Source organism: Mobula birostris, chromosome 5 (assembly GCF_030028105.1).
Source record: "Mobula birostris isolate sMobBir1 chromosome 5, sMobBir1.hap1, whole genome shotgun sequence".
Lineage (NCBI taxonomy): Eukaryota > Metazoa > Chordata > Chondrichthyes > Myliobatiformes > Myliobatidae > Mobula > Mobula birostris.
In genome coordinates this window covers 56,662,265-56,930,172 of record NC_092374.1, presented here as the reverse complement: position 1 = coordinate 56,930,172, position 267,908 = coordinate 56,662,265, and the positions used below count along the sequence as shown (strand labels likewise).

The 267,908-nt window shown below is 42.4% G+C and overlaps 1 protein-coding gene across 6 annotated transcripts; it reads left to right on the top strand.

Annotated features, from left to right (window-relative positions):
• Nucleotides 1-27,568: 27,568 nt before the first annotated feature.
• znf462 (zinc finger protein 462) lies at nucleotides 27,569-150,774 on the top strand. Of its 6 annotated transcripts, XM_072258044.1 has the most exons (16): nucleotides 27,842-28,166; nucleotides 28,458-28,498; nucleotides 76,360-76,467; nucleotides 101,222-101,473; nucleotides 104,219-109,947; nucleotides 126,157-126,330; nucleotides 128,201-128,304; nucleotides 133,879-133,997; nucleotides 140,563-140,757; nucleotides 141,154-141,192; nucleotides 141,753-142,014; nucleotides 144,748-144,884; nucleotides 145,930-146,153; nucleotides 147,282-147,408; nucleotides 148,710-148,833; nucleotides 150,033-150,774. In XM_072258044.1, the coding sequence occupies exons 4-16, from the start codon at nucleotides 101,251-101,253 to the stop codon at nucleotides 150,268-150,270; spliced, it is 7,695 nt and encodes a 2,564-aa protein (XP_072114145.1). In that variant the 5' UTR covers nucleotides 27,842-28,166; nucleotides 28,458-28,498; nucleotides 76,360-76,467; nucleotides 101,222-101,250; the 3' UTR covers nucleotides 150,271-150,774. The 6 variants fall into 6 exon arrangements, with proteins under 6 accessions (XP_072114143.1, XP_072114145.1, XP_072114142.1 ...); XM_072258042.1 differs by lacking the exons at nucleotides 27,842-28,166; nucleotides 76,360-76,467 and adding an exon at nucleotides 27,569-27,680; XM_072258041.1 differs by lacking the exon at nucleotides 76,360-76,467.
• Nucleotides 150,775-267,908: the final 117,134 nt, after the last annotated feature.

Genomic DNA, 267,908 nt, shown 5'->3' with positions numbered 1-267,908 from the left:
ATCTCTCTGCAGCCTCTCTGTATCCTCTGCACAGTTTCCTACACTCCAAGGAATAAAACCTATCCTCTCCAACCATTCTTTAAAATTCAGTCCTTGAAATCTTAGCAACATCCTTATAAATCTTTAATACACTCTTTCTAGATTGTTAAAACCCTTTCTATTTTCCTTTTCCTTTCTCAGACTTGATTGGAAGATGGTGCTGGATTAAGAGTCATTTGCTCTCTTTTGGTCTTTCTTGCCTCAAGCACCAATATTGGATGCAGAGGACTTCCTGGCCAAGTTTTCCTTTCTGTCAGTTTCACCAAGGTATTGAGAACAATGCTGAAAATCAAGGATTCTTTATGTAGGCAGTCCCTGGAGCTTCACTTGGATCTGGTCACCCTTTTCGTCCCTTTGGACATAATGTACCTGGCCAGCTGCCCAGGCAGAAGCAGGTGCACGGCAGGTCTGGATGTTGCAGACGATGATGACCAACCACCTGTTGGAAAGTGTTAAGCGGGAATCCTCACCTGTGATGCATTTGAAGATATTGTTCATGAGCAAATGTATGATGTTCATGCCCTTTGAGGAGACAGCATCAGGGTGAATGTGCTTCATCACTTTGTAGATGTAGATAGCACTGCCACCTTATACTTCTTGCTACTCTTGGACACATGTTTTTTGGTGCTCTTCTGAGCTTTCCGCAGCTCAGGCATTTCTCCAGTCAACATCTTACCCAGAAAATTAGGAACCCATTTCCATCCTTGATCTGTTGTGGATTGACACAACCTTCTCGATGCTGTGTAGTCATTGCAAAGAATAGTTAGTGCTTTAAGAGATGAAGCCAAGACCTTGCTCATGGATAATTTATTTAAACTGGTGTTAGCAACTCCCAAAATTATGCTATGGATTGCCAGTATAATCTGAGTATCACCACTGGTATCCTTTGTCCATGGGCCTTTCTGAGTGAGGTGTTAACTTAATGCTAGTTAATGCTGAACTAATATGGACATCCTACACTAACACCCATTTGCTCATTTACACAGATAAACCAGCCGAGATTAATGAGTGAGTGTATATTCTGATTCTTATTCCTCTTCACCATTTCTTGCACTGAGTTCTGATTAATCAAAACAGATTTCAAGACTTCCAGTCTCCCTGCGCCCAATCATAAATAAAACAACAACTAAGAGTCTGTCTTTTTTTATTTCTGGGGTGAGGAAGCCTCAATTAAAAGCAGAACAAGAGCCACAATGGCAGAATACAAGAAATGAGCCATGACAGCCAGTTCCTGTGACAAGGTAAGTTAAACAAGTCAGCATATTCACCTGCCAGACTGCAGAAAGAGCCTAGGCTCTTTTGGCAATTTCCTTTCCTGCAATCTCAAACTAGGATGCTACCTACCAAAAAGAACAATGTTGATAACTTTTTAGTCTGCCACAAAACCCATAGAACAAGGTCATTAAAATTGTAGATCATTAATTAATTGCCTTAATTTGGAGCCCTAATTCTGGATTACTTGCTGGAATACATCCTTAAAACTAAGTTTTTCTAATATTTCCTTATGTGATTTGAAGCCAAATTCAGTCCAAAATTGCTCCCATGAAGCTACTCAGGTTAGTTTTTTGTGTTAATGGCACTAGAGAAAAGTAGGAAGTGTTGTTGCTGTGGTGTTATACCGTTGCTATCTCTGTGGATCGTGTTGTGGAAGATTTCAGGCACACCAATTGCCTCATCTCAGAGGTACAGGTAGAACAATGGAACAGAGAGAAACATCAGAGTGATCTTCCTCTCTGTTCCATCTGAAAGCTTAATTTGTGATGACATCCTTGGCCAGACTCTGAAGCATACCCATGAGGAAGTCCTCAAACCTGTCCATCTACTCAAAACCTTCACACACGTAGCAGCCAATGATCATAGGTGTCAATGAATTAGTAAGGCATGACTCAGCCAAATTCATGTATCAGCCTTGCCTTCAAGTCTATGCTTCATCAGATGAGATTCCTTTCTGGAACAAAGCCACATATGACTACTGCCAAGAACTTTCAAACTGATTAGTTTCTAGATCAGATAACCAGGACTGTGTTCTTAGAGACAGGCTCACCCTCTTGTGTCCGAACCTGATGACCTTGGTAGCATTCCTTTCATTCATATTATACAGTGTTACAGAATGATGCACGACAGAGGCCAATTGGTCCTTTGTGCACGTGTTAACCCTTTGAAATAGCTCTTTGATTAGCCTCACTACCTTACTCATTCCCAGCAGCCCTGCATTTTTCCTTGCAGGTGATTATCCAGTTGCCTCAAAAGAGTTCCCTTTGCTCTTCCAGGCTACATTGAAAACAAATCATCATCTCTCGCTTGATTATTTTGCCAATCAGCTCAAATCTGTGCCCTTTGGTTACCAACCCTTCTGCCACTGGAACCCGTTTCTCCTTATTTACTCTGTCAAAATTCTTTATGATTTTAAACATCTCTCTATTACATCTCTCTTCTCACTGTAGCAAGTAAAATCAAACGTACAATGTTTCAGGCAGGAATATACCAGACAGACTTGCAAAACTGGCAAACAATAAATGTGCTTTAACCATTATGACTGATCTGTAACATGACTCCAATCACAGTTAGGAAAGGTCCATTTCCCTTCTTGAAGGTATAATTATATGCAACACATTGCTAAAGGTAAAGTTAAAATGTATCTTGGTGATTCAAGTGGGATAGATCTATTATGCCACAAAGATTATACACTGCTCAACTCTACAGCCAACTGGGACAGTCTTGATTGAGATATTGTACCAATCTTCTGATATTTCTGTTCAAAAAGAACATAAGAAATAGGAGGATTTGAAGGATAATTGACCCCTCAGGTCTACTCTGCTGTTCAATAAGATCATAGCTGATCTTTCATTTCAGAAGCATTTTCCTGCATTGACCCCATATCCCTCGATTCCTTTAATAGCCAAAATATCTATCATGACTCTACTCAGCATCTGAGCCTTCACAGCCTTCTTCAGAAGTGAGCCCCAAATATTCACTGCCCTCTAGGTGAGAAAATTTCCTAAGCTCTCTTCCCTGAATGACTGATCCCTTATTTTGAGTGTGAATCTGGTTCTGGATCCCCCAGCTAAGGAAAATGTCTTTCCTGCATTTACTCTGTCAAGTTCCTCGGGAAATTCGAAGGCGCAGGAGACTGCAAATGCAGGAATATAGAGCAACAAACTATCTGCTGGTTGAACATCATCAGTAGAATAAAAGGACTGCCAATTTTTCTACCATAAGGGATCTTGTTGAATGCTTTACTAATGTCTATTTAGACTACACCACTGCCTACATCTGTGGTCATCTTCAACACTTCCTCAAAAATCTTAATCGGTTTTGTAAGACATGACCTCCCCTGCACAAAACTATACCAATTATATTTCATCTTAATGTTCTTGGTTACCCTATTGCCCTTCTGAAATTAAGGAAGAACCCTGGCTATTCTCTAATCCCCTGGAATCTTGCCTGTGGTTAAGATAGACACACAGATTTCTGTCAAGATCCAAGCAATCTCAACTCTTGTCTCTTTCTATAACCCAGGATCCCATCAGGTCCTGGGGACTTATTCTCTTTAATGTTCTTCAAGAGACAAAACAGCTCCTCCTTTTTGATATCATCATGCTCTGGAAAATCAGCTTAGAGCTCCTTGATCTTACATTCCTCCATATCCTTCTCCTTGGAGAGTACTCATGTGAAGTACTCATTTAATACCTCATCCACTTCCTCTGGCTCCAGGCATAAATTCCGTCCTTTGTCCTTGGGTGATTCTACCCTCTCCCAGGTTACCCTCTTATTTTAATGTATACATAAAATGTCATTTGATTTCCCTTAAAATAACTCACCAATGACATTTCATGGTTCCTTCTAGTCCTCATGATTTCCTATTTAAGTTATTTCCTGCTTCCTTTATATTCCTCAAGGGCCCTATCCAGTTTCAGTTTCCGAAACCTTACGTGTGCTTCCTTTTCCTCTTTGACTAAACTTGCAAGATCTCTCATCTTCCAACGTTCCTGAATCTTGATATCCTTGTTTTTATCCTCACAGGAACATGTTGATCTTGAGTTCTGAGCAGCTGGAATCTAAATGAATCCCACATGTCTTATGTGGTCTTACCCACTAACAGCTGCTCCCAATCTGCCTTATCCAGTTCCCGCTTAATGTTGTTATAATTAGTCTTTCCCCAATTAAGCACTTTTCCATGAGGTCCAGTCTTAACTTTATCCATAGTTACCTGAACAGTTATGGAGATATGACCACTGTCCCTAAAATGTTCTCCCACTATAAATCCATTCACCTGGCCAAACTTATTTCCCAATACAAGGTCTAGTATGGCTTCGTCTCTGGATAGGCTACCTACACTGTGTCATAAAACCCTCCTGAATGCACCTAACAAAATCTGTCCCATCTAAATGTCTGTCCCTAAGGGAGTCCCTAGCAATTTTGAGGAAATTAAAGTTACCCACTGCAACAAACCTATTGCTTTTACATTTTTCCATTATCTGACTACATATCTGTTTGTCTATCTCTCACTGACTGTTAGAAAGTCCACAGTATAACCCATACCCCTTCATACGGACTGCATCTTTCTTATTTCTGTGCTATATTGTCTCACTAAATAAGCCCTCCAAGATACCCTCTCTCAGTTGCTTCCTGAAATGTGAAAACACTGTCTTTTCCCATTTCATTCCGCACAGGCTTTTAACCATTTCCCCATGCATCTCCGTAAAGATGTTCATCACTATATACTGTATGTAGGGAAAGCAGGTGGGCTAAGGGGAGGTAGGGATAAGCTGATGGTGAAGATATGTTTGTATCATGTGGGACAGGATTATGGTTCGTTTGTTCCTGTCCTATGCTTGCTAAAAGTTGGAATACATGTTCCCTGAGAGCAATATCATAATTTGGTGTTGACCCTTTAAAAGAAGCACAAGGTGCTAAAATTGTGGTTTGATTGCATTACTATAGTGCAAAGTATCATATAAAATTCTGGTTTTTTATAATCCTAGAATTGAACCAGTAGGCATTAAAACAAAAGAGAAAATGCAGGGGATACAGGCAGCATCAAGGTAGGCAGATAAAGGAGTCTACGTTTTGGGTCAATGACACTTCATCAGGACTTGTTTTAAGTTTCCAGAATCTGGAGTTTTATACTCCAATAGGCATTAATATAAATTGCACAGGGCTCTTATGATGCATCAGTCAAGCTAACTCTGGATAGAATTAAAATTGACTTGAAATGGCTGTCTTAGTGTTGCAGATAATAAAATGGAAGGGCAGTTCATTGACATGCAACCCACATGTTAATAATTGATAATATAAATTTAACTCTGGCAGTCCTTACAGTTCCATGTAATCCTCAGTAGTAGGCTCCATTGTAATGATTCTGCCCTGGGACAATGTTCACTTTCTGAGTAATTCCTTTTACATTACTCGGGCAGCTTTGTGCATGCACAGCCAATGAATCTGTTTATGAGGTAAGGTTTTGCAGACAATTTGTGGACAACAAGGTCCAGTAAACACTAATTAACTTAACACTCTGCTTCTCTGATGTTGATAGTTGCCTAAAACCCATAATCACTGAACGACAATGGAGCCCTCCTTCTTCTAAGAACAGGGTTTCTCTTCCTCCACCATTGATGCTGCCCTCTCTCACATCCTTCCATTTCCTGCTCATCTGCGTTCACCCTATCTTCCCACTCCTTAACAGGGATAGATTTCCTCTTTTCCTCATCTACCACTTCATGAGCCTCCATATCCAACACATCATTCTCCGCAACCTCTGTCATCTTCAATGTGATCCTACCACCAAACACATCTTCACCTCCCCCACGCTCTCTGCATTCCTTTATGATTCCCTTTTCCATTCATCCCTCCCCACTAATCTCCCTCCTGGCACATGTCCCTGCAAGCTACAGAAATGCTACATCTGTCCATTCACCTCCTCCCTTACCTCCATTCAAGCCCCAAACAGGTGAGGCAACACTTTACCTGTGAATTTTTTGGGATTATCTATTGCATCCAATGCTCCTGATGTGGCTTCCTCTACATTGGTGAGACCCAATGTAAATTGGGAGACAGTTTTGTTGAGCAACTCTGCTCCGTCCACCAAAAGTGTTATTTCCCAGTGCCAAACATTTTAATTCCTATCCCCATTCCCATTCTGACATGTTGGTCCATGATCATCTATTTTGTCATGATGAGGCCACTCTCCCCCTGGTGCCCTTTCTCCATAGATCACTTTTATCTCCGATCACATTCCTTCTTCTCCAGCCCTTTAGCTTTCCCACCCACACGGCGTCACCTGTCATCTTCTAGCCCTCCTTCCCCTTACATCACCTTTTTGTTCTGCCATCTTCCCCCTTCCTTTCCAGTTCTGAAGAAAGGGTTCAGCTCAAAACATCAACTGTTTATTCATTTCCATAGATGCTACTTGAAGAAGAAGATGAGGAGATTTGAGAAGTTACTTTTCCCACCACCAATGTGTCATAGAACAATACAGCAGAGAATGAGGCAATGCTACCCATCATGCATTTGGCAGTTTTCTGGCTATTCCTCCTGCTTGTTCTTTTCCCATTTTCTTCTATGAATCCAATTTTTAAAAAGTTATTATTGGATTTCCTTCTGTCACTTTTTGGTTCAGCACATTCCACAGCACAACAATAGGGTTAAACATATTTGTCTTCATGCCACCTTCTGTTCTTTTGCCAATTACCATAAATTTGTGTCCTCCTTTTCCAGTGTATCTGCACATTATTTTGAACATTTCTATCAAATTTCCCATCGACCCCCACTCTTCAGGGGTAATAAACCCAGCTTCTCCATGCATAACCTTCATCCCAGGTGTCATTCCCATGAATCCTTCCTGAACTTTTCCAAGTCTCTGACTTCATTTCTTGATAGTTGCTCATCTGAGCTTGTTGAACCATGAGTTAAGCAGCAAGCAATCTGTTAGTTGACTATACCCAACAGACTAAAATTACATTTTTTAGAATTGGTAATGAATAAGCTTACAAATAGTAAGAAATTCACCTTTTCAAGACATTTGAACATTCAATAGTACAGTTCAGGTCTAAACTGAGGTATCTTATAGTAAATTGTTTGTTACTAATGTCATACAGTATATTTTAGTCCATAAGCCTCTCTATCCTCTGAAGAAATAACAGAGCCAAATCTATGGGACATCTGACCTTGTTTGCATACTGTTTTATCATCTAATATTAAAAGAATGAAAGATGCCATCTGCTCAGACATCTGTCACCTGGAGTCAAATGAAGTTCCAGGAGATTTTGTGGCTATGTTGAAGCTGAATGAGTGGATGGTTTTGTTTTTAATCCTGGGTTGAACTACTCTTCAAGGACTGGAACCCCAGATCAATTGTGCTGACAGCCATTTTATTAGTGCAATCACTACCCTTCCACAAGCAATGGAAAGGCTTCAATATCTAAGTCAACCATCAAATGCTGCTCAAACAAAGAGATTAATGGATTCTAGCAACCAAAGGTCTTTTTATTTTCAGCTAAGGAATTCTCTTCTTTAAAATGACATTGACTTCTTCAATGCATTGAAGTGCTCATTAAAGTAACTTTAGAGATTTCATTGGAGATTTGGGTTTGAATGTTATTTTTTGCATTCATTGTACTGCACAACATATCTTTTAATTGCTGAGTGATCTCCACAATATTGGCGCAAAATGTTTGAGTCAAATAAGACCTTTGCAGTTACTCATTATGACTGACCAAATATCATTCTTCTGACTGAATCATCCTGAGTGCTTGACGGAAGAACCATCACGGTCAAAGTCATACTTTATTGATCCCGGGGGAAATTGGTTTTTATTACAGTTGCACCATAAATAATTAAATAGTAATAAAACCATAAATAGTTAAATAGTAATATGTAAATTATGCCAGGAAATAAGTCCAGGACCAGCCTACTGGCTCAGGGTGTCTGACCTTCCAAGGGAGGAGTTGTAAAGTTTGACGGCCACAGGCGGGAATGACTTCCTATGACGCTCTGTGTTGCATCTTGGTGGAATGAGTCTCTGGCTGAATGTACTCCTGTGCCCAACCAGTCCATTATGTAGTGGATGGGAGACATTGTCCAAGATGGCATGCAACTTAGACGGCATCTTCTTTTCAGACACCACTGTGGGAGAGTCCAGTTCCATCCCCACAACATCACTGGCCTTACGAATGAGTTTGTTGATTCTGTTGGTGTCTGCTACCCTCAACCTGCTGCCCTAGCACACAACAGCAAACATGATCGCACTGGCCACCACAGACCCGTAGAACATCCTCAGCATCGTCCGCAGATGTTAAAGGACCTCAGTCTCCTCAGGAAATAGAGATGGCTCTGACCCTTCTTGTAGACAGCTTCAGTGTTCTTTGACCAGTCCAGTTCATTGTCAATTCGTATCCCCAGGTATTTGTAATCCTCCACCATGTCTACACTGAACCCCTGGATGGAAATAGGGGTCACCAGTACCTTAGCTCTCCTCAGGTCTACCACCAGCTCCTTAGTCTTTTTCACATTAAGCTGCAGATAATTCTGCTCACACCATGTAACAAAGTTTCCTACCATAGCCCTGTACTCAGCCTCATCTTCCTTGCTGATGCATCCAACTATGGCAGAGTCATCAGAAAACTTCTGAAGATGACAAGACTCTGTGCAGTAGTTGAAGTCTGAGGTGTAAATGGTGAAGAGAAAGGGAGACAAGACAGTCCCCTGTGGAGCCCCAGTGCTGCTGATCACTCTGTCGGACACACAGTGTTGCAAGCACACGTACTGTGGTCTGCCAGTCAGGTAATCAAGAATCCACGATACCAGGAAAGCATCCACCTGCATCGCTGTCAGCTTCTCCCCCAGCAGAGCAGGGCGGATGGTGTTGAACGCACTGGAGAAGTCAAAAAACATGACCCTCACAGTGTTCGCTGGCTTGTCCAGGTGGGCATAGACACTGTTCAGGAGGTATACGATGGTATCCTCAACTCCTAGTCGGGGCTGGTAGGCGAACTGGAGGGGATCTAAGTGTGGCCTGACCATAGGCCGGAGCAGCTCCAGAACAAGTCTCTCCAGAGTCTTCATGATGTGGGAGGTCAATGCCACCGGTCTGTAGTCATTGAGGCCGCTGGGCCGCGGCGTTTTCGGCACAGGGACGAGGCAGGACGTCTTCCACAGCACAGGAACCCTCCGGAGCCTCAGGCTCAGGTTGAAGACATGGTGAAGTACTCCACATAGCTGAGGGGCACAGGCTTTGAGCACCCTGGTACTGACACCATCCGGTCCTGCAGCCTTGCTTGGGTTGAGACGTTTCAGCTGTCTTCTCACCTGTTCAGCTGTGAAACCCACCGTGGTGGTTTCGTGTGGGAAAGGTGTATAGTCATGAGAGCAGGGTGGGGGACTGTGAGGAGGGGTAGGAGGGGAGAGTGGAATATGTGTTGGTTGGGGGACGACAACAGATGACTCATGTGGGGGATGGGCAGGGGCCACAATGTCAAATCTGTTAAAGAACAGGTTAAGTTCATTGGCCCTGTCCACACTGCCTTCAGCTCCTCTGTTGCTAGTTTGCCGGAACCCAGTGATGGTCCTCATCCCCCTCCCCTCTGGTTGTACAGCTCACATACTGCGTGAAGTTGGGCAGTGTTCTAGCCATGGTAACCTGGTTGAATTCCCCCGGGATGGTAATGAGGGCATTCGGGTGCTGGGTTTGTAATCTGGCTATGACGGTGTAAATGATGTTACACGCCAACATCGGGTTGACAGAGGGAGAGATGTACACAACAACCACAATTGCATGCGAGATTTCCCTCGGCAAATAATATGGCCGGAGTCCAACAGCAAAAAGTTCAATATCCGGGCTACAAACACGTTCCTTGATCGTAATATGACCAGGATTGTGCCATCTGTTATTTACCAGAATCGCAAGCCCCCCTCCTTTACGCTTACCACTCTCAGTGCAATTCTGGTCAGCTCGAACAGTCTGGAAGCCCTCTATGGAAACGCTTTGATCGGGTATGTCCTTGTGCAGCCACGTTTCAGTAAAACACATGATACTGCTCTCCCGAAATGTTCTCTGACTCCTGATAAGCGCTGTCAATTCGTCCATTTTATTACTTCATAACAGCAAAAGCAAGGTGCATGTAAAAGGCAATTTTAGTGTGGTAAAATTTTCCCAATGCCACCTAGGAACTGTGTCCAGTTCTGGTCGCCTCAGTATAGGAAGGATGTGGAAGCATTGGAAAGGGTACAGAGGAAATTTACCAGGATGCTGCCTGGTTCAGAAACTATGCATTATGATCAGAGATTAAGGGAGCTAGGGCTTTACTCTTTGGAGAGAAGGAGGATGAGAGGAGACATGATAAAGGTGTGCAATATATTAAGAGGAATAGATAGAGTGGATAGCCAGCGCCTCTTCCCCAGGGCACCACTGCTCAATACAAGAGGACATGGCTTTAAGGTAAGGGGTGGGAAGTTCAAGGGGGATATTAGAGGAAGGTTTTTAACTCAGTGGTTGGTGCGTGGAATGCACTGCCTGAGTCAGTGGTGGAGGCAGATACACTAGTGAAGTTTAAGAGACTACTAGACAGGTACATGGAGGAACTTAAGGTGGGGGCTTATATGGGAGGCAGGGTTTGAGGATCCGCACAACATTGTGGGCCAAAGGGCCTGTACTGTGCTGTACTATTCTATGTTCTATGTTTTAAAATGCAGGAGGAACTCAGCAAGCCAGGCAGCATCTGAGAACTGAATCTGAGATCTTCTCAATCTGAGAAGATTGAGTCAAGATTCACAACCAATAGCAACACGTGACTTGGGGCGAGGGTTGCATACCATCGCAGACTTCAAAACCAAACGTTGTGGTGCCGCCAACAACTTTCATGCTCAGTTCGATGTTGCTAACTCTGAGCCACTGAGGAAAGCCACTGCTACAACCTGCAACTTGGTCATCTCGGAGGATGTACGCAGCACAACTGCCAGGTGTGTTTACTGATAATTTTAATCTCTCCCTCTCCCAGTGTAAAGTACCCTCCTGCTTCAAATTATCCACCATTGTCCCTGTACCAAAAAAGACCAAGGTAACATGCCTGAACGACTGGCGTCCTGTCGCACTCACCTCAATAATAAGCAAATGCTTTGAGAGGCTGGTCAAGGATTACATCTGTAGCTTGCTATCATCCAAACTGGTCCCCCAACAATTTGCCTACTGACACAACCGATCGACAGATGATGCAATAACCACTGCTCTATATACCGTCCTTTCACATCTGAAGAAGAAGGACGTTTATGTGAGAAAGCTGTTCTTGGACTACAGTTCAGCATTCAACACCAAAGTTCCACCCAGGCTCAACAAGAAGCTCAGAGACCTCGGCCTGACCCTGCCTTGTACAGCTGGATCCTGGACTTCCTGTCAGATCGCCAGCAGCTTGTAAGAGTGGGCTCCCTCACCTCCAACCCTCTGACTCTCAATACAGGAGCCCCTCAGGGCTGTGTACTGAGTCCCTTCCTTTACCCTCTGTATACCTATGACTGTATCGCCACCCACAGCTCCAATCTGCTAATTAAATTTACCAACAACACTACATTGATCTCAAACAATAATGATGTGGCCTACAGGGAAGAAGTTATCTCTCTGACATGGATAACAACCTCTCCCTCAATGTTGCAAAAACAAAGGAGCTGGTTGTGGATTACAGGAGGAATGGAGACAGGCTAACCCCTATTGACATCAATGGATCTGGTGTTGAGAGGGTAAACAGTTTCAAGTTCCACGGCATCCACATCACCAAGGACATCACGTGGTTGTACACACCAGCTGTGTGGTGAAAAAGGCACAACAGCACCTCTTTCACCTCAGACGGTTGAGGAAGTTTGGTATGGGCCCCCAAATCCTAAGACCTTTCTACAGGGACACAATTGAAAGCATCCTGACTTGCTACATCACTGCCTGGTATGGGAACTGTACCTCCCTTAATCACAGGACTCTGAAGAGAGTGGTGCAGACAGCCCAGCACATCTGTAGTTGTGAACTTCCCATGATTCAGGACATTTACAGAGACAGGTGTGTCAAAAGGGCCCAAAGGATCATTGGGGACCCGAGTCACCCCAAACACAAACTGTTCCAGCTGCTACTATCCGGGAAGCAGCATTGCAGCGTAAAAGCCAGGACCAACAGGCTCCAGGGCAGCTTCTTCCACCAGCCCATCAGACTGATGAACTCACACTGATTTGAATGTACTCTATATTACACTGACTGTTCTATTTAATATAAATTATTATAAATTACTATGATTGCACATGGCACATTTAGATGGAGATGTAACATAAAGATTTTTACTCCTCATGTATGTGAAGGATGGAAGAAATAAAGTCAATTCAATTCATCTATGGTGGGGAAGAAAAGTTGACTTTTCGGGCTGAGACCCTTCACCAGGACTGGAAAAGAAGGGACAGAAGCCAGAATGAAATGATGGAGGGAAGGGAAGGAGTACAACCTGGAAGGTAATAGGTGAGATCAGGTGAGGGGGAATGAGTGACCTCCTCTACAATGGTGAGACACATCGCAGACTGGTGGACTTCTTTGTTGATCACCTTTGCTCTGTCTGTCACAAAAAGCAGGATCTCCCAGTGGCCAACCACTTCAATTCGACTTCCCATTCCCATTATAACATGTCTATCCATGGACTCCTTTCCTGCCATGATGAGGCCAAACTAAGGTTAGAAGAGCAATACATCATGTTCCTTTTGGGTAGCCTCCAACTTGCTGGCATGAACATTAATTTTTCCAACTTCTGATAATTTCATCCCCCTCCATCCTTCTCTCTTTTCCCATTCCCCATTCTGGTTACCTTTTCACCCTTTCTTTTCTCCCCACCTGCCCATCGCTCCCTCTGGTTCCCCTTTCCTTCCCTTTCTTCCACGGTCCACTGTTCTTTCCTATTCCCTGGCCTTTTACCTCTTCCACCTATAACCTCCCAGCTTCTCAGTTCATTCCACTCCACCATTCACTAATCTTCCTCCTCACCTGGACTCGCCTATCACCTGTTATCTTGTACTCCTTCCCTCCCTCTCTTTCTTATTCCGGCTTCTGCCCCCTTCCTTTCCCGTCCCAGTGAAGGGTCAGCCTGAAATGTTGACCTGCTGTTCCCTTCCATAGATTACCTGACTTGCTGAGTTCCTCCAGCAATTTTTGTGTGTTACTCAGGATTTCCAGCGTCTGTAGAACTCCTTGTGTTTATTCATTCTTATTCAGTGCTGCTCTGATGCCTGCCCTGCCAGATTGGGTTATGTTGGTGCAAACAGAGGACTGTGTGAACCTTGCTGGAAAACCTGATCTCAGTAGCAGTCAGGCACCAATCTGTGCGGTTGAAAGAAATCCTCAAGGACTTTAAGTTTTTTTGGGAATTGATTACTGGATTGGAAGACTCAAGAGCAGACTCAAAACCTTTTCCAATATCTGATGCTGAGCTGTGAGGGAGTCCTTCAAGTGTCAGAAATAGGCCATACTAGCTGAGAGTCCAAAGAGCCAGGAAAGGGGAAGAGAGAACCCAAAAATATAGTCTGATGGGCAAAAGGAGGAGGGTCTTTACCAGTCAGAACTGCACTCCAACAATTTTTTGGGAGCATAAGTGTCTGACTGAAAAGCAGCATGTTTGGAGGCCAAGGTGCTCCAGAGGGTTATCTCTGAGACCTCTAACCTGTTCTAGCCATCAGTTATGGTAGTGAAGGTTATAGTGACCCTTAATTCCTCTGTCTCAGGATAATGTCATGAAGCTACATCAAGCAGACTCCTATTTTAGTGCTTTGCATTGCGGCACATTTTAGTAGGTTAATTAACTCCTGAAAATTGTCCCTAGTGTGCAGGTGAATGGACAAATCTGGGAAAACAAAGAATTTATGGAGAATAGGATTAGTGTAAATACAGTACTGTATTGCACAAACATTTTCAGTACACATATATATAGCTAGGGTGCCTAAGAATTTTGCACAATCCTGTATTTGTCGACCTAGAGCAGAGAGTGAGTTTGTAAAGCTAGCGCAAGCAAAGGATGTTGGGGATGGTGAGGGTGGAGTGCTGCAGGCAAGGTGTGGGACAGGTGGCAGAAAAGAGTGCCAAGATAGTGAGTGGCACGGTTGCCGACACCCAGCCCTGAGACACGAGGCAAGTTTATTTGATTCAAACCAATTGATTTATTGATCATTGGAGAGTGTCTCTCTGGTGCTTCCCACTCTCACCCCTACCCCTTCCACTTTTCCCAACCATGATTCCCCTCTCCCTGTCCCCTGCCGCCTTCCTACTCTCAGTAAACAATAGAAACTCATATCAGAATTAGGTTCATCATCACTCACTTATGTCATGAAATTTGTATTTTTTGTGGCAGTAGTACAATACAAAACATAGGATTACTACAATACTGTGAAAAAGTCACCCTAGCTATAACCAGTACATGTGGCTAAGGCTCTTGCAGGGTACTGTAGATGATTCAAGGTTGGCGTGGACTCAGAGGGTCAGAGGGCCTGTATCTATGCTGTATCTCCCAATGATTCTATGACAAAAGGTCATTACAATAAGTGAGAGGAATTAATCTTTTTTCCTTTAAGTGAAGAATAGCTGGTGACAAGGCTACATAATGCTGCTGATAAACTGATCTTCCCAAAGTCTAAGTCTGATTGTACCATGGGGAGATCAACTTAAACACTTCAAACCAAGATCGTAACCTATCTGGACCAAAATGAGCAAAAAATACACAAGTGGCTCAACTTCCTCAGAAGGCTAAGGAAGTACATCATGTCCCCAAAAACACTCACCAAATTTGTTTTTGATGCATCATAGAAATCATCCTTTTGGGATGCATCACAGCATGATATGGCAACTGTTCTGCCCAAGACCACAAGGAATTGCAGAGCATTATGAAGACTGCCTGGTTCATCAAGAAAATCAGTCTCCTCACATTTGACTCTATTTATACTTCTGCTTCCTTGGGAAAGCAGCGAACATAATCAAGGACCACCTCCCTTCTGGGTCATTCTCTCTTCTTCCCCCTCTAGTTGGACAGGATATAGAAAAGCTTGAGAACAAATACCACCAGGCTCAAGGGCAGCTTCTATCCCACTGTTATCAGACTCTTGAACAGAGATCATATGATAAAAATGACATCTTGATCCCTCAATCTTCCTCATTGTGCCCCTTGCACTTCATTTGTCCACCTGAACTTTCCTTGTTATATTCTTTATTCTGGTTTTATTTCTTTTCGAAAGACCTGTTTGTACTTGTGTATGGAATGATCTGTCCAGATGGTATACATACAAAAGCTGTTCATTTTATCTTGGTACATGTACCCATAATAAATTGATCACCAATAATTGTCATTTCCTCGCCTTCAAACAGCCTCTGGTCATGACGGCAAAGCCTGTGCGACCAGATAATTCTGAGATACCTGATTTCACCATATTCAAACCACAATTACTAGAACAACAGGAGAACACGTTTCATCAGGAGCAGCAGGTTAGCTGCTGGGGGGTTGTGTGCCCGGAGGGCTGTGCCTTTTTGGTGCCGACTTTCGGGGCGCAGAGCTCAGAAAAATTGACACAACAGATTTTAAACATTGTAAATCAGCGAGTTGTTTATTACGTCTCCCGTCTTGCTATGAAATGGGGACACCTCTTCCTCCCTGATTAGAGAGAGAGAGGGAGAGCCTGTGGAATGTTGAATTATTGGATGAACGAGTAGTTTTTGGGGTACTGCAAGTCTGTGTCTTTGCTGATGCTTTGCTGCATGCTTAAGTGCTCGGTGGAGGATGCTGATGCTCTTTTGCTGGTGGGGGTGGAGGGTCTTTGCCTTGCTGCTGCTTGTGTGTGGGAGGGAGAGTTGGGGGGACTTTGGCGTTTTAATGTTTTAACTGTCATTCATTCTTTGGGGTACTCCTGTTTTTGTGGATGTCTGCAAAGAAAAAGAATTTCAGGATGTATATTGTATACATTTCTCTGATATTAAATGCACCAATTGAAACAAGTGGCCCCTGTGGGTAGAGGTCTATTAATGGAACCCCTATCTCTTCACTGCAGTCAGTCTTTACCCATAATAAGTCCCTTTGCAATGGGAGCCAGGAGCCACATTTAGCACATCGGAAACTCTCCAACTGAGCACTGAAGAAGATCACAGTGATTTCAGTAGTCTGGTAGGAGGGCACATTGCCAGAACATTGAGATGCCTAGCAAGCCTTTGATCACTGGTACCCAAGCCCATGGTGTTAGATGTCGAAGTTTTTCTCATACATAGAGAGGTAGTTACCCAAGGTGCAGGACACAGAAAATGGGGTGACAGTCAGGAAGGGGAAAGGGGTTAAACAGTCCCCAGAGTACCCCTGTGACCATCCCCCTCAATTACAGGTATACCACTTTGGATACTGTTCTGGGAGGAATAACTTAGCAGAGGAGAGTCACGGTGATCAGGTCTCTGTTCACTGAGTCAGGATTTGTGACTCAGAAGGAAAATGGGGAGAAGAAGTGAGCTGTAGTGCTAGGGGATTCATTGGTTAGGGGAACAGAAAGGAGGTTCTGTGGATGAGAACAAGATTCCCAGATGGCATATTGCCTCTCGGGTTCCAGGTCTGGGACGTCTCAGATTAAGCTCTCAGCATTCTTAAGTGGGAGGGTGAGCAGCCAGACATACCTGTAGGTAGGAAAAGTGACAAGATTCTGTAAAGTGAGCACAGGGAGTTAGGTGTGAAGTTAAAGGATAGGACCTCCAGGGTTGTGATCTCAGGATTGCCAGCCATGACTCGTGCTAGTGAGGCTGAAGATAGGAAGATCATACAGTTTAATATGTGGCTAAGAAGTTGAAGTAGGAAGGAGGGTGTCAGATTTTTGGATCTTTGGGCTCTCCTCTAGGGAAAGTGGAACCTGTACAGAAGAGACAGTTTGCAACGGAACTGGAGGGGAGCTAACATCCTCGTGGGAAGATTTGCTAGTGCTTCATGGAGTGGGGGGGGGGGGTTCAAAGTAGAGTTGCAGGGGGATGGGAACCAGAGTGCTAGAACAGATAGCGGAGAGGTTGTGGAGACAGATGTTGCTCAGACCTCACACACAGTCAGGAATCAAAAGGTTGAGCATGGTGCAGCTAATGTTCTGAGCTATGTATATTTCAGTGCAAGCAGATGAGCTCAGGGCATAGATCAACACATGGAATTATGATATTGTAGCCATTAGTGAGACTTGGTTGCAGGAGGGGAAGGACTGGCAGCTCAATATTCCTTGGTTCTGTTGTTTTAGACATGACAGACAAGAGGGATTAAAGAGGAAGTGTGGCATTACTAGTCAGGGAAAATGTCATGGCAGTGCTCAGTCAGGACAGACTGGAAAACTCATCTAGTGAGGCTTTAAGGGTGGAAATGACGAATAAAAAAAGTACGACCACCATAATGGGGCTATATTAGTAGACTACCCAACAGTCCACGAGATTTAGAGGAACATTTTTGCAGCGAGATCACAGACTGCTGCAAGAAACATAAAGTTGTGATAGCAGGGGATTTTAACTTTCCACATATTGACTAGGACTCCCATACTTTAAAAGGACTAGATGGAATAGAATTTGTCAAATGTTTTCAGGAAAGTTTCCGTATTCAGTACATAGATGTCCCAATGAGGGAGTGTGCAATACTTGATCTCTTATTAGGGAATGAGGCAGGGCAGGTGACTGAAGTATGTGTCACAGAACATCGCATCTAGTGATCATAATGCCATTAATTTCAAGATAATTATGGCAAATGATAGGTCTGGTCCTTGGTTTGAGATTCTAAATTGGAGAAACTCCAATATTAATGGTATCAGAAAGGATCTGGCACGTGTGGGTTGGGATAGGTGATTTTCTGGCAAAGGTGCACTTGGTAAGTGGGAGGCATTCAAAAGTGAAATTTTGAGAGTAAAAAGCTTGTATGTACCTGGCAGAATAAAAGATAAAGATAACAGATTAAGGTAACTTGGTTTTTGAAGAGATATTGAGGACCTAGTTAAGAAAAAAATGTAGGTGAATAACAGGTATAGGCAGGTGGGAACAAATAAGGTACTTATGGAGTATAGGAAATGCAAGAGAACACTTAAGAAAGAAATAAGGAGGGCTAAAAAAAGGGATGAGGTTGCTCTAACAGATAAGATGAAGGAGAATCCTAAGGTCTTCTACAGATATGTTACGAGCAAAAGGATTACAAGGTTGGTCCGCTGGAAGATCGGAATGGTAATCTATGTGTGAAGCCAAAAGAGATGGTGGAGATTTTTGCATCTATGTTTATTTGGGAGATGGGCACAGAGACTATAGAAGTGAGGCAAAGCAGCAGCAAGATCATGAACCCTATACAGATTATAGAAGAGGAGGTGTTTGCTGTCTTGAGGCAAATTAGCTTGGATAAATCCCCAGGGCCTAACAAGGTGTTCCCCTCAGACTCTGTGGGAGGTAAGTACATAAATTTCAAGGGTCCTAGCAGAGATATTTAAATTGCTCTTAGCAACAGGTGAGGCACTGATGGATTGGAGGACAGGTAGTGTTTTTGGCTTTTAAAGGAAGGCTCTAAAAATAAACCAGGAAATTACAGGCCAGAGAGTCTGACATCAGTAGTGGTAAAGTTATTGGATGATATTCTAAGGGATGGCATATATGGGTATTTGGATACACAGGGGCTTTCTGCATGGTAGGCCATGTCTAACCAATCTTATAGAGCAAGTTACCTGGAAAGTTGATGACGGCAAGGCAGTGGATGTTGTCTACATGGACATTAGCAAGACATTTGACAAGGTCTCACATGGGAGGTTGGTCAGGAAGGTTCAGTCACTTGGTATTCAAGATGAGATGATAAATTGGATTAGACATTGGTTTTGTAGAAGCCAGAGAGTGGTAGCAGATGACTTGAGGTCTGTAAGTAGTGGAGTGCTCACAGGGATCAGTGCTGGGACCACTGTTGCTTGTCACCTATATCAACGATCTGATGATAATGTGCTTAACTGGATCAGCAAATTTGCAGATAACACCAAGTTTGGGAGTGTAATGGACAGCAAGGAAGGCTATCAGAGCTTGCAGCTGGATCTGGACCAGCTGAAAAATGGCAGATAGAATTTAATGCAGAGAAGTGCAAGGTGTTTCACTTTGGTATGGCCAGCCAGGGTAAATCTTACACAGTGAATGGCAGGGTACTGAGGAGTGCAGAAGAACAAAGAGATCTGGGAATATAGGCCCAAAATTCATTGAAAGTGGCAGCATTGTTAGATAGGGTCATAAAGAAAGCTTTTGGCACATTGGCCTTCATAAATCAAAATATTGAGTACAGGAAATGGGATATTATGTTGAAGTTGTATAAGATGTTGTTGAGCCCTAATTTGGAATATTATGTGCAATTTTGGCCATCTATCTACAGATGTAAATAAGGAGAAAATTTATAAGGACATTCTGGGACTGGAAGAACTGAGTTACAAGGAAAGATTGAATAGGTTAGGGCTTAATTTCTTGGAATGTAGAAGATTGAGGGGAGATTTGATAGAGGTATACAAAACTCTGAGTGATGTAGATAGGACAAATGCAAGCAGGCACTTTCCACTGAGTTCTGTTGGGCAACAACTAGAGGTCATGGGTTAACTGTAAAAGGTGAAAAGTTTAAGGGGAATATGAGGAGAAGCTTCGTCACTCAGAGAGACTTAAGAGCGTGGAACAAGATACCAGCACAAATGGTGTATACAAACTCGATTTCAATGTTTAAGAGATGTTTGGATAGGTACATGGATGTTAGGGGTATGGAGGGCTATGGTCCAGGTGCAGGTTAATGGGACTAGACTGTTTAAATAGTTTGGCACAGATTAGATGGACCAAAGAGCCTGTTTCAATGCTGTTATTTTCTATGACTCCTTGACTTCTGCCTGGGCAGCATATGAAAGTGTGTCCAATTGCATTTGTATTGGGGTTCCCAAGTGTTGCTTTGAAGACACCTACCATTTCAGGGTAAGTATGGATGGGGTCCAGGCTCAGCTCAAAGTGGCACACAGAGTTGCAACTGAATTTCTGTGTTATCCTTGATATCTCACAGATGAGTTGGATGGAATTCAGATCTTCTCATGTGCATACCTTTCATCAAGGTCTGACGAGTCCTGATGAAGAGTCGCAGACTGAAACTTTGACCATTTATTTCCCTCCATTAATGCTGCCTGACCTGCTGAGTTTTGCATGTGTTATTCTGAATTTCCAGTATCTGCGGTATCTCTATAATGTGCATATTCATCTACATTTATCCGAAAGCAGTATCATCAAAGTCCTTAGATTAGTTTCCAGAGCAGAACTAGTGTGTGACATTGTCTTCTAAGGAACTGGAACCTCAGCTATTCATTAACTCTCCCCACCCTAACTCCAAACCACTTTTACCTGCTCAGCATCATTCTTAGCTAGCCAAATTTCTTGCTTATCAGGAATCTATCGCTGCCGTAAAGGTGCTCTGATCTGCTTCCACTGCCCTTTGAACAAGAGAGCTCCAAAGTTCTTTGATCTCAGACAAAAATATTCCATCCCAGTGTGAAATATGGGATCTGTTATTTTTAAAAAGTGATCCTTAGTTTGAGATTCTTCCCCAGGAGTAAGCAGCACCTTAATGTCCAACCTGTAAAGAGTCCTTATATGTTTGAAAGACTATTGTGGTTTTGGCATGAATAGGAGATTAGTTCGTAAACAGAGAGTGGTTATAAATGCAGGCCACTCAAACGTTCCCAGGATGCTACTTGGATTAGAAAGTAGGAGCAATAAAGTAAGGTTGGGCAAACTTGGCTGTTCTCCCTAGAGCATTGGAGGCTGAAGGGAGACCTGACAGAGATCTTTGGAACTATGGGAGGCGTAGATCAGGTAGAAAGTCAGAATCTTTTCTCAATGGTAGAAATGTCAAACACTAGAGGACATGTTTTTAAGGCTGGAGTAGGGGGAGCTCTAAGGCAAAGTGAGGGCAAGTTTTTTTTATTATGCAGTTGGTAGGTAGCTTGAATGGGTTACCAGTGGTAGTTGTGGAAGCATGTACAGGTGGAGCACATTTAAAATGGCACAACATCCTGGACTCAATGGCCTGTCCAGCGCTGTATTGTTCTATGACAGAAGCTGAGGGGAAGTGACAAAGTGCTGATAATGATGGAATCTGACTGGACAGGAAGGTGGAGCATGGAATACAGTAAAGGGAGGATAAGAGTGTATGGTGATGGACAGTTGGAGAGAGTGGGAGAGGAGAAAGAGAGAGGGTGATGGTGTGAGTCAGCAGGATTACAAAGATTAAGATTGCCATCAGATGAGTCATGATCTTATTGAATGGGCAAGCAGGGTCAAGGGTGGTCTAACGCTGCTCCGCATCTTTGCATTTAATGAAATATACAGTATATTGTTGAAACTCAAGTATAGCAACAGGAAAAATTAAAACAAAGTAAGTTTGAAGCCCCTATAAAATTGCTATAGGTGCAGTTTAAGCATTGTTGAAGTCTGGTCCTGAAGTAGGAGATATTTCGTTCATTCATGCATCAATGTGGCAGGTAAGAGTTTCACTGCACTGGTCTCAGATAAATGTACCATCAACACGACCCACAGCAACCACAATTGGGCAAGCTACTTAGAAAGCTTTAGCTTACTAATATATTCATGCAGAATATATTATTCTTGTGATTGGATGCAAAGTTGTGGTGACATTAGAAGAAATATCTAAACTAACATAAAAATGATTAAAAATTTTGGCTGTCAAGGGGTTTTAATGCAGGTAACACCAGCAACTGAGCAGAAATATTCTCATCTTTAGATCCTTATTGCTGTAGAGTTAACAGTACAACATGTTCTCGAAAGAGAACAAATTCTTAGCTATAATAGAAGCATCAACATGTAAAATGGATTCAGTAAATACAGGGTCCCAAGATTGGTACAGATTTGTTCAGTCCATATCCTCTGAGATCAGATGTTACTGGGTGTGTAAGAACAATGTGGAACTTGCAGTTCTTGGTTCTAACTACTATTAAGAGAGAGGAACATACCTGAAGTCTGCAAAACCTTTGATGGCAAGGCCAGAAACCTTAGCAGCCTGAAGTTCTGTAAATCCATGCAAAAGCCTTCCAGGTGCTTGAAATCTGCAACTAAAGTTAGAAGATACTTGTCAGAACAGGCAGTATTTGTGAAAGGGAAGGCCAGGATTACTGCTTCAATGGACCCAGATGGGTTGAAGATCCACAAACCTCTCAGGGACAGAAGCCATCTAAGCCTACAAACAGCAAGATTTAGAAGCATTTGGGTCACTGTAGATCAGAAATAAGATTATTCAGAACCTTAGTACATTACTTGATCTCGTATATGGGATGGCATCTTTAAGGAGGCATGTGTTTTCCTAACTTTCCCTGCCTCTGATCACCTATTGCTGTCATTCTCAATTATACCCTTGATACCGGTGGACTTGGTCACTTCAACACACCCTGACTGACCTCTCTTTTTCTAAGAATAAATGGAAATCAAAAAAAACATACTACAGGGGATGGAAATCTGAAACAACAAAAAAACCCACAAGAAAATGCTGGAAATACTCAGCAGGTCGAGCCATATCTGTGGGAAAAGAAACAGCTATGGTTTCAGGTGGAATAATCTTTGTCGGAACTGAGGTGGAATCAAAAGGAATTGTTAAACTGCAGGGAGGGTGGGGAGCAGAGATGTCTCTAATAGGGAGGGTGGGGAGGAGAGATGTCTTTAATAGAATCATAGAGTTATACAGCATGGAAATGGACCCTTTGGCCTAACTGGTCAACCCCGACTAAGATTTCTATCTATGCTCATCCCCTTTGCCAACGTTTGGCTCATATCCCTCCAAACCTTTCCTATCCATGTATCTGATAAGGGGATAAATAAGGCTCTTTCTTGTTCTATCCTATGCAAGCTTGACTTTATTTTCTGCCTTGGACCAATTTGCACTAAATCCTTTTCATCTGTTACTCCTGGTTCCTGTTGAATTGTGCTGGTTTCTGGCTAACCAATGTTTTGTTTGTGAGATGCTCTTTGTTCAGCTTTATGGTCTTGTTCCCTACCCCGCAATTTCTTCCAGCCCCACAATCCCCTGAGGTCACTGTACACCTCCAATACGCCTAGATATCCTTCAATTTGATTGCTTTTCCACTGGTGGCCATAACATTGTCTAGAAATGCCCTAAACTCAGGAATTCTCTCTTCTAACATCTTAACTTCTCTCTCCCTTCCTCCAAGATACACACTAAAATCTATCTATTTGACCAAGCCATTGGATATCTTTCTCTTCATTATATTTTCAGTATCTGTAAGGGTCTCGGCCTGGGGCGTCAACTGTGCCTCTTCCTGGAGATGCTGCCTGGCCTGCTGCATTCACCAGCAACTTTGATGTGTGTTGCTTGAATTTCCAGCATCTGCAGAATTCCTGTTGTCTGTATTATTAGATTGTTTTCTAGATTAAAAACAAATGAGATTTTGTAACTGATAAGGCAGACCTCTTACTTTTTTAACTTTTTTCAAAAAAGTTTATCTCAGTGAGGGATGGAATGGGATAACTAAACGTTCTCATTGCTTATTAAGTAGTTTGAATGGTAAAAGATACGGGAGAAAAATAACATTAGTGTAGAAAATTAGTTACTGGTCATCAGTAGATGACCAGCACTGTTCCCGCTAAGCTGTGCAGGTATGCAGCCACACAGTGAAATGCTCCCATGCACATAGCCATTATTGCTGCACAGCTGGATTTTTCTTTTATATAAAGAAACTGTGAAAATGCTACACAGTTTTCAGATCTTGTAAAAATTTCCTGCTCAGAGCAATGGTTAGTCCGCGCAGCTATATAAAAAACATTGGTAGGAACGTTGATTACCATAGATTTATAATTTGTTGTTGTGTTGATATTCTTCCATGGCTTGTCTACTTCTTGACTCTATAACTCTCCAGACCAATAAGATCTTCATTCTTTTCTACTTTTGCCCATCTGATTGTCCTGGATTCAGTCACTACACTGTTGACAGCCAAGGTCTTAAGCTGTGAAACCTTCTGTAAAGTTCTTTACCTCTCTCATTGCTCTTTTAGAATGCTCCTTAAAACCCACCTCTTTGACCGACTATTTGGTTACACGTGTAAATATTGACTTTGATAGTTGCTCCTATGAAGCACTAAGTAAGAGACAATACATAAATGCAAGCTGTTACTTTTGCAGAGTTGGGATGGTCCAACATTTAAATAAACAGGAATTAGATTTCAGCATAACATTGCCCCAACAGCCTTCATGCAAAAAAAGTCTGCTTGTTTGCTGAAATCGGGTTATATTTTCTGAATGTAGGTGTGCATATATGATGAGCATTTATCTATTGGTATAAATATGTGTGTAACTTTTATAGCTGCATGTGTGTATGTATTAATATTTGTCAATATCACTCTTTGCACAAATATATATTGTGCATTTGCGCATTGTATATTCATTTGTATAAATGGGTGTAAATATGTGTGTGCCAAATTGAATATGTAGGTATCTATGTATCTACAGTATGTGAGTGTATTTTTTTTGAATGCGCATGTTGATATGTGTGCATACTTAATTATGTCTGTGGATACCAATGCGATTAGCCATGAGTGCCCTTAACTCTGTCCACACCAAACAATTCAGTCCAGTTCTTCTGCCAGCCTTGATTAACATATGCCAACTGAAATACAGCAAGGCCTCAAGAGCAGATAGCAACCCTGCTGAAGTTCTAAAACTTAATGGAGGTCAATTTCAATCATCAATTAACAGCCCATTTTCCCACTTCTGGGGAATAGGAGGATACATCTGTGAGCTCTGAGGTGGTATAATTGTGACTTTATTCAAGAAATATAACTGTGACAACCATAGAGGGGCCTCCCTGTTATCTACTGCAAGGAAAGACACCATCCCATGGCCAAAGAGCTCCTAGCTGAATCATAGTGCGGATTCAGTCTATTTACACCAACAAGAGAAAATCTGCAGAGGCTGGAAATCCAAGCAACACACACAAAATGTTGGAAGAACTCAGCAGGCCAGGCATCATCTATGGAAAAAAGTACAGTTGACATTTAAGGCCAAAATGTTGACTGTACTTTTTTTCCCATAGATGCTGCCTGGCCTGCTGAGTTCCTCTAGCATTTTGTGTGTGTTGCTCAGTCTATCTACAGGTATGTTTGCTATGATAACTGCATGTAAGCACCAGGAGAAACAAAAAGTCCGGTAAATAAATACTGCACCTAGCCTTTAACGAGCTCACATAAACCTCTGATTCCATCAATTGAAAGGGACCATGGAGCATCCTTCTCAAATTTGGCTGCTTGAGGAGAAACCATTCTCCACTTTGCACCTGCTTCGTAATGCCAAGCAAGCTGTGACCTTATCCAACAGGCCCACAACAGACTCATCAATCTTTCTTGCCACAATGCTGAATGTCACCTTCAACATGCTTCCAGTTGGAGTGGAGCAAATCTACAGGACAGAGAAAACTGCCCAATCTTCACCTTCACTTCAGAACCAAGATCACCATAACTTTACTCATTGTGTTTTAGGCCTGTCATGCATGTTCATAGGCTGAGCTCTGAGACATACTTGACATGTTCTTTGAAGCATTTGACAAGATGGATTTTATATTTGAAACATAAGAGAAAATGGTTCTGATATTTAACAAAACAAAGATACTTTACATGACCAGCCATGCTTTACAATACCAGTCTCTAATAACAAAGGACTGTGATGAGACCCTTAAAATTGTACATCATGACTTCACAGATCTTGTGTGCCACTTGCTTAACAAAGGGAGCGTCGATGATGAAACTCAACATCATCTTCAGTAGACTTTGGCCACCCAGAGCAAAATCAAGTGCTGAAGTCCAGAAACTCAGCACGTGTTCTATGGGGCAAGGGTGGCGTTTCTATCACAGAGATCCCAAAGTGATGGTGAGAAAGCACCAACATTATCTCAACCAAATCCACTGAGTGGATAACTTAATCAACTCCAGCATGGATGGTCCCAAGCCCAGCTGAGAAAGGAGAAGGCTAGCAACCCCATCCCATAAAAACCCAGAGCTACAGAAATAGCAACAGAATCCCTGATAGAGGAATGATCTCCAAAGATGGGCTACACCTGGAGGTAGACCTGAAAGAGGACTCTGCCGAGCTACTGTGTGCAGCTTATACCCCAGTAGGGGTGATAGGCGAAGAACAAGAAGGGTCAATAAACCAATATCACTCACTGTGATTCCCAATTAACTCAGTTAGCTAATGACAGGCAAGCATTGGTTTCAGTATGCTTGTCAACAGAATCCTGAGTCTGTTCAGACTTCCTTCACTGCAACAGAAACAATTCAAGGATGTTCACAAAGCCTTGTCACAAATGTGGAACATCCCCATGGTGTTTCAGGCATCTTTGGTCCATTTTACTCAAAGTAGAAAATGAACCATCTAATTGTTGGAAAGGCACAGAGCCCAGTGTAAGGAGCTCACCTCTGCCAAAATACCCACCCATCCTCCCCATCAAGCACCTCTTACCCCACCTGTGGTAGAGTCTGCAGCTCTCTCTTTGGCCACATCAATCATCTAAGAACGCACAAGACTAGAATGAAAGCAATTCCTCCTCAGTCCCAAGGGAATTACGTTTCTATAGGTGTCTGTGTGTATATTGTGGAGGGATATGTAGATATGCGTATACATTTGTATGTATATGTGTGTGTGTTTATGTGTTTTGACGTCGACGTGTGTATGTGTGTGGCGGGAAACTGTAATTCCGCTTGCTATTTTCTATTTCTGCGGGAAAACCATTTGCAGATTATTCGATGCCAGACATAGATTCCCTCAGCTCTAACACCGACGCAAACTGGTAAAGCGATCACAATTCCTAAGGCAAGTTAAGGGCGGGGGGGGGGAGGGGGTGGCTGGGTGGGAAGAAGTGAAATACATCAGAAGGTCGCAGGAGAAACACAATAGCGAGCGGATGGATTCTGGCGCTTTGACGACCTCTCTCCCTTTTTCTCCTGCGCCTTGCCCCAGCAATCACAGACTCATCTGATCTGTGATGCATCAAAAGCTTTCCTGCCACCTCTGCCGCCAACCCCTCCCCCACAAGCCCTACCCCGGTATTCAGAGCACAGGCTGCCTGAAGGTCTGCTGCTTTGCAAACTCTCTGCCTGCAGCAGATAATCAGATACCAACAAAAAAACGTCAAGCCCGTTTGCTGCTACGCACAACTCTTCGTCTTGTTTACTGTTGGTGATTACTTCTCTTCACATTCCCTATAGTTAAAACAGCTCAGAAAGGGAGACGAAGGCTTGAGATTTGGAGAGAGAGGGTGATTAGTGTACAGGAGAAGAGGGGTTGTTCAGAAGAAGCCAGATGTCCAGGACACTTAACTGCTAGAAAAACACCAAGAGTTGGACAAAGGCTCCTCAATTTATCTCTTTGGGCAGGGGCTTACGTCACAGACTAGTTCACTTCACCAGCAGGGAAGGGAAGAGAAGTTTTATTTTAAAACAGAAAGTCACACCTAGTCAAGCGAAGAACCTCTTAGATATATGAGATATTATTTTGCTGGTTTTGTATTTATGTGCATGTTAAAACGAAGGAGGGTTTGCAAGAGAGGTTTATTTTCCCCCAAATATTCTTCAATGCCTGGGCTTGACAAGAGGTAATTATCCACAGAGCAGATGCAAACTTTGTTTTCCTCTCCTGATTAGTGATGTGAATCATGTTCCCCCCCCCCCAAATTGGGTTGCAATGATTGTCCCTGGCACCTGTTAGCTTGGCACGGTGCCTTGAGGAAGCTTAGCCTTTCTCCCCCCTTGTGGCTGGTTTGTTCTCAACTCTTTAACACCCCCTTTGTCATCAACTTTTCTTTCTCTCTTTGCCTTCTCCCTTTTCTCCTCCTTCCATCTGCACAGTCCTGGTCATCTTTTTTTCTCAGTATAATATGCAGATCTTGTAGACTTTCTAAATCCCCCCACACGCCCTCTGCGAGCCCTGAAAGGGACGGTGGGGGGTGCTGGACGAAGAAGAAGAAGGTGGTGGTGGAGGAACTTTCAACAGAGAGGCAGCAAGAGAGAGAGAAAAGGCTCTGGGCTCGCCCTTGGGGGTGGGGTAGGGGTTGGAAGAGAGAAGGACATCTTCCTTGTGTGTAAGTGAATGCCGTCGGGAATAATGTTGGTGTTCAAGATTAATGAGTAGAGCCTGTGTGGAGATGTGAATGTGTGTGTGTATGTGTGTGTGTGTGTGCGAGAGAGAGAGAGAGAGCGCGAGCGAGCGAGAGAGAGCGTTGTGTGCGAGTGCCTCTGTCTTGCATTGGTGCTGGGACTGCCTTGTGTATGGAGAGAGGCTGGAGAACTAGGAGCCAGCGCGGAGCCACAGCCACAGCTCTTTAATATTTGTCTTTATTTGCTCCTCTTGCATGAATCTTGTGGATTTCCAGGAAGAGGGAGGCTCTCTCGAGACACCGTGGCCGTGCAGGAGGTGAGTAGTGTCTTTGTGGCTTTGTTTTATTGAATGTTTCTCTGAGTTGAGATAGGAAAGTGCTTCTCCCTCGCTCGCTCTCTCTCTTTCTCTGTAAGCTGGCGGAGGAGCCATTGCAACCGAGGAGCTTCAGCTGGTCTTTTGTTTCTTTCTTTCTCCTTTTTGAGCATTGGTTGCTCCTCTTTGCACTAAAATAAAAGGAAAAGCTTCTCTTGGTTGCTGTGTATCTGGTCCAAGACTAGACACAAAAGACAGCGGCTGGGCTGGAAACCATTGCACTTCCTCATGGGCCACCTCTCCTTCTCTCCCCCCTCCTTTTCTCTTTAGTTTCTTTCCTGAATCTGCCCCAGATCCTCGTGGCTTCCTACCCCCACCCCTCATTTCAAGGTCTGTGTCTCTGGTTTGCAGAAGATTCTTTTTTTGTTTGTTGCTGTTGTGTGCAGGAGAACTCTCTTCCCTCCACAGGAGAGTCCATGGAGAAATGACTCCTCCTCTACCCTGATGTGAAGCCATGTTTTTCAAAGCCTGCTCCAGGGACTGAGTTGTGTGTGAAGGAGAAGGGCGATTGCTCAGAGAGTCTTTAGATGTTGCTGCTACTGTAAGCGCTAGAGATCCCTCTTGTGAGCTCTTGTATTCAGGTAGGCCCATGTCATTGTCCTTCAGAAGCACACAGAAAATGGTGGAGAAGAAACCTGAATTCTGCAGGAAATTGAGATACCTTGGTAAGGGAGAGATTTTTTTTACATTAATTATTTAAGAAAACTTCCCAATTTGATTTTATTGTGATATTAGGATCTTGTTACTGTTTTGTGGCTTTTTTAAAAAAAGTGTGATGTTGGTTGATTTCAAAAGGATCTAACATTGTTGGGGAATGTGAATTTAGTTCTGCTCTCAAGGCAGATTCCTGACTCTGATATGAAAAGATGGACTAAAAGGGACAGGTCAGAATGTGGTAGTCTTTTCATGATTCTTATGAAGCCTCAAGGACAGAGAAGCCTTTGGTATTGAAAAGATCTCCAGGATTAGTCATAGTGCATTCTAAGAACCTTGTTTATTGGGTTTAATTATTTTTGAGATGTCTTTCTCTTCTTCAGCTGCAATCAAGTCAAGGTTTTCAGAAATTTGAGGGGATTGTGCCACTGCTTCTATGGGTTAGTTAGAATAAAAATGAACTTTTTAAAAACTATTAGTGTTGATTGAGATTTTTGTCAATATGTGCTTTCTCCTGACTTTATTGTTTTTCTGGTAGCAGCATATGTGCTTCAAAAATTAAAGTGCTGAATCATGAGTATTAGATGACTATTAAATTTAAGACCTTGGATTATTCTGATGTGACAAACAGATCATGTATAATCAGTCCAAAAAAATTCAAAATGCGTTGATGCGAAAAAGGACTTCATGTGTAAATTCTTGTAACAGTAAGAAAGATGTACTCTAGAAGAATGGTTAATCAAGATCATTGTCAGTACAGAGGCTGCCATGTTGTGCTTTTCCAGCTTTCATGTAGAGCTGGCCATTTGCAGTGATCTTGAGGATGAGGGCTACAGGGCGGAGCAGATGGAGGATTTGGGAGATGTGTTCTGACCATGAATCAGTTTGCTTCCATCTTGCATCTAGAGCGATGGTATATTGTATCTGGACACTGGTGTCAGAACCAGAAGAGTTGTAAATCTGAGATGTCCTGCTTATCCACTTCAATTGAAAAGCTCCTGTGATAAATTTCCTGAAGGAAATTTGCCATTAGTTGTTCATTGAATTTTCCTGTTTGAAATTAAGATGCCATATTATGAATCCAAGAATCAATGGTGCATACTTTTACCTGTTTTCTTTTTAAAGGTAGATAATTAAGAGATTTATTTTCTCCATTTTTAAGATTGTTGATCAGGATTTAGAGAACATCAGAATGGAGAGCCACCAGAGTTTCATTAGAAGTGTGAAAGCTTTCTGAATTAGTGCTATTTTCTAAAAGTAAAATGGCTTTGTTTATCTGAAAAGAACTTAAGCTTTTGTGGGGATCTTTCAAATTATATTCAATGCTTTGATAAAATAATTTTTAAAGGAAGTATCTGCTATTGCATCAATGTTCTGATCATGTAAGATTGTCTCAGTGTCTGGAAATAGAATAACAAGCAATGATAGTCTAGGAATGAAATAATAGCTATTGCTGGCTTTTGTTTTTGTGACTTGATGGTCCATTTATGGCCAGAAGCAATACGTTTGTGTTTTGAGGGAGGTAACTAACATCTTGCCCATGTGCTTTTCAACAATTAAAATCTATGATGAACCGGACATTAATGTTGACTTCAATGGAAAGAAATACACATTCATAGGTTTTTTTTAAATTTAAATGTGTTGGTGTAAATTTACTACACTTAATAAAGCTTAGAAATTCTAAGATTTTAAATAATAAAATTTTATTTTTGTTGGGGGAAATGTGTCAGAATTTTGTATATATGTTCTAGTGGAAAAAAAAGTGATTGTTTTGGAAAATGCTGATGGTTTTTAAGAAGAGATCCTAGAAGGAATGGGGATTTGGGCTTTAGAAATCTGTACTTTTCTAAGCTTCTTCTGTTTGATTTGGTGGGAGAGTATGGAAACTTCCAGAATGTTACAGAGCCTGTTTGTCTCTGTTCTATGTCCTCATAATGTAAAAGCACACTAGGAATTTTGGTAACTGGTAGCGTGCTTACCAAGGATTTCTGATGCAGTTTTGCAACGTCTGTAGAACTTTAGTCTCACTGCAAGGCAACTTGTGACTGGAAATAAAACCAAGTCAGGTCACAGGGTGGAATTTATTTTGAGAGAAGGTTGGTAGAGCACAGAGCTCATCCAAGAATCTAGCTTGTGAAATGTTGGTCTAACTTTGCAAGTATTATTAGTGAGATGTTTTGAGTTATGGGCTTCATTTTTCCAACTGTTCTCTCAAAGACTCTCTTTTTATCTGGAACAAAATCTTGTGAACAAAGCAGAGATCTCTCCGCAGCATGGTGTTATTGCTGGCTAGCTTCTAAACTATAGTAGTCATTTCCTCTTGAGAATTATTAGGATTTTCCACATCTTGTGTGACTGATCATGGCCACTGCACTGCTAGTTTGCAAATGCGTTTATGTTGGTTAAAATTGTTTTTCAAAGTTGTTTTTAATAAAGTTTCTTCAAACTATCCATGTTAATTTTTCATTTATGGATATTACTGGTAAGATCTGCATTTCATTCCCATTGTGATTGCCTTTGAGAGGGTGAGCCACCTGCCTGAATAGCTTCTCTCCTGTTGAAGATGTTCCTGGTGGGAACCTGCAAGATTTAGACCCGTAGCTGATGAGGAAACTGGGATATATTTGCAGTTTGAAATAGAGTGATTTGGAGAGAGACTTAAGGGTGATGATGTTCGCCTGAATCTTCTGCTCTTTTCTGTGTTTGGATGGTGCTGCCATAGTAGCACAATGAGTAACTCAATGCATCTTGTAGATGGTATACATGATGCAGAGGGTAGGGAATGGGTGAGGAATGTTTCATCCTGGATGCCACTGAGCCTCATGGATTGTTGAAACCACTCACCAAGTAGAGTGTTCCACGACGCTCTGAAGTGTATTGTTTTTGGAGTCGTGGCTGAGACATTCATTATAGAATACTTAGCATCTCATTTTCTATTGTATTAATTTCATTTATATGGCAAATCCCATTGCTAACTGTTTCTCCATTTCTCCCCACTCTTGCCATGCTCTTTTCTCATTGCTACCATCAGAAAAAAGGTACAGGAGCTTCAGGACCCACACCACCAGGTTCAGGAATAGGTTTTACTCCTCAACCATCAGACTCCTGAACTAGAGGGGATAACTTCATTCATTCCATCACTGAACTGTTCGCACAGCCTACAAGCTCACTTTCAAGGACTCTTCATCTCATGTTCTCAATATTTATTGCTCATTATTATTTCTTTTGGATTTGCACAGTTTGTTGTCTTTTGCACATTGGTTGTTTGTCCATCCTGTTGGGTGTGTTCTTTTATTGATTCTATTATGTTTCTTGGGTTTACTGATTATGCCCAGAAGCAAACAAATCTCAAGGTAGTATATGGTGACATATATATTCTTTTACTTTGAACTTCATCTCTCGCCTGCAGTAAGAAGGATGTTGGAAGACTCAGCAATGATAATACCATTGGATGTAGTTGGTTGCTAGGGATGGTCTTTGACTAACACTAGTGAATGACGGAAGTTGCTTGCCATTTGTCAGACTTTGTTGGAATGTTGTCAAGGGCTTAATGGATGCAGTTATAGATTGCTTCATAAGAAGATACTAATACAAGTGAAATGTGGGCGTTTGTCCACAACCATCCCTGCTTCTGATCTTATGGTGGGGATATGTAAGTTTGAAGAAAAAAATGCCCTGAAATATTGTAAAGAAAAGTCATTGGCCATGTGAACAGTGAAACCTATAAATAAAGGCGAATCTCCTGCATCTTCTCTTGGCCAATTCAAGAAGAGTGTTATTTGTTGATAGTGAAAGTAATGTCCACATCCCATAAAAGAAATGCATTGCTGTTTGATGTTAATGGACACTACATTATTTATACTCTCTTTACTGCCTTTGCATTGTCTTAAGTTTAATTCACAATTCCTGTTCCATGCCATCTGGAGGTCCTGATTGCATTATGACAAAAGATGTATCTTTCTGAGTCTGGAGGATAATAATCTGCTCAAAACCTTCAAACTGTTGTCACAATTTCTCAAGCTGATCTTGAGTGGTTAGGATTTCAGTTTGGAAAGAGCTGAGTTTTTAGCTGACCTGCTGCATCCTTTTCAACATGGGAGGAAGGTATGGTAAAGAGTTGGCAAGGAGTATGTAAAAACATTCTTCATCTATTTATGAGTGACTGCAGCGGAGGCAAGTTGTGTGCGAGAATCTGGCAAAATAGGCATGAAAATTTGGGTCCCTTGCTGGCATTTGAGCCCAATGATTGATAGTGTCCATAGCTTAGACTACTTAAGTGTCTTGCTCTCAGTTCAATAAATTACTTCTTTGAGCTCTTTCCCATGAAGTTAGCACAAGATGGTGGTTGAGATTCTCCAAGAATGCAGCCTGTTGAGATCTGTAATGACTGTTACCTAATTGTGCTTCCTGAATCTCGAGCGTGTGTAGACAGTGGTCTTATCCTGCTTGCTGGAACAGTTTCAGTCATTACAAGTCTCTCATGATAAACTAAGTGCAATCCTTAAGAATGACAGATTAAATTGATGTAAATAAATATGATTAGCCCATAGCTTGTGTGCAAGCTAGCGAAAAATCTAGCTAGAGATTCCTCCTTGTTAATGGAAATAAGATCCTTTTATAGGCTTTGCGATCTTGAATTACTTTTAGAGTTTTCAATTTGGAAGATGAAGACTATTTTCATTGCAGATCTTAATAAGCAGCAAGTCACTCAAACTGGTTAAAAATTGATGGTTAGTGGTTGAACGAGTGAGGAACACATTGATAGCTTTTAGTTCATGTTCTTTATCAAAAGTATTTGTGAAGCTAAAGCATGGACAGATTCATTGTGTCTTGTCAGTAGAGTATAAACTTCATGTACTGTCTTTCACAGCCATGAATACATGATGTTTTGAGAAGTACTTGTCAGTCACACTGCGGAAGTTTGAGTTTGTTTTCACATTTTTTGCAGAAATTTGTATGTTCTGAGAAATTTTCCTTCTCAGTTGAACGCTAGAAGTACATGGTACAGTGGAAGTGTGGAACTAGTAGATAGTTTTTGCCAGGGAAATGTTAGATCCGCATTCACTTTTATCATCCCTTCCGCTACCCCCTAACCCACCCAGTACACTGAGAGAATCATACTAGGAGAAACTCCAGGTGACCAGATGGTACTTTGTTTGAGCTAATGCCTGGTTTTATTTAAGGTTTTATATCTCAGCTTGCAGATGAGAGTTGGTGCTTAACCATTTCCCACAGCTTTCTTTGATATCAAGCATCAGCACAAAAGGGCAGTGATGGGGAAAGAGTTAAAAGGAAAGAGGTTTTAAAAAGTAGAAAGAGTCATGGTTAGAGACTGTCTTTGGCTGCTTTTCCAAATTATAGATTTGCATTAATCTGACAGATGTTCATCAGAAGAACACTTGCTCAGAGTCTTGCAACAGAACATTAAATAATGGTGGTGTTTAAAGTTTGTGGTGTTTCACAGTATAGGGGCGAATCCCAAGTAAATGTGATGTCCGTTGCATTTTTAATTTTCAAGATGTTCAAGAAAGATTTTGGTAAATGGAACCTGTTGAATATTTGAAATCAAGGTTTGAAATGTATGGACAACTCATCCATGGTTAAGTTATCTTGATTTGAGAAATAACATTTATCCACAGTAAATATCTTGAATATCAAAGTGTGTGGTGATCCTTGAATTTAGGATTTCTTTTCAGGAATGTGAGAGATGTTGCAAATGTGGTGTTAATATTTATGCTCCAGGACATATAGCAGCCTGGTGTCTTCAGAGTAGAAATGGAATCTCAGATCTGAAATGTTGGAGCAGAGAATTGAGGAGCCACCAAAATCTTGTCAAGCTGGATTCCAGGCTTTTGGACAGTTGCCAATAGGAATCTTTTTTCATACAGAAAATGGTGATTGAGATGAGCTATCAAATGCTGAATTTCTGTGTGAAGGTTAGGAATCTTGCATATGAAACTGATTGTATTTCGGATCTCCATTTGCCTTTTGATGTGTGGCAGAAGATAGGAAAGTGTGAAGCAATCTGCTCTAACGCAATTGTTTGGATTAAACTGATCCTGCAAGTCCACACAATGCCCCTTTAAAGGAAATAATGGCTCGGTGATTGATGTCACTAGCTGAGAAAGCGCCCAGTGATTATTGTCTAAGAAATGAGATACAGTGTTTGGATAATCTGCTCTGTCCTACATTTTATCCAAGGTTGCATAGGAGAAGAAAATAGCTTTACATTTTGACTTTTCAAGGTGGGTAAGTGGACTGAGATTTTGTGAAAGCTCAGGGGGATTGAGCACATGAAGTGTGGTCCTGTTCAGTGCTTTTTTTAAAAAAAACAAGACCTGCATATGGAGAGTTGCAAACTGGGGCCTCTGATCTGCAGAGCCAGCAAGCCTGCTGCCAGAGTTGTGACGCAGGAGATAAAACTGTTGGGTAGCAGCAGCAGCTGGGGGGGTGGGTCCACATAGAAGGATGTAGTGTCTACATTGAAGAACTTGGCTTGGCAGAGAGCAGACAGCCATTTCATCTCACTAGATTATAGTTCTGGTTGTAAAAGAAGTTTCAGATCAGGGCCATAAAAGAAAAATGTAGGGCATTTCACTGCATAATGTTAAGTTCAGATCCTTCAAGGAACATCTTTATTTTTTTAAACACCTGGCAAAACTATTGAACTTGTATTTTCTGAAAAAAAATTCAGCTGCTGAAAGGACCATTTCATTCAGTTCCCCCTCCCCACAGCTCTCTATGAACTATTACCTTTTGCTTTCATTGATTTAAAGATTCATAAAACCTATTGCAAGGTTCTGAGAAAAAATAGTGCTGTTAACAACCTTGGCAAATTTTATTTCAGTGTGAAATCTGTTAAAATGTTGCTACCATCTTTCTAATAACTCTTAGTGTATTTCCCCAACTTGTTAAACATGGATAAAGTCCAGTCAATAAAGCAGAAATCTTGTGTAATCCTACTACAGTTCCTAGGCAGAATTCCTCGGGTCAGAAATTGGTAAACTGAAGTACCTCAAATTGATAGTTTGCAGGAGATCCACTTCAGTTGTTAATTTGAGGGGAAAAAATCTAAAACTGTGGGAAAGAGAATAGAATTAGCAAATAGTTGGGAAGAATAATTAAAATTCTTATCTTCCATATTTTATCTAGCATGTGTGCTGGTGGAATTGTTCAAAGTTCAGATGCTGGTTGCTAATTTGCATGCAGCTTGGCAATGTGTTGAACTTCACCAACCTGTTTGAAATGCAGTGCATGCAGACTAGGTATTGAGTTGCAGCTTGTAGATCTCTGGGTGTATTCTGTGCTCCAGGAATAAGAACTAGATGGTCCTGTCAAACCAGAACCAATCTACCCCAATGGAAGTGATATTCCTTGTATTTACAGTAGCGTTTTAATCATAGTCATAAGCTGTTCGAATTCTAACTTTGGAATTGTGGAGTCTGTCTCTTTTACATTGGTGTTACTGACTGGGCAGTTCCAAGATTGGTTCAAAGCTGTGGGGACTGGAGGTACATATAATCCAGAATAGCAGGTTTACTTGTGTCCTGAAAGGACTTCAGTGAGACCAATGAGAATGTGGCAGTGTTAACTGATTTGGATTAACTAATCAAACTAAATTTATATTTCTTGCCTGGTTTGGTGAAATTTGAGCTCAAGACTGTTTATTGTGAGTCTAGGGTCTTGTCCATGGAATGATTTGTTATTTGTTTGTGTTATTTAGCAGCAGGACCTTCATATACATTGTCAGTGGTGTTGAATAATCTGGTTAGAGGCACAAAATCTGATAATGCAATTAGCACTTACTGGTGGAAAAATACTAATTGCATAGGGGTGCAAAATATCTCACTGAGGGAAGCACACTGGGCCTTTTGAGCGTGCATTGTGACTTCTGTGCTAGAGTTGGGTCTGCAATGGCAAGCCAAGCCTTGGCTATAGTACAATTTAGATCTGCTTCCACTTCCCTAGTCCTATTTTATTTATTCCTGGCCTTTGATAGTCTGGGCTCTGTACCTGTTTGCACATAAATATCAAACTGAAGCACCATATCTGGGGGATTAAACATTTCCTTGGAGAGAGATTTAAAAAAGAAAACTTGCAATGGATCACTGAGATGTTTGGTTCAAAGGTGAATTTGTTTTCTCGTGAGTAAGGAACCTCAAAAAGCATAGAACATTACCACACAGTAAAGGCCCTTTGGCCCGCAATGTTGTGCCAACCTTATAACCTACTCTTAAGATCAATCTAACCCTTCCCTCCCACATAACCCTCCATTTTTCTCATCCATATACCTGTCTAAAAGTCTCTTCAATGTCTCTAATGTACCTGCTTCTACCACCATTCTTGGCAACATATTTATTCCACACACCCTTCACTCTCTGAGACAACCCCCACTATGCTTTTCTCCAATCACCTTAAAATTATGCCCCTGGCCAATTAGCCATTTTCATCTTGGGGGAGAAAGGAAAGTATGGCATATTGGTACAAATCACCATATTGAGAATCATAATGCATTCTCTGTAGCATCTTTCAGACAGACCCTTATTCTGCCTACAGAAGAGCGGAGGCTTTTCCAGTAGTAGCTGTAAGATTGTGATTGAGAATTCTAATTCTTGGAATCCAGTTCTTGCCTGTGGACTTGTTTTTTTTAGAAAAAAGCTATGTGCCAAGGACAAAACAAGTTGGCCACTATTGGCTATTTTCAAACTTACCCCTACTTCCAAGGACCTCTTCCAGAATTGAGGATGGAACAAAATCATAGAGTTCATTATGTCCTTTGTGATTTCTTGTAGGGTCCATCCACTTGTTCCTGTTGTATTTGCTTTTCTCTATTGCCCCACAGGGAAATTGTCTCCCTCTTCAGGTACTTATTTAGATTGGATAAGCAATATAAATTCAATGAGCTTGGCTCAGTTTTTAAAATACTTCTGTGAATTTTTGGGGAAAACAGACTAATTTTTTTCTTTCTGGTGACATAAAGCAGAGTATCTAGAGGACAAAGTCTATGGGTGAAGGACATAGATGATTGTGAAAGTTACCTAATTTGATATGGAGCATGGTTAGGGTTTTTTTTTCTGTGCAAGTGCTGGTGGTTGTAGAGGGAAATTTTTAATTCTCCACTCCTTGTTGAATGCTGCTCTTTACTGTGGGTGTCTGATAGAACAGTAAAACTGCAGCAAGCGAAGTTAAGCAGAGGAGCCTGTTGCCACAAAACAAATGGACAGTGGCACAAAATTGGGTAACAAAGGTGTACACCAGCCTACAATAAAAACATAGATAAAATCTTAATGTCTGCACATAAAGCTCTGACAAATTCTCTGTCTATGCTGTAATTCTGAATTAACTGACCATTTCAAAATATTCCTGTCTTCAAGGGGAAGATTTTGCTTTCTGTCTTTATAACCATATTTGAACTTCTCGGATATATTACCTTGTATTAATAGCTTACTTTAGTCCTTGCATATTAGTTCATACGAAGTGTTGAGCCTAGAAGTTCTGGTGTTTACTAAGTGGTATGGGAGATGGAAGTTGCAGATAAAATCTCAACTATTTTGCTTGATAGGCATTTATGGCAGATTTGTTAGACTGAGGCTTACAAACAGCCTTGCATTTCTTCTCCTGATTGGGCTGGACTGACCAGGGAGGGGTATCAGAGCAGCAGCATTGGATTGAGTCCAACAGTATTTGATGGATGGGGAATAATGGGATTGGAGGGAGTTCTGCAATGATGGGGAGAAGGGGAATTAGAAAAAGCCAGCACCGGTCGATGCCCAGTACACATTGCTGAATGTGGAGTCTAGAGACTGTGCTCAGTAGTCATGGACGATGAGGATTCTGGCGGTATCTCAGTACCAGTGGATGGATGGGGCAAGTGGGATCTGGTAAAGAATCCAACACTAATGGATGCATGGGTGGTGAGAGCCTTGGACCAGTGGATAGGTGGGAGATGCTGAGCACCAAGGTGGAGGGAGCAAGTGGAAACCCTGTACCTGTAGATAGGTGGGGAAAGGGCATTTGGGGAAGGAACCTACTGCCAGGTGGTTTGGTGGAGTGTGGGAGACAACTGAAAAATGACGAGCCCAGACTGGTAAGTGGGAGTTGAGGAGGGAGCTTAGATATTTGGGGACCAGTGGTGATTTAGTAGGTGGGGAAGGGGAGCTAAGAGGCAGCAGATTAGAATTGGAGTGAATTAAAACAGTAAGAATTATAATTTGGGGCCAGTGGAGGAGTTGTGGGCTACAGAATAGCAGGGTAATGGATTGGGAATTTGAGGCCTTGGCCTTTTGTGCTAAGGCGGGGGTGGTGGTGGGTTGGAGGTTGGGGCCACATGCTACATGGGGGCAGCATGGAGGTTCTTAGAGATTGTTGGGGCTTATTCAGTATAATGCGCAGGGGGAGGATAATCTCATTATAACTATTTCTGTGAGGAGTAGTAATCATAGAATGCTAAATTGAAAGTGAAAAAACTTGGGCCTGAAGCTAGTGTTTTGCATTTAAAGGCAATTACATTGCTATGCAGATAGAGTTGGTTAATGTGAACAGGAAAAACAGTTTAAAAAGTAAACTGATAAATAAGCAATGCACGATATTTTAGGTATAATTCACAGAAAGCTTGTGTGATATTGAGAAATAAAAGCTTCACAAAGAGAACAATACATTTGGGGAATTTAAAGATGCATCAAAGGGATAGCATGGAGACATGAGACTAGGCCTTGAGGTTTTTGGAAACAGATGACCAAAGCACTGATAATGAGAAGGAAATTAAATACAGAATACATAAGTAAAAAATATGCAAACAGATGTGGAGAGCTTCAGCAGATTACCAAAAAGGAAAGCATTGTTAAAGTAAATGCAGGATGTAACTGCAGCATTGTGGGAAATAATGTTAAACTCCTTGAACAAATATTTTGTTCCCATCTTCATAGTGGAAGATCCCATACTGTATGTATCCCACTAACTGTAAGATACTGTTAGCCTCCAACTGACGGAGAAAAGGCATTTCCACCCCACAGACCAATACAAATTTGCTTTCTAGGAAAATTTCTATTTGGTGTGTAACCTCAACCAATATGGAGGTATTATGGTGTAGAATGACATGCAAGCAGATGTGTTTATAGTCATCCAGATGTTGAAGATAACAAACAAGAGAATGGTGGGAGCAGGAAAGAAATCAGAAACTCATTTCGATCTGTAGTATAAAAGCTCAAAAGATGCAATTACTGAATTTCACTTCCTGATCAATGGTTACCAGAACCATTATTTCTCTGCAGAGCTCATCCATTGGATAAGGTTTTATACGAGTGGTTTGCTTTGAAATGTTTGGAAGGCATGCTGATTTCTGGATTCATGGTGATCCAAGTGACTGAATCAGATGGAGATTTTATATCCCTGCAAGTTTTTGGATGCTTGGCTGTGATACTTCTGGATCTGACATGAAATCTGGTGATTTAATATTTCAGTGGAGAATCTGCTGATAAAAGAGAAAGAGTTCTTTCAGGAGCTGATAAATGAATGTAATTTCTTCCTCAAACAAATCTGCACAAGTCTCACTGGGACACTTGTCATCAATCTCTTAAGAGTTGATGTTAATGGGAACAAATGGGGAAAACGGTAAGCAAAATTAGAGTGGTCTTGTTGTCCTTGGTTATACTAATGCAGCAGGTAAAGTTGTTGGAAAATCTAATAAGCTAGGAGTTTTCAAGGACATTGCATACCTACCAGTGGAATATCAAGCAGAGCCCAAGTTGAATGGTTAGAGAATTCTCCTTGTATTGGTTTCATTGTGTTTTAGTGTCAGTGGTAAATTAATTTCTCAGGGAAGTAGGAAAGCCAGAAGATAGCAAGTGACTCTTATTCTGAATAATATTAGTCTGGGAATATCTTCAAGGCTTTTTCCTAGTGCCATATGACATCTCTTCTACATCTGATGATCAAGGAATTCTCCAACAGATTAGCGTGTTCTGCAGGAAGTATTGCATGCACAAGTTGAAATACAAGAATTTGAATCTGCATCCACCAGCAATTTATACTTCAACATGTGCATGGAATTTTGTGAAGATTTGAAGTCTGAGGAGAGCCTGGAGAAAACTTACTGTGCATTGTTTTGAGTTGATTCCTCTGATGGAAAAGAATTCAATACTGAAGAGGCGCTAATTAGGAAAATTCTGGATGTTGTCAGGAGTGCTGAAAATCCACTTAATGAACTTGGGACGGCAAGAAATTAAAAAATGGGTGAATAGGGATGTGATTTCTAAGTCACTTCAATTTTAACTGATGAGCAAATCCTCCAACCTATAGTTAATAGGTAGCAGATGAAGATTTTAAGGAAAATGACATCCCTTCTGATCATCTAAAAATATCCTAAACAGATGCTGGAAAAGATCTGGAACCATTCATCAAATTCTGTGAAAAGAATTCCAGTTATTCTGTTCAGGAAGTGATGAGATGCATGTCATCACAACAGTTTTGTGAAGGAAAGCCAGTTTAGTTTTAGGTATCAGGCATTCAAAAATTGCAGCAAATGCTTTTCAACATGTGTGAAACCTTCGGGCTCTGCATCTTCACCAACATCAACAGCTGCTGTTGTCGATTCACTTCCTGAGGCATAGGAACAGTGTGCAAACAATAAATTAATGTGTACAATAGTGTAGTGAAAATGTATAAGTGCTCTAGTGAATAATTAATCTTGCATACAATCTAATTTTAAGCTACTTGTTGCAGTATAGTGTATTTATATCGTTGGTTAACATTGTAAACTGTATTTAACTGATTCTGTAGCCTTCTGTTATGGAGTCAGACAATCAGTATGAAAACAGACCCTTCAGCCCATTAAGTCCATACCTTCCATAAACCACCCACTGCACTATTATCTTTAACTCACTAGACATTCTCACTAACACCCCTCTTCCTTCCCCTATTTTACCATTCACCTATACATTATGGGCAACTCACAGTGACTAATTTATCTACAAACTTGCACGCCTCTAGGAAGTGGGAGGACACCAGAACATCTGGAGGAAATGTGCGAACATGGGCAGAACCTGAAAACTCTGTGCCGGCAGCCCCCACTGTCTGGATTGAACTGGGGTCTCTGGCACTGTGATGCAGTGGCTCTCCCAGATGTGGCACTATGCTGCCTTTCTACTATTGATTATGTGAAAGGATCAAGTGCTTTCCTGGTGTATATGACGAACGAACTTCTCTCGGGCCTCCTGGTGGGTACAGGTATTGATTTCAACCAACGTTTCAATGACAAATTCTTGTCATCTTCATTAGGGATGATGTCTAGACATATCTAGTCCGGTGGTTTCTGCCGTCCCACCTTGTTTATAATCTTAACAATGACGAAAGTCTCGCTCTAAGAAAGAACTGGAATTCAATTGTAAGCAAGGTGGGACAGAGGAAACCTGATTGGATGAGGACTAACCAATTGGGAGGGATGTCATTGAAACGTCAGTTAAAATTGATACCTGTAACCTGCTGGAAGCGTGAGAAGAGTTTATTTATCATGTGAAAATCTAATTAAGTCTTGGCAGACTAGTGCCACTCATTCGCCTTGGATGTCAGATAGCAAAGTTTTTATTGGAATGGTAAGAAAACAAGATGCAGGTAGGAACTTAAAATAATCATATCACCAGAGAAAATGTAATGGGTGAACTAATAGAGTTGAAAGTTGACTGCGATGTTGAAAGTTGAATTCATGTGGTGGCTTACCTCCGAGGATCTTAGAAGTGGCTTCTGACATTGTAGATCCTTAGATTGTTCTTCAAAATTCCTTGCTTTCCAGAGGATCCAAACAGATCAGAAAACCATAAATACCCTTTTCAAGAAGAGGATACAGATAATTGGCCAATTATTTCTCATTAGAAATCCGCTGGAATCCATTGCAAAGGAAGTAGTAACAGGACCTTTTAAAATTACACATTGAACATGGGTGTATGAAAGAGAAAGAGTCTTTTGGGAATTTATTAAGGCTTTTGATGATGCAGCAGATAGTGTGGATGAAGAGAAATATATAAATACAGGTGTAGTATACTTGGTATTTCCAATGGATACTTAGTGAAGATCACTTAAATGGTTACTCCACAAAGTTAGGGGCTCATGATGCTGGGAATGATACATAATTAGGATTGGCTAACTACCCCAGGTAGACCCTGGAACAAAGCATAGAAGGAGTTGGGGAAGAGAACCAGTGAATCTTGTGTCTTGAAAATTAGTGATTTGTGCATTGTTGATATAATTAGTTTGATGGTTAGAGAATGTGAGAGTATCCACAAAGATTGTCAGAAAAGGAGAGCAGATTTTTTTATAATTGCAGAAGCTATAGAGTGCATGGATTATAATGTCCTTGAACATGAAACCTTTAACTGGAAAGATAATGGCCTTTTTTTTTTGCAATGAAGATGTAATATAATATTAGGGAAGTATCCCTACAATGCAGAGCATTGTGAGATCACACCTGGACTACTATATACAATTTGATATTAAAGAGACTTGCATAGTGAGGCAGTTCAGAAGAAGATTCACTGGGTTGATGATTAAATACAGAAAATGCTGGAGATAGCAGGTCATCCCATATCTGTGGAAAGAGTAACAAAATTAACATCACAGGTTGTAGTCCCTTTTTCAGATCTGGTGAGTGTTTCAAACATTCTGTTTTTACTTTATTTTAGATAAAAAGCACCTATAGCTTTTCTTTTGATTTTCACCAGGTTGATTCCTAGGATGTCTCGTTTGGGAAGTTTGAGTGTGTTGGGCCTATACTCATTGGATTCAGAGCAGACTTGACAGGGTGCATGCTGAGAGGATTTTTTTTTCTCTCCCTTGTGGCTTTTTAGAACCACTGGCACAGTTTCAGAATAATGGGTCATGCACTTAAGACTGAGCTGGGGAGGAATTTTTCCTGAGGGTTGTGAATCGTTTTGAATTTTCCATCCCAGAGAGCTGTAGAGGTTAGGCCATTGAATATTCTCAAAGCCGAAACAGACAGACTATTGAACAACAGGGTGAGTCTGGAGTTATGGGGAGCGTGTATGAAAGTGGAATTATGTCTAAAATTAGATCAGCCATATTGTTATTACATAGTGAAAAAGGCTCAAAGGGTCATAAGGCCTACTCTTATTTCTTACATTGTGTTTAAGTTTCTTAGCTATTGTACCTTGGTTGAAAACCCTATAAGTTTCCAGTAACGGCAAAATCATGTTTTCTTCCTCTGTGGTGCACAATAGGGTTTTCAGTGTGTCAATTATTAACTGGCCATTGTGATGTTTGCAGAACTTGTACTGTTGTAGTTAGTTCTGTCTCCAGTGGGAGATAGAGGGAGACAGTGGCCAATTGCTAACATTTTATTAAAAATGGTCAGACAGTGGAAGGTTCCAGTACTAGGGTTTCGTGAGACACTAAAACTGTTGCATAAGCTGCCGCATGGCAGTAATGAGAAGGGAAGTGGAAGTCTTGCACTCAAAAGACCATCATTACAGGGGGTTGGTAAGCTAGGCAAAACGATAAAATTGTTTGAGGCATTTGCAGAAGAGTGACGTAGTGTGGCGCAGGGAATTAAAGAATACCTGGAGCAGGTGCAGTTGTGAGATGGAGGAAGAACAGGAATGAATGGCGTTGATGGATTGAAGTTTCTGCTTCATAATGTGCTCATGCTATAAGGATGAGCAGCTTGATGTTCACAAAGGAGTTATTTTTCTGTAGAATTTCCTGGGAGCAGAGGAGGGGAAAAGAATTAGGCTTTCCCTGCTTTTTTTAAAAACTGAATTATTAGTACAGTGCCCAAGTACTATTGTATTTCCTACATGGACTCTGGCACAATTTCTGAATTATACTGTGCCAGGACCTGCCTCCTTGTTCTCTGCCTGAAGGTAATATTGAGCTTGATAAATGGATGCTTCCTTTGCAAAGTATGTAGATTCATGTAAGTTTTTGACAGGTTTGATTAACACAAGATATATAAATGGTTTTAGGAGACGTTCTCTCTAAATGGATCAAAATAAATTTGTTTTATTTTTAAATTGGTATCTGTTTTGGTCTCTTTTCTAGCTATGGAAGGTATATAGCGAAGGTCCACCACACTGTTTGTAGGATAGGAGGGACATGCACGTGAGGTTAAATGGAGAATGCTAGACTTCCATTCTCTTGGGTTTACAAGAACTTCATTGAAATATGAAAATTTCTTAAAGAACTTCAAAGGGGGGGATGCAGGGAGGATGTTGACGATGCTGAGTCCAAAGTAAGAGGTAGGCAATTTAGGATTGGAACTCTATATCCTTGAGTCCTGTGGAGGGCCAGTCACTGCTTTCATTCAAGACACAGGTTGTAAGTTTTCCTTGTATTAGTAGAGCAAATGGATATGGGAGTAAAGGTAGAGGTTATGAATGCAGGAATCTAGAACAACTCACAAAGTGCTGGAGGAACTGAGCGGGTCAGGAAGGAAATGGACAGTGGAAATTTCAAGTCCAAATGAAAGACCTCAACTGGAAGTATTGATTGGCCTTCTCCCTCTGTAGGTGCTGCCTGGTGCGCTGAATTCCTCCAGTATACTTTATGTTGATATCAATAGGGCAGGAGGAGTGTACTTGAAGGAGACCAGTCATAATCTTGTTGAATGGTGCTCCAGACACAAGGGACCAAATGGTCTCATCCTGCTCCATTTCTTATGGAAGTTGGGGGAAGAAAATTGAAAAGAAAAATACTGAGCTGTGAGGAAAGAGCAGGGACATAACATTGATTGGAGAGCTTTTTCCAGGTGTTACTATAAAGCTCAAAGTAAATTTATTATCAAAGTACATATGTGTCACCATATGTAACTGAGATTCATTTTCTTGCAGGCATGCTTAATAAATTCAAAAACCATAATAGAATAAATGAAAGACTACACCAACTGGGCATATAACCAGTGTGCAAAAGACAAACTGCAAATACAAATAGAAATAAATAATAAATAAGCAATAAATATTGAGATCATGCGATGGCGAGTCCTTGAAAGTGAGTCTATAGGCTGTGGGAACATTTCATTGCTGGGGCAAATGAAATTGAGTGAAGTTATCCCCTCTGGTTCAAGAGCCTAATGGTTGAGGGTCAATAACTGTTCCTGAATCTGCTGATGTGATCATTTGCCTTATCCATTGGGTAGCATATTGAAGGTTCTCTTTAATAGCCATCAACTGACCCAATGAAAAAGAAGAATTTGCATTTCTTTGCCTCCTTTTTGACATTTTAGATGTCCCTAGTCACTTTGCCTCCACTGAAGTGTTGTGTAAGAAGTGTTGCGTTTTCGTATGTCATGTTCCCATAAACCACGTGTGATAATGACCAGATAATCTGTTTAATTTTCATCTCATTTGAAAGAGCCACCATTGAATGTGCAGCACCACTTCAGTACTACAATGGGAATATCTGACTGGAATTGAATTCTTCTGTTTTTGTACTGTTGGTTTAATCTTTCTGATTAAGATTCTGCAGATGCTGGAAATCCAAAGCAACACACACAAAATTCTAGGGGAACTCAGCAGATCAAGCAGCATCCATGAAAGTGAACAAACAATTGAGGCTTTGCACTGAGACCCTCCTTCAGGATTGGAAAGGAAGAGGGAAGACGCCAGAATAGAAAGGTGGGGGGAGGAGAATTGGAACGTGATAGGTGAAACCAGGTGGATGGGAAAGGTAAAGGGCTAGAGAGGAAGGAATCTGATCAGAGAGAAGGGTGGACCATAGGAGAAAGGGAAGGAAGAGGGGAACTAGGGGGAGGTGATAATCAGGTGAGAAGAGGTAAAAGTGGGGAATAGAAGAGGGGATTGGGGGGGGATAATTTTTTTTACTAGAAGAAATCGATATTCATGCCATCTGGTTGAAGGCTACCATATATGAGGTGTTGCTTCTCCACCCTGAGGGCGGCTTTACTGTGGCAGAAGAGGAGGCCGTGGACCAACATGTTGGAATGGGAATTAAAATGTTTGGCCACTGGGAAGATCTGCTGGGAATGGATGCGGTGGAGACAAAGGAACAGAGAAAAGGGAATAGCATTTTTACAGGAGATGGTGGGAAGATGACCATGGGAATGAGTATGTTTATACAAGACATCGATTGACATTCCATCTTCAGAGACTCAGACAAAGATTGAGAAAGGAGAAGGAGATGTCAGATGGACCAAGTGAATTTAAGGGCAGGGTGGAAGTCGGAGGCAAAGTTAATGAAATTAATGAGCTCAGCATGGGTCCAGGTAGCAGCACCAATGCAGTCATCAGTGTAGCGGAGGAAAAGTTGGAGAACATTATTGGGGAAGGTTTGGAACTTGGACCATTTGACATAGCCAATGAAAAGGCAGGTATGGCTACCCCAAGAATCTGGTGAAAGTAGGAGAGGCCGAAGGAAAAATTGTTGGGTGAGGACCAGTTCTGCCAGAATGAGCAGGATAGCGGTGGAGGGGAACTGGTTGGTTCTTTTATTGAGAAAGAAGCAGAGAGCTTCAAGGCCTCCTTAGTGAGGGATAGAAGTGTATAGGGACTGAACATCCATCGTGAAAATGAGGTAGTCAGGGCCAAGGAATTGGAAGTCATCGAGGAGATTGAGACCATGTGAAGTGTCATGGCTGTGGGTGAGAAGGGACTCTGAAGCAAGGTGCATAGAATGGAGTTGAGGCACGAGACAGTGTTCAGTAGGACAGGAGCAGCGGAGACAGTAGGCTTACCCAGGCAGTCAAGCTTGTGGATCTTGGGTGTGAGGTAGAAGCGAGCAGTGCAGGGTAAGGGAACCATGAGCTTAGTGGAATTCTCCAGTATTGATGAGGTCAGGGATGGAGTCGTAAACAGATTTCTGATTGTTCAGAGTGGAATCCTCTTCAAGGGGTCACTGAGAGGAGGTGTCTGAGACCTGCTACCTAGCCTCAGCAAGTTAGAGGTCAGTCCGCCACACTACAACAGCACCCCCTTTGTCTGTGGGTTTGATGGTGAGGTTGTGATTGGTGCGGAGAGAGTGGAGGGCAGTACGTTCTGTGGGGGTAGGGTTCGAGGATGAGTGTGGAGTGCTGAGGTCAAGTAATGTTGTCAATTAGTGATGATTTCCATGGATGCAGCCCCACCTGCTGAGTTCCTCGAGCATTTGTGTCTGTGTGACTTTCATCTGCTAATTTGACTGAGGTGAGAGTGCAAATAATGTGGACAAATGGCAGAAATTTGGGTGGGGGGGTTTGGCTTTTGTTCCATGTATTAATGTCTTACCCTTTTTTGTTTTGGATTCTGAGTCAAAAGATGATAGATTCATGCCATGCTCTGGAATCTGCCAGGAGGGCATCTTGGTGAAGTATAGAGGGCGTGCTGCGCCACCTTTTGGATGAGACATTAAGTCCCTCTCTGCTGTCATAGTGTTGACTAGAAAAGATGGTTTTCTGGTCACGTTTTTTCCTCAGATAATGTCACAGCTTGTGGAGTTACTGTCTCACAGTGCAGATACCTGTTCACTCCTGACCTTCGGCACTAATGTGTTGAGATAGCATGTTCTCCCTTTGATGGTATTGGTCTCCTCTGGTGCCTTCCAGCGACCTGAAGGTGTGCAGCTTAGTGGGTTAAGGCCCCTATCTATTGCCTGTCATGTGAATGTGAGTGGTAGAATCCAGGCAGAGTTGATGAGTGTGTGGGCAGAATCCAAAAAGAAATGGATTAATGTAGGATTAGTGCAAAAACTAGTGCATTAGGTTGATGTTTTGTGTGGACTTAGTGAGGTATTCTGTGTTTCTCTATGACTGTCGATTGTGGGATCTTACTATGTTGCTAAGTTGCCAGTGTAGACAGAGTGATTGCACCTCAGCAGCACTTCATTGGCCATAGAACCTTTGTGCTATCCATGAAAGGTGCTATGGAAATGTAAGGGCTTTAGACTTTGGTCTTCCTGTAGTGAAAAAATGCAAAATTTTTTGACTTGTGTTCTCTCCTTTCTCCCTTGCTGTTTCTTTTTCTCTAGAGGCAAGGCAAACTAAATTTTTATTTTAATGGCTTGGCAGGAATAATCCCCAAGTAAGACTTTTTTTTGTATTTGTATTTCTATCTCTTCCATGCACCTGAGAAGCTATTGGCACCAGGCTTCCAACTGCCTTGAGCAAATTCTCTTTTCCTTTATCTTCCAGAAAACATGGAATTGAGAAGACTGCTTCAATGACAGGTGACTAAAAGCTAATAAGAGAGAGACTTGTTTAAAAAAGAAGGCACTTTGAAGGAAAAAAGAGGTGGAAAATTTAAAGGGGGACCGGGAGCGTTCCGGTGCTTAGAGCTTTGACGAGTGAAGGCATGGGTATCACTGATAGAATGGTTTGAAAGTAGTGATGAGGAAGAAACCAGATTGGAAGATGGCAGCTGTTTTGTGGGGAGGCAGGCTTGGTGGAGGTTACAGAGATAGCATGGTACAGGATGATAAAGAGATTTGAACAGAAGGGAGGGAATCCTGTATTAAGAAAGGTAATGCTGATCTTGGCGGTTGAAGTATGGAGTCTGCATGTCCTCCTGTATGAATGTGAGTGTTTCCTCCATGTGCACCATTTTCCTCCCAGAACACAAAGGTGTGCATAATGATAGGCTAACTAGCTACTGTGAATTAGTTGTCGTGTAGACATGAGTGATAAGAATGTGGGGAGAAATTTAAAGAAAACAAATTAATGCAGAATTAACGTTTGGTTGCAGATTCAGCGGGGGAAAGAGCCCGATGCTGTTGTACATCTCTGAGCAGAGGCTGGTGGCTGAAATGATTGCAGGGCATGTTGGGACAGAACTGTGGCTGACCTTAAGTTTATGGAGGGAGGCTAGTCGGGAATGTGCTGGAGTAGTCGAGGTCTGGAGTTTAACACAGGCTTGGATGAGGGTTTCAGCAGCAGACGAGCAGAGGCAGAGTAACACGGCGTACTGTGCTGGATGCTTGGTGCTTCTTTTGAGGGACGTATGTGATAGGAATGACAGTGTTTGGGTAAAGAAGTGCGCCGCGATACCATGCCTTTGTTTCCTGGAGGGCTCCAGAGTAATGGTAGTTATTTGCATTCCACATAGTGCAGTGTCTCACTGCCACTCATCTGTATGCTGCTCCTGTCGTACTGCATCTCGAGATTGTGAACACAGACAAAGCTCCATCTCTTTGTGCCATTTGAAGCTCTCTAACCCTCAAATGCTTGTGAAGGTCCATTGTTGTCCTGTACCAGCTGACTCCAGACCTTGCACACAGCACTGATTCTGTGTATCATCAGTTCCTATGGGAAGGGATCTTTGCATGATCTGCCTCTGGCAGTCACCAAGTATGAAGCTTAGTGTAACAAGCTACTGTTCCGTTATCCTGCACATGCTAGATTAATACTGCCAGTCATGGTATTTAGTGTGAAACTGTCAGGCCTGTGCTAACATGATGGACCTTTCTTTTCCAAGACTCTGCTGTTCGTTGAGCTTCCTTTGTTTGCCTCACTCTCATTCTTTAAACCGAGAGCAGTACAGTGTTACTGAAGAACTAGTTTAAAAATCAAAGCTCTGCCTGTTTACCTGTCCTGGTTTCTGGCGAAGCAGTGCCTCTTCTTTAAAATTCGCATCTCTCCATGGCCTCGCCCCTTTCTATTTCTGTAGTCTCCTCCAACCCTATGACCTTCCAAGTCCTGCAAACTCCTCTAATTCTGACCTCTGGAGCATCCCTGAATTCTACCTTTGGCTAACATGCCTTTGCCTGCTAGGGTCCTGGGCACTGAAATTCATTCCCCACGTCTCTCTCCCTGCCCCTCTATCTCTTGTCTGAGATGCAAACTTCCAGTCACTTGCACTAACACGTGAAAGGTTTCACGCAAAACATTGATGTTTCCTTTACCTCCCACAGATACTGCTTGACCAAAAATTCCTCCAGCAAAGTATTTGTTGCTACATATAACAACAATTGCAGTCTTCTGTGGTTTCCTATGTTGCTGGGTGTTATTTTTATTTTATTAGATTGCATTTGTGTGAAATTCCTTGGGACATTTCTAATACGCTTGCAGATGCCTTTCAGACAGCTTTCGTATTGTTTCCTGCCAGGAACTTGTGGAAACTATGAGTAAGACCTGACAATTGAGCACTTGAAAACAGGGCATCAGCAAGCTGAATGTCTTTCTCAGGCTGAAGGCGACATAGTTGTCAGGACCATATACAGCCAACATAACATGCACAATAAGTCTACCAGCAGCTGATTATCAGAAATGAAGTATTTGAGCATCTGGGTTGATTAATATTTGAGTAGCTTGGCAAATTGTGAGTTTGGTAATTGGGAAATTTAGCAGAATTGAATGTTGAAGCTTGCAGAAGACATGATCATGAGCTGTTTCCACAGTAAATCACTCTGAGATTGGAGCATATGTTGTATAATCTGCTCTTTGACGTACAATTTTGTCAAGACTAGGAAAGTTTTGAAACTGAATCATCTAAAAGCAAAAAAGTGCTGGAAATACTGAGCAGGCCAGAGAGCATCTGTGGAGTGAGAAACAGTGTCAACATTCTGGGCTGTTGAGCATTCAGCTTTCAATTGCAGCATCTGCATGATATATTTTTTGTTCTTTCATCTCCCTTGATTTGTTAGTAATTTTTAAAATAGCTTATTCAAAATAACTGCTGCATGGATTGAAAGTTCAAATTTATTCATTCCTAAAGCTAATTTAGGAATACTCAAAACAAAATGACGCATTCATATGGGAGGATCGAGGTGTTCAATGCTAAGTTCCAGTTAGCATCTACAATCTGCAGTGGAGTGGGTGAACGGTTGGACAAAATTGGTTTACACTATACTTGTTAGTTGCAATATATTGGTTTGTGGAAGAAACCATGATTGTTTAGAATGATGAAAAACCAACACCATTATCAGATTTCCCACAGCAACAATTGCATAATTAAGTGGTTGGCAAAGAATGTGTCAGACTAGTATGAAACTAGTCTTTAGTGTCATTTACTTTCCTGTCTACTTTATGGAGAACACTTAAGATGAGGGCAACTTTCGAAGGTCAGACTCGCTGAGTAATTGTGATGTGTGAGAGAGGAAGTCTAAAGCTGATTCAGCGATGAATTTCAATGTTTTTCTTGCTGACTTTCCATCTTCACCTTCCATCAGTGTTTATCCAAGACTGCTCTCCATATCCAAATTTGTGCCATGTACTATTCATTCTTCATTCATGTGCTCAAATGTATCCAATCCACTTGCTCTTCAATAATCCTTGTCCTTGTTCTCAAAACCATAGTCCCTCTCTTCCCCATCTCAGAAATACGCTGCAGCTCTGCTATCTTTTGTAATCTCTCCACTTCTCAGAATTAGTATTCCTAGTTTTGTTGATAACACCAGTAGGCCTGCAGTTGACCTGTTTCTAAGCTCTGAAATTTGCCTGTTAAACTGCCTATTGATTCCACCTCTCCTCTAACACATTCCTTAAATTTAGCCATTTGACCACGCTTTTAGTTGTCATATATGCTTTAGTGTCAAGCTTTCTTTGTTTCAGTGAAGCCTCAGGCTAGGCAAAGTTTTAAAAACATCATTTATAGTCAAGATGATGCTATTACTGCAATAAATGAAAATTCAGGTCTTCCTCAGTTACAGGTGAAGTGGACTACTGGCACTTGGTCTGTTGACTCCTGAGCAAAAGAATAAACAACACAAAAGCAGAAGAAAACCATTTGATCCCTTGAGCATGTGTGCCTTTTAACTACACCATGTCTGATCTTGTATCTGTAGTCTACTTTCCATCTGATTTCCCCCCCCCCCCCATCGTTTTTCCCTTGGTGTCCAAAGTCTTTTGGTTTTGATCTTGAATATACTCGATGAGTGAGAATCCACAGCTCTCTGGTTTAAAGAACTACTATTCTTTGGTGAAGAAATTTTGCCTAGCCTCAGTGCTAGCTGGCCAACTCCTTATCTTGAGGCTATCTGTTTAGTTCTAGTCGCTAGCCTAAGGAAATGACCTCTCAATGTCTCCTGTCAATTCTCCTCAGTATTGTGTATGCTTCGTTTAGATTCTCTCATCCTTCTGATCCTGAACAGACCAAGCTTCTATATCTTTCCTCATTGGACAGGCTTGTTCAACAGCAATAACCTTGTTATTTTTTGCTGCTCTAGGCCCTGAGCATCATATTCATAAGTAATGGAGGACAAAACTTCAAAAATATTGCAACACCCACAAAGCTCTGTAAGAACTCAGCAAATCAGACAGCAGCTATGGAGGCGAATAAACAGACATTTGGGATTATTTATTCCCTTCAATAGATGCTGCCTGACTTGCTGAGTTCCTCCAGCATTTTGTATGTGTTGCTCAAGATATTCAGCAGAATCACTTGCGTTTATAAACAGTATTGTAAATGAGATCAGTCTAAGACTTTGTCCAATAACACCAGGACTTCTACAGTTTGTTCTGCAAGCTCGCTTCTGATAAAGGCACTTTCCTTTTACCTTTCATGCTGGTATGGCATTGTGAACCTTTAGAACATGCATCAGGAGCCACAGAAAACATGTAAGCAGGTAAGGGAGTATTACACCACACAAACTATCCTTCATAAGAAAATCCCATTGCATGCCAAAATTTTGCTAGTTTCTTACCACTTTCATTTTTTCCCTCAAGGTAAAAACTTTACATTTAATCAAATTATCCTTTGCTTGCCTCTCACTTAACATGTCTATTTCATTTTGTAAGTGTCTGACACAGATTATTTTTCTACCTTAGCTTCTCAAATAGATAGAAACACTCTTGTGAATTTCAAAACTCAGATTCCACCTCTAGGATCGTTTGGGATTGGAGAAAAGGTGTTCTCACTTTCCCAACATTTAAATGTAATGCCCTTGCTCTTAAGGTTGTATGTGGGTCCGAAATTGCCTATCTGAAACATTTTTCCTCATAGATATTGTGTGTGTCTTGTCAACTGCTTGCTTCTGTATTCCTTAGTGAGTTGCAACAGCTATTTTGTGTGTTTCTGCTTCTGTTTCAACAACATCCTGGGTGTTGATGTTTTTGGCCTTTGGTATATGATATCCAAAATTCTGAGCAACACTTAGGAGGATCTCACCATGCTTTGGGTGTTTTTCTTAGTCTATGATGGTCTACCTTTGCAAAAAAAAATAGAGAGCATAGTGTCCTTTGTCTAGTGACTGATTGGAAAATCACTTCTGTTTTCAACCCTGAGTATAAATCTGGATGTTTCTAGCTACCAGCACTGCTGAATTACCGTCACTACATGGATGTTGCAGTTGGAGACGATAGTTAATCATCACCTTCTTAAGGGCAGGTAGGGAAGGTGAGAAATGTACTGACTTTTGCGGTATTGTCTGCATCCTACAAAGAAGTAAATTCACTTGAGAAACATTGATAATTATTAGTTGTGTGTTGGAGTATAATTATAATTCTGTATTACAAAAACAGGTTAGCTTCGTAGAATGCAAATGTACAAGTTGAAAATGCAAAGGAACTACATCATACCTGGATGATCCTGACAAACAGCATGAAGAAGCATCAGAAAATTATCCAGGGCTACCTGGAGTGGTCTACGGGTAGACCCACGCGCAAGCCCATCACTGCATGCTCTTCGAGTGGGCAAGGTACCTAATGCAAGGAGGTCATGTTACAACTGGACAGGACTTCGGTGAGGTCTCAAACAACAAACGAGATGCTGGAGAAACTCAGTGGGTCAGGCAGCATCTGTGGAGGGAAAAGGCCAATTAGTGAAAGGTTGAGATCCTTTAGCTGCACTTGATGCTTCATTTGGAGTTTGTGTGAAATTTTTTGTTGTCTTTACCTAAGGAAGGATAAACTTGAAGTTAGAATAGTATAGTTAAACCATATTATCTTTCTGGGATGAGTAACTTACCCAGAGGGAAATTAAGATCATTCATTCTTATTGGAATTTACAAGGATGAGGGATGATCTCACTAAGAGAAATTGAGGTTCTGGGAATGATTGACAGATTCTCAGCCCAAATGAATCTATAGCTTACGGAATAGTTACAACATAACGAACGGCTCTTTTAGTACTGAGATTAAAATAAATTAACAGTTATTAATAATTGGAATTTTCCCCAGAGAACACTGGGTGCTCAGATGTTAGATAATAGATCAATAGATTTTTGGCCTTCAAGTAACTGCAGGTTATGGGAATTGATCAGGATGGTGGACTAGAGGGGTTGGGTCAGTCATACCATTGAGGTAGACCGGAAGAGATGTTCAGTTTGGCTTCCACTTCTTATGTTTGTTTGTACTTAGTGACTTGGCATTTTAGCATATGTATAGTGAATTATTTAGGGCAGGTAATCTTGTTCAGCTGCCTGAAAGTCGACTCCAAAGCTCTGTCATGGAAAGAGGTTACCAGAAGTAAAGATTCAAGGATCTGCTTCAAGCCTCCTAAAAGTTCAACATTCTCTCTGGCTTCCAGGAACCTCTGACCCATGCATTGCGAAATGGGTAATTCCAGATGGTATTGAGAACCTTGAGGCCTTGTGCTGAGAACGCATAGAAACCTCCTGTAAGCAGTGTAGAGAGTGCACCATTTCATAAATTATTCATCTGCCCACCTCCTCAGCTGCTACCTGCTCCATCTGTAGTTGCCACATTGACCATGTCAGCCACCCATCGTCACAAAGCCGACATGGAAACCTGTACACAGTGGACTTCCTAAGAAGAAGGTGTGTACAAGTGTAATAAGCCATTGGTAATCAAAGTACAGATAAAGTGTAAGAAATAGAAGCAAACTATTCTCAGTGACTGATTTATTAGATGGAGAAATCCAAAGATTCTCCACCCTTTGGATGAAGAAATGTCTTCTTTTCTCAGCCCTGAATGGCTGGCCCCTTTTCCTGTGGAAAATTATGTGTGCTTTTAATCATCCCAGCCAGGGAATAGATTATTCCTGCATTTTCCCTCTTAAGTCCGAACGAAAAGCGTATATTTTAATGGGATTGTCTTTTGCTTTTTTAAACTCTGGATTATGGAGCCATCTGCTTAACATCTCCTTAAAAGATAAATAACTCAACCCAGGGATCAATCTAGTGAACTTTAACTGCACTTCCTCTCTCACCGGTATATTGTGCCTTAGGGATACCAGACCAGTATACAGTATTCCAGGTATGGTCTCACCAGGGCCCTATTTAATTGTAGTAAGATGTGCTTAGCCCTACTCAAATCTTGCTCCAATAAAGACAAACTTACTATTTGCTTTCTTCATACTAGCGTGTTTAAAGTTTTATCATCTGTGTACTCAGACCAACAGTTTTTGAACATTCTGCCATTTAAAGAGTGCTTTTCTACTTTTCTATCAGGCTGGATGACCTCATGTTTTTCCACATTATGTTCCATCTGCTATGTTCTTACCCTTTCACCTAGCCTACCTATATCCCCCCCCCCCCCGATGCTTGTCTGCATCCACTTCATCACCCATGTTGTAATCCAGCTGTGTATTATCAGTAGACATGACTATTCGCACCAGCTGAACTATTGATGTACATTTTGAAACACTGTGTACATATATTTATATTGCCGCATTTCCCTATGTTCTTTAACTTGTGCAATAGCCTGTCAAAACACCTACTGGATCTCCCTGATCAATCCTACTAGCTACAACCTCAAAAGCAATCTAATGGATTTGTCAAATATGATTTTCCTTTCATAAATCCCTGTTGAATATGTCCAGTCCTATTATTATTCTCTAAGTGCATCCTTAGATACTTCACGTCATCTTGCCTGATTTAAGGAATGTCTTTCTTATACAATTGTATATTTACAGAAAATGACTATAAAAGCCACGTAAATACCAGGCCTCCTAATGTGGTTAACACCAACTTTGCAGGAAGCCAGAAGGTGCTAATTCTTTTCATGCTCCACATTGATGCCCACTTCAATTAAATTAACATCCCGTAATCTCTGTTTTCTTTTAAGAAACGGTGAGTCGGTTGGGAAGATCTTGTGCTGGAGGAATTCTTAGACACATGAAGTGAATTGTAGTCAGCTTTACTGTACCCCCGGTCTCTGGTATTGCTATCTTTCATTTGGTATTGCTTACATCATGCTGCTATATACTCAAAGCTGATTTGCATCTTTCTGTTGGCATTGACTTCAGGGCTTTTCATTTGACTTTGTTTCTCATTGCAAACCCAGCCTTTATTTCGAGCTTTATGATTTCTGGCCTCCAAAATCCTGAAACCTGAGTTTTTCTAAAGCACTCTTGCCTACACCAAGACCTATTCACTGCACTCTTTTTTTTTTGCTGAACTAAACAGGCACCTGGCCAGACGTTAGTTCATTTATTTTAAGGTCCCTCCATGAGGTTGCCTTTCCTCTTTGCAACCTTCTCCAGTTTCATAATCCTCCAAAGTTTCTCCACTCCAATGCTTACATCTTGATTATCTCGAAATGTAATCTCTCCACGATCTTTCATTTGCCTTGGACCTAAGTTACAGCATTCTCTCATCCCCTACAACTCGCTGAAAACCTCCCTTTGATCCAGTTGTTTGCTTGTGTCCTCATTGTGCCTTGGTGACCAACTTGTTAACGTTCCTGAGATGCTGCTTGGGATGTTTTCCTACACCAAGTCGCCATAGAAACTCGGGTTGTTGTGTGATAGTTTTGGTTGATCACATAATTGAAAATCCTTCAATAGAGTTGTTGCGTTAGTAGTTATGCCAGGAATTAAATAAAGTTGAGTTCAGACTTGGCACAGTGATCAGTTTGTTACTAAAATGAATATGAATCAAATTGTAAATTGTGTCAAGATCAAAAAAAAATGAGCTTGCAGAGTCTCCAAGCCCATCTCACTGAACTAGAACCTTGAGGAAGAAGCATTTAAAACCAGCACAGTGTAGCAGTTGTACAGGAGCAGAAGGACTTGGTAGTGTAGGTGCATAATCTTTGTAAGCAGAGAATAAGCTATGAGAGCAACTAGTAAAATGTTGGTTTCTGGGCTGGCACAAATCCTTTGGATGAAATGGTCTCCTACTCTTCCCATGATTCCAGAGCTCCCTTTCAAATTTTCCAAATGGAAGATGAAATAATTTTCTTTGACCTAAGTGCTACCATTATCTAATCTTTTGTTCCCATGCACATTTTTGTGATGATTCCTGATTGACATCACTTTACTTTTAAGAAGGATGCTGCGTTCTAACCAGAGACAACAAATGTTCTGCTGGGGGAGCTCAGCGGCTGAATCATTATCTGTGGGGGGGGGGGGGGGGAGGCAACCATTGACATTTTGGGTAGTCCTGATGCAGGGTTTCTACCTGAAACATAAGTGCTTACTTTCCTCTCACAGATGCTGCTGGATCCTCTTGAGTTCCTCTGGTAGTCTGTTTGTTTCTGCATTTTAACTGTGTTGTGGGGACTGGAGACGTGGGGAGGTATGGAGAGGGATGAGGCATGGTCACTTGTATCCTGTTCTCTTAGGGATTAATTGCACAGAAGAACTCAATGGGTTTTCACTGTGGAAAGCCTTTGCTTCAAAGTTTAGTCTTTTGTAATCATTTCATAACAGGAAGGGTAATTTAACTGGTTTGTAATTGCCTCTTAAATCTCTCTCATTTAAGGTGGTAGGAATATTTGCAACTTGCCTTCTGCATACTGATAAAATAATAGCAATTTACAATGTTTTATAGACTCTAGACACTTTATTAAGTACAGGAGGTTGAATTATGTACCTGTGTTTGTGGTCCTGTGCTCCTGTAGCTCATCCACCTGTAGGTTTGCTGTGTTGTGCATTCAGAGATGCTCTTCTGCACACCACTATATTTGTGTTACTGTCATCTCCCTGTCAACTTGAACCAGTCTGGGCATCCTCCTTTGACCTCTCATTAACAAGGCATTTTTCACCCATTTTCAGTCACCAAAAGTTTGATGTGTTTCACGCCATTCTTTGTGAACCTTAGAGATGATTGTGCTTGAGACTCCCATGAAATCAGTTTCTGAGATATTTAAACCACCCCGCCTGGTACCAGCAATCATTCCACGATCAAAGTTACTGACATCATATTTCTTCCCCATTCTGATGTTTGGTCCGAGCATCAGCTGAACCTCTTTACCATGTCTGCAAGCTTTTGTGCATTGAGATGCTGCCACAATTGGCTGATTAGTTATTTGCGTTGACGGGCAGGTATACAGGTTTACCTATATAAAAAAAGGGGTAGCAACTGAGTGGACATTTTATTGTAAGAATATTACAAAGATGCTTCGCAGTTTGATTACCCAAACAGAATTTGATATCAGCATTTACCAGGTAATACGACGCAAAGTTAAAATTTTTTTTGTAAAAGTTGAGGGGCTCTGGAAGGGAATTTGAACTTAAGGGCCCAGGTTGCTAAAGGCACAACCACCTGTGGTGGAGCGATTAAAAATTCAAGCAGAAGTTTTGAAACCTTGGTGAGTTGAAGGGGAAAATCAAATCATGGAGATGTGGAGAAATTTTTTTTGCTGAATCGAACATCTCTAGCTGTGGAAGTCCTGATGAAGGGTCTTGGCCTGAAACGTCAACTGTTTACTTTTTTTGAAAGGCACTGCCTGGCCTGCTGAGTTCCTCCAGCATTGTGTGTGTGTTGCTTTGGAGTGCCAGCATCTGCAGATTTTCTCGTGTTTGTGATCTCTAATTCTGGTCAGATGTTAGTTGAGTTAAAGTAAACCAGTCATGTATAAACCTCATATATTTTTTTAAAAGTCACAAAACCTGTTCTTATGGTTGTCTTCTTCCTAAGGTGACCAGGCTTGTCATTGAAATTTCCATTTCTAAAGGCAGTTGTGTTCTCTGGTTGTGTGGATTGTGTGCACGATTCCATGTGCTGAGCTACTTTGGATGCTTGTGCTTCAGAGAGCCTCTGTGTGTACAGTTCAAGAGGATTTCAGCCTGCCTTTGTTGTAGAATGCTGCATGACTTTGGTGAAGGTCATGGACGGAGGAGATTAAAATCCTTGTTTAGGGTGTATGCTGTTGGACTTCCTCCTGCTTGGTTAATGGTTGACCTAGTTCCGTTGCCATATGCTTCCTGTAGTACTTGTTTGAATCGCTGCTCTGAACTGAAGAGTTGGAAAATGAAGTCAATTAAAACAGAAATGCTCTGTGGCATTAAGAACAGTCTTTGAGATGAAGTGTTCCTATCCTGAAACATTAATTAAACCTAACTGTACACCCTTGGCACTGGGACTCAGTTTGCATATAGATTTTGATCCTAGTACAAGCATTGTAACATTTATCTAATCTTGCATTTTAAGTTAGAGGAGCAAATTCTTTAGAGTCTAACGGTGGTTTCAGAGACGCACTTTACCTTGACTGTCGCATTTGGAAGTACAGATCACAGTTTCAAGCTGAAGAATCAACCATTCAAGACTGAGTTGAGAAATTTCTAGATGGTAAGAGAATTTTTGGAATCCTCTATCAGAGGTCTGTGGGAACTCAGTTATTCAAGGAGGAAATTGATATAGAGGGAACAAGGGGTATGGGATTAGTGCAGTAAGGTGTTTCTGAGGTGAATGATAAAATAAATCATAATGGTTAAAACCAGTACAAGGGGCCAAATGGCCTCTTCCTCCTGCTTCAATCTATGTGTTATGATAACTACTGAGGAACTGCTATTCAGAATTCTATGAAATCAAATGAAGTTATTCTGAATTAGGTGTGCAATTCTTTTAACACTAATGTGCTGGTAATAGCAGGCTTTGTTTGTGCACTAGGTCCATTTCCCATGCATTTGCTTAATTGAAACAATTGGATAGTTTGCTGTCTGTGGGTGTGCCAGATGATTACTGTGCTGTTTCACATGTTTCTCCTTCCATGGTAGATTTAGCAACATTCTCTGTCAGAACTGGGAAGCCAGGACATGTGCCTCAATATGTTTCGAGTGGAGCCATAGAGACCAGAGGCTTTCTCAAGCTCTCTCATTCTATAAGATTTTGGAAGATCTGATTGTAATTTCAACTCCCCATTCCCACTTGCCGCAGTAACATTTCAACCCCTTATAAAGAATTAATGCACCTCTGCCTTAAGAATAATTAAAGGCTCTCTTTCTACCATCCTTTTGTGGAAGAAAATTAAAAGCGCTTGCATCCTTACTGAGGGAAAAAGGTTCATTGCACCCCTATCTTAAAATGGGTAACCCATATTTTTAAACATTGACCCATAGTTCCAAATTTTGCTATGAGAAGAAGCGTCCTCTGCAGATCCATCTTGTTAAGACCACTCTTGCTCTTCTAAACTCCAGAGTGTGCATGCCTAGCCTGTCCAGTCCTTCCTGTTATGGCAACCTGCCTATTCTCGCAATGTGTTTAGTAAACAAAGCTCCCTGTGCTGCTTCTAGCACATTTGCATCTTAACATAAATGAGACCGCGAGCAGACACAGTTAACCAAATACAATCCTGCCAGTGGGCTAAATTACTGAAGCATAACTGCCCTACTTTGTATTCAGTTGCCCTCACAATAAACAATAACATTCTCACAACATCATGGGAAGATATACGCTTGTCAACTTTTCTAATTACTTGCTGCTCCTACATACTGACTGTTCTTTATTAACTAAACCAGACTCCCACAAGAATCTATTTTCTCCTACTTCCATGTCTCTTCATTTCTTACCCAATTACTGTGATCTGTTTTAATCCCGTTTCCCTCTGAGCACATTTCTGCAGTTTACATCGGCCACTCTCTGGAATTCTTCTGAATTTCTATCTGATTTCTTATTTTTTAATCATACACTGATCACCCCTAGTTGCAGTCATCTGCAGAAGTGGAAATGGCTTCCTCACATCTGCCGCATCACCTTTTTCTAAAATTTTGGAAGACCTCTTAACAGTCATCTGTCCCTAAAGGCCTGTTGCTTGGAGACAAGCCAGTGAGCATCTGTTAGTTTACTGGTGGAAAATCTAGTAGTACACAAGGCCTGAGGTGAAGGAGAAGCAGGCAGGTACCTACCTTAAAAGGGATGTAACCAAGTCAAGTTCTCAGAGTTGGACTTGTTCAATACAGTCCTACTTTCAGTCATGCAGAGCAGACCTGTAGTTGTATGAGTGACCCTTGTGCTGCACTTGTCACAGATGTGCCATTGTATACTGTGGAAATGGGTCTGCAGGTCGGCACTGCCTGCTGTTGGATATTGTATGGGGCCCTTTATCCATTGATGCAGAATTCTGGAACTTGCGTTGTAATTTGGGAAGTTCATAATGAATTACTTTTCAGTGAAATTGGATTGCCTAGAGGTAGCACAGGGTCCAATTTCTACAGCAGATCTCCTTTTCAAAGAGAGAAACCCTATCTCACCTGTTCAGTCCTTTCCAAAATTTCCACATCCTCTCAATCCTGGTAAATATGTGGTTAATTGAGCTTTGTTCACCCTCTAGCTGCTTGATTACAGGATATTCAACTACATTTGCTGACTTTTTTTTCCCCCCTTTAGCCAAGCCCATTACTGTTCCTTCTAATCTCCTGATGTGTGCTTTGCCTAAGGTTTGCTGACCAGTGATCAGGAACAAGAATCCTGGCCGGTTATTCCCTTCCCAGGCCTAAGAATACAAGTGGCAATTGTATCCATGATTTTATTAGTGTTATTCCAACTAAAAATAGACTACAGACTTATCAACATAGCAAATTATGGGGTTCTTCAGAACAATATGTGTATTATCTCCTGTTTATTTGTCATGTGCTCATTTGTTTGCATAGATTTCAGTATTTTATCCTTCTGCAACACTTTTATGACTTAGGAGCATGAAGTTGCAGAAGGTTATTCAACCCCTTCAGTTTATCCACAGCTTAGTTAGATTATGACTGATGTGTATATGAAATTATTCTAATTGTGTCTCTTCTGAAAGTCAGAAACCTCAAAACAAGCAATTACATAACATACATCATTAATAATAAACTTGATTGTGATTCTGATCTGGAATGTTTAATCAGATCTCTTGGTATTTGGGGGGGGGAAGGGTTCCACATTTTCACTTTTCTTTCTGAAGTTCTTCCTGACCCTCATGCTTGATCAAGCACACTGTTATATACGAAGAATGCCCCTATGTCTTGAACTTCTCAGTAATTCCTTTTTTGAAGTTTTTACCTTAATTATCCTAAACACCTCAATCATACTTGTGATGATTCTCAATGTCCCAGACCTTTTAACATAACATAGTTGGGTAGGTCTTTATGGGAAATCCCGGTATGAGTGTATTTTCTCTGGATAACCTCCACTAGAAATGTAAATAAAAATATCAACTTTATTCATACTTGTCCCTTTCATTGTAAACATGATGACACTGAATAACAGCCTTTTTTTGGACCAAAATAGAAATGTCTTCATTAATGAATAGCACAGAAATAAGCCATTCAGCCCTACTTATTGAATACAGGTTTTCATACAAACCTTCTACCCACCCTTGTCTCACTGTTTCACCATGTCCTTCCGTACTGTCCTTGTGTCTACACACCTGCTGATTTTCACCTGAGCAGTTTTCCTGTGGGATCAAGTTCCACATTCCCAGCACCAGGGGAAAAAGACGTTTTCCTGAATTCTCAAATGGATTTATGGGACTATTTTAATCTGGGGAAACATTGAAGTCCTTGAGTGTCAGGGTTTTTTTTTGCCACAGAGCAGTATCACCAGTTGGAACTCCATCCTACATACCTTGTTTGATGTCTATTTGCTGGATAAATTTCCCACTCTTGAGAAGGGCATTGCAAGTATTGACAAATTGGAGATGTGAATCCAGGGTTGTAACAACGAGAAAGTGATCTAGAGAGAAAAAAAATCTCTAATCACTGGACTTTGGACAAGGTTGACTGTGTATTAAAACAGGTGCTTATATGCAGTATAAAATTACTCCCGTAAGATTCCATTGTGCAAATTAGGATCTCAGCTGTTAAGGACTCTGTTAATTTCCAGAGTTTACACTTAATGTGTATATTGGAAATGCATGGGGAAATCATGGTTGTGTCAAATTGTTATTTGGTCGTTCCCATACAACTGGTCTGATTGTCATGATATGGGTTTCTAGTGTCATTTTGCTAATTAATTTTAAAAAGTATTTTCTGGCCTATGCACTTTTTAAAAGAAATTGAATTGCATCTGTAGCTATGTTCAAATAGTTCAGTTCTTCACAGTTGCTTGAAAAGGTTCCACTAAAAAGAGGTTTAGTGAATGTTTGTCTTGAGGATTCTGGACTTCCTTTTAAGTGGGAGCATCCATCTACCTTATCAAACCCCATCATTTTTTACATTTTAATTATTGTTTATGTACTTTAATGCCAAAATTTATACTTTTGGGAGGCAAATTTAGAGTGTAGAATGGTGCTGACTATATACCACCAGTCTAATATAAGGCAATTGACAATCACTTTAGGTGTTGTGATGTAATGAGGAGTTATCTCATGGTTCATTCGTTCTGTGCCATGCCATATAATGTGGGCAAACATGGCCTTCCCAAGGACATGATTCTTGTTAATTGGTTTGAAGTGGTTTGCTATTGCCACCTTCTGGGCAGTCTCTTTACAAGACAGGAGACTCCCAACCCCCTCCCCAGCCACTATCAATACTCTTCGGTGATTGTCTGCCTGGGTATCAGGACCCGTGCATAATATCAAGGCATCGTGCATGATGTCTTCTCCCCTTACTTTCTTACTCTGATCTCATCTTTTTTCCCCTGTCTTGATGAAGAGTCTCAGCCCAAAACGTTGACTGGTTTATTCCTTTCCATAGATGCTGCCTGGCCTGCTGAGTTCCTCCAGCATTTTGTAAGAGTTATCTCTCTGGGTGGGTTACCTGGGCAGCTGTTAACAAACGTTTCCAGGCTTGATCGATAATATCCATTATCTCACAGGAGTTTTAACCAGACTGAATTTGGTAAAGACACACTCAGAGATAAGTGATCAAGGGGTTACTCAAGGAGTTGGACCTAAAGAAGAATTTTAAAGGAGAAAAAAGGAGCAAAGTAATGGAGAGATTTTGGAAGGAAATTCAAAACATGGGATCTTTGTACAGGAAGGCATTGCTGTAATTCGTGAGGCAATTACACTCAGGGATGCTCAGGATTATTTTTGGAACAGTGCAAAGATCTCATGCAGGATTGGAGGACTTTCCAGAGAAGTGGAGGGCTGCATAGCAGGGAAATGAAAAGACTGATTGTGTCTTATGAATTAGCCAATGTTGGGTGATCCTGCATTTGAGTTAGAGCCATGGAGTTATAGAGCACCATGCGGACCGAGATTCCCATCTAAGCTAGTTCTATTTGCCCGCTTGTTGCCTATATCCCTCTAAACCTTTCTTCTCCACCTGTCCAAGCACCTTTTAAAAGTTATTAATGTACAAGCTGCCTCAACCAATTCCTCTGGCAGCTTACTCCATATGCTGACTGCCATAAGGGTGAAAAGGTTGCCCTTTGTTTTAAATCTCTCCCCTTTACCTTAAACTCATGCCCCCTAGTTCTTGATTTCCCCAAACACTGGAGAGAAAGACTTTTAGCATGGTAAAGATATTTGTTGAGAAAGACAGGCCAAAATAAAACATGATAGAAGAAACTGAAACAAGATTAAAATAGATAAAAGACAAGATATTGAGGCGGGAGGTGTGGGGGGAGGATGGTGATTCCAAGAGTAGGAAGTCCTTTGATTTTGCATTGATGAGAATGAAAGAGTTTAAATGTGGAAATGATATGTACAGAGTGTCTAGGCATTGAGGAAGGGAAAAGGGCCATAAATAGTAATAACTGCAGTAAAGAAATTAAGGACAAACTTCATTAGTGTGATATGTGTGGAGCTTGCTCCCACAGGGAGTGGTTGGGATAAGTGGCAGAGATGTATTTAAGGGGAACCTGAATAAACATACAAGGTGAAGTGGAATGGCAGGAGGTCCTATGGAGCATAAACATTGACATGGATCACTTGGGTCCAATGGTCTGTCCTAGCCATTTTATACAATTCTGTGGAACCACATTTAACTCAATTTGATTTGGAGACAAAGGTGATTTGTGGGGCCATATTTCCATGCCAGTAATCATTTTCATGGAAACAATGTTTGTACGCACTGATGTCCCTAATATGCATGTTTAAAATCTCCCTCCAAAACCAGTCAAATTTAAATTCTGGCTTGAAAAGTGAAAGTTGTTTAGAATTCTGGGTGCATATGTGTGAGTTAAATATAAGCATGCATAAACAGGTTACTGCACTTTCTGGTCTAGGCAAGTGTGCCCTGATTGTGTGGTTGAAAGTTTAAATCTGCCATGTCTTTTGTGCGCCCATTGAGTTGTGGCAAGGGAGACCACAGTTGGGAGCTAACAAAGCCAGTTGTGAAGTGATACCGGTTGGAAGAGGAAATAAAATCCTTAATGTTGATTGGGACTGTTAATGCTGCAGAAAATTGTGATTTGTGAATGCTGGTGGCAGATCTGAAGGACATTTTGTTAAAGGACTTTGAATCACATCCTGGCAAAGCTGGTTTGGCTCCATGTGTTATGGGGGATATGGGCTCAGTGGCAAGGATTTAGACAAGAGCTGCCTCTGGCCCAGAACTGAAAATATCCTGACTGAAAACGTTGTGTCATTGCACTATTTACTGAATATTGAGGTTTCATAGTTTTTTACTGGTGGTTTTCTCCTTCAACTGTTTGAGGATTTGAGTGGTTTGTGAGAAATGTGTGTTGTTTAAGTGTCTGAGCTTCACACATTTACAGTGTCATATGTGGCACATATATCATTTTTAAAGGCAATATGGGTCAAGCATTATCGATGTACTTGATTCAGTGGATGTGTTCTGCTGCCCTCTAGGCTGAATAGCTGTCAGACATCAAGAAACAAGGGGAGATTTTGGAGCTTGGATAGACTTTGTGACATTGTTTTTTTTTTCGCTGAGACCCAAAGACTAAGAACAGAGAAGACTATTCCCCTTGGGCGCGTAATAATACATATCTATCTTCTGCCAGATGGTGAGCCCTATCCCAATTGTTCAAAGCTTTTCAAATTCTGGTCTAAGACAAAACAAAGCCTCAAAAGGTTATTAATTAGTGTGTTATGCAGTTTCTTTTTTTTTAAACGTTGACTTTTACAATTAAATAAGTGCTGGGACAAGGTGGTTTGTTTCCATGAAAATCAAAAAGACTGCAGATAATCTGAAACAATCAAACTAAAATGGACTTTTCTTGTTATAATTGTGTTATTACTTGTAACAAAAATTTGATGTAATTCATGTTTGTTTTTGTGTATGCTTCTTATATGATGCTATATGCCTGTGATGCTACTGCAAGTCAGTTTTTTCTTTGCATCTGTCCATAATGTGCATGTACATATGACACTGGGGGGTAAAAAAGTGGAAAAATCTGAGCCGGTCACACAGCAACTGCAGAAAGAGAAACTGTCAATGTTTGAAATCTGCAGCTCTTCATCAAAACAAATCTGAGGCCAGGCATGGATTGTTTCTCTCTGTGCAGATGCTACCTGACCTGCCAGTATTTTCTGCTTTGGTTTGTTAACATGTTTGGTTCACCACTTGAGCATTTGCCTTTAGTACAAGAGTTCCCAACCTTTTTTTTATGCCATGGACCCCTACCATTATCTGAGAACCCCAGGTTGGGAACCCATGTGCTAGTACAAGTTGAGACTATGTTGCATAAGTCTATGCTGCAGGTCATAAGAACATAATAAAATAGGAGAAGGTAATTGGTCCCTTGATCCTGCACTGCCATTCATTAGAATGATGGCTGTTCGAACCTTGGCCGCAATACCACTTTCCCCACTCTCTTTCCACACTCCTTCATCCCTTGAAGTAAGATCTGGATCTCCTGTTCCAATTTTCATTTAACAAAACCTAGTATTTTCTGACTAGAATATTTGTAAACAAGTTTTAAGGGGGAAAAAAATGGCTTTGATTTGTTAGTTATTCTCGTTGGCTAGTTGTATTCCAAAGATTTGGTTGCAGGAAAGATTTTACAAACTAGGGTTGCATTCCCTGGATTAAGGATCAGTGCTTCTGATTTAGGAGTACACTTTGGAGAAGTGGGAAACAATTTCTGCTGGGCATAAAAATGGGAGGCAGAGTCTCAATTTCGGCACTGGGCTTTTCAGGAGTGAAGTTGGAAAAGCCTTCCACACAGAGCCTGGTAGAAATTTGGAAAACTCTTCTGTAAATGGATGCAAATCAGATACTGATTTTTTTTTTAAACTCTGTTAACCAGGGATATTGAGTGTTTTGGACCAGAGGCAGGCTCTTAGAGTAAGTTTAGAGATCAGCCGAGGTCTGAATGGCAGAACAACTTGCGGGCCTGGATCTGTTCCCATTGCAGTATATGTGTTAGAACAAGAAAGGAATGATGTATTCCTTTGTTTCTGATGCATCTGGTGAGGCAGAGACTAGTTGGCTCTTCTGATTAACCGTGTATTATTGCTGGACTTCAAAATAGAATCAAAAAGTCATAGTTACACATTACAGAAATGGGCTCTTCAGCCCATATGTCCATGCCAATCTTCACCCATCTTTTGACTGCATCTTGGTCTGTATCCTTTTCCTCGCTGAGTGTCTAGATGTCCTTTAGATGTAATAATTGCATCTCAAACCACCACTTCTCTGAAAGCACATTCCAGCTTTAGCCAGTCAATGTGAACAAAGATACTTTCCACTCAAGGTCCTTGGCTCCAGGGCAAACAATCCCAGCCTATCCAATTTCTCCCCATAATTAGTTCTCTAATCTAGGCAACATCCTTCAGAGTTTCCTCTACACTCTCTTCGGTGCAACCACATCTCGTCTTTCGTGTGGTGACCTGAACTGCACACGATGCTCCACAAGTGCTGTCTGATTGATTTACTGTTGCAATGTATATCCTGTTTATTAAGCTAAATATGCTATGTGTTGTCTTCTCCATCCTATCTACCTGTGTTTCCACATTCAGGAAACTGTGCACTTGAATCCTATCAACCTACCTTAATGCCCTACCACTTACTGTATATGACCTACCTTCATTTGACTTCCCAAAATTACATTGCCTTGCACTTGTTGAGAGTAAATTTCATTTGCCAGTACTTTGCCCAATTTTCCATCTGACCTGTATCCTTAACCTTTCTACATCACCATGAATTTAGTATTCTCTGGAAACTTACAGTATCTTCTGCATTCATATTCAACTGGCTGATAAATACAGTATTCAGCCCCCACAACTATTTTCACGTTTTACTGTCTCATTTTCTAAATTTAAAATGTATTGACGTAAGGTTTTTTGAGCTAATTTACAAAAACACTCTGCATCATGTGAAATCTAAAGAAAAATTCCAAAAATCTGTCAACAATTTACTAAAAATTAAAAACCAAAACTGTGAGGCGGAAAAAGTATTTATCCCCTTTCTCATTGCCATGCTAAATTTCCTCAGGTGCCATACTGTATAATACCTTACCCACTCATCCAGTTTGTTGATGTAGAAGATTCAAGGATCACCAGTTTTCAATGAATTCATAAGAATGAATGTCCCCTCTCTCTGTAAGTTCTGACAGTATGGTAGATTTTCAGCAGACCAAACCTAAACGAAGACAAAAGAGCATTCAAGACAAGTCAGGGAAATGATAATAGAGAAGCATAAATCTGAAACACGAGGAATTCTGCAGATGCTGGAAATTCAAGCAACACACATCAAAGTTGCTGGTGAACGCAGCAGGCCAGGCGGCATCTCTAGGAAGAGGTGCAGTCGACGTTTCAGGCTTTGTCGAGGCAGAGGAGATTTACAAGGATGTTGCCTGGATTGGGGAGCATGCCTTAATGAGAATAGATTGAGTGAACTCGGCCTTTTTTCCTTGGAGTGATGGAGGATGAGAGGTGACCTGATAGAGGTGCATAAGATGATGAGAAGCATTGATTGTGTGGATAGTCAGAGGCTTTTTTCCAGGGCTGAAATGGCTAGCACGAGAGGGCACAGTTTTAAGGTGCTTGGAAGTAGGTACAGAGGAGATGTCAGGGTTAAGTTTTTTTGCGCAGAGTGGTGAGTGCGTGGAATGGGCTGCCGGTGACAGTGGTGGAGGTGGATACGATAGGGTCTTTTAACGGACTCCTGGACAGGTACATGGAGCTCAGAAAAATAGAGGGCTATGGGTAACCCTAGGTAATTTCTAAGGTAAGGACATGTTCAACAGTTTTGTGGGCCAAAGGGCCTGTATTGTGCTGTAGGTTTTCTATGTTTCTAATGCGTGTAGCATAAATCTAATACTTCACATCAGCCAGTTAACACCATCCCTACTGTAAAGTATGGTGGGAGGTAGTCTCATGCTCTGGGATGCTTTTCAGCAGAAGTGACTGGAAATCTGGTCAGGGTTGATGGGAAGATGAATGCTGCTAAATACAGAGAGCTCCTGGATTTAAAAAAAAACTGCTAGTCTCTGCCAGAAAACTTAAACTAGGGAGGAAGTTTGTCTTTCAGCAGGACAACTACTCAAAGCACACTGCCAGAGCAACCATGGAGTTGCTTCAAATGAAGAAATTGATGTCCTTGAGTGGCCCAGTCAGTCTACTGCTCCCCAACTAACCTGGCACAGCTTGAGAAATTTTGCAAGGGGGAATGGGCAAATCTTGCTCCATGTTGCGCAAAGCTAATAGAGACTTATTCAAAAAAAAACTACTGGCTGTAATAACTGCGAGAGGTGTTTCAACTAACTATTGAGTAAAAGGGGATGAATATTTTTGAACTGCTGACAATTCAGTTTTTAATTTTTTAGTTTTTCGTGCTTTACAATCTTCCCTGTTTTGGGGGTGGGGCTGTGTGTGTGGGGGTGGGAGGAGAAGGAACATGTGATACACAAATAAAATTTTTCAATTAAGTTGATCAAAATATATAAACAAAGGGTTAGGGGTTGAATACTTGTACAAGGCACTTTCATGAACATCACAGGTTCCAACATTAATCCCCACAGTTCAGCACTGTTCACAGAGTTGCAAACAGAAAAGTATCCTGCTACCACACCCGTCTGCCTCCTATCACCAGGTCAGTTTTGGATCTATTTAGCCAACTTGCTTTTGATCTCATATGACTTAACACCTTCTGGACCAATCTACCAAGCAGGACATTTTCAAACACCTTACTAAAGTCCTTATGGACAATGTCTACCACCCTGCCTTCATGGATACTTCCTCAAAAAAAACCTCATTTGAATTAGAGGCAGGATTTCCCCTGCAGAAAGCCATATTGTATCCTTGATTACACCTTGCCTTTCCAAATAAATATGAATCCCATCTCTTAGGATTTTCTCCAATAATTTCGCGAAACGTTGATGAAAGGCTGACCCACGTGTAGTTGCACGGCTTATCACTGCTATTCCTCATAAACAACATAATAACATCAGCTACCCTCCAGTTTACTGGTGTGCAGTCTGTGGTCTGTAGCCAACAGAGATGCAAAAATCTACTTGTTACCCTTAGCATCCTTGGCTGGATCTCACCCAGCCCTAGGGATTTACAGGTGTCCCTCGCTTTTAGAACGTTCGCTTTACGAAACCTCACTGTTACGAAAGACCTACATTAGCACCCTGTTTTCGCTTTCAGAAGGTGTTTTCACTGTTACGAAAAAAAATCAGTGCGCGATAAAAGGCAGCGCGTGCCCCGAGCAGTGGCTGTCCCCGGATTTGGAACTGCATTCTCGTCTGCTTAACCATATGCCTGTGAGCAGCCGTTTGCAAGATGAGTTCTATGGTATCGGAAAAGCCTAAAAAGCTCGTAAGGGTGTTACACTTAGCGTAAAACTAGACATAATTAAGCATTTTGATCATGGTGAACGAAGCAAGGACAAAGTGAGTTTGGCTTGTGGAAGTTGACGAAGATGATGTTGAAGAGGTTTTGGCATCCCATGACCAAGATCTGATAGATGAAGAGCTGATGCAATTGGAAGAAAAAAGGATAACAATCGAAACCGAATGCAATAGTGAACTGAACGTGAAGCAACTGCGTGAGATTTTCGCTGCAATAATAAAGTACAACTTTAATTTTGAAAGGGTATGTAGGTTTAGGGGATATTTGCAAGATGATTTGAGTCCTTACAAAGAACTGTGTGATAGAAAAATGCGCGAGGCTCAGCATTCAAGCAAGCCTTCCACATCAACCACAGCAGACGACGAACCTCGACCTTCGACGTCAAGGCGGGCAGAGATAGAAGATGACCTGCCTGCCCTAATGGAAATAGACAATGATGAGATGACACCCCAGTGTCCCACCACCCCAACCCGCAGGCCACGGACAGATACCGATTTGCGGAGAATGCAGTGGTAGCCAGGGGGCACACAGCACATCTTTAAGAAAAAAGTCGAAATAAACATGCTAATTAATTAGGTGCCGCCCGACACGTAATTGTCGGCCCAGATCAGAGATGACGCAATTGGAAATCGGCACTGATCTGGGCTGACAATTATGTGCTGGGCGGCACCTAATTAATTAGCATATTTGTTTCGGCTTTTTTTTAAAGATGTGCTGTGTGCCTCCTGGCTACCGCTGCACCCCTGCATGCTTCGAGGCAATGTATCACTCAGCGGCCTGGAGCTTGGGGGCGGCTACACCACCCCAGCCTGCGATGACTCAGTCTAACGCACCATCAGTGTGCTTGGCGCTGAACCAATTCCGGTAAGTGATACTACACTGTACATACATTATTTCTACTTTATATCGACTGTGTATTTTTACGTGTTATTTGGTATGATTTGGCAGCTTCATAGCTTAAAGGTTACTGGAGAGCGCTTGTGCTGTGTTTTTGCCAACAGCACTTGCGTGAGATTTTCTGCCGACGGCGCTTGCGTGAGATTTTCGCTACAGAGAACAGTGCAATAATGATTGTGGAAAAGTATTTCTACTTTATATAGGCTGTGTCATATTATTCCTGCTTTTCCTATATGTTACTGTTGTTTTAGGTTTTATGTGTTATTTGGCATGATTTGGTAGGTTATTTTTGGGTCTGCGAGCGCTCACAAAATTTTCCCATATAAATGGTAATTGCTTCTTCGCTTTACAACATTTCGGCTTACGAACCGTTTCATAGGAACGCTGTACCTTCGGATGGCGGGGGAAACCTGTATCAACTCTTATGCCTGCCATGACATCGTGCTTCGCTTTAAAACTGACCTGTCCACAGATTATCCACGTACCCCTCCGTGGCCTCTGTCTTCTATACCCAGATGAGAAACATTCAGTTCGGACAGTGCCTGGCTTCACATACAGTTTACTCTTTCAATTCCCTAAAGGGACCCATTCTTTCCTCTTGCTCCTGATATTTAGATTCATCACAGACAAGAGAAAATGTCCAGATGCTGGGATTCCAGGCAACATACACACAGTGCAGGAGGAACACAGCAGGCCAGGCAGCATCCATGGAAATGAGTATTGTCGATGCCGAAGGTTTTTGGCCCGAAACGTCAACAATTTTCTTTTCAATGGATGCTGCCTGGCCTGCTGAGTTTCTCCAGCATTTTGTGTGTGTTGTTTAGATTCATGGCAGTTTGTTATGGCAATTGTCCTGTCTAGGACCGCAAGAAAATGCAGAGTTGTGGACATGGCTCAGTCCATCACAGAAGCTAGACTCCCCTCCTTGGACTCTGTCTGTACTTCTTGCTGCCAACATAATCAAAAACTCCACCCACCCTGGACATTCTATCGTGGTCTGCCATTGGGCACAAGATACCCAACTGTGAAAGTGTATGCTACTTGGCCCAAGGGCAGCTTCTGTCCTGCTGTTATAAGACTATTGAACAGTCTCCCAGTACTTTCACATTGTTCTAGTTGTTCTTTCTTGCAAAAGTTGGTTAATTTGTGTTTTTCCTGTGAATGCTGATTACCTGTCAGTGATGCTGCAAATAATTTTCATTGCACCCGTGCATATGACAATAAATTTGACTTCAACTTGTTGACCTCACAATCTACTTCCTTTTGGCCTTGCACCTTATTACTGTACTTTCTCTGTAACTGAACATCTAATTTTGCATTCTGGTATTACTTTTCCCCTTGTACTACCTCAGTGCACTGATGTGATGAAAATATCTCTATGGATGGCATGCAAAACAAAGTTTTTCCATTATACCTCGGCACACGTGACAATAATAAACCAATTTATCAACAGTGATAGCATCCTGTGTGATATTACCTCAGCCTAGACTGCTCTTTTAAATGTTATTTTCCTGTGTTTTGATGATCATCCTTGATTGCAGTTATAACATTTTTAAAGTATTAGTGTAAATTTTAAATGCAACTTTGAGGGGTCTTGGTATATTTACGTTAGGGGAGGTTGTGGTTTGGTAACTATTAGTAAAATTTGCCTTTGTTCTCAAACTACTCCCTTGTTTGTAACAACATTATCTAACCACATTAACTATGCTTTGATTTGAATTTCACTCTACCAAATTCAATAGTAATAATGTTAAAGATGTTTGGTTGACGAACTGCAGACTTTTGTTGAACCTTCTCAGCCAGTCCCTCAGGGCTGGGGAAGTATGTTAACCAATGGTGGTTAGTGGTACATTAACAGAATCTGTATTGTTTTACTGATAAACAAGAAGGCACAATCGTTAGTGGATGGGGAGGGGGAAAGTGTTTCCCAAAAGAAGGGGAATATAATAGGCAAGTATTCCTTAGGAAAAAGCTGGCTAATGTGATGAGAAGCTGGAAGTGAATCTGAGCTGGCCCATTGTTTTTTGATATTTTGCTGATTAACAATCCTTTTTGAACAGTGTACTTTTTATCTTCTCTGAATGATCTCTTGAAGGCATTGCCTGGGTGCTGGGCTTTAACCCATTGTGTGCACACCAGGGGAAGGTGGGTGGAAGGAATGCAGATAACTTTTTTGTGGTGGAGAAGAACTGATGACAGAATTTCAAGCTTCTACTCCTGAACAATGAAGACTTAGCAAAAGAGAATGTGTGTGCATGACTTTTTATAGGCATCTGTTTTAGTATATGCTAATGTGTGTTCATGTATATACTGTGTGTGAATATCTGTGTGTTTGTATGTGCAATTGTTTAGAGGGTGCTTCTGACTGCTTGGGAGATTTTGCTGATTACTTATAAGCTGGCTGCTGATTAACAGAGGTCATTAAACTTTGGAATTTGACGAATGGTGTCAGATGGCCTCTCTTTTCCTCTCCCTCTCTCTTTCTGCAAGAGCCATTGAAGGTGGCTAGAGTTGTGCAGGAATTGTGGAATGTTTGTTTCTTCTGGCTTCTAGTACCAAAACTGAAACACAGGACACAGCTACCTTGGGGGGGGGGGGGGGGAAGCAGAGGCACATGGCCATGTATTAAAAGAAATTGCTCTTCAGCTCCAATCATGCATCTGCCTCTCAATACACCCGTTTCAGTAAACAGCAGCTTTTCAAGGCGACTGAGAGATGCATGGTTTTACAACGTGAGACACAAATACTTGAGGAATAAATGTGGTGGTTGTATTTTTTTGGAGGTGGGGAGGGGGACGGAGTTACGTGAAATAAACCACCTCCCCAGAGGCAGGAACATTGCTTGACATTTCTCTCTGCAAGGTATTGGCAAGAGGAGCTAGTTTGGAATTTGAAACACTATTTTCACAGTGCCTTAGCTGCTTGAGATGTGTGTGAGATAAGTGGGGCCATGTTGTGAAGCTGGCTGGAGGCTTGAACTGCTAGGAGCTGATGGAACGTCTGGAGGTAAAATGGCTGCTCCTGAAGCTCAGAGGACTAGGAAGCTTTATTGTGTGTGTGTGTGCGTCTTAAAGCTGTATTGACGAGGCAGCAGATACTGTGTGTGTCTCTCTCTCTCTCTCTCTCTCTCTCTCTCTCCTCGCTCTCACTGCTCTCACACACAACATCTGATGGTTGCTGCAAGCTGATCTCCTTTGAGCAGGAGAGCTCAGGAGCTGGTGGGTGGGGAGGTGAGAGGACTTGAATGATCTGCTAATTCTCTGTAAAAGCAGGAGCCACACAGAGCGAGCGAGAGAGAGAGAGAGAGAGAGAAAGACAGCCTTGAGATTTGTTCAATGATGTGCTGGCCTGCCTTGAAGAAGAATGGGGTGGGGCCTCTCCTTTTTGTGTGTGCTGTAATTTGATCCAGATCCCTGTTGGGAAAGCTTTCTCTCTCTCCTCTCTTTTGCTCTCCAATTTTTATTATTTATTTTGTAGATGTAGGAACCATAGCTCCCTGAAGGTGTGCGTCTAGATTTCCTTTGTTATATGCACAGCATTGGCAGGTCCTCATGTATGTGAAATGGTTCATTGTACAGGTTCTGCAGTTGAACTGCACTAGGATTATAACCTCCCTTGTTATAACACCATTCAGAAGATGGAGGAGTGTGAATGAAGATGGAGGGAAATGGAGCTGAATTTCGCCAGTAAGTAAAGAAAATGTGGTTGAAAATTTGCAGGATTTGCTGTTCTTTTTTTCCCCCTCAGCAAAACCCTGCTGTGCTGCTAGGGGTGGATGGTTTAACATGCAGATTAGCAGAAGCAGGAGAACATTTAAGATGACATTACGTGTCTGGGTATGTTGTTGCAGGCAGGTCATGCATGGACCACTTCTCTCTTCACACCCTGACCCTACTTTAGTGCGCCTGGTGGGTGGGGGTAGGAAGTGCGTTGGTAATGGGAGATCGAGTTGGATAGTGGTAGATAACTACAGCGTATAAATTCTTTGAGGAATATCCAACAAAAAGACATGAAATAAATAAATATAGAGCTTTAAACAGAGATCTTTGCTTAATTTTACCAATCTCCCCCACCACCCTTCCCATGATTTAGAGGGAAAAGGAGGCATCTTTATCGGTTTATGATCTTGTTTAAAAAGCTGGGTATTTCTGTTGTAATTCTGCAAGGTCCAAGTAGCTGATGCATACAGTTGCTCTGATTAAACGCATGTGGATAATGAGAATGTTGCATTATTTTCTTCCAAATGGATGGTTGTCCTTTCTGGTACAGTCAAACATTTGCACTCACTTTTGTGTTGTTTAATTGATAACTCTGGGTTCATTCTACCACAGAGGAAGTTGAGGAAGCTTCTTTTTTGATTGAAGCCCTTTGTCTTTGCCAAACATTACAAGGCTATGAGACTGAGCTTGTAGAGCACATGCCATCAAATTCGACAACAGCTTCTATCCCACTGTTCGCAGACTCTTGAATGGACGTCTTGTATGCTAAAAGATGAACTTTGGATCATCCAGTCGACTGCACCTTATCTACCTGCACTGCAATTTCTCCATAACATTAACATTATATCCTGTGTTGTTTTCATTTTTACTACTTGATGTCCTTAGAGCATAGGGCCCTTCAAAGACAAACAGGGACACCTTTATGTGGAGGCTCAAGAGATCGGAAAGGTCCTTAATGAATATTTCTCCTCTGTTTTTACTATGGAGAAAGACTTGAAGACTTCAGAACTGGGAAAAGTAAATGGGGCAATTGTGGAATTAGTCTGAATTACAGTAGAGGAAGTGCTGGATGTCTTAATTGATATGAAAGTAGGCAAATTTCCAGGGCCTAATCAGGTTTATCCAAGAACGCCGTGGAAGGCTAGAGAAGTGCGGGAGATCTGGCTGAGCTGAGATTTTTGCACCATTGTTAGCCATGGTTGAGATGCTGAGACTGGAGGGCAGCGAATGATGTGCCTTTATTGAAGATGGATGGCAAAGAAAAAACTGGGAACTATTGACAGTATGTCTAACACCTGCGATAGGTAAGTCATAGGAAGGATTCTGAGAGATGTATGTATATCTGGAAAGACAAGAGTTGATTGGAGGTAGTCAGCATGGTTTTGTGCATAGGAAGTAACATTCTAGGAACTCGATTGAGTTTTTTTTTCCAAGAGGTAACTAAAAAGGTTGATAAGTGCAGGGAGGTAGGCATGGTTTATATGGACTTCAGTAAGGCCTTGGTAGGTTGCTCTGGAAGGTTAGATTGAGAACCAGGAAGAGCTGGCTAATTGGATGTGTAGTTGGCTTGATGGTAGAAAGCAGTGGGTGGTGTGGGTTGTTTTTCGCACGGGAGACCTGTGACCAGTGGTTTGCTGAGCACGTTCTTGTTTGTAATCTATATCAATGGTTTGGATAAGAATACGAAAGGTTCAGTTAGTAAATTTACAGATGACACTAAATTGAAGAAGGTTATCAGAAATTACAGGGGAATCTAGATCAGTTGAGTAAGTAGGCCAAGGAATGTCAAATGAAGTTTAGTTTGGATAAATGTAAGATGTTGCATTTTGGAAAGTCAAATCTAGGTAGGACTTTCACAGTGAACAGCAGAGGTAGAAGTATATGGTAGTCACAGGTAGACAGGGTGGTGAAGAAGGCTCTTGGCATGCTGGGCATGCTGGTCTTCATGAGCTCGGGCATTTGTGTATAACAGTTGTGAGGTCATGGGGTTATACAGAAAGCCAGAGAGGCCACACTTCAAATTTTGTGCTTCCTGTAGGAAAGATGTTGTTATTCTTCTGGAAAGAAAGCAGAAAAGATGTATAAGGATGCTGACAGTACTTGAGAGACTGTTGGACAGGCTGTGACTTTATAGAGTATAGGAGACTGGGAAGTGGACTTAGGGTGAATGCATTGTTATTTTCTCTGAGTTGGGTATTACGGACTTGTGGTTGTTGTCTATGTGGAATTAGCTGCTAGAGGAAGTGGGTAAGGCATGTACAATAACAGCTTTTAAAATGCATTGACATGGGTACATGGATTGAAAAGGTTTAGAAGATTATATGCCTTGCATTGGTAATGGGACCATTGGGTGGGGTGTCTCGGTTGGCATGAAGAGCTTGTTTCTGTGCTTCGTGACTCTATCTATGACTGCAAAATAAAACTTCTCTTTGTATCTCATTGGAAATGACTATCATTAACGACTTCCAGTTCCAGATCAGATAATAACTGTTAAGTGCTGGAAATCAGAAATTAAAACACAAAATGCTGGAAACTCAGCATTTCAGGCAGATGAAACGAGTCGTTTCGGATGAGCATTTCTAATGAAGTGCCTTGGATCTGAGGAATTAACTATACGTCTGTTTCTACAAGTGCTGCCTGCCCCACTGAGTGTTTCTGTTTTTTTTTCTTTTTCTCTACAAGGTTATGTCTTTATCCAAAACAAGCTCTCGCCCACAAACATCAGGTTCTTGAACATCCCTAACTCTACCTCAGCAAAGGAAGACTATGGTCCACTTGCACTACCAAGTTGACTTGCCTCTGACTGTGTTTTCTGCTGTCTTTTTCTCCACTATGTTCTATATGTTTGAATCTACATGCTTGTAATGCTGCTGCAAGTGAGTTTTTTCTTTGCATCTATAAATTAGTTTATTGGTAAGTATTGATTGTACTGATATCTTGCTGTACTTGTGCATATGACAATAAACTGAACTTGAACCTAGATTACAAATTCAGAAGGGGAAGGACAACTCACCAGTCCCACCATCTGCTCTCCCAACCATCCATCCACAGGCTTCCTCTGTGTCGTATTCACATAACCAGACCATCCCGTTAACTTGATGATCTCACTCCCATATTTGTCAGGTTGTGCGCGCTCTGTGTGAAATGGTTGGACATTTACTTTGAGATGTTATTAGCTTGTGGAAACTTGTACAAAAAAAATCCTTGCACCTTGAGAGAGGGCACTTTATCAAATTCCCAGGCCCAAATATGGATAAGGGCTTCCAAGACCCAGTGTACCTTCAATTTCTCAGTGTTCTTTCACTTGAAACAAAGTTTCATCAATGGTTGAGGGAAAATCTCAACATTTATTTTGGAAGGGATGGTATAAACCATTTGTATTTGTAGTGAAGGATTTTACTTCAAAAATAGGTTAATGGAGCGTTGATCCATTAAAGATCAGCCTACTATCCAGCTCATTACCCAGGGTCTTCTGAGAGCATTGCTTTTTGAAGAGCGATATTGGCCCATTGTTTAAATGTCACTGGTGTTTCAACATAGTAGGTTAATGATATAACTTAAATTAATTATTAAGGAGCATTTTGAAAAGTTCTAAGGCCAATTTGCTGCTTCTTAGGCCTAATGTAGATGGTTGCTTTGCTCAGGTGGTGGTGTTTATTGTAAAGCTCTGTGACATTCTGAAACTGAAATATGAAACACACTATTTTTAGAGAAGATGTGAGAGGGCTGATGTCAACGGCCTGTTGCTCTAGCTGGAGAGCTAGTCACAGTCTGAGGACATCTAGGACTCTGTTCAGAGCTTTCTCAGCCTTTGATACCTATACAAGATTGAGGCTTTGGAGAAGTTGACAGAAAATGAAGTGCTGGAACTGTCATTATGCTCAATGGCAAAATAGGCATTTGGGGCCAACTGGTCCCTTTTCCTCCTTTTATTTTTCGTTTTCTGTGTCACAGCCAGTGAAAACAATTATTCTCTGAGTCGCCTCTGAGGAGATTTGATGTCTCAGGACCTGTACTCGAAGGTCAGAAGGATGGAGTGGGTGTCATTTCATTGAAACCTCTCAGATATTGGAAGACCTGGATGGAGGGGACATGGAGAGGATGTTTCCATTAGTAGGCATGTTCTAGGATCCAACAACAGTCTCTGAATAAAGGTATACTTTTAAAACTGATATGAAGAGGAATCTCTTCAGCTAGAGGGTGGTGTTAAATCTGTGGAATTAGCTGACGCAGAGTGCTGTGGAGACCAGTCATTGGGTGTATTTAAGGTGCAGATTGATAAATTTTTGTTTGTTAAGGGGTTTGGGGGAGAATGGGATTAAAAATAATTTAGCCATGATTGAATTGGGGAGCAGACTTGATGGGCAGAATAGGTTAATTAGAGCCATAGAGCACTCCAACACAGTAATAGGCCCTTCAGCCCATCTAGTTCATGCCAAATGCTTATTCTGCTTAATCCTATTGACCTGCACCTGGACCATAACCCTCCATATCCCTTCCATCCATGTACCTATCGTTAATTTTCTTAAGTGTTGCAATGGAGCCCACATCTGCTCGTTCTCCTATGCCTTAGGAGGTTAAAAAAGAGTCCTAGCCTGTTCAACCTTTTGGAAACCCGGGTCCTCAAGTTCCAAAAACACCTTTGTAAATTTTCTATTTACACTTTCAATCTGGTAAGCTCCTCAAAAAAAAACTCTTAAGTTTGGTTAGATATGAACCACCATGCACAAAACCATGTTGACTATCCCTAATCAGGCTCTGTCTATCCAAATACTTGCATATCCCCGTGAAATACCTTCCAATAGTTTACCCACTACTGACGTCAGGCTTACTGGTCTATAATTTCCTGGCTTATTCTTAGAGCCTTTCTTGAACACCAGAATAACGTTAGCTATTCTCTAGTCTTATGGCACCTCACCAGTGGCTAAGGATTTTAAATATCTCTGCCAGGACCCCTGCAATTTCTGCACCAGGCTCCCAATTCTGCTCTGATATCTCATCGTCTTAGATGCATACTGCCCAGTGACAAAAAGTAATGAAATGTATGGGTTTATCTGGTGAGAGATTCCCATTTGAATAGAGACAAAAAGGATATGATAATAGTTGTAAAATTAAAAACCCACAATATATATTAAGTGTAGCATTAGGACTTGCTTATTGGATACTTAAGACAAAGCTGTGGTTGCAATGCAAGAAAGCAGCATCCATCATCAGAGATCCACCTCCACCCAGGCCATGCTCTTTTGTCACTGCTACCATCAGGTAAAAAGTACAAGAGCCTCAGGAGTCACATCACCAGGCTCAAGAACAGTTACTGCCCCTCAACCATCAAGCTCTTGAACATCTTGAACTACACTCAGTTGCACATCCAACGAGATGTTCCCACAGCCAGTGATCTCACCTTAAAGGACTCAATATTTCATGTTCTTGTTATTTAATGCTATTTATTTATATTTGCATTTGCACAGTTTGTTGTCGTCTGCAGTCGTTTTTTTATTGATCCTGTTGTAGTTACTATTCTATAGATTTGTTGAGTATACCCACAAGAAAATGAATCTCAGGGTTGTATAATGTGCCATACATGTACTGTACTTTGAATGTTCAACACACTAGTATTGGGATGATGGTGGTTAAGGAGCAAATGACTTTAACTTGTCTCTATTCATTGCCTTATGCATCATGTGACTAGAGACATTAGTGACTGACAGTCTTGGCAAAGGCAACGTTCTACATGAAACACACTTGCCACTCTTTCCTGTTTTGAAATGGCTAACCTGGAAATATGTCAAGCTACATTGATGTTGATTACTAACATGGATGTTTTTCTGTCTGTAGCAAATGTCACCATGATCATAGTTTCCAGATTCATAGAAATCTTGGACACTGGAAGGGGGCCATTCAGCTGTCATGTTAATGCTACCCAATACAGAATTATCCAAACTAAACTTACTTTCTATCTCCTGATCAGTAGTGTGCAGGTCCCAGAACAACAGGCTTATCCAGCTACTTCACCTCTATTGAGACTTCTGCTTGAAGTACCCAGGTGTGGGTTCTGGACCATCACCATCATCTGAGTGAAGACCTTTTCATTAAACTAAATTTCGCTAAATCCCAAAGGAAAATCCTTTTCTCATACAATGCTGATTGAAATGTATTGAAAGATATTATTAGATTGGTCGACACATACAAATTCTTGTTAAAAAGTGTTGCAAGTGAGTAAAATGCTCTAAACCCCATCACCAGATATGACCAATGTCACATATTTGGGCAGATGTTCTATCCCTGACACCCTCTTAAGACCATAAGACATAGAAGTAGAATTAGGCCATTTGGAACATCAAATCTGCACCACCATTCAATCATGGCTGGTCTTTTTTTTTACCTTCCTCCGCCCCACTCCCCAGCCTTCTCCCTGTGACCTTTGATGCCGTCTCCAATCAAGAATCTATCAAGCTCTGCTTTAGGTACACCCAGTGACCTAGCCTACACAGCTACCTGTAGTAATAAATTCTACAAATTCACTCTTGACTAAGGAACCTTCTCTGCATCTCTTTTAAATGAATGCCTCTGTATCCTGAGGCTGTGCCCTCTTGTCCTAGACTCCCCCACCTCGGGAAATATCCTTTCCACATCTGCCCTGTCTAGGCCCTTCGACATTCGAAAGCATTTGGTGAGATCCCACTTCATTCTTATAAGTTCCAGCGAGTACAGACCCAAAGCCATCAATCGTTCCTTATATGAGGACCCTTTCATTCCCAGAATCATCCTTGTGAACCTCCTCTGAACCCTCTCCAATGCCAGCACATCTTTTAGATGAGGAGCCTAGGACTGTTCACATTACTTAAAGTGAGGCCTCACCAGTGTCTTATAAAGCAGCGGTCCCCAACCCGGGCCGCGGACTGGTACCGGGCCGCAAAGCATGTGCTACCGGGCCGCAAGGAAACGATATGAGTCAGCTGCGCCTTTCTTCATTCCCTGTCACGCACTGTTGAACCTGAACATAGGTTGCCAACTGTCCCGTATTTGCTGTGACATCCCGTATATTGGGCTAAATTGGTTTGTCCCTTATTTCCCCCGCTAAGGTAGAGCGTTCCTATGAAAGCTTTCATGCCGAAATGGCATAAAGCGAAGAAGCAATTACAATTAATTTATATGGGAAAAATTTTGTGAGCGTTCCCAGACCCAAAAAATAACCTACCAAATCATACCAAATAACACATAAAACCTAAAATAACACTAACATATAGTAAAAGCAGGAATGATATGATAAATACACAGCTTATATAAAGTAGAAATAATGTACATACAGTGTAGTCGGGAAGATTAAACCAAAACCAATTCGTGGGGGGAAAAAATCGGCGCACATGCGCACACAGGTGCCCGCGCAAGGCTTCATGGTCATGGTAGTCTTTCTTAGGATAAACACATGCTGGTGAACATAGCAGGCCAGGCAGCATGTATAGGAAGGGGTACAGTCGAAGTTTCGGGCTGGGACCCTTCATCAGGATTTGACTGTTACTTTTATCCCTTATTTGGGAGTGAGAAAGTTGGCAACCCTAACTGTAAAAGACATGTTGAGGTGAGTTTAACCCTACTTGAACACCCGCCCCCCCCCCCCCCCCCCCCCCCCCCCCCCGGTCAGCAGGTCCACAAGAATATTGTCAATATTAAACCAGTCCATGGTGCAAAAAAAAGGTTGGGACCCCTGTTACAAAACCTCAGCATCACATCCCTGCTCTTGTATTCTAGACCTCTTGAAAGTCCAGTATTGGCCCATTCAGTGCAACTGTGTTGCTTCTGCTGTGGTGTACTGGAGTTCAGTGCAACTCTCCATGGTGTTTGCAGATTCTCCATGTGATTGTGTGGGTGTCCTCGGAGTGCTCAGATTTTCTCCTTGGAGATACGTGGGTTGGTAGATTTAATTGGCTTTGTGGATTGCCCCCTATTGTGTAGGTGGTAGCAGAATGTGGGGAGGATAAAAGGAGTAGGATTAATGTATGATTAGTATAAATGGGAGCATGATTGCACAGAGTACTTGGGCCAGATCCTGTGGTTTGTTAGGATTCAACCAGGTTCGGCCAGTCTGGAAGTCCTTGTTCAGAGGATGGGAGATTTGGCTGCGATGTTTTTTCCTTCTGCCAAAGTGGTTCTGTGAGTGCTGCCTCCACTGACAACAGCCCCTGTGCTGTACTTGGAATCCCAAAGTGCTGGGAGCTTGGCTTCCAGAAGGAAATCTTGACTGAGGCCTTTCTGGAAGAAACAACGTGACCAAGAACTTTCAGACAGTGAATGTGGGGCAATGGAGGGAACTGGGGCACAAACCCAATCTGTGAAATGGGGATTAAGAAAGCTTTTGGAGGAGGAGAGGTAAATAGACATGTTTAAAACCATGAGACAAAGAATTAGGCAATTCAGCCCATCAAGCCTGCTCTGCCAGAAATGGATTCTAGGTGTGTAGTGCACAGGTGCCCAAGGCTGTTCAGTTTATGCATCACCAATTTCCAATGTACTACTGTGGGAAACAAGGTCATTTCTGGGATTTTGTATGGCCACATGCTGTTAAAGAGTTTGATGAAGCCCAACCCAAATCTGAAAAACACACAAATCAGCTTATGAAAGGATGGAAAGCTTGTCAGCAATGAACAAGGGAAACGCTTATGTATTGCATACACCTGGGCAGCTGAGGGTGGAAGAACAAAAAAGGCCAAAATGTCATAGACTGTCTCTTCTGGTGAACTTCATTGCGGATTGATGGTGGATCGGCAGTTGAAACAATGACTAAGTTCTTTGTGATTTTGCTGCATTGGAATTTGCTGATGATGACCATTAGCCAATAAATTACATATATGTATGCTTATGAAATAAAACTCACCCATAGATGTAACTTGTGTTTACCACCTTTCATGGAATGCATGCTCATGTACAAGTTGAGGCTGTATGCTTTGTTGCCTAGGGATCAGAGGCCTGTGGCTTTAAGTTCCTGCTCCATATGCTAGGCTGACCCTTCCAGTGATGTATTGAGGAATACTGAGGTGTTGAAGGTGCCATTATTGGATAAAATGGACAAACCTTAAGTGTGTGTAAAAGCCACGACTGCACCTCTGCTTGCTTAGAAGTTTGCATAGGTTCAGAAAACTTTGACAAACTTCAATGGATGCACAGGCAAGAGTATCTTAATTAGTTGCATCATGGCCTGGTACGGAAATACCAATGGCCAGGAATGGAAAAGACCATAGAAAGTGGTGGATGCAGCCCTGCCTGTCACAGGTAAAGTCCTTGCTACCATTGATCATTTACAGTGCTACCACAAGAAAACAGCATCCAACATCAGACCCGCCCCCAAAGAGAGCATTCTGACCATGGTAGGTATGGAAGTAAGGAAGCCTTGGGTCCTGTACCAATAGGTTCAGGAACAGTTATTAACCTGTAATCATTCTGAACCTGCATGGATAACTCAGTTACCACAGCTCGGAACTGATTCTGCAACCTACAGACTCTTTCAAAGGATCAAAGCTCATGTTCTCAGTACCTGTATTACTTTTTTATTTGCACAGTTTTTTTTGGCACAGTGGTTATTTGTCAGAATTTGTTTATGTATAGTTTTTAATAAATTCTATTGTATTTTCTTTATTTTCCTGTAAATACCTGCAATAAAATGAATCTCAAGCTGGTATATCGTAACATACGTACTTTGAAAATAAATTTTACTTTGAACTTCAAAGAATCAGTGGTATTATTTTGAGGAAGAGCAAGGCACTCTGTACTGTCCTAGGGTCATTATTTAAACCTCAGTTAACCTTACTGAAAGGTGCGTTAAAGTATCGTTCCATCATTTCTCTCATTCCGACATGTCCAGGAGCAGTCTGGCTTGTCATTTCTTTGTGCATTACAACAGTGGCAATATTACAGAAATAATTTACTCACTGTGAATCACATGAATCTTGGGACTTTAAAACTGTGGGAATGCCAGCCTTTCTGAAAGTGATGATGTGTGTGGGTGAATGACGTTCCACACTCTGGAATCATTTAGATAAAGTGCCTTCAGGGAGGAAATTCCCTAATTTAGGCGTCGCTTTACAACAGTTAATTTCTGCTTGACAAATGTAGAATTTGCATGATTAATGTCTTGAATGGGGAAAAGTAATCATCCTCAATTATTGCCCATTGACCCCCAGCTGTTGCCCTCACCTTTAAGAATGCTTATTGTAAATGTTGGATAAAGGCCACATCAAACCGTGGTGCAGCGAAACATCCCTAAGGTTTCATTGCCTCCCTTGCAGATCATTTGTGTTCAGAGTGGTTACTTACAGTGCCTTGTGAAAGTACGAGGGGTGATTGATAAGTACTTGGCCTAAGGTAGAAAGAGTCAATTTTAGAAAACCTAGCACATTTATTTTTCCTACATTTACACACTTAGTCCAGCGGTCATGGAATATACGGATCCCTTCTTTGTAGAAGTCGGCATCTTGGACCTCCAGAAGTGGTTCACAGCAGGGGTGATTGATAAGTTCGTAGCCTAAGGTAGAAGGAGATGCGTTGTTAACTTCAAACTTTCTGCATTTTCACTCAGAGTTGAACTGCATGTACATGTAACAAGAGCTGTATAACTCATCTCCTTCTACCTTAGACCACGAACTTATCAATCACCCCTGCTGTGGACTACCTGGAGGTCCAAAACGCTCTCGTTACATGCATGTGCAGTTCAACTCTTTGAGTGATAATTTAGAAAGTTTGAAGTTAATAACTCATCTCCTTCTACCATAGGCTACAAACTTATCAATCACCCTGCTGTGGACCACTTCTATAAAGAAGGGATCCGTATGCTCCACGACCACTGGACCAAGTGTGTACATGTAGGAGGGGACTATGTTGAAAAATAAATGTGCTAGGTTTTCTAAAATTGACTCCGCCTACCTTAGGCCATGAACTTATCAATCACCTCGTATTCAGTCCACAACTCTTCGTTCACATAAATGAGTACTACAATTAGGGATTTTGATAAATTTAACTGAGAAGTTTTATTTGTGAATCATGTGCTCCGTTTTTCACAGTAGGGCCCAAAAGATTTACACCACACGTACCACTTAGTGTTGAGGCTAAAAAGTTCTACTTCAGTCCCATCCGACCACAAGATCTTCTTTCACATCTTTACAGCATCTTCTAATTGACACTTTGCAAAGTCATTATGGGGAAAGGATATGCTTTTTTTAAAAGCGGTGTACGAGGCTTGATCTGACTGTGCATCAGCCAGGTAACACCATCCCTACTGTAAATTATGGTGAGGGTAGCATCATGCTGTGGGGATGCTTTTCAGCAGTAGGGATTGGAAATCTTGTCAGGATTGATAGGAAGATGAATACTGCTAAATACAGAGAGATCCTGAATAAAAACCTGCTAGCCTCTACCATAAAGCTTAAACAGGGGAGGAAGTCTTGTTGTTCAGCGGGGCAAGGACCCAAAGCACACTGTCGGAACAACCATGGAGTGGCTTCAAATGAAGAAAATTGATGTCTTCGAGTGGACCAGTCATTCCTGACCTTATCCCGATTGAACATCTCTGGCAAGACTTCAAGATTGCTGTCCACCACTGCTCCCCAACTATGATACAGCTTGAGCAATTTTTCAAGGAGGTGTGGGAAAATATTGCACCTGCACAGCTAATAGAGACTTATTCAAAAAGGCCACTGGCTGTAATAGCTGCAAGACAGGGTTCAAGTAAGTAGTAAGCAAAGGGGAATTGAATATGTTTGAACTGACATTTCAGGTTTTGAATTTTGTTTTTTATGCTTTACACTTTTCCCCGTTTTTGGAGCTGTACTATGAACAAAGGAGCACATGATTCACAAATAAAAATTCTCAGTTAAATTGATTAAAATCCCTGGTTGTAATACTCATTTATGTGAACAAAAAGTTGGCTGATTACTTACATCAGGCATTATATCTACCTGAATGAGTTAACTTGCAGGGATATTACTGTTGTCTTGAGTTGTACTATATTTTCACCAGATTTAAAAAATCTTAATTTGAAAGCTGTAAAGTGTATGTTCTGCTATTAATGTGAATCACAGAGCAGATGGAGCAATGCACAAGCTGTCCTCAATTTTCTACAAAATTTCTGGTGGTTTATGTAAGTGCTGTTCACTGATTTTTCTCTCTGGAACTTCCCACAAACACCATTGCAGCACAGCGAGTTAGTTGATCTATAGGAAAAAGTATATTTATTAATAAAATCATTTTCTTACAGTTTTAGGGACTTGTATAGAGTGCCCAATAGTTTTGCCCAGTGTAGTGTATTATGTCTTATCAGTTACCAAATAACACTTGAAACTACTGAGCTAATACCCTTATTCTGTAAGTACTCATTTCTGTTTGCCTACCACCTTCCTATTTTAACTAATATACAGTACTGTGCAGAAGTCTTAGCTATATACAGTATATGTGTTTAAGACTTTTGCACAATACTGTTTATATTTGCAAACTTTGGTCACCAGTTTCAGCACCCCATGATCTTCTCTGTCCTTTATTACTTGCATTGAAGCTTAAGATTCACGAGGTTTTATTGAGTAAGCGATATAACCTTCCCTCGACTTTATTGGAAACACTGCATGTTGAACTCCTTGAACAATGGTTGGACCCTTCAGTAATCTCTTCAGTCTCACAATTGACTTTGCTGGTATCCAAGGTATTTATCATTTGTATTAAGTTGTCAATGTTGACTTGACAGAATTTTTTTCCAGTTTTCACAAGGCAATTCCATGACCCATGGCATTCCATGATTCCCCTGTCCCATCTCCTCCTGTGGCCTGTCAGGAGATCTCAGGATACAATCTATCAAGAAATAGAGTATGTCATGTCTTCTATGAATAACTAACCTCCCCGTCACTCTTCCTTCCCAGTTGGGTTGGATGAGACCAAGTTTTGAGTCATTTGTATATTGGCAATAGTGTATCTGCTGTGTAGGTCAGCGATGGCAAGGAACATGTTGAATGCCAATGCAGGCTTGGACTGATGGTGCCTTATTTCCTGTACCTGTTCTTGTGTATACTTGTGAGTGCAGTGTTGTCCTGCATTTTAGAAATAATCCTTAGTGGACTTTCTTCTCTGTTTACATTGACATTCTGACGTCTATTTGAAACTGCGTGGTAAGAAGTGAAACTTTTTTCGCTTGCAGTGCTTATCATTAACTGTACAAACCGAAACCATCTTAGCTGTAGATTGATACAGCGATTTCAGGAAGAGTGTGTGTAGCAAGCGTAGATCTTAACTTGTCCCTGTCCAGTGTTGTGTGATAGTACGTAACCACATGTCTTTTACTTGTAGCCATATTGACTCTCAATTAATATTGAGAAGTTTTCTAATCCTTTCTCACACTGGACTCATTAGAATGGGCCTGATTCAGATACATTCGGAGGTTGTATTTTGCAGTCCTGACGTGCCATACACTCATTGGCTGGGTTTCCTTTGTTTTTGTTGATACTGGACCATTATTATTAATAAACCCAGGTGTTCTGCATGAAGTTCCTCAATGATTTTCCATTGCAGTTCCTTTGGCAGCAGCATCTTATGTTCACACACCCATTTGTATATCCTTCATTGTGGACTATTCATGGTAGAATCCTTAGTGGTTTTCTGTCCTCCAGTGTTGAGGACCAAGAAGTTATGGTCAAGGGAGATGGAGTAGTGCTTGCAGGACTGCTTTGAGTCCGTGAACTGGACAACGTTCAAGGATTCATCATTGAGTCTGAATGAAAACGCCACAATTATCACCGACTTCATCAAGATTCATGGATGAGCGTGTGCCTTCAAGAACATACTGGACATACCCAAACCTAAAGTCTTGGATGAGCCAGGCAATTTATACTCTGCTGAGGGAAAGATATGTGGAATTCAAGATCGGTGATCCAGATCTATATGAGAAGTACAGGTACGGTCTACAGGAGGCTATTTTAAGGGCAATGAAAACAATTCTGTTTGAGGTTAGGTATGGAATTGGATGCATGTCAGCTCTGGCAGGGTTCACAGGCCATTACTTCCTTCAAAACAAAAGCTAACATGAATGGCTGTAATGCTTTAGTCCCAGATGAGCCTCTTGTTTGCACTTTGAACGAGAGATTAAAGCTACATTTTTGTGAATCCCTGCAGCATCTGGCTCTGAGGCCGATGTTAGAACATCTTTCAAGAAGGTAAACTTTTGCAGTGTATCAGGCCCTGACAGTGTTCCAGGTGGGGCTCTGAAAACCTGTGCTAACCCACTGACGGAAGTGTTCAAGGACATCTTCGTTTTTTCACTCCTACAGTCGGAGCTTCACACCTGGTTCAAACGAGTGACAATCGTACCAGTGCTCAGGAAGAGCAGGGTCAGCTGCCTCAATGACTATCACCCAGTCACACTTGCATCTACTGTGATGAAGTGCTTTGAGAGGTTGATCGTGGCCAGAATCAAATCCTGCCTAGGCAGTGACTTGGACCAGCTGAAATTTGTTTATCACAATAGGTCTGCAGTGGATGCAATATCACTGGCTCTCCACTTGGCTTTGTATCGCCTGAACAATAGAAATACCTATGTCAGGCTGCTCTTTGTTGATAGTAACTCAGTGTTTAACACAATCATACTTTCAGTTCTAATCAGCAAGCTCCAAATCTGGGCCTCTGTTCCTACCTCTGCAAGTGGATTCTTCACTTCCTCATTAGGAGACTCAAGTCTGTGGATCAGAAATAATATCTTGCTGCCAATCATCATTGGTGTGCACCACGGGGATGTGTACTTAGCCCGCTGCTCTACTGTCTGTACACCCACAATTGATTGGTTAGACACAGCTCTAACACCATCTATAAATTTGTTGGCGGCATAACGCTGGCCAAAATTCAAATGGTGACAGGGAGGCATACAGGAGTGAGCTAGATCAGCTGGTTGAGTGGTGTTGCAAAGCAAACGTGCCCTCAATGTCAGTAAGACCAAGGGACTGATTATGGACTTCAGAAAGGGGAAATCAAGGAAACAAACACCTGTCCTTATCGAAGGATCAGTAGTGGAAAGGATGAATAGTATCAGGCTCCTGGCTTTCAGCATCTGAGGATCTATCCAGAAGCCTAACATATTGTTGCTTTTACAGAGGCACAACAGCTGCTATACTTCATTAGGAGTTTGAGGACAATTGGTACACACAGATTCCTGCAGATGTACCATGGAGAGCATTTTAACAGTTTGCATTGCCAACCAGTATGGAATGGCTACTACACAGGATCGGAAAAAGCTGCAGAAAGTTGTAAACTTAGCCAACTTGATCATGGGCACTTGCCTCCCCAGTATCGAGGACGCTTTCAAAAGGCAATGTTTCAGAGATGCGACATCCATCATTAATACCCCCATCACCCAGGACATGCCCTCTTCTCATTGCTGCCATTGAGGAGGTGGTACAGGAGTCTGAAGACACACAGTTAACATTTTAGGAACTGTTTCTTCCCCTCTGCCATCAGATTTCTGAACAGACATTGAACTCATGAGCACTACCAAAAAACAACAAATTTCACAACATATGCCAGTTATATTAAGCCTGATTCTAATTCTGATTCTGTTCTTGTTTTGGACCCATGTCTGTCTACTCATTAAGTGTGGATTCATAGACTTCAGAAAGGTCCTATTCAGCAAATGTGGCTAACTTCACTGCACTGCTGGGATAGAAATCCTTCAGCTGCCTCTAGAGTAGAAATGTTGTTTTCTTTGTAAGATAGACTTGGCTTTTTATTAGCTGTCGGATTTTGTGTGGCTGTTCTGTATTTAATATATAACGTGTTGGCCCTCCTCTGTGGAGATATGAACTTGATTACTAAATTGGATAATCGTGTTTTCCCAGTGATGATTGAGGAAGCGATGTAATTCCAGGTAAAACACCAACTCTCCTCAATTTTGTTTTTTTCCCCTTTTGGTTAATAAGTGTGATCTGGGCTCTGCTCAGCCAGGGCCAATGCAGGATGTAGCTAATCACAGTCTGAACTATAGTTGGAAGCAAGCAACGCACATTAAATGTTGGAGGAACTCGGCAGGCCAGGCGGCATCTATGGAAAAAAGCACAGTCAATGTTTTGGTCTGAGACCCTCTGGTAGGACTGAATAGTTGGATACAGGTTTTAGCCTCACAATTGCTGTCTTCAAGCTCCAAAAAATGAGCCACAGCTCAGACTTTTCTTGTGTAGATCATTTGCTCTTTGCTTCTGTTTGCTCCATTTCCATAGCCTGTTTACTAATAACTGGTGAAAAGGTGCAAGCCCCATGGGAGGACCTCAGCATGGTGCTGAACCATCCTTAGATGTGATTGAAGCTCACTAATGTTCTCTGGTTTCCTGGCTTTAATGCTGGCCTTGGCTTTTCTTTGTTCTTCGCTCCAGCTATTTTTATCCACTTAAATCATTTGGCATGGAAGCGCATCATTTATTTTGTTATTAAGTAGTTCATTAATGAACAGTGGTTAATATCGGTAGCTCGGGTTGAGGCACTTGATGTTGCGGTATTTGCCAAGCGTGGCAATTAGCTTGGCGACATTTCATCACCAATTGAGATGACAACCTCGGTGTGCAGTTGTTGGTGTTTCTCTCTGGGAGTGTTCTGGCAAACGTGAGGCAGGCACAGGAACTTTCAGAAGCATGGTTCTCGTCTGATAACTCTGTAAACAAACATATCAAAATAAACGCCATCCATGTACCTCTAAGAGCCAAACCAATAGAATTCAAAGGTCAACTGAAGGGGTAACTAATCAGGACCGAAGCAAGTGAACGGCGGGGGGGGGGGGGGGGGGGATCTATATAAACGTGAGCATACCCAGAAAGAAACAACAGCTGTGCACTGAGGATGACACCTTGACTGGTGATGAAACGTTTACAAGCATATCACCAAGTTCGGCGAAAACCGCAACATCAAACTTCATGTTGATGCAGTCTTCTGGACACCAAGTACCTGAAAGTATTCCCCCTACATGGCTCTTGCCATTAGAGTATCAATGATTTCACTAGCAATGCTGGACCAGTAGCAGTATCTTTGCTGAGAATAATTTCAGTTATCTTTACATAACTGTGGGAAGCATCCTGTACAGAGAAGGTTTTCCTCTTGGGTTGGAATATAATCTTTATGATGTGGGCTGTGCATATTGTACATCATCTACTCCGCAATATTTTAATCTCTGAGTGGACAGTTGTGTTGATCTTGGGTTCCACCACTGTAGACGTCATCCAGTCATTCTGTCACTCTCGACAGTGCTCCTCAATACTGCTCATATTTCATGTTCTCTGAATCTTTAGTGCACAGGGTACAGGTCTGTGAGTAGATTGTCATTATTTTTTTTATAATCTGAAGTTTTCCACCACTTAATGCCTCTGGATTAATCCTTAAACATAGGTTATGAGGACACTCAGTCCTCGTTTATTGTCATTTAGAAATGCATGCATTAAATGCAAAAAAGGCATTTCAGAAGTTTCTCCAGATGTTCCTCTGTTCTCTCACGTCTGTTTCCATCAAATCAGGATTGTGCACGGCACCCTACTTGACAGATTACAGATATCATTCACCGGAGTGGCCGCTGCGCGCTGTGTCGCGTCGCCATCTTCTCCTCCTCTTCATATTCATATCCTTCTGAAGGTTTGCTTAAATATAGTTGTAATGTATTCAGTAGAAATATTTTTTCAGTTTATCCTCAGCTCTTTCAATCAACTTCTTCCTATCATCTTGACATTCGGAGACTATAAAAAGTGTATACAAAAAATCCTGGGGAGTTACTGTATCAGGTCAATGGCCTTTCTTCACCAACTTGTAATGTTGGTTCTGTTCCTGTCTGCACAAATGATGTCTGATCTGCTGGGTATTCCCTGCACTTAAATGCCTTTATTTCAGGTTTACAGTATCTGCTGTTTATTACTTTTTGACTATAATGGATAGCCTAGCCTTGGCCCGTTACAGTGAACCACATAGTCTGATGTTCTCAGTGTCTGACTAGTTTTCTCAATTTCAACGTGCTTCTTTCAAATTGCACCACAGAAAATCCATGGTGTACATGCTTCTTCCTCTGATCGAGGAGCCTGGTGGATGTTGGTATCATGGTTATTAATTTTCACCCTAATTCTGAAATCAACCATGAGTGGATTATCTGGTATGTAAAATGGGCTTCTCTGGTTATTCGTTTGCTTCAGTAGAGCTTAACATACAAGGATCCACATTGTATTGAAAGGACAAGCAGGTAGGCAGTGGGAGTGGGGTGACTCTGTTGGTAAAAAAGTGAAATTCAATCCTTAGGATGGTGAATCTGTGGAATTCATCACCACAAACCATTGGATATATTGAAAGCGAAGGTTGATAGGTCCTTAATTAGTCAGGGCATCTAAGGTTATGGGGAGAAGGTAGGGGAATGGGGTTGAGAGGGATAATAAATCAGCCGTAATGGAATGGCACAGCAGACTTGATGGGCCAAGTGACCTTATTCTGCTGCTATGTCTGTGGTCTCAGTGTTGTGTAAACCTTCCACACATTGTTTTCTGCACGGGTCCTCCCCCAGGTTATGAGCACTTGAGTTCTGTACACCCCATGCATACAAGTGAATTTTTGGAAGACTGGTGGACCTGTGGAATGGATTTGTCTATTGCTGTGGACTGCAGGCATCTTCTGCCAGGTGGGAACTTGGTTCCTAGCAATATCTGAATGGGTGAGTTATTTGCCTTGGTTCAACTGCATGTTGCCCTGTTTGGCCGATGATTTGGTTTAAGTATATTGCTGGGTGGCTGCACTTTCGACTTGCTTATTGTTTAGGTTACAGGCAGTTCTCTGGAATGGAACGCTGCTATAACATCTAGAGCACCTGTAGTTCTTTTCCTTCCTGTCTGGTTTTGACCACTGTAGTTTAGACTTGCTATTTTGTGTTTAATTTTGCATATAGCAGATATCCATCTAAAATTAAACCTCATGCTGAGTGATTATCACAACCATGGCAGGGGTTCCTACAAGACCCTTTCCCCTTGCCACTTGTGCACACCTCAGCTGATCTTGATGTGGAAGCTCCTATGACTAGCCAACTCCAGCAGTTGGTGTATACTGCATTAATCACTAATGGTAAATTCATTACCGATCTAAGAGGGCATTTTCATGGATGTAGCTACTATGCTTGCCTATTGGAACATCAATGTTAGAAAATGGTCATTATTGATTCACTCAAACACAACTCTCTTGGTAATCTAGAATTGCATTGAAGGTGGGACACCATGGCAGATCCTGCAGAGTGACATCATCTCTCCTGACCTCTGGTTACTTTTTCCAAACCTGTAACTCCTCACTGCACTGGGCCAAAATGGTTTTGCAGTTTTCTCCATGTTAATGAAACATTATCTCTCAGTGCCTTGTAACTTTGCCTTAGCATCAGGCCATGTTGATGCTAATGATCATCTTGTTGCATTTGTGTCTGCCTTCATCCCCTTGCCCTTTTTTTTTCCCCAATTACTGTTAACTTTCCAGGGAAATTATGTCCATCCTTTCCATCTGAAAAGCTCCCCCAGGCTTTAGAAATTGTAACCAGACGTCAGGAGAGACAGTAACCAACCAGAATGTCATTCTGGAGGATCTGCCATGGTGTTGCAACTTCGGTGTAGTTTCTAAATTGGCAACAGAGAAATAGGTTTTGTATGTGGGCTAATCTGGCCGGTTCCTTAATACAAGAGCAAACTTTCAAGCAGGCTAGCCTGATGGAATGACAGATCTGCCATTTTGTGTTTGGCAGTTGATACATTTGATTTTTTTTCATGATCTGCATTTAAATCTGCAGGCGCTACCTCTGGTTTTAACTTTGTGAAGTTTAGAACAGCTTGTTCAATTATCTGGTCACTTGGTGTCCTAAATGAATTAGTGGCTGGGGATTCTTTGTGACCCTCATTGCAGTTGTGAACTGTTCTTCCCTCAACACATTATGCCTTTTCGTCCAATGAAGACCATTGCAGAATGTAGAGAGCGACGTGCATGAGGCGTGCAGAGGACAAAGAGTATGTGTTCAGCGGTTGTTCAGACTGCCTACAAACATTGACAGTTCACTGGACTGCAAAGGTCGCATGAGTACTTATAGTGACAACTTTGTTCACAGCCTGCATTACACAAGCAGAGTTGTGGCACATCGGAGAAATAGATCTAATGTTGCAATGGATTAGACCTCCACATGTTGTAATGCTCATTCTCTGCCAGTTATATCTGTACATCTAGAATGTTTAGATAACTGGTTTAAATTTAATGAGGCACTATGTTGCTACAAGATAGAACTGAAGTTTGATTGGTCTTTTGGAATTTGTACTCAATAAGCTTCCGTAAAACAACAATGCGCTAATGGCCATAAACCGTCTTTATTTTTGACACTGTTGATTGAAGGGTGAGTATTGCTGCGGCACTATCTCTCTGCTTCGCAGTAGAGTGACAGATATTTATGTCCATCTGGAAAAGGAGATGAACCTCTTGTTGAGCACCTCCAGCGATGTGCTACTCATTTAGTCATGGCCTGGAATGTCATCCTGGATTTTTGTCCCCGGGCATCCAGAATGGTAGGTTGAACCCACAACAGGTTGGACTCGGAAAAGAGCGCTACCCAAGAGGCTGTTCCTTTCAGTTCAGCTGGACTCACAAATTTGCAGGAGTATCTGGCCATTTTACTGCTAAGATCATCTTGTTGGCCTCATCCCCTTTTCCTCCTTTTCAATTACTTAAATTTACCAGGGAATCCATTTCTATCCTTTCAGTCTTGAGGCCTCCCAAGCTTTGGAGTGATCAAGGGTGCTGAAATCTAATGGCTGATATTACTAATTTCTGAAATCTTTATTCATTTGATCATTGTATTTTCGGGGTTGGTGAGGGTAGCTGGGTGGGAGGGATGGGGAAGGGACTTGTTTTGTTGTTTGTGTTGCTCTGCTGAATATTTGGAGCACACTATGTTGACGCTGAAAATGTGTAGTGACACTTGTGGCCTGCTGTCAGCACATCCTTGAATGTGCTGGTTGCTAACACAAATGACACATTTCACTCTATTTTGATGTGATCTGAATCCGCTGTTACAGTCTATAGATCAGTTCATAGTAAATATCCCCCGTGTTACAGTGCCCATAGTACTGAGGTTTATGTACCACCAACTACAGTTGTTACACTCGATGCATTCAATGCTGACTGAGCAAGCATTTCCCCCAGTTAACTGCAGGGAAGGCATTGGCCCTCAGGCCCTTTTCAGTGGAAGTAAAATATTCCATGAATATTATTTTGAAAACGAGCCTGGGATTTCTCTCCATTGTCCCAGGGCCAATGGCTAACTAGTAGTCAATATAATTCAAGCAGATTACCTGTTTATTATCAATTTGAGAGACGTTGCTGTATGAACATTGGCTGCCATATTGCAAGAAAGACTAAGGACTACTTGCTGTGAAGCTATTAAATATGAAACTCCTGTGAAAGATGATTAGAAGCATGATACTTCTCCCCTCTTGCTTTCTCCTCCTCCTTGTCTGCTCCCTCCACTCATCTCTTTCCATTGCTTTCTTTTGCTCATTTCTCTCCCTTCTTGGCAGCAGGTCTAAGCTGAACTAGATCTTTTTGCAGTTTTGGCATCCTGTGCAATTTGTTGTTTTAAACAGACAAGAGGGATGCACTGCATTGTTCATTGGTGTGTCAGTCTGCTGCCAAAGTGGAACTGTGTGGAACACAAGTTATGTCCCTTTAAGTCTACAAGGTGCAATTACTGTGCCTTCCTGCTTCAGTTAGAGCTAATTGTTCTTGGCAGATAATCAGGTCAGTTTGAGGTCAGGCTGACGTTCTTTACATATATATTTTTGAAGCTTGCAGATAATTGGAAACAAGTACTTTATGTTGTTGGGAGAGGGGTTTACTCTCAGGTTAGAAATGATGTCACTTTTTTAATGTTTGACTTTAAAAAGACACTTAACTTGAAACTTGAAATGCTGTGGCACAGCTCAATTGTGTAAATATGTTGAAGAAACTGATTTCCAATGTAGTAAAATTCGTCCGTAGAATTTGCAGATGCAAAATTGTTATTTTGTCAACCAGTGCAATCAGTCAACTCAGAATGCAGTCATTCTCCTTTGTACAACTTGTTGTGTGCCCCTTGCTCTAACCTGGAGAGGTCTTCCCTTAGCAGTGCATCAGTGGACCTGCACAGCAGTCAACTCGAGGGCAACCAGTAAAGTGCAGGAGTACAAAATCACGCAATTTAATTGGTCATTAAGTGTCAGATGCCTTCACACTTGTGTGACTCTCTGCCTCATAGTCTTTGATATGAGATAACTCCTCAAGTAGAGACTGAATGGTAACTATCTAGATTATTTTGGTCCCTGGAAAAGGGTTAATGTTTCCATGGTATATGGTATATCATTACTTTGGGTACGAGTAGTTCTTTGCACGTTCGTGGTACGGGTGGGTGGGGGTTATTGTGATTTAGCAATTGTTACTGTGGGGGGAGTAAAAAAAAACACTTTCCTTTAAACCTTTCTGATCCATGTCCTTGTCCAGGTGACGTCTCTGTGTTGTTATTGTACCTGCTTCTACCATTTCCGCTACAGCTTGTTCATATACCCACTATCTTCTGTTTGGAGGAAGTTGCCCCTCAGGTCCCTTTTCAGTCATTCCCCTCTCAATTTAAACCTACGCCCTCTAGTTTTTGATTCCTTTTCCCTAGGAAAAAGTACAATGTGTATTCACCCTAGCTATGCCCCTCACAATTTTATACACCCTACAAGGTCACGCCTCAGCCTCCTGTGCCCTAAGCAATAAAGTCCTAGCGTGCCCAACCTCTCCCCAGCACCCAGGCACTAGAGAACTGGCAATCATAAATCTTCTTTGCACTCTTTCCAGATTAATAATGTCTTGTTTATTACAAGGTAATAGGGAATCTTGCAAACACTGGGAGATTATAGAAGCTCACTGTTTTTTCACAGGCTTCCCAGAGAAAGGTTGCAAACAGCTTCACTGAATCATCAACAACAACTTCTAGGAATTCTCTATTAAATTGTGTGGAAATCCCAAAGTTTCTGCTAATCTCACGGTAGTGGTAACCTACCCATTGTTACTGCTGGGAAACCAGGGCCAACTTGTGACATGGTTATAGGGGACTGGCCATTTGTGGGTGCACTTCATCATTCCAAGCCAGGAAAGCGGCACTTAAACAAGTTACTTGTGGTGGGCTTATGTGTGTTGTGCATTAGGACTGTCTTTGTACAAACTCATGCCCTCTAGAGCTTTTCCTTTGCTCATTGGGCCTTCTGTAGAATGAGCAGAGGAACAATAGTACTCATGCATTGCGGTGGCGGAGATTGGCCTGGCCTATAGAGATGGAGAGGAGGGTTGGAGTTTAAGTGATGGGTAATGGAAGGGGAGTAGGGGAAGAGGCTTGAAAGAAGTTTCTCGTCAAAACTTGAGTGCATGAGTATTGGTGAAGTTGGTGGGGGGGGGGGGTCACAATTGGAATGGCAGGGCTGAATTAGATTGAGCAGGATAAGGTGAAAAGGGAGCCCAAAGAAATGCTTAAAATAATTTAATGGAGGTATATAGAAACCCCTTATGGAATTCCTTTGTCACCTTTCACAGTGCAAACACACACCAATAAATATAAAATCATGGGGGTGTGGTTGAGGAGGATGGCTTGACACCTTTTTCCAATGGTAGGGGGGTCTAAAACCATTTACTGTGTGAGAAGAAAGCTTTAAAAGAGACCTGAGGGGTAAGTTTTTCCACACAGTGAGGTAGGCATTTGGAATAGACTGCCTGAGGAAGCAGGTAAAATTACAGGATCTGAAAGACGTCTAGGCAAATGCATGGGTCGGAAAGGTTTAATAGGATATGGGACCAACTTGGATAGGCGTGTTAGTCAGTGTGGATGAGTTGGGCTGACCAGTCTGTCTCTGTGCTGGGTATAACCATGAGCTTGTGTGCAAATGGCGCACCAAATGGCCATGCATGTCTTCAGCCTAGATGCCTGCAGATCTTGCTGAAGCAACTCCATTATTCATTATGAATGTTCAGTGTCCTTATACATAAAGTGGCATACCAAACTGTTTGCCTCTGCATGCTGTAATCACTGGAATTAATTTAACCTTGTTGCTGTGTAGTAAGAATCCACTTTCTATTTTCCAAAGATATTCCATCATGTAACACATGTTACATGGCACAATATACTTTCTCAATCTACATGCCTTGCTGTTCTAGAAGATTACTTGCTGATGAGGAATGTTTTGAAGTTGAAATGGTAAATAGAAGCAACCAATGGAGCTCAATAGCTGTGGTTGTCCTTCAGAGCAGATCGACCCAAGGAGATTGGTTGGGGGCATTCAAAATTACTAAAGCCTTCCATCAAGTTTATAAAGCAAAATCATGCTATTGGAAGGAGTGTGATTAGGACGATGTGGGTTATGGATTATTAGCCAAAGAATGAAGACGAGAAGAAGCAAATTGTTTTTAAGCACTGAAGTTCAGAGTTAGGACCTCATCAGCTGAATGAGTGGCAAACGGTGGTGCTAAATTTACACTCCACCATGCAATGGGCCAGAATTAAGAGCACCAATATTGTTGATTATGTATCTTGAAAGATCTTCAATTGTTCCTCCCCGGAACACTGGACACTGATTTAATCCATCTGTTGCAATGATATTTACGTGCCTTTCCACCCTGGTTTCAGTTTCTAATCCATTGCTGCTCTGGTTGCTTATTTCAGGTCCCTCAAATTGAAAGGCATTCAAAGTAATGGAGGCCCTGCAATGCGATGGATGCGATTACCGGGCAGAAACCTATGATGATCTAAAAGCTCATATCCAGGATGTTCATACTGTCTTTTTACCTCATGTGGAAGCTTCTGAGGAAGATATTGGTCAACCCAGATCTGTTACACCAACCCAAGATTCCGAAACAGATGTTAACAGCCTTCCCACTGTGAAGACTGAACTTGGTTCTCCAGTGGAAGCATCTGGTGAGTTTGGCTTCCCCATTACATTGGAAGCATGGGCACGCGTCATGTAAACAGAAACTCCTGCTGATGCAATTTCATTGCTTTGTTGATTCACTTCATTGCCATGATTCCACTAGGTGACTTGCATTGGCAGGCTTCAGGGTTTGTAGAATATGGCTGGCTTCTTCCAGTTGGCTTTGAGATTTCTCCCTCTTCCAATTGCATTTTTCTCAGCTTTATATTTGGCTGGCGATCTTTGGCGAGCAGGCTGGAAATCCTGCATGCTTTCCTGGGTTCATCATATTGTGAAGCATTACTGACTTGAATTTCTCTTCATTCAAATATCAAATGAAGCCCCATACAAGGGTTAAGAATAAATTGTGTCAATACATTTATCATGCCCTTTATCAGTCTTGTCTAATAACCAAGGTCCTTTAGCACACATTGTTTGTTGAACAGACCCTTAGTAATTTTGTGTTACATGTGAAAGAAAGGGCTGTCACATTGAAGAGTTTGATGTTATGATTGCTCTTTGAGCAGAGACCATCATTCTTGAATAAAAGAGCCAGTTTCATCTCTAAAATGCTGATAAAGCTTGCAGTCCAGTGTACTTAGCTGCCTTCTATTAATGAATTAGAATGGAAGAAGGTATTTGATCTTTTGTGGCCTGGACAGCATCTAATTACTTGTGCAATAAGAAAGGTTTTTGGCATAGGTGACTGTAAGCTATTTAACAAAATGAGTTGATGTAGTAAGTCACACCATCCCTTGCATTATCTTTTGTGACATTCTTTTTCCCATGTGATTTACCTAAATACACAAGTTAGACTCCAGCAGAGCATCAGATGGTGTGTGGTAGAATTCCTCCCTTTCAATTAGAAAGATTTTTTTTATAGTTAATTAATTATGAGGCATAAGAGCTGCCAGTGAGCCATAGCTCAAATACAAAAACTACCCTGCCTAGCTAACAAGGGGCATGGGATGAAATTGCAGGAGCTTTATGTTACTAGCTAATTGCACACACTCACCACTAAAAGGGGAAGAGTCCAAGTGGAGCAATCCATGTTCCAAACCTACTCTGCTAACGTTCTCCGCTACATTAACGGCTGCATTCATGCAGAGCTCATCAATCTTATCAGTTTGGCCACTAGCTTCACCCTGCCCTTAAAATCACATGGTTCATCGCCAACACCTCTCTCCCCAGCCTCCCTGACTCCATCTCAAGTGACAGATTATCTACCAACATATTTACAAACCTGCTGACTCCCACAGTTACTCTGACTGAACCTCTTCCCACCCTAGGCTCCAAGGATGCTGCTCCCTTCTTTCAGTTCCTCCGTCTCTGCACCATCTGTCCTCACAATGAGGCTGTCCATTCTAGGATATCCGAGATGTGCTCTTTTTTTTCAGAAAATATGGTTTCCCCTCCACTGTTATCAATGCAGCCTTCACCTGCATCTCCTTAATTTCCTGCACAACATCCCTCATCAGGTTCTGGTGTTTATTTCCTGAAGTGGTCAATGACTTAAAGTTCTAGAAGTAATGTGGAACAAATTTGCTATTGGTCTGTGCCAAATTTTACATTGCACACAAAATCAAAGCTGCCCTGTTTCAGTAAGCATTATCTGCATTTAAGTAGACTCCTGTAGTGAGGGGAAAAGGAGTAATGGCAGTTCAGGGACTTCCCTCCACATTAATTTTATCTTTAAATTTTTTGCCCATGGGGATCTTGGCTTCTTAAACTACAACTAATGGCTAACACAAGAGGGCACAGTTTTAAGGTGCTTGGAAGTAGGTACAGAGGGGATGTCGGGTGAGTTTTTTATGCAGAGAGTGGTGAGTGCGTAGAATTGGCTGCTGGCGATTGTCATGGAAGCGGATACAATAGGGTCTTTTAAGAGACTCTTGGATAGGTACATGCAGCGTAGAAAAATAGAGGACTGTGGATAACCCTAGGTCATTTCGAAAGTAAGTACATGTCCGGCACAGCATTGTGGGCGGAAGGGTCTGTATTGTGCTGTAGGCTTTCTATGTTTCTAACTGTATAACATAACTGGAAAGAATTGGTGTGATGCTCAAAGAGCACCACAGCACAGAAACAGGTTCTTTGACCATTCAAGTCTGTGCCAAACTATTCTACTAGTCTCATTGACATGCATCTGGGCCGTAGCCCTCCATATCCCTCCCAGTCATGTACTTATCAATTTTTTTTTAATACTGAAATCAAACCCACATCTACCACTTCCACTGGCAACTATTTTCACCCTCTCACTACCCTTTGAGTGAAGAAGATCCCTTAAATATTTCATCTTTCATCCTTAACCTATATATTCCAGTTCTAGTCTAACCCGACCTCAGTAGAAAAACGTCTGCTTGCTTTTACCTATCCATACCTGTCATTATTTTGTATACCTCTATCAAATCTCTCTCGTTCTTTTATGCTGTAGGGCACAATGTGCAGTGCCTAAAAGGGCAGTAGGAACAGTGTCAATAGGAGCTTACAAAATGGAATTGGATAAACACTTTGGGCGGAGGGGAAATGGGCAGGGATCCGAGGGAAAGTGGGACTACTTGGAGAACTCTTCAGAGTCAGGGCAGTATCGGGGCCAAATGTCCTTTTTTTTGGTCAAAGCGGTCACGTGGTACATGGTTACTAAAGTACAGAACCAAATTTTTCTGATATGAAATAATGAAAATTAGGTTATTGTTCTGATTTATGTTGCAGTATGAAAGGTGTTGTAACACTTCCTTTTTTCTTTTTAAAAGCACAAAATTCCTTCCAACCTGGCTCATCCAATTTCATCAACAACAGCTCTGTTCTGTATGGCCATCATGTTAACCAGCATCCGAAGCCAGCCAATAAGTTTTTCCAGTGCAAGTACTGCGTCCGCTATTTCCGATCCAGGAGCCTTCTCAACGAGCACACCAGGAAGATTCATGGTCAGGTTGAAGGGGCATTGTTTGGGGGCGAGCCCTCGGACATGGCTCCACCCCCGTCACCGTCCAACTTCAACATCCTCCTGCATGAGGGCTTTGGCAAGGTCTTTGCCTGTCGCTACTGTACCTACAAGAGTCCCCGGCGGGCCCGCATCATCAAACACCAGAAGCTGTGCCACAGGTCGTCTTTGAAGGGGCAGGAGACTCTGGGTGACGTGACAGTGGATGCAGTGGAGCGCAGCATCCTGGAGGCGCAGGTGAAGCCACTGACCAAGTCGAGGGGCAGCTTCTGCTGCGAGTGGTGCGGCTACCACACCTCCAGGAGGGAGCGTTGGTGCGACCACCTGATGAAGAAGCATCGCAACCTCTTGGCTCAGGGGCTGGTCAAGATCATTTCCTCACTGAGGCAGCAGCAGTCTGGATCGAGCCCCAGTCAGACTCAGACAAAGTCACAGGAGATGGAGAAGACGTCTCCGAACTCGAATTACCTTCCCTTAAAGGCAGCAGGGAGGGAAATGTCCTCTGCTCAGTACCCATCTCTGCAAGGCTCGATGGAAGGATCCCCCTCAAAGCAGGGTCCAGCAGTGGTCCCCAGGTTTGCTCCCATCAAGATCAAGTTCCCCTTCCAGAAGACAAAGGGCAAGGCCACACCCGATCCCGAGGAGGCCGCCATGACTGGCAGGTCTTCCTTTGGGATGGCCGAAATGAACGTGGCCAATTCAGCCTTGGAAACCAGCAGCCTGCTGAGTGACGAGCGGAGCACCTCAGATGAGGAGGAGCAGCCAGACGTGGACGAGATGGACTCGCTGGCGTCCCAGAGCTCGGAGGGCTCAGGGAAGAAGTTGCTGTCGGTTGGCAACACTAAGCTGCTGGAAACCAAGGGGATCCCCTTCCGGAAGTACATGAACCGGTTCCAGTGCCCCTTCTGCTCCTTTCTCACCATGCATCGCCGCAGCATCTCACGCCACATCGAGAACATCCATCTATCCGGCCGCACCATCGTACACAAGTGCAACCTTTGCAGTTTCACCTGCACCACTGCCCAGAAGTTGGTGGCTCACAAGCAGTCCCACTCCTCAGAGTGGGAAACGGTGAGCTCTGCCAACAGCAGCATTGCACCCCTGAACGACAGCTTAGTGAGCGTGGATGTGAATCAGAACCAGACCGTCAATGGGGAGAAACCAGTGTTGATGGGTGAGTCAAAGCAACAGTATCCTTATAAATGTACGATGTGCAGCTACTCCACAGTGACTCTGAAAGGCCTCCGGGTGCACCAGCAACACAAGCACTCGTTCTGTGACAATGCATTGCTGGCAGCCAGCGAGGACGGGAGCGATACGCTGCAGGACACTGGATCGCAATTCGAAGCTCTTCCATCTCCAGGTATTGTGAAAACACAGACCTCCATCCTTGGATCAACGTCAAAGAATTCCTTCCTCTTCAAGAAGGGAAAGCGGCTGGTGTCGGACAGCCCGCTTGACCTCTCCCCGGCCAAGAAGCGGACCCGGATAGACGAGATAGCAAACAACCTGCAGAGCAAGATCAGTCAGGCCAACCAGCAAGCCAACGAGGTGGAATCTGTGATTGCCATGGAGGATGCAGAGGAAGAGTGCGAGGGAGAAGAGGAGGAAGAGGAGGACGATGATGATGAAGAAGAAGAAGAGGACGACGTGGAATTGGATGCAGATGGAGAGCTGGATGAAGAGGAAGGAAAGGTGGACCATCTAATGGACATGCAGAACTACAGCTATAGTGGCCACCAGATGTGGGTCGAAGGAACTGATGGGATACATAAGGAGGATGGCTATGGGCCAGTAGACCAAGATTATCCTGTTAGCAACAGTGCTGAGATTGAATTAACCCTTTCGGATGACGAGGACTTCTACAGCACCTCAAACAGAGTGGGACACTGTGATGGCGCGTCCCGTAAGCAGGGTGGGGGTGCCGCTTATAAAAAGAGCAACTCAGAGAACCGGGACACCTTCCAGGAAAGCTCGGAGGCCGGTGAAGATTCAGGGAAGACTTACTACTGCAAACACTGCAACTTCAGCAACAAAGTAGCCCGCAGTGTTAGCACTCATTACCAGCGAATGCATCCCTATATTAAGTACAGCTTCAGGTACATAGAGGATCCAACGGATCACAGTGCAGTCTACAGATGCCTTGAGTGTTTTGTGGAATATGCAGAGTTTGAGGACTTGAGGCAGCATTATGCTCAGTTTCATCCTGAGGCCCAGAACATTCTGAATTTCCACCAAGCCAACTTGATTTACAGGTGTCGCTTCTGCTCGTACACCAGCCCCAATGTCCGCAGCCTCATGCCTCACTACCAAAGGATGCATCCCACGGTGAAGATCAACAACTCCATGATCTTCTCCAGCTATGTGGTCCAGCAAACAGGTGACACCAACGCTGAGTCCCAAACCCTCCGAGAGATCCTCAACTCGGGTGTGAAGAACATCGGGGCCTCCTCTGCCTCAAACCATGCAGCTTCCTCCAGCCCCACCAACGCAAACTCGCCCAAGGGCATGAGCCCTCAGCAGGGCGAGTCCTCGATGATCAGTGCCGTGGTGTACAACTGCGACGTCTGCTCCTTTTCGAGCCCCAACATGCATTCGGTGCTGGTCCACTACCAGCGGAAGCACCCAGAGGAGAAGGCATCCTATTTCAGGATTCAGAAAACCATGCGTGTTGTGTCTGTCCAGAATCCGGCCCTCAATGCTCACAAGGCCACCGAGGCAAGCTCTGTGATTCCGGCGAACAATACCCCGATGGCTCCTCAGCCGGCTGAATTTGAACAGCTGTACTACTGCAAACACTGTGTCTACAGTAACCGCTCCGTTGTTGGAGTGCTCGTCCACTATCAGAAAAGGCACCCCGAGGTCAAGGTGACAGCCAAGTATATCAAGCAGGCGCCCCCGACTCCCGCTCTGAAGAAGACCATGGAGGAGCTTCAGATCACGCCTGCCAGGCCCATCATGAGCCAGCCCCTGAGCCAGGTCGGCAAGAAAAGCTTTGAGGTGGGCGGCCAGCAGCGGGTAATCGACAAGGGCGAGGGCGAGATGATGTTCTTCTGCCAGCACTGCAACTATGGCAACCGGACCGTCAAGGGGGTGGTCATCCACTACCGGAAGAAGCACCGCGACATCAAAGCCACGGCGGAGCTGGTGCGGCAGCACACGGCAGCCGTGAGGAGTCAACGGGAGAGGGCCACCAACAACCAGGGCAGCTCCTGCACCCTGCTGCCTGGCGTCCAGCAGGAGACCGAGGCCGAGCAGCTGCGCTTCTTCAAGTGCCGCCACTGCTCCTACACTGCGCACTACCTCTATGCCGTGCGGAAGCACTTGAAGAAGCAGCACCCGAGCGTGAAGGCCACCGTCACCACCATCCTACGCTGGGCGTACCAGGATGGAGTGGTGACCGCTGGCTACCACTGCGAGTGGTGTATATATTCCCATCAGGAGCCCAGCGGGTTACTAATACACTACCAGAAAAGGCACCCTGAGCACCCTGTAGACTACACCTACATCTCCAGTAAGTTGTGGGCAGGGCCCGACCCTTCCGCCAACCCTTCGCAGATCGCCCTGATCGACCTCAAACACTACAAGTGCAGAGACTGCGAGTTCGAGGCTGCCTCTATCTGGGACATTACAAACCACTATCAGGCCTTGCACCCTTGGGCAGTCAGTGGTGATGAATCGGTGCTGCTGGACATCATTCTGGGGAAGGACACCTTGGAGCAGAACAACCCAACGGCTCATGACTACGCCGCCCTTGATTGCCTCAATGCTCCCGAGTCTGGATCACTGGAAGACGAGTTGCCTGCCAAGGACGCCATCCCTTCCTTGCTAAAGGATGTCCCTGCCAATTCGAGTTCCAGTGGGTCACAGTACCAGTGCAAGGTTTGCAAATCAGAGTACAACAACTTGCATGGGCTCCTGACCCACTATGGGAAGAAGCACCCAGGTGTGAAAGTCAAGGCGGCTGAGTTTGCACTGGAGAAGGACGAGAAGCCCAGCACGCTGTACAAGTGCAGGCACTGCCCGTACGTAAACACCCGCATTCACGGTGTCCTGACCCACTACCAGAAACGGCACCCTTCCATTAAAGTCACCGCCGACGACTTCATGAACGAGGCCGAGAAGCTCCCGGACGGCCAGAGCAATGATTTGGAAGAAATGACCAAAGTCCCGAAGCAGGGCTTTGGTGCTTACAGGTGCAAGCTATGTCCTTACGCACACGGCTCTCTGGAGAAGTTGAAAGTGCACTACGAGAAGTACCACCGGCAGCCGGCTATCGATATGTTCACTGAGTCTGCTGCCGAAGTAATGGAATCCAAGGAGCCAAATACTTCCGAGGATTATAAAGATGATGCCAAATCCATCACCGAGGTAAAATCAAGCTCCCCTTCTCCTACACCCCACTCCTTTTTAAGTGGTTGTTCGGAGCTCAGTACATTATTTAAATGCCAACTCTGCAAATATTTCTGCTCCTCCAGAAAGGGTATTGCCAGACACTACCGGAATAAACACAACAACGTCCGAGCCCAACCAGAGGGCAAGAACAACATCTTCCGCTGTGCCTTGTGTGCATACACTCACCCGCTCCGCAAAGGGCTGGCAGCTCACTACCAAAAGCGCCACGACATTGATTCCTATTACACCCACTGCCTGGCCGCTTCCAAAACCATGATTAACAAGAAGCCAGAGAAGCTCATTCTGCCCATCGAGACCAAACCCGAGTCACCTCCCCTGAGTGAAGAGCTCCGGAGAGCGGTGGAAAAGAAGAAATGTTCACTGTGCTCATTCCAGACCTACACAAAGAAGGGTCTTGTGTCTCATTACATGAAGCGGCACCCAGGGGTCTACCCCAGGAAGCAATACGTGAGCAAATATAACGGATACTTCACGGTCGTATATTCTGATGACAAAGGGGGTGAGGTTAAGAACGAAGCCAGCGGTGTAGAGGCAGCTGCAGTGACTGAAGGGAAACCCAAGGGATGTCTCCCCTTCAAGTGTGTAAAGTGCTTCCAGCTCTCTTTCAACACAGCAGAGCTGCTTTCTTTGCATTACCTCGACCACCACAGCCGAGATTTGAAGCTGGATTTCACGTTGCTACCCGGGAGTACCCGGTCTCACAGTCCCACCTACGAGTGCAACCATTGCAACGAAAAGATCCTCAGCACGCTGGAGCTCAGCGCCCACCTCACCCGTCACAACGAGCACTTCAGCAGGCGGGCAAGACTGCACAGAGAAAAGATGGGGCCTGAGGGTGAAGCTCAGCTCAAGCATGAAGCTCCGCCTCAGGAGTCGTGGATGGAAGGGGAGCCACAGCCCGAGGTCGAAGTTCAGCCGGTGGAGGAGCAGAAAGCTGAGGACAAAGCTCAGCCGGATGGAGAGCCACACCCGCAGGCAAAGACACCTGAGGGGGAGGAAGGGAACCTGAAGGAGGAGAACCTTAATGAAGAAAATCTGATAGATGACAACCAGAACAAGGAGGAGAATCTGAAAGAAGAGAGACCAGAATCTACAGAATCGGAAGACAGCAATAAAAAACAGGTATGTAAGATATGGATCTATCACCTGCTCTGTCCAATGCTGAATAGCAAAGGTACCCTTCGTATAAATAGATTCGGATGTCTGTTTCATTTCATATTTAAAAGAAACAGAGCGCACTGAGTAAGTTCAGGAGGAGACCCACAGAGCCTCCTCGAGTCTGACATCCTTCCCCAAATGTCGTGGCCCATCCTCAGCCCTGCTTTCCTTCCTGATTTGTGAGTCCCTAGATTACGAAAAATCTTTTGGTATTTGTCATGAATGACCTCAATGTCTGAGCATTTGGGGTAGAGAACTGCACTGATTCCAAAACTTATGATCCATCCGCAGTGTAAGAGGCAGGTTCCTTGTTCCGAGACATTCTACTTTGTTCTTTGCAACCCGAGGATCTTATGCCCCTTCAAGCCTGTTAGGTATTTAAATATATTTCATTAAAATAATATCTGCTTTTTTTCTCCATTAAAGGCTTATACATATAGCCTTTGTTTCCCCACATGACAATCATTTTGTTCTTGGAACCAGTCAGCAGACCTTCTGTTGCACCCCTGTAACCAAGCACGTCTTCCATTAGGGATAGGGCTACCTACTGCCATTGTGAACTGTCATTGTTTTACACAGCGACGACAATACAACAACTTGTGTATTCTGTCCCCTTTGTAATAAAGGGTAACATATGTTTGCTTTCTGATAAATTGCATCTACTTTGTATGATTTGTTCAGGATAAATATAACTTCCAATAGTAGTAACCCCCCAGTCTCTTGGCTTTGTAAAAAGTACTCTACTCTCCCTATTTTTTGCCTAATAAGATGACTTAACTATACCCTTAGCTTGTTTTTCACCTGCTGAAAAGATCCATCCATTGCAGCATTCATTATACATTTCCTCGCTGCTTACCGTCTACCTTCCTTTGTATTGTCAGCAGACTTGGTGTATGTTACGCTCTGTCTCCTCATCTCATCGTAATAATGCAAATTGCAAATGGTTGAGAGCCATGTACTGATCTTTGCACTTTGCTGTCTACCTGACTGCCAACCTCAAGTGACTGTTCATTCCCTCTCCTTATTCTGAGTCATAAAATCATAGATTTGCACTGCATGGAAACAGGCCATTTGGGCCAAATATGTCATGCTGACTAATGACTCCAGTAGCCCACCCTTTCCATAGCTCCCTAATAACTTAGCACTTCAAGTGTTCATCTGGATACTTCAAAATGCTGTCAGCAACCCAGATTCAATCATTTTTCTGGCAGTGCATTTCAGGCACTTGCCACTCTCTGAGTGAAGGCAATCTTCCTTGGGTCTTCTCTGAATCTAACCCCCCTCCACCTTAAAACTGTGCCCTCATATTCTATCTGTCAGGTTTCCTGCCATTTCCCCAGCCCATGCCCCTTACAGCCCCCTCTTAATCTCCCCTGCCCTAGGGAGAAAACACTAGCTTCTCCAGTGTCGCCTCATACCTGAGTGTGTTCGTTCCCTGTTTTTGTTCTGTGTCCCGTTAAGCAATCCATAATCTATGCTTCTCCTCACACCCTTGCTTACCTGACCTGAATGTGGAGGTAGAACCTGCTTTCTTGGTCTGAAGTGCCTTTTGAGGTCTCAGATCTTGCACCAGTTATGAGGTGATGCAGAATGTGAGGGACAAGTTCCCCACGTAAGACTGGGGCATCCCAGAGAGACGATTCTGCTGCTGGAAGCCCCATTTCCCCATCCACTCCTGAATCCGGCAATCTGAACTCAACACGTGTATTCTATCAGAATCATTGACCTTTAACTGTTGCCTTTGGTACCTGCTTTTCAAAGATTCAGCCCATTATGTGACCCCACCCAGATGAGCCCTAATATTCTATAGTAAACTCTTCGTGGTATTTAATAATTTTCAAAATTCTGATTTTAACTATGTTGAAAGTTCCCCTATCTACTTTGCTAGTTGAAACCTTGAAGTCCCTGGCATTTATTAAACTGGTAATTGGTCACATGTACCAAGACATAGTGAAGAACTTTGTTTTTCATTCTATCCGTACAGATCTTCTCAGAATGTAAGTACATTGAGGTTGTACAAAGGGAAGGACAATAAAATAATACAGAGTATAGTGTTACAAGGGATGAGCAACAAGATGCAGGAGCCGTGACAAAGTTGACTGAGAAATCAAACATGATTTCCGATTCACAAATCATATGTTGACTCCAGCCAGTCGAAATATTGGGGCAGTCCTTCTATCCCAGTGCCAGCACTAATTCTGGAAGTTGTCTGTGTTACCCTGTGGATGATCTGGATTTCAGCATTGCTGTGGGTGTAAGTTGGCACTGGTGTCTTCTGCCTTGGCACCTACCCAAGCTACTAGAGGCCCCAACAGTGCTCTAGTGGGGTTTTTCAGTTCTGAAGGTTGGAAAGTGTACTTGCCAAGCTTGTGCTCGATGAAGCTGATTCAAGTATAGTAGAGTGTTTATTTGAACAAATAAGTGAAATTAGCTGAAAGGAGAGAATTGTTATTTTATTACATTAATGATTTGAGTTAACTTTGAGTGTGAATATGTTTCATTGAACATTTAAAATGTAAAATGTTAGTGTTTTTAATTATATTGCTTCTAATGTGTCCTAGGTGCTATCGAACACTTTAATGTCAAATAATTTCACAAATATTTAGTAGGCCTGACCTCATAGCTGGGACAGTCCAGGGTCAGGGCTTCATCAGCTGTCAAAGCTGTTCTGTGAGGCCAGCAAGCTACCTCTTCTAAGATCCTTGGTGTCGTCCTGCTAGACTCCCAGAAGACAGAGAGCATTCCACACCAGCAAGGGGCCAATGATTCTGTGGCAATAAATGATCTGATCCATAGTTGTTCCATGAACTCTTCTTTCCCTGAATCAGTATCTTTACACGATGGGAATCCAAGAAAATGCAGTCTGATGCATCCAAAGTCACTACAGTCTCCTCTTCTAAACCCTCCAGATGACTGTTGTTGTGTTCAGGGAATTTGTTTTTTTAAAATTCTCAATAATTTCTATTTCTTTGTCAGTGCTTGATTCCTTAACTTCACAATGTTTAAAAACATTGTCGGATGTGAAGTTGTACTTAAAACAATTTCATGTAATAACTTTCCTTCTGTAAGCAACCCACTTTTGAAGTTCATTTTTGCATACCTGTGAAAGTGTTTACAATAGTTTGTCTTTCCCAGTTTGTTGTTGGTTTTGTTTTCTCTTTAATCATTTCTTGTTCATCCTTTGGATTCTAAAACCTTAATTATCCTTCTGTCATCTTCCTTGAATCCTAACTTTTATAGATATCCATAGTTGAACTACTTGTTTTTTGTAAATTCTTGAGGAAATGGTCCCTTATTAAATGCTAAATTATTCTGCTAAATACTTGTCATTGCTTATCTATTATTGGTATTTAGAATTTTTCTATGTCTTCCACATTTACATCGATCAACTTGTCTGACATACAAGAACTTGTATTTCAATTTGGTGACACCACTTTTAACCTCAAATGGTTCAGAATGATTCATTTTAATATCAGTGAATGTATAGTATACAACCTGAAATTCTTGCTCTTTGCAAACACCACAAAACAGGAAAAAAACAGAGTGAATGACAGAAACATTAGAACCCCAAAGCCCCCCCCCTCCGCTCAAGCAGCAGCAAAAATAAAGCTCATGAAATTCCATGATCATTGTTCCACAGATCTCACTACCAACTCTCACTGTAGAACACTAATAAGAAACTTTGGTTGTTCAATAAACTTATCTCATAAATTGCCTTCAGTGCACTCCGTGAGTACATCTTGATGCTACCTATCATTAATTTGGCCAGTGTATTTGAAGGCTTAGCTTCTCACAACTACCACATTAGCTTATTGTTCCCCCTCCCCCAAACTTCCTGACTTTCACATTGTCCAGCACCATAACAGCCCATCAAGGATCATAAATCACTCCCCCATGATTTTGTTACATAGGTCATTGGAAACTGATCTATCTAGATTTTACCCAAACATCTTTTCCTGTCCGATCTTTCTCCTGTTTGTTTCCGTCATTGCTGCCACTTCCCACCCTTCTTTTGCAAAAGTCAGATAAATGGTCTTTACAGTTTAATACTTTGAATACATGCAAATATCATGCAATGGAATATGAGAAAGGGAGATTTGCTTGTAAGAGCTAGGATAGTTCAACCTGTAAGTACGTGCACATGTGAGAGACAGAAACCAGCTTCTGCTTTGCGTTTATTTACTCTGACTTTGAATCTTCAAGATCACTTTGAGATAACTAGGATACATATTTGAATTCAAATGTGTTTTCTCCAACAGCCCTGGTCAAGAATTCATTAGAGTACAGTATGTTTACAGGCCCCTTGGCCCAAAGGAGTCAATGTTAACTGTGGTGCCAGCCCATCCAGCCAGCCCTAATTTCCTGTGTCTGGCCCACATCAATCTAAGCCTGAGCCCTCCTCCACGTGTTCTTAAAATGATGCTGTTGTAACAGCCTCAACCACTTCCTCTTACAGCTTGTTCCATATATTCACTACCACCTTTGTGGAACAATATGCCTCTCGGATCCCTTTGAATTCTTTCCCCTCACCTTGAACCTATGCCCCCTAGTTTTGGACTTCCCTTCCCCTGGGGAAAAGACTTATTACATCCACCTATTCCTTATTTCTGTAAGGTTGCCTCGTGTTCTCTGATGTTCCAAAGACTAAAGGTACAGCCTGGCCAATCTTTTCCTACAACCCAGTCCCTCCAATCCTGGCAACACTCATAAAAATTTCTAATGCACTCTCTCCATCTATTTCCTGTAACAGGGTGACCACATCTAAACACAGTACTCAAAGTGTAACTTTGCCAGTGACTTGTATAACTGCAACATAATGTCTCTACTCCTATTCTCAATGCCTTGATGGCCCTTCATTCACTAGCCCATCTGCCTCTGATGCTGCTTGCAATGAACTAGACATTTGTGCCTCTTGCTCACTGTAGCCCAATGCACTCCACTGCCCTGAGTCCAGTGCATTGTATTAAAAGTGTGGATTGCATCTTCCATTGTCCCTTGTCAGTGGGCTATAAACCAGTATACCATCCTTTCCTCTGCGACAGCAAATTGTAAGGACAGTCCCCCTCCGTGGTCTTGGGTACACGAGTCTAGGCTGGTGCTACACTGCAGAGGTCAGTGGGTACCTTCTTGTGACTTGGACCTCAGGTGGACAGAAAAGATCCCATGGCAATATCAAAGAGAAGGGCGTTTGCTGCAAGTGCTGTGTGCACGTGAGTCTCCCACAAGCAGCATTAGGCAAATAACCAGATTAGCGTGTTTACATCATTGCAGGCATATTAATCTAGTCATTTGCCTAGTGCTGTGTGTGGGAGCGTGCTCTGCAGAAAGGGTTTTGCCCTGCTGTGTCAGTGACCATTTCAAAAGTGCTTTGCTGGCTGGTAAATGCTAAGGGATGTGCTAAAAGATTAAAGAAGCTCCAGAAATTGTCTATGTATTTTTCATACACGCAGATTGTCTATCCATAAGATATAACAGAATTAGGCCACTCAGCCCACTAGGCCTGCCCTGCCATTCCATCATGGCTGATTTATTATCCCTCTCAAACCCATTCTCCTGCCTTCTCACTGTAACCTTTGATGCTCTGACTAACCAGGAGCCTACCAACCTCTGCTTTAAATATACTCATGACTTCACTTCCACGGCCTTATGTGGCAGTAAATTGCACCATCCTCTGGCTAAAGAAATTCCTCCTCATCCCTCTTCTAAATGGACGTCCCTCTATTCTGAGGCTGTGTCGTCCAATCCTGTGTCTCCCTCTATAGGAAACACTCTACACCTTTCAATGAGATTCCCCCTCATTCTTCTAAATCTAGTGAGTACAGGCCCAGTGTCGTTCAATGCTCTTCATACTGTATGTTAACTCATTCAATCCAGGAATTATTCTGGTCAACCTCCCCAGATGCTCTCTAATGCCAGCACATCTCTTCTTAGATAAAGGGACACAAAATTCCTCTTAATACTCTCAAATACAGCCTGACTAATGTTTTAAAAAGCCTCAAGCATCACATCCTTGCTCTTGTATTCTAGTCTTCTTGAAATGTATGCTGACATTGCATATGCTTGTCTTATCACTGGCTCATCCTGCAAGTTGACCTTTATGGAATTATGCACAAGGACTACCAAATTTTGCACCCCTGATTTTTGACACTTCCTTACACTGTATTCCATCTGCCATTTTTTTGTCAATTCCCTTAATGTAAGTCCTTCTGCAGACTCCCTACTTCCTCAACACTATCTGCCCTTCCGCTTATCTTTGTATCATCTGTAAACGTGTCCATAAAGCCAACAATTCCATCATCCAAATCATTGACATATAACATGAAAAGAAGTGGTCCCAACAGAGACACCTGCAGAACACCACCAGTCACCAGCAGCCAACCAAAATAGGCCACCTTTATTTTGACTCTGCCTCCTGCCAGTCAGCCAATCTTCTATCCATGCTACTATTTTTCCTGTAATACCATGGGCTCTTGTTTAGCAGCTTTGTGCAGCACCTTGTCAAAGGCCTTCTGAAAATCCAATTAAATAGCATCTACTGACTCTCCCTTATCTATCCTACCTGTTACTTCCTCAAAGAATTCCAATCGATTTGGCAAGAAATGCTGACTTTGGCCTACTTTATCATGTGCATCCAAGTATCCTGAAACCTCATCCTCAATAATGGATTCCAGCATCTTCTCAAACACTGGAGTCAGGCGTACTGATCTATAATTTCCCTTCTTAAAGAGAGCAAAGACATTTGCAATTTTCTGGTCCTCCAGAACCATTCCAGAATCCAGTGATTCTTGAAAGACCATTACTAGTGCCTCCACAGTCTCTTCAGCTACCTCTTTCAGGACCCTGGGATGTAGTCCATCTGGTCCAGCTGACTTATCTACAATATCTTCCAATCCCTCAGCTTCCCAAGCAGCTTTTCCTTGATAATAGTAATGACACTTCCTTCTGCCCTCTGACAGTCTCAAATTTCTGGCATACTGCTAGTGTCATCCACAGTGAAGACCGAAGTAAAATACTAATTTAATTCATCCGCTATTTCTTTGTCCTTCATTGCTATCTCAGATTCATTTTCCAGTGGTCCGATGTCCACTCTTTATTCTTTATATATCTGCAAAATCATTTGGTATCCTCTTGAACATTAGCACCTAGCTGACCTTGATATTTCATTGTTTCTCTCCCTGTATTTTGATTAGTTGTCTTCTGTTGGTTTTTAAAAGCTTCTCAATCATCTAACTTCCAACTAATTTTTGCAAAATTATATGCCCGTCTCTTCTGCTTTTATGCTGTCTTTGACTTCCCCTGTCAGGCACAGTTGCCTCATCCTCCCTACTTCTGTATCGTTAAGATGTATATATCCTGCACCTTCCGCATTGCCGCCAAAAACTCATGCCACTGCTGTTCTGTCATCCCTTTCCAATCAACTTTGGTCAGCAACTCTCTTGTACTTCTGTAATTCCCTTTACTCCACCACAATACTGACACATCTGACTTTAGCTTCTCCTTCTCAAACTGCAGGGTGAATTTCGTCTTATTACAATCACTGTCTCCGAGAGGTTCCTTTACCTTAAACTCCCTAATCAAATCTGTTTCATTATGCAGCACCTAATCCAGAATTGTCTGTCTTCTAGCGTGCTCAACCACAAGCTGCTCTAAAAAAGCCATCTCATAGGCATTTTACTAATTCCCTTTCTTGGGATCCAGCACTGACCTGATTTTCCCAATCTATCTGCATGTTGAAATCCCCTGTGACTATCATAACATTGCCCTACCTTTTCTATTTCCTGTTAAAATTTATCCCTGCCTCAGGACTCAAATTATTGTTTAAAAGCATTTTTCTCCTCTCCCACCTCTCACTGGTTTGATTTATGTTGAACCAAATTCTTGAACTTTATACCCTCTGTGCCTCCATACCCCAATTTGTTCTTCTTGTGACTCCCACCCTCTTCTCAGTTCATTCAGTTTGATGAGGTGCACATTCCTATGAAAAAGGAAGTCCTCTGCCCCTCCCCCTTGCCTTTGTTATTCACCTCTTGATTTAGTTACTTTCTTGATGGCCTCACATGAGCTTTTCAAAGAATGAGCTATTGTTGTACGCCCTGATGAAATCGCCCACATGATAGTTTCTCCTTCCACCATTATAAATTCCTTTGTTGTTACTCTGAATGGACGGAAAGCTACTAATCCATATCCTCTATCCTTCAGACTGTCTCCTAGAACTTTACCATGCTTCCAAAACTTGACACTTTCCCTGTGCTCGTCCCTTTGGATATTGCTGTTTAGAGCACCTTTTTGTGGAAAATACTTTCAGCCTGCTGTGTCTCATTTGTTGCCATAAATTAGCAACGGAGCGGTCTTTAAGAATGCTTCCCCTGATCCAGTTGCTGCATTCAGTCTCCAGGCTGTGCTGACAATCTGACTATTATATATATAGAGAGAGAGAGAGCGAGATCCTGAGGCTGATGCCACTTTTGGTTTGCAGAAGCTATGTTCTCTCCTGGTTTCACATGGGGTTTAGTCTGTCTTTGCACCTGATTTGGCTTGAAATATCCTCAGCCAGATTTACTTCCGCTGCTCTCACTCTGTACACGTGCTTTAGTAACGCTTCCCAAGCATAACTTTCCTGAGAAAAGACTTCAGTTGCCATCTCCTTTGGGCTCTCAGCAGCTGGAGTTCTGGGCCTTTTGCCAGAGCTGTCACTCAGAAGCAAGCCACCCTCTATCTCTTTATATTTTGCAGTTGCTCTCTTTCCTGGTGAAGACCTTAATGATTTTTTTTGACTGAATTTCTCCCCACTCATGACTTCAATAGCCTTCCCTGTATCTCTTCAAGTTTTTATATGTAGAAATCAGAAGAAGCCCAGGTTCAATGCTGATCTACAGTCTAGTTTGTGTGGAATTTACACATTATCCCCGTGACCAAGTGGATTTTCCCCCCAAGTGCTTCAGCTTCCTCCACATCTCAAAAATATGAGTTGGTAGATTAATTAGCCACTGTAAATTGTCTCAAGTATGTAAGTGAGTGGCAGAATCTGGGGGAGGAATTGATGAGAGTAAGGAATGGATTAGAGTCTCAGAGTAGTTAATGCATAGAAACATATCCACCTTTTCAGCTCAGCCATGCTCAGCAAGATGCCTGTCTAAGCTTGCCCCTCTTAACTACATTTGACAAATTATTGTAGCAGTTAGTGTGAATGGGTGATTTGATGTTTGCCTCGGGCTTGGTGGGCTAACGGGCCTGTTTCCATGTTGCTTCTCTCTATGACTATTATTTCATTGCCCCATTGTATGATAGCTTATTTCCTAAAACACACATTGGCTGTGATGTTAAAGCACTGCCTGGTTGTTCTGGACTAATCCCTATGTAAATTGCTTTTCGTAGAACTGTTAAACTGTATTCATTCATAGGTTCTGAGTATCACTGGTCATGCTGGCATTTATTGCCCATCCCTAATTGCTCTTATAAACCCTAGTATGCTGCATCATTTCCCTGGGTAGTTTTTGGGTCAGCTATTTTGCTGAGAGTTTAGAGTCACAGCTGTTCTTGTCCCCTCCTTACTTTTAGATGTCACCTATTGGAGTATAGCAATCTCCTTAAGCAGGGAACTGACTGAAAGTGGGCCAGGCAGCATCTGTGGAGGGAAATGGACGATGGATGTTTTGGGTCAAGAACCTTCATTTGGACTGAAAGATTGAGGGAGAGATGGTCAGTATGAAAAGGTGAAAAGCAGGTGATTACATGTTCCACCTTCTCTCCTATGAGATTCCAATTATCTGTAACTCTGTTGCCTCCACCTATCACCTTCCAACTTCTGTCCTCCTCCTCCTGCCTTTCACCACCTCATCTGGATCCACCGATCACTTACTATTTCTTGCTCCACCCCGTTCCTGACCACAATCCTGACCTTTTTATACTGGCTCTCTCCCTTCTATCTTCCAATGGAGGGTCTTGGATCAGAACACCGACTGTACATTCCCCTCCACAGCTGCTGCCTGACCTTTTGAGTTCATCCAGCATCTGCAGTCTCTTGGGAGTTTCCACTGAAATGTTAGGTCAATGGGTGGAACAGATTCAAAAACAACTTGCTGAAGGTGATGATAAAAAAATTTGAATGATGGCTGTTTACAGGCCCATGGAGAAGAGCTGGGGGATCAATCTCACTGGAAATTCTGTCAAAGAGCTACAACAGTTATGCTAGGCTGAAGAAGAATCAACAGCTGGAAGGAAGCATTGTCTGTGTTTCTCACTGTGTAGATGCTGCCTGACTGGGTATTTCTGGCATTCACTGTTCTTATTTCAGATTTGCAACATCTGTGGGCTTTTTACTTTATAAAAGCCACATAGTGTAGTTATAGGACAGAAGTGTTCCACAATGGTTAACCTTTCTGTAACAGCAAGGGTAAACTTCAGACAGTCTTGTTTAAACATTTGGGTTCAAGGTGAAAATCAGTGGTTGCATTGTGTGGGTCAACATAACTATGGTATCATTAGGAGTCTGGGTCCTGTGTTCCTGAACGCTGAGACAGGTTAATGTACCGTTTGTTTAGAGGTGAAAAAATATTGCGAAAGGAAGCACCCCATTGGAGTAGGGGAATAGTTTACGTACCATTCTCCCATAACTGACATTTAATCTGTGTGGCTTTGGAAAAAGGGGAGCAGTAGAGAGGGATTTACAAGTTGAATTTGATTTTTAAGAGGAAATGATCTTTCACGAACCGAACAAATTTTGGATTCGGAAACTGCTGCCAAAAAAACAGTGGAAGTTTTGTAAAATTTTGGAAGTGCATCTTGTAATATTCTCTGTTCTTTGGCTTGTCGGTGTTTCAGCTACACAATTGATGTGTCAGCTGAGGTTTGGTGAGTATCAGGTTTGTCACCAAGGTCAAAAGCAATGGGCTTGAACACCCAGAGATTTTTAAATTCATGCTGCATTCTTGGCAGATCTGTAACATTGCATGATGTAGCCTTTGAGTTGAGGGTGCCCCGGATGGGGCAGCAAGTAGAGCAGCTGCCTCGCAGTGCTAGACACCTGACTTTTCCAGTAGAGTTTGCACATTCTCACTGCAATAGCATGAGTTTCACTTCGATACTCTGGTTTCCTCCCACATGCCAAAGGCAGTATGGGTCAGTTAATTGGTCACAGGAATTTGCCTCTAGCATGAGAATTATGGGATTAGTTGATCACAATGTAGGGATAATGAGAATGGTTATTGTTGATAGTGTAAATCAGGGGTCCCCAACCTTTTTTGCACTGCAGACCGGTTTAATACTTACAATATTCTTGCGGACCGGCCGACCGGGAGGTGGGGGGGGGATGGTTGCCAAAGGACAAGAGTACCAGTCAAATATGTTGTGTTTACCCAGAGAAAGACTACAATGACCATGAAGCCTTGTGCAGGCACCAGTGCGCATGCGTGAGTACCTGCCCCCTTTTCTCCCCCTGCAAATCATTTTTGGCGACTCCGTTCGGGGGTGGGGGGGGAATTAATCATGACCGGAATATCGGTGATAAGTGCCTAATACACTCAATTTCGTTTCTGAAAGGGTTTATCTAACGAATTTAGTATTAAACACACAGCGCTATTTTCCTCGCATGAATATAGTGATAAGTCAATTATCAGGGGAGCTTGAAGTAAGTGTTGAACGAACTTCCAGCAGAAGTGGTAGAGGCAGGTTCGATATTATCATTTAAAGAAAAATTGGATCGGTATATGGACAGGAAAGGATAGAGAGTTATGGGGTGAGTGCAGGTCGGTGGGACTAGGTGAGAGTAGCATTCGGCACGGACTAGAAGGGCCGAGATGGCCTGTTTCCATGCTGTAATGGTTATATGGTTATATAAGTAAGTCAACAGGAACATCATAACATTTTAAGTAACGTTTGGATATTAAACACACAGCACATATTTCCCTTGTATGAACATATAAAATAATTGCAACACACCAATATTGCTGAATCAGTGGGAGCCCTGGGCTTGTCTCCCTGCAACAAGACAGTGCCATCGAGGGGTGCTGGGAGACAGCGATACTCGAAGGGGGTTCATTATGTCCAGTCTGTTCCGCAATTTAGTTTTCATTGCATTCATTGCAGAAAACTCCGCTTCGCAGAGATATGTTGGAAATGGAAGCAACGTTTTCAGTGCATTCGTGGCTATCTCACGATATTTAGCCTTGACTTTGATCCAGAATGCCGGCAGAGATGTTATGTCAAGCTTACTTTTCGGCCCGCCGTCATTTGCAAGCTCGAGGAGTTGACATGGATGACACATGCGTAATGGCTCAACAATGGGCTTGACAGGGAATGAGGAAAGGTGCAGCTGACTTCTATTGCCAAATCATATCGTTTCCTCGCGGCCCGGTAGCGCATGCTTTGCGGCCCGCTGGTTGGGGACCGCTGGTGTAAATGGGTGGGCTTGAAGGCTGTTTCTCTGACTGTATATTAATGCAAGGTCCCATATGCGCTCCCAAAAGACTCCATGGCACTCTTGCAGGCAATAGTTGGAAATTTCTCTGGTGTTCATCTGACCAGTAACCAAAACACGTTGCTGGCTGTGAACATACCTGTTCCATTTATTTTATTTTTATTTATTGAGATACAGCGCAGAATGGGTCCTTCTGGCTCTTTGAGCCACACTGCCCAGCAGCCCCCGATTTAACCCTAGCCTAATAGTGTTTGTAGGAGTTTGCTTTGTAAAGTGGATTGTTAAGTTTATTGTCATAGGCATATGTACAGTAGAAATGCCACTGAAAATAGCTATTTGCAGCTGCACGGTTCATTACAAGATGAGGACAACCATAAGCTAGGGTAAACTTAAATTATATGTAACTTGCATGTTTCTCATGCTATGGCTCCAATGGACTCAGCTGACAGCTGAGCACCTTGGGACTTATAATCTCTGGAGGCTGATATAGGAATGCAAGGTTTATGAAATGGCAAATTATATTGAACTTAACCAAGTAAAATTGACTTTTGAGAAATAACAAATTACTTTCAACATGTATTATAAGTTAAGAAAATGGTAATAGAATCCTTATTACTATTCAACTATGTGGAACCATTAAAGAGTTAAGTTCAAAGGTTTGGTTCAGTAATGGAACTGTAATCCCATTGAACTAGCTAATATTTAGCTACCATCTGTGTAGGTGTATGGGCTATGATGGTAATGCCCTTACATTTTCATTAAACATTGCATCCCATCAAGATCTTTGCGTAGATTCTGAAAGTGTTAGAAAAGCCGTAGAAATCAGGAAGCTGTGTTGGGATCATACAAATTGAATCATTATCCTAAATCAGTGGAGGCTATCTTAGTGTAAAATAAGGAGAAAATTCTCTATCCTGGATGCTAATCATTAACTGCAGTCGGAACTAAGATTGATATAGTTGTGGATTTGGAGGAATTGAAGGATGTGAGGATTGTGCAGGAACACGGTATTATGATAAAAGACTAACAAGGACCTTGAATGGTGGGGCTGAGCAAAGGGCCCAGATAGCTTACTTTTCCTATTTCTTGTACTCTTCTAATAGGGGACTGGGGAAATTCTCTTAGGAGATGTGATCCTTGCATTTTTAATAGCACTTTTATCACTATTCCTCTAGTGGCAGTTCTGTCACAAAGTGAAGATGCTGATTTTAAATATTAATGACTTTTCAAGTTTATTTTTGGATTGCTGTGCAGATTCCATTGCCAGGCAGTACTATGAGACAGAAATAGAAAGTCCATGTTCATTGGATGTTAGAAATAACTCATAGTAACATTTGATCGAGACATGAATCCTAAATAAATGAGCTCAGTTTATAAAAATGATTTTTAAAAAGAAAAATGTAGTGTCTTTCTGTGGTATTATTACATTCTCTTAAAAGAAAATATGTTTGAATTTTTTTTCCTGAGTAAATGAGGCTTCTTGGAGCTTCACTGGGCTCATTTTAGTTTAATTTAATCAACACCTCCCAAATCAGTGACTTCCACTGCCATGAAGGACAAGAGCTGCAGGTGCACAAGTTTTCTACACGGGTTCCTCTTCCTGTCACATCTTGATGTGACTTGGAAATGTATCACTACTGTAGCTAAATGTTAGAGCTCTCTGCACACCAGCCAGAAGGACCACAGCTGTCAGTTAAGGTGCTTCACCGCCACCTTCTCAAGGGCGATAGTGGCCTTGTCAGTGATGCCTGCATCATTTAAGCTATAAATAAATCTTCATTTCTCCACCCATTTTTGGGCTTGCTGATCCCAAATTTCTCTAATGAGATATAGTCCTACTGCTGCACAGTCCCTCTTGTTTGAGTTTTGTGCTCCATGCATATAAATGACAAAAAGATTTTAATTTGTATTACTACATTTTCAGAAAATCTCAGAGCATATTACTACGTGCTACATGAAGGGCTTCTGAGGTGTGATGTTAGGAAATGAGGGAGTCGATTTTTTTCCACAGTGAGTTCCAACAAAGAACAAGCTAACGACCAGAGGGTTTGTTTCAATGATGGCATTTTGAGTATAAACATTTTCTAGCTAGTAGACCTACTTGTTTTATATTTAAATATTTCAATGTTTTTATTTTTGTACATTTACCAGGGAGAGTAGAAAGGGTCATGGTTTAATGTTTCATCTGAAAGGTTACACATCCAACAACACAGCACTTACTCGGTGGAGTGCCAGCATAGATTTAACCAGCCTCCACTCCATTGACTTCATCTACACTTCCTGTTGCCTCGGGACAGCAACCAGCATAATTAAGGACCCCTCCCCTCCCAGCCTGGTCATTCTCATGTTCTCCCCAATCACTGCCCCCCCCCCCCACCCCCCAAATTGAACAGAGGATGCAACAGCTTGAGAACATGTCCTACCAGGCTTAAGGATTGTTTCTATCCTACTGACTTGAACAGACCTGCTATAAGATAAAATTAACTCTTGATCTCTTTCTATCTTGTCATCAAAAAATAGAGCATTATGGCACAGTACAGCGCTTTTGGTTCACAATGTTATACTGACCTTTTAACCTACTTCAAGGTCAATCTAACTTTTCCCACCCACATAGCCCTCCTTTTTTTTTCCATTCATGTGCTTTTCCAAAAGTTTCTTAATTGCCCCTAATGTATCTGCCTCTACCACCACCCCTGGAATCGTGTTCCGTAGTGTCACCACTCTGTGTGGGTGTGTGTATATATATACACACACACACACACACACACACCCACCCACCTCGGATGGCCTCCTATACTTTCCTCCAGTCACCTTAAAATTATGTCCTCCCATATTAGCCGTTTCAGCCCTATGGGAAAAGGTGTTGGCTGTCCGCTCTGTCTATGCCTCATCGTGCCATGGCTGTCCTGACCTTTATTCTTTGTTTACCTGCACTGCATGTTGTTGATAATATTTTCTCAATTCTGCTTTTTTTTTTGGCTTTTGAGCTTGTGTATGGAATGCTCTGTCTGGATGGCATCCAAATAAAAGTTTACCAATGTATCTTGGTACATGTGACAGTAATAAACCAATTACCTCAAGTCTCTGGTGTGGGACCCAAGCCATTGACCCTGTAATTCAGAAGTGAGTATGCTTCCCACAAACCACAACTGCTGCCATAAAAATGTAAGTGAGCGTCAACAAATCGTGTTTTTTTTCCCTCCAATCAATCCTGAGGATGTAAACCCGGCACAACTGCATAGTACCTGCAGCATAGGATCAGGCTCTTTGGCCTGCAGTGCCTGTGCCAATCATGATGCCAGATTAAAGTAATCACTTCTGCCTGCACGTAATTCATATCCCATCATTGCTTGCATATCTTTGTGCCTATCTGAACATCTCTTGAATGCCACTACTTCCTCTACCATCCCTTGTAGCGTATTTCAGGCATCCAGCTGAATGAGAGTGCATGTGTGTGTGTGTGTGTGTTGCCCTGCTCATCCCATTTTAAACTTGCCCCTCTTGGAAAGCTATGCCTGCTGGTATTCGACGTCACTACCTTAGGTAAACGACTGGCTACCTATCCTATCAGTACCTCTTGTAATGTTATAATCTATCAAGTCTTCTCTCAGCTTCTGACGCACCAGGGAAAACGAGCCAAGTTTGTTCCACCTCTTTTTTTTTGCTCATACTCTCTGATCCAGGCAGCATCCTGGTAAACTTTCTGCATCCTCTCCAAATCTTCCACATCTGAATCCTCATACTGTTTTATCTTTCAGTCTGCTGATGCTCAGGCATCAAGCCCCGTTTCATTACTCAAGGAGCGGAACGTTGTTGGTTACAAGTGCAGCTTCTGTTTCGAAGTCCACCCAACGCCCAGAGCTATATCGAACCACCTTCGCAAGCACGTTGCATTTGGCGAATCTCTGGATAATGTCCACACTGGTGAAGAGGTGAGTTTTATTGTTGGAAGCTTTGTGCCAGCTTTTCAAATGGGTCCCTATACATGTCATTACAAAGGCCTTGCTATCCGGCTTGGATTGCAGTGTGATTGTGCAGTGTGCATGCCATTGTTGTGTACTATAAAACTGATAATGTTTCTTTCTATTTATGTTTTGGAACCTTCGTACTATTTATCAAAACTGATCTGTTCTGCCAACAGAAACCTGACTTCTACTGGGCCTGTGCATCTGTGCCATAGTGAAGGGTCCCACCTTGCCCCTTGGCTATACACTGCTGAGTCATCCTTCAGACAAAGGCCCAAACAAAGACTGGTGATCGGTGGAAATTAACCCATAAATCAACTGATAGGCAGGCAGATGGTGCACTCTTTTGAGAGCAGCCAGACTGACTGAACCAGATCCCTTTCTACTCACATGATTCTATTGCCTGTGAGTTTTCTTCCTTTGGGGAAAGTAGGTCTTACACACCACACATGTGCAACATCGGAACAAGACCTGGCCTTTCATTTCCTTGGGCCTTCTCTGCCATTCAGTGAGATCACGGCTGATCTGCATATACCCATCTTTCCCTATTAAAATCTTTGGGTAAGAGAAACCTATCAATATCAGGTTTTAAAATTCGGCTGCCTTTTGTGGAAAAGAGTTTTGCTTTTTTTGCTATCTTTTATGAGCAGGAGTATCTGATGATTTTGTGAAAGTCCAGGTGGCAATGATTTACTAATTCTCTCAAGTCCAAGAGGGATTAGTTCCTCTACACTCTCCAAATTTGGATTAAATTACTTATAACCTTCTAAATTCCAAATATATATTCTAACTTGTCTTCCTCTCCTTAATCTTAGGAGGTATTTGATTCCTAGAGAGGATGCAATGTTTGTAAGCATGAATTGTAGAGACCAGTCCAAAGTGGTTCTTCAATAAAAATGCAGTTTCTGGATGGATGTAGACTAATTAAGTGAGATAGAAATAGGAAGAAACATTCAGGAAAGGGTGATATCATCCAGTTTGGTCACCAAAATGGAGAAGCAGAATTTTTTTTCAGAGGGTGAGGGGATCAGTAAATCTAATATTCAGAGTGAGTGTTGAGGGGGAGAGAGATGTGTATCCCTGAAGGTGAATTACAGAAAATTAACCTGCAAATACAAAGAGCAAATTTTTGCAAGGGATTAGTAAGGAAATTTTGCTGAAGTTACTACAAGGCTTTCAGACCACATCTGGAGTACTGAGTCCAGATTTTGTTTTGACACCCATGGAAAGAAGTACCTGGTGCTTCTGCAGTTGTAGATTCACTAGATTGATTCCTGGGATGAGAGAATTGTCCGGGGCTTGGAATTGATGGACATACCCTTCTAAACTCTAATGAATCCTATTGGAATTTTGCAGGGTCAACAGATTATTTGAGTCTGGAATTGGGGGACAGAGCTGCAGAATCGGGATCAGCCACTTGATGCTGAGATGAAAGGAGTTTTTTCACTCAGTGAATTTGAATTTTTGCCTTGGAAACTGGATCTTTCCTTGTCCTTGAGACCTCAATAGACTTTTTGGACCCTGGTTAGAGAGCACTATGGGTATAGGCAGAAAAATAGACTTGAGTCGCAGGATTGGCCGTGATCTCATTTGAATGGCAGAGCAGCCTCGATGGTCTGAATGGTCTAAATGTCTTATGCCCTAATGTTGTTCTTCCCACTAGAACACAGATGGAGAAACTACTTCCGTATCATCAGCAGAAAAATTGTCAGAGACTTTGCCAGGGGGAGTACACGAGCCGCAGAGCTTGGAGGTGGAGGAGGATGTCACTGGTGTGGACGCCACCCTTGGTGGATACCCGTGCAGTCAGTGTGATCGGATTCTAATGTCCTTGCAGGGTTTGCGTTCCCATGAGAGGAGTCACACCGCTTCTGCACTGTTCAGCCGCGAAGGCAAGCATCACTGCCAGTATTGTTTGTTCGCCACTGCTTTCCGGCAGAAGTGAGTACATATTCAGGCTCTCTATTTAACTATAATTGTGTACAGTGCAATTGGCCCATAGGGCTCACAAGGTGCAAGTTGCTGAGAGTCAACAGACCCAGTGATTCTGACTGCTGAATGGATGAAAGCATTAGGTCAAGGCAGAAATATCACAGCTACTCAGCAGTTAGATAAAGAGGGCCAGAATGCACTATGAATCAGAAGCTGAGAGAAACCTTGTACGTTTGTATATCAGAGACTGAATCGTCCTAGATATGACAATCCAATCATTATTTACTTGACACTGGCTTTTAAACAACCCACTCAGCCAACTTTCTAATATTGCTGACTTGCTTCATCTGTTAAGTCAGCTTCTCCCATGTTGTTGTCCCTTTTTTTTTGTACCTAATCCTCCTAACGGCTGTTGGATATGATGAGGAGTTTAAGTCTATGCATTCCTGCTCATAATTTGTAAACAGTCAGTGTGCCTTTATCTGCCTTTTAGAGGCTCTTGGATAGGTGCATGAATGTGTAGAGACTGTAGAGGTATGGCCACGTGCGTGCAGTAGGAATGAGGTGTTATTAATTCTACACAATATTGTGGGTCGAAGAGTCTGTTCCTGTGCTGTTCTATTCTATCTATGTCAACCTAACACTCCAACTCTTGCGTTCTCTAGTTCTAGCTTTTTAAATACCTCTGAATTTAACAACTACACTGCCTGTAACTGTCCCCTCCAAGAGCTACCTCTTTGGCCATGCTCTACCTGCCCTAATACCTCGTTTTACTTTTGGATAAAGCTGTTACAAGGTGCTTTTAGGCTTCTTGCTGCACTTAAATTGTGAGAAAGATCCTTTATTTGCTAAATCAATTTAATAGGCTTCATTTGAGATAGACTTGTATTATTAATCCTTTTTATGGGCTAAGGTATCCAAAGGCCTTCAGAGCTAGTGTAGAATCCCAAATGCTTTCACTGCTCTATGAAATGCAACAGCCAATTTCTACAGAGCAGTGGCTGGCCAAAAGGGAGTGCAATGGAACTGAAGGACATAGATAGACAAGTGCATCATTCGTTGAAAGCAGTGTCACAGATAGACAGGGTAGTGAAAGGCATTTAGCCCACTGGCCTTCCCTCAGTTGAGGCATTAAGTACAGGAGGTGGGAAACTGTGTTACAGTTGTGCAAGTAGTTGGCGTACTGTGTACTGCTGTGTCGCCCACTTACAGTAAAGATGTGGTTAAACTTGAAAGGGTGCTGGAAAGGTTTGCAAGGATGTTACCAAGACTAGGGAGCCTGAGTTGTAGGGAGAGGTTAGTCAGGCTAAGTCTTTATTCCTTGGAATGTAGGAGAATGGAGGTCATAGATAAAATGAGCAAGTCTTTCCTCCAGGGAATGGGAGACCAAAACTTGGGGGCATAGATTTAGGATGAGAGGGAAAAGGTTTAAAAGGGACCGTAGGGGCAACTTTTTCATGCAGAGGGTGGTAAGTTAATGGGATGAACTGCCAGAGGGAGTGGTTGAGGCAGGTATGATAGTATCATTTAAAAAGCACTTAGTAGGCCGGCTGGTGGCGCAACAACATCGGTTCCGGACCCGGGTTTGAAACTAGTCGGGTTCGCTCCCAAGTATGCTTTCCGTCCATGCCGGGTTGAGTGTCAAGATTGCAACTCGACCTCGTAAAATAAGGGAAAAATACTGCAAAAATGTCTGTGTGAGGAGTGGCGTGCCACACAGTTTCTCTCTTGTTCCGCGCCTTATAAAAGCCATGAAAAAGACATCATCACAGACGCACGCACACGCAGACGCGCACGCACGCAGGCACACGCCAAAAAAAAAAGCACTTAGATGGGTACATCGAGTGATGGGGCATAGAGGGATATGGGTCGAGCACAGGAAATTGGGACTAGCTGGTTGGGCACTGTGGTTGGCATGGGCTCATTGAGCTGAAGGGTCTATATCTTTACTGTGTTGCTCTATTACTCTAAGATCGCACAAGTTGTATTGTATTAATACCTAGATTTTTTTTTTGTGATGTTGATAATTTCCACATCCTTTCTTTAAATTGGTGCCACGAGATCTCTTGCATCCACGTGAGCAGGGGGATAAGACATTTGTTTAATGTCTTATTGACAGATCTTACCTTCAACGCTGCAGTAGTTCCCACACGGGAGACTCTGGATTTTGTGTTCAAGTCTCTGAAGAGAGGTTTCTGACTCAGTAGGTGCTCACTGACCTACAGTTGGTTCCCTTCCAACATTAGCAGAAATTTAGGTGATCACTTTGGAGGCAGAGATACCTAATCACTAGAAACTGAAGAGCTTAATTTGCTGCAATGTGGGTATCTGTGAATAGTCAGTTGTTCAGCAAATATTATAGAGGCCATTTTATTTTCCTTGTGTATCATGGTCCAGGCTGCCTTTACAGATTCCATTTTGAAGCTCATGTTTCATATACAGCACAGAATAGGCTCTTCCAGCCCTTACAACCATGATGTCCAACAATCCCACTATTTAATCCTAACCTAATCATGGGTCAATTTACAATGACCAATTAACCTACCAACTGTTACACCTTTGAACTATGAGAGGAAACTGGAGCACCCGGAGGTCACAGGGAAAACAAGCAAACTCCTTACAGGCAATGACAGAGTACACAAAAAAAAAACAAAGAGATTGTGATAAAACTTTGGGGGGAAATTAAGGCATTTCTTAGACTACAACTGGAACAATGTGTCTGATTCTGGTCACAAACTACAACAAGATATGAGGATCCAAGAATAGGTTTGCTAGGTGGGCTCAAGGGATGAGGGGTTTCACCTGCAAGGTTAGACTGGATGAACAGGGAACGTTGTGAAGAGATTTGATTGATGCAGACAAAAACATCACAGGGTCATTGAGAGAAACACTTTTCCCTTGAGTGCATGCTTCAGGGATCTAGGTCGACACAGATTCAGGAGTGATGCAAGGAAAAGCTCTTCCACTCCACGTGGCTGTGATTTGGAATGTACACCGTGAAAGTCTAGAGGTTGCAAATTATATTCTGGATTTCCAAGAGAATTGAATGAATATTTGAGGGTTTAAAAATAGTTTTGTCGGTCAATGGTGAAAAGGGAGAGAGAGAACTGACCGGGTTATTTTACAACATTTTATTTATTTTAAAAATAAATAGTATTGGACTTGCGGGGCTTCTCATGGGCTGCACCATTTCTAGAGAGCCAAACAGGTTTTTACTAGTTTCATGGTTATCAGTACTGATTCAAGCTGACTTTCCATATTTAACTAACTGATTTTCAGATCTATCATGGTGATATGGAAATTAGCTCCTGTCTTCTCTCGTCATTAGTCAAATTTACTTGCTGAGTAGCTCAAATTATTCTGCTGCCATTTCCACAGTGAAGAATTGTGTTGAAGTGACTCCAAACATCAAATGTATTGAGAGCACACAAGAACAGATTTAGTGCCCTACTTGTGCAAATCCAGTTTGATTTAAACAATGTGGTACTGCCTCTGAGCCAAAGGATGGTTCCGGTTTCACCCCAGAGACCTAACATTGCTAAGCTCGGCTGCTGGTTTGAGGGAGTCTGAAGTGGCACAGTAGCATAGTGGTTAGCACAATGCTTTACCTGGAGACCCGGGGTTAATTCCCATTGCAGGCCTGTAAGGAGTTTGTATGTTCTTCCCGTGACCACGTGGGTTTCCTCTGGGTGCTCCAGTTTCCGCCCGCAGTCCAGATACATACTGGTTGTTAGGTTAATTGATCATTGCAAACTGTTGCATGATTAGGCTAGGATTAAATTGGGGGCTGCTGGGAGTTGCAGCCAGTAGGGCCTATTCCACATTGCATCTCAATAAAAAACAAAATTTGTAGGGTGACCCTTTCATATGAAATTCACTTCATCACCTCAAGTAGACTCAAAGTCTCGCACAGAAACACCATGGGGCGGGTGATGGAGCTGCCACCTCCCTGCTCCAGAGACCTGGGTTCAGTCCTAACCACCAGTGTCCTCTGTGTGGAATTTGAATGTCTTTCCTGTGACTGCATGGGTTTCCTCTGAATGCTCCTGCTTTTCTCCGGCATCCCAGAAATGTATGGGTTGTAAGTTGCAACCAGTCTGCAGATATGTGGAAGAGTCTGGGGAAAAGTTGATGGAAATGCGAGAAGAAACTAAGCCAGGGTAGAAATGAAGTTCGTATTTTGGAAAAGGGTGCTTAATGGTCAGCACATCTTGATGGGGGCTTAATGGTCAGCACATCCTGCTTCCATGGTTGCAGAAGCATAATAAGGCTCTTGCTCTTGTCCTGGATATTACTAATCCATTAAGGATGTGATTGCACTGGAGTGGGTGTAGAAGAGACTATCCAGGATGTTGTCTGAATCGAAGGAACTTAGCTGTATGGAGAGGTAGGATAGGCTGGGTTTGTTTCCCGTCAAAGCAGAGAAGGCTGAAGGGTGACCTGACCAGAGAGAGGTACAATTACGAGAGGCATGGGTAAGAATCATTTTCCTTTGGTGGGGGCATGTAAAATAAAAGGGTTTAGGTTTAAGGAAAGATGGTGGAGGTTTCAAGGGGATCAGCGTATGCAATTGATCTGGAACAGTGCCAGAGGTAGCAGAGAAGGTTACAGTCACAATATTAAAGGAGCATCTGGATAGTCACCTGAATTGTTATGGCATAGAAAGGTACCAATGCAGACAAATGGGATTTGTGCAGACATGTACAGTGTTCAGCATGCACAGGATGGGCTGAAGGGTCCAGTTATGCTCCGGCATTCCTAACCCTCCTTTGAAGGAGAGTGCTTCCACAAACAGCAAAGAAACAACACCTAGATCGTATCACTTTCACTGTTGATTTTGATAGCCAGTGAAAAACTCATTCTAGGTAGTAATTTGTTGTTGAGCTAAGTTAAAAGCATAAAACAAGGGAAATTTGTAAGGCTCTGAGACTGACTGTTTTGGTCTTTAAAAGAGTCAGCATGCCCTGAGGGAATGAGTGGCCTCATTTTGTGCCCTGTCACTACTTAATGCCTTTCTACAAGTAGATTCCTGAACTTTGTACAAACCCACATTTCCTGTAAGATTCCTCAGGGGCCACATACTTTTGGAGTTCTTGGGACCGGGAAAGATACCTTCCAGGTAGAGGGAAAATTCTATAATAATCTAATTCCTGCTTGAAGGTGAAAAATGACTCTTTGCAGCCATGTGATAATGAGTGGTGATGATTAATCCCAACACACATTTCTGGCACAGTGCATGTGCTAGGACTAATCATTGCCATTTCTTCCTCTTCCCAGCTCCCTCTCGGTGGAAGCTGAGTTTATTGTCACAGAGGAGGAGCTTGGGTGGGTGGCATGTGTTATAATCTCAGCAGCATGCTGAGTGGTGCCATTTCATCTTCCCCACTCACCTCACCAACGCTTTCAATGCTAATCTCAGTCCTCCGTAACTGTCTCTGTCTCTATCCTATACTTGAATTGCTCTATTTTGGTCTTGAGCAGTTACTTTGGTGCCAATGGTTGGTTAACCAAGGTGGAAAATGCATTCTTTAGCATTTACTGTTCTGTTCAGATTCTACTCAGTCCCTTACTTTAATTTTCCAGCTTGGAACGCCACATGCAAAATCAGCACGGACACCAGAAGCCGTTCAGATGCAAACTTTGCTCATTTAAGACTTCCTTTATAAGTGGACTGAAGAGCCATATTCAGAGAGCCCATGCTGGTAGGCTGGTATCTTAATGGATACGCTATATTGTTGAGTTCAGTTCCGTTTGAGATGATTAATTTATGCAAATAAGTAGCTGATTATTGCTGTAAAATGATTGGCTTTTAAATTTTGAGAATGCTGCAGAGTATGATGGTGAATGAAGTGTGTTTTGCATGTAATATGGTGTGCTGTACTGCTATTCAATGTGTGTAATTGAGAATAGATGCCGGCAATAGGCCAGATGTATAATTTCCAGATTTCCAAATGAGCTTCAATAACCTGGCATGTCAAAGACTGAAGATCAGAGTGTGTAGAGTCAGGAAACAAGCAGCAGACATTAGATCATTGAAAGATTTAAAAAATTCTTTTCCTGAGATCATACACATTCCAGATGAGCAACACATGACTGTGGATTAATATTTTAATTCCATCTCCAGCTGCTCATCGATGTACTTGCCTTGGAGATAAACGAAGTTCAGATTCACTGAGTTAATTCCTGGACAGGGGTGGCAAACCTTTGGCACGTGCAAAAATTTTATGGCACATGAAATTCAGTGCCTCAATTCTTAAAACCCTATCCATAATAATAAAAAAAAGACACAATGATTATCTTTACTGCCAAACAAAAGAGCGAATGTTTTTTTACGACCCAAGAGCAGTGAAATGTTTTCACAGGAAACGTCTCACACTTGTTTGGCACCAGCTAAACCGTTGCAAGAACAGGTGATATTGGCTGATATATTTTAAAATCTTCGCTGACCTGGTGTACTCATCAGTATTTGGGTGGTAAATGGATACAATAAGAAATTATTTTTCAATTGAATTATCTAGTTAAGAGATTAATTTTTTTTTGAAACAGGGTTCCTAAAATATTTATTTGTCTTTCTCTATAGTAAATAAATAAATACACATAAGTAAGCAACATGACTTGTACTTTGTCCTATAATTCATAGACATTGTTACTAATTCATTAATCAATGATTATCACTGCTTAAAATTACTATGGCATGCGAGTGGATTTTTTTTTAAGAAGTTTTAGATTATTGCCAATTTCCGCATATGGTCTCAAAAAGATTTTCCACTCGTCCTAAAGGGAAGAGGTTGTGTTCAGCAGAAACACCTCATGTTAGTATTTACTGGGATATAGAAGCATGAGAGCTGATCTCGTGACATACAATATTTGGAGATTGATTGGCATGATCAATGTTGAGAGGCTGTTTCTGCTTGACTAGAGATTCTAGAACTTGGATAGTGGTCATGTTATAAGTGACCAGCCATTTTGGATCGTTGAGCAGTTATTTTTACTCTTTGGAATCCTTTTTCCTGGAGGCCTATGGTTGAGTATAACCAAAACTGAGATCAGCAGATCATTGATCACAAAAGGAAAGCTCTGGCAACCAAACTGAGGTGCAGGAAAGCCGATGCGTTTACCAAATGACAGAGTGACTTGAGGGGTTTCATAGACTACCTGTTCTTGTGACGTCATTGTAGTGGACTGAGTTGTCCTTTAAAATCCTTCACTTTATCACCTATTTCTCCAATTAGTGTGTAGGGTTTTGTAATTTTTTTCCCCATTTCCTTTTGCAATTCCTGATTTGTCAAGGATAATTAGTGGTGAGATTTTAAGGATAATATATATACTTTAAGTAGTATGAAGCAGCATTACTGCCTGGCCCTTATGCATTCCTATTCAATCACATGAAACACTGGACACCATTATACTCTATGCAATTGAATTTCTAGGCCAATCAATGGCTTTTTAATTGTGTGATGTATTGGAGGAATGCCTGTTTTCCTGCACTGTGCACGGTCGCAATTTACATCTAATTATGATGTTGGTTCTCCTGCTTGGCTGTGAACTTGCCTTGTCTTCTTGTCTTGGAACATCTCCCTCTTGCTTCCTCACTAATCGGGTACACTTAAGGCATCAAGAGGAATTTCAAATCTAAATTGATGTTTTTGAAAAAGGCAATGGGAGTTCTCATTTAATTACTGGTGCATTTTTTTAAGATGACAGTTGTACTTGCATCCACATATTTTATTTAACAGTCATTAGCCAATCCTCTCGACATGCAGTGAATGAAAAGGCAAATGCTTTCCTTGGATTTATCCCTGCAGCTGAATAAGTCTGATGCAAAGTCATTTGGGACAACAACAACGTTCTTTTATATAGTGACCATCTCAAGGAAATTTTGCCATGTTAAGTATAGGAATGTGTAACAAAAGGTGTAGTGCATGTTAGTGAGGAAATTCTAGAGGCATAGGCAGCAGCCATGGTGTTATTTCTTTATGTTTGCAACTGGTTAGAGATTGCAGCTTATGGCTGAGGTCATTCAAGTCGGTTGGGTGATCCAATGCGAGTGTGCAGTTTATCACAAGTAATTGTGAACCTCGCCAGTTTTGTGTAGAGTGTGCTAATTTACAGAGCCTCTGCAGTAGAAGGTTGAAAGGCGAGTCAAGTGGGACAGATCATCCTTAGGAAAACCAGTTAAGAACATTCCTCTACCTCGTGAATGTTGTTTTCACATGCTGTGGAGCAGCAGTGTTTTGAGCTGCCTTGATCTTTTGCAAGACTGTATATGGGATAATTGAGGAGCAAGACTGGGCAAAGCTGAGACCTTTTTTATCAGATGATTGGAATTTGGGATGTGCATGGGAACTGACAGTCTTCCTGGTGTTGGCTTTAGCTCATTAGATAGTACACTCATCTCTAATGCAGGCAGTTGTTGGATCAAACTCATTTCCTCAATATTCTTGGTGCAGTTTGAAGGAAGGTGGAGAGTTTAAATTCTTGCTAATTTCCAGTCACAAATTTGGGCACTGTTCCATCTTCAAATACCAGCACTAAGCTGTGATTAACTGGCAGTATTTAATGAGCCTGAGATTTTGGCCACTTTTTTTTTTTATCATAGTTGCCCATTCTTACTGCATTGTTGAAGCGGTCCAGCTGGACTGTTGTGTCCAATTCTGGCCTCACATGTGAGAAGACCTATAGAATGCAGAAGAGATTTCCTAGAATAGTTCTAGGGCACATTATGAAGACCAACATTTCTATACTGTAGCTCCATTTCAATTTTTAAAAGCATCTGAAGGAGTTCACATTTGGAGTGCTTTAATGCAGAACTTGAGCATATGGTATAAGCTGAGTTTGGATTGGTAGTTATTATTGATTAGACCAAGTCTCTGATGTGCTACAGTATAAATTGATTCCAAGAGTCTGAACGACCTGGTGTCTTGAGAGCACTAATATCAATGAATAGGTTGTTGGTTGTAACTATGGTAGTATTGGCAGCATTTGGTAGACCTATTCAGTACTCTGTAGGCTTCAGGTTAAGAGGAACTTACTGCTTAGCTAATCAGTATATAAATGTAGCCCCCCGGCCAACCTCAGGGTCGCTCAGCTCGCTTCCATCTAGGGAAACAGCCCTTGGCCCCACCAAACTGGGTAATTAGTTTATGTGGATGCTGTGTGATGTACCCCACCCCGCCCAAATAACAGACAATACACCAAATACGATTAAATGATTTACAGTTTATAGATATTACTGGAACTATATAATTAATAGAGAATAAAATATAAAAGGAAGATAAAAGGCGCCACACTTATCAAAGTTCAATCTCCTCGTGCACAAACTGTTGGAGCTCAGGACCCTTCTTCACCCTGCGACCCCCCCCTCCCCCCCCCCCCCACCTCGACCGGCTGCCTGGGACCAACAGCGGTGGCCGGCCAGACGCTCCACACGAGTCTGTCTCTGTCTCCTCGCCGAATGCCCTCCTCGGGGTCCAACCCCATTAGCAGGCATCACAGCACCTGGTCCATCCTCTGTGTGTGTGTGTGTGTGTGTGTCTCTCTCTCTCTCTCTCTCTCTCTCTCTCTCTCTCTCTCTCCGCCTTCTGCCCCAAAACCCCACGCATACAATATCTTACAGCTACACCAAAAACATAACAACTATCGCAATTGGTTCATAACATCTTCTTATCAGTAGTGATTCAACAAACTGCTAGCGGGAGGACTTTCTCATCATTTAACATAACAAAGAAGCTATTTTAATTAGCCTACGCAGTAACATAAGAGACGAAACCCCCTTACATGAATTTAGTGGCCACTTTATTTGGTACAAGTCTCCATTAATGCACGTATCTGTTCAGCCAATCATGTGGCAGCAATTTGATGCATAAAAGCATGCAGACATGGTCTAGAGGTTCAGTTGTTCAGACCAGACATCAGAATGGGAAAGAAATGTGATCTAAGTGACTTTGACTGTGGAATTGTTGGTGTCAGACAGGATAGTTCGAGTATCTCAGAAAATACTGACCTGGGATTTTCATGCACAACCGCCTCTGGTGTTTACAGAGAATGGTGTGGAAAATTGGGAAAAAAATCCAGTGAGTGGCAGTCTTATGGGTGAAAACACCTTGTTAATGAGAGAGATCAGCAGAGAGTGGCCAGACTGGTTCAAGTGGAGGGGAGGGTGACAGTAACTCAAATAATCACGCGTTACAACAGTGCTATGCAGAAGTGCATCTTTAAGTACACAACACATCGAACCTTGAAGTGGATGGACGAGAGCAGCAGAAAGCCATGAGCAAACACTCAGTGGCCATTTTATTAGGTACAGGAGGTAGCTGATAGAGTGGCCACGGAGTGTATAACTGAGGCATTGAAGAAAGTGCAAAGCTAATGAGTTGCGTGACATGTTTTTAAAAAAAAGTATAGTTTTAAAAGAGGATTCAAGAGCAAAGACCTGGTGTGAATTTACTCAAATCCTTGAAAGTTATAGGCAAAGTAAACAAACAAAATGCAGACACGAGGAAATCTGCAGATGCTGGAAATTCGAGCAACACACATCAAAGTTGCTGGTAAACGCAGCAGGCCAGGCAGCATCTCTAGGAAGAGGTACAGTCGACGTTTCGGGCCAAGACTCTGGGATGTCCTGACGAAAGGTCTCGGCCTGAAACGTCGACTGTACCTCTTCCTAGAGATGCTGCCTGGCCTGCTGTGTTCACCAGCAACCTTGATGTGTGTTACACAAAATGCAGGACCAATGAAGAGGCTTGACCCGAAACTTTAATGGTTTATTCATCTCCATAGGTGCTTCTGACCTGCTGAGTTCCTGCAGCATTTTGTGTCTGTTACTCTGGATTTCCAACATCTGTAGAATCTTTTGTGTTTAGGTTCTCAGCAATGTTGTTTCTTCGAGGGGGAGAAAGAAAAGCTTAAGAGAATTCTTCATCATGGAGTACAATAAATATTTTTATTTTACCCTGGAGTACTCGTGTGCAGTCTTTATTCAGTTTGCCACCACATTTTTGAAGAGGAATTTGGAGAGGGTGCAGAGGAACCTGAGTGGCTCAAGGGTTAAGATGGACTCTGGTTAGGAGGACAGGCTAGAGATGCTGAGGTTGTTCCTAGAATAGAGAAGGTCAGAAGATCTAACACAGGGTTTTCTGTACCGGAGAGATTGACACTATTTTCACAGATTTAAGATGACTGAAGGGAAAACCAAAACATTCAGTGATGCAAGAAGAAATGGTGCAGAATTATGATTTGGAATAAGTTACCTTAAAGGGCAGTAGAAGTAGACTTGAATGTTCAAAGATAATTGGATAAATAGTCAAAGGCTAAAATACAATATTGGGTTATATGGATGTGACAGGGAACTGCAGCTCATTAGAATAATGTGGTCAGTAGATGGAAATGTCTGCAATTTTCAGATACCGGAGGTTATAACTATCGAAAAGGTTGATCAGAGCCCTTTAAAATGAAGAAGGTGTTTGTAGAGAAGACATTTCCAAATCAAAGCGTAGCATGGTGCAAGGAGGTTACTCATAAAACCTTTGCCCTGAAAGTGGTGAGGTTGTAGAAATCAGTCCCACAGTGAAATATGAAGGTGAGTAGTGTAAAGTGGTAAAGATATAAAGGGAGACTGATCAGCGGAGATGAAGGAAGCTGGTGGGAAAATCATTTGGAGCAAAAACAAGAAACCACGTAGACAACTTCTGTGTCCTGTGAACTTGAACAAATATTGTTCGTGTCTTATGCAAGGCAAAACACAAGCACAAGAGAGTACTCTGGATGGGGTGCACATGTTCAGACACCAACAGTAGATTTCTTTGTTACTATCATCACATAATTGGAAGCAATACATTGCACAGTGTATGTGTAGGGAGCAACTCCTGTAACAGTTAAAGGGTTCGTGATGTGAGCTTTAGAAGCTGATGTCTGCAAACTGAAGCAAACTTTTGATAATGTAACTTTGCACATGCTCCATTTGGGAAATAGGAATTTATGTTACCATGGATATAGTGTTTAATGGAAAAAGTGTTCCAAGTCAAGAAGACATTCCGTATTGCTGTGTGTGTGTGAGAGATAGAGAGAGAGACCACTGTACTCTAAAATGTATAATATCCAATGGTTTAATCATGACATGAAGGCATTTAAAGTGACCTGGGCTGTATTGTACCAATGGAGAGCCAACTACGAATTTTTTTTTTACACACAATTTACCCACATTTTTTTTTGTCATAATTTGAATGGTTATGGCAACCCTAAAAGAAGCCTTGTGTTGTGTCTTACTAGTGGAGTCCACCTACAGCTGTTCCTACTGCTCTTTTTCCACCATGATGGTAAAGCAGCTCAAACAACATACTCTGAAAGTGCACGGCCATGTTCTGGCAGTGTCCAAACATCACACTGACCTTCCAGCAGCCTTCTCTTCTGGTAACAATGCACGGCAGACAGAGTTCCAGGCTGAGGGAGCAGCAGAATCAGATGGTAAGCTGCTCGTGGCTATCTCTGGTGTATCCAAATCTTTCTTGGTTATTTTAAATGCCTTCAAGCTGTTAATTAGCAGAGGTGAGAGGTACTCAAACACTTTTCCAAAATTCCAGTTTTATCTGAGGTTTTGTTGCACGAATTTGCCTTCAAATTCTGCAATGAACACCAAAAAGAATGTGATAGCTTTGGTTCAAAAAGAACCTGTTGCAAAAAACACCATAGGGGAAAAGGCTATCCCTATTAAAAACTGGATGAAACACTCAGGAAAAGCAATTACTGCTCTCATTGAGGTAATATGTTTCTAGGGATGTTTTTCTCATAAGAATTCTTAGTAATATTAGCTCACTTGGAAATTTTATAAGACCCAGTTGTTACTCTGTGTCCTTATTCCAGACCCCACCTTCCTAAAATTTCCCTCCATCAGAAGCAAAGGTAAGAGATGGTCAACGTTGCGCTGTGCACTTGCCTTTTCTGTGAACAATGTACTGATTGCCACCTACAATCCCACAAGATATCCATCCTTATACTAATGAAAGCAAATTCCTTCTGCAACCTAAACAAACCAGCTGGTGGGTGCACTGCAATGCCCTGGAATTGGTAACCCTGCTCACCAATTGGCTAGCTGCCTGACAATTTGTTCCATCGTGAACACTTCTCTAAATAATGGCTGGAATTTCCCTGGTATCCGAAGCTTAATCATGGCGATACGAAAGGGAAAATTCTTCCCATTTGTAATTTGATTCGCTTTCCTTGCTCCGTCTTGCTTTTCCTGCTGTTTCCATGGGGTTTCTGATACTCTACTTGCTTTCCCCAAGGCTTTCTGTCGCATGGGTTTCAAGCTGGCCTTGGGTCTGTTTGTAATGGGGAGATTGGGGACCTTGTTGTAGCTTAAGCCTTCTGCGGTTTGAAGGGGAAGGGAAGGAGGGTGGGAATCATTGCAGAAAACCTGCTAGATTTTATACAGTGTGTGTACACCAACTCTCCACATATAGACTCCTCATACTCTGAGCCACCCGATGTCCAACAGCAGCTTAACCATTACCAGACGGCTGCGATGGCAAGAAACCGCTCCAGCCCCATCCCAGTGCCATCGCCGAATGCCTGCTCTGACCAGATGACCAAGGGGTATTTCAGCTGCGAGTTCTGCCAGTTCAACTCTGAGTACATTCAGAGCATGAGGCGCCACTATCGAGACAGGCACTGTGGCAAGAAACTCTACAAATGTAAGGATTGCCCCTTCTTCACCGGTTTCAGGTAAGGTGGGAAAGTAAAGGGTGCAAAGAAAAAGCTGGCACGTACTTTGAATTCAGACTTGGAATAGTGGAAGAACATTCCCATAACTTCTCCAAATGCCTTTCATAAAAGCCTTATTGTAGAGTCAAACAGCTGAGAATCAGGCCTCTTGGCCCACGAAGTAAGCACCGACTATCCTGCAATAACCCCATTCCCAGTCCCATTTTTTTTCTCCCTATGCTCTCTTAAACTGTCACTAGATTATGCCACAGTTCTATATAGTTATGGCAACTTACAATAGCCAATTACCGTATTAACCTGCATGTCCTTGGGTTGTGGGAGGAAAATCACGTGAAGGGCATCCACACTCCGCATAGGCAGCACTGGAGGTCAGGATTGAGCCTGGTTTGCGTGAGCTGTGTGGCAGCATTGCTACTGTTGGCCACCATTGTGCCCAAGATTGTATCTGAACCATACCCTAGCTCCTCTGGTTCCACATCCTTGAATTCCCGTACCCAACCGGGGGGAAAAAAAATTGAGCTTCCTGAACACACATGTTTTTACTAGATCTTTTGCAACCAAAACTACATTGATTTAACTTACTGTAAACCTCCACAAGATCTTGCTGAACAGCTCTCACACTTTATTCCCGGAGATATTCATGAATATTGAGGTAGATCATGTCAAAATATTATTTAAAATATCAGCTTTCTTTGGGGGAGAAGGCAAAAAAATGGCGGTGCTTCTCCAGAAATAGTTTATTTTGAGTGAATTATATCTAAATGCTTGAAGATGCCACTGTTGTTGGACTCTGCTGTAATTACCATTTTGCAAAGAAATTTATCCAGGAAGACAGACAGATCTTGTATTTCCCTGGCACGTTTCATGGTCTCTAGATGTTCCAACACACTCTGCAGCCAAAGTGCTCTTTGCTGAAAAGTAGAAAGCCAGAAGCTAACTTGCATTCAGTAAGCTTCCACAAACAGCATATAATTAGTTTTACTCATGATATTTAAGGGGCAAATACTTTTTTTTATTTGATTGATTTATCGGTTGCAAGCCCTTCTGACCCTTTGAGCCTTTGCTGCCCAATGACACCCATGTGACCATAAGATATAGGAGCAGATTGGGCCATTTGGCCCCAAGTCTGATCAGCCATTTCATTGTGGCTGATTCATTATTCCTCTCAGCCCCAGTCCCCTGCCTTCTCCCCATAACCCTTCATGTCCTGACTAATCAAGAATCTATCAACCTCTGCCTTAAGTATACCCAGTGACTTAGCTTTCTCAGCCGCCTGTGGCAACGAATTCCACTTATTCACCACACTCTGGCTCAAGTTCCTCCCCATTTCCATTCTAAAAGGACACCCTCTATTCTGAGGCCGTGTCCTCTGGTTTTAGACTCCTCCCACCATGGGAAACATCCCTTCCACATCCACTCTTATCGAGGCCTTTCAACATTCGATAGGTTTCTATATGACCAATTAACCTACTAACCTGCACGTCTTTGGAATGTGGTAAGAAACCAGAGCACCCAGAGGAATTCCACGCGGTCACAGAGAGAGAGCATACAAACTCCTTGTAGACAGTGGTGGAATTGAACTTGGACCACTGGCACTGTAATAGCATTATGCTGCCGTGCTGGCCTGAGGCCAATCTAGTTAATTCCTTTGCTGTCTGAAAGTATTGCCAAAAGTTTTACCTTGTCTACCAGAGCAAATAGATGTCTAGTAGGTCAATGCAACGCAATCGGCAATTGCCTCTGATCTGGGCCAACATTTACATGCCAGGTGGCACCTAATTAATTAGCTTGTTTATTTTGGCTTTTTTCTTAAAGATGTGCTGGGTGCTTTCCGACTACCGCTGCACTGCTGCATTCTTCGCGGCAATGTATCAGTCCGCGGCCCGGAGGTTGGAGACCACTGATTTACAGGAAGAAGAGGTTTAGTTTAATTTAGCACCAAATGGCCTATTCCTGTGTTATACTGTTCTATATTAATAAACGTAGCATGAGGCACTGGCTTCAAAGTAGAGAGAGTTAGGGAAGGGTTAATGTCGATGCTGATTCTCAGACCAGTGCCATTCCCTCATTAAATTTTTCCGTAAGCCCTCATTCACCCCGTCACTATGCCACTGCAGCCTACCTATCGGGGGCAGTTTACAGTAGCTAATAAATCTGCCTGCACGTGTTTGGGATGTGGGAGCAAACAGGAGTTTCTGGAACAAACACGCGGTCACAGGGAGAACATGTAAGTTCTTACTGCTAGCACCTAGATCACTGGAGGTGTGAAGCACCTAGCTGTGCCACACAATGGGAGGATAAGAAATTATATGCTGTCAAATTGAGCAACACTGCTCTGGAAAGGGTGTTACCAGGTTTAAGATGATAGGAAGAATAACAATAATATACTGGAAAGTAAATTTGATTACAAAGAATGATCACTGTACGGAGCAGTGGACAATTGAGCTTCTTATACCAATGTTCTCATGTAAGACCATGGGGGGGAAAAGAGTGGAAATTCCTTGTGCCAAGATCTGTAATTTTGCCTGCACTGCCTGAAAGCCAGTTGAACAGTATCCCTCAGGAATAATAAATCCTTGAAAGTGGCAGGTTTGGGGAAAGAATGAGGCTATGACCAATTGAGTCATTCCTCCGAAGAGCTAACATGGGTACAATGGGCCAAAGGGCCTCCTTTTGTATTGTCTGACTTTGTTCTGAGTGTGAAACTGAAAGTGTGGTATGTTTGTGTTGCAGGTCTACGTTTTCTATGCACGTTGAGGGTAGCCATACAGCTCCTCTTGTAGAAGGTCCCAAGGACCTGCGCTGTCCTCTCTGCCTGTACCACACCAAATACAAAAGTAGCATGATTGATCACATCGTACTTCACAGAGGTGAGGCTCTTGGGCACTCGTGAATTAAGTCAACGGAAAGTGCACACTGAAGGGTGGGTAAATCCCTGAGCATTTGTAACACTGCCCTGTGTTTTGATGGATTCTTTTGAGTGTTTTCAGGCTGGTGCATTGGACATTTTTCTTGAAGTTGCAGTTGTAAAGTCAATGATTACATTATACCTCCTCCAGTAAAACTAGCTCTAAAATCAGTAGCTCTTTATGGTAGAGACCCTTTGGGTATTCAGACTAAATAGATTTTCAAATTGATACTTATTCCAACTACAAAGATGACTTGACACAATCTAGAGGAATAACATCTCTCATTCCACCTGGGTAGTCTACGACCTGATGGTATGAACATTTAATTCTTCATTTTCTGGTAAACTGCTCTCCCTTGGCCCGTTTTCTCTCTCCTGATCTTCCTAAGCTCATCCCAGCCCTCATCTCCCTGTCTCTTTCCCTTTCATCTATCCACTCCACCTGCCCAATATCCACACACTCCTCCCACTGGTTCCTTCATGCCACGGTTCCCAGCCACCTTCCCCATCTCACTCGCTCCTCCTTCCTAACAGATTCAATCATCTTCAGCCCTTGATCACTTCCACCTTTCAGATCCAGCTTTTGACACTATTCCCATTCTCACCTCATCTGCCTATCATCCCAACAGCCCTGCACTCCAACCTAGATCCACTTATCTCCTTCCAGCTCTTGCTCCAGAGCTCCCCATCATCCCTTTATACTGGCTATCTCCCCTCTATCTTTCAATCCAGATGAAGGTTCTCAACCCAACATGTCAACTGTCCTTTTCCCTCCAGAGATGCTACCTGACCAGTTGAGTTCCTCCAATAATTAGTGTGTGTTGCTCCAAATTGGTGCAAAGTAATAAAAGATCTCAATTTTCATGCAGTGATTGGCTTCAGAAAATAATGATAATGTTGAATGTCCATGCAATCTACAGATTAAACAGAGACATTTTGTGAACAAGTTTCATTGGTGTGCTGACCTATAATATTGATCACTCCTGTTTCTTCTTCCTCCTTCACAGAAGAGCGAGTTGTCCCCATTGAGATTTGTCGCTCGAAGCTCTCGAGACACTTGCGAGGAATTGTCTTCCGTTGTGATAAGTGCACCTTCACTTGCTCCACTGATGAAGCATTGCAGCAACACATGGAGAAGCACAAGGAAATCAAACCATACAAGTGCCAACTCTGTTACTATGAGAGCAGAATAAAGGAAGATTTGGAAAACCACCTTCAGGAGGAGCACAAGGTAATTCTGATTGTACTTGTGGTTTGTTGCATCATCTTCAGATTTGCAATTTAGTAAGTAAACCATTTCATTAACTGTGGTAAATGTAGTGCTGGGTCCTAGGTTTAATGTTTAATTTACATTGGAATCAGAGGGAGATAGTTGAAAATTTTTGGGGGTCAGCAACAAGTTATCTGGAGCAGAACACTTGACAAATGCAGTAAGTTGCAGATGACACTGAGATAGGAGGTGTCAAAGCCAGTGAGTGTGTTATCAGGGAAGATTGATGGGGTCTAATTTATACTAGTGCAAGGTGTTGTATTTTGGGAAGGTAAATGAGGGTAGAACTTTCACAGTGAGTAAATGGTAGGGCCTTGGGAAGCTTTGTAGAACAGAAGGACTTAGGAGTACTGTTACATGGCTCCCTAAAAGTGGCATCACAGGTAGTAAAGAAGGCTTTTTGACATTGAGTTGGAGTATTTTATTTCAGCTGTACAAGATATTGATGAGATTTACACAAGGATGTTGCCAGGTCTTCATTGCCTAATATGCAGTAAGATTGAGTAGGTTGGGACTTTATTCATTGGCATGTAGGAGATTAAGGGGTAGTATCATGGAGGTTACAAAGTCATGTGGGGCATGAATAGGGTAAATGGGCATTCATCTTCCCAGCTTTGGTGGCATCATGAGGACATGGGTTTAGGATGGGAGGGGAAAGATTTAATAGGAACTTGAAAGGCAACCTTTTCAACCAGAGGTGGCCACTATATTGAATGAGCTGCCAGAGGAGGTGATTGAAGCAGATACGTTAACAATGTCTAAGATATTTGGACGGGTACATGATAGGAAAGGTTTAGTGAGATATGAGCCAATTATGGGCATATAGGACCATCTTTGGTCAGCATAGACCAGTTAGTCTAAAGGGCCCGTTTCCATTCTTTTTCTTCAGGTTATCTGGGAAATCTGAAGAAGAAAAATGGTTTGGAAGAGCGGGTCTAACAGGACAGTCGTTTCATACATCCCACAGACCATGATAATAGCAAGGGAGGCTGTTCAGTCTGTTTGAGTTTCAACTGTGTAGTTGGCATGCACCAACTTCTGTAAATCCATTGCAATTCTTTTAACTTGCTCCTTTCCTACCAATCTCAGGTGATTCGTAACTTCGAATTAGTTGGTCGTGTTAACCTGGACCAATTGGACAGTAAAGACAAGGAATGGTTCAGCAGCGAAGAGGAGGCCAAAGAGGAAGAAAAAAACAATGTTGTTGAGCAAAGAGGTTCGTTTGAATAGTACTCAAATTTAAAAAGACGTATTGTTTGCTTGTGTTGCTTTTTTAACATCGCCTTGAGAATAAATGTAGGAAATAAAGGGGAGAGTTTTGATTATTTTCTAAGCTGTGTGGGAGCCATTGGTAGCTAATTTCAGGGTGAGTTGTTACCGCCCCCATCATCCATTAAGCTGGAGATGGAGCAGGACTTTAATAGAATCCTCCACAAACTATACACACCAACAAAGCAGAAGATATGACCAGAATATTGGATACCTTTCACATACTTTTTGGGATGGTCCAGCCTCTCTAATGGCAGAGCAGACACAAGGTCACAGATTTTTTTTTGCTGTTCCTTTTCCTGGATTTCATGTTTGATTAGATCTTCCACTTTTCACTCACTGGTGCATTTGGGAATGAGGAATCAATGACCTGCTCTAATATATTTTTCCTGAAAACAAAGCAAGCTAAATAGGTCTACTCTCAGGACACTGGTGGGGCCCTATCTATTGCTAGGGAGCACAGACAGCATTCTCCAAGGGTCAGTCTTTTCTGGTCGAATTGCAGTCCTTGGTTAAAATCCCACTTTGGGGATTTGTGCACATAATTCAGTTGTCACCTTGTCATTGGATGAAATGTTGTAATGAAACCTGGTCAGCTCTCTCTGGTGGACACAAAAGGTCCGTGGAGCTACTTTAAAGAACAGGGACTTCTTTCAGCTCATGATGATTTACGAGCATGTTGACAGGAGTTTAGTTACAAGGAAGAGTCGGCTGGCAGAGGTTTTTTGTTTCAAAGAAGAAGGCTTTGGAAGAGAATAGGAATTGAGGAGACATTCAGGTAGAATAAACAAAGGACATGTTTCCCTTTTGAAAAGGGTTAACTAGAGAGAGAATAAAGACTTTGTGGATGCTGGACACAGACTTGAGTTGGTAGGTAAAAGGAGTCGTGCTGAATAGAAAGAAATGTCTTAACTGCATGAGTCAATGGATTTGTAACTCTCAGCCAGAAATGTTGCTGGAGACACAAGTCTTCATCAAATTTAAATAGTATTTGGTACGCTCTTCCTATACTGTAATCTACAAAGCTACCAACCAAGAATTGGGTAGCAAGAAGAGTCTTAATAGCTTTTACAATTAGAATGGACATTCTGGGCTAACTGGCAGGTTCTAGATTCAATGTGATTAAAACTATTTAGTTTCTGTTGTAATACTCTGTTCAACTGGGATATGATTTAGTGCATCATCTGCAACTTTACAATTTCTCCTCAGCAGTTCTGAACTTTGTTTTTGAAATCAATTATTTTGTAGGTATTGAAGCGTGTCCAGGAAGCGGGGCTCGGATCTACAACGAGAAGAGATTCCCGTGTGAATTTTGCGGCCGTACATTTGCTCGTGGCTTTGATTGGGAGCGTCACATTCAGAGACATAGCATGTAAGAGCACCCAAAACAAAATACTCAAGAAAGTAATAAATCTATGCCGCCATAAAAATAGTTCTAACTGCCCAACTATCATTTATGTGGCACATGGATACAGCAGCACAGTGATGAAGCAGTTAACACTGCTACCTCATATCTCCAATGACCCACGTTCGATCCTCCCTTTAGGTGCTGTCAATGTGGAGTGTGCATGTTCTCCCTGTAGCTATGTGGGTTTCCTCAAGGTGCCCCAATTTCCCAAAGACTTGCTAGTTAGGTTAACTAGCTACTTTAAGTTCAAAGTAAATTTATTATTAAAGTACATACGTCATCGTATACTACCTTGAGATTCATTTCCTTGAAGGCATTCACCAGAAGGAAATTCAATAGAACCAACTGAAAAAGGACACACAATAAAACAATTAACAGGTGTAGCTAAATGGCAAATTTGTGGGCACGGGAAGGCTGAAGAATTGATGGAGATACAAGGGGGGAAAATAGATTGATGTGGATGGAGGCTTGGTGCTGGGCAACAAGGCTTCTTTCCATACTGTGTGACTCATAATGTGGCAGATGATCCTAAGGTACATTGTTCCTACAGATGCTGCTTGATTTGCTGAATTCCTCAGTAGATTGTTGCTTCAGATTCCAGCATCTGCAATATCTTGTCTCCAAAAACTTGGGCAAGAAATGGTTGTCTTAAAAAGTGGTAGGGAGGGAGAGCCAGGCAGCTGAACAAATAGCTGCCAGTAAAGGCAAACAAACACAACTGCAGGTGACAGAATCTGAAATAAAAACAGGTGCTGGAGGATCAGCCAGTCATGTAAGATGTATGGAAAGAGGAAGTAGTTGACATGTGCCCTTCATCAAAACTGGGGGAAAGGTGGAGGGTTATTGATTTTTAAAGCAGAGATGGGAGGGATATTGTGGCACACTGCACTGCTAGCATTTTGAGAAAGGCAAGAAAAGAGGATTAGTGGAGCAGAGAGATCTTAGTTTATCGATTGACAAACTCGTGGAAGGATTCAAATGCAAAGCTAAGAATTTTGGATTGGAGTTTTAAAATTGCTCAATTGGGTGATGAGGTTTGAATCAGCTCAGTTTTAGGAGGGCTGGACAGACTCAATTTTACAGAGAATCGAGTGAGGGGTGCAATGGAATTCTCAAGTCTGTACATTATTTTTTCCTGTACTGTTTTTATTCTTTTAAAACAGGGCTCTCGATGAGAGTAACCATCAGGAACGTGAAGCGTGTCCAGCGACAGAGAACTCCGGAGAGGAGAATAACACTACGCCTTCAGGAATGGAGGAGCAACTGGATTCTGCTAACAACACGGAGACAGAAATCACTTACCAGGAATCACCATACTGTCCAATCTCTATAGCATTAATAAAGGAAAACTCCCAGGATCCGGATACTGAGACCAAAAATAAAGAGTCTGAGCTTTGTTAGTATACTTGAAATGTGCAAGTTCCTCCTTCCCTTCTAACCCCCCTCATCCCAACCCTTCACCATCTTCTCTGCTCCTTGCCTGGTGTGACAACTGATGATGGAGCAGGATTTCACGTTACAATCAACCCTTCAGTACCTCATCCAAGCGTCTGTTCTTCACGCGTGTAAGAGTGAGCGGTAAGTACGGCCGAGAGGAGTGGACACACCGCTGAGACTGGCCCTGCCGTCGACATCTCCATTCATGAGGGCACTGAAGCACGATCCAGAGCCGGAACCCGTGCCAATATTTTTACCTCCTCCCTGGTCCGAGACTAATTGTAGAATTCTTACTTATTCCAAGGTGAGCTCAACAAAGCTAACTCGGAAGGGATTAAACCTTTTGGACACTCCTGGGCTGTCAAGCTCTGGGTCATATAGTGTGCGGTGTGTTTACTTAGCTATTTGGGATGTCCTCCTTATCCCCTCTTCCCTACCTCCTTTGTGTCCGTCCCCTCCCCCACCCCATATCCCAACTCCTCCTCTTCCCTCCCTTCTCTCAGCTTTACCCCACCCCTTTGTTTCCAGTGTTTGAATGAATTGTGTGTTTAAAAATACTGGGGACTGCCTCATTAATCTAGTGAGTTGTGATTTTTTTTAAAGTTAGTGTGATCTTGTGGGAATGTCATTACTTCACTGTAGAGATTTTGACATTCATCGAAGTAATGTTCCATATTGCTCTTTTTAAAAAAAATATTGAACTTGTGCATTGAAAACCAAAAAATATCCCCCAAATTTTTACTTTGATCCAGCTATCACTCTAGTGATCCATAACTAATGGATTCGTCAAGCACCTCTGATTCAGTGAGTTTTGTTATGATGGGACATTTTTGCAAGCTGCTATATCTTAGCCCACAACTGGTTGAATTCAAGGCACTTGTTTTCTCTTACATCCAAAGCACCATTTTAAACAGGTTAGTTTATCTCTCAATTGGTTGTGTGTTACAAGCTGTAACTATTGCAGACCCCTGCGTAATGGTTTATAACATGTATACCTCAACAAAGGGTTACAAACACATTAAGAAGTGGAAACTCACCTGTACTGTTCACGTTTTCTGTTCACTTAAAATGGTGTGCATTATAACTGGTGTGTAAAATGGATTGGTGGAGGCATTTCCAAATCTTGAATGAAGGACCAGCTTGGATCCGAGGTGCTATAATTGGCAAACATTGAGCCCAGGTCACTTGTAGCACCAACACTGTTTGTGTTTTTCTTTTGTTAGTAATACAGTACAGAACAAAGCTCACCATACTAAAGAGTTCCTTGTTTTCTTGCACTAATGCATCTGGTAAAAATGTTTTTTTTTAATCTATTATTTAAAAGAAAACTTGTTTGTATAGCAGAAGTGGTCCTAACGATTACTGTTAATGTAGGATGTTGGTGCAAAAAGTGATCATAATTTGCAGTACCTCAGCATTAATCTTTACTGAATGAATGTCCATTCTGTACCAGTAATATCTGTTCATAAACTGTGTAGATTTACTTTTCTTCCCCTGCACATCTGCAGTGAGATGTGTGCTACAATGTTGTAGTGAGACTACTTTACGTGAATAAAAATTCCATAGGTTAGCTTTTGTTTGCCAAGTTTACAGGTTATTGTATTCTTGTTTTATATAAACACTTTAATTAAATCACTATATGGGTTCTCAAAACCTGTTGCTTGATAAATGACATTTTTTAGGACACTTGTTTAGGTCTCAATTTGGATCCAGATGTTTGCATTATCAAGTGAAATATTATTGCGATCAAGGTATTTTTGAAATGATGCGTTCAAGGAACATCTGTTCCTTGAAGCAGGTCATTAACATCACCTATTTTCATGTTGAAAACAGGGCAAACTGGGAGCAGTTTCTGTGAAAAAAAGACAGGGATATTGCAGATTACCATGTATATTGTGTTCTTTTGTCTACATTGTAGTTTAGGAAGCTCCTTTTAAATATTTTTGTTATCTAAAATACTTCTAAAGTTGACTGTTTAGGACATGCATTGGAAGTCTGTTTTAAGCCAACTGTAAGGGTTGAGGAAATGAACTCTGGAAACATTTACCAAAATTGACTGGCCTTCCTGAGTGTTTGTTAGTGCAGTTTCTAAATAATGCTGCTTTAGTTTCTAGAATGATCTGTAAATACTGTACTTCCTGGGATTTTGTTTTGCTGACCCGATAAATAAAAAGTGATGACTCCTTTTTAATTTTGTAATGTTCTTGAGCCATTCATTCTTTCCTGTTTAAATTCCACAAAGAGAAGAAACCTTGCACTTCTATATGCCTCACAAACTATTCATATTAACTCAGTGCTCTTGACCAACTGTCCAGTCATTGATGTAATGTAGAAAAAGTAGCAGTTTGTACATTGCAAGCTCACACAAAGAGCAATGTGAGTGATGCTCAGGTAATTTGCTTTGATGTTGGGGGTAGTGAGATCGCTCCCTAGGGTGAAGATCCAGTGCCTCTGCAAAGCAGCGGCCATGGGATCTTAATTGTGCACCTGTAAGCGGAGGTGGGGCTTTTAACATATTGACTATCAGGTGACAGTGCAGCACTTCTATGCAGGGCACCAGGATGCATGGCAGGTCTTGGGTTCTAAAAACATTTAGATCATTAAAGTTGCAGCGCAGGAACAGGCCCTTCAACACACGATTTTGTGCCAAACTAATTAAATCATGACGCCTAATCCCTTCTGACTGCATGTGGTCTATATTTGTTCCTTTCGTTCTCTATATTAAATTCATGAGCTGAAAAGCCTTTTAAATGCCTCTATCATACCTGCCTCCTCCATCACCCCTGGTATCATTTTCCAGGCATCCTCCACTCTGTGATTTAAGTAAAACCTGCCCCATGTTTTTCCTTTGGATTCTTCTCCCTCTTCCTCTCCCCCCACTTTAAATGCATGCACACTAGTACTGGACATTTCAACCTGGGAAAAGATCCCAGTTTCTATCTAGACCTATACCTCTCATAATTTTATGAAGTTCTATTAGGCCTCTTCTCGGCTTCCACCACTCCAGAGAAAACAAACGGGTTTGTTCAACACGCTGTCCCTATAGCACATGCTAATCAGAAATGTAAACCTGTTCTGCACCCTCTTCAAAGCTTTGGCATCCTTCCCATAATGGGCTGGACAGAAGCTGAATTCCCTGCCCCATAGCACAGATTCTCATACCGTTAGAAGGGCTTATCAGCTGAGAAGGAAGAACAAGGAGAGGTCATGAAACATGCTTGACAAGTAGGGTTAAAGAAATTCTATGCATTCTACTGCACCGCAGCATTGGATACATACATAAAGAGCAAGAGGATCACTAGGGAGAGGGTAAAACCACGCAAGGTTAAAAGGGGGAACATGCACTTGGAAGCTGACAATGGTGGGTGAGATCCAGTATTTACCAAGGAGAACGACATGGAGAATAGGAAGATCAGTGCTAATATAAGACATTTTGAGATAAAGGAGATAGTGTTGGGTTTCAAAGAACATTAAGGTAGTTAAGTCCACGGGGCCTGATAGAATATATCCAAGGTTATTGAGAGGTGAGAGATGAGATTTACTTGAGCCTTGACTAATACCTTTGTGTCCTCTCTAGCCACGGGTGAGGCGCGGAGGACTTGTGACTGGTTATTATTGTTGCATTATTCAGAAATGGAAACGGGATCATCTTGGGACCTTATAGACTGGTGAGTCCCACCTCACTGGTAGGGAAGTTACTGGAGCTGATTTTTAGGGGTAAGATTAGAAAGCCATGGCCTAATTAAACATAGCTTTGTGTTGTGCAGGTCGTGTCTAACTGACTTTATAGAGTTTTCCAAGGACGTGACAAAGATAATGGATGAAGGCAGAGCTCTGGATGTTGTCTTCATGGATTTTAGTAAAATATTTGACAATGTCCCTCATCCAGGTTAAGTTGCATGGAATGCACAGTGAACTGGACATTCATATAGAGTAGGCAGCCAGTATCTCCCCAAGGCTGAAATTTAATAGCAGAAGGTATGCATTTCAGATAAGAGGCGGTAAGTTCAAAGGATAGGCATAGGGCAAGTTCTCTTTTAACACAGGAAGTGGTGGGTACTTGGAATGTAGTGCCTGGGGTAACGGTGAAGGCAAATATAAAGTCATTGATGGCATGAGTGTGCAGGAATGTATATTGTGTAGGCAAAAGGGATTAGTTTTGGTGGACATTTGATTAGTACTTTGTTTGGTACAGCATTGTGGTCTATGGACCTGTTTTTGTACTGTATTGTTGGTAGTTGCTGAGGAGAGTCTGGAGCATCTTGGTAGAGTGCACACCCTGATTCTGAAAGAGGGAGCATTTGATTTGGAGGATTAGAAGGGAACTTTTTATGGTAATAATGTAATTGTTTTCCAAGATTATCACCCTGAAATAGCTACGTAAAATATGAATGCTTCAGGACCTTGGCCTTCTCTTTTCTATTACGCATTCATGATCTTTCTTGGAAAAGTCCAAAATATAGAATGAATAATGGCAAATTTAGGTGAAACCTTCATTAGCAGGAGTGACAGTATGAGCAAATAACAAAGGTACTCTAGAGGCAGGGGTTCCAACCTGTTGTCCACGGACCCCTTGCTTAATGGTATTGGTCGGCATTAAAATAGTTGGGACCACCTGTCTTAAGGGGATGTGGAGGAATGATTGATGGATCTGGAAGTAGGATGAGATAAAAGTAATTCCATACTGTACAGGTCTCCACTTCAGCCTCAAAATATTGGCAAATGACCAGGACAACTATGCTGGCTGGAGGTGCTACCCAACTAGTCTTTGTCTATTGAATATGAAGATAATGGGTTCAAGATAAACCAATATAAGAAAGGAATTCAAAAGTAAATACATTATAAATAATAGCAATAGTAATAAAATGAATAGATTTCTATAAAACTCAGCAGGCTCACTAGTACCTCAAAGGAAGGAAACATGTCATCCTCATTTGGTCAATACAGTTGACTAACAATTGCTCCCAATTACGGGATGTAAACTGCCCTAATCTGTAATGTCCACATTCCTTCCATCACAAAAACTACCACCTTTGAGGAGTGAGCTGGGTATAAATACGTGGCACCTGTTCGTGAGAACAAAGTGGAGAACTACTCCCTGAACTAGATTTGCAATTCAAATGATCATTATCAGTTTGATACAGCTTCCTGCCCAATCCCACAATCAGTGGTTTAAAAAAAATCTCAGCACCCACAGCCCTCCGGAACACGCAAGTCCAATGTTTCAACCTTGACAGAAGATTTCTTTTTCTGTTAGTGATACACCCATTCTTTCAAAGACACAGACGGGTCTTGAAATCCGTGACAACTGACATATTCATTTGGATCTGAAGCTGAATCTCTGATTATGGTCTAACCCACAGATTCAAACCAGTCCTCTCTTCGGTCTGCCTCTCTTGACCATATCTTCGTGATTCTCACCATTGGTGCTGCAGTCCCCAGTCTCTGCCTGGAGTAGAAATACAACCAGGTATCTACAATGTCAAACCTCTCATTCTTCTCATTCCAGCCAATATAAGCACTCACTACTGAAGCAAGAATGCACTTCCTTATGCAGTAGAGCTGCCCAGTTTGCTTAACCCTGACACTGTTAGTTCAGGTTGAGTGAAAATTTGGAGCTTGTGTTAAGTCTGACTGCTGTCCCAGCAGAGAATGTGGAGAGAGAGAAAGACTAAATTTCAGCATATGGGAGGGAGCAAGAATGCAGAGGGAGGGAAAACTGGTCAAAAAACAGAACATATTCAAGCTTGGGCTGGCTGTGAACTGGCCATAATAGGGTAAGGCCCTGGTCAAACCTCAACTTATTTGTACCCAATGACAAAATAAAGCAGTGCTCGGGTGAGGCTTCACCAAATCTTTGTGTTCCTAACTCATTTTCCTTTCAAATTACCATAAAGGCCAACATTCCATTTGTTGTTATTTCATCTTGTAGGTACGGCAAGGTAATTATTCTTGTACACCAACATTACTACAGTATAGCATTTACCAGTCTCTCGCTAATTAAATAATATTGTTTTCAATTCTTTCTGCCAAAATGGATAAACACTCTTTGTATTCTATCTGCCATACTTTTGCCCACGCAGTTAACCTGGCCGAGTCCTTTTGCAAAAAGTATGATGTTGAAAGACCCGAAACACCCGATGATTCCAGGAACATCATTGAAGATGTGTCCAGAGGCATCAGTAGATTTATGTACATAGCAGTTCTCCTCATAATTTGCTTTCCTAATTATCATTGTACCACCAGCAAACATCGTCATATGGCACTGGGTTTCTTCATCTTAAGTCTTTAATGTAAAATTTTAAACCGATGAGTACCCAGCACTCATCCCTGAAACATACCGCAAACTAAAGCTTGAAAATGACCCATTTAGCTCCACCTTTTAATTATTGTTCAGCCGACTATTGGCCAAACCTCTACCTAAAATTATATATAATATCCTTAATTCAATTCATGGTGAATTGTGTCCTGGGAGGGGCAGATGCAAGTCTGTCCGGCGGGAGCCAGAGGTTGATGAATGTTTGTCTGGTATCTCATCCACAGCTGTTCCAACAGGGATGGCTCTGAGTTGGTGTCACCTGTTGGAGTACTTGAAGCACACAAGCCTCCACACAATATCAACATGTTGATCCAGCCACTCAGAAGTTGACATGCCAAAAACGGTGCAAACACTACAACTATGGGGTGGCCAACAAACCCCAGCTTGCCCCTCTGGTGCCCCGACGCAGGACATCCACCACCTGGTCCAAACATGCCCCTCTCGACAAGATCCAAGACAGCTTTGCCACGGTCCATCGATGCAGCCATGAGCTGGAGGAGCAGCTTGACAAAAACAATTAGAAATGTGAAGAGGAAAACATCTGCCATATGAAACAACAATTCCATAAGCCCAAATCATGTTCAGTAAACTTTAAGGTGACATCTTTTCAATGGACCTTTAAAAATACAAATATCTTTACTGTTTCGATAGATGCTTCATGGCCTGCTGAGTTCCTCCAGCATATGTGTGTGTGTGTGTGTGTGTGTGTGTGTGTAACTTTACATAGGTTTTCTGGAGCAACACAAAGGAGCTGGAGGAGTTAAGTGGGTCAGGCAACATCTATGGAGGGAAATAGACAGTTGCCATTTTGGATCGAGACCTTTCTTCAGGTCTGGAAATAAAGAGGGAAGATGGCGAGTATAAAATGATGGGGGGAGGAGGAGGTGGAGCAGGTGATAGACCCAGGTGAGACAGAGGGTAAGTGAGAATAGTGTAAGTAGGTGGAGGTATAAAGCATTAAAGAAGATGGACTCTGACAGCTGAGGACGGTGACCATGGGAAAAAGGGAGAAAGGAAGCCGGAGGGAGAAATGTGTGTGTGACGAGTAGAATGAGAGGGTGGGGGAGGGGAAAGAAATGAGATAATGGTGGCTACTGGCATAAGGGAAGGAAAGGAGACAGTGGAGTGGTTAACGGAAGTTAAATATCTTAATGTCCATGTCATCCATTTGGAGACTACCCAAAAAGAATACGAGGTTTTGTTCATCCACTCTGCAGTTAGCCTTAACATGGACAGATATGTTGGTGTGGGAATGGGAAGTGGAATTAAAATGGCTAGCCACCAGGAAATGCTGGCTGATGTGACAGATGGAATAAAGGTGTTAGACAAAGTGATTTCTTAATCTGTGTTGGTTCTCACCAGTGTAGAGGAGACTGCATAAGGAGCACTGGAAGCAATAAATGACTCCAGTGGATTCACATGTGAAGTGCTGCCTCACCTGGAAGGATTGGATGATGGTGAGGGAGGAGATGCAAGGGCAGGTGTAACACTTATCAAGTCCCAGGGATAAATGCCTTGAGGGGGATCGCTGGGGAGCGATGAGTGAGTAAGTGAGCCAAGTGATCCCTGGAGAAAACAGGAAAGAGAGGGGAAGATGTGCATGGCGTTGGGATCCTGTTGGAGATGGTGGAAGCTTCAGAGAATGAGATGTTGGACATGTTGGTTTGTAGTGTGGTAGGTGAGTCAGGGGAAATCCTATCCCTGTTATGTCTGGTGGGGTTGAGGCAAGGGTAGACAGCCTATCACAACTCCCACCTGAGCCTATCTATCTATTGCCTGCCAGCTCTTGCTCTATCCCTCCCCCCTCCCTGCCTTATACTGGCAATCCTACCTATCTATTTTTTATTAATTTTAATTTTATTTTATTAACAAATAAAGCATAGTAACAGGTCAATGAGCCTACAAACCCATCAATTTTTGGGATGTGGGGTTGAACCGGAGCAGTCAGAGTGAAAAGTATATTTGGTCACAGGGAGAACATACAAATTCCTCACAGACTGTGGTGGGAATTGAACCGGAGTTACTGGCACTGGCTACTCGCTATGCTACTATGCTGCCTCCTTCTTTCCGAACCTAACGAATGGCCTTGACCCCAACATCGACTGTCTGTCTCCTTTCATAGATGCCATCTCACGTGCTGCTCATTTGTGTGTTGCACTAGATTTCCAGCATCTGCAGCCTCTTGCGTCTCTATATTGCTGATTTCTAGTTATTTAACCTGCTAATTCCACAGTCAAATGACTCTGTTTATTAAATATTATTGACTCCATTATGCTTGCCTAAGAGATGTGTTACCATTTTGAAAACCATTACCCCAGGGCACAGCAACTCAGCTATATTTGGTTGCTTGGAGTTTGAGAGTTTTTACTGGTAGGTGGTTTGTGGAAAGCGATGCAAAGTCACAGCGTTGTGGTTGAGATGCTAACATGCACTCCTCTCTCACTACTGAAAGACACACACGTCTGTCTAATCCAAGCTGACACTACATATGCCCTCCATGGAGAGAGCTGCTTGGTCAGTGATGCCAGTATCCATATTGTTAAACTGAGAGTCCATCTGTTTCTTCAAGCAGTTCAGGCACATATTAAAGAACACAACATTGTATAGTCACCTGATCAGTCACTACTGTAGATTAAACTGCAAAGAATGTGTGCTTGCAAGAGGCACTCCCTTTGGGTGAGACTTAATTTGGAAGGATATAAGAAAAAGGTATTATATAGTAATTCAAAACTGCATTTATATTGCACTTTTAATAAAATATTCCAGGAAAGCACCACTGAACATTATCAGACACAGAATTCACATGAGGTATTAGGACAGATGCCTAATAGCCAACTTGAAGTGGTATATTTAAAGGGACAGAGAACTATGAAGCCTAGGTCTATATCGATGTGTAGTGCAAAATGAGAAGAAACGTCAACATGTCTAGCTTGCAAAGATCATAGAAGTTCACAATGTAGACGCAGGCTATTCAGCCTTTGTGTCCAAGCTAACCAAAGAGAGCTAACCCACCGAATCACACCTGCCAAATTTCAGTCTCTTGCACAGAAGTTACAACACATCTCATGCTGGCACTTTTTAAACGTTCTGGGACTCACTGCCCTGTGGGATAGTGAGTTTCAAGCCTCCACCACTCTCTGGCTTGTTGCAGAGAACCTTAGGGAATTGGGACCCCTAGCTTCCGCTGGTTCTGCTTTGCCTTTTTCTCTGTTGCGTCAGCCTTGTCTTCAGCTCATACTCCTGGATATGTGGGCATCCAGTGAGACCACAAAGCTTCCTGAACTAGCAGCAATGAAAGGCTGCTGCAAGCTCAGTGTTCACCCAAGTGTGCAGAAAGAGTTTGTAGGTCAGGGCTCTGCTGTTCATTTCTGATATACTGTTTGATCCTCACTAGGAATTATTACAAACCCATGAATGTTGGGAAACACCAGCTGAACGTTGAACCTGGACTGGTGCCCCTCATTTTCATGTTAGGATGTGTCACCTGGATAAAAGCACTAGATGGTCTTGTGAACACCACAATTGTGCTTAATAATAATTTTACACTGAAGATCTCTTTTGTGCTACACTTGCAGGTTTGCCAGCTCTTTCCTTTTAGATGAGCTATATTAGTCTACACTGTATTATAAGCTGATAATAAGATTTAGACAATGGAGGAAGAGCTGACAATTATGTACTCAATGCCTTAGCCTGGAAATGGGTCAGCTTTCCATCATGGTGGTAATGGTAGTAAGCTATCTCACTCGCTAATCCTGCCTTTACACAACTGTGGCCACGTGAAGTCTTGATGCTGCAAGAATTCTCTGAAGTAGAAGGATCTCTCAGCGATGACTGGATTTCAGATGGCTGAATCTGAGTCTCCCCCAGAGCACCCTTGGTGGGTTTCTGACAGCTCCTGCTGTCAAAGGCTTTTCTGTCAACTTTTGCATGTTGCTGATCAAAGATATTTAGGAACAGATGAAGTATACTTAGTGGAAATATAGTTAAAAGTCAAAATTGAATGATTGTTTAAAAATACAATTACTCAAGTGTAATAAAGAAAAGGAAAAAAACCTTCATAATTTTTATTGGGTAATATACAAGATTATTGGGTAAAGTTAGAAGCACAATCTATTGTTGGTCTAAAACCAAGTGCGTCTCTCACATCAGAAGGATCCAGAACTTGGGAATAGGTACAGTGGAGAAAGAGGTCAGATACATCCTGCAACAAATTCTGTGCAAAAAAAAAAGTTCAAAGGAATTTTTATTGTCAGAGTACATATATGTTACCATATACAACCCTGAAATTTATTTTCCTGCAGGCATATTCAGCAAATTTAAAGAATTATAGAACTATAACAGGATCAATGAAAGATCAAGTAGAGTGTAGAAGACAACAAATGCAAATATAAATAAATAGCAATAAATAACAAAAACATGAAATAACAAAATAAAGAGTCCTTAAAGTGGGAATCATTGGTTGTGGGAACAGCTCAATGGGTACACAGGTATTGATGCTATAAACTCTCTGGATCGTGGAGTTGGCATGGCTGGCAATTCCCTTATCAACCACCAGCCAATACTCATTATGAATTGGTCCAGTAATCAAATATATGAGGTACAGGATCACAAATTGCTTCCCAAATTTTAAACAGGTAAGATTGGATTTCAAGGTAACACGTACTGTTGAACTGGTCTCTCATCAATACGCACAATAAAACTCCTCAACTGAAGAATTCTTAATAGGCTTGATTCTCAATGTAACTGATCAGATCTGAATAGCAGACAGCTGATAGTGAATTGCGTGTTGAATTGTTACGGTATGATGTGACCTGACAAAATGCAAACTACAGTTTATCAAGATAATCAAGAGTTCTGTCAGAGTTCTTTGAAGGTGATAGAACATGTTAATAAAGCAGCTTGTCAAACCGACTTATAAATAGAGATGCAAAATCCAAATGCCAAAATATATCACTTGTTCTCAGCTCCAACATTTGACCTTATCACATTATTTGGCTGGAACTATATGTGTTAACATTTCTCTGTTAGAATAATGTACAATTCCTGAAACGCCACTTTAGGAAGGATGTGAAGACATTTGGGAAGATACAGGAGAGACTTAGTTAAATGATTCTGGAGATAACAGCATATAGTGGTGCTAGAAAGTTTCTGAATCCTTCAGAATTTTCTCTATTTCTGCATAAATATGACCTAAAATGTGATCAGATCTTCACTTAAGTCCTAAAACTAGATAAAGAGAACCCAATTAAATAAATAATACAAAAAACACTATACTCATTCACTTATTTATTGAGAAAAATACCCAATGTTGTATGTATTTGTTAGAAAAAGTTTGTAAACCTTTGCATTCAGTAGCAGGTGTGACCACCCCTTGTACAGCAATAACCTCAATCAAATGTTTCTGCTAACTGTTGATCAGTCCTGCACATATTCTTGAATGAATTTTAGATCGTTCCTCCATACAAAACTATTTCAGTTCATCCAACACACATCAAAGTTGCTGGTGAACGCAGCAGGCCAGGCAGCATCTCTAGGAAGAGGTGCAGTCGACGTTTCAGGCCGAGACCCTTCGTCAGGACTAACTGAAGGAAGAGTGAGTAAGAGATTTGAAAGTTGGAGGGGGAGGGGGAGATACAAAATGATAGGAGAAGACAGGAGGGGGAGGGATGGAGCCAAGAGCTGGACAGGTGATTGGCAAAAGGGATACGAGAGGATCATGGGACAAGAGGTCCGGGAAGAAAGACAGTGGGGGAGGGGAACCCAGAGGATGGGCAAGAGGTATATTCAGAGGGACAGAGGGAGAAAAAGGAGAGTGAGAGAAAGAATGTGTGCATAAAAATAAGTAACAGATGGGGTATGAGGGGGAGGTGGGGCATCAGCGGAAGTCAGAGAAGTCGATGTTCAAGCCATCAGGTTGGAGGCTACCCAGACGGAATATAAGGTGTTGTTCCTCCAACCTGAGTGTGGCTTCATCTTTACAGTAGAGGAGGCCGTGGATAGACATGTCAGAATGGGAATGGGACGTGGAATTAAAATGTGTGGCCACTGGGAGATCCTGCTTTCTCTGGCAGACAGAGCGTATGTGTTCACCATTCCTATTCTGATATGTCTATCCACGGCCTCCTCTACTGTAAAGGTGAAGCCACACTCAGGTTGGAGGAACAACACCTTATATTCCGTCTGGGTAGCCTCCAACCTGATGGCATGAACATCGGCTTCTCTGACTTCCGCTAATGCCCCACCTCCCCCTCGTACCCCATCTGTTACTTATTTTTATACACGCATTCTTTCTCTCACTCTCCTTTTTCTCCCTCTGTCCCTCTGAATATACCCCTTGCCCATCCTCTGGGCTTGTCCCCCCCACCCTTTCCTTCTCCCTGGGCCTCCTGTCCCATGATCCTCTCATATCCCTTTTGCCAATCACCTGTCCAGCTCTTGGCTCCATCCCTCCCCCTCCTATCATTTTGGATCTCCCCCTCCCCTCCCACTTTCAAATCTCTTACTAGTTCTTCCTTCAGTTAGTCCTGACGAAGGGTCTCGGCCTGAAACGTCGACTGTACCTCTTCCTAGAGATGCTGCCTGGCCTGCTGCGTTCACCAGCAACTTTGATGTGTGTTGCTTGAATTTCCAGCATCTGCAGAATTCCTGTTATTTCAGTTCATCCCTCTTTCTGGGATATGTTGCATCAACAACATCTCAGTTGGTTAGGATCTGGACTCTGACTTGGCCATTTCAAAACATGAATTTTCTTCTTTTTAAACCATCCTGCTGTCAATTTACTCTTGTGTTTCAGGTCATTTGCTTGATGCATCATCCAACTTCTATTAAGCGTCAGGTGATGGACCATTACCCCGACATTCTCCTGTAAAATGTCTTGATACAATTTTGAATTCATTGTTCCCTCAATGAGTGCAAGCTGTCTAGGTCCTGAGGCAGCAAAGCACCTTCCACCATGCTTCACAGTTGGAATGAGTTTTTGGTGTTGGTGAACAGTGCCCTTTTTCCTCGAAACATAGCAGTATGCACTTCTGCCAAAAAAATCAACTTTTGTCTCATCTGTCCACAGAATGTTGTCCAGGAAGCATTGTGGAACATCCAGGTGGTCTTTGAAAACTTGAGCCATGCAGCTTTGTTTTTCTTTGGAGAGCAGTAGTTTTATCCATGGTGTCCTTCCGTTAACATAATTCTTGTTCAGTGCTTTTTTTTATAATGGACACATGAACAGAGATTTCTCAGCTCTTTTGCTGTTACCTTTGTCTTCTTTTTTTCCTTCTTCAGCACTGCACATTGTGCTCTTGGTGTAATCTTTGCAGGATGCCCACTCCTAGGGAAAGTATCAACAGTACTAAATTTCCTCCATTTGTAGACAATTTCTCTTGTTGTGGACCGATGAACTCAGGTCTTTAGAAATGCTTTTGTAGCCTTTTCCAGCTTCATGCATCTCTTACAATTCTTCTTCTATGGTCCTCTGAAAGTTGTTTTGATCGAGGCATGGTGCACATAAAGGAATCTTCCTTGAGCAGCGTAGGCTCTGTCAGTAACCTGACTTCGTGTGTCTTTCTTAAAGGGCAGGGCACCTCCACAACCCACACCTCCAATCTCACCTCATTGACTGGAACACCTGACTCCAAATAGCTTTTGTATATGGCATGACCCTAGAGATTCACGTACTTTTTTGAACCTAGACTGTGATTGTTTAAATGGTGCACTCAGTATTGACGAGAAGAAATACAATTTTTTGTGTGTTATTAGTTTAGGCAGATTGTGTTTGTCTATTATTGTGATTCATAATGAAGATTAGATCTCATTTTATGAGTAATTAATGTAGTAAATCAGATAATTGCAAAGGGTTCACAAACTTTTTCTTGCAATGTAGTAATTCCATGGAGAGACTGGAAATGCTGTAACTGTTCTTAGTACAGAAGCTTAAGAGGAAATTTGCTAGGAGTGTTTAAAATCACAATGAGCAAATGCAGAACTTCCATTGTCTGCAGAGTCAATAACTAGAGAGCACAGACGTAAGATGACTGGAAAGACAGAGATGACTGGAGGAAATACTGTTTTGCTGTAATCTGGCATGCACCGTCTGGGACTTAATATCAAAGGAGATGCTTTGTAGGCATGAGCGCTGGTGTGGCTCTATTGGAAAGAGATGGAATTACATCTTTAGAAGTAGGTGACATGGGGTCAGAAGAAACTGCAAGGGTAAAAAAAACATGGGATTCATATATAGTATAGGCCTCCAAATATTAGGCAAGATATGGAGTTGAGATTGCAAAGGAACCTGGAAAAGGCATGTAAAAAGGGTAATGTCATAATTGTATTGAGGGTCTTCAGTATGCAAGGGGGTTGGGAAAATCAGGTTTTTGTTGGATTGCAAGAGAGGGAATTTGTTGAATGCCTCCGAGATTGATTTTAGAGAAGCTTGTGCTTGAGCCTACTCAGGGGAAGGCTACCTTAGACTGGGTGTTGTGTAATAACCACGATTTTATTAGGGAGCTTAATGTAAAGGAACCCTTAGGAGACAGTGATCATAATATGGTTGAATTCATACTGCAGGTTGAGAGGGAGAAGCCTAAGTCACATGTATCAGTATCACAATGGAATAAAGGGAATTACCGAGGCATGAGAGAGGAGCTTGCCCAGGTGGATTGGAGGAGGATACTGGCAGGATGACGACAGAGCAGAGACGGCTGATGTTTCTGGGAATAGTTCACAAACGCAGGATAGATACTTCCTACAGAAAAAGTTGTTCTCAAAAGGCGAGGGTAGGCAACTGTGGCTTTCAAGGGAATGTAAGGACTGAATAAAAGCCAAGGAAAGGGCATAAAAGGTAACAAAAGTGAATGGAAAGTTGGATGTTTGAGAAGCTTTTAAAATCCAACAAAAGGCAACTAAAAAAGCCATAAGCAGGACACAAAAAGTTTTTTTCAGTTATATAAAGAGTGAAAGGGAGGTGAGAGTTGATATTGGACCTCTGGACAATGATGTTGGTGAGATAGTAATGGGAGACAAAGAAATGGCAGATGAACTTAATGGGTACTTTGCATCAGTCTTCATTGTGGAAGACACTAGCAGCGTGCCACAGGTGTGTGTGTGTCAGGGAGCAGAAGTGCCATTGCAATTACAAAGGGAAGAAATCTGAAAAGTTTTAAGGTGGATAAGTTACCCTGACCAGATGGATTACATCCCAGAGTCCTGAGAGAGGTTGCTGAAGAGATAATGGATGCATTGCTCATGATTCTTTCAAGGATCACTTGGTTCTGGCATGGTTCCGGAGGACTGGAAAATTGCAAATACCACTCCATTCTTTAAGAAGAGAGAAAGACAAAAGAAAGGAAATTATAGGCCAGTTAGCTTAACCTCAGTGGCTGAGAAAGTGCTGGAGTCTATAAATAAGGATGAGGTTTCAGGGTATTTGGAGACTAATAATAAAATAAGTCAAAGTCAGCATGGTTTCTGTAAAGGAGTAGGTAGTGCTGAGGAAGCCATGCAATTGTAGCAGGAATTAGATAAATTGGAAGAATGGGCAAAAAAGTGGCAGATGGAATACAGTGTTGGGAAATGTATGATAATGCATTTTTATAAAAGGAACAATAATGCAGACTATTATCTATATAGTGAGAAGGCTCAAACATCAGAGGTGCAAAGGGACTTAGGAGCCCTTGTTCAAGTCTCCCTGAAGGTTAATTTACAGGTTGAGTCTGTGGTAAAGAAGGCAAAGGCAATGTTGACATTTATATTGTCAACAGTTTTGGGCTCCATATCTCATAGAGGACATATTTCCATTGGTGAGAGTCCAGAGGAGTTCACGAGGATGATTCCAGGAATGAAGGGGTTAACATATGAGCAGCATTTGACAGCTTTGGGCTTATACTCACTGTAATTTAGAAGAATGTGGGGCGATCTCATTGAAACCTACTGAATGTTGAAAGGACTAGATAGGGTGGATGTGGAGAGGATGTATCCTGTGGTGGGGGTATCCAGAACTAGAGGGTACAGCCTCAAAATTGAGGGGTGACCTTTTAGAATAGAGGTAAAGAGGAATCTCTTTATCCAGAGAGTAGTGTATCTGTGGAATGCTCTGCCACAGACTACGGTGGAGGCCAAGTCTGTGGGTATATTTAAGGCAGAATTTGATAGTTTCCTGGTTGATCAGGGCATCAAAGGATATGGTGAGAAGGCAGGTGTATGGGGCTAAGTGGGGTTTGGGAGCAGCCATGATGGAATGACCTAATTCTGCTCCTATGTCTTATGATCTTATGGTCTAATAGGGGGCAGAAACGAATTGTGTAGAAACTCACACATAGGAATTGGCTAATTCTTAAAGGACAAAAAAAAGAGGAAATTGGTTAAAAAAACTAGGTGTGCTAAACTATTAAAATTGCTACTTGAAAGAACCAGCCCAGATTCAAAAGGCCAAATGATTTTCTTCTCTGCATTAACAATCTATGATTACAGTGGGGGTTGGGGGAGATAATTTGGAGAAGAACTTTGAGCCCATTTCTCAGTGTCCAAGTACTTGAACATGAAGAATGATGACTTCCTAAGTGAAGATGACTCAGGTGTGGCCTTCAAGATCAGCAAAAGAGTAAAAATTCACCGAATAAGCAGATTCCCCAAGCCCACTTCAGATCAATATGTAACAGTTGTTTATGGACAAAGGAAGAAACTTTGAGTTAATGACAGGGAATTCTATTTCAGACAGAAGAATGCCAATACATACACAATAGATCCAGCACAATAATGTGATATGGCCAAATGCTTGAAATACTTCCATAATGAATGTAATAATTCGGTGAGGAAGACGGCCGGGACTACTATGATTTTTCTGAAAAGCAACATTCATAATTTATTTCCTGAAAACCTTTTGACTCTTTACCATCGGCAGCAAGTTATTTGTAGGAAGTTAGTGCCAGGATGTGGCATTTCTGCTTTGCATCAGTGTCATCATACCATACGTTAGAGGAAGTAGTATCTATGGGATCTGAAAACTGCCATGAGACTATTGGAAAAAGATTAACCCAATATTGGCCATGCTTGCTGGATCTCCTGACACTGAACAAGCCAGAGGTCTTTACAGGAAACAGAAGGCCAGGAAGTGACCACACAGAGGACTTTGAAATCATGAGGAGGTTTAGTGGGACAGATATTAAAAAAACCTAAAGGATCAAAGGGTACCAAAGTTATTTTCTCAAACTCTTTATAATTCTGAACACTCCCAATATATAAATTTTCCTGCTGTAAAGAAAATAAACCCAGCTTGTCCAGTTTAACTATAGAAATAAAATCTCTCATTAATTTTAGACCATTCCTAACAAATGAAACTGGGTATTCAAAAGACAACATCTGATGTCATAGACTCTCACCAACAGGACCATGCCATCCTCTTGCAGTTACCATTGGGCAGCCGGTATCAAACATGGGAGTTACACACCATCAGGTTGAAGAACAGCTGCTTCACTCAAATCATTCGGTTCTTGAACCCAGTATAACCCTAATCACCACCTCAGAGTAGTAACACAATGACCACTTTGCACTAGAGAAGATTTTAATTTTTTTTCTGAGAAAAACAGGACAGTTGAAGGAATATACAGATATACTTGGAGATGGGAAAAGTTCATGTAGGTTAACCAGTTCACTGAAATGCCTTCTTCAGGGTTATAAGCACCTAACAACTCAATGACTAATGTCATTGATACAGCACTTCACTTCCTATTCCCATTTAAAAGCAGGATCAGAAAAGTAAAATACGGACCCTTCTGTATCACGTCTGATTATGAAGTCATATTATATTCGTTTTAATAGATATCACAATAATTTTTCCCATCAAGAACTTGTAGAGATTGTTATTTTGTTGGTTATTATAGTATTATAGTAACAAACTCAGAACATTTACTCCATTCCATGTTCCCACTCTCTAACTATTCCATCCACGCATTAACCAGATAAACTTGTTTACAGCTTATCCCCATGATCACTCAAGTTTTACCCTTTTATAGGCATTCCCCACCCTCCCTGCAGACTTACAAGCTTCTTCTGTTTCTTTCCTGGTTCCGACAAAGGATCTTTGACCTGAAATATTGACTCTATTTCTCTTCCCACAGATGCAGCCTGAGCTGCTAAATATTTCCAGCATTTTCTGTTTTTCTTTTAGTTTTTCAGCGTCTACAGGTTTTCTTGTTTTCATCTTCACTGATAGTCATAAGTCTTAAGAAAGAACATGAAATGGATATGATTTGTGAAATTATAACACATCTGGCCTGGCTCTCTATCATGGTGCAATGGCTACTGTCTATTGAGAAAGAAAACTTATGTAAAAGTAGAAGGGTTGTGCTTTCGTAAGGCTGTATATGGAGTGCTGGTTTCATCATCTAGGGAAGATCAATACTGGATAGGAACCAGTTCTGATAAGGTTTACTGGACTGATTACAGGAATGAATGGGTTGTCTCATGGTGAAGACTGGACAAGTATCTATATCTGATTGCCTGTATCTTCTGGATTTTGGAGAAATGAGATTGGACTTGGTTGAAAATAAGACCCTGGTGGGCTTGGCAGGATGGATGTGGAGACAAATGTTTCCACTTTTGAGAGAAGTTAGAAGAAGTGGTTGTCCATTTGGACAGAGGTGAGTTAAACTTTTCTCTCAGAGATTATGAGTCCTTTGCAACTCCCTGCTCAACTGCTCAAAGAGCACTAGAAGCAGAGACTTTGAATATTTCCAAGGCAAAGGTAGAAGTTGATAGATTCTTGATAACATAGGGGTCAAAGGTTACTGTGGCTAGAGCAGAATGTGGAGCTGATGTTAAATCAGTTCAGACATGATCTTATTAAAATGGAAGAGCAAGTGCCAGCCTCTTTGCTTTCTCAGGTGATTAGGGAGATTTAGGGTTAAACCAAAATTCCCACATCAGATTCAAGAACAGTTACTTCCCTTCAGCTATTCATTCAGTTCTTGAACCCACCAGCACAACTCTAATCACTACAGTTTGTAACACTATTACCACTTCGCACTAAAATGGACTATTTTGTTTTTTTTTTGTAATTATGCTCTTTCTTGTAAAAATGATGTATAATTCATGTTTAGTTTATGTTTTCTTCTGAATAGTGCCTCTGTGCTATTTCCCTGCGATACTGGGGCTGCAAGTACGTTTTTCATTGCAACTGTGTACACATGTATTAGCAAATATAACAATAAACTTGACTTTGACTTTGAGAATTAAGATGTGGTAAGTGAAGGATTGGTGTAAGTATATGTTTGCTGCAGACTTGGTAGGCTGAGAGAACACTTTCCACATTGTGTAACTATAATCCCAAGAAGGAATTAGAAGGAATAGCTTTCAAAGGCAACCTCAGCATGAAAGGACAGTGCAAACAGATTCATTAATACTTTTCTAAAGAGAATTGGATAAATACTTCTATTGGAAGAAATTGGAAGTTCTAAGGAAAGAGCAGGAGAATGGGAATAACCGGGGATTTCTCACAACAAGGAACCACAGTATGATGGATTGAATGCATTGCAGAGCAAAATCAAGAAAAAAAGTGGGAGACCAAACTGGGGAGAGCAAAATCGATTTACTACAGAAAAGTTCACAACTGATGCAGTGAGATCTGAGCGGCCATTTGTTCAGTTAAATCACAATCTGTTTCTCCCAGTTGCAGAGAAGCCTGTGCCAGTATTAATTTGGACCACAGATTTTTGGGTTGATGAAATAGATACTATTGTTGTTGGCTTATAGTACAGTCCTTTGTTGTAAGTGGCAAGACCAATACAGATAACACTGCAGGACATTCACAAAAGTTGGTTAAGCTACATGGGATGAAAACCTCCTGGCAAAACAACACTGCAGCGTCATTTGGTTATAGTGTTTTGCAGGTGACGTAGGAAAACATTGGCTGCATTTCCTTGGTTTGTCAGCTGGGAGTCAATAGCAATGCAGTCACGCAGATTGCAAATTAAAGCCCTAGTTCAGGGATATGACAGCACTCAAACTGTGCCATACACGTTAAGGTTCAGATTCAGTTTTGTTTATTTATCATATGCACATACAGTGAAATGCATTACTTCTGTTAACAACCAACACAATCTAAGGACATGCTGGGGGTAGCCTGCAGATGTCACTACACATTCCGGCGCCAACATGATAGGGGCACAATGTTCATCAGGACAGCACAAGTAACAAAAGAAAACAAAAACAGGAAAACAAGCTCCTTTTCCCCTCCCTCCTATCCACCAACTCACTCATAAAACCTCCAGTCCCTGACCCACCCTCCCATACATCGGGCCTCCAACTTCCGACATGCCGGCCCAGGGGCTATGACTTCAGACTCGTCAACGTCGGTCTTTGACCTTCAGGCTTCCACCTTCAGTATTTACCGCAGGGATTGCCAATCACGGGATTTTGAACTCTGGGCCTCAAACACCGGATTTGTACAGACCTCCAGTCCTAGAATTTGCTGTCTGGGGTGTAATCCCTAGCCCAGTGAGGGCGTGCTGTGTTTCTGGAGGTGTCGTTAAAGAGAGGCATATTAAAGAGTCCATGGCACCTTTTCAAAGAGTGGAAGATGTTCTCCTTGATATTTACCAATATCTTCCCCTCAATCAAAATTATTAAAATAAATTATCTTATCACAATCATACTGTTCTTTATTGGAGTTTCACTATACAAATTGGTTGCTGCATTATCTTCATTAGCACTGTGCTACACTTCAAAGAGTACTTCAGGGATTTAAAAGTATTTTAGGATGTCCTGAGGTGGTGAAAGTGCTGTGGAAACACAACACACAAAAGCCCTAGGGAAACTTAGCAGCTCAAGCAGCTTAGACCATTAGACCATAAGACATAGGAGCAAAATTAGACCATTCAGCCCATCGCGTCTGCTCCGACATTCTGTCTTGTCTGATACCGGATCCCACTCAACCCCATACACTTGCCTTCTTGCCATTTTCTTTGATGCCCTGACAGAACAGGAAATCCCTTCATTCCTGAAATCTTCCTCGTGGACCTTCTCTGAACTCCCTCCAATGACAACACATCCTTTTTGCGATATGGGGCTCAAAACTGTTGACAATACTCCAAGTGTGGCCTGACTAGTTTCTTATAAAGACTCAGCATTATTTCTTTGCTTTTATATTCTATTCCCCTTGAAATAAATGCCAGCATTGCATTTCCCTTCTTTACCACAGACTCAACCTGTAAATTAAATTTCTGAGAGTCTTGTGTGAGGACTCCTAAGCCCCCTTGCACCACTGATGTTGAATTTTCTCCCCATTTAGATAATAGTTTGCACTATTATTCCTTTTAGCAAAATGCATTATCATACATTTTCCAACACTGTATTCCATCTACCACTTTTCTGCCCATTCTTCCAATTTGTCTAAGTCCTGCTGCAATTGCATTGCTTCCTCAGCACTACCTACCCTCCACCTATTTTTGTATCATCGGCAAACTTTGCCACAAAACCATCAATTCCATTATCCAAATCATTGACAACCAGTGTGAAAAGTAGCAGTCCCAATACTGACCCCTGAGGAACACCACTAGTCACTGGCAGCCAACAAGAAAAGGCCCCTTTTATTCCCACTCACTGTCTCCTACCTGTCAGCTATTCCTCTATCCATGCCAGTGTATTTCCTGCAACACCACAGGATTTTATATTGTTAAGCAGCCTCATGTGTGGCACCTTATCAAATGCCTTCTGAAAATCCAAGTAAATGACATCCACTGCCTTTCCTTGTCCACTCTGCCTGCTACTTCCTCGAAGAACTCTAACAGATTTGTCAGACAAGATTTCCCTTCACAGAAAACATGCTGACTTTGACTTAGTTTATCATTAGTCTCCAAGTACCCCAAAACCTCATCTTTCATAATAGACTCCAACACTTTCTCAACCACTGAGTTTAGACTAACTGGCCTATAATTTCCTTTCTTTTGTCTTCCTCCCTTCTTAGAGAGTGGAGTGACATTTGCAATTTTCCAGTCCTCCAGGACGATGCCAGAATCAAGTGATTCTTGAAAGATCATGGCCAAAGCATCCGTTACCTCTTCAGCAACCTCTCTCAGGACTCTGGAATGTAGTCCATCTGGTCCAGGTGACTTATCCACCATAAGATCTTTGAGTTCACCTAGCACTTTTTCCTTTGTAATAGCAACTAGTACGGTTTAGAATTGATTTTAAGGTTCTGCTGTTTGTCTTTAAAGCTCTAAATGGGCTGGCCCCCTCCTATATCACAGACCTTCTAACCCCTTATTCTACTTCCAGGTCCCTCAGGTCGGCTGACTTGGGGCTCTTGGCTGTCCTGCGATCTAAATTTAAGTTCAGGGGTGACCGCGCCTTTGTTGTTGTAGCCCCTAGACTGTGGAACAGCATTCCCCTCCCTATCAGATCTGCCCCCTCCATTGGCTCTTTTAAGTCCAGGCTCAAAACTTACCTTTATTCACTAGCGTTTGAATCTTCCCGATGTGGCTGATATTTTGGCTTGTGCTTAGGCTCATGTGTTGTTTATTTCGTGCCTATAAGCTGTCTGCCTTGTTGTTTATACCTGTGTTTCTTGCATTTGTGATTTTAGCTACCTGTTATGGATTGTACAGCACTTTGGTCAACATGGGTTGTTTTTAAATGTGCTTTGTAAATAAATTTGACTTGACTTGACTTGACTTATTGCATTTTTAGTTGCCTTTTTTGGATTTTAAAAGCTTCCCAATCATCCAACTTCCCACTCACTTTTGCTACCTTATATGTCCTTTCCTTGGCTTCTATACAATCCTCAACTTCCCTTGTCAGTCATGGTTGCTTAGCCTTGTCATTTGTGAACTTCTTGTTCTGTGAGACATATCTATGCTGCACTTTAAGAATCGTTCCCAGAAACTTCAGCCATCTCCGCTCTGCCGCCATCCCCGCCTGTATTCTCCTCCAATCCACTTGGGCAAGCTCCCCTCTCATGCCTCTGTAATTCACTTAGTTTCACTGCGATACTGATACATGTGACTTAGTATGCTTCTCCCTCTCAATAGGCAGTATGAATTCAATCATATTATGATCACTGTCCCCTAAGGGTTCCTTTATGTTAAGCTCTCTAATAAGATCCGGGTTATTACTCAACACCCAATCTAAGATAATGTTTTCCTTAGTAGGCTCAACCACAAGCTGCTCTAAAAAGCCATCTCATTGGCATTCAACAAATTCCCTGTCTTGTGGTCTGATACCAACCTGATCTTCCCAATCCCCTTGCATATTGAAGTCCCCCATTACAACTGTGACATTACCCTTATCACATGCCTTTTCCAGCTCTCTTTGCAATCTCAACCCAACATCTTGGCTACAATTTGGAGGCCTATAGAGGAAACAGGGAGATGACATTTCGAGTTCAGTTGAAGGATCTCAGCCTGATATGTAGACTGTCCACTTCCCTCCACAGACGCTGCCTGACTCGCTAAGTTCCTCCAGCACCTTTGTGAGTTGCTCCAGATTTCCAGTATCAGCAGTCCCTCCTGTGTCTGTGGAAATAAAAACAACTTTTTCTTTGTTACTCATGGAACACTAGACATAGTTATTAGTCTTGAAGGAGGTAGAAACCTTCAATTATTTTTCGAGATCTGAATCAGCTTCACTGTGTATGAATCCCTCCGAAGAAGATTGCTCACCTCATGGATGTCTGATGTTGAAGAAGTCCAATTGATACATTCAAAAGACTCCCTGTAATCTCCTCCACATCTACAACCCTATGTATGCTCCTCTAGGTCAGTCTTGGAGCAGCTCCATCTTGCATCACTCCATTATCTATCTCCTAAACTTTGGAGATTCGTCCCCAAATTTCTTGATCTTTCCCCCTCCTTTTCTTCCTTCAGTACTCTGAATAGGTATCTGAGTAGCCAGGGCAGCAAAGGTTATGGTGAGAAGGCGGGGGAGTGGGACTAAATGGGAGAATGGATCAGCTCATGATAAAATGGCGGAGCAAACTTGACTTATGGTCTTACTCATTTTGACAAAGCATTGTCACCAATTCTAAAATGTGTTGTAGCTTAGCGTCAAGTTATACTTGATAATTCTTGTGCAAAACACACCAGGGCGTTCACTTGGTTGAAGCACTACATAAATAGCAGCTATTGATAATGTTGAGTTATATTTTACACCAGTGGATAAAAATTATCCTGAACTCTTTCCGGCAAAAGAACAGTGAACTGGAAATCAGGATTAGCTACTGATAGGGGATTATTAGGCAAAAATGAGAAGTCCATTTACTTCAAAATAATGTAAATATATCTCTTAAAAAACATTGCAAATTATTCACTTAACAGTCTGGACTACTGTATTATTATGTAAGCAAAGATAAAATGTTAAACTTCACAAAATCTCACATGTTCAAATAATCTGTATAACAGACCTAAAATTAATCTCAGAGGAGGCACATCTTTGTAAAATGAATACATTTATCTTTCATAACCTCACAAATATTTAATTATCAGTGCACATGAATTGATAGGCTTAACCTTGCAGCAACTTCAATTATGTTTATGGTCATTGATAACTAGTAGCAGCGGCTCATGCCAGTGAGCAGATTTGATGCAGTTAATAATGTTTGTCCAGAAATGTTTTCAAGTTGCTGCCAAAATGTATGATTCATTCTGGTGTACTTTAAGTAATGACTTGTAGAATGTTGCTGTTGGTCCTGACAGACGCTGGTCTCCTGATAATTCAGCTGAAACACATACATCCTGTAGTGAGAAGTCAAACCTCAGCAAAGCTGGTATGGCAGTCACATGGGGCTCCTTGGTTAATAGCGCACGCATTCCAAAGCACCAGAGGACAATAATCTAGGGACAGAGCGTAATCAAGGGGCTGACGGGGCGGAGCAGAGTCAGCTGGAGAAAACACACACATCAAATGAGGCAAAGCAATGACTGCAACTGTATGAACAAACCTACTGGATAAACAGCTTAAATTGTAGAATAAGTCCTTCAAACATAGCAATAATTATTCTAGAAGCACACTAAACATATGGAGCAGCAAAGGGACCAGAGAAAAACTCCCTGAAAACCAGTTTGATTTTGCATGACTAATTTGGCGTAAAAGAAGTTTGGACAGAAAAGGTGCACAGATTATTTAGTAGTTGTAATATCCTGATTTCTTTTCATTCATTTTTAATCAGTATTGTTTGGTAAAGGGTGTATCTAATGCCATTGAGAAGGTAGTGTCGAACTGGTTGCCTGAGCAGCTTGGTCCTGCAGGTGGATGTTACTCCAATACTAAAGAGTAGGGAGTTCCTGTATTTAGACTCAACAAGAGTGAAAAGGCAGTGGAGAACTTCCAAGTCTGAATGTGTGGCATGGTGGGAAATCTGTGGGTGGTGGCTTTGCTGTGTAGATGCTGTCCTCACCCTTCAGTGTGGTAAGAAGACATGAGTTTGAGCAGTGCTGTCAGAGTGACTTACACGCATTTTGAAATTACTTTATGAACAGAGAGAAAATTAATTTAAAAAAACTCTAACATCAAGCTAAAAATATAATAAGTTAATTGCAGAATAATGTGAGGAAGCAGCCATGGTGTGTTGTTGTTAGAGACAGTGAATGTTTAGGAATGTGGAAGAAATACCAATCAAGTTGACATCTTTATCTTGAATGGTGTTAAGCTACATGGTTGCACTTATCCAAGGAGTGTAGAGCATAGTTACAGCACAAAATCAACCACAATGTCAGTGCCAGCAAAGATGCCAAGTTACACTAATCCCATCTGCCTGCACATGATCCATTGCCCAAACATGAGAAAGTCTGCAGATGCTGGAAATCCAAAGCAGCACACACAAAATGCTGGAGGAAAGCTGCGTCTGTGGAAAGGAATAGATTGCCCACGTTTCAGAACTAGACCCTTCCTCAGGACTGAGAAGGAAGGGGGAAGATGCCAGAATAAAAAGGTGGGAGGAACAGGAAGAGGCTAGCTAGAAGGTGATAGGTGAAGGGGGAATCAGAATGTGGAAAGGTGGGAGGTGGGGAGAGAAATTTGTCTGCCAGAAGGAGAAACTGATATTCACGCCATCAGGTTGGAGGGTACACAGATGGAATACAAGGCATTTCTCTTCCACTCTGAAGGTAGCCTCATCTGGCACAAGTGGAGGCCGTGGACTGGCATGTTTGGCTACCGGGAAGTCCCGCTTGTGGCAGATGGTGCAGAGGTGCTTGACGAAGTGGTCAGCCAATTTATGGTGGGTCTCATATGCATCCACATTCCTCCATCATGTCTGTCTAAATGCTTCTTAAGTGCCACCATCATGTCTGCTTCCACCTCTGAAGGCTCATTCCAGGCATATATGACTCTATGTAAAAAAAAAATCTTGCCTTGGACATCTCCGTTAAAATACCCCCCTATAAACTTAAAGCTATACCCTCTAGTATTTGATATTTCTAACCTAGAAAAAAAACAACTGTGCTCACATACAACTGCATGGCCAAACACTTGAATTCACTGATGACACGACAGTGGTGGGGCCCATCACCAACAATGATAAGATGGCCTACAGAGCAGAGGAGTTGATGATCTCGAGGCCTGGTGCCAAACAAATAACCTCTTCCTCAATGTCAGCAAGACAAAGGAGATGGTTGTTGATTTCAGGAGAACTCACACCACTCACACCCCTCTTTTCAGAGGTGGCACAGCATTGGACTCTACAAGCAGTTTCAAACTTCTGGAAGAGCACATCTTACACAATCTCTCTTGGTCCCAGAACATATTGTATACAATCACGATAGACCACTAGCACCTCTACTTTCTGAGGAGGCTGAAGAGAGCTGGACTATGCACATCAATACTCACAACCTTCTACAGTAGCACAGTAGAGAGCATCCTAACATATTGCATCACTGTTTGGTTTGGAATCAGTACTGAGGTGGACAAGAAGGCTCTACAATGGGTTGTCAAAACTGCCCAATTCATCACCAGCACCTGCCAATCCACCATTAAGGACATATAGTATCTACAGAAAGGTGCTAGAAAAAGGCCAGTAGTATGAAAGATCCCATCCACCCTGCTCATGGACTGTTTGATCCTCTCCCATCAGGAAGAAGGCTATGTAGCATGCACACCAGGACAACCCGACACAAAAAAACTGTTACTTTCCCCAAGCAGTAAGGCTGATCAACATCTCCACCTACTAACCCACCCCACAATACCCGCCACCACCACTACTTTATCATTTCCAGTCCAAGTCACCTTATCAAAAACAAGAGAAAACCTGCAGGTGATGGAAATCCAAGCAACACACACAAAATACTGAAGGAACTCAGCAGAGCAGGCAGCATCAATGGAAAAGAGTATAGTTGAGGTTTTGGGTTGAAATTCTTTGGTAGGACTGGAGAAAAAAAGCTGAGGGGTAGATTTCAAAGGTGAGGGGAGGGGAGAGAGAAACATCAAGGTAATAGGTGAAACTTGAAGGGGAGGGATGAAGTAAAGAGCTGGGAAGTTGATTGGTGAAAGAGACAGAAGAACACAGAAGAAAGAAAAGGGGGAAGGAGCACCAGAGAGAGGTGATGGGCAGGCAAGGAGACAAGGTGAGAGATGGAAAAGGGGATGGGAAACAGTGAAGGAGCGGGGTGTGGGATATTACTGGAAGCTTGAGAAATCGATGTTCATCCCATCAGGCTGGAGGCTATCCAACCGGAATATAAGGTGTTGTTCTTCCAGCCTTAAGTGTGGCCTCATCACGGCAGTGGAGGAGGCCATGGATGGACATATCAGAATTAGAATGGGAAGTGGAATTAAAATGGGTGGCACTGGGAGATCCGCTTTATCTGGTGCTCGGCGAAGCGGTCTCCCAATCTACATCGGGTCTCATTGATGTACAGGAGGCCACAATGGGAGAGTCACCTTATGTATAAACATTCCTAGCTTCACTTTATGGATATACAATCAATCTATGTATATAAGTTATCTTAGGCATTTAAATTTACTGCATTTTTTTATTGTTTTCATCACCTTATTTTGTTTTCCTCTTGTTTGACTATCTGTATACTAACTTAAGAAATCTTCCTGGATGCACCTAGCAAATTCTGCCCCATCTGAACACCTTGCACTCAGAAGGTCTTGGTTTATATTAGGAAAGTTGAAGTCACCCACTATAACAACCTTAAGACCCCCAAAGCTCTTCGCACCTTTTCTTAATTTGCCTGCATTGCCGTTCCCTGATGTCCTGGTGGTTATTGGGAGTCTGTAGCATAATCTCTCAGAATGATTGTACCCTTTCTATCTTTGAGATTGACCCTTGTAGATTCAGTAAGTCCATTCCGCCCCCTCTGAGTGCAGCTGAGATCACATTGGCAGTGCAACTCCTCCACCTCTTTTATCTCTCTCACTATCTTTCCTAAAATATTGAAACCCTTGGACATTAACCATCTATTCCCGTCTCTCCCTCAGTCAAGTCTCTCTAATGGCCACAAAATCATAGTTCCGTGTACTGAACCATGCTTTAAGTTCATTACCTTTACTCTTAGTATCCCCAGCATTAAAATGCACACACTACAAACTACCTGTCCCACCATATCTACTGTTTTGCTCCTGCTTTTTTTAAATGGCCCTATCATCTACAGTACCTTCCTCTCCATTCCACCCCTATCTGATCTGGTGCTCTTGATCCCATCCCCCTGTCAAACTAGTTTAAACCCCAACAAGTTGTACTAGTGAACCTCACAGCCAGGATATTGTTCTGCTCCAGCTTCGGTGCAACTGCTCCTCTTGTACAGGTCACCCCTGACCCAGGAGAGGATTCAATGATCCAAGAAACTGAAACCCTGCCCTCTGCACCAGGTCCTCAGCCTCTCATTAATCTGTACTATCATCTTATTCCCACCTTGCCTAGCAGACAGCAGTGGGATTAATCCAGAGATCACCACCTTGGAGGTTCTGCTCTTCATCCTCCTTCCTAAATTCATTGCACAGCTATCTACCCATGTCATTGGTGCCAATGTGCACCACAACCTGTGGCTCCCTCCCTCATGAAAATATTCTGCAGCCATTCTGAGGCATCCGGGACCTAACAGCAGGGAGACAACACATCATCCTAGCTTCTCAAATAATCAGTTTCCCTAATGAGTCTCCTATCACTATCACCCTGCCTGACTTTACCCTTCACTGCAAAACCTCAGAGAGGACCACAGTGCCATTGGCCTGACTGCTGCTGCTGTATCTTGATAGGTCATTGCACCCTAGCTGTATCCAAAGGGGTGTACATGTTGCTGAGGGGAATGCGTTGTGTAGTTAATACTTAAATCATATTTGAGTAATCTTGTATACATGTTGCTGATTAAATGTTCTTGTTTGTTCAGAGAAGAGATAATTCACTACAGGTTATATGTAAAAATAAGTGAATTCCATTTGTCATGACGCTACCACACGATACGTGCATGCCTCGCTTAAAATAAGACTAAGTTAGATTCTTTTTTTTGACTCCTATCTTTTCCTTTGAATTAGTTTAATGTTTTGGAGTTACAAAATATAACAGTGGCAATGAGGTATTTATAAAATGAACTCGAGACGACTACCTACTTGTGAAGCACAGCAGGATGTTCAAGTAAAAAAAAAGCACAGCGAGAAATGGTTGAGTGAAGAAAAAGTGCAACCCATTTTATTCCTTCAGAGCAGCATGCTTTCTTCATAAAAGGAAAGAATTCAAAGTTCATAAACAGTGAGTACCAGGTGTGAACAATCATAAAAAAGAGCAGATTGACACATTTGATTACACAACTGATAACTGAATATTGTGTATGGAATGGATTGAACAGTATTTTAAAACAAATGAAATAGCGAATCAGAAATAAGTACCAATTTTGCTGAATGCATTCGATTTAAAGGCATACAGTTTGCATAGAAATTTAATTGCTCCAACCAAAGTAGCCGACCTGAGCTTTGCTGATATTGTGAAAGTAATGCAGGAACATTTAGAACCAAAACCACTGTTGATTGCAGAATGCTTTAGTTTTCATAAGCAGAATCAAAAGGAAGGGGAGTCTAATTCAGCGTACATGGCTGAATTGAGTAAATTGTCTAAGCATTGCCAGTTTGGTAATGGGCTTAATGATGCACTGAGAGATTGTTTAGATTTTGGAATCTTACAAGAAAACATTCAAAAACAGCTTCTAACTGAAGCGCAACTAACATTTAAAAGAGTAGTTGAAATATTTGTATCAATGGAAATAGCAGACAGAGACACAGTTGAGTTGCAATCAGGAATGAAAGTAACATGAACAAAATTACAATGTCCAGACAGAAACCAACCTAGCCAAACAAATTGTGCTACCGATTTGGCAGGGGCTCACATACACCAGACCAATGCAAGGTTAAGGCCAAAACTTGCACAAAATGCAACAAAGGAAGACACATAGGAAGGACACGTTGGGCAAACAAAAAACAAATGGATTGCACAGGGAAGAAAAAAAGATAAAAAAGTTGCAGTCTCAAAAAAGAGCACTAATCTGCATGCTGCTGATAAAAAAATCTGATCATGATGAAAGTGGGTACCCTTAAGATTTTCAAAGTGAAAACTAACAAGAGACAAGCATTATGGCTTACACCAGATGAAAACGGCAAATTAATTAAAATAGATTTGGACTCTGGCTTGGCTGTTTCAGTTATTCCACAAAATGAGTTTGAACAGCATTTCAAAGATACTGAACTGAAGCCTGCAGATATCCAACTAAGAACTTATACTGGAGAAACAATAACACCTGTGGGAATCACATTCATAACAGTGAAATACAACAAGCAGCAAGCCACATTGGGCTTGTACATAGTGAAAACAGGAGGACCAGCATTGTGGACCTCCAAGAGGACCATAACCTTGTGATGTTTTGGAGGCTTGCATCCCTCAATGACCTGTAGAGCTATGCTGACTATGGTCAGGGCTTCATTCTTTGCCTCTTGGTAGCATCACCCATGCCAAACAGGTCAAAAGGTAAAGGCCTGACTAAGAGTGGTTCACTGGTCCTCCAGGTTCAGGGATTCAGCTGAGGGCTAATAATCCTGAACGGTCAGATAAAATTGTTACGGAAACAGCAATGAAGAATCTTCCTATATCTGAGTGTGACGGTATTCCTGAGTTTCCACCTGGGACTTGCATGGCTGACAATAGTGAAAACTGAGAGGAAGCTACTGATATGATGAAGGAAGCCCTGAACACTGCCAGAGATGGAGGACCTTCATTGTTGCCCTAAATGTCAACAGCATAACAGGCAGTAAGAAGCATTGTGGGGACATGAATGGCTGAGACCACTACAATTTTATTGGAGATCCATCCACCGTTTGCATGCTGCATCCTCTGTAACAGAGTCAACTGATAGCAAATTATACAAAGGTACTGGGTGGTGCCTTAACTGTCTCCACACTGTAAACCATGAGACATTGCCCAACAGAAAGGTGAACAGGTGTTGGTGCCACACTTTGTGCCTCTGGTTAGAAAGCAAATTGGACCAAGGAAGGACCAAAGCCCAGCTGGATGAATGGAAAGCCATTAAGAAAGGAGTTACTGGAGGTACAAAAGTAGAACATTCATCAGATGATGTTGTGGATGAGGAAACCAAGAGGAGAGATCAGATTCTAATGGGAGCAATAGAAGGATTAGTGAGAGAATACTCCAGAAAAAGAAAGCCAAGAAGTTGAAAAGGAGAAAAGAACTAGAAAAAGAGCAGGATAAAGAGAGGGGAAAACCAAGTAAAGGAGAAAAAAGGCACCCGGGACTGTAAGAACCACTTCCTGCAGGCTCAGAATCATCTCTTGTAATCCCCAGGAGAAGGCCCCAGAACCTGAGGTTGTTCCACTGCCGCAAGTCTCACCGACCAAGCAGAGTGACACTCCTTGTCAGAAAAGACATTATCCCACAAGAGTAAGGAAGCCTCCACAGCCATTAAATCTTCAGGTCTGAATGGGACAATTTAAAATTTACTATACTGTGGATGTCTGTATAATAGCTGTGTCATAAAGGTGGGGGGGGGGGGAGCTCTGAGAGCAGACCCAAATGCAAGATACAGACACTGAAGTACTAGGAATAGGACAGGACTAGAGACTCGAGTTAGGGACGTGACTGGATGCAGGCAAGGAGCTGAGATAAGAACACAGACTTGGGCTAGGACATTGGCTAGGTAAGCGGGACCAGGACAAGGAACTGGGAACTGGGAGCCTGGGCTTGGACTCCGAGTCGGAGACTGGACAAGGACCCAGAACCTGGGTCTTGACTCAGGCTCGGACCCAGGAACTAGGTGAGGACATGACATGGCTACAGGACTAGACATGGCTTGGGGTCCTCGAGGCTTGGTTCCTCGAGGCGAGGATATGATGAGGCTTGGGTTCCTCGAGGTGAGGACATGACGAGGCTTGGGTTCCTCCAGGCGAGGACATGACGAGGTTTGAGCCAGAAAAACTGGACAAGGACACAGAACCTGGGTCTTGACTTGGGCTCGGACTCCAGAACTAGGCAAAGACATGACGTGGTCTTGGGAGACAGGACAGGAACACAGAGCCTTGGTTTAGTGTGGGGGAATACAGAGCCTTGGACTTGAGAGACAGGAACACGGACATGGAACACAGAGCCAGGACCCCTCCTTGGGAATGGGACTTGGGGCCAGGTGGCAGGGCAAGGCTCCAGAAGGAAGGGGAAGGGAAGGGAACAGTCCACCCTCAGGGTCACGGCAAAGATGGCCTGGCTTACCCAGCAGAGGCAAGGACAGGATGGGACAGATCCAATCGCAGGGTAATAGCAAAGATGGCCTGACTTACAAAGATGGCAAGGACGGGATACTGATGAGACAAACCAGCAATCACACTCGACCCCAGGGCCACTTATATTCCCAGCTCCATGATGAGCATCAGGTGCCTATGATTAAGCCCAACTGAAACAAGGGACAGCCAGAAGACCTGGAGTCCGGAGTACACGGACCGGTCCGTGAACCGGAACGTGGATTTCATGGACTTGGACCACGACAAGCTGGATTATATCATATACTGTGTATATAGTTAATATACATTCTATATTAATTTGGAGTTTATAGCTGAGCAAGGGGATTTAATATTTCAGTAATATTTTAGTAATCTTGTAACTATGCTGTTGATTAAGCATTCTTTGTTTAAATAATTAATTTTGAGTTATATGTAAAAATAAGTGAATTGCATTTGTTATGTAAGTTAAACTAAGTTAGACTCACATTTCAGACTTGCATTTTTTCCTTTTAATTAGTGTAATATTTTGGAGTTACAGAACATAACAAAATGGCCACAGGTGAATGCTGCACTATTTATTTACCTCCCCTCCCACCCAACTTACTTCTCTTGCTGGTCACCTATTTACCGCCTGAAACCTACATTTTGGGCGTGATCACCACAGTAAAAAACTCCCAGATGGTCCTGAGTACATTCAGCTCCAGCTCCAGTTCCTTCACCTTGTCAGTCAGAAGCTAAAGTTGGTGCACGTCTTGCAGTTGTAGTCATCAGGGAGACCATTAGATACCCCAGAATCCCACATCTAACAGGAGGAGCATTCCACTATCTTAATTGCTATCCGCCCTACTCTTCTTATAACTTTGTCTCTAACTTCTTAACTTAAGCTCTATAATCAACAGAATGATTCCAAATGACTCAGCAGCCTTAGCCTCCGCCTATTTTGGCCAAACTTGTTGAGCCATGATCTCCCACTCTAACATCTTTAACATCTGCCGGACGATGCTGAGGATGTTCTACGAGTCTGTGGTGGCCAGTGCTATCATGTTTGCTGTTGTGTGCTGGGGCAGCAGGCTGAGGGTAGCAGACACCAACAGAATCAACAAACTCATTCGTAAGGCCAGTGATGTTGTGGGGATGGAACTGGACTCTCTCACGGTGGTGTCTGAAAAGAAGATGCTGTCCAAGTTGCATGCCATCTTGGACAATGTCTCCCATCCACTACATAATGTACTGGGTGGGCACAGGAGTACATTCAGCCAGAGACTCATTCCACCGAGATGCAACACAGAGTGTCATAGGAAGTCATTCCTGCCTGTGGCCATCAAACTTTACAACTCCTCCCTTGGAGGATCAGACACCCTGAGCCAATAGGCTGGTCCTGGACTTATTTCATAATTTTACTGGTATAATTTACATATTACTATTTAACTATTTATGGTTTTATTACTATTTATTATTTATGGTGCAAGTGTAACGAAAACCAATTTCCCCCAGGATCAATAAAGTATGACTATGACTAACTCTGAACCACTCCCACAGTGGCCATTCTGCTTAAACCTCACTTATTTTTGTTGGCTCTTGCTAAGTTATTAATAACACAAGCAATCTCCTGCTCTGCAGAGAAGTCTTGACAGGCCTAGGTCGCTTTTTAAACATGGCGCGTAAAGTTCACAAGGAACGGTCTCCAACTCACCCTGTGATTTCCTCCTTCACAATTTAACCACATAGACTGCTTCACTGGAAAGAATGCAAAGGACATTTATGAGAATGTTGCCATGGCTTGAGGGTCTGTGTTTTAGGGAGGAAGAGCTTGGGCAGGCTTGGACTTTATTCCCTGGATCATAGGACACTGAGGGGTGATCTTATAGAGGTGTATAAAGTCATGAGGGGCATAGATAGGGTGTATGCACACAGTCTTTTGCCCAGGGAATCAAACACTAGAATTACATATTGATTTAAGACAAGAGGGGAAAGTTTATTAGGGACTCAAGGAACAATTTAGAATCATAGAAACATAGAGAAACCTACAGCATAATACAGGCCCTTCAGCCCACAAAGTTGTGCCAAACATGTCCCTACCTTAGAAATTACTAGGCTTACCCATAGCCCTCTATTTTTCTAAGCTCCAAGTACCTATCCAAAAGTCTCTTAAAAGACCCTATTGTATCCACCTCCACCACTGTCACCGGCAGCCCATTCCACGCATCACCAATCTTTGCTTAAAAAACTTACCCCTGATATCTCCTCTGTACCTACTCCCTAGCACCTTAAACCTGTGTCCTCCTATGGCAACCATTTCAGCCTTGGGAAAAAGCCTCTGACTATCCCCATGATCAATGCCTTTCATCATCTTATACACCGCTATCAGGTCACCTCTCATTCTCCGTCCATCCAAGGAGAAAAGGCCGAGTTCACTCAACCTGTTTCCAAAAGGCATGCTCCCCAAACCAGGCAACATCCTTGTAAATCTCCTCTGCACCCTTTCTATGGTCTCCACATCCTTCCTGTAGTGAGGTGACCAGAACTGAGCACAGTACTCCAAGTGGGGTCTGACCAGGGTCCTATATAGCAGCAACATTACCTCTCGGCTTCTAAATTCAATTCCATGATTAATGAAGGCTAATACACCATATGCCTTCTTAAAATAGAGTCAACCTGCGCAGCTGCTTTGAGCGTCCTATGGACTCGGACTCCAAGATCCCTCTGATCCTCCACACTGCCAAGAGTCTTACCATTAATACTATATTCTGTCATCATATTTGACCTACCAAAATGAACCACTTCACGCTTATCTGGGTTGAACTCCATCTGCCACTTCTCTGCCCAATTTTGCATCCTATCAATGTCCCGCTGTGACCTCTGACAACCCTCCACACTATCCACAACACCTCCAACCTTTGTGTCATCAGCAAACTTACTAACCCATCCCTCCACTTCCTCATCCAGGTCATTTATAAAAATCACAAAAATTAAGGGTCCCAGAACAGATCCCTGAGGCACACCACTGGTCACTGACCTCCATGCAGAATATGACCCATCTACAACCACTCTTTGCCTTCTGTGGGCAAACCAGTTCTGTATCCACAAAGTAATGTCCCCTTGGATTCTTCAAGCAGAGGGTGGTGCATACACAGAATAAAGCTACAGAGAATGCAGTTGAGGCAGGTACAATAACAACAATTAAAAGATGTTTGAAACAAGTATGAGGTTAGGAAAGATTTAGGGGAGATAAGGGTCAAATGTGAGCAAATGGGACTAACTGAGGTGGGCACTTTGGTCAGGGAGATGAGTTGGGACAAAGGGCTGTTTCTGTGCTGTAACACTCCATAATTCTAATTGCTGAAGAGTTACAAATGGAATTTAAAATTGTATGATCAAGAACAGTACCCACTTCTGATCTTATGGTGGAAGAAAGGTCATTGATGAAGCAGCTGAAGATGGTTTGGCCTAGGAAACTGAGCTGAGGAACTTTCCCTTGGTGCCCATTGACCTCAGTTTTGCATGTTCTCCTTGGTGGAGCAATACACTCAGTTAACAGCTGCCCTGAAGTCAAAGACACTGATGGCTATCAAACTGTCAAGAATTCCAAAAGTTTCTGGATGTTCTTGACATTGAGATCTTCAAATATTATTAATCAATGAAACAACGTTCATAAAAGGATTACTGAGAATTAAAACAAAATCAATAAAACACTGTCATGATGTAGTCTTGGAGGACTTGACCCAGGTGTAGAGGAATGGCAGGCTTTCTCTGTTACGGAGGTTGCTGGCACCTACTCCATCCAGGAGCTGTGGAGGGCAGGCTCACAACTCAAACCAGGGACAGAGGAATGGCAGGATCCCTAGGAAGAGACAGGGACAAGAAGTTAGACATCAGAATACCATCAGAGGCTCAAAGGAGCGACTGAGTGACACAATGAGACAATTCATTCTCTCCGACACAATGACCCCACTCAAGACAATGAATGGGAGACTCCTTTAAATAATCATGGAATGCAGGAATTTCCTTGCAGTTGGATTCCTCGTGAAGCCCAGTGACACAGCGCAGGCACACAACAATTACTAAAGCTTAGACTGGGAAACTTCTGCTGAACTTGCAGCAGATCAGAACCAGCCCATAACAACAACTCCATTCATCCTAAACTAGATGGGCATTTGCAAAGGACAAAATATTAGGCCATTAATATTTTTGAATTACTAGAGCTTAATTAAGTGGTTTAAGTTTCCGTGAGTGTTAATGGGTTTGTCATGAGCCTTGCAGCTTGCCTGTCTGTCTGTATCTTGTTTTACGGCGGTTGGCATCCAGCTTAATGGTGCATTACCGCCACCCTCTGCTCCAGAATGTGCACTAGACATACATTCTAAATCCCTTCACCCAATCACTCACACACACACACACACACACACACACACACACACACACACACAAACCTACACTTCACTCTCCCATCTTTGACCATCCTAGTATCCTATTCCTGTTTATTTGTCATATTCTATAAAAAACCCCTGTACCCCTTAAAAACGCTAAAAATACCCGGACTTGTGCTCTCTCACCCATGCCCAGCAACCCTTTTAATGTGAATTCCTGCATCCCAAACTCCCTTAATTTATTTCTCATCATCTCTCTCTGTATCCCATACTTCCTGCAACACAAAACTACATGTTCTACTGACTCCTCTTCCTGACATTCCTCACACAATCCTGTCTGGTGTTTCCCTATCATTTTCAATGTTTTGTTTAATGCACAATGCCCCAGCCTTAACCTAGTCCACACAATTTCCTCTCTTCTGTTTCCATTACCTACCCTAGTAACTGCAACACTCTTTTGTATTTGATATAAATGCCTCCCTTTCCCCTCCCTGTCCCATCTTTCTTGCCACATTCGGTTGACTTTTTCCCAGATTACACACTTAACCTCTGCTTTACTGATACTAATGTGCATTTCCACATTTTCTTTCTTTAACGTCCTCTTTGCCAACTCATCCACCCTCTCATTCCCCTTCACCCCTACATGTGCTGGAACCCATAGAAATTTTACCTGACCTCCCTGATTTGCAATTCTTGTAACTAACTGAAGGACTTCATAAAGTACATCTTGCCGACTGTTTGTGTGAAAAGACCTTAAACTTGCTAGAACTGAGGATGAATCTGAACATATCAATGCTTTGGCTTGTCTGGCTTTCTGCACCCATTGCAACACAACCAACACCGCCAGCATCTCCACTGTAAACACCCCTAACTTATTAGATGTTCTTCTGCTGATTCCAATTTCTTTTGCTGGTATGACCACCCCAAACCCTGTCGCAGGTTCCTTCGCACCATCCGTATAAATGTGAGTATAATCACTATACTTTTCCATCACATGACAGTTAAATGCATTTACCAAATCTGTTTTATATCTTTCTTTCCTTTTTACCTCTAACAAATGCCAGTCTATGTCAGGCCATACAAGCTTCCATAGAGCTACAACCGGACAAACTACTGAAGGACTTATCCTCAGATCAAATACTCCACATTCTTTCGCGATATCATTCCCTACCCGACTAAAGGTATCCCTCTGAAACCTCCCATTTTCCCAGCACTCCTGCAACACTCCTTTAGTAGGGTGAGAATCATTGTGCCCCTGCAAGTTAGCCCAGTAGTTTGCCATCAGTTGCATCCTTCTTAGTTCCAAAGGCATTATTCCCATTTCTACCTGTAGGGCTGACACTGGTGACATTTTAAAAGCCCCACTGCACACTCTCAAGGCCTGAGCCTGAATCACATCCAGTTTCCTTATAAGAGACCTAGCTGCTGATCCATATACTATATTTCCATAATCCAATACAGATCTTACTAAAGCCACATACATTCTCTTCAAAGCTGAACAACTTGCTCCCCATTCCCTACCAGTCAAACATCTCATCTTGCAACTTGCCATAGAGCACAGAGCTTCTTATAGGGTTTTTGAGTACCTGTATTTACTAACCAATATCTTAACTAGAATTGTTAAACTCTTGTGTTTTCACTTTAATCTTGTCAATTAACTTGTCAAGATTAAAGTGAAAACACAAGGGCTTAACAACTCTAGTTAAGATATTGGTTAGTAAATACAGGTACTCAAAACCCTATAAGAAGCTCTGTGCTCTATGGCAAGCTGCAAGGCTCATGACAAACCCATTAACACTCATGGAAACTTAAACCATTTAATTAAGCTCTAGTAATTCAAAAATATTAATGGCCTAATATTTTGTCCTTTGCAAATGCCCATCTAGTTTAGGATCAATGGAGTTGTTGTTATGGGCTGGTTCTGATCTGCTGCAAGTTCAGCAGAAGTTTCCCAGTCTAAGCTTTAGTAATTGTTGTGTGCCTGCGCTGTGTCACTGGGCTTCACAAGGAATCCAACTGCAAGGAAATCCATGCAGTCATTCTCCCACAGGATACAGCTCAATATCACATTACTATTTCTGGGAGTTAGCTATGTGCCAATTGGCGGCCTTGTTTCCTGCAACACTGAACAGTTTACACCTCACAAAATCTTCATCGACTATGCATGTAGAGCTACATAGAGAGAATAAAATACAGCTCATAAAATCTTAAATAAGTATTTTTAAATAATTGATAAATTAAAAAAAATCATAAGCATATTGTTGGAATTGTGGAGTGCCTAAGGAAATAGACCGGAATTTTTGCAATTGATGTTCCTAATATAAGAATAATTGGATACTGGGAGTCTTGTGAATTTCCCCTAATTAATGCCACTGATACATTACAGTCTAAGAACAAATATTTCTGAGAAAAGAGCATGATATATTTAGCCTCTTCACGTCTGCAAAAAAAAAATCTCTCTAAGCATTTCACCCAATTTACACATTCATATTTGATGTTTATTAGCCGTTTTAATGGCACAATCCAAATTTCTATATGGATTTTAAATTGAGCCAAAACTTGGAAAATTGCAGAAGGAAATTGTTATTCTCCTCTATGTGTCTTTAACAGTGCTAATTTGTCCCAATCCTCCTGCTTTTTCCCTACAGAGCTGAATATTTCTCCGTTTCAAATGTTAATCCAATTTCATCTTGAAAGGTGCCATTGAATCAGCATCCATTCCCTGTCAGGCAGTGCGCTGTAGAACATAAAAATTCACTGCAGGAACAGCCACGTCTTGCCCAGTCTTTCCACGTAGCTGAAATCCTTCTTTCATTTCTCTGGCACTATAATTAACTTAACAACAAATTGCATGCCCATTGATACCGTTCCAATGGTGCTGGCTACAGTAGGGTGCATAGTGTGGGGGGAAAATATTTGCCATCATTTAGTAGTCTACACCAGCTATGAGGATTTTGATTCCCTCAATCTGCCAATGATGCACACTGCCCAAAAATTTATTCTCTCTAAAAATTGCCGAATAGCTTGCATGAATTGGTAATTTCCATGCCTATAAGAAATGCAAGCTTGATTTATCTGAATAGAATAATTCATTACAGGATTGTTTAATTTGAAAGACTGCTAATATTGACTGTAGCCACTCCTGTAATGCAGGAAATATCACAGCTAATTCATACACAGCAATCTCATAGAAAAGAGCAAAGTGATAACAACCAGCTAATCTGAAGAGGTTTCTAGAATTTAAACACAGTGATGATACAGGAATGGCAACATACTTCCAAGTCAAGATGTGTGACAGGAATTGGCATTCCCACTTGCCTCTAGGGGTTTGGGAGAAGCCTTAGCAAGAACTACAAGTCACTGTGTACATGTTGACGTAGTAGATGTTGGTTCAGCAAATGTTTAAGGTGCTGGAAAGGATGTCAGTCAAGAACCGTCCTTTGATGTTAATATTCATCCAGGCACCTTCCAGTTAATGGTGTTGCAGTACAACTTTTGTCAAGCTAAGTAAGACCATAAGATGTAGGAGTAGAATTTGGCCATTTGACCCATCGTGTCTGCTCTGCCAGTTCATCATGGCTGATCCATTTTCCCCCTCAGCCCCATTCTCCTGCCTTCTCCCGTATCCTTCATGTCTTGACTAATCATGAATCTATCAACCTCTGCCTTAAGTATACCTAAAACCTTGACCTCCACCACTGCCTGTGGTAACTAATTCCACAGATTCATCACTCTCTGGTTGAAGAAATTCATTCTCATCTTGTTCTTAAAGGACATCCCTCTATTTTAAGGCTGTGTCCTCTGGTCTTAGACTCTCCCACCACAGGAAACCTCCTCCCCACATCCATTCTATTGAGGACATTCCATAGGTTTCAATTAGTTCAACCCTCATTCTTCTGAATTCCAGTGAATACACAGGCCCAGAGCCATCAAACATTCTTCATATGACAAGCCATTCAGTTCCAGAATCATTTTCGTGATTCCAGGATTGAGATTTTGTGAAATCTCACATGAATCCTGGATTACTTGAAGCATTTTCTGCACTTTCCTTAACATTACCAGCTCATTGGAAACATTATATCACTGAGTTAATAAATGTTATCCTACTATATAACATCTAAAGATCAGTGTGTTGGGATATTCAGGGGGTAATTTCTGATAGTTCGGAAAATCTGCCAGTCTGGCATCAACTGTCTTGAAGGTACCAGGTTATTGAAATTCCCTGCTGCTACATGAGTCTTTGCCTCTTGGTGGTGCCAGTTTATAATTATGCTGTGAAATGGTTTTCTAATCTCTGCAGGAAAGCTAATGTTTACACCAATGAATCTTCACTTACTAACAGTTACTGCTCAGTGTGAACACAGGACCCGTTCATAGATGATTAGAAAACAGGATTGTTTTGGAAAAAAAGGTGAGATTTAATCTTCTAATAAGTAAACCACACTTGGAGCACTGTGCAGGTCAATTTATTAGAAGCAGAATAACTCATTGTCCAGATACTTTCATTTAGAAGGTCTTTAATTACAATGATATCAGATAAATATTTGCATTTCTATAGTGTCCTTTGTAACTTTAGGACATCTGATTAATGCTTTGAGTCAATGGAATACTTTTGGAGTGCTATCAATGTAGGAAATAGGGCAGCTAATTTACACAAGATCACACAAGAAAGCAACAAGAAATTAACAGATAATCTGTTTTCAACCCATGTCACTTGAGGGGCAAACTTGAGCCACATTTTGTGCAGAATTTAGAAGCACCAGAGACAGTATAAAAAAGATGTACAAAGATGGTACCAAAACAAACAGGTTGTAAGTATGAGGAGTTAACAAGTGTCAAAGAGATGGCTAAGGGGTGACCTGATCATTATTATAATGACACGGTTTGATAATGTAGATTGAACAAAGAGCCACAACTATCATTCAGTCACTGAGAGCAGTGGGATTGAAATCCAACAGAGATTTCAGAAGAAACTTTTTTATCAAAAAAAAAGATGAGAATGTAACCCTTGATGATGTTGGCCGCTTTCCTGAGGCAGCGGGAGGTGCAGACAGAGTCAAGGGAGAGGAGGCTGCTTTGCCTGATGGACTGGGCTACATTCAAACGCCGCAATTTCTTTCAGCCATAGCCAGAATAGTTGCCATATCAAGTTGTGTTGCATCCAGTTAGGATGGTTTCTATGATGTATCCATAAAAATTGGTAAGAGTCATCAGGACCACACTGAATTTCCTTAACTTTCTATGGAAGTGGAGGCATCCATGTGCTCTCTTCGCTGTATGATCCTCTTGACTTAACCAGATTAATTATTGGTAAGATACACTTGGTAACTTCAAGCTCTCAAGTTCATAAGCGTATACAATTAAAAAACAAAGAATAAATACATAAAAGGAAAGGAACAGATGAACTTATAGATTGTGTGAAAAATGCTGGAAAGAGGCATATGTGAATGTTAAGGCAAATAGACCATTCCTGTAATGCAAATTCTATCCTATGTACGGTGCATCGTACCAGAAGACTACTTAAACCAAGAGTCCAGATGGCGATTGCAATATCAGCAATGGCAGCATGAAGTACCAGTAAGACCATTTGAGAAAACTCGCAGCGTGTAATATTGTACAACATCTGGAATATACTTTCGTGTCAAAGGTTATGCACAGAGTACTTTTGTTATTATGCGATCCAGTGGACATTTTTATCTTTGCCCTTGGGACATGGGTAAGGATCTTCATTGCTGTTAAGAAGGTACCAACAAGATTTTTTTTAACTGTCGCAAACCTTTCACTGATATAATCTGTATTGGCACTAAGGTTAACAGAAAGGTACATTTGCAGTTCAGAGGCACCACTTCACCACAAAACACTTCAAACTTCAAAATTCAAAGTAAATGTATTGGCAAAGTATGTATATAGGTGTCACCATATACAATCCTGAGATTCATTTTCTAGCAGGTATACTCAATAACCATAACAGGTTACACCAACCAGGCACTGTGTAAATACTGATGCTTCTGGACACATCTTCAGTGATGTTCCTGGAATCATCGGGTGTTTCGGGTCTTTCAACATCATACAACCTCCTCCAGGTGACCCAGCCGGGGCTGATCAGACCCCAGCTTGTGTTCAGATGGCTAGCTACTTATGACTCCATGGCTCCCCTCTTTTGAGCCACAGCCATCTTGAGGCCCTCTCTGCCGCATCGGTGGTACTGCAGATGGCTCTCCTCTTTCTCTCTCCCTCAATGCCCAAAATGCTGAAGGCTCTAACTAAAGAACGGGCTACGAATTCCCTACAACCAACCTCCACTGGGAGACACCCGCTCTCCATCCAGCCTGCTGACAGTTGCTGACCAGTCCTGCGTACTTGGAGAGCTTCCTTTCAAAGGCCCCTTCCAAGCTATCTTCCCATGGGACTGTCAGCTCCAGCAGCACCACTTGCTTAGTAGACTCAGACACTAGGACAATGTCTGGTCGCAGGGTGGTGGCTGTGATATGGTTGGGGAACCTCAGCTGCCCTTCGAGGTCCACCAACAGCTGCCAGTCCCTTGCAGAGGTCAGAATGCCTGCAGGTGTTCTTTTGGCAGGTATTGGCTGCTCCCCAGCTCTGACAAAGGCAATGGTCTGCTTGGAGGGTCGGGACCGCTTTGCCCACTCAACTCCTGCACTGACGGCTTCAGCGATGGTCTTCAGGACCTGATCATGCCTCCACCTGTACCGTCCCTCACCAAGTGCCCTTGCACAGCCGCTGAGGATATGCTCCAGGGTTCCTTGCTTGGAGCACAGTGGGCACGCAGATGACTCTGCCTTGCCCCATGTGTGCAGGTTTGATGGGCTTGGAAGCACATCGTACACTGCCTGGATGAGAAATTGGATGCGGTGTGGTTCGGCTTTCCAAAGATCAGCCCAGGTCACTTTCCTCTCAACCGCATTCTCCCATCTTGTCCAAGCTCCCTGTTGCTTCATTCCCACCACCTTGCAGGCTTTCATCTCCTCCACTACTGCCCTCACCTCCTCCTGAACTAGACGACGCCTTTCCTTCCCTCTGGTGTCCATTTGGGGAGTTGAAAAGGATCCTAGCCCAGCTCGGCCTTGTGTGTCCACTCCCACCAGCCTCCTGTGATGCAGCCTCGCCTCTGCCTCCTGAACAGCTTCCTCTGCCCTCCACTTCCTGCCAGTACTTACTTGGATCCCTGCTCTAGCCACCTTCCGGTCACTTGAGTCCCTATACTGTAGCACTTCTCTGGCTCTTGTTACCTTGAATTCTTCCTCCAAGGATTTGAAGGGCAGTTGCAGTTTGTTGTGGTGTCCATAGATGAGACAACCAGTGTGCAAAAGAAAAACTGTGGAAGTACAGTACAAAGAGAAAAAAAAAGCAATAATTATCAAGAACGTAAGGTGATGAGTCCTCGAAAGAGTCAATAGATTGTGGGAACAGTTCAGTGATGTGACAAGTGAATTTGAATGAAGTTATCTCCTCTGGTTCAAGACCCTGATGGTTGAGGGATAATAACTATTCCTGAACCTGGTGGTGTGAGTCCTGAAACTCCTGTGCCTTTTTCCTGATGGCAGCAGTGAGAAGAGAGCGTGGCCTGGGTAAGGGTGTTGCCTGATGAGGGATGCTGCTTTCCTGTGACAACAGTCTGTGCAGATGTGGTCAGTGGTGGGGAGGATTTTACTCGTGATAGACTGCACTGCATCCATTACGTTTGTAGGACTTTCCATTCAAGGGCATTGGTGTTTCCATACCAGGCTGTGATGCAGCCAATCAACCATACTCTCCACCACACACCTATAGAAGTTTGTCATAGTTTTAGATGACCTGCAGATTCTTCGCAAACTACTAAGGAAGTAGAAGAGCTGCTGTGCTTTCTTTGTAATTACACTTATATGCTGGGCCTAGGACAGGCCCTCTGAAATGACACCACCAAGGAATTTAAAGTTGCTGACCCTCTCCACCTCTGATCCCCCAACAGGAATTGGCTTATGGACCCCTGGTTTCCTCTTCCTGAAGTCAGTAAGTAGCTCCTTAGTCTTACTGACATTGACTAAGAGGTGGTTGTTATGACACCATCCAGCCAAATTTTCAATCTCCCTCCTATATGTTGATTTATCACCACCTTTGAATTGGCCTATGACAGTAGTATCATCAGCAAACTGAAATATGACATTTGAGCTGTGGTTAGCCACACAGTCGTATGCATAAAGTGAGTAGAGCAGGGGACCAAGCACACAGCCTTCTGGTGCACCTATGCTGATAGAGATTGTGGAGGAGATGTTGCTACCAATCCGGACTGTTCGGGGTCTGCAAGTGAGGAAGTCAAAGGTCCAATTGCACAATGAGGATTGAGGCAGAGGTCTTGGACCCTATTGGTTAGTTTTGAGGACATGATAGTGTTAAATGTAGAGCTGGAGTCTACAAAGAGCATTTTGATGTATGCACCTTTGCTGTCCAGCTACTCCAGGGTTGAATGAAGAATCAGCGATATGGCATCTGCTGTGGATTTATTGTACTTGTAGGCAATTTGGAGCAGACCTAAGTCACTTCTCAGAAAGGAGTTGATATGTTTCATCATAAATCTCTCAAAACATTTCATCTCTGAAGCCAATTACATATGCAGTGGATTCTGGTTAATTGGGCTATTAGTTAATTGGGGCAGCTGCTTATTTGGAGTAAGGTTAAAGGAGCAAAAACTAAGCCAGTAAATTGCTGGGATTCCCTTTGCTACTTGGGATACTATACCACTTAATTGGGACAGGAGACTGTTACCGAACAGATTCTAACCAGCATCAATGACACACACTTGTTGGCAGTTGGATACTACACCTTGCTTAGAGTGAACAGTTTTTAAATAGTGTCAGCTGTGTGTACTTGTGTTCAAAAAGCAGTGATCTTTTTTGTCACTGATAGCTGGTGAGAAATAAGTAGTAGGAGAATTTCAAACTCTTTTGCTCTCTGCAGTTTGAAGCATTCACGCTTGGACATGCCAGAAAAGGCTGGGAATGAAAATGAAATAATTTCATTACTTCAGCAAGTTAGGAACTATGAAAACCATAGAAACCATAGAAAACCATAGAAACTACAGCACAGAAACAGGCCTTTTGGCACTTCTTGGCTGTGTCGAACCATTTTCTGCCTAGTCCCACTGACCTGCACACGGACCATATCCCTCCATACCCCTCCCATCCATGTATCTGTCCAATTTATTCTTAAATGTTAATAAAGAACCCACATTTACCACCTCATCTGGCAGCTCATTCCATACTCCCACCACTCTCTGTGTGAAGAAGCCCCCACTAATGTTCCCTTTAAACTTTTCCCCCCTCACCCTTAACCCATGTCCTCTGGTTTTTTTCTCCCCTTGCCTCAGTGGAAAAAGTCTGCTTGCATTCACTCTATCTATACCCATCATAATTTTATATACCTCTATCAAATCTCCCCTCATTCTTCTACGCTCCAGGGAATAAAGTCCTAACCTATTCAACCTTTCTCTGTAACTGAGTTTCTCAAGTCCTGGCAACATGCTTGTAAACCTTCTCTGCACTCTTTCAACCTTATTTATATCCTTCCTGTAATTTGGTGACCAAAACTGAACACAATACTCCAGATTCGGTCTCACCAATGCCTTATACAACCTCATCATAACATTCCAGCTCTTATACTCCATCTGCCATTTTTCAGCCCCTTTTTCCAGCTGGTCCAAGTCCCTCTGCAGGCTCCGAAAACCTTCCTCACTGTCTACCACACCTCCAATCTTTGTATCATCAGCAAATTTGCTGATCCAATTTACCACATTATCATCCAGATCATTGATATAGATGACAAATAACAATGGACCCAGCACTGATCCCTGTGGCACACCACTAGTCACAGGCCTCCACTCGGAGAAGCAATTCTCTACTACCACTCTTTGGCTTCTTCCATTGAGCCAATGTCTAATCCAATTTACCACCTCTCCATGTATACCTAGCGACTGAATTTTCCTAACTAACCTCCCATGCGGGTTGTCAAAGGCCTTACTGAAGTCCATGTAGACAATATCCACTGCCTTCCGTTCATCCACTTTCCTGGTAACCTCCTCGAAAAACTCCAATAGATTGGTCAAACATGACCTACCATGCACAAAGCCATGTTGACTCTCCCTAATAAGTCCCTGTCTATCCAAATGCTTGTAGATTCTGTCTCTTAGTACTCCCTCCAATAATTTACCTACTACCGACGTTAAACTCACCGGCCTATAATTTCCCGGATTACTTTTCGATCCTTTTTTAAACAACGGAACAACATGAGCCACTCTCCAATCCTCCGGCACCTCACCCGTAGACAGCGACATTTTAAATATTTTTTGCCAGAGCCCCCGCAATTTCAACACTAGTCTCCTTCAAGGTCCGAGGGAACACTCTGTCAGGTCTGGGGATTTACCCACTTTAATTTTCCTCAAGACAGCAAGCACCTCCTCCTTTTCAATCTGTACAGTTTCCATGATCTCACTACTTGATTCCCTCAATTCCATAGACTTCGTGCCAGTTTCCTTAGTAAATACAGATGCAAAAAACCTATTTAAGATCTCCCCCATTTCCTTTGGTTCCACACATAGCCGACCACTCTGATCTTCAAGAGGACCAATTTTATCCCTTACAATCCTTTTGCTCTTAATATACCTGTAAAAGCTCTTTGGATTATCCTTCACTTTGACTGCCAAGGCAACCTCATGTCTTCTTTTAGCCCTCCTGATTACTTTCTTAAGTATTTTCTTGCACTTCTTATACTCCTCAAGCACCTGATTTACTCCCTGTTTCCTATACATTTCATACAACTCCCTCTTCTTTATCAGAGTTGCAATATCCCTTGAGAACCAAGGTTCCTTATTCCTATTCAATTTGCCTTTAATCCTGACAGGAACATACAAACTCTGCACTCTCAAAATTTCCCCTTTGAAGGCTTCCCACCTACCAATCACATCTTTGCCAGAGAACAACCTGTCCCAATCCACGCTTTTTAGATCCTTTCTCATTTCTTCAAATTTGGCCTTCTTCCAGTTCAGAACCTCATCCTTGTCCATGATCAAATTGAAACTAATGGTGTTATGATCACTGGAACCAAAATGCTCCCCTACACAGACTTCCGTCACTTGTCCTAACTCGTTTCCTAACAGGAGATCCAATCTTGCATCCCCTTTCTTTCTCCTTTCTCTCACTCTCCTTTTTCTCCCTCTGTCCCTCTGAATATACCTCTTGCCCATCCTCTGGGTCCCCCCCCCTTGTCTTTCTTCCCAGACCTCCTGTCCCATGATCCTCTCGTATCCTCTTTTGCCAATCATCTGTCTAGCTCTTGGCTCCATCCCTCCCCTCCTGTCTTCTCCTATCATTTTGGATCTCCCCCTCCCCCTCCAACTTTCAAATCCCTTACTCACCCTTCCTTCAGTTAGTCCTGACGAAGGGTCTCGGCCTGAAACGTCGACTGCACCTCTTCCTAGAGATGCTGCCTAGCCTGCTGCGTTCACCAGCAACTTTGATGTGTGTTGCTTGAATTTCCAGCATCTGCAGAATTCCTGTTGTTTGCATCCCCTCTAGTTGGTCCCTCTATATATTGATTTAGAAAACTTTCCTGAACACATTTTACAAACTCTAAACCATCTAGACCCCTAACAGTATGAGGGTCCCAATCAATGTATGAAAAATTAAAATCCCCTACCACCACAACTTTATGTTTCCTGCAGTTGCCTGCTATCTCTCTGCAGATTTGCTCTTCCAAGTCTCGTTGACTATTGGGTGGTCTGTAATACAATCCCAGTAACGTGGCCATACCTTTCCTGTTTCTCAGCTCCACCCATAAGGACTCAGTAGACAAGCCCTCTAATCTGTCCTGCCTGAGCACTGCTGTAGTATTTTTCCTAACAAGCAATGCTACTCCTCCACCTTTCATTCCTCTGCCTCGATCACATCTGAAACATCGGAACCCTGGAATATTAAGCTGCCAGTCCTGCCCCTCCTGTAGCCAAGTTTCACTAATTGCTATAACGTCACAATTCCACGTGTCAATCCACGCCCTCAACTCATCCGCCTTCCCCGCAATACTCCTAGCATTGAAATATATACACCTCAGAAGATTTTTACCACCACTCACAACCTTTCTATCAGCAGATTTGCTTGAACTTTTAACATCATTTATTTTCACCCCAGCCACACTGTCAGCTCTGGCACTCTGGTTCCCATCCCCCTGCAAATCTAGTTTAAAGCCTCCCCAATAGCACTAACAAACCTCCCTGAAAGGATATTGGTCCCCCTGTAGTTCAAGTGTAACCCGTCTCTCTTGTACAGGTCCCATCTGCCCCAGAAGAGGTCCCAATGATCCTGAAATCTGAAAGCCTGCCCCCTACACCAGTTCCTCAGCCACTTGTTCCTCCTCCAGAGCATCCTATTCCTACCCTCACTGGCACCTAGCACAGGTAGCAATCCTGAGATTACCACCCTTGAGGTCCTGCTTTTCAACTTCCTACCAAGCTCTCTATACTCACTCTCCAGGACCTCCTCATTCTTCCTTGCTATGTCATTGGTACCGATGTGCACCACGACATCTGGCTGATTACCCTCCCATTTCAGAATGTCATGCAATCAATCAGAGACATCCTTGACTCTGGCACCCGGGAGGCAACAAACCATCCTGGATTCTCTGTCACGACCACAGAACCTCCTATCTGCACCTCTAACTATTGAATCCCCTATCACTACCGCTCTCCTCTTTTTCCACCCTCCCTTCTGCACTGCAGAGCCAGACCCAGTGCCAGAGATCTGGCTATTGCAGCTTGTCCCAGGTAAGTCATCCCCCCCAACAGTATCCAATGCTGTATACTTGTTGTTGAGGGGAATGGCCACAGGGGAACCCTGCTCTGCCTGCCCTTTCCTCTTCCCTCGCCTGACAGTGACCCAATTTCCTGTCCCCTGCTCCTTTGGCGTAACTACCTCCCTGTAGCTACTATCTATAATCTCCTCATTCTCCCGAATGATCCGCAGGTCATCCAGCTCCTGCTCCAGTTCCCTAACGCGGTTTGTTAGGAGCTGCAGCTGGATGCACTTCTTGCAGGTGTCGTTGTCAGGGACACCAGAGGGCTCCCTGACTTCCCACATCCTGCAAGAGGAGCATTCCAACATTCTGCCTGGCATTCTCACTGCACTAAACAATCTGAACAAAAAGCTTACTGGAACCTACCCTGGCCTCTGCCTGTTCTGGCCGAAGCCTGTTGAGCCAAAGCCGTCCCACTCTGACTCAGTCCACTCCGACGATGGCCACTACAATGATGGCTGCTGTATATGGAGGTCTGCTTTTAAACCTTGGCGCGCTACGTCACGCGCCTGCGCAGTGCAGACCCTTCTCCCCGAGCAGTGTTTAAAAAAAAACGACTTTTTGAAGGTATTGGCAATCATCCTGAATATTGCAATAAAAATGAAAAATTGGAGGATTCAATCATTGCTCACATTGTATGAAGGCAGTCCATTATCTATACTAGATGTCTATGCTGATTTTGTTCATTGGGATCACTGGATTAATTCCTCTGTCGGTAACTATTAGGAACTAATACACAGTTTTATAGTACTGTAGTAGTATTGGTAGTATTCTAATTTGTTCTTTATTTTAATTAAATATATAATTTGTTATTCAGCTTTTTATACCTTTTCTAACTACTCAAACTTCGACTAATTGGGGCAGCTGCTTAATTAGGCTAAAATGTTCTGGCCCTGATGTGTCCCAGTTAACTGGAATCCACTCTTTTTGAAGTATAGTGTCTGACACAGTATGAGGAAGGTGGCAACGATTTGTGCATGTTAAGCTCAAACATTAATACAATTGATTCATTATTCGATTATGATGCACAATTGGCATTTATTGCTTGTCCCCAGGTACCCTTGAGAAAGTGGTGGGGATACATCTTTCTGAACTGCTACATGTCCCTCTTGTGAAGACGCCCCTAAAGGTCTCAAGGGTAGGAATTTAGACCCAGTGATGATGAAGGAATGGTGATTTATTTCCAAATCAGATTGTGTACCTTTTATAGTCATAGTCATAGTCATACTTTATTGATCCGAGGGAAATTGGGTTTCGTTACAGTTGCACCAACCAAGAATAGAGTATAAATATAGCGATATAAAACCATAAATAATTAAATAATAATATGTAAATTTTGGAGGGGAATTTGTGAACGGTGATATTCCCAAGTACACATATCCCTTCTCCTTCTTCATGGTGGCAGTTACAGGTTGATGAGGTGCTATCGAAGTCATCTATGTGAACAACTAAATACATTTTGTAGGTAGTTCACACTATAACCATAGTGCACCACTAGGAATGAGTGTATAGGGTGGTTGATGGGGTTCCAATCAAGCAGGCTGCTTTGCCCATGAGTGTCTTGAGAGTTGGAGTAACACTCAGCCAGGCAGGTGGAGGACACCCATCACACTCCTGTCATGTGTCTCCAGTGTAAAGACTTTGGGGTATAATGAAGGGAATCACTCACCAGAACATGCTTAATCTCTGACCTAGACATAAGAGTTTATGTAGTTGCTGGAAATCTTGAGCAACACACAACAAAATGTTGGAAGAGCTCAGCAGGTGTGGCAGTAACTATTGAAGGAAATAAATAGTTGATGCTTCAGGCTGAGTTCTTTCATTAGGAATGGAAAGGTAGGGGACAGAAGCTTAAATAAGAAGGTAGGAGGAAGGGTTGGCAAATGATAGGCAAGAGTTGCCAGGTGATGGGGAAGATGGGTGGGGGAGAGGGGATGAGTTAAGAAGCTAGGTGGTAATAGTAGAAGGGGTAAAGGATTGAAGAAGAAGGAATCTAATAGGAGAGGACAGTAGACTAAGGAATAAAGGAAGGAGGAGGGGATCCCTATGAAGGTGGAGGGCAGATCATGAGGGTGAGGGAGGGAAAGAGAAGGGGTGAGAAGGGAAAGGAATTTTTATCAAATGCCACAATTTAGAGGAATCAACGTTCATGCCATCAGGTTGGAGGCTACCCAGATAGAAGATGAGGTGTTGCTCCTCCAAATTGAGTTTGACTTTATCACGCATTAGAGGCAGGCCCTAGTAAATATGAGGGCAGAGTGGAAATTGGAGGCAAAGTTGATAGGATTGATGAGCTTAGAATGGGTGCAAGAAGCAGTACCAATGCAGCCATCAATGTAATGGAGAAAAAGCTAGGGAAAATTACCAGTGTTGCTTCGACCATGGACTGTTCCACTTAGACAATGAAAAGGCAGTCAAAGTGGAGGTCCATGTGAGTGCCTATAGCCACACTTTTTGTTTGGAGAAAGTATGAGAAGCAGAAAGAGAAATTGCTGAGGTTGAGAAGCAGTTCTTCCAGATAGAGGAGGGGCTGGTGGAGTGGAACTGGTTAGGCCTGTTGTCCAGAAATAAACAGAGAACTTTAAGGCTTTCCTTTTGGGGGATGGAAATGTACAGGAACTGGATGCTCATAGTGCTAATAATGGGATCAGGGCCATGGAACTGAAAATGTCTAAAGTGATGGGGAGCATGTCAAGTGTCACAAATGCATGTAGGAAAGGACATAACAAGGTGGACAAAAGTCGAGACACAAATTCAGTAGGGCAGGAGCAGGCAGAGACAATGGGCCTCCTGGTACAGATAGGTTTTTGCATCTTGTGGAGGAGGTAGAAATTAGCAGAGTAGACTATAGGAACTATAAAATTAATGGCAGTAAATTGGAGCTGTTGACCTCTGACCTGCTCTTTTATTTACAGTACTTGAGCAGCTAGAATGATTAAGGTTCTGGTTAATAGTAACCCACAGGATTTTGATGTCTTGTCTTGTCTTGTCCATACTGCGCCAACTGCCACTGCTGGGCTATAAACGTGCAGGAGCAAATTGTGGTTAAGTGCCTTGCTCAAGGACAGAACACGCTGCCTCAGCTGAGGCTCAAACTCGCGACCTTCAGATCACTAGTCCAACGCCTTAACCACTTGGCCACTCGCCAACAGAGAGATTCAACAATGGTAATGTGACTGGATAGTGATTTTAGGTCTTTCTTGTTGGAGGTACTCACTAGATGGTGATTACAGGTCTCTTTGGTTGGAGATGGTTACTGCTCCTTTTCATCTATGACACAATATTTCTTTGGTCTTACGGCATACAAGGGTGCCCTCAGTAGTAGAGGACTTGCAGTGGGATAGAACATTGTGTAATTATCCATAAGCATCCACACTTCTGACCCTATGGTTGAAAGGAATTCTTGGGTCTTGGAACATTGACTTCCAATAACCATTTTAATTATTTTCCCTTTGATACCAATTGATTTTGAAAGTTCCTAAACATAACAGTCAAATTCCGCTTCAATATCAAGGGCAGACACTCTCATTCACCTCTCAAACTCAACCTTCTGGTTCATCATAGAAACATAGAAACATAGAAAATAGGTGCAGGAGTAGGCTATTCGGCCCTTCGAGCCTGCATCGCTATTCAGTACGATCATGGCTGATCATCCAACTCGCAACCCTGTACCTGCCTTCTCTCCATTCTCCCTGATCCCTTTAGCCACAAGGGCCATATCTAACTCCCTCTTAAATATAGCCAATGAACTGGCCTCAACTGTTTCCTGTGGCAGAGAATTCCACAGATTCACCACTCTCTGTGTGAAGTTTTTCCTCATCTCGGTCCTAAAAGGCTTCCCCTTTATCCTCGAACTGTGACCTCTCGTTTTGGACTTCCCCAACATCGGGAACAATCTTCCTGCATCTAGCCTGTCCAATCCTTTTAGAATTTTATACGTTTCAATCAGATCCCCCCTCAATCTTCTAAATTCCAGAGAGTACAAGCCTAGTCGATCCAGTCTTTCACCGTATGAAAGTCCTGCCATCCCAGGAATCAATCTGGTGAACCTTCTTTGTACTCCCTCAATGGCAAGAATGTCTTTCCTCAGATTAGGGGACCAAAACTGCACACAATATTCCAGGTGTGGTCTCACCAAGGCCTTGTACAACTGCAGTAGTACCTCCCTGCTGCTGTACTCGAATCCTCTCGCTATAAATGCCAGCATACCATTCGCCTTTTTCACCGCCTGCTGTACCTGCATACCCACTTTCAATGACTGGTGTACAATGACACCCAGGTCTCATTGCACCTCCCCTTTTCCTAATTGGCCACCATTCAGATAATAATCTGTTTTCCTGTTCTTGCCACCAAAGTGGATAACCTCACATTTATTCACATTAAATTGCATCTGCCATGAATCTGCCCACTCAACTAACCTATCCAAGTCACCTTGCATCCTCTTAGCATCCTCCTCACAGCTAACACTGCCGCCCAGCTTCATGTCATCCACAAACTTGGAGATGCTGCATTTAATTCCCTTGTCTAAGTCTTTAATATATATTGTAAACAACTGGGGTCCCAGCACTGAGACTTGCGGTACCCCACTAGTCACCGCCTGCCATTCTGAAAAGGTCCCGTTTATTCCCACTCTTTGCTTCCTGTCTGCCAACCAATTCTCTATCCACATCGATACCATACCCCCAATACCGTGTGCTTTAAGTTTGCACACTAATCTCCTGTGTGGGACCTTGTCAAAAGCCTTTTGAAAATCCAAATGTACCACATCCACTGGTTCTCCCCTATCCACTCTACTAGTTACATCCTCAAAAAATTCTATGAGATTCGTGAGACATGGTTTTCCTTTCACAAACCCATGCTGACTGTCCGATGATTTCACTGCTTTCCAAATGTGCTGTTATCACATCTTTGATAACTGACTCTAGCATTTTCCCCACCACCGATGTCAGGCAATCTGTTCTATAATTCCCTGGTTTTTTTTCTCCCTCCTTTTTTAAATAGCGGGGTTACATTAGCCACTCTCCAATCCTCAGGAACTAATCCAGAATCTAGAGTATTGAAAAATTATCACTAATGCATCCATTATTTCTTGGGCCACTTCCTTAAGCACTCTGGGATGCAGACCATCTGGCCCTGAGGATTTATCTGCCTTTAATCCCTTCAATTTACCTAACACCACTTCCCTACTAACATGTATTTCCTTCAGTTCCTCCATCTCACTAGACCCTCGGTCCCCTACTATTTCTGGAAGATTATTTATGTCCTCCTTAGTGAAGACAGAACAAAAGTATTTATTCAATTGGTCTGCCATGTCCTTGTTCCCCATGATCAATTCACCTGTTTCTGACTGTAAGGGACCTACATTTGTCTTAACCAATCTTTTTCTTTTCACTTATCTATAAAAGCTTTTACAGTCAGTTTTTATGTTCCCTCCCAGCTTTCTCTCATAATCTTTTTTCCCTTTCCTAATTAAGCCCTTTGTCCTCTTCTGCTGGACTCTGAATTTCTCCCAGTCTTCAGGTGTGCCACTTTTAATTTCTATGTTTCTTCTTTGGAATTGATACTATCCCTAATTTCCCTTGTCAGCCACGGGTGCACTACCTTCCCTGGTTTATTCTTTTGCTAAACCGGGATGAACAATTGTTGCAGTTCATCCATGCAATCTTTAAATGCTTGCCATTGCATATCCACGGTCAACCCTTTAAGTATCATTTGCCAGTCTATCTTAGCTAATTCACGTCTCATACCTTCAAAGTTACCCTTCTTTAAGTTCAGAACCTTTGTTTCTGAATTAACTATATCACTCTCCATCTTAATGAAGAATTCCACCATATTATGCACTCTTACCCAAGGGGCCTCGCACGACAAGGTTGCTAACTAACCCTTCCTCATTGCTCAATACCCAGACTAGAATGGCCTGCTCTCTAGTTGGTTCCTCGACATGTTGGTTCAGAAAACCATCCCGCATACATTCCAAGAAATCCTCTTCCTCAGCACCCTTACCAATTTGGTTCACCCAATCTATATGTAGATTGAAGTCACCCATTATAATTGCTATTCCTTTATTGCATGCATTTCTAATTTCCTGTTTAATGCCATCTCCAACATCACTACTACTGTTAGGTGGCCTGTACGTAACTCCCACCAGCGTTTTCTGCCCCTTAGTGTTATGCAGCTCTACCCATATCGATTCCACATATTCCCCGCTAACGTCCTTCCTTTCTATTGCGTTAATCTCCTCTCTAACCAGCAATGCCACCCCACCTCCTTTTCTTTCATATCTATCCCTCCTGAATATTGAATATCTCTGAACGTTGATCTCCCATCCTTGGTCACCCTGGAGTTATGTCTCTGTGATCCCAACTATATCATATTCATTAATACGTATCTGCACATTCAATTCATCCACCTTATTACGAATGCCCCTTGCATTGACACACAAAGCCCTCAGGCTTGCTTTTACAACACTCTTAGCCCTTATACAATTATGTTGAAAAGTGGCCCTTTTTGATTTTTGCCCTGGATTTGCCAGCCTGTCACTTTCACTTTTCACCTTACTACTTTTTGCTTCTATCCTCTTTTTACGCCCCTCTGTCTCTCTGCACTTGTTCCCATCCCCCTGCCACATTAGTTTAAATCCTCCTGAACAACAGTAGCAAACGCTCCCCCTAGGACATTGGTTCCAGTGCAGCCCAAGTGCAGACCGTCCTTCTTGTACCAGTCCCACCTCCTCCAGAACTGGTTCCAATGCCCCAGAAATTTGAATCCCTCCCCCTTGCACCATTTTTCAGGCCACAAACTGAGCTGAGGTCCTGATGTGGTCAGGTGCAGAGAGGCCTTGGGAGGATCCAGAACTCAGCAGTCATGATTCAGTGATTGGAGAGTCCTATCAACAACATCATGCACTACCTTGCTGATTATTAACATAATGACTAGTGTCAGGCATGCTGACTGACTAAAGGAATCAGAATCAAGTTTATTATCACTGACGTTTGTCAAGAAGTTTGTTGTTTTGTGGCAGAAGTGCAGCATAAATCTTAAGAATTACTATAAGTTACAAAGATAAATACTTCAAAGGATGAATAGAAACATAGAAACTTAGAAAATAGGTGCAGGAGTTGGTCATTCGGCCCTTCAAGCCTGCACTGCCATTCAGTACAATCATGGCTGATCATCCAACTCAGAACCCTGTACCTGCCTTCTCTCCATACCCCCTGATCCCTTTAGTCACAAGGGCCATATCTAACTCCCTCTTAAATACAGCCAATGAACTGGCCTCAACTGTATCCTGTGGCAGAGTATTCCACAGATTCACCACTCTCTGTGTGAAGAAGTTTTTCCTCATCTTGGTCCTAAAAGGCTTCCCCTTTATCCTCAAACTGTGACCCCTCATTCTGGACTTCCCCAAATCCATGAATACTTTTCATGGATTTATTCATGCGGTGTTCAGAACACTGATTACAGAGGGCAAGATGCACTTTTTCAGACATTGACTGTGGGTTTTCAGGCCCTTTCCTAAAAGGGAACTTGAAGATATGTCTGGATAGTGAGGGTCATTAATGTTGGATGCTAGGATGGTAAATACTAGGAAGGATGTTCCTCAAAATGCATCATGGAATCTCTTCTGGTAAAAGTGATAGAGCAGGAAAGGAGTTAATCTAACACCTCCTCTGAAAAATTTGGGCATTGAAGCGTCACTGTGGGTTTGGTAATCGAGTCATTGCTGTGCCACCTCAAGGGATTCACTTCAGTGAGCTCTGACTCACACTGAACATTTTACCCAACACATTTGCTTTCATACTTCATAGTTGATTGTAAATGACACCAAATATATAATTCTGGGGCTGTAAATTATTGACAAAAAACTGGTCCGAGGTTGGTGGGGTCACATTGGGGCAGGACGTTGGAAGAACTTGAGAATAGCCTAGTTATTGTGTTTTTACATTGTTTAGTATGCAGAGAACTGGACAGATGACAGTAATACCAAGGTTTACTTCAATGTTATTATGCCCATGATTTGGTATTATTTAAAAGGGCATCAACTGAGAAATATTTGTTGAAACTGGTGAAAGTTACAGCAAAATGATTTGTAATCCTGCATGCTTCCAAATGTAACTTCGCGACGCAGCGCACAATTCCTTGCAACCCACATTTGGAACATCGACTCTGAACAGTGTTCAAACAGGACTGTAGCTGAAGGTTCAAAGAACTGAGTAAGTGTTTTCTACTTAAGTTATTTGCTTTTACATTTTAGTGCATGTAATACTGCTCAGTAGCATTTTAAGAAGTTAAGAAATTGAAGCAGAAAAAGGCCAGTTGTCCTTTCTTTCTTCCTCTGCCTTTCCATAAAATTATGACTGATCATTTGAATATTAAGATTAGCTTTATTTGTCATATGTATGTGGAAATATTGAACACATAGGGAAATGCTTTGTGTCAACAAACAACAGTCCAAGGATGTGCTGGGGGCAGCCCACAAGAGTCACCACACTTACAGTGCCTAACTATTTACTCATCATAACCCATACGTCTTTGGAGTGTGGAAGGAAGCTGGAGTACCTGGAGGAAACCACAAGGTCATGGGGACAGTGTACAAACTCCTTCCCACTGTTGTATATAAGGAGTTTGTGACTGAGTGGGTGTCCCCTGGATACTCTGGTTTCCTCTCACATTGCATAGAGGTACAGCCTCGATGCCACTTTCTTGTACTAACCTATTAATGCCTAAAAAACTATTAATCTCTGTCTTGAATATAATCAGTGACTAAAGTTCCACTCTGGTCTTGGGGAAAGATTTTCAAAGATTCACTACAGAAATGCTTCCTCTTTCAGCTTGCGACGACTAGTTCCAGATATCCAGTCAGAAGAAACAACAATTCCAAATCCACCTTCTGAAAGCCTCCTTAAGTATGTTGGCATCACCTCTCATTCTTCGAAGTTCGAAAGAATGAAGGCCCAGCCTGCTTAATCTTTGCTTATACAGCACAACCATCTTCACAGGAATTAATCTGGTAAACCCTAGTTACCCTCCCTCGACAGCAAGTATATCATTCCTTACATTGTAAGCCGTATGCCGTCTCATCAGTGCTACATGTAATTAAAACAAAATGTCTTCTCTTTTGTGCCCTAGTTCTCTCACAATGAAGGCCAAGTTAACTTCTACCTTCCTAATATCCTATATTTGAAAAATGAAAAACAATACTCACCCTTTCAATGACTTTCCTCCAAGGTGGATTTGATTCCTGAGTTTGACAGCTCATTGACTCGAATGATTCAGATTGGAACGAAGGAGAATATATTTGTGGCATGGAATTCAGTCACATCAAGCATGCTATAAATCACTGTAAGCTTTGCTTTCACTTACTGTACTCTTTTTAATTGAATGCTTATTAATTTGATTCACAGGCTATTTTCTAGTATGGCAGAGGGAAAGTGTCAGACATCATAAAATCTGGATGCTATGCTTGAAGATGAATGTTGATATTAGGTGTGACAACCACCGCGTTAAGATAACAAATCGATGTATGCTCAGTGGCCTAATTGAAAACAGAATAGAAAAAACAGTCACACAAATTGCTGGATTTTCAGGCAAGTAACTTATCTAAAAAGTGCATACATCAGACATAAATTATGAAGTTATTCCGAATAAACTTCTCAGGCTTCCAGTCGGGTTCAGTTATCAGTTTTAACCGATATTTTGATGACAAACTCTGCCATCTTCATCAGGGGTGATGCCTAGGCGTGTCTAGTCCTGTAGCATTTAGATCATAAGACTATAAGATATAGAATTAGGCCATTCAGCCCATCAAGTCTGCTCTGCCGTTTCATCATGGCTGATCCAATTTTCCTCTCAGCCTCAATCTCCAGCCTTCTCCCCATATCCTTTCATGCCCTGACCAATCCAGAATCTATCATCCTTTGCCTTAAATATACATAAAAAGACTTGGCCTCCACAGCTGCCTGTGGCAAAGTATTCCACAGATACACCACTCTTTGGCTAAAGAAATTCCTCTTCATCTCCATCCTAAAAGGATGCCCCTCTATTCTGAGGCTATGTCCTCTGGTCTTAGACTCTCTCAATAGGAAAAATCCTCTCCACATCCACTCTATCAAGGCCTTTCACCATTTGATAGGTCTCAATGAGGTCACCCCTCATTAGAATATAGATCATAGAACATAGAAATTTACAGCACATTATAGGCCCTTCGGCCCACAATGTTATGCCAACCATGTAACCTACTCTAGAGGCTGTCTAGAATTTCCCTAGCGTATAACCCTCTATTTTTCTAAGCATGTACCTACCTAATAGGCTGTTAAAAGACCCTATTGTATCCGCTTCCACCACCGCTGCCAGCAGTGCATTCCATGCACCCACCACTCTCTGTTTGAAAAACTTACCCCAACATCCCCTTGGTACCTATTTCCAAGCACCTTAAAATTATGCCCCTTGTGTTAACCATTTCAGCCCTGGGAAAAAGCCTCTGCCTATCCACATGATCAATGCTCATCATTATCTTATATACCTCTGTCAAGTCACCTCTCATCCTCCGTCGTTCCAAGGAGAAAAGGCCAAGTACACTCAATCTATTCTCATAAGGTATGCTGCAGAATTTAGAATTCTTGTGATTGCAAGACCCCTATGGACATTGTTAATCTGGTACGCCACAAGTTCGATTCGCTGATTTATTGGATGTGAGCAAGGGCAGATGCAGTGGGCCTCGTCCTTGGTCATAGGACTAGGCCTGAAGCCATGCTTGCAGCCTCCCAGAGTGAGAGGGCAGAGCCGTGAGTGGTTCACCGGGAGGTGGTGTGGCACAGTGTCTGGAATGGAGTTGGAGCTATCCTCCTAGGGTTTCACTTGGCAGAAGACAAGCTCTGTTGTGACGGACTACAGGCCTTTTAGCGGCACTCAGGCCTCAAGCTGCGATGTCGCTTGCTTTTCAGCAGCCGGGGGAGAGGCTTTTGAGGCATCACGCTCTACTGGAGGCGGCGTAGTGCGGTTGTGGCGACTGAAGAATTAGAATGGACTGAGGGGTCTGGACTACATACATAGATAATTGCCTGGTTGTGTTTTTACTAATATTCTATATGTGCTTGTATATGTGAGGACTGGGTGTCACCGAGCGGAATCTGGGGGCAGTCAACAGATGATATGGGTGGGCTGGGAGATCTGGACTATACATATGCATATTCCGCATCCTTATATTTTACTGATATTCTATATGGGTTTGCTGACTTGTATGCATCAAGCCATGGTGTTGCGTGGGGATGAAGTGGGGGGGGGGGTTGGTGGGCCTTGAGACTCTTATCACATGACTGTGATTTTGTGTGTGCTTACTGTGTGTGACTGTTGGTGATATGTGTTTGCTTCTTGACCCCATAATAATGCAATTTCGTTTGGATGTATTCAAGAGTATTCATATACGGTTAAATGATAATTAAACTTGAATTGAATTGAATTGGAAACTGCTCACAATATTCCAAGTGAGGCCTCACCAGTATTCTGTAAAGTATCAAAAGTACATCCTTGCTTTTATATTCTAGTCTTTTTGAAATCAATTCTAACATTGCATTTGCTTTCCTCATCAGTCTCAACCTGCAAAATTAACCTTTAGATAATCCGGCAGAAAGACTCCCAAGTCCCATTACACCTTACGTTTTTTATTTTCTCTCCATTTAGAAAATAGTTAACCCTTTCATTTCTTCTACCACAGTGCATGACCATGCACTTTCCCACACTATATTCCATCTGCCATTTCTTTGTCCATTCTCCTAATCTGTCTAAGTCCTTCTGTAGCTTCTCTACTTCCTCAAAACTTTTTGCCACTCCATCTAGTTGCGGGAGGAGAAGATGGCGGTGCGCCTGCGTGTGCACAGCCCTCCGGCGAAAAATGATATTGTATCTGTTAAATAGGGGCCATGGACAATTCTGATTTGATGGAGAATGGACATGAAAGCACAGAAGAACATCCGAAGAAATTTCTGAAACGCCCGTTCGCTGCTGTCGCTACTGTGTGGTTGGGAATCTTTCGGAGGATAGGCCTCAAAGTCCCCGGCCTTGCCTGCTTTTGGCGAACAAGAAGGAGGTCGAATCGTTCGGACAGAGATGGCACTCAGTACTCGGTGTCGGAAAGCTGATCAGAGCTCGAAGTTTTCAGATGACTCAGAGTTGGATTGTGGTCGGCATGGCAGGGAGAGTTTTCCTTCCTTCTCCTGTTTGCGTGAGATGTGGGACGTTTGAGAAACTTTGAACTTCACTGTGCTCATGGACTTCTTCATCAAGTTATGGTATTGTTACACTGTTTGTAACTGTATGTTATAATTATGTGGTTTTGTCAGGTCTTTCAGTCTTGGTTTGTCCTGTGTTCTGTGATATCACACCGGAGGAAATAATGTATCATTTCTTAATGCATGCATTACTAAATGACAATAAAAGAGGACTACATGTCTTCATAATCATCTATCTTCGTATTGTCTACAACCTTTGCAACAAAGCTATCAGTTCCGTCATCCAAATCATTGGCAAATAACGTAAAAAGAACCGGTTCCGACACAGACCCCTGTGGAACACCACTAGTCACCGGCAGCCAACCAGAAAAGGCTGCTTTTATTCCCACTCTTTGCCTCTTGCCAATCAGCCACTGCTTTATCCAAGCTAGAATCTTTCCCATAATACCATGGGCTTGTAGCTTGTTAAACAGTCTCATGTGTGGTACCTTATCAAAGGCTTTCTGAAAATCCAAGTACACGACATCAACCAATTCTCCTTTGTCTATAATGCTTGTTATTTCTTTAAAGAATTCCAACAGATTTGTCAGGCAAGATCTTCCCTTGAGGAAACTACGTGGACTGCGGCCTATTTTATCATGTGTCTCCAAGTACCCTGATACCTCATTCTTAGTAATCAACTCTAACATCTTCCCAATCACTAAAGTCAGATTAACTGGCCTATAGTTTCCTCTCTTCTGCTGCTCTCCCTTCTTGAAGAGTGGAGTGACATTTGCAATTTTCTAGTCTTCCAGAACCATTCCATTATCTAGTGATTCTTGAGACATCATTACCAATGCCTGCACGATCTCTTCCACTGGTCCTTTCAGAAACCTAGAGTATACACCATCTTGCTCAGGTGACCTATCTACCTTCAGACCTTTCAGTTTCTCAAGAACCTTCTCTCTAATTATGGGAACTCCACACACTTCATACCCCCTGACACCTGGAACGTTTGTATGCTCTTGGACTGTATTCCTTGGAGTTCAGAAGAATGAGGGGAGACCTCATAGAAACATTTCGAATGTCGAAAGGCATGGACAGAGTGGATGTGGCAAAGTTGTTTCCCATGATGGCGGAGTCTAGTACGAGAGGGTATGACTTAAGGATTGAAGGGCGTCCATTCAGAACAGAGATGCAAAGACATTTTTTTAGCCAGAGGGTGGTGAATCTATGGAATTTGTTGCCACGGGCGGCAGTGGAGGCCAAGTCATTGGGTGTATTTAAGGCAGAGATTGATAGGTATCTGAGTAGCCAAGGCATCAAAGGTTATGGTGAGAAGGTGGGGGAGTGGGACTAAATGGGAGAATGGATCAGCTCATGATAAAATGGTGGAGCAGACTCAGGATGGCCACTGTGATGATAGCTGCTGTGATTGCCTCTGCCTTCCTTTAATTTGCTCTTGGTAATCAATCACAGACACCAACTGGTTGCTGGTCAAAGCTCTATTACACTGTTGCAACCTAATGCTACCTTTTGTCCTTGGGCAATGGACCTGATTGAAGTCCCCTCCACTCCAAAATTCCAATGTCCGGATTGGCAGCTGGTCAAACCTCTTGCACACTCTCATGTTGCAACTTTTATGTACTGATTAGGGAAACATTCTTGAACACATTTGACAAACGCTTTACTACGTAGTCATTTGACAGTATGGAAGTTCCAGTCAATATGTGGAAATTTAAATCACCTACTATAGTAACCTTATGCTGTGATTGCTGTACAAATTTGTTCCTCAAAATCCCATGGACTGTTGGGTGGTCTATAATATAGCCCCATTAATGTGGTCACACTGTTTTAGACAAAACAACGGAAACCTGGAATATTGAACCTAACCCTAACCCTCCTGCAACCAAGTCTCACTAATGGCTACAGCATCATAATTCCATGCATTGGTCCATACTCTGAGCTCATCTGCCTTTCCCACAATGCTGATTGTGTTTGTCGCGCCACGCTGAACTTTTTGATTCCTGACATTGTCTGAGGTCTTAACACCTTTGGTCTCCACAACCTCTGTTCTGGCACTTTGGTTTCCATCCCCTTGTTTCCCCATCACTGTCTGAAGGAATCTTCATTTGTCCCTACTGACATTGTCCTCTTCATGAGCTTTTCTGATCAGTTCTCTGAAACGTCACTACTTCTGCTCCATTGTCTTATGGTCTTATGGTCTTATATTCCATTTTCCCTCTAGGTCAACTTTTTTGTCCATCATTGTTGAATGCTAAACTGTTCCTAATGCCCAGGCCTGCAGCTTTCCTGGACAATTGTATGTGACTCTGGATCTAATACTATCACTAATTTCCTTCATATGCTATGGTTGAGACAACCTCCCTGATTTACTTTATGCCAGGCAGGAATGAATGATTGTTGTAAATCATATGCATTCTTTAAATATCACCCGCTGTTATCCACCCACAACCCATTTAGTAAAGTTCCCCAATCTGCCATAGTCAACTCACACCTTTTTCCTTCACAACTTTCTTTGCTTGGAAGCAACACCTTAGTTTCTAATTCACATGCTTCATCTTAATGAAAAATTCACTCACTTAATGCTTGCTCTTTCCTAAGGAAGCCATTACAAAATTACTAACTGATGCTCTCTCATATAAATTCATCTCACTCCAGTGATAACTCAGAGAGGATTTTAGAAACTGCGGATGTTGTAATTTGGAGTAACACACAATGGATCAGGCAGAATCTATGGAGGGAAGTGGGTAGTCAATACTCTGGGTCAAGGCCCTTTGTTTGGATAGACAGTATAAAGAGGTGGAGAGAAGATTATTTCCACCTGTACGGATGTTCCACAGTTCCCTAGCACAATCTTTTAAATTTAAGCGTTACTCACAGATACATTTACTCCACTCTCTGTGCCACTAAGGCTGAATCTGAGGCTGCGGCCTGCCCTGGCTTAGAGTCTGCGAGCTCGGTTTTGCTCCGCTGTGTGATGAACTGAAGCTGAGGGTGTGGATCTGCTCTGGGCTTCATGTCTATAGACTCACTTTAGTTCTGAATCCTGTTTCTTGCTTTTATTGTTTGCACGATTTGTGTTTTTTTTTCCTGTCTCTCTGCACACTGGGTGTTTGGTAGTCTTTTTTAATGGGTTCTTTCGGGTTTCTTGTTTTGTGGTTGCCTGTAAGGAGATGAATCTCAAGGTTGTTCAGTAGTTCTCCATCTGCATATCCTCCTCTGTACAGCAGATTGATCCTGTCTGCTGATTCCTTGCAAATCTGCCCTTTCTCCTCGTTTTATAACGCAAAGTCATACCCATTACAATTTAATTGACACACTATCTCCTTTGAGTGTGCTGTTTCTTTCATCCACAATTGCTTGCTATTTGACTGTAAAAGGGTTCTTTCTCGCCCCTCACTGAGTCCACTCTCCTCTCAAGGGAAGTTTGTCTTGTTTGATGTTAAATCCATTATCACGCAAAGGAATTTGGATGTAAAAAGTTTTGGGTTATCGGCAATTTAAAAAACGGTTGGAGTATCAATGTATCCAAAAGCTTTGGGGATAAACCCATACTTGGTGGAATCAATTTTGACTCTCCTATGTAGATTTTTAAATCTTGTGTTCATCCAGGCCACAGGGGTTCAAAGAGGAAAAAAAAATAGACAGCTCATTTCTTTCAGCTCACTGTCTATTTTAAAAAAACTCACTTAATCCCTCACAGTGCACTGGGATAGAAATATTGGCCTGTGTCGGTTTATCATGAATTAAACGTATTCTTGTTTCAGATCTGGCTGCATTCTGTACCTGATCTTGTCTTTGCCTCTTGGCCAATCATCTTATCCAATCCATAGACTTTCAAAGTCCTCTATATTGCTCACTGCCTATACAAATTTTATCATGCACCTCTCATATTCCTTTACACAATTCAATCTCTTATATTGCCCTCCACAATACTTGCAGCATCTAAGTCACCCTGCCCATATTTTTCCTGTTGGCCATTTGCCTCATGCTTTGTAATTTAATTTATTACAACATTTCTAGCCTGGCTTTGTTTGTCTGTATGCACACTTCCAGAGTTAATCCATCTCATACAGTCACAGTTTACTCAGGCTGGACTCCCAGATACTGCAAGTAATCCGATCTGTGATGAGTACGCCCTTCAAATCGGCAAAGTTGCAGTTCTCAGCTATAGTTCCGACAAGAAAGTATCAAAAGATTCTTCCTGCTCCTGGTTGTGAGTAAGGAATCAGTAACTATCAACTTTCTCTTTAAACAGTAGCTTAATTTGTGATACGTACATCAAAACATTGAAACATTCAGTGAAATGTGATGTTTGTGTTAATGACCAATGCTGATGATGGCTGGTTCTTCTCTTGCGAAGGCCAGGAGGGAAAACTCCATCGCTGTAGGACTTCTCTTCCCACCTGCGCTGTGTAAGTTTGTAGTGAGGATCTGCGCGTGGGGATGATTCCACTCTTCAGGCCAGAGGATGTTCCACAGTGGCACAGCGAGGTTGAGTATTGGAGTTTTCCTTCTCCTAACCAGACTGCTTGGCAAGGCTTACGAGCTTGGAATCAGAGCTGTCCTTCTCCTAGACTGGCTGTCAACCAAGGCTGATGAGTCCAGCCTGCCCGCCCAGTTATACTGCTGGACACTCAGTCACGCCATGACATAGCAAACTCAGTAAGAACAGGGACGACGTGTGAAGGGGTTGCTGTGGACATAGTAGTGCAGGAGAGGCCATGTGTGAGTGACCTGCTGCATGGCAAGCTAAACAGTGGTCCTGTGGTGGTCACTACAGCTGGAAAGGAGAGGCTATGGGAGGCGCTTTACCTTCCTTAAGTGAGCAGGATGTCATGCCCAGGACTCACCTGTCCGAGGATATGATAGAGGCTGCCTACAAGTGTTACCATGCTTCCAGTGCCAACAGAGACTGCTTATAACTTGCTAACTCTGACCCAGAATGTGCAAACTGCTTACAGACAGTGAAATGAATTGAACTCTATTTGCTGGCACTATAAAGCATTGTGCTAACCACTACACTACCATGCCATCCTGTCCACTTCTAGATGGCAATGTGCTTGTAATGAATGTAATGTATTCTCTAGGATCTTGTCATTATAATATAGTCAATGTTGTCCCCTTGTGACGAATAGAAGTCAATTACTTTATAAATGGATCTACTGCTTTCCCGGCGTATTTGATGAATAAACTCTTCTTGGGCTTCCAGCCAGGTACACATATCCACTTTAACCGAAGTTTCGATGACAAACTCTGCCAACTTCATCAGGGATAATGCGTGGGCATGTCTAGTCCAGTGGTGAATCCTGTCATCTGTCCCTCCTGATTGGTTAGTCTTCAAACAATAAGGTTTCCACTGTCCTACCATGTCCACAATTGAATTCCAGTTCTTACTTAGTGCGAGACCTTTATTGTTGTTATGATTCTTTTCCTCTAGTTTTATTTCAATAGCTTCCTTCAGCAGGTGACCCAAAAGCCCATTTTTGTGCTGTCAAAGTCAATTCTACGGCAATTGCGAATGCAATGATCTGCTACTGCCGATTCCTTCGGATAACTGAAACAGATACACCTTCTACGCTCCTTAATGGAGGTTTTCACCGTGTGTTCCATCTGGCCAATATAGGCAGCTTCGCATTCACAGGGAATCCTGTAAACACTAGCGTTTTGAGTCCCAGGTCATCTTTGACCCGCATAAGCTGCGATTTGAGTGTCCTTACGGGTTTGTGGAGCTGCATGTATTTCGGTGCACGAAATATCATAGGAAAGGCGAATAATAGTGCTGGTAGCTGGTTTACAAAAAGAGGCAATGTGCAATGGGGAGAGGCTGTTGATTGGGCAAAATAGCGGTCAACAGGATGAGTTGCAACATAAAAGATGGACAAAATCAAAAATGGTGAATACAGAACTGAAGGTGTCGTATCTAAATGTGCACAGTATACAGAATAAGATAAATAAACTTGCAGCGCAGTTGCAGATTGGCATATATGATGTAGGCATTACTGAATCATAGCTGCAAGATTATTAGCTAGGAGCTTAACGTCCGAGGATACACATTGTATCGACAGGACAGGCAGGAAAGCAGAGGGGGCAGTGTTGTTCTGTTGGTAAAAAATAAAATCAAATGTTTAGAAAGAGATGACATAGGGTCAGAAGGTATTGAATCATTGTGGATAGAGCTAAGGAACTGCAAGGGTAAAAACACCCTGATGGGGGTTGTACACAGACCCCCAAACAGCAGTAAAATGTGGCCTACAAATTACAATGGGAGACAGAAAATGCATGCCCAAAGGGCAACGTTACATTAGTCATAAGGGACTCCAATATGCAGGGAGATTGGGAAAATCAGGTTGGTGCTGGATTCCTGGAGGAGGAATTTCTGGTGTGTCTACGAGATGGCTTTTTAGAGCAGCTCATGGTTGAGCCCACTGGAGAATCAGCTATTCTGGATTGGGTGTTGTGCAATGAACCAGAATTGGTTAGACTCAGTTTTGATTTAATAGGTTTAATAGATTGATTCCTGGGATTAAATCACAAGGGAGGATTTATATACAGTGCCTGTAAAATTCTAACAGGACTAGGTAGACTGGATACAAGTAGATTATTCCCTGTGGAGGGGGGTCCAGAAGCTAAGAGCCCAGCCTGAGTATACAGCATATGCCAGTTAGAACTGAAAAGAAGAAAAACTTCCTCTCCTAGATGGCAGTGAACCTGTGGAGAATAAATCATTAAATATATGTAAGAAGGAGACAGGTAATGAAGCATGCGGAGACTGGAGAGTTATTCTGGATGTGACAATTATTTTCTCTTATGCTCGTTATTAAGGGGGGAGATATAACGTACGTAATATGGGTTGGTATCGCTGTAAGACTTTCTGTATGTGACCAGCTGCTTCCTACATTGACAGAAGTGTTTCACAGCAGAACTGACAAGAACCAGTCTGTCTGTGTGGGAGTACACCACAGCAAGAGTGCAGACCCTCACTGTTTGTTCTATAAAGTGTTTGTGTTAAGTTGAATCACTAACTATTTAAATAGAGATATTGAGATATATTATTGCAAGGTTCTGGGCTTCATAACAAGTCACATTTCTAGCACAAAAAAAACAACTGCTGGAGGTATTCAGAGGATTGAGCAACATCTCGGGGCGGGGGGCGTGGAGAGATATTGTCGACGTTTCGGGTTGAGACCCTGCTACAAGACCTGGATCTAAAATGTTGATGGTTTCTACCCCACAGGTGCCGCTAGACCCACTGAATTCTTTAGCAGTTTGGCTTTTGCTCCAGACTCCAGCATCTGCATTCTCTTGTGCCTACATTTCAAGGGCATCTCTAATGCAATTAAAATGTCCCACAGCACTTCACACCAAACAATAAGATCCAATCACTGAACTTGCATTGGGAGATGTTAAAGCTGGTGACAAGAGCTTGGTCAAAGGGAAGTTTTAAGTTGCATTTCATAGATGAAAAGAGAGACGGAGAAGTTTAGGGAGGGAGTTTCCATGGCAACCAGCGGCAGAGGCACCAGTGATTTAAATGGCAAATTATCAAAAGGACAGTATAGGTGGAATACCAAAATCCTGGTAGGTTGTGGAGGGAAGTTATATTTATTCATGTAAGTGAATAATTTTGTGTCAAATCCACTCTTCAGTTTTACTTCATTATCATTACATTAAGCCTACTACACAAAGGAATGCCATTAAGCTAAACCTGGCCACGTTTATCTCTGCATGAGCTCCACCAGTCCCTGAGGATTGGCTGCTGTCTGCATTGTCTGCCCACTCCTTTCAACCTGAAGTGCTTATGCTCAAATCTGTCTCAGCTCTGCACCGTTCCTCCACAACTCTCTATGGCACAAATTGCACTCCGTGGTGAAGGGGTTCCTCCTGAATTAAAGTTGTCCTTTCAAATGCGGAAAAAATAAATATTTCCAACACGTGATTGGATCTCCCGTTAGCAGGAACAAGAACAATGAAAGAAAGGCTCTACTGCCACTTGGTGGCAACCCAGTGTTCAGCAGCTGAGAGATGAATTTTCCCAGTATATCAGCAGGGGGCCCTTACGAGCTGAGTTTATACAGTGAAGAGGGGAACTAGATCGAGCCAGGATTCAAAGAATAAATTGCCGTAAGTCTGAATGTACAATCCTGACACACAGAGAATATTGACCCTTTTTAAAAAAGTGGAATGGGGCTCAGTGGAAAACGGGTTCCAATCCCATATTTCTGACAATACTGGAGACCATTCAGTCCTTTGGGTTTATGCTGGCTCTCAGAACAATCTTATCAATCTGATTCCCCCACTTATTCTCCTTTAAACTATTCTTTGTCACACACCCATTGGATGCCCACCCCCAATTGCTCTGCCAATTGCCTACAATATGGGGCAATTTAACATGGACAATTAATCTACCCACACATCTTTGGAATATGGGAGGAAGCCAAAGCATACAGAGTGAACCCATGCAGAATTTGCAAAGTACGTACTGACAGCACCCAAGGTCAGGGTTGAACCTGAATCACTGGCCCCTTAAACAGAAGCACCAGTTTACAGGAGGAAGTCTGGAGGATGGGAAGACAGCTGGCATACTTAGGAAATGGCTGACCCAGGCTGTGGGATATAGATGGAACAATGATAACTTCTACTTACACAGCTCATTTAATGGAAATGCAACTATTGACGTAGCGCCTTTAATGACTTGTGAGCTACAAGTTCCAGGCAGGACCCACTCAGCTCATAAACAGCAGGAATACTACTTCAGTCACACTTGAATTTGTGATGTCATCTTATCCCCAAAAGACTTGCCGGTCTCTGCAAACCATTGTGCTTTTTCATGACTACCTGGGTAACAATGATCAAAACAATTGCTAATTGCCGAGTTTATGTTCATGCATAGACTTATTTAACTTGATTCCAGCTGATCATGGTGTCAACAATCACTGAAAATGACTGATACGTACTGTGTCAATTCATGGGAAAGGCAGTGGGTTAATGTTATTCTGATTCGGTGTGTGCAACAACATATTCCCCCATGCTAATAATCTGGGTCATATTTCCTGAGGCAATTGGCAAGGATCAGAGGGCAGGACAATATCCGTCACCATGACACATCTTAAAAATTGATGAGGCAAGAAACAAGGTGGGTTTCCCTGATGAATATACCCAGGATAAAGTTTATATTGCACTGATAAGCTCAGGAAAAGAGAAGGGCCATACTTAACAACCTCAAGCAATCTGCTGAATGGGGGTGTGGGTGGGTGCTGTGGTAAGCAGCATCTGTGGTGGAAAGGACCTGTCTGCCTGGCCATATTTCGAGTCAAACCCTGCATTAGAACTAAGACTGAAGAGGGGAGATGGCCAGTACAATGAGGAGAGGGGTGTTGTGTATTTAATATTTCAGTAATATTTGAACAATATTGTAAATTATTGTTTGATTAAGCCTTCTTTGCTGTTTACGTAATGCATTGTGAATTATATGTAAAAATATGTAAATGGAATACGTCATCATGCCACCACGTGATACATGTGTGCCTCTCTTAAAATAAAAATCAAAGTTAGACTGGCATTCCCAGCTCTCTTGTTTTCCTTTCTATTAGTTTTTATGGTTTGGAGTTACAAAACATTACGGGGAGACTGGTGAGACAGGAGGCAATGGGTGATTGGTGAACTGAGGGAGGTTGAATGATGAGGGGCAGATGGAGCCAGGGAGGTGGTGGTGGAAAGTGAGGGGTGGAGTTGGGAGGGAGAGGCAGGTAGATGATTGGATAATAGATGGGGGCAGACAAAAAAGATGGAACCGGAAGGAACAAGGGAGAGATCAAAGAATTTTCTTTTATTTTATGATGTTACCATCTCAACTTCCAGAACTTCCAGTAAAACAAAATTAATTTACTGGGTGCAGTGAAAATTCCAACTAACTAACATTGATTGAGACATTTTAGGTTATTGAAATAAAATAAAGTGCTGGTAAGTTTCAGCAGCTCAGACAGCATCTTTGGTGAATGTTCTTTTATCTGATATATTGGCTATTAATGGTTTCTCCATCTATGGATGCTCCCAGACCTGCGGGGTATTTATAACAAAATAAATAAAAGCTGTATTTCTCTAGTGAATGGCAATTCTCTTCCAAAAAGTTCCACCTGCTGTACAGCTAATGTTGTTATGCAAGAAAAGTCGTTGGAAACAAATAAAACTGTAGATGCTGGAATCTCAGTACATAATGTAACTGGCTTCTCCTATCACAGATGCTGTTGACTGGCTGGGTTCTTCCAGTATAGCTGTAAATGTTGCAAGGAAAGTTTTTTGTTATCAAAGTACATACATGTCATCATATACAACCCTAAGATTCATTTTATTGTGGGCATAGTCAGCAAAACTATAGAATAGTAACTAAAACAGGATCAATAAAAGATCAGCTAGAGTGCAGAAGACAACAGACGGTGCAAATACAGATATAACTAAATAACGTGAACATGAATTAATGAGACAATGAGATAAAGAGTCTTCAAACTGAGATCATTAGTTGTGGGAACATTTCAATGATGGGGCAAATGAGTGTATTTATCCCCTTTTATTCTAAAACCTGGTGGTTAAAGGGTAGGAACTGTTCTTGAACCTGGTGGTGCGAGTCCTGAGACTCTTGTGCCTTTACCTGACGACAGCACTGAGAAGAGAGCATGACCTGGGTGGTGGGGTCCCTGATGATGGATGCTGCTTTCCTATGACAGCGTTTCATGTAGATGTGCTCAGTGGTTGAGGGGGCTTTACCTGTGATGTACTCGACCAAATGCACTATCTTTTGTAGGATTTTCCACTCAAAGTCATTGGTGTTTCCATACCAGACCATGTTGTAGCCAGTCAATATTCTCTCCACCATACATCAATAGAAGTTTGTCAAAGTTTTAGATGTCATGCTGAATCTCTGCAAGCTCCTAAGGAAGTAGAGGCACTGCCGCGCTTCTGTAATTTGTGCATAGTAGGTGTGGTAAACCATATATATGTTGTAACTGGGTTAACTGTCTGGACATGCCCCTCTGCTGACTGCCCTTGTGGCTCCTCCCACAGTTTCCTGTATAAAGGTGTTTCACCTCGCCCCTCCCCCTCAGGCCGGGGGCAGACACTCACCAAGGAGGTCGTATTGTACAATGCATAAAAGCCTTTCAGTATTTTACCCAACTTCAGTCTTTTGGAGTTATTTAAGGTGCGCTTCAATTTTATTTGCTGTACATTTTAAGGCATGGAACACGCGCTGAGACCCGACAGGTTAGACCTCGATCCGCAAACGCCTGAAGCTGGAAATGCTTTCGAGCTCTGGCTGGCCTGCTTTGAAGCGTACCTAGAGGAGATTAGAGCGACCAACCCCGTAGCGAAGCGCAGAGTTCTACTCTCCAGGGTCAGTCCAAGGGTCTATTCGCTAATCAGAGACCAGCCAAGCTATGACGGCGCGATGAGCGCCCTCAAAGGACAATACCTGCGGCCGATAAACAGCGCCTATACTCGGCACCGCTTAGTGACAAGGCAACAACGGCCTGGGGAATCAAGTGCTGAGTTCGTCCAGGCCCTACGGACACTCGTGCGAGCCTGCAATTGCCAGGAGCTGACGGCGGCACAGCATGCAGAACTCCTAGTGAGAGACGCCTTCGTCACGGGGACCAGGTCAGTGTATGTGCACCAGCGGCTGTTGGAAAAAGCCGGTCTTACCTTAAGTTCGGCGATCGAGCTGGCCGACACACTGGAGGCCGCTCTGCATAACTCCGAGGCTCTCCAGGCATGCGATTCCCCAATGGCCTCATGGGCACTGCAGACCCCACAACCCGCCAGTGAATCGACCTTGGCTGCCACCAGTCGCAAGTCCCCGCAACCCGCCGGCGAATCAACCTCGGCTACCGCCAGTCGCGAGTCCGCCAAGTGCTACTTCTGCGGACTGGAGAAGCATCCCCGGAAATGCTGCGCGGTCCGACTAGCTACCTGCTCCAGCTGCGGAAAGAAGGGTCACTTCGCCAAGGTTTGTAAGTCCAAACCGCGAGTGGGATAGAGCAGCGCCACGTGCGAGATGTGGGGGCCGCCATCTGGCCTGCCACCATCTTCCCTGCATGTCGCCACCACGTGCGAGACATGGGGGCGGCCATCTTGGTCGGCGCCCCCTCCCACCGCCTACGACCAACGGGTGCTCACGGGGCACCCCACCGCGCCGGACCAAGACAGCGACTTAACCCCGGCCTCCGTGACCCTCGACCAAAGCGCTCCCCACCAGCTCGCAAGGTCAATGATGGGAATCCTAGTGGAGGGGCGCAGGACAAGCTGCCTGTTTGACACAGGCAGCACGGAGAGTTTTATCCACCCAGCCACGGTGCAGCATTGTGGACTCTTGATACGGCCGGTAAGTCAGAGGGTCGCCATGGCTTCCGGGTCGCATACAACAGACATTTAGGGGGTTGTGTAGCGACACTAGTGGTGCAGGGCACAGAATATCGGGACTTTACGTTACTGGTCATGCCTCAACTGTGTGCCCCTGTGCTATTGGGGCTCGACTTCCAGAGCCACTTGAAAAGTGTGACAATGAAGTATGATGGGCCCCTCCCACCAATCACTCGTAAATCCTCAGTTTTGTAGAGATACGTCACATACCCCGCTACTGACCACACACACACACCGAACCGCACATCCTGCCCAACACCATGCCAACTGCCGCACTTCCGACGCCACTTGTGGCCTCGCCACCCTCAAGATCCCTCCCCCACTGCTGTTCGCCAACCTGACCCCTGACTGTAAACCTGTGGCAACTAAAAGCAGGAAGTACAGCGCGGGGGACAGAGCCTTCATTAAGTCGGAGGTGCAGTGGCTGCTCAGGGAGGGGGTCAGTGAGGCAAGCACAAGTCCTTGGAGGGCGCAGGTGGTCGTTGTTCAGAACGGGGAGAAGAATAGGATGGTCATGGACTATAGCCAGACCATCAATAGGTTCACGCAGCTCGGATACGGTCAATCAGATAGCACAGTACAGGGTGTACCTGACCATAGACCTAAAATCCGCTTACCGTCAGCTCCCCATCCACCGGGAGGACCGCCCTTACACTGCCTTCGAGACGGACGGCAGGCTTTATCACTTCCTACGCGTCCGCTTCGGTGTTACGAATGGTGTATTTGTCTTCCAGAGGGCAAGGGACCGAATGGTGGACCAGTGCCAACTGAAGGCCACGTTCCGATATTTGGATAACTTCACCAACTGCGGTCACGTCCGGCAGGATCACGACAACAACCTCCAAAAACTTCACCAAGCGGCCAAAGCTTTCAACCTCACCTATAACAAGGACAAGTGTGTATTCGGGACGACCCGACTTGCCATCCTTGGGTGTGTCGTGGAGAACGGAGTCATTGGCCCTGACCTTGACCGTATGCAGCCCCTGTTGGAACTCCCTCTTCCCAACACCCTCAGAGCCCTCAAAAGGTGCGTGGGCTTCTTTTCATATTACGCCCAATGGGTCTCTAACTATGCAGACAAGGCCCACCCCCTGGTCATGTCCACCACATTCCCCCTCTCAGCCGAGGCCCGCATGGCCTTCAGCCGCATAAAAGGGGACATTGCCAAAGCAGCAATGCATGCGGTGGATGAGTCCATTCCCTTCCGAGTAGAGAGTGACGCCTCCGACTTTGCACTGGCTGCTACCCTCAACCAGGCGGGAAGACCAGTGGCATTCTTCTCTCGTACCCTTCAAGGCCCTGAAATTTGGCACTCCGCAGCGGAGAAAGAGGCCCAGGCCATAGTGGAAGCTATTAGGCACCAGAGGCACTATCTCGCCGGCAAAAGGTTCACCCTGCTAACTGACCAGCGTTCAGTCGCATTCATGTTTAATATCCAACAGCACGGCAAAATCAAAAATGATAAAATTCTGAGGTGGAGCATCGAACTCTCCACCTACTCTATGACATCATGTACAGGCCTGGGAAGTTCAACGAGCCCTCCAATGCCCCATCCCGGGGAACGTGCGCCAGCGCGCAGATCGACTGGCTATACACCCTACATGTAGATCTTTGCCACCTGGGGGTCACCTGGCTTTTCCACTTCGTGAAAGCCCGGAACCTGCCTTACTCCCTTGAGGAGATCAGGACGATGACCAGGGACTGCCAAGTCTGCGCAGAGTGCAAACCGCACTTCTACCGACCCGAAAAGGCACAACTAATCAAGGCCACCCACCCCTTTGAGCGACTGAGTGTTGACTTTAAGGGCCCCCTTCCCTCCACTGACCGCAATGTGTACTTTCTTAACATAATTGACGAGTACTCGCGGTTCCCCTTCACCATCCCCTGCCCCGACACCACTACCACGTCAGTTATAAAAGCCCTGCGCAAGCTCTTCACTCTGTTCGGATACCCATGCTATGTCCCCGGTGACAGAGGGTCCTCGTTTATGAGTGACGAGCTGCACCAATACCTACTGGCTAGGGGAATTGCAACCAGTAGGACCACGAGCTATAATCCCTGGGGGAATGGACAGGTGGAGAAGGAGAATGGCACGGTGTGGAAAGCCACACTCTTAGCCTTCAGGTCAAAGGCACTGCCGGTCTCCCGCTGGCAGGAGGTCCTTCCCGAGGCACTCCACTCCATCTGCTCCCTGTTATGCACAGCCATCAATGCCACCCCTCGTGAGCGGCTCTTTTCTTTTCCCAGAAAGTCGACCACTGGGACCACCCTACCAACTTGGCTGACATCCCCAGGGCCAGTGCTGCTCTGGAAACATGGGAGGAGCAATAAATACTCCCCGATGGTCGAGAGGGTTCACTTACTTCATGCGAACCCCCAGTATACCTACGTGGTTTTACCTGATGGGTGGGAGGACACGGTCTCCATCCGCGACCTGGCGCCCGCAGGAGCTCCGGGCCCCTACCCTGAGCACTCCATGGTGACTATTAACCCCTGTATCCAACGATATATGTACCCACCAGACACTGCAGACTCCAAGCCCGACACAGACACCACACGACACTCCCATACCAGGCACGACACACACGCACGAGGGATTACCAACGCCTAACATGCTGATACTTCAAGTCAGGCCGGAGCCAGCGCAGCCACCGTCGCTGATGAAATCACCACCGGTGCTACGTAGATCACAGCGACAGACTCGACTGCCTGATAGACTTGACCTGTAAATATACTTGTTGTAAATATTGTCAGTCACTTCACCCTGCGGGACTCTTTTTAAGAAAAAGGAGGGGTGAATGTGGTAAACCATGTATATATGTTGTAACTGGGTTAACTGTCTGGACACGCCCCTCTGCTGACTGCCCCTGTGGCTCCTCCCACAGAGTCCTGTATAAAGGTGTTCGCCTCGCCCCTCCCCCTCAGTCCGGGGGCAGACGCCCACCATGGAGGTTGTATTGTACAGCGACTAAAAGCCGTTCAGTATTTTACCAAACTTCAGTCTTTTGGAGTTATTGAAGGTGCTTCAGTAGGCACCCATGCACAGGAGTATGATAAAGACTAGAGGGTTTGTTTGTCACAATTTTAAACAAATTATTGGTCCAAGATCAGGTGTAGAAAACTTCTGCAGTTCTATTTGACACAAGAAAGAGAACTCAGTTTAACAAGTCATCTGCAAGAGAGTATTTCCAGCAAATCATTAACACTAGAGATTCTGCAGATGCTAAAAATTCAGAGTAACATCGACAAATTGCTGGAGAAGCTCAGCGGATTAGCAGTGAAATAAGAAGTTGATGTTTCCGGCTAAGACCCTTCATCAGATTTCCAGCAATGGTATCTCCAGCACTGAATCATGTTCTCAGAACTGCTCTTTTGACAGCGAAGTGCTTGCTCTGTACCGGAATGGAGTGTAGATCTGCGGTAGATACCCCTAACGTACAAGCAAGCACCTACTTTCTCCCAGAACTTTCATATGCAAGCATATGAACTTGAAACAAGAAGAGGCTTCTCAGACCTTTGAGCCTGCTTTGGCATTCAACAAGATCTGAGCCAATTTGTATCTACTGTTATGCATTCTTCTCTAACCCCAGTAATTTTTCATTTTTTTCTTATCAAGTATCTGTTTACTCTGCCTTAAAAATATTCAAATCTCTGCTTCCTTTGAGAAAGGCAGCAGAGAGGTCATTGAGAAAGAGGTACTACTCACTGAGAGAAAAAGAAAATACACCTCGTCTTATGTGGGCAACCTCTTATTTTTAAACAGTGGCCCTAGTTCTATATTCTCCCACATGATAAGACAGTCATAACTACTCTGGAAAAAGACCCATTTGGATATTAGAAGTTTGAATTAAGCTTCAATCTATCTCTGGTGCAACATCTTCAGCTTGTCCAAACTTTCCTCAAAAGGCAAGCTGCTTAGTTCAGAGATTCTTCTAGTAAACCTTCTTTGAAGTGCTTCCAACACAATTAAGTTATCGAGTCACAGAATTAGATTCAAACCGCATGGGACCAGCCCCTTCTGCTCACCAGCCGACCAAGTTGTCTACCTGAACTAGTCCCATTTACCTGTGTTTGCTCCACATCTGTCCAAACCATTCATTTCCAAATATAATTTAAACTCTGGAATTGCATCCACTTCTCCAACCTCGTCTGACAGCTCATTCCACATACAGTACCCAGCACCCTCTGTGTGAAAAAAGTTACCGCTCAAGTTCCTATCAAATCTTCCCTCTTTCGCCTTAATTCTCAGTTTAGACTCCACTATCTTGGAAAAAGGATTGTGACCAGTCACTTTATTCCCCACATGATTTCACACGTATACTGTACCTCTGCAAGGTCAGCCTCAGCCTCCAATGCTGGGGAGTAAAGGCCCAGCAATCCAATGTCTCCTTATAAATGAAAATCACCGGTCCTGGTAACATCCTTGTCATTCCTTTTTGCACCCTTTCCAGCTTAATGTAGTTGGGCAACCAGAAATGCACATGATAAGGAGGCCAATACTGTACAAAACTACTCTGAATGTGGTCTCAACTATTGCCCTTTATAAATGAAGTAAAATCTCCCAACTTTTGGATTAATTTCTCCTGATAACAAACAAATAACATTCAGTTAGCTTTTCCAATTAATTGCTACACCTAAATTCTAGGCCTTTGCAACTCTATGTACAGAGGCATTCAGATCCCTCTGCATCTTAGAAGACTGTAATCTCTCACCACAAACATAATATACATTTTTATTGTTTTCTGTCAAAATAGATAGTGCTAGGGTATTCTTGGGTTTAGCACATATAGCAAATAACTTCAACGATTTATAAATTCAAAATTCAGCTCTGAACAACGGGTTCCTAACTGTGGTTCATGGTTTTTGTTGTCAGAGCTGCATCTTAAAGTTAATCTACAGTCCATATTCAGAGCTGAAGATTGGTAGCTGAAGTTAATTGTTGAAGTTATTTGCTACTATATATATGCTAACCCCAAAAACGCCCCAACAGTCTGTCCTCTTGGCCCTCCTGGACAAAAATAAATTTGTATCAGGATAGGTCAACCTTAAGGAGGATCTAGTCAAATAGAGTAGCAGAATTGCCCTGCTTCGGAATCCCTCCCTATTACTCCATGTGCATCTACATATATCCTATCATCCCCAATGGTACCTACAAGACACTAAGCAGAGAGATTGTTCCAGAAATTTAAACAACAGTCTTTAAAAACGCAGCTTTGTCATCCGTATGCCTGTTGTCTCCTTCCCTGATGGGCAATTGCAGTATAATCACATTCATTATCTTGACCCCTTCATCCTCTGATATCTAAAACTCTCTCTTTCCAGGGGCACCAGCAAGGTAAATGTATCAGGCTCACAGGCCCTCTCATCGATGTACAGGAAGGGGTTGGGGTGGTCTCTGTTTGAATGACTGCAATCTCGCCGGTGGCACCCCCTGCTGGACTGTTCGGTTGATCACCGGCCCGACTGCTGAAAGGGCCCAGCTCATCTGTAGTCAGCCTGCATTCAGGCTGGGGGCGACTGCCTTTAGATGCTGTGTGCAATTTCTTCTCTTTCTCAGTCTGCCATGCCATTGAAGCTGTGGAACCTAATGTCCCTGCTGTAACTTGGATCCCTTCCTATCTATTTTCCCCAATATCTTTTCTATTCTATGCTATCCAACTAATCATCTACCTTCAGCAACCAGACTTCATTACAGAGTACCATTACCATTACACTCTAACATGCTATTCACAGGTTTCAGTCACACTCTCAGTGTCTTCTGTCGTTATGTTTGCTGTGGGTCTGTTTCCATCAACCATGGTCAGGTCTGGTGTGGCCGGCTGGTGTTTATCTCTTAGGTTCTCTGTAATTACACTGTTACCAGCTACTCTGGATCCCTCACTCTGTAGGAGCAACAAAAGGTTGAGCTGTACGGTTTAACCTGAGTCCATTGTCTGCCTCGCTGGGACTCCGCACCAACACAGGCGCCAGTTGTCCGTAACACCACCTGTGGTTCTATCCATCTGGGACCAAACCCTGCCTTTTCCTCATCTGAACCCTCCCACCCCATCTTACTTCCTCCTAAGGGGGCTTCCCTTCTTTAATTAAGGCCTATATCAGAGCCACTAGTGCAGAGAGTCCTGGTGTACAATTACGGTAGTAGTTGAATAGACCCATTACCCTCCTTACTCTCCTTATGTTTACTGGGTGGGGCACTGAGTTGATTGCAGAATGTCTGTCATCTAACTTGTCCTTCCTCCCCTGGGAAATCGTGTAGCCTAGGTACTGTATGATTTGCTTTCATATCTGTGGACTGATTTTAAACCCCTCATCTCGCAGTATCTCTAAAACACTGGCTACTACCCCTAAGTAAACTGTTTCATCTTCTGAAGTGATTAGTAAATCATCTACATATTGTAAGCTGGTTGGCAGGTTTCCAAAGTCTGCACCATGCTCTTATGAAAAATGGCTGGACTATTGTGGAATCCCTAGGGGAGTTTGCTCTCCACCCAGGGTGGAAGCAAGTTAGTCTTGTGAGCCCCCAAAATCCATTTGTGATATCCAGAAGTGAGAAGATTTTATGTTCTGGAGACAGGCCATTCAGGATTGTAGCAGGGCTCGCTGCAATGGGATGCAATCTCAACATGGTCTTATTAAAGGTGGTATAGTCTATTGTTAACCAATATTATCCATATGGATCCCTTGCTGGCCATATAGGCAAGTAAGTGGTTAACACAGTCTGTCTTGGTGTCCCCTGGTGTTTTGGTTCCTTTAATGTACTCTGCACAGCTGTCAGGGCATCAACTTTTATAGGATAGTGCTTATCGGGTTTTTGCAGATCCCCCTCTATCTTAACTGAGTTTATCTTCACTCGACCACAGCCTTGCTTGTCTCTAGCCCACTCCACTGGGAACTGCTGACAAAGTAACCCATAGATACCATCCTGGCTCCAGTCTCTGATGATCAGAGCAGCTGCGGCTGTGCGGGCTAGGTTGTGTACTCTGTTAGATGTATGTGTTCACTGTCCCTGACGTCCATATTATTTCTCCCTTTCCTGAATCTATAATGGTCCCTGCTTCCCTTAGGATGTCTGTTCCAAAGGTAGTACCCTTGTTACTTGGTCAGACCCAAAAATCTAGAGGAAGCTGCACTCTCTCAATCTCAAGTTCCTGGGGCTGACTTCTCTCTGTCCTCATTGTTTCTCCTCCTGCACTGGTAACGTAAATCACGCCTCCAGTCGTGTTCAAGGGTTGATTGGTTATCGATACTGACACCCCCGTTTCCACTAACATTTCACATTGTTGGCCCCCTAATAAACCTCTTGTGTACATCCATGGTAATAGAGGTGGCCATCAGCTGTTTGTCTGACCTCACCGGCTCTATAATTTGTTGAGCAGTAAAATCAGAAAGACAGGGTGCTGCTGTGGACTCTGCCTGGTTTGGTGAGTGATCTTTACATTTCCCTCGTTTCTCAGAGCACTGCCTCCAACCCTGGCCTGAGAAGCCACAGCTGAACCAAATCATCTCCCTTACCCTCCCATGTCTATTCCAGCAGTTCCTTGCTACCTGCCCTGGCTGCTGGCACACAAAGCAAGCTCTCTGTGATGTCACGGCAGCTACATTCCCTGCAGCCACTTTACAACTTCTCTTCTCCTCCTCTGGTCTAACTCATTGGCCCATGAAACTACTACTGAGTACCTCGATCCCACTGTTATCCCCAAATCTAAAACTGGGCTGAGTTTAGGCCTTCCTCCAGCATTTTCATGAAGACTGGGTAATCCCTCCCTGGATTATCCAACCCTGAATACTCCTTGTATGCTTGATATTTACATTCTGCATAATCCATGGCTGTCTCATCAGTTCTTTGAATTACTAACATCATTGCTCCCCAGTTACTCCCATATCTCTGCAATTGCTGCCTCACTTTCCCTTTTGAAAAGTGACACCTTTCTTCATGGCCTTCCTTGTAGTTGCCCGTGTACCATTCTGGACTTCCTGGGCCATGCTATCCTGTATATTCCTTGGCCACTTCGCTTTTATCAACACGTGTATATCTTTAGGGTGCATCTGGTGAATTTCAATCATTTCCTCAAGTTTGCGCTAGAATTCTAAATTCCCACATGCAACTCTAAGTGAGGGCAACTCTGACAAAATGCTCTGCTTCTCCATGGGGATGAAGGGTTTATAAATGGTCGTAGTCAGGGTCAAGGGGTGACTTGGATCATCAGGGTACTTGACCTGATGTTGTCTGACCTCAACAGGTGACATCCTGACAGATACATCTGGGCAAAACATCTCCCTGAAATATCTGCATTAGCTTTTCTAATAAATTGCTATACCTGAATTCTAGGCCTTTGCAAATTTATGCACTGAGACATTCAGATCCCTCTGAATCTTATAAGATCACATGCTCTCACCATTAACGTGTATTTTTTCTTATTATTCTCTGTCAAAATGGATAGATTCCTTTTTTCCTCAAATTGTACACCATTTGACAGATAACTATTCATTTTGATATCTGTTGGTAGCCTCCTGATTTCCTCTTCATAACTTCCTTTTATCTATCTTTCTGCAATCAGCAAATTCAGAAAGTGCACCTTATGAGTCTTTATTCTGGCCACTTAAATAAAGTGGAAACATTTGGAGTCCCAGCACTGATCCCTGTGGCACACCCTCTTTACAACTTACTAACCAGATAAAAAGATTCTTTTATGCACAGAAGCTATTTAATTTTATCTGGCTAATCTTCTACTCATATGATATATTATTCCCAGAACAACCTTTGAAACAATATCTCATACTTTCATGAGCTGGTACCTGAGGGTCAGCATGCAAATAGTGGGTCAAAGGACCTGTTTTAAGCTGCATGACTCCAACTCAATGAGTAAACGTTCTCCTGTGGATAAACAAGGGATTACATCACCACCCAAATATTTGCTTTTTTGGCAGATGTATGTAAAAGATGTCATGGCCACAATTTCAACGAGGGTTGGTTTCCTCATTGTCCAAGGGCAGGAATTTAAGTTTCATTCAAACATAAATTAATATTAATATCATTTTAATATCAATTAATATCATTTTACTATTCGTAGGGTTTTGCTGGGCATAAGTTGATTGCTATGTATCCAGCTGTGACTACACTTCATTGACTGAATGCCTTGAGATTGATGTATGGTGCTTCTTGAGGACTGTTCAAAGTTCAAAGTTCAAAGTTCAAAGTAAAATTTATTATCAGAGCACGTACATGTCACCACGTACAACCCTGAGATTCTTTTTCTGTGGGCATACTTAGCAAATCTATAGAGCAGTAACTGCAAACAGGATCTGTAAACTATAAACTTCAGGACTGTTAACTTTAAACAAACTGTGTAAATGCAGATAATAAATAAATAGCAATAAATAATGAGCATGAAATTATATAAGAGTCCTTAAATGAGTGTAGCTATCCTCTTCTGTTTAAGAGCCTGATGGCTGATGGTAGTTGCTGCTTTGGTGGTGCAGGTCCTAACGCACCTGTACCTTCTACCTGACGGTCGCAGTGGGTACTATTGAGTGAAGCTGATAGTGTTCGGCCCCACCCTGGAAGAGCACAGAATGAGGCTACTGAAGGTTTTAGACCACCTGAAAGCTGAAGGGTTAAAACTGGCACTGGACAAGTGCCAGTTCTGCAAGACATTTGTCAGCTACGTTGGGCACATAGTCTCATAGGATGGAATAGCTATAGATCCGTCAATCAGTGGAGCGGTGACCACATGGCCAAGGCCCAAGAATGTGAGTGCTCTACACTTATTCCTTGGATTCTGTGGGTACTACCAGAGGTTCCTGAAGGACTACTCCAAAGTAAGTCAGCCTTTGAATCAGCTTCTGTGTTGTTACCCTCTCTTAAGGAAGAAAACAAGTACAAAAGGAGGAGATGGTAAATTTTATCTTAGCCCTTTAGAGCCTTTTGGAACAAAATGGGATGCAAATCACTGAAGGAGCTGCTGTCTAAAGCACCTGTGTTGGCCTTTGCAAACCCCAAAATGCCATATGTATTGCATACAGATGCCGGCTGAGAGGGTTTAGGGGGCATTCTATATCAGGATCAGGACATAGGATTGAAACCTGTCACTTTTATCAGCCAGAGTCTGTCACCCTCCAAGCAAATCTACTACATACACAAATTGGAGTACTTGGCATTGAAATGGGCTGTGGAGGATGTTAAGTGACTAGTTCGAGGTGAGGATGGACAACAATCCATTAACTTATATCCTGACCTCGGTGAAAGTGGATGCCACAGGCCATCATTGGTGGACGGTGTTGTCTGCCTATGATTTCAGCCTGGAGCACTGGCTGGGGAGCCGGAACATTGATGCCGATGCACTGCCCCGACGTGCGCACGGGGAGCTGGAAATGGGCGGAGAGTGGAAGAGCTTTCCTGCACTTGGAGTTAAAGCAATGTGCTAGATTTCTGCCACAGAGATAATCAGAGCCAGGATAGAGCTGTGGATCATAAGCCACTTGAGAGCCCATGAGTAGATCAACAGAATGAAGACCATCATCCTCGACCTCGAGGGATAGCCACGACGATGTTCGGGAGCTTCTGGCTGCAACTCTCCACAAGCTTATTCCAACTTGACCGCTCTGAATATGAAGCAGTTGCCTGAGATGAGTCTCGAGGAAGAGGCAGCTGCTCAGCAAGATGACTCTTGTACAGGTACCATTTGTTCAGCTGTTGTGAAAGAGCATACGGCCCAAGCTGAAAAGATGAAACACCCTGCCGTATCTCCACTGCTGAGAGAATGGAACAAACTGGAGTTGAGGAAGCAGGCTCTATACAGGGTTACATCTCCTCCAGACAGACTTCAGCGTTCTAGTTGGTTTTACCTGAGAAGCATTGGGGGAATGATGTTGAAGTGACTTCATGATGTTTCAGGCCATTTGTGGTTTGACAAGACCTGTGGATTGGTCCGGGATCAGTACCGGCCCCAGATGAAGCCTGAGGTCGAAGAGTACTGTAAGCCGTGCATTTGACGTATTCGGAGGAAGACGTTACCTATGATAGTCACTACCTTATCCCATCTACTGAGTGAGGTGCTACTTGATCTAGTATGTATGGATTTCCTCTCCATAGAGCCTGACTCCAGCAACACTGCGAATGTCTTGGTTATTGCTGATCACTACACCAGATATGCTCAAGCCGTCCCTACAAAAGACCAAAGGACATCCACCGTGCGAAGGTATTATGGGAAAAGTATTTTGTTCATTATTGCCTTTCAAGATGGATACACAGCAATCAAGAAGGGATTTTGAGAGTAGGCTCATGTATGAGTTACTGGGCATGCTTGGAGTAGAGAAGTTGAGGGCTACGCTTTATCACCCTCAGGGCAATCCCCAGCCTGAGAGGTTCAATCGGACATTGCTAGACAGGCTTGGAACCCTGGATATCAGTAAGAAGAACAAATAGAGTCAGCATATTGGGCATCTGGTCCACGGCTACACGGAATGAAGCTACTGGATACTCGCCATACTATTTGATGTTTGGGCATGAAGTGAGATTGCCCGTAGACGTCTGTTTTGGGACTGGTGAGAAGACTTGCTGCAGAAGACCTATCTTAAGTGTGTGTCTGACATGAGGAAAGAATTATGAACTAGAAGAATCAAGGAAACAAGAGGAAATACAATCAAACGATTTGGTTCTCCCAACAGATGCTTAGAGACAGAGTTCTAATAAGGAATTTGGGGCTACCAGTGAAGCATGACTGACTGCTGGGTGGCTACTCCTTACGTAGTGGAGAGTCAGGTGCCAAATGTGCCAGCGAAGCCAGAAGGCATGAATGGGCCTGTCAAAGTTCCCCATCAGAACCACCTTTTACCTCTAGGACAGGAGGTATGTGTTGACCCAGAGCCTGTCATGGGCCCTACACCTATTAGGACTCTGCGCTGAAGTGGAAGAACAGAAAGGCAATCAGTGGAGAGACCTGAAAGGGACCTGACCACTGAATGCTGTACGGACTCAGTGGATGAGGAAGTGGGGGTGCGGTATACGTTACCTTATGCAAATTCCCTAATAATTGATGAAGAGATTCCTGAACTTCCCTACGCTGACTCAGATGTAACGGGGAGTGGGGGGTGGGGGGTGGGGTGGGGAACTAGCAGTGGACAGGTAATCTTGTAGCTGGACAATGAAGGGAAGCTTGGCTCCAAAGTAATTGGGGATGAAGTTGAGCTCAGTCAAGTGACGGGGGACCTGAGTTGCCAGAAGGCACGAGTAATGGACAGGGGAGGCCTCTCCACGTAGACAGTCTATCCCCCTAGCGAGATATATCAGTACTATTTACAAATGGATTAGAAGTAATGACATCCCAACATTCCCGTGAAAACTGTCATTAATGATGGGTTGTTAAATTTCAAAGCCATGATGACATGACTATTTTTGGTGGGGGAAGAGAGTAATGCCCTGGTTAATATTTTAGTGTGTTTGTTGAACGATTATTTCGTTTAATGGTTTTCTTTAGAAGCAATATGTTTTGCTGGTAGTGCTTGGGTTACCATTAAAGATAAGGGGTTGTGATGTTCATGCTTAGGAATGTAGTGTCATCCAATCAGGATGGTGGAATTGGGAGAAGGTTCTGAAGAACACTGAGTGGAGAGGTTTTTATGACAGACACTGGGGTGGGTCGAGGTCTTTTCAATGGGAGATGGAGAGAAAAGAAGCTTGAGAGAACTAGCTGTAGGATTCGATCAATGGGAATGCGTGATTCAATGGAGTCTAAGAGGGAAAATCCTACTAATGAATAGGAGTTGGCGCCATGGGTACATTGGACATATCAGCTTTTGGAAAAAATGAGCTTCAATCTTGTGCACATTTGACTGTTTTAATTTTGATGGGCCCTTTTGTTTTTTACTTTATTCTTTAATAACTGTTTAGTTAAGGTAACATTCATAAATATACTTTCAGACCGCCATGTCCTTATGGCATTGGCACTGTTTTGTCACACATTATGAAAGATGGATCTGAACATCTGATTGTGTTTGCGTCAAGATCACTGAGGAGCACAGAACACCACAATGCACAGATCAACTGAGAGGCCCTAGAATGGGGAATAAAGAAGTTCCACTGATACTGCTACGGACAGAAGTTTACATTAGTGACAGGTCACCAGACCTTGCGCCCATTTTCAATCCCAAGAAATGAATTCCAGGCATAACTGCTACCCGGTTACAATGTTCCTAGGAGTCCACCCTTATGACACACAGCTCAATGGTACCAAACATCACAGCAACGCTGACGGTTTGTCACGTCTCCCACTAATGGCAACTGAAGAAGGAAAGTCTTCATACTGTCACCTAGCAGAAGTGTTCCACACCACACTGGTGGACCAGTTGCTGGTAACAAATTCTAAAATACAAAGGGACAAAGGAATGACCCAACATTGTCAAAAGTCTATGAAATCACCATGCAAGGATGGCCAGTTCATGGAGACCCTATGTTTCCAAAGTTCTCAACGAGACGAGACCAACTGTTGGTATGTCAAAGAACACTGATGTGCAGATCTCGTGTTATGGTTCTCACTAAACTGCGTACCAGTGTGTAAGAAAATCTGGGAAAGACACCTGGGTACAGTCAAAATGAAGAGTCTCGGCTGGAGCTATTTGTGGTGGCCGGGAATAGATAAGCAGATTGAAGACTTGGCCAAAAGCTGTTCGGGATGCCAAAAAGTCCAAAGTGCACCCCACAGGCACTGTTACACCCATGGGAGTGGCTGTCTTCACCATGGCTAAGAGTACATATTGACTTTGCTGGGTCATTCATGAACTTCATGTTTCTGATTGCTGTGGATGCGCTTTTGAAGTAGCCAACGGTTATACCAATGAAGTCAACCACTTCAGCAAAGGCTGTCTCCAATCTAAGGACTACCTTTGCCAGAAATGTCTTACCAGAACAAATTGTGAGTGACAACGGACCACAATACATGTCAGAAGAATTCTGACTATTCATGAAGAAAAGTGGCATCAAACATTTCAAGTCAGCTCCTCACCACCCAGCAACAAATGCTAAAAGGTTTATCCAAACATGGAAGAAGTCCGTTGGAGTGACGGACAAGGAGGACATTTCTCTATAGCACAAGGTGGACAACTTCCTTTTTGTGTATTGGAACTCTGATCATACGACAACAAATCAAGCACCTGCAATGCTGTGCATGAGGAGGAGACTGAAATCTCACATAAACCTCCTGAAACCAGATCCACGGTGGGAAGTGCAGAATGAACAGTTCAACCAGTTGCCAAGTAAAGCAGCAAGGAGCTTTAAGATTGGACAGGAAGTCCTAGCGTGTGATTACTGAGAAGACAAGTGGACAACCGGTAGGATAGCTACAACACCTGGAACACAGATGTGCACAGTGGATATTGGAGATCATACATGGAGACGTTATGTGGACCAGATACTGGATGCTCTTCTGAAGAACACACCTGAGCTGATTGCATCCAACAAGACAGACACATTACAATCACCAGACTTACCTCTCAGTGATGATCATGTCACTGACAGCAATGTGACACCGGCAACCTAGAATGTTGTGTTAGACAAGACATAGGTCCAGAGACACTATGAGTACGTTATTGTGATAAGACACCTGCCAAACCTGATGCCACTCCACAGGTCCAGAGGCACTATTCTGAAAGAAACAGAGTGCTAGCCAAAAAACTAAATCTTTAGTACAGTGAAGCTAGTTATGGACTGTTATTGTGAAAGCTTGTTTGTTTGGGATATGGGTTATGAAAGGGAAATTGAATGTTTTGTGTATATACAGTTTTATGTTGCATTAATCTAAAGGAGGAGCAAGTGTTATGTATGCATCTATGTCTTCTAGAGCAGTGGCTGCCCTTTAGCATTACATAAGGACTGTTGTCTACACATGCGTATTGATCTCTGTCTACAAATGCATATTGACTGTGTCTACACATGCATATTGATCTGTGTCTATGAATGCACATTGTCTGTGTCTACACGTGCATATTGATCTGTGTCTATGAATGCATACTGACTGTGTCTACGCATGCGTATTGATCTGTTTCTATGAATGCATATTGACTGTGTTTACGAATGCATATCGACTGTGTTTACGAATGCATATCCATCAGTTGGCTACGCATGCGTATTGCTCTGTTTTTCACTGCAATATGAATACACCAGTTAAAGCCACCTCCTGCATGCGTGCTTTTATTTCATTGATATGTAGTTGCACAGAAAGCACACAGTCAGTCAGCACAGGTCTTCAGTACTCGGCCAGTTACTCTATCTGGACCGGATGCTTTCCTTGGATTCACTCTCTTCAGATACTGAGGCCAAAGGATCATTGGGAGACATGCGGGCGCACAATGGTTCCTCCCCGTTCTGGTGATCAAAGCAAGCACAGAAGGCATTGAGCTCCTCTGGAAGCGATGCTTTGCTGTTGCAAGATTTAACTTTGTAGGAGGTTATGGCATTCGAAACCTGCCACAGCTGTCAAGCATCCCTCATTGATTCCATTCCCATCTGAGATCTCCACTTCGCCCAAGGGATAGGTTGGAAAGTGGGTGTGGTGGAAGTTCAGTCTTGACCCCACAGATATAATGGTGGGCATGAAGAGTGAAACAGCCTCCTCCTATTCCTGCTTATTTCATTCTTAAGTGCAATTCCTTTCTTTTGAATTCAGCTCTTTTAAACTGAAACAAAAGAAAACTTTGCTCGCAGGAAGTAATGTTCTTTTGAGGTAATTTTATGCTGTGAGGAGCCAGGCCTTTGTGTCATTCTGCAGCAGCTAAAAGTGTGTTAAGTCCCTACTATAATAATGGCAAATATAGATAATAAGATGCTTATCATTATTACTGCAAAGCTTGCTGCCAAATAGCTCATTCCCATTATAAATCACATTACTGATGTAATTGGTTTCTGATGTTTCTGCACAGTATTTTAGATCAGGAAATACATTATTTAATGAAAGTATCTGAATCGTGTAGAACATAGAACAGTTATGCTCTTCGACCCACAGTGTGTTGCCAAACTAATTAAAATAGCAATTAAATGCTTAACTGAACCATTTCCTTCTGCCCACAAAATGACAATATCGCTCCATTTTCATCACATCCAGGTGGCTATTTAAGAGCCTCTTAAATGACTCCAATGTGTTTGCCTCCACCATTAGCCCAGTCAGTGCATTCCAGGCACCCACCGTTCTCTGTATAAGAAAACCCTGCCCTCTCACCTTAAAAACATGCCCTCTAACATTAGACATTTCAACCCTCTAGAAAAGATACTGGCTCTCCACTCTATGTCTCTCATAATCTTATAAACTTCTATCAGGTCTCCCCTCAACCTCTACTGCTCTAGAGAAAACAACCCGTTTGCCCAGCCTCCCTTTATAGGCCAAGCCCTCTAATCCAGGCAGCACCCTGGTAAACCTCTTCTGCACCCTTTCCAGAGTCTTCATACCCTTCTTATAATGGGATGACTAGAACTGCATATGACACTCCATACATGGCCTAAACATAGTTCTATAAAGCTTCAACATACCCTCCTGACTTTTGAACTCTGTTCTTTGATTAATACAGGCAAGCATGCTATATGCCTTTTGTATCACTCTCTCAGTCTGCACACCCATTTTCAGGGAGCTAAACACTTGGATTCTAAGATCCCTTTTGTACATCAGTATTGTTAAGGGTCCTGCTATTAATGCAATTCAATTCAATTGTCATTCAGCCGTACAAGAACACCCATGAATACAGCGAAACGAGACAGCATTACTCTAGGACCAAGGTGCAAAACATGGTACAGTCGACCTTCACTAATCCGACTATCTGTAATCCGGTTCCTTCGATAATCTGGCACTGATTATGCTTAATGTGATCCTTCTGTAATTTGGCATGTTCACTAATCCGGCACTCCTCAGGTCCCAGTGGTGCGGGATTAGTGAAGGTCGACCTGTACCAACAGTCACACAGCACAAAGCACACATAGCACATACAAGACAGCAATCACATAAAGAAATCAGTAAGATACAACCGCACAAAAAAAAGGCCAGACCCGAGCCATGAATGTTGCAGAAATCCGCAAGTTGACCACAATACAGCTTGTGTTCTGCTGAGTGAACACTGGGAGGCAGCACCAATTCCAGCTTGGATGCTATGCCATACCACCCCGGGTGGAGAGCACAGACGTGGGTGCCTCTCTCCCAGCAGCTGTAAACGGGCAACACTGCGGCTTGAGGCTTAGCCCTTGCTACCACCGAGACCGTGCAGCTCCCCTGCTGCCTGCCCCTCCCCTCCGCCAATAAATCAGTGAATCTAACTTGTGGCATTCCACATTAGCAATGTCCAAAAGGGTCTCGTGATCACAAGTAAAGCAAGCAAGATGGTCAATCGTTATTAGACTGTATGCATCCTTCACCTCGGGCAGCAGCACGATACACAGTTCCTTCATTTTCCTGTCAACTGTCCCATTTACACTTAATCTCCCAAAGCCGAACTTCACACAGCCGGATTAAACTCCATTTACCATTCCTCTGCCCATATCAGCAGCTGACCAATATCCCACTGTAGCTTTAGGCAATCTTCAAAGTTCAAAGTAAATTTATTATCAAAGTACATATATGTCACCATGTACAACAGAGATTCATTTCTTGCTGGCATTCACAGCAAATACAAGAAGCACAGTAAAGTCAATGAAAGACAGCCTGCAACAGGATGGACAAACAACCAATGTGTAAAAATACAACAAACTGTGCAAGTACAGAGGGGAAAAACAAAATAATAATAATAATAAATAAATATGCGAAAATGAGATAGAGAATCCTTGAAAGTGAGTCTATAGGTTGTGGAAGCAGTTCCATGATGAGGTGAGTGAAGTTATCCCCTCTGATTCAAGACCCTGATGGTTGAAGAGTAATAACTGTTCCTGAACCTGGTGGTGTGGATCCTGAGGCTCCTGTTTCTTCTTCTTGATGGCAGCAGTGAGACGAGAGCATGACTTAGATGGTACATAATCAGTGATCCACAGTAATTATTCAGCAATTTTACTGATTAATGCAAAATCATGAAGCTCAATGGAAGAACAACTGATAATGTAGACCTAAATTTAACCCTTGGCACTAGCTGGTCTTTATCACCCACTGTAGATTACAAAACTTTCTCCTCTTCATCAAGCAAGAAAATACATTTGGAGTCCATTTTGTAATGAAACCTAAACCTTCCTGCTCTATCCCCACAGCCCTGGAAATAACTTTTTTCAAATACTTATCCAATATTTATTCAAATATTTATCAAATTCCCTTTTTGCCAGGTAATTACTGCTCACTGCATAAAGAATCTCTCCTCCATTTCTCTTCCAGTTACTCTCTCTGCCTTTCTAATAATGGTCTTTCTGACAGTGGAAGCATTTTTCTTTATTTAGTCTTTTAAACCATCTCTTAAGATTATCAGAGGCAGGGGTGGCAATGCAGACAGGCTCCCACTGCCAATGGCATGTGTCTCAAATAGCCTCTAACAACCAAGTCCAGCTCCTGGCATTCACGTGTGGCTTAGCTACTAAGCCTGGTGGAACTGTTTCTACTGACAGGAGAAGGGACTAAGATGGATTACTGGCACCTTAAAACCAGTCGCTTTAGGCAGATGGGGCTCATCAGCTGTGGTAGACAGTTCATCCAGGAGAAGGAAAGCTCTGATCTCAAACTTCTGCTGCCTTGCAGCTATACCCACTCATGGGCAAGGCTTCGGGAGAAAACTCCAAGGGAAAAATCTGGAGCTGGAGTCCCTAAGGCAGTCCTACATTGAGTTCAACTCTGACTGGCACCTCCTGTGATGCTGCTGGTACCAAACTGTATCAGTCTCTGCCATTCTTTTGGGTCCATCAGATGCATGGAGAGGGGGAGCTTGCTACCTGGGCAACCGCTTGCTCTCCATATCGTATTGCCCAGGCTCGCATTTCTAGAGTGCTAGAATGTAATGTCCATGGATCAACTCTGACTGACAGAGGCCTCAATTCAACTCAACTCAACCCATTTCTCATAACCTTGAGTATTTCTATTAAATTTCTCTTTAGCCTTCAATTACCCCAGAATTTTCTTGCTAATTCACCCTTAATGTCCCTTCCAAACCCTTGACATCCTAAAACATAGAGCACAGACATGGATGAACTGCAAATCTGAAGGTCTAAACTAGGAGTTACACGAATCCATAATGAGGTTATTCCAAATAGTTAGGCCCATGTGTGGCCTCTGTAAGGGCAATCCAATCAACCCCATTTCCCAGTCCCCCTTTCTTTTTGAAAATGACAACCAACTCTGCTTTTACCACCTGTGTTGGTATGTCTGCACACGAAGTGAAAATGATTATAATGTTGGACATTCATCTTAAATCAGAGTCCTCTAGTTCTATTGCCAGTCGTAACATTTTGTTTTCATTCTCTTTGTCAAGGTTCAAGTTCAAGTTAAACATTTCTATTAAGTTGACCTCTAAACAAAGAACATCTAGTAAATCTGCATTATTGAAGTTCCAAACATGTACTGGTTAGTAGGTTAATTGGTCATTGTAAATTGTCCTGTGATTAGCCTAGGGTTAAATAGGTGGATAGTGTGGTTCAAGGAGCCAGAAGGGCCTGTTCTACACTGTATCTCCAAACAAATAAATAAATAAGTCTTCTATACCTGGGAACATATCGTTAAATTTTTTGCTCTTTCATGGAGCACAAGTCAGGATTGGATGCAGTATTCTAGCTGTGGTCAAACTAATGGCTCATAGATGTATAATATTCCTCCTTGCTTCTTGCATTCTTGTATAAAGTCCAATATCTCTTACAAAATCAATATATCAACCTGTACCACATCTTTAAAGATCTGCGCACATATCCAGGTCCTTCCCAAATGATGGAAGGATTCATACACCAAGCTGAACAGTTTGTCATTTAAGAACAGTATGTGGGAGAGATACTTACCTGGCAGGGGAACAATTGGTGGTCAAAAGGACTGAGGTCCCGAGATGGTATTCAGTGAGGCTAATCTATGAGGCAATTTGTGGGTGGACTCAAACACTGAAGTTGAAGAAGAAATCCCCAGCAGTTGAGTAACAGAGGACTCTCGGATTTACAGACTGTACCTGGGGACACTTACTGAGACATCCAGTGTTGCTAGAATGTAACTGACACGCTGAAGGACGCTCTTTGGTTTTCTAGACTTACAGCACAGCAAGATGTACATGAGGGAATAGTGCAGACTGGCACACTACATCTGCAGGAGCACGGGCTGAGGAATGCACTGAAGCTTGGTGTTCTGTGGGAAGGGCCACAGTATAGACTCCTTCCACTGCTGCACATGGAGAGACACAGATGGGTTGGGAAACCCCTTGAACAGTGAAAGTGATACTGCCTCAGGGAGCCTCTTGCGTGGCGAAGGGGCTATGCTTTCATTATTTGATGCTTACACTGCTGAACATAATCACGAGGAATATATAAGTCTTTTGCATCGTTTCTTCCTTTGTATGTATATTCTATTATGTTTGAACTTAAAAGCAAAGTGTGGGAGGGAATCACAGAGAGAGAGAGAGAGAGAGAGAGAGATGTGTTAGGAGAATGGATAGGCCCAGGCAGACCAGTCACCACCAGCATTACTGACCTAGTGACTCCGCTCAGCTCTGCTTGGCTTGGCCCAGACCCTATCGATTGTTGCTCCCGAGATGAGGGACTGGGAAGAGATATAATGTAGAAATGCTCTATTCCTATCCAGCAGGAGGTCCCTCCAAACCGGTAACAGCTGGCATATTCAACCCCATCCTTCCCGCTGGCCCGCCAAGTGTCTGGTCTTATGTATGAGCTGCCAGAATCCCGACAAAGCTGTTTGTTACCTGAAGGTTAGGGAGCGTCAGTCTGTCACCGAACAATCTAACAACCTTTTACAGATATACTGTTGAAAGGATCTTGACTGGTGCATCAAGGTCTGGTGCGAAATTCAAATGCACAAGAATGTAAGAAGTCGCAGAGGACAGCGGACTCAGCCCAATACATCACAGGCACATCCCTCCCCACCGTCAAAGTATCTCTATGAGATGCTGCTTCAGGAACGCAGCATCTATCATCAAAAATCCCCACCATCTGGGCTACCAGCAGGAAGTACAGAAGCCTGAAGTCCCATCTGACCAAGTTCAGGTATTTAGTTATTGAACTAAGTTACACAACCCTAATCACTACCTCAGTGTAATAACACCATGAGCACTTTGACTACCTTCAACTGCAATGGACTTTGTTCTTATTTTGTTCCAATTGTATTCTTTCTTGGTTAATTTATGGTTTCCTTCTGCAGAATGTCACAACTCTAATGCTTTCTTGCCTGTGATGCTGTTGCAAGATTTTTTTTCATTGCACCTGTGCATACATGTAGTTGCACATATGACAATAAACCTGACTTTGACCTGAGCTGGACCAATATGTTTATATCTCTCTGTGACTGAAACCGCTCTAGAAATATATGTTTTATACTAGATCCCCATCTCGTACTTTCTGTCAAAGTCCTTCTATGTTGTCCTCCTTCACATTAATCTTTATACCTTCTGCCCATCTGTTCTAACTCTCCTCTCTATTACCTTGGTAAGCTTAGTGGCAAATGCTGATTTGGAAATGCTGCATTGTGCAGCCCACTTCAAGTCATTAATAAGCATCCCTCCATCAAAAAAAGTGCTTTTAAAACTGATCTTCGGAGAGAACATTGCAAATATTTGAAGTACTTATTCAATTTTTTTTTAAATTTGTAATTTCTCTCCTATCTAGCTGAAACGAATTGGCTTTCAGCTTTTAAACAGCTTCTGTGAACAAAGGTGCGACATTAGAAGTCCACTAGTCTTCTGACACCTTCCCAAGGTGAATTTGTAGATCGTGAATGCACAATATATTTGCAAATCCAACACTCATTTTCAATTGCAACTCAGGATTTGGTACATTAAACACGGCCAACCTTCCAGTTACCTCACCCGTGGAAACTTTCAGCAAAACTTGTATCTTAACCTCTGCAGACCATTTAACCAGTTTCACTGCCCTGCTTTCTGCCAGCTTATCCCCTCATGGTGACAAACAGAAAAATCTGCAGATACAACAGTACAGCACAGGGACAGGCTCTTCAGCTCACAGTGTCTGGCCAAATACAACGCTGAATTAATGTAAGTCTCTGTTTGATATGCATCCGTTCCCTGCACACTTATGTGTCTATTTAACAGCCTCTTGAGCAGTCTTGTAAAGAGGAATGGGAAAAATTGCAGCGGCCAGATGTGCAAAGCTGATAAGAGACCGACCCACACATCCTCAAGAATGTAATTGCTGCCAAAGGTGCATCTACTAAATACTGGCTTAAAGACGGTGAATACATATGCAATCAATTGTTTTGTGTTTAGTAATTGTAATAAGTTTAGACCAATTTGTAGAGATGTGTTTTCACTCTGACATGAATCTTTTTCTATTGATCATATCAAAAAAAGCCAAATTAAATCCACTGTGGTTCAATTTTGCAAAACAGTAAAATATGGAGACTTCCAAAGGCGGTGAATACTTTTTTTATAGATACTGTATATACATTTCTATCCTGGGAAAAAATGCTGAAAATTTAAAATCAAATACTTGTCAAGTCAGGCTGCATCTATGGTAAGAACATTTTCCTTTGAATACCCTGAAGAAAAAGTGTTAAAGTTTAAAGCTGACCTGAAACATTAACTCTGTTTTCCTTCCCATAGAAGTAGCCAGAGTTGCTCAGCATCTCCATTATTTTCTGTTTTTATTTTAGATATCCTTAATGGTCCATAATCAACCAACTAGCTATTTATTATTTACATACCCACCAAAGATCTTGTCATTCCCTTTTATGATAATTTTTGATGCCAGTAGATTGCAAGGTTCCCACTGCTAGTTTATTGAGGCCATCCATACCAGAACAGAACAGGCAGTGCAGCAGGATTATCCAAATCTGTTGTTTACTGTTGTGTTTTCTCACAAAAGGACAATTGTGTGTGCTTTCTCTCAGTACTCACCCAAGTGAACCACAGTTTATTCTAACTGGGTGGGATTTGCTGATCCAAAATTTCTTTGAAGTTGGCAGCTTTTTTGTTCTGCTCAAAGCAAGCTAGATTTCTGGAATTAACATTCCCACTGAGACATGGTGGGTTTGGCATCATACGTGCTATCAAACATAATCTTAATTTTTAGAAGGAAGGCAGTGAAAGTTATAAAAAGGACAAATCTTCCTTCAGGCATTCTGTAATTGATCCCAGACAAAAGTGTAACTGTTTGTGAGCGAGATAGATAGTCCAGGTATTGTATATTAGCTGTAAAGGACAATTACTTTCCTCTGTTTAGTATGATTGGGAGTTTACATGATTGGTGGGGGTAGGAGAATGGTAAAGTGGGGGCTTGTGTGTTGGTTGGAATATTATTGAGAAGGGGTAGCATGAAAACAGCTACAGAGCCTTGGATTATGGGAGTTACTTACAGGTCTGCTACTTTGAGGGCAAAAATTTATTTATTTATTACTTATTTGTTTAGAGATACAGTAGGGAACAGGCCTTTCGGCCCAACAAGCCATGCTGCCCAGCAACCTATCTATATTTAACCCTAGCTAATCAAAAGACAATTTACCATGACCAATTAACGTACTACACGGTACGTCTTTGGGCTGTGGCAGGAAATCGGAACACCCAGAAGAACCCCCTGCGGTCACAGGGAGGATGTACAAACTCCTTACAGCCAACTTGGGAATTGAACCCTGAACTCCAACACCCAGAGCTGTAATAGTGTTGCTGTAACTGCTACACCACTGTGGCACCCAGAACGTCTTGCTGCTGCAAAGTGGACAGGGATCGATGGAATGTACGTGAGAAATAATGCACCACCGTGGACCTATTTCTGATCATGTCGTTTGCACTAAGGTTTTATTTTTGCATTTTTTTTCTCTCTTCCTCTTCACTGCCTTATATAATTTATTAAAGGCATCCATTAGTCTTGCGAGACCATGGATCTACGCCTGGAAAGTCTTCACTCTCCAAGGCGCAGGCCTGGGCAAGGTTGTATGAAAGACCAGCAGTTGCCCATGCTGCAAGTCTCCCCTCTCCACGACACCGATGTTGTCCAAGGGAAGAGCATTAGGACCCATACAGCTTGGCACCGGTGTCGTCGCAGAGCAATGTGTGATTAAGTGCCTTGCTTAAAGACACAACACTCTGCCTTGGCTGGGGCTCGAACTCACGACCTTCAGGTTGCTAGTTGAATACCTTAACCACTTGGCCACATGCCCACACATATAATTTATATTCTGTCTGTATCTGTGTGCAAGTGATGCTGTTGCAAGCATGTCTTTCGTTGTTCCTGCACCTCAATGTACTTGCGCATGACAATACGCTTGATTTAAGGCAACACTTCCATGGGGATCCCAATTTAGAACATTTAAAAGGAGATTGTCAATGAAGATGGAGGAATATCACAAAAGTTCCTTGAAAGGGGAAAGAAGTCCAACATTTCCATTATACCTGTCTGAACCCCAGAATGCTCACTTTATCTCCAATGCAGATCTTGTTGTGGACCCAGTTGTAACACATGACACTCAGCAGCCAAAATGCACTCAGTAAGAAATATATGCTAAGCACAATCCCACCAAATGTCCTGAAAATGTCAAGGTTGTTTATAAATACTGGTAAGTAGCCCAGAGAATTGTGTCATACCTTCTTCATAATGGTACATTGGGCCCTTTCATATCTGTAAGCGGATATCTATAGGGTGTTCGTTTAACATTCGGTCTGTCCCTCTGACAGTGCTGCTCTCAGCCAGTACTTCAATGGAAAATCAGCCTGGATACTCACCTTAGTTTTTAAATCTGGAAATTAGTAAAATTAGTAAAAGCTTTAAGTTCCTTGGGTTCAATATCACAAATGACCTGACTTGGTCCAACCAAGCAGAGTCTACTGCCAAGAAGGCCCACCAGCGCCTTTACTTCCTGAGAAAGCTAAAAACAAGCAGCAGACATCATACTCGAGACACTCTTGGAAGAAGAGGCCTGCCTGACCCAATATTATATGGCATTTTTATATGCTAAAGATCAAAGTTAACAGCAGGACAATTCTATAGTTACAATATATCTACAATGCTTCCTTTGAATTACATCTACTTTTCAAACACCCTCAAAACTCCAGACACCCAAAATGAATGTTAATCCCCACTGAATCCCCAGCTGCATTCATGCATATGCAGATGTCTCAGGTGATCAGCCCCAGTCTGCAGCTCCAGGAAGACCGTTGTTCAGAGATGCATTTTTAATTCAATCTGCAGTTCACATTCAAATCTGAAGACTGAATGCTATTGAAATTAATATTTGCTATAAAACCTAACGTCAGAATATGTCCTAACATGGTCACCGGCACCTAGGTATTGTGAGAAACTGTGTTCTGTATTCCATCCATATCGCAGTATGGATGAGTTCAGTACAACAGTGTGTTGAGGTAGCACAAGGTAAAACAGTAACAGAATGTAGAATGCCACAGAAAAAGTGCAGTGCAAGCAGGCAACATGGTGCAAGCCATAATAAGGTAAATTGTGAGGCTGTGCATCCTGTTGTACTGAGGAACTGATCAATAGTCTTATTCAGGTGGGATAGAAGCTGTCCTTGAGCCTGATGGTATGTGCTTTGTACCTCCAACCTGATAGGAATGAGGAGAAGAGAGAATTCTGGGATGGGTGGTGTCTTTGATTATATTAGCTGCTTTACTGAGGTAGCAAGAAGTGGATCCTAAACCCATAGATGTTTCTGTGCTGGACGAAGCTGTGACCACAGCTCCCTACAGTTTCTTGTGGTCTCGGGCAGAGCAGTTGCCATACTAACAGGACTTGAACCCACAAGGCTCTGACTGAGAAGTCAAAAGGCCGGCACAGATAGAATTGGAGCATGGGTGGGAACTATTAACATTGGAGTAGGGCTTGAAACTGAGGGGGGTGGGGTAAGGTTCCGGGGTCAGCCCTAGTTCCCAACGTGAAGCCAGTTTTAAATGAAACACTGGTCAATAACATTGTTGCTGACCCCACACTTACTGTAACCATTACAGCTGAAAGATGTTAGACAGCTGAATGAGGTGGGTATTATGTTTTGCTGCTCAAACACAAAGCAAAAATATAAATGACATAATTAGCTGGCTCTAATGTAATGCAGAGATCCACAGATGAATTCCATTATCCTTCTGAAAGCAAAGATGTTATGATTATATCTTGACTCATCTCCATCTCCTCCTCCCTCAGTGTTTGTCTCCTACTCCCTCACCTTCCAACTCCCTGTCTTTGCTCATTGGCCTTCACTGAATCTTTTTCTTCATTTTCTCCCTGGTTTGTAACTGTGGCTTTCTTCCGTTTGTCTCTGCTTTTCCTCCATTCCCATCCGCCTGCTATCTCCCACACTCTTTTGTTTGGTAACTCTAGATGTTGCCTGTCTTTCTCTATGTCCATTTCTCCTTCTTTCTCTTGCTAATTCTCTCTCTGACATCTTCAGAAGCAACTGAAATTGTTGAAAATAACTTCAGAGGATTTTAAAGAAATTAAAAATAATATATGTATTTCACACATTAAACTTAAAACATAACAATACAGTGAAGCAAAGAGAAAGCCAGCGAGCCTTTTCAAATGTATCAGTCTGCCTTAGGCATGCCAGTCATCACTGTCAAGAAGCATGGATTGGATTGGATAGGCTGGAACTGTCATTACCTGAATGAAGAAGGCTGAGGGGAGACCTTACAGATGTTTACAGAATCATGAGGAGTATACATAAGATAGATGGTCACAGGATAGGGGAATTTAAACTAGAGGACATGTTAATGTGAAAGGGGAAGGCACCTGCCCTTAAAGGACAACTTTACCCTCCAATATTAATTATCTCAATTAATATCTCCATTCTTCCTCTGTAAGAACCAAATGCTTCCTGCTCATATCATAACCAAGTTTCACAATGTCTGAGTTACCACCTTGTCACGCTTTCCAGTTTGACACTCCACCATGTTCATTTGCCCTCAACCATTCTACCTTATTTCCTTTCACTTTGTGTTCTGTTCTACACCTCAGACTTCAAATCAAAGAGCTCGTACTGCGTTGAAACAAACCCTTTGGTATGCCAATCTTTTTGTTCATCTACACTAATTCCACATTAAATCCACATCCTTCGATTCCTTGCCTATTCAAGTATCAGTCTAAAGCAGGGGTCCCAACCTTTTTTATGCCATGAACCAATACCATTAAGCAAGGGATCTGTGGACACCAGGTTTAGAACTCCTGGACTACAGCATATACCTCTTAAATAAAATGATTGTAGATGACTTCACCACCTCCTCTGACAGTGGAGTTGAAATATTAATTACTCTCGGTATAAAAAGATACTACTCAGTCATCCCTTAAACCTTCCTCTCAGCTTAATCCTCTGTCCTTTTGTTTTTGATACCCCTACCCCTGGAATACACTTGTGTAGAACAAGAAACATGTCCGAGAGAAGTAGCAAAAACGGGGTTGTGTCATGAGAGGAGCTCTGAATACAGATAACCAGAACAGACATGGTGTACAACCAACCTGTACCAGAGAAAGAGATCCTAGAATAATCCGTTATCGTTCCTTCACCATCATGCTTTTGTATAGTCTCTGAATATTTACTTCATCATTTTGTGTTCTCTTCCTTATATCCATTTAAGTATTTTGCTTTTTGTACATTTATTCAATCTTTTCTAATGGGAGAAGAATTTAAACCTAGAGGGCAAGGATGTAGATTGAGAGGGGAAAGATTTAAAAGAGATGGTGGGGATATAGACCAAGCTGTGGACGTGGTAGAGGGGGGCACAATTATAATGCTTAGGAGTTATGGATCCAGAAGGCTTAGAGCAGGGGTTCCCAACTTCTTTTATGCCAATGAGCCTTACCATTAACTGCAGACCCCAGGCTGGGAACCTTGGTTTAGAAGGATATGAGCCAAACATTTGGAAATGGGAAATGCAGATGACGTGGTTGGCACGAGTAAGTTGGACTGAAGGACCTGCTTCCATGTTGTGTAACTCTGTGAAGTTCCTTATCTGACCTCCTTACTAATGAACCTGCTGTCAGTTTACCTTCAGGCAGTATGTCCCTGACTGTAGGGATCAACTGGGTAAAAAGTATTTTTTTCACCTCAGCTTTTGTTCTCCTCTTGTTGACCTTAAATCTGTGTCTTCAGGTTAACTGGTCCGCCTGTCACTGGAAAGTTTCTTCTCATTGATTCTATCAAAACCATTCATGATTTTGAAGCATGGGTAGGCCATGGCTAGCAAATGAATAACGTAGCATTTGCATAAAATCTCCACAGGATAGAGGGTCCAATTGTTGCTGACAGTAGAAAATATAGCATTAAAATATAGCAGCACATTAACATAGTGGTTAGCACAAAGCTTTAAAGTACAGACGACCTGGGTTCCATTCCTGCCACTGCCTATAAGGAGTTTGTACATTCTCCCCATGACTGCGTGGGTTCCTCCGGGCACTCAAGTTTCCTTCCACAGTCCAAAGATGTACCGTGTAGTAGGTTATTTGGTCATTGTAAATTGTCCTCTGATTGGGCTAGGGTTAAATTGGGGGATTGCTGGGTGACATGGCTCGAAGGGCCAGAGGGACCTATTTCGGCACTGCACTGTATGTCAATAAATGAATAAATCCCAGGAGAAAGCTCATAAGGTTGTCAGAAGTTACCTTCTTCCCTTTTAAGTCTCATCCCCAGTGTCCTGGCTCAAACATTTATCCCTCATCCAATGTTTCCTGAACAGGTAGGTACACTGGCACTTGTGGAAGCTTTGTGTGGACAATTTGCTAGCTGCATTTGCTATATCACAATGGTGTCTACTCATCTAGAAGAGTTTATTATCCTCAGTGGTTTTTCTCAAAGTAACATAAAAGATTGTTCTTTCTAAGAAGAGATATCCAATTAAAGTCAAGGTTGTCCTGTACTAGGAGTAGAACAACCAGCAGAGTTTCTGCCTCACCGTATCTGAGATCTGGGTTCAGTACTGACAAGGGCACTTTCTGTGTGGAGTTTTCATTTCTCCCTGTGAACACATGGGTTTCCTTTGGTCCTCCGGTTTCCTGGCATATCCCAAATTCATGCAAGAGAGGGAGATTAATTGGACCCTGCAAATTGCCCCTGGTATGTAGATGGATGATTCATGAGAACATGAGCAGAATAAAAAAAATATAAGATTGACAGAGGATTGGTACAACTGGATGGGCTGAAAGGCCTTTATCTGTTCCAAATGTCACTCTAACTCCATGCCTTTCAGTGAGGTGAGGCAATGGGTACAGTGCACTGTTGGCAAGATAATATTGAGAGAGTGTTTTACCGTTAAAGGTGCTCCATTGCTGTGAGTGCTGTACTGCTAAAGAGACTGTACTGAGGAGCACTGCATTGTCCGTAAGCACAGTTCTACGGGAGCTACTGTCCTCAAATAAGAGTAATGAACACCTTTTCTTTCCAGGTCTGACAAGTTGACAATTCAACTGCCCTCCAGGGATCACTCGGACAAATATGGATACCCTGAATGAAGCAAGAAGTCACCACTGCTGTTGCTTGGTCTGTACTCAGGCACTAGACTCATCATGAAGTTGCCCTCTGATCCCATGCCAAGTTAGCCCTGGCACAGATTCCTATATGTTTCAGTGAAGAGGAATAGTTCAGAGCAGGGTGCATAACTTTTAAGTATGTTACAATTTAATCATTGTAAATTTACAAAGTTAAATTTAATAGTTTCTGATAGTTTTCAATGTTTGTGAATAACAGAAAAGTGCGAGATATTCAAAGTTTTCCAGTTCTGACAGTTTCTAAGCCTGGGTCAGGTCATAACTGAATGTTGCTCTAATTTGGAGGGCTGGGATTACACCTTCAGGAAGACTTTTGCCCAGGACATGACTTTTGGAACCAAATCGTCACTGCAGGTGGGAGTATTTATTGGCCTGAGTGAAACATGGCCAGAAGACTATATTAAACCATGGCCCATCTGGTATCCCAGGTGAATGTAGAAAGATTCCAAATGGTGACTGCATATTCCAACTTCAGAATCTTTTGAATAAACCTGGTCCACCCAATAGGGCAGATTGAGACTCAGTTTAAAGTTTTATCCACGACCTGGTAGCTCCAACACTGTGGCAGTCCTTGGAATTTTTGTGTGGCAGACATTGCAAAAACAAACTGGGGAAGAAAATCTTTAGTTTATTGTTAGCATTGCTTCAGGTATTTTCTTTAATGGGTAACAAAAGTAATTGGAATTGGGAGAAAGGGTCTGGCTTGACTGCAATAGAATCACCAGAGATCTATCCACTTGGCAATACGGCTCCTTCAACCCATACTTAACTGCTGTATGAGCTAATATTTCTCTTTAAATTTGCTTATTCCTGTTGGAGGTAAGGAATAGAATAGGGAGTATTGTTGGCTGACACAAGTGTATGGTCACTAAGGCATCTGCATTGCTATTGTTTCCAGGGGTCCTTTGTGACTTAAAAGAATGAGATTCCAAGATTCCAAGAACCATGGGGTACATTAGCTGCTTCAGTGTGCCTCTCCTGTCCCTTGTTACCTTAGTGACTTTAAGCTGTCACTGCCAAATATTTCACGGTCATGACACAAGAGTTCATGGTAGTCTCTTCTGTCTTCTTCCTTGCACTCTTTGGCATGCTGAAGAATGCTCACTGCTGCCTTCACTGTGAAAAGGAATTTAGCAACAAGTTCAACTACTATAGGAAGCACCTGTGGGGGCGTTCGACTTGGCCAGGGGATCTGATTTATTGCCAGAAATTCATAGACTCCTGGATAAATGAGATCAAGGAAACCAAAGTTGCCATTCGTGAGTTTCAGATTCAATCTCAAGGTTTTAGATGTTTTGATTTGCACTTTTTGACATTATTATACCATAAAGTTGAAAGCAGCATTTGGGGGACACAAAGTTGTAGAAATCCCAAAGTTATTCTGTGTTTCCCTGACCCTTGACAAAGTATCTGGTTTCATAGTCCATTCCAGAACAGTTTGCAGAAATCAGTGACTTGACCAAGAACTTCCAATATTCATAAAATGTTCTTAAAACTCCTCCAAGAGTTACTACTTAATTTTTATTTAAGTGCAAAGCCATGAATGATCATTTAAAAAGAGTCTTTTGTTAAATGGGTTTAATTTTAATATTATTCCCTCATTAGAATTAAAATACTGAGGTAATTAAAATAATATTTTTTAATAAAAATACTTTATTTCAGTTTCTACTTAAACTCCTATCGTGTATAGAAATCGTGGATGCATTGGTAATTATTTTCCAATGTTCTGTAGATTCAGGATCAGTTCCTGAGGACTGAAGGGTAACTAATGTTATCCCACTTTTTAAGAAAGGAGAGAGAGAGAAAACAGGGAATTATAGACCAGTTAGCCTGACATCAGTGGTGGGGAAGATGCTGGAGTCAATTATAAAGGATGAAATAGCGGCACATTTGGATAGCAGTAACAGGATCGGTCTGAGTCAGCATGGATTTATGAGGAGGAAATCGTGCTTGACTAATCTTCTGGAATTTTTTGAGGATGTAACTATGAAAATGGACAAGGGAGAGCCAGTGGATATAGTGTAACTGGACTTTCAGAAAGCCTTTGGTAAGGTCCCACATAGGAGATTAGTGGGCAAAATTAGAGCACATGGTATTGGGGATAGGGTACTGACATGGATAGAAAATTGGGGGGGACTTCCGGTAGAGCTCATGGAGTGAAGTCGTGTTCTTGACTCGCTCCATTACCTCTGAGTTTTTTTTCTTATGATCAGCTATATTTTAACTAACCATTAAGGCATCGACTTTTACAATACTTTGAAACAAATTGGGCTCTTCGATAATCGGATGTTTTTAAGGTCTGCTATGTCTAAGAATGGAAAAAATGGGAAAGACGGCAAACCTCCGGTTAGACCGAAAGGTACCGATCTTCCTCCGACTGAACCACTGGTGACTTTGAAAGCTATATCGGATCTAATTCAAAGGGAAATCTCAACCTCTATTACGGAACTGATTCGTTTGGAAATTTCAATTAATTGCCAGAAAATTGCCGATTCAATCGATAAGATACAATTATCTATTACGGAACATCAGTCAGCTATATCTAATCTTCAAAAATCCATGCAACAAAATGAACTCAAGATGGGGAAAATTGAAGAAACAATTACTATAATGAAGAAAAAACTTGACTTTCTGACCTTTAAAAACTCTGACTTAGAATCCAGAATGCGACGGCAGAATCTTCGAATGATTGGTGTGCGTGAAGCTGTGGAATCTGACAACCCTATGAAGTTTTTTTCTCATCTTTTAAAAGATGCATTTCCTACTGTATTTCCTGACCAACCACCGTTATTGGATCGGGCTCACAGAGTTCCATCATACTCGTCTAAGTCAGATAAACCTCGACATGTCATCTTACGTTTTCATTACTTTCAAGACAAGGAGAAACTGTTTCGATTCGTTTGATCTAAAGGTTACATTGATTTTTCGGATCTTAATTTCCGGTTCGTGGAGGATTTCAGTAAACCAATTCGAGATCAACGGGTTCGTTACAGATCTGTGATGTCGGAACTCTACAAGATGGATTTAAAACCAGCGCTGCTTTACCCAGCACGTCTAAGGATCTGTACGTTGGATGGAGCCCTCCGTTTTTTTGAATCTCCATCGGATGCCCAGAGCTATCTGGATCAATTTTCACCTTCAGCATCTTAATTGTAATTTTTAACTATTTCCGTTTGATCGGAGGTTGTTAATCTGTTGGCCTTAATTTTTTTTGCCGTATATGGGCAGAAAAGTTTATTTTTGATTAATTAATATGGCTGCTAAACTTTCTTTCTATCTGCGTCATTCCTTTCTTTTTCCTAGGGGATTCTGGGTGGTTATTCCCTCAACGTCATTCCACGTATTTCCTTTGAGGCCTTAAATTTTGTAGTTTTTAAATCTACTTTTTTTGTAGGTTTTCATAGCTAGTTTATGTTAATATTTTCATTTCTTTTTTTGTTTATTCATAGGGTCTGGGGTTTGTTGCGGTTTTTTTATATTTTCTGGCTTTTTCTTTGTTATATTAAGTGTTTGTTTTAATTGATTTACTTTTTTATTCTTTTACTGTTTTATAACTAGCTGATCTTTTTTAGATTTACACTTTTTTTTAGGGAGCGTATACCGGAAGCCATGGGGGTAGTTTTAGTGCTTGCTTCTTTCTGGCTGGTCTGTGTTAGCTTTAGCCTTGGGGTCATGGGGTGGGGGGTGGTGGGAGGGGCTTCACGTTTTAGTTTTTTTCTTCTTGGGCTATGTACACTATTGAAGTATTGGTTGCGTTCTCCTTCCCGGTATCTCTTATTTGTTCTGTTCCCTTTCCGGGTTCGTGGGTCGAGCCTATCGTCAATCCTCCTTTTTGCAGGTTGACTTTAGGGTTTATGGAGTCTATTATTAATTTTGTCTCCTGGAATACTAATGGTCTTAACCATCCTATTAAAAGGAAAAAAGTTTTTAAAGTGTTCTGGAGACTTAAAGCACAAATTCTATTTTTACAAGAGACCCATGTGTGGAGGGGGGACAGACTACGTTTTTTTAAATTCTGGAAGGAACAACAGTTTCATTCGAACTCTAACACTAAGATTCAAGGCGTCTCTATTTTTATAGACTCCTCAGTTACTTTTATACAACATGATATTATCTCTGATCCGAATGGTAGATTTCTACTGGTTAGTGGTCTACTATTTAATAAAAAGGTAGTTTTGGTTAATGTTTATGCTCCCAATATGGACTATCCGGAATTTTATAAATCATCATTCAATCAGTTCCTGAATTTGAATGAGTTTTCATTGATCTGGGGCGGAGATCTTAATACCTGTTTATCTCCAGCTTTGGACCGTTCGGCTCCTCTACGGACCTTACCTAGTAAATCTGCAACTTTGATTAATTCATTCCTTTCTGATTCTGGGTCGATGGACATTTGGCGTTTTTTGCATCCTCAGGAAAAAGATTTTTCTTTTTTTTCATATGTTCACCATTCCTATTCAAGAATTGATTTCTTTTTATTGACTCTCGTCTTATTTCTTCAGTGATTAAATGTGATTATGACTCTATAACCATTTCGGATCATGCTCCACTTAAGCTTTCTATTAAAATTCAGGCCAATACACAAAATAATAGACAATGGCGTTTTAATTCGCTGTTGCTTCAGGATTCGGACTTTGTTAAATTTATGAATGAACAGATTGATCTTTTTTTTACAATCAACTATACAGAGGATATTTCTGTGAACATTCTTTGGGATACTTTTAAAGCTTATATTCGTGGTCAGATTATCTCGTACTCTGCTGCTTTGAGGAAGAAGCTGAAGCAGGAGGAGTTGGTAATTGTGACAAGATTAAGGAAATTGATAAGAAATATGTTACAGCTCCCTCTGAGGAGTTATATAAACAAAGAACTGAACTTCAAATGGAACACAGTTTATTACTTTCGTCCTCGATTGTAAACCAATTAAAGAAAACAAGAAGTGAATTTTATGTACACAGTGACAAAATTGGCAAACTGTTGGCTAACCAATTGAAGTCTAACTATGCTAAATCTCAAATTAATCAGATTTATAATCAAAATGATCGACTGATACTTGATCATGCGGGGATTAATCAAACCTCCTTTGATTTTTATTCTTCCTTATATCAATCAGAGTCTCCTCGAGACTCTAAATATATGAATGATCTTTTAGATAACCTAGACTTCCCTGAGATTTCACGGGATATGTCTTCTATGCTAGATACTCCCATTTCTACTGATGAGATTAAGAATGTTATTTCCTCTATGAACCTGGGGAAAGCTCCTGGCCCTGATGGGTTTACCGCAGAATTTTATAAATGTTTTGCACCTTCATTAATCCCTTGGTTCTGTAGGGTTTTCGAGGCTTCATTAAAACTTGGTAAACTTCCCGAATCTTTCAATAGAGCGTCAATCTCTCTAATAGTAAAGAAGGATAAAGATCCTGCTCAATGTGCATCTTACAGACCAATATCTTTATTAAATGTTGATTCTAAAATTTTTTCTAAGTTATTAGCAAACAGATTAGAAAAAGTACTTCCTTTTATTATTTTGGAAGACCAAACGGGTTTTATTAAAGGTCGTTACTCTTTTTATAACATTCGCACACTGTTAAATATTGTTTATACCCCCTCACAAAATGTTCCTGAGTGTGTTATCTCTTTAGATGCTGAGAAAGCTTTTGATAGAGTAGAATGGCCTTACTTATTTAAGGTGCTTGAAATATTTAATTTTAGCTCAAAATTTATATCCTGGATCAAATTGTTATATCATTCTCCTGTGGCCTCGGTCCGTACTAACTCTTTAAGCTCACCTTTTTTCCCTCTTTTTCCAGGTACTCGACAAGGTTGTCCTCTTAGTCCTTTATTATTTGATATTGCATTAGAACCTCTTGCAATTGCCATTCGAGAATCTCCAAATATTACTGGGATAACTCAGGGCTTAAAGTCCCATAAAATATCACTCTATGCTGATGACTTACTTTTATATATTTCTAATCCTCAAAAATCCATCCCTGCTGTTTTAGAGTTATTAGCACAATTTAGTCTCTTTTCAGGTTATAAATTAAATCTTAGTAAGAGTGAATTTTTCCCGATTAATAAACAACTTCCCTTATATCATAACTTTCCATTTAAATTGATTAATAATTATTTTTCATATCTTGGGATTAAAATTACTTGTAAATACAAAGATTTATTTAAGATTAACTTTTTACCCTTAATTGACCATATTATTCAACTTTCATCTAAATGGTTTCCTTTATATTTAACTTTGATTGGTCGTATTAATGCAGTTAAGATGTTTTTTCTGCCAAAATTTTTATATATATTTCAGGCATTACCGATTTTTGTTCCAAAATCTTTTTTTGATAAAGTTGACTCAAAAATTTCTTCATTTATTTGGCAAAATAAAAACCCGAGACTGGGTAAAATACATTTACAGAAAGCTAAGAGAGATGGAGGTTTAGCATTACCTAACTTTAGATTCTATTATTGGGCAATTAATATTCGACATATGAAATTTTGGTTACTTGACCAGGATATACTATCCATTCCCAAATGGGTAGCATTGGAATTACAATCTGTTCAGGGCTATACACTTGGCTCTATTTTAGTTCCTCTCTTCCTTTTGATTTGAAATGCCTTAAACAGGTATCTAACCCGATAGTTAAATATACCTTACGTATTTGGTTTCAATTCAGAAAATTTTTTGATCTTAACCAATTTGGGCTAGCGATTCCTATTTTAGGTAACATTTTTTCCTCCCTCTTTTATGGATCGTGCTTTTCAAATTTGGAAGACTAAGGGTATTTCACGGTTTTTGGATTTATTTTTAGATGGTTCCCTTATGTCTTTTGAACAATTATCTAATAAATATAATTTATCAAGAATACATTTTTTTAGATATCTACAAGTTAGAAATTTCCTAAGTACTATACTTTCTTCCTTTCCAATGCTTCCTCCTACATACACTTTAGATACTATAATTAACCTTAATCCATGTCAGAAAGGTGCATCGGCTATGATTTATAATATTATTATGAAACTTAGGAAAGCTCCATTTGATAAGATTAGGGTAGATTGGGAACAGGAATTGGGGCCTATCATTTCCGTGGATGACTGGGGGCAGATTTTACAATTAGTCAATACTTCCTCTATCTGTGCTAAACATTCCCTAATTCAATTTAAAGTTGTTCATAGAGCACATATGTCCAAAGATAAATTAGCTCGCTTTTATTCTCATATTAATCCTTTTTGTGATAGATGTCCAGGGCAGATAGCCTCTTTAACTCATATGTTTTGGTCTTGTCCTACTCTGGAAACTTTTTGGAGAGACATTTTTAATATTATCTCAAAGGTATTGAATATCCATATCTCTCCTCACCCTATTACTGCTATCTTTGGACTACCTAAAATTTCCAGTAATCTTTCTCCTTCAGCCCGTAGAATGATTGCATTTCTTACTTTAATGGCGAAAAGATGTATCTTACAACATTGGAAAGAGCTTAATGCTCCAACCACCTTTTTTTGGTTCTCTCAGACGATATTATGCTTGAATTTAGAGAAAATTAGAAGTAATCTTTATGATTCCTCACTTAAATTTGAACAGACCTGGAGATCTTTTATTCAATATTTTCATTTAATGTAATTTTTTTTCTCTTTTTTGCTCCATATTTATATACCCTTCTTGTTTTTTTTACTGTTTTTAATGGGGGTCGGGTTTGAGGACGTGATTTTAAGTTCTTTAACTCTACTTGGTTCCAAGTTAGCCCATTGCTTTGCTTTGCTTTTAGTTTAGTTGCATGGTGGGTTTTTTTTTGAGGTTTTTTTTCCTTTTCTCTATTGATATATATATATATAAAATTAGTATACTGTTATGTTACCTTAGTATGTTATGTTTAAATTACATTGTTTGTATCACTTTTTTTTTCTGTATTAATATCTCCTGTAATTTTATTATATTCTAACAGTGTATTAGTGCCTATATGGCTTACCTTTTTGTATACTTATTCAATAAAAAGATTTAAAAAGAAAGAAAATTGGTTGGCAGACAGGAAACAAAGAGTAGGGATTAACAGGTCCCTTTCAGAATGGCAAGAGGTGACTAGTGAGGTACTGCAAGGCTTGGTGCTGGGACCGCAGCTATTTACAATATACATTAATGATTTAGATGAAGGGATTAAAAATAACATTAGCAAATTTTCAGATGACACAAAGCTGGGTGGCAGTGTGAAATGTGCGGAGGATGTTGAGATAATGCAGGATGACTTGGACAGGTTGGGTGAGTGGGCAGATGCATGGCAGATGCAGTTTAGTGTGGATAAATGTGAGGTTATCCACTTTGGTGGCAAGAACAGGAAGGCAGATTACTATTTGAATGGTGTCAAGTTAGGAAAAGGGGAAGTACAACGAGATCTTGGTGTCCTTGTTCATCAGTCACCGAAAGTAAGCATGCAGGTACAGCAGGCAGTGAAGAAATCTAATGGCATGTTGGCCTTCATAACAAGGGGTGTTGAGTATAGGAGCAAGGAGGTCCTTCTGCAGTTGTACAGGGCCCTGGTGAGACCACACCTGGAGTATTGTGTACAGTTTTGGTCTCCAAATTTGAGGAAGGACATTCTTGCTATTGAGGGAGTGCAGCGGAGGTTCACGAGGTTAATTCCTGGGATGGCGGGACTGTCATATGTTGAAAGATTGGAGTGACTGGGCTTGTATACTCTGGAATTTAGAAGGATGAGAGGGGGTCTTATTGAAACATATAAGATTATTAAGGGATTGGACACGCTAGAGGCAGGAAACATGTTCCCAATGTTGGGGGAGTCCAGAATCAGAGGCCACAATTTGAGAATAAGGGGTAGGCCATTTAGGACGGAGTTGAGGAACAACTTTTTCACCCAGAAAGTTGTGGATCTGTGGAATGTTCTGCCTCAGAGGGCAGTGGAGGCCAATTCTCTGGATGCTTTCAAGAAAGAGTTAGATAGAGCTCTTAATGATAGCGGAGTCAAGGGATATGGGGAGAAGGCAGGAATGGGGTACTGATTGTGGATGATCAGCCATGATCACAGTGATTGACCGTGCTGACTCAAAGGGCCGAATGGCCAATTCCTGCTCCTATTGTCTATTCTTTTTCCAGTCTTCACCATGTTCTGCAACATTTTAAAATATAAATAGAAAATTATTAGTTTGTTTTGTTGCTATTCTAGGGAGATTTTTATTGTGATTGGCTCCTCAGCCAATGATACCATATCTGTTTTACCCTAGTTGTTCTGTTGAACTGATACCTGCAAATAACAAGGCAGGCAAGGGGCAAGTCCCCTCACAAAGTAAATTGGTTTATTATTGTTACATGTACCAAAGTACAGTGAAAAACTTTGTTTTGCGTGCCATCCATAGAGATCATTTCATTTCTCTGTTACGGTTACAGAGAAAATGTAGTTCAGCAGACAATGAAGTTCGAGGTAGACTGAGTCCATCTTATTGTACTAGAGGATGGTTCAATATTCTCATAGCAGCAGGTTCGAATCTGCCCTTAAGCCTAATGGTTTCAGGCATTTGTATCTTCTCTTAAAGGATTGCTTTATTCTGAGCTCAGAACTGAATCAAAGATGCCAAAATTCGGGTCACTTCCGAGGAAGTGGTTGTTCTAACAGCTTTACCGTGGTTTAAAGTTATCATTCATGATGAGTCTGCAGTTAATGTGGAGAGAAAGAAATAATCATGCAAAAAAAGGGCTGAGCTGTTCAAACAGGTTAAAACAAAATGGCCCCTGATGCCTACCTGAGCCTATATTTCAGAGGTTTGTATAGTGGCTTCATTAATGTTAATGATCAGATAATGCATTTTCTACTGACCCCTCTGTTTCCTAATCAGATTTCATAGCATGTCCTGTGCTGTTTAGTTTATGACTTAATCTTATCTCTCATGCAGCTAAAGAGGACCTGAAGACAATTGCTCAGGAGGTTTACAGTCTGATGGATCAGCAGTACAAGCTGTCCCACGCAGACATAGGTGAGGAATCACGGTCCACTTCAAACAGCCTTTATTGGAATTGGATGTTATGGTCTGCAGGGAGGGTCCCAAAAGGCTTTCCTTTGAATAAAGAAATGTCCCTTATAGCCTGTGAAGCACTTCCTGAAATGCATGCATTGTTGTACTATGGGAATTGCAGCAGCAAAGTTCTGCACAGCAAGATCCTACAAGCTAACAATATGATAATGACCAGATGAGACCATAAGACACAGGAGCAGAATTAGGCTATTTGGCTCATCGAGTCTGCCTTTTAATCATGGCTGATTTACTTTTCCTCTCAACTCCATCTCTCCGTAATTTTTGATTAATTTTTGACTAATCAAGGTATACCTACTCTGCTTTAAATATACCCAATATCTCCACAGATGTCTGTGGCAATAAATTCCACAGATTTACCACCCTCTGGCTAAAGAAATTCCTCTATACTAACGGTCATCTGAGTCTGTGCCCTCTGGTCCTTGACTCTTCCACTGTTATAAACATCCTCTCTACATCCACTCTATCTCGGCTTTCCAGTATTCAAATTTCAAGTTCAAAGTTCAAAGTACATTTATTATCAAAGTATGTACAGTATAAATTATACAACCTTGATATTTGTCTGCTTACAGGCAGTCACAAAGCAAGAAAACCCAAAAGAACCCAATTAAAAAAAAGACCAACATCCAAAGCGCAGAGAGAGAGAGAGAGAGGAAAAAAACACAAATCATACAAACAATAATAGTAAGCAACAGCACTCAGAACCAAATTGAGTCCATAGACCTGGAGCCAAGGAGCGGTAGGGGTAGGCCCATAACCTCAGTCTTAGTACATCACGCAGCGGGCAAATCGCCGTGAAGCTTGTAGCAGCCAGAGCAATCACGCAGACTCAGTGCCATGGAGAAAGGAGTAAACATGGTGGAAGAGCGAGCAGAATTGGCCCGACACCCTTATTGGTTTATCTGGCCTGGCATTTAAATTGTCCAAACATCAGGTCGTCCCCCGCACTAGGACCCAGGCCCCTTCGCAGTGATATGCTCTGGGCCTAGGCCTCAATGCCCAGCCCTTGAATGCAGACGTGTACTGGCCAGCACTCAACCCTGTTTAGGTGGACTGGCTCCTCCACTCTGACTACTTTTGGATTCACTCACTCCAACTCCATCTCTGACTCCATCTCATACATGCCTCTGACCACTTCTCCTCGAATATGCCATGCTTCAACTTTGCAAAGCACCCGCATGCCTTAGCCCCCCCGTGTCTCCCCTTCGCTCACCTCTTCATTGTTTGCGGTGATGGTTTACCACAATTTACTCCATTAAAAATGTTATTGATAAAGTATTTAGTCATATTTCTTGTGTTATGAACCATCAGTAAGCTGTTGCCCAATCTCAGTAGCACCATCTTAAACTGGAACCACCATTTTAAATTGGTATGTTTCAATGAGATCCCCCCTATTCTTCTAAACTCCAGCAAGTACTGGTCCAGAGCCATCAAACACTCCTCATATATTAATCCTTTCAGACCTGGATACTCCATTTCCTGATGACATTTGCTCAGCTGAACCGGGAACTCCCTAAACCCTCCTGCAAACAATGCTTACTCTCACCTGGAACAGCACAGGTAGGGATTAAGTTTAACATAAAGAGGACAAAGCAGTGCCTCAGCAGATAGTGTCCCAGGTTTAGTCCCAATTTCAGATGCTGTCTGTGTATGTTCTCTTCATTGTAGGTTTCCCTCAGGTGTGTGTGGCTTTCCTTTCTAAGATGCACTGGTAGACCGATCAGTTGCTGTAAGTTACCCCTCAGTGAAGGGTAATGACTAAAGAATCAAAGGGGAATTATGGCAGAGTGAGGGCATCACGGTAACAATGCTATGACAGCTCAGGAAGTTCTGGAATTCGGAGTTCAATCCCAGTGCATTTTGTAAGAAGTCTGTACATCCTCCCTGTGGAATGCATGGGGCCTCCCTGGTTTCATCCCACAGTCCGAAGACATATTGGGTAGGTTAATTGGTCATCCTAGGTAAGGGTTAATCGGATTTGTAGGGGGTTGCTGGGGCGGCATGGCTTGAAGGGCTGGAAATGCCTACTCCGAGCTGTATAGCTAAATAACTAAATAAGTAAACTTCAGGTCTACCAGGGAACAAAGGATAGGGGGAATGAGTCTAATAGGATTGTTACATTGAGAGCCGATGTGCATCCTTCACTGTTTTAAGAACAACTTGTCCGAAAGCTGACAACTCCAAAGGAGTTGCACCCCTTCAGCGCTGCACTGTGATGTTAGCACAAGTCAAATTCCTGGAGTTGGACTGGAACCTTTAACAGTCTGATCAAGGGGAAGAATACTATCCATTGAGTCACAGCAGAGAAATTTGACTGAGTGTGTAAGTTAAACACAAGGAATATCAAACATTGACCACCTCAGCACAGGTTAATGGTAAACAAATCAAGAGGCAGTTGAGGGGCTGACATGTAAAAGAGTAAGTTGCAAGGGTAGGGAGAAGGGAGAAATTTAATAGGAAGCTGAAAGGCAACCTTTTCACCCAGAAGGGAGTGAACTGCCAGAGGAAGTGTCTGAGGCAGGTATATTAACTACACTTAAAAGGCACAAGATAAGGCACATGGATAGGAAAGGTTTAAAGAGATGTGGGTCAAACGTGTGCAACTGGGACCTGCTGAGAGGGCATCTTGGTTGCCGCGGACTAGTTGGCTGTAGGTCCTGTTTCCAGTGGAATTGTGACTCTGGGACAGTAGAGCTAAATGGCAGGACAGGCTCATGGAGCTGGATACCTTGCCTGCCTGGTTACAGGGGTAATTTTTCCTTTGTAAGTTGACTGTCTAATCTTGCCATGTACAGGCCCTTCCCTGGTTACAGTAGGGTTCTGTTCACGAGGAATGTCCATAGCCTGAACAATTCATAAGTTTGAAATGTGGTTGCCCAGCAATATATTTAAATACATCCAACTCTAAGCACTACCTCAGTATAGTAATTGGTACTGTAATTTGCTATTGTGTCCGGTGTCCCCAATGCGGCCTCCTTCTGCAGTCTTCTCCTTTCCTTCTCAGTCCTGCAGAAGGGTCTCGGCCCAAAACACTGACTGTTCATTTCTATGGATGCTGCCTGATCTGCTGAGTTCCTTGAGCATTTTGCATGTGTTGATTTGGATTTCCAGTAT

What these genes read in the sequence shown, in the direction of transcription:
- znf462 (XM_072258042.1), top strand. Translation starts at nt 101,251, where the DNA reads ATGGAGGCCCTGCAATGCGATGGATGCGATTACCGGGCAGAAACCTAT. An exon ending in TTCTCCAGTGGAAGCATCTG is followed by an intron (nt 101,474 to 104,218) that starts GTGAGTTTGGCT and finishes TCTTTTTAAAAG; the next exon opens with CACAAAATTCCTTCCAACCT. An exon ending in TCCCTCCATCAGAAGCAAAG is followed by an intron (nt 141,193 to 141,752) that starts GTAAGAGATGGT and finishes CTCCACATATAG; the next exon opens with ACTCCTCATACTCTGAGCCA.